The sequence below is a fragment of the Varanus komodoensis genome, unplaced genomic scaffold (assembly GCF_004798865.1).
Source record: "Varanus komodoensis strain SLA01 unplaced genomic scaffold, ASM479886v1 scaffold1, whole genome shotgun sequence".
Classification (NCBI taxonomy): Eukaryota; Metazoa; Chordata; class Lepidosauria; order Squamata; family Varanidae; genus Varanus; species Varanus komodoensis.
The window spans coordinates 96697278-96958364 of record NW_025335268.1 but is presented as its reverse complement, the minus strand read 5'-3'; the positions used below and the strand labels follow the sequence as shown (position 1 = coordinate 96958364).

Here is a 261087-nt window from a genome sequence, read left to right as displayed (position 1 = left end):
GGAAGTGTGCAACCAGGCAGCACTGCTCCCATTTGTGAAGGAATGGCAGTGGGGAAATCGACCCAGCTGACCAGCTAATCACTCACTCCTGCCCCAAGGAGGGTCTTTAAGGTTGGAGGAGTGAAGATGCCTCTCAAACAAACCTGGTACCAAGCAGTCAAACAACAGGGTGTTATTTCTGTTCATGGTTTCTCAAAACCAAACATGCCGTGCTGAAATACAATGACAATACATTATTGTCCTTCTATACCGCTCAACAGCCAAAGCTATCTGGGCGTTTTACAACAGTTCTGGCCCTATAGTGGTTAATGCAACCTTCCTCAAATTGGTTCCCTTGATGTTTCTTTACAACATCTGGAGGGTTCTAGGTTGGATTGATAGAAGCAGGATAGCATGCATACTAAAAAAAAGTGGCTAGCTTCAGGTGGGAAGGCCTTTGTGGAGGCCTGTCCCACTTCTGTCAGCCCTCCCTGTCCCTGTGGGCCTATCTAGCAGCAGTGGTGCCTAGCAGCACTGTTCAGCTGAGCCTGGAAATTTCTGCCATTTATTTTCTCATGATGCTCAGGAACCTTCTGGACTGGGGAGCCTGGCAGGCTGTGTTAGGTTTTGACTAGGAGTTCTGTAGAGTTCTGCACCTCTGGTACAGTCACAACTGGAGGATTTAGCCATCTGCCTCCATCTATCTATCTATCTATCTATCTATCTATCTATCTATCTATCTATCTATCTATTTATAAATTTCTATGCCGCCCCATTTGCCGAAGCCTTGGGGCGGCTTTTGCCTGATCCACCCATGAAATCCATAGCTCAGAATACCACAGGCACAGGGCAGCATCACTCAAGAAAAAGACTTAAAGTGCAAATTGCTTGAGATAACTTATGCCACAAATCAAGCCACACTGTGTATGAGAACTGCATTGCCAGTATTACTGCCAACCTGACACAGAAAATTTCCTGAGTCCCAGCATCACATGTGGCAGATAAGGAAGAAAAATACTCCATAAGTCATAGTCAATTCAGACATTACTCGACGTTTCCACAATCTATTGTGCTTAGAGCAGTTCACAAAAGAAAGAAGTACAAGTGCCATAATTACAATGCATTGCAATATAACATATCCTCAGATTCACCCCATTTAAACATACCAATTTTTAAACAAACACTAGGCATACCAATAGGTCAGTTGAAAAATCTGTAAAGAAGACCTCCAGATACCATGACACACTTGAAATCTATTTATTTATTTATTATATTTACATTCCACCTTTTTCTTACAGGGACCCCAAGACAACTTGCATAATTCCCCTCTCCATTTTATCATCATAACCCTGTGAGGCAGGTGAGGCTGAGAGCCCAGAGTCACTGAGGATACTTCATTACACTGGTGGTTTCTTTGCCATACTCCTTCCTTCAACTTTTGCTTACCCAGTCCATTGCTCTTTTTTAATTATTACTATTTGTTTTGTTTAAACAAAACGAAGCACCATCTGCTGTGCAGGGGAGTTTCATCTCTATTTTCTTTTGCCTCAGGCATGTCATGTGGGTTGGCCACTGGGTCACTGCATAATCTCTCCGTTTAGGCTAAAGGTTGGGGGAAAAGGCCACTGATGCAGTAATTGCTAGGAGGGAGAATCCTCCTCATTAAATTGATAAGCTCAGTTGGGAACTGCAAGACAGCCTTTCTCCCCCAGAAGTGCAGGATGGGCAAGACATCAGCAGCTGAGCTAGCGTAGAAATGCACGAGCAAAATGGGCCAGTTCTAGAGAAATTAGATTGTGGAGCTGTGGGGTGCGCCAGAGTGGCAAGCATGCGCTGCCCCTCTTTCCCACCAAGGAACCCCTCAGGCTTTCGCGATGTGGAAGGACCGGAACAGCAGAACAGGCTCTTCCCAATTACCATCCAGCGGCTTTAATGAGGCCAGCACAGCTGAGCCAAGCACCAGCCTGCTGCAGTGCAGGGAAAAACCGGGAGAAGGGCACACATACATGGCTGGCATAAGGATAGATGTGTCGGGCTGCCTGGGAGCTTGGCCTAGGGATGGAGCCAAAACGCTGAGCCCAAAGGGAGCAGGAGGAGAAACTTCCAAAGCAATGGATTTCCCTGATTCTATTATCCAATCCTATTTATTGAGATTCAAAGCACTCTTCACATTCAAGGCACTTCTCCTTGGCCTTGTTTTCCCTGTGATTTATAAACCCATGTTTATCTACCAATCACTGAAAAGCAGCAATCTCGGAGGTGGTAAAAGAGTTCCCTTTGTTTTGAGCCGCTTATTGAAGCAACCTTAGTACTGCCTCTTTGCTGAGGGAGAACAATCACCTTTTGTGCAGAGCTCCCATCACCTCAGGGAAAGGCAGGCAGGCAGGCTTAGAAAACAAGGGTGGAAATGCATTTTTCAAGTCTTATGACATTCAGCCCAGCAAATGAAGGAAAAGGGGGGAAAACAGGTTTCCCACACTTGGAATTTCCTATTTCCCTACCTTACGATGATGTGCCAGACTACTAGCAATCTCATTCCGCTGGTGTCTGTGATGGCACAGTCAGCTAAATACAAAAGAATTCCCTGCACTGGGAATTAAAAAAAAATTAAGGGCACATCCCCATGCATGTTTAGACAGAAAGAAGTCCTACAATTGATTGATTGACTGATTGACTGATTGATTTATATCCTGCCTTTTTCCTGCAAAGGGCTCAAGGCAGCTTACATCATTCTCCTCCTCCATCTTATCCCCACAACAACAACCCTGTGAGGTAGGTTGGGCTGAGAGTCTGTGACTGGCCCAAAGTCACCCAGTTGGCTCCATGGCTGAGTGGGGACTCGAACCCAGATCGTCTGAGTCCCAGTTCCTTGCTCTTAGCCACTACATAGCTGGCTATAGAATTCTGGAAGTAGGAGGGCTCCTTTCTGTCTAATGCATAGGATTGCATCCTAAATCAAGCATATTTTCTTCTCCTTTCTTGTAATTACAAGAGCCTTGGTTCCTCCAGTGAAGCTGAGTAGAATATTTTTGCCCCTTTGGACACAGACACAACCAAATGGTACTGGTGCCAGTTGCATCAATTTCCTTTAATTATTCCTGAAGCTGTTTCAACATGTATACAACAGAACCAAACCAAGGAAAGTGAGTATTTGTGCCAGTTCTATTACTCCTTGCTTCATTAGGAGAGATGCCTAGCAAACAGAAAGAAGGAAATGGAGCGCTATGTGCATGCAATACAGAGCAAGGAAGTCCACAGAGTGTGAGAAAATAAAGGGTTTCCATGTTGGGTCCAGAAAAGCCATGCCTAATAGTTATATTACTGGAATGACCGTAATGAAATCAAATATTTAATCTAGTAATGCGTTGTGGTTCTCTAGGGTAACTGGCTTCAAGCCTGGAAGGTGATGGCTTTGGCTCAGTGCTACTGTTACCTGGCAGTGTTGGTGGGAAGTTTTTTGGTTCCCACCATTTTTTGAATGTGGCCACTTTGTTCTTAGAAAAAAACACTTTGCAACTTAATGTATGATGCGTAGGTGTTTAATTTTCTTACATGAAGTGTGTGGAAGGAACCGGCAGTCCATTTTAGTCCAGAAAACAGGAAATATTTCACTTTGGCTTTGTGCTTTTGAGGACTCTAGGAAGGGGCAGTTCTGACCACTGCTAGGAATCATGTGCACAATTTTTGAAAATTTCCTTTCCATTCCTTTGTCCTGACATGACATTTTTTCAAGCTTCACCTCCTTTCTACTGCTCTGCCATGAGATCTGTGCAAATGTAAACACTGGAAATTAACCGGAGGGAAATTTGCACAAATTTAAAGGCTGGTGTTGGGAAAATCCAAATAAATCTTTATAAAGGTTGCTTATATGTGCCTTTGTGATATAAAATCAAACCTGCAGTGTCCCTGCTCCTCTTGACCAGAAAGAACCAGAATTCCAAGCCAGGCTCCTATTCCCTGAAGTGTTATCAGTCATTCCCCAGAGAGGTCCGCCTGGCACCGTCGTTATTTGTTTTTTGGCGCCAGGCGAAGACCTTTTTATTTAAGCGTCATTTTAATTGTTAATATTATTTGCTTATTTTATCTGGCCAGGGCGACTTATTTTATATTGTTATATTGTTATTTCTTGTATTTTAATTTTATGTTGTGAGCTGCCCCGAGGCTTCGGCGAATGGGGCAGCATAGAAATGTTTTAATAATAATAATAATAATAATAATAATAATAATAATAATAATAATCTTTAAGAAACTGAGACTCTCCCCTCACCTGAGGCAGCTGCTACATTTAGTTGCAGTTACATTGTTAGCATTTCAATGCGCTAAGGCTTTTGTTCTGTTAACCTGCTAGCAGCAGCAACCTGACCTGAATGGTTTCCCTGCTTGTATGTTCAAGCTCACACCGAAGACCTGTAATGATTCTTGTGTCTTCCTGATTGTCATGTCAATATTCTGTAATCATCAATATTTGCTGCACTATTGAATCATGCCCCTCTGCAGATTTTGCTTTGTCAATGAATGCACTATGTGCCCATTATTTTCTCATCATCTGCCCTGTTTCTGTGTACGTGACACTCTGTATATGTTCTAAAAGCTTGTAGTTGGTGTGTGCGCCTCTACCCAACAGTGCTGTTCATGATGTATCTGCAGAGGGGCTTCCTGGGTGTTCTCACCAATAAAACGGCCGAGGTGTGTAACATGGATAGAGATAGGCTGGACGTGCACATGGTGGGCATGTCGTGAGCAGAGCTGGCTGGTGCCGGAGGTCAGACTAGATGGCCTGGGAGACCCCTTCTGACTCGCTCTGTTTCTATGTTTCTATAGATGTCTCCCTGTGAATCTGAGCATCCATTCTTGCGGGCCGCTAAGCCAGGTCTTCCTGACACTGGGAGTAGGAGGTTGAAGGTACTTAATGAGAGGCAGAGAGATGGCAGCGGCTTCTAGCAGTGGAGAAAAGGGACAAGCACCAAAGAAGGCAGGTGGGAGCCCAAGGTGGAGGATGAAATAGACCAAGACAATGGTGACATGAGGTTGGGCTCTTCTGGGCTAAATAGCAGAGGGGAGCGATCCGCCAGCAGCTGAACGTGACAGGCAGCTGTATGAGCAGCCAGCCCCATACTGACTGAGAGGCTGACACTGGATCTGTTTCCTGCGGCTCCCATCACTTGCTACTCTGTGGGTAGAAAGATGGGGCCTCTCTGGGTTGTGGAGCTCTGGACTTTGGTGCCAAAATTAAGATGTACCACGCACACATGAACACAAATGGGAAAACAGAGTGAGGCTAAGCAAATGCAGTGGAGATCCTGGCTATTTGATAAGACAAAGGCACATACGAGCAGCCTTTTTCTACCAGGATTTATCTAAATTTTCCCAACACAGACCTATGCATGATTAGGGTTATGCATGAAGCAAGAGGCTTTCTAAATTTCACACCCGTCACATAACATACTACTGTTGCGAGAAATGCTTTGCAGCGGTGCTGTGTGTGTTTGAGTTGCCCTGTGGTTACTGGGAATTGGCTTTCCAGGAGGCGTTCTGTGCCAGTGCTTACGCTGCAGACTGAAATACACAAAGTCATGAAATTCACAAGATGGTCTTTAGGAAACACCCAGTTCCATGCCTTGGCAGCCTGCAAAAGGATGTCCAGTGTCAATATCAATGGCGAAAATGAATACCGGGACCAGCGGAGAAGATTGAATCGCCTTGAACCCCAATGTTTTTCTTGGTGAGATCAACCAGACCCCCTGCAGTTCATTATAACAGCAGGCTGCTGGGTAGTGGTCTCCACCACCATCTACAAGCTTTTAGAACATATACAGACTGTTTTATAAATTCTGAGTCACATGGGCCCAGCAGCTGGGCATTTGATGCTGAAATAAGGTGAACACAGAAGAAGGAGAGGTCTGCAGAGGGGACTCAATACAATGGCATTTGATTGCAGGAGATTAATATAACTATCACTGAGGCACAGGTATTATTGTGAGTATTGGCATGCAAATGAGGTGACTGCAATGCTGTTAACCTGGCAGCCTTATCAGCTCTTCCTGATCAGCAAAAAAAATGGCCCTGGCAGCTTCTTTGGGGAAGCTATCAGTTCCCACTTTTCAAGGTAAAAACAAATGCTAAACAGTAACCCGGCTTGGAATTCAGGTGCTTTCTGAGAAAGGGGTGCAGGCATTTTTATAAAACAAAGGCACATATAAGCAACCCTTTTCTGCCAGGATTTATCTGAATTTTCCCAACACCAGAAATATCACAGTCCTATGCTGCTCTTGCAGCTGTTCCAGAACACATTCTCCTTTCTTTTGCTGCAAAAGGCCAAGGGGATGCCTGGGCCTTAAATTGTCCTCTGCTGCATATGACTTAGACAAACAAGGAATGAACTCAGCTAAGTGGTTTCTACAAGAGGAGGCTGCTGAGCTTAATTGCTGTAATGCAAACAGGTTGGAGAGGAAGAACTCCTCCCCCACAGATTCCAGGTAAGGGCAGGCGTGGGTCATCCCTGTAGGGTGAGGAGGTGTGGGTTGAGCAACTTTTGGGGACTTGGCTGTTGCTATCTTGTTCTAAACTCAAGGGGCAGTCAAGATGAAAGAAAGTCTGGGCATGGTGTTCAAACATTGCAGCTGGTCTGCACAAATCCAGCACTGCATCTTTTCCATGCAGACACACCTAGCAAGCAATCCGAGTAGAGAAAGACAGAAAAACAAAAGTGTATGTTGAAAGCCCAGATGGGGAATGTGTATGGCCGGCCACATTTGGTTGGACTGCAACTGCAGCATCCCTCCCCATGGGCTAATGTGCGCCAGACCTGATGGGACTTGCAGTGTGACAGTACATGGAGGGCTACATCTGCCGCACCACTGATTTGCTGGGAGCCAGTAGGACAAGCTCAACCCTGCTAGAATCTGGTGGACTTGAGAGGATGTATATTTGGACACAGTGTAGTTGGATGCATGTAAAACTTTTAAAATGCCATCTTAGGCCCCACTTTTATGCAAGTACACTACTTGAGCAGAGAGAAAAACAATTAGCAGCTGATTTAAATAGATTCTTCTTAGAGAGAGATACTTATGGGAAATATTCAGGAACAGAGGCTGGAATGCCTTTGGAATGCACACCCTGATGGTTTGAAGGAAATAAGCACATCAGCAAAATAAGATAACACTAACTTGGGAGGAGTTTCAGGACAAACAACAGTGTGGCCCAGAATAGCTTAGATATAATAAGTATAATGTTTAATTACGGGGAGGAAGAAATGCAAAACAAATTATTTTCATTGCACAAGAAATGTAATGCAGAGAGATGGCATGCTGCAAGACCATGGAGATAAGTTAGTAGCAAATAATTACATTTGCATTATTAAATTTATTAATTATAAACACCACAGGGTCATAACAATAACATACTGCAAAAGTAAGACACAGATAGTAACAACACACAATGTGTGAGTTACAACTACGGCTAGAAGAGACAGAAGCAGTGTCAAACAAATGATGAAGTAATCAAATTACCTAGGCCAAAATTAAAAACTAACATTTAACTATAAAGGCACCACACCCAACTTTGGATAGCACAAGGATTGATCTCTTACAGAAGACAACTAATGCAAATAACAAGCCATACCAGCAAAGATTACTACGTTGTGAACAATTATATCACTTTCATTCAACAAATAGGGGGCAGAAGGAAAGCAGTCTAAACAGAAACCTCTTTAATACTGGCATAAGCCATTCATTCAAAACACATTTGTATGTACAAAATCAATGGACACAGACCAGCTAAAATGAGTTGCAGTTAAGTCTATGGTGCAATTCTATTGAGTTATGCTAGCTGACTGAGGAATAAGATCACTAATAAATTCTGCCATGCTGGCCAGAACCAAGATGCCCATCTGCTGGATTTATGCTGGTATTGGTGCTGTGTGCCACTGGTGCAAGGGGCAAAAATGGGCAAAGTGGGGACAGGCCGGCAGGGTCTCAGTGGAAAGATGTGCACCCAATTATCACCAGCATTGTGCACTTCCTACCAGTATCTTACCTGTATTTGTGTCTCCCACTCTACCTGAAGTTATGGGTTTAAGAATTTCATAGACTTGTGCAATCCCCCCTTCAACATTCTTGTGCAATTTGTTCTGCCCTTAACTGTTTGTTTTTAGTATTGGGGGTATGTTTAGAGTTGCGTGTGAACTTAACACTAACCATAGTTATCACCATAACATAAATTGGATGTCAAAAGCGGATTACACAGTGTTGTTTGGGTTGATAATGGCTGACATGGCTAATCATACTTAGCTCGGAAACTACTCTAATCTCTGTCCTATTACCAATTGGCACCCTATGCTAGGGATGCCTTCCACCCCTGTTTTGTAGCTCCCCAGATCCTGCAACAGAAGGCTCCTCCCAGGACATCCAAAAAAGCTGGAAAGAAAGGTTCTTGTTCTAGGAATGAGACTTGCATGGAAAGAACCAGAGAAGCTATTCTTAGAATGCCTTTTCTTTTTTCCCAGTTCTTGCCCTTTAAAAACAGGTCCAGGTAAGAGCATGGGATGCCAGGATCCTTCAACAAGATTAGAAGAAGAAAAGGGGTGCTAGGCCAGGTTCAGGGATGGCTGGGTGATTTGAGAGTAGAGGTTTCTGGGATGAGTGTTGCTTTTGTCTGAGCAAAGCAAATGTCTGGTTTCTGAAATGGTACGGAGTAAGAGATAAGACTGTATGTGAGTGAGATAACGGTGGAGTAAGCATGTCAGAGTGAGTAATGTGAGAGAACACTGGTTAGTCATAAGTTGCATATTAATTGCATGTGAATATGTGCAAATGCATGTGTGCGCGCACATTTATATGTGTCCCCATCACACACACAACGTGGCCCTTGGGGATGGAAAGTTTGTGTGCCCCTGCTTTAGGCAAAGGAAGCAGCGGGGACTCAGAGCCTGGCATAGCTCCCTGATGAGTATGCATATGTTCCACGTTCACACTTGAAGGGGTACACTTGAAGCATCCTAGGAATAAGCCCAATACCATAATGTATGGAGTTTCCCTTACTGTATGTACACCCCAGAGCTTCCCAGGCTGGCTCTCCAAATCCACATCAGTTCAGCCTGGTGCTGATACAGCATTGCCTGGTTATCTAGTCATGGTAACAGGGACTGACTGACCTGGGGACTACTGCACCCCTCTTCTCTCCTCTCTCCTGCAAACACCCTTCCCCTTCCTACTTATTTTAAGCTGAGTTTAAATCTGGTCCCTTTCAAACAGCCACTTGGTTTAAGGAATATTTCCCCTTGCTTCCAGTGAGTCCAGACATTTCAAATGCACCGTGATTGCTGCTTCTATGGCTTTGGGGTTGCACACGGCACAGTTGCCACATTTGAAGATGGACCAGGCTGGGGGATAAGTTCTCATGCCACATGAGAGGAGTTGGTTTTCGAGGATCCACTTGCTACGTGTTGTGAGGAATTAACATGAAATCACACCAATTGCACCTTACAAACAGATTTATTTCACTATATTTTTATTCTACCTTTCTTCCAAGGGGTTCAGAACAACATGGCCCTGCTGCCACACGCTCTTTCACTCTCAAACAATCCTGTGAGGTCATTTAGGCTGAGGGATGGTGACTGGCCCAGGGCCCCACCACAGAGGCTATTTTCATTGTTGGTAGTACTCATACATCTGAAATCAGCCTGAGATATCAGACACATTCACAGGCAGAGTTGAGATCAACAGTTGGCACTGGCCTCATGCTGGCCAAACTGTTTTATTCTAGAGGGAGGGAAAGCAGCTTCGTAGATAGGTTCTGACTTAAATCTCCAAGTCTGAAGCTAGAACAGGGAAAGACTCTTCCAAACGGTTGGTAACCTTGTGATTTCTATTTTATTGACTTCCTTTTCTTGTTTGAGGCATCTTATTTTGGCTTGGATAAATCAAGGTTTTATTTCTCCTGTGGGTTTTTTTCTTCCTCCTCCTCTACGCTAAACTGTGAAGTCAGAGGGTTTACTTTCTGCATTTCCATTTCCTCTGAACTTATTGTTTCCAGTCCCACCCACTCCACTCCACCCTGCCCCATTGAGCATGTGCAGATGTACCTGTAAGTTACAGGATCACTTACACGTGTCTGTGTCTGTTTGTCTGATTACATAGATGCTAGTTTGTTACAGCTTTTTTTGTAATAAATGTATTTGTTTTATGGTGTCACAAGATGTGTTGTTTCTAACTTTGGGTGTAACTAACTATGGATTTGCCTTAAAGCAATTCCTGCTCACTTGATCAAAGAACTTTAATGGTCCAGGATGGGCAGTGAATAGGCCAGTTTGCACAACAAGGGCAACTTATAGTAGGTTGTTTAATGTGCTGGGCCTGTGTAGTTACCATTTTGGATATGCAGCCCCTGGTTATGGTGATTGTAAATAACACTGTGTCATGTGAACTGGGCCATCCTGGTTATTCAAGGGTTAAACAAGCCTTGTATAATCCACCTAAAAAAGGGATAACCCACCATATTATGCAAACTAAGTCACTGCTCCTCATGGAAGAATACCAAACTCTATATAAGGGCAATAGCTTTATTAGGTCTTGTTGAAGGTCACCAAAGACTCTGCAACCTTTCAGGATCTTCAAGGGAGGGAGGGAGAGAAAATGGAGGGCAGGCTTGAGTTTGCAGTCATCTTGTTAGAGTCCTATGATGGAATCGGGAAAGAACTCGCAAATATTCAAATTAGGCTTTACCAGCTGTTACTATGGTTTAGGATGCACTTAGGAGTAACCTTAAGACTGATGGGATTAAAAAACAATCAGTTGATCTGTCATTTCTGAAAATATATAATCCAACAATGCCCAACACAACTTTGAGAGCTAATTGTTAATTAGGGTTTTTTTTGACAGAGAGCCATGAAATCAGTATAAGTTCTCTCAAACAAACTCTGACTTTGTTGTTGTTAGTTGCGAAGTCGTGTCCGGCCCATCACGACCCCATGGATAACATTCCTTCAGGCCTTCCTGTCCTCCACCAGCCCCCGGAGTCCACTCAAACTCACACCAACTGCTTCAGTGACTCCATCTAACCACCTCATCCTCTGCCATGCCCTTCTTCTTTTGCCATCTACTGTTCCCAACATTAGGCTCTTCTCCAGGGAGTCCTTCCTTCTCATTAGGTGGCCAAAGTACTTGAGTTTCATCTTCAGGATCTGGCCTTCTAAAGAGCAGTCAGGGTTGATCTCCTCCAGGACTGACCGGTTTGATCGCCTTGCGGTCCAGGGGACTTGCAGGAGTCTCCTCCAGCACCACAATTCAAAGGCCTCAATCCTTCGGTGCTCAGCCTTCCTTATGGTCCATCTTTCACAGCCATACATTGTAACTGGGAAAACCATAGCTTTGACTATACGCACTTTTGTTGGCAGGGTGATGTCTCTGCTTTTTAGTATGCTGTCTAGATTTGCCATAGCTTTCCTCCCCAGGAGCAAGCGTCTTTTAATTTCTTGGCTGCAGTCCCCGTCTGCGGTGATCTTGGAACCCAGGAAAATAAAATCTGTCACTAGCTCCATTTCTTCTACATCTATTTGCCCGGAAGTGAGAGAACTGGATGCCATTTCAAGCCAACTTTTGCGCTCTCCTCCTTCACCCACATCAAGAGGCTCTTTAGTTCCTCTTCACTTTCTGCCATGAGAGTGTTATCATCTGCATATCTGAGGCTGTTGATATTTCTCCCAGCAATCTTAATTCCAACTGGTGATTCATCTAGGCCTGCCTTTCTCATGATGTGCTCTGCATATAAGTTAAATAGGCAGGGCGATTGTGATCCACACAATCAAAGTCTTTAGCATAGTCAATGAAGCAGAAGTAAATGTTTTTCTGGAACTCCCTAGCTTTCTCCATGATCCAGCATATGTTGGCCATTTGATCTCTAGTTCAAACCCTGACTAGCATTGTCTAAATACCTGTTTTATAGGGAAGTTTGCATTCTGACAACTTCCAAAAGTGAGTGCTCCCATAAATAGGGTAGTTCAGGTTTTTCCACTTTCCTGAGTTCCTAGTGTTTTGGGAAAGGGCAGTAAATGTAGAAGACACTAAGAAGAGTCAGAGTCAGCAATAAAAATAACAAAAACCTAGAGGATCTCACTGGGGTCTGTTAGGAGTTGAAGGGCTTTTTTCCTGTCTAAACATGCATAAAATTGCACCATTCCATTTTGGTCTGGTATGTGGAGGAAGGCACCAGTCAATTCTATCTAATAATCAAACAAATAGGTTCCAGCTTTGTTCTTAAAAGACTTTTGTCCCACAACACATTTTGTCCAGATTCCCTTTTTCAGATGATGACTTTACTTTTGCTCAAGTTTTAACAGATAGATTTGAGAATCTTAGGAAAAGGCAGAGCATCATATTCAAACTACAGACCACAATGTGGGTTTTGGCTGTTTAGTGTTACTGGTGTGACAAGTCCCCAGGACTTTATTTTGTTTCTGGCCACTTAGAAGGTTACATGGTGCATCACACTTTGACATTCTTGACTAATAGCCTTTGATGGACTGTTGGGTTCACCTGCCTTGCATTTATCTCATTGTATTTGAATCCAGTTATACTGGCCTTCCTTTGTCATTAAAGTGTTGTTTATAAGGCTGGGGTGGCAGAGATTATCTTCTTACAGATATTTGATTTAGGATTGTAAATCTGAATTAACAACCTTGTTGTATTCATTGAGGGTATTATCCTAAATCCTGCAATAAACCCCTACCTCACTTACAAGTTGTACCTTTGGCTAATATATGGCTTTTAGGGTTTTACAGGTGGGTGGGATTTGTTTGCCTCCCGTGCCTCCAGCATCTAGGAATTCCACTGAGTTGATGAAGTGGAACAGCTCAAACAGCAAGCAATGAATCAGGGGGTCTTAGTTTGAATCTTGTTTCTGTCAGAATCAGGGCCTGCAAGAGCCTGCAAGTGCCTGCAGAACCAGGAGCACCCTTGCAGGCTCCTGCAGGGAGCAACTGAAGGGCAATGATGCAGTGCAGCTGGAGGTCCTGAAGAGCAGCATAAAAGGCTTTCTGGCACTGCTGTTCTTTGCCACAGCAATGTAGGTAGTCTTCAGGGCACTAGTCTCTGCATTGCCACACCTTGAGCCTCTTTCCTGCCTAGCTCCACAGTGTTCTTGCTTTGCTCCTGGTTAATCCTGCATACCCGAGTCTGCCTTTGACCTGCACTAGTTGTTCCTGCTCCAGCCCACTCTTGTCTGGACCACCTTTATGTGATTGCTTCCCTGGTATCAGAGCACTGGACTGTGCTCCCTCTCTCACCTGTATATGATTGGACTGCCTGCAGCCGTGGTCCTGACCCTAGACTGCTGACCTCTAGCTCTGCTAAGCTGCAGGACCTCATCTCACATCAGCAATCTGATCCTGACGTTCTGCCAGTCCTAGCCACCGCTTATTTCTGGCCTGTATGGTCTCTCTCATGCACTCCCTAAGGAAACCCCAATAGCACAGTACCAGCCTTCCTATCTACAGCATGGGGGATGATAAAACTGACTTGCCTTGCAGCGTTGCTGTAAGGATTACAATTAGATAATACCTTTGAATACTTGAAGTTGCTTTTAAAATATCTATTGCAGGTAGTCCCTGGGTTAGGAATGTCCACATTACAAATAACCCATGTTTATGAATGCATAGACTGTCATAAAACCTATATGAATATCTCTTGAAAAAAAAATGCTGGATGTCTCTAGGGAACTATGACACCTTTGGTGATGCTGCATCTGTGCCTCAGTGGCTGCATAGTTCCCTAGATTTAGTCACAACTTTTCCTTAGAAATAGTCATGACTTTTCCCTAGAGATAGACACAGCTATCTCAACAACAACAAAAGTGACGTATCTCTAGGGAGCTATGTGACATGTTTGGCAATGTGTCATCAGTGGCAGTCGAGTTCCCCCAAGGTACAGTATTTATGGCTTTTTGTTCAGAGTGATGGCTCTCACATACCCAGGCCACTGTGTTTCAGAGCATGTGTAGGGTGCGTAATTCCCCTTTGGTTTTTCTTTAGCATTTGCCTTTGTGACGAGGCCCTCAGCTGCTGCAAGGCCATTTATGATGAGAAAAAGAAAATAGCTGTACAAAAAACCCTTGAAGCCTACTTCAAGGAAGCAACTCCAGTGCCCCTGCCTCTCCAGTAGCACAATCAGATCCTGGCTTTCCAGCTCCAGGTGCGTGTCGGTCAGTGTTAGGCTTAATGTTACCTCAGTGTTTTTAAACTGTTTTAAGAACTTCTGTTTTCCTTTATTTGATTTTTATAATACTGTATGCATACACACATACCTACAGAGTCTCTCTTCCTTCAGTACCTGCAGTTACCTTATCAATACAATGCTGTATAGTATTTAAGATGTTTTAGTCAATATGGAAGTATTTCTTAAGTTTTTATATGCATAAAAAGATTATATATATAGACTTAAGACAAGCATTTGGCTTAATCATTTGATCCAACTTACATACGAATTTGACTTAAGGATGTTTTCAGGAGTGGAAATTGTCTGTAACCCAGGGACTACCTCTATATTAATTGGCCTTAAGAGTAAGACAACTGTCCAGTTAAATTCTATAAAATAAATCCTGAAGTAACAAAAATATCTAACTTGTTCAGCGGTATGATAAAGAATTTTCCCGGAGGGATTTTTTCATTTTCATTCCACCAGGGCCAACAACCTTGGTTTTATGTAGAGATAACTGATCCTTCCTGTAGCAATTTCTCAAGGGTGACAGAGTGTATCCTGTCAAAGCAACTATAGGCTGAATTTTTGTCATCCCCAATGAATATATCTTGTAGGGGTGAGAAATTTTATAATCACAGAAACCCCCTATAGTTCATCATTGGAAAGTTTTGTGGGCTTGCCTTATTAAAAAAAAAGCAAATTAAGCTCTTTTTGTCACAGGAAGTCAAAGATCTATAGTGTAAACCTGTATATGTTTGTGTGGAAGTAAGCCCCATTTAATTAGAAGGGGTTTACCTCTGAGTAAACATTTGAGGATTGCCTGATTATCAGTAGCAAGCTGCAGAATGTTAAAGTGCATGATTTTTGATTTAGCTGCATTTGCAGCAGCTGTGATCAACTAGCTTCCAGGAGGAGTGTTGTTTAACCAGCCGCTAATGTTCCCAACCTTAGTAAGAGACCTTATGAGGAGACCATCCTTCCCCAACCTGCTACCCTTCACTGCAGCTCCCACTATTCCAGACCACTGGCCATGCTGGCTGGGGTGGATGAGAGATGAGATCCAAGACATGCTCCTGCATAAAGGCACCTCCTCCCCCTTCCATGTTCCAAAGCTGGCTGGACAGGCAGCAGGAATCTTTCTTCAGTGCTGTGGATGGGACAGCAAGCTAGCTGAGGAGGGACAGGGCAATCTATGTGGCACACAGACCTTCCCCCTCAAGCACCTTGCAGCACCTGCCTAAAATTAGGGTGGCCTAGATACCTGGAGGTGCCAGGGATTCAAGCTGTTTCCTTTAACATACTGCTCATCAACAGAACTACAGTACTTTCCTTTAATCAGGTGATACAATGAAAAAGATTAACAAGATTCTCTACAGCTGCCTGGCTGGATGCTAAACACAGGCCAGAAGGAGGGTTTCAGTTAGTCCAAGAAAGAGAACAAAGGAGAGGCTGGATTAAGAGGGGAGGACACAGTTGATTCATGGTGGCTGAACAAATAGCAGGGGTGTCAGTTCTAGCAGTGGGTGTTCAAACTGATGGGGTCTGACTAGTGCAACCCCCCAACCTTGCGGTGAAAAACAATTCCGGTGAAATAGGATAGCTCTTCCTGTATTGGGAAATGGTCAGGAGCATGATGCCCACCTCCCATTACACTTTCCAGACATGGCACACAATTAAGTACAGCCTTGATCCCATCAACAGCTTCCTTTGGTACAAAAACAAACAAAAAAAGGCAGAGATTGCAGCATGCAGCCTCCAGTTTGCAACCTTTGAAAAGGTAATTGTTTCGGTTTAATAGATGCTGAAGACAGAGTGATATTGCTCTTTAGAGAAAATAAGTATAAAGATCTGAGCAAAAATCTGCAGTTTCATATGCACTTGTCAGAGAATTCTTCCATTTCTGCTGAGAACACAAGAATCACTAAAATGTGGTGGTGCAATCTTCCTCAAGATCACCAAAACTAGGAATTGTAACAACAAAACTGTAAGTTTTAGCTTTTCACTTAAAATGTGTTAGTGTATTTCAACATTTTTATACGGCTTCTTATACTGCTTTTACTTTGTTTTTTCAACTCTAGTTTTAGTCTGTTTTAAGATGTTTAAGAATTTTTTATTATGCTTTATTATGGTTTGTCTTCAAGTCTTATGTGAACTGGCCACAGAACTTTGCTATTGGTCTAGAAATCTAAGAATGAAAGAAATCAGAGCTGCTGGGCTATTGTCTCAAATTGTCCCCCTTTTCATGTTGATCTATATGGCTGTTCTTCCTGGGTGCTATCCAGGGGTGGACAGGAAGGATTCATATCAGGATTGGGCCCTGAGAGACTCCCATAAGTCCCATTATGAGCCCGTCTTCCACTCAATGGTGCATTTAGATTTTTAGGGGTGAATTCCATGCAGTATAGAAGACAGTTGTGGTGGTGAGATGGGAGTGCGGTTCATCCTGCTGCCGCTTTCTCCTAGCATCTAAAACTTGTCTGGCTTCATCACTTTGCATTCTCTGATTCGGATATTCAGTTTTGCCTGCAAATGCCTTCTTTTCATTGCTTTCCCATGGATCTATGTGATGGTTCCTGGGGCTGATCCCTGAGTTTTTTCCTATTGTTATTCCTATTCTTCCTTGCAAAAAAGCTTGTTATCCTCACAGAGGTACCAGTGCAGCTGCATTGCCCAGTGTGTCTGTGTGGGGACACTGCCTCTAAAGCTGGGCTCAGACCATTCTTGGCTAGGTGACCAAGTCATCAGGAGGCTGCTCTCCCTGCCTCCCATGAAGAGGTCTAATATGGCTGCATTGGAGAAGATGCCGCAGCTTGCTTGCATCCATCCATCCATCACTATGAACTAATGCTACCTACATTATTCCCTCCTCCCTATGCTTTTTCCTTTTGGCTGGTATGCTTTAGGCTGTGAGCTGTTCTAAAGTGCCTGATCCAGCCTCACTTTGGAAGCTAAGTAGGGTCAGGCCTGGTTAGAATCTGGATGGGCATACATGATTCTATGATTACTGTTGTAAATTGCCCAGAGAGCTTTGGCTATGAGTGGTATACAAATGTTAATAATTCTGGGAATAATTTTTTCAAGGGATGAATTAAACAGTTAAAATGCTTCAAATAAATGAATCTATATGTTCGTGGGAAGTTGGTGCAGTCTCCTGTTCCCAGGACAAATGCGTATTACAGGTGTTACATTTGAAATAGTAGCAGCAGTGAAGCAGAGCCAGGAAGACCAAATAAGAGATGCTTCTACCCCATAAAGGAAGCCACAGGCTTGAATTTAGAACAGCTAAGCTGGGATGTCATGGATAGAACATTCTGGAGGGCTTTCATTCATAGGGTAGTCATAATGAAGAGAGAACAAGAACAGAGGAGGCAGAGTCTAAAAGACAGTGCTTTGGGATTGGGGGGCAGGGGGTTATATCATTTCCCTGTACCATTTCCATGCTTCCTCGGAAGTTTGGCTGCCATCCTCACAGTAAGAGTGGGGTGCTGGTGAGACATGCTGTCAAGTTGTCTCTGCCTTATGGCAGTCTAATAAATGCCTTCTGAAATGCCCTGTCCTTCAAAGCCCTGCTCTGTTTATAAACTCACAGGTTTGACTTCCTTTATGGAATGGATCCATCGCACAGTTGATCTTCTGCCTTCAACTTTTCCTAGCATGAAGGTCTCCTCCAGTGAGGCTTGCCTTGTGATGCTGTGTAGGACAACTTCATGTTCAGTTTTGTAACTTCTGGATTTTCATGAAGGATATTGTTGTAAGCCATTCCTTTTCTAATGCGAAGCGACAAGGTCTTGCATGGGCAGTTAAGACCCATCAGCTTTACAAAAGCCCTACTCCTTGGGTAGATATGGAAATTACTAGAACAGCTGCCTGTTGAGCATAGAACCACCATTATCTTAGTCCTACCATAGTAGCTGCTGCCAGAGTTGGATCACTTGTAGGAAGGTTTATGTGTCTGAGCTTGTGGAGTAAATGAAGGGACATGAAATTGAAATTCAGATTTCAATTTCCTTCTATAAAGATTAGGCTCCAAGGGGCTGAGCATTCTGTGGGTTTGTATAGGGTAGCCTTCCCCAACCTGGTGTCTTCCAGATACGTTGGACTGCAACTCCCACCATTCCCAGTTAGGGGATACCAGACTGACTGGCTAGTGTAATGGTAGTCTGTGCACATACACAGGTGTCTGGCTGCTTTTTGAAGATAGCATTGATTACAGTATCTTCACTTAAAAGTTATGTTGACAAATGTGTGGATGGATGGAAGTTACCCTTTGATCCTGCCTCATCAACTTAACATGAAATGTGTTAAAATATGCTGTGTTGGGGAACTAAAATGCTATAAGCCATCTTGCAAATGCACATCCCTGCTTCATTAGCTGGATTAGATATTATACTGATTAACCATTAGAGGACAATGCCCCTTTTGGAAGCTACTCACAGGGCATCTGTGGCTTTCTGTCAGATTGCAGAAACCCTTTTCTCTTGCGATCTTCAACACCCACGCTTGGCACCCCAGTTTCCAAACTTTAGCCTTTAAAATGGTGAGCCAGACAGGACCAGCTTGCCCATTAGGCAAAGTGCGACAGCTGCTGATAGGGCAAATTATGGGTTTGAGAAAAGGTAGCAAAGTCTCAGTCATTTATTACTGCTGTATTTTCATTGTCTGAGAAGGTGAGAAGTGATTGCAGGCTTGCTTTGAACAGGGTGCCAGAATAACTTGGTGGGCTTCAGGCATTTGGCATCTTGACTTGGTGGACTTTTTTTTGCCCCTCAGAGGAAAGAAGTCTTGGAAGACCCTGGGAAGCTTCATCTGCTTATCTGCCCTTCTGTGAAGAGACACTTTGTGGCTTATTCAGGAGGAAAGATTTCGCACTCTGCACGTCCTCAGAGGGCTCCTACCTAACTTTACTTTTTTCTAGACTGAATCGTAGCCTTGAAAACCAGTTCCAGGGCCTATCCATCATTAAAATGAAAGCCTTCTCCAGGAGAACTAGAAGCCAGCTTGTTCCGATCCTTCCCCCCCGCCCCAACCCATTAATGTATTTCTTAAAGGGCTCCCGCGAGGCTCCGCCGCCGAGCTGCCCTTGCTGAACGAGCGCGCTAGATGGCGGCGCAGAGTCCTGCGCGCGCTGCCCAGCTACGGCTTCGCCTCGGTGGCGGCGGCCGCTCACTCCGCGCCGGCTCGGACCGAGACTAGCGCGGATCGTCTGGGCCGGGGGTGGACGGAGGCGCGAGCGGGGCTGCGGCGGGCGAGCGCAGGTGAGAGGCGGGTGCGTGTGCGGCGGGGACGCGTGTGCCTGAGCGGGAGCGGAATTGCGGCGATCGGGAGCGGCGGGCGCGGGGCAGTCCTCGGATACGCCGAGGGGCTTCGCGGGGGAGCGTCTGCGGTCTGGCGGCGGGAACGGGCGACTTTCTCCCCGGGGTGGGGGAGGGACACTGTGCGTGGGGCTGAGGGCTCCGCGCCGGGCAGGTGTGGCGGCCAGGCGAGGGGCGCACTAGGGACAGGTGCGGGTTGGGAGATTCGACAGCGGCGATCGGGGCATTGGGGGAGACACCGGGGTTAGATTATTTTGGAGGTCAAGACATTGTATGATACGTGCGTTTAGGAGATGGACATAAAAGGAAGCAGGTGGAGGTGCTTTTCTGGCTTTTATTTATTTATTTATTTTTGGCGGCGGGAGGCATTCGCGTCTGAAGATGTGGGGACGTGCTGTTGAAGATGTAGCTGTGGGGCCCTGGTGAGCTGAAATATGCTAGCAGCAAAGGGCAGCCCATGGGGGCTTCCGAGTCTGGGATGCTTTGGAGCATCTGGTAAGGTGACCCGGGGGTTGTAGGATCAGGATGCAAGGTGGGGGTGGGATGCCAATGGCCCAGAGCAAAATATCAGTAGGGCAGGATGTAGGATACTGGTTTACAGCCACACTTACTACCTGGCCATTTAGTAAAGGGACAGGTGGTTTAGACTTCCTGGAACAAGTGGAAGAACTGAGTAGGAAAGGATTAGGAGGGCTAAAAGGCAGGATGAACCTGGGTTTATGGAATGGGGCCATGTGCTTTGCTACCATTCCATGGAGACTGCTGTGGGAGGAATGGGCTATGTGGTACAGAAAAGCAATCACCCTTCAATTAGTAGTTGGTGTATGTGTGCCAGGGAGTCTCATGTGGACAGTAAACGTATAGTGAGTAGATCACCCCAAATGTCTAAGAGAAGGGGGAACAGGAAATGTGGAGTGTGCCTCATGAAATCAAGGCTGCCCCCCATGGGGTTCTGTGGAGTTGTGCTTTTCTGGATTAAGTTGCAATGATGCCCCCTTTAAAAGAGAACAAACAGTCGAGCAAGCCTGTGTATAATACAGACAAGATATCAATAGCAGAAACGGTGCTGTGATACCTGTAAGAACTACTGGTGATGTGTATATTGTTATGTACATACGGGGCCACTTGATCGGTGCCATTTCCCCTACACAGCTGTACACATGTAACTTTCACTGGGAAGCTGCAGTGGGTTAAATAGGCCTGTGTGCAGTTAGGATGGTACAAATTCTATCTCCCTGCACAAACAGTATTATGTAACTTGATAAGGAAATGTGGTGCATGGTCTTCAGGTACAAACTGTTCTGTATGTGCATAATATCAAGATGGATAACACAACCACCACCTTTCCTGTTCAGCCCTAGATGTTTGCCCTGAAACTCACAGCACACTCCTAAGCATGTCTACTTGAAAGCAAATATCTTTGAAGTTAATGGGAATTATTCTCATAGAAACGAACATGTGTGCGTCTGTCAAGGACTGCAGCCCCAGTGAATCCCGATTTCTTTTGACTGATGGCCAGACATCTATGACTTTTTCTGTGTTTGTAGCCTTTGGAGGCTTTTGTCTGCTCAAAAGATTTGAGGATCCTGGCTTGGCAGGACATTTCTTTCTAATATCTGTTGGGCAGTTGATGTTGGCTTGTTAATTCAGATGGACTGTGAGCATTTTAGAGGAGGGGCTAGTGGACCAGAATTTCAGACTCCTGTAGTTCTTTTACCAGCACCAGCAAAAGGCTTTAAAGTAGTCTAGCATAAATGGAGAGGTGGAGAAATAAAATTAACATAACTATTATGTCCAGCTATTTATACCTAAATCTGTGCTGTTCTTCTTTCTTCCTTAGCTTTTAAGTTAAGTTACCTTGAATGGATATATAAATTGGGAATTAAACTTTTTGCTGATTTTTAAATTATTTTTGCTCTGTACATTGCTAAATATATCCATCATTTTGCTGGGCTCACACAGGCTTTCTTCTCTCCTGTGGGCTTTGTTTCCATTTTTTAATGCAGTGAAACTCTTCTCTCTATTTCATTGATCTGGGGATGGGCAGTAATACCTATTTACGTGTGGCATCCTCACAAAATGCATAGCAGAGCTTTTGTGCTGCACTCCCCCCCCCCATACACACGTCATCTGAATCTTTTCATTTTGGAAATTTAATGGGGTTTTATTGTAGTGGTGTGATTTATGTAATGAATTTTGGCAGGTTGACTGCAATAAGGACAAGCCAGCAGAAGCATTCAAAATGTGGTCAGTGAAACAGGCTGGATAGACTTAAAGTGAAGGTGAAGGAACATTCTGTAGAGCACACAACTCTGCCTGTTGTGCAGTGGTGTGGGCAACAAAGATGGTTTGCTTTGCAGCCTCCACTGCCTCTTTGAACAGTCATTCAAGTGAGGCTCTTTTAGATGCTCTTGGAGCTGTTGATGTTCTACCTAGTGAATGGGGCCATCCTTCCTTTGAAAGTTGAGGTCTGTAGTCCAGGGATGCTGTTGTTGGAGGCTCAAAGGGCCATTGTAGCTTGAGTGTCTTTTGCATGCCCCATCCTGGGCCAAGGATAGCCTGGCTACAGCAACAACAGCCCAAAGGCTGCATTTCAGAGATCCAGTCTATATTTAAGCCTGGTCTGGAAGCTGGGGCTCCTGTAGAATGCAGCAGCTTGACAGGATTCTGCCAAGTTCCCTTTGATGCTGGCCCAGGTTTAAGGTTTTGGTACTAGTGTGTAAAGCCCTGAATAACTTAGGACCAAGATATGTGTAGTAACACTTTCTGGGTCAATACTTGCCCATTCACCGAGGTCATCAGATGGCAGGTTCCTGGTGGTTCTGCATGTCTTTGTGCTCTGACTGGACTCGGCCCAGAGAAGAGCTGTCAGGGTTGCAGCCCCTTTCCTGTGGGAGTCTCTGCCTGCAGATGCTAGGCAGCCACCAAGATTGAATTGTTGTCAGTGTTTCCCGAAAGCATCCTTATTTAAACAGCTTTCCTTGATGGACCAGCCACTTTGTTTACTGTTATTCTGTTTTTAAAAACAATGTTTAACATGGTGGTATTTTTTGTTCACTGCTCTGGAATTTGTTTAGATGTGGAATGCTAATTAAATGTTGTAAAAAAAAATAATTGATGCCCACCTACTTTCAGATGTGAAAGCAAATTGCTGTGTAACTCACAGTTCCCCCACTTTGGAGCATTGCTCTGCATATCTGACTTAGCAATTTGGCAAGTTAGGGTTCCTGACAGAGGAACTGACATTAATACTATCTTAAATAGCCTCCTTGTGTGGCACCTATCTAGAAATGGAAAAAGGAAACACACACGCACATAAGCTGATGGTTGTATTGCGTAGCAAGCTCTGGTTTGTCTTTGGCATGTCAAAACAAATGGTGTCAGTAGCTTCTGCACAAATCTTTCTCATTTTGAAGAAGTGATGGATTGCCAAGAGCTTTGCAGCATCTGTTTTGGCAGCTGGAGCCATGCAGTATAAATGCAGTAAGTGCTTCACATTGTTTTCCAGGTAAATCTTACAACGACCCTCTGAAGTAGGCCAGTGCTGTAGTCCCAAATCACAGAAATGGTGCTGGTGAGACTGAAGTTGAGAGAGAAAGGCTCACCTCCCAGTGGCTGATTGATGCTTTAACTAGTGGGCTTCCCGTCATGCCCCTAACATAAGAAGAGTCAAGATGAATCAGACCAAAGGTTTATCTGGTCCAGCATTCCAGGGGCCAACTGGACTAGATGGACCTGCCCATGGGATACCCACAAGCATGACATAAGCGCAGCAGCAGCTTCCGACCCATGTTCCCTGGCAACTGCCTCTGCTTTCAGAGGTAGCATAATTCGTCAGGATAATATCCTTTTTTAAAATTTGACCAGTTCTCTTTTAAAGCCATCCAGATTGGTGGCCAATATTACATCTCGCGGTCACGCATTCCATAGTTTAACTATGCGTAGTGTGAAGCAGTACTTGCTCTTACCTGTTGCAAATCCTTCATCCATCAGCTTTAGGAGATGACCCGGGGTTGCAATACTATGAGAAAGAGAGAGCAGTAGGCTCCCTATCCACATTTTTCACACCATCATAATTTGTACACATTTATGATGTCTAAGCTAAATAATCACAGTTGTTGTAACCTTTTCTTATAGGCGGATTGCTCCAGCTCCTTGATCATTTTAGTTGCTCTCTCCTGCTCTTTTTTCAGTTCTACAGTTTTGTTTTTAAGGTGTGGTGATCAGAACTGTACACAGCATAGTCACACCATAGATTTGTATAGAGGATGTCGGCAATTTTATTTTCAGTTCCTTTTCTAATTATGCCCAACATGGAATTTGCCTGTTGAATCACAACAGCCATATGTTGGATGAACATTTTAATTGAGCTAGCCACCACAAGCCCAAGATTTATTTCTTGAGCAGCCACTACTGGATCAGATGGGCTTTTTTTGGTCTAATGTGTATCACTTGGAGTTTGCTTACATGAAAACACATTTACAATTTTGATCCCCATTCTCCCTTTTTGGTGAAATCTCTTTGGAACGCATTACAATACCTTTTTGTTTTAACTACCCTAAATAATTTGGGATCTTCAGCAAACTTGCCCACTTGTTCCTAATTTCAGATCATTTATGATTAAGTAGGAAAATATTAGTCCTAATACAGATCCCTGTGGGAACCCTCTAGTCGGAGAATTTACCATTTATTCCTATCTCTGTTTTTTAACCAGTTACTGATTCATAAGAGGACCTCCTCTCTTATTCCAAGACTATATTTGCTTAGAAGATTTTGGTGAGTGACTTGTCAAAAGTCTTATGGAAGTTCAAGTAAACAATGTTTACCAAATCAGCACTGTCCATGTGCTAATTAACACTCTCACTGAACTCTAAAAGGTTAGTGAGACAGAACTTAGCTTTGTGAAAGCCATGACGACTCTATTTCAGTAGGGCTTATCCTTTAATATGCTTATTAATTTTACTTTTAATAATGCTTTTAGCCTGTTCACCCGGAACAGATGTTAAGCTAACCAGCCTGTAATTTCCTAGATCGCTTTTTAAAAATGGGCCATTCTCCAGTCCCCTGATGTTAAGGATGTTTGTTAGTAGATCAGCAATTTCATATTTGAGTTTTTAAAGGAAGCTAGGATAAATACCACTGGACCTAGTCATTTATCTTTCATTTTGTTAAAAACATTGAACTTCATCTTGTGTTATCACTATTTGCTTCAGTTTCTCAGTCTTTCTGAAAACATCAGTTCAGGAACATGTGTCACTTCTATAGCTTCTGCATAGAAGACAGATTAAATAATTCATTCAGCTTCTCTGCAATCCCTCTTTTCTCCTTTAATACTCATTTAACTCCATTGGAAACAGTCCAACTGTCTCCCTAGCAGATTTTCTGCTTATGATATAGTTAAACAATTCTTTACTGTAGGTTTTGATGTAGTTAGCATCATGGTCCTCTTATGTCTTATGTGCAAGCTTTAGGTTTCACTCTTGTTTTCATCATTTGGGCAAGACTTAATTTTCTGAAAAATAAAAAAAAAATAAAAAAAATAAAAAATAAGCCTTCATTTCTTTAATAGCTTTCTTGACCCTGCTTGTTAACCCTGTTGGTAATTTCTAAGATTTGATGTTACCTTTCCTGACATGTGATATACATACTAGGTAAGTTTCTATTGTGGTTTTTAGTAACCTCCAAGCATTTTGAAGGGATTCAACCCTCCTGACTCTTCCTTTTAAGTTTCTTTTTCCTGGTTTCCTCTACTTAGGGAGGCTTCCTCCTTTTAATTCAAATGTGAATAGGCTTCCTTGGGCATTTTTCACTTAAATTAAATCTTAATTAAATATTTCACTTAAATATTAAATCTGATAGAACTGTGGTCATTTTTTCCAAGTTGGTTCCACAACAATCTAAGAGTGTTGTTGAATAACTTCTAAGAGTTATGTGATAGCAGCATAGAAAGCTGCTTTATACTGAATCTACGTAGCTCAGTATTCTTGACACTGACTGGCAGCAACTCTCCAGGATTGTGGCCAGGAGTTGTTCTTGCACTACTTGGAGATGCCAGATCTGGGCCCTTCTGCTTGCAAATAATGGGCTCTGCTGCTGAGCATACAGTGAACACATGGATGGCCCCCTTCATCACAGGGGCCTGTGCACTAAAAATCTTGGTCAGGACATACCTTGTTCAACCAAATCAAGACAAAGAAGAAAAGATGCAAGAGATCAGAGCCTCAAATGTAGGCTGCACGTGTGTGTGTGCGTGCGTGCGCGTGCTCCCCCCCCCCCCCAGGAGCAAGCCCCATTTAACTCACTGGGAATAACGTTTCAGTTGATATGCGGCACAGTGAAGCCTCAGTGGCTGCAAGACCTGTTAATGTTACCCTGTTGGGGCGGCTGGCAGCATTTAATTGGTAAAAGCAGAGGGAAAGGACTTGTTTCATTGAATGCCATGTCTGCAATCCAGGCATGGCTCCCTCATGGCTGCTGTTTCTTAAAACAGTGTTGGGAGATGCAATTATGGATCTCCATCACCTTGTCTGGTTTAGTCCTGAGGCTCTACCTTTAATATTCCTATTGCTAGTGCTGTCAGTCTGGAAGATGTATTTTAAAAAATCCCTCTGTGTCTGCCTGCTGGCATTTGAAGAAGGGCAGTAACTCCTAAAGGATCCTGACACACTCAGGTCTTACCTAACCTGTCTTTACATACCTCTAATGAGGGAATGGAAGAACTTTTGCAGCTAGTTTGTTCAGTTTCCATCAATTATCTCTTTCTGATATTTAACCTAAAACCATCTTCCTGTAATTTGACCCCATTAACTTTTCCAGCTACTACAAGGACCATGGAGGCTGACTAGTTTGTGGCTTACTTAAAGCAGTTATTAGTATATTGAAGACAGTTACCTGATTGCCTCATTCTTCATACTTTCCTAGTTTATCTTCCCCTGCTGCTCCACCTCTGCTCTAGGCTGCTGCTGAAGAGAGTTTGGAAATGCAGCTCTTGCAAGACACTGTGGCCAGTCTGCTTTCCAGACTGGTGTAAGCTTTACATGTACTATTAGAGTGTACCAGTCGCCCTGACTTCCAGTTTGTTTATGAGCCCACTCCAAGAAGCTTTGTTTTAATTCAAATTCCTTAGCAGATTGGGTACCTGGATATCCTTTCACATGAACCTACCCCACCATCAAAATAAGTTGGTTGGAAAGTGGGGCAGGGCCTTTTCTGTGGTGGTTCCCTGATTATGGGCATCCCAGAAAATGCAAATATGTTTCCATCTCTGGTTAGTTTCAGGTGGACAGTCAGGTTGTTTTTATTCCATATGGCTTTTGTTAGTTTTAAGTTTGAGATTGAAAGCTTTGATTCTATTCTGTTTAGGATTCTTTAATAGTTCTTTTTTAGTCTGGTTTATTGTTTTGGTCTTAATTTTTATATGTCACTTTGGGGGACTCTAGAGCTGAAAATTAGTTTGTAGATTTTTAAAATTAAGGAGTCTGTTCATTTTATTTATTTTGTAGCACTTACATACTGTTAAGGATAATAAAATCCCTTTCCTTATTACACTCCCTTTCTTAACCTTTTCTCATAAGCCCACTTACAGATAAGATCTGCTGATGTCTGGAAAGTCCCATTGACAACTAGCCTATGACACAAGTGTATAGTTGTTATAACTGTTGTTCATCTGTTGTGCGCAAAAAAACCTGTATCTTACAGCATAGTACTCTTGATGTGATGCAAAGGCAGGTATTTTGTTACTGGCAAAATGCAGTGCTCCTGTGCTGATTAGTTGAGTTGTGTGTGAGATGTGGAAATGTGAAGGTTTGAAGCCTGTGATGTTACTGGTAATAAGAAATAAAACTGCCCATACTATTAGCCTGTTTTCTGAAATGAAAAGAGCACTGTATGTGGCTATTATCTTTCCTTGGTGTGCTACCATAGTACTAAAGTGTTCATCAAATGTAGCTGATCTGAAAAAAAAAAACAAATGAATCAAGAAGCAGAAAGGCTACTCCTCACTTCTCCTCAACTGCAGCGTCATTATTTCACGAACTGTAACTGTCACTTGAAATTCATGTTTGGCTTCTGTGAAGCATTTATTTAGTGGCATGAGGTCACCAACTCTTTCAGCCTTGCACTCACTATCTGGAACATGGCGGTAATAATAGTGACCAGTCTTACGGGGTTGTTGTAATCCAGTCTGGTAAAAAAAAGTATAATGAATGCTCTGATGTGCTCTATACTGTATGCTGTTAGCAGTACAAGGATGTGTAAAGCTGCAGTGTGAGCACTAAGTAGTCCAGGTGCCCAGCACTGAATCCCTGGATGTCTTAGCAATTGTGAAGGTCTCAAGTGGTGTGCCCTTCAAAATGTTTTAATAAAACTTTTGGAAAATATTAGGGTAATATTTTTTCCTCTCCCCTTCTAGGCTCTAGCCTTGCATTTTCTTCATCCCTTTGCCATAATATTTCTCCCTCCCTCTTGGCCTCAGGCCTCACTATTTCTCCCCCTCCCTACACCACTTCTTTGATTCATTTTTGACCAGCTGGGCCCCTTCAGCAGCTATTGCATGACTAGCCACATCCTCTGTGGGAACCATTTTGTGGTGGCACCCACAGCAATTTCTCAGATTTCCAAATGTGCCCATGGGGCCAAAAAAGTTGGGGTCTCCTGATTGAGTCCTCCTTTTAAAGTTGCAAACAGCTGCTTGGCCGCAGTTCTTGTAGCTGTTGCAGGCGTGTGGTGTGCTGCACTGTGCTGGCAGAAGTGTAATGCTGCAGATAAAATTGGAAGACTTTTACTGTCTAGAAAGACCTTTAATCCCTTGTAAATGTGTTTTCAGACCTCCTTGCCAACTTTATATTTTTTAGCTTTCTTAACTCTCTCTAAACTGGATTCTTTGAGCTCCTGAAGCAGTAATGTGGAACCAGCTGTGTTTTGCATTCAGGCTGCAACCCTATGCTCATTCTGCTGGGAGTTTATCCCATTGAGTTCAGTGGTACTTCTAAGTAAACATATAAATAGGATTGCATTGTTAACATGTGAAATTAGGTGGAGAAAATGGCTGAGTGTGGCTCTGCTATAGCAACCACAGCAAAGATTTAAAAGATTTAGAGTGACTGTAAACTGCAGGAGGTCACCCATGGTTTGCATGCAACCAGGGCCACATCTGCAATATGTATCCAGGTCCACTGGTTGGAGCATGCAGCCTCCAACTGATTGTGAAATAAGGCTCCCAGGTTGCCCTGCTTTAGGCTATGCAAAATGTTAGTGGCACTCTTTCACTGAAGGGTGAGCGATGGGAATATTCAAGTTTAACATGGGAATGATCAGTGGGTTTTAAGAGCAATCCTTGTGGTTGCTTTGTTAAACTCTCAGCTAGCCAGAAATGCAAGCCTTCCTGAGCCAGAGTGTGCAGAATGGGTGTCTGGTGCCCTTCTAAATAGAGCTCTTGCTTGAAAGTGTATTAGTGAGCATTTCATAGCATTTATCTTCAAACCAAGGTATAGAATTGCAGCTCCTGCCTATTTGGTGGTGCAAGGTAAAGAGAGCAGAGTTTGATTTCCAAGTATAGTAGGTTTAAAAAAATGAATGTGTGAACTGTGCCACGTGGTGAGAGGGTGGTGCTCCCCCCTTCCCTAGTTCTAGCTTGGCTTTTTTTTTAAATACCTCCCACAATAGTGTGCAGAAATAGAGACTAGGTATATCGTATTAAGATTTTTCACTTGTTTTCCTATAAAGGAAAATTCCTAGGGTCTGTGCACCACTCAGAGTGGCTCAAACAGTTCAAAACCACACATGCAATAAAATACAATAAAAATGCAGAAGGAGAGCAAGACCTTAAATATAACAAACACTAAACAGGCAAAAGTTTGGCAGTAGGAATGCCTGCACCTACAGGAATAGACATCCAGAGAGGAAAGCCATCTGTCTTTCATGGTCAAGCTGCTGCCACTGCTAGCGTCCATCCCGTTCAACTGTGCCTCCACCTTGTCTGAGCACAAAAAGCGTTCAGGCATTGATACTACTGAAGGAGGATTACAGTATGCTTCTCTTTTGGTAGAAAGGTGAGGTACAAATAAACTGAATAAATAAACTGTCATCCAGCAAGCATTTTCTCCCCTATCCATACTGTGGGTACTAAATTCTTTTAAGTTTTCCAACCAGTATGTCCTGGGCAAATGTGTCACACTCTCCTTCTTGTTTAGAGGGGAGGCAACTTTAAGTGTTCCGTATCTGCTTCCAGCCACATGACACTTAGTACAGGACTTGCTGTAATGTGCTGCTTTAGCAGAAGGGAAGGGGAGGAAAAAAGATAACAGCAACTAGCAGACTGCTTTAAACAGAGGCTGTGTTACTGCTCACTATTATAGTTGTGTTCTAACTTGCTTACTGTAAGAAAATTATTAGGCCCAGTGAACTTCAAGGTAATCCGGCTGCTTGCAGTGTTGTATGTGAAGTACTGCACCCACTAAGCCTTCTGTGGCTCAGGTGTTACAGTGTGTGCCAGAAATGTGTTGTAGTGTTGGGAAGGCAAGGGCAGAAAGAGACCTGCTGCTGAGAGTGCTTTTATGCAGCAGGTTGTTGATGTGGAGAGATTTTGTGCACTGCTGCCATCAGGTCAAAGGTAGCCTTTAATAATGTTTATTTCATGAGAGACCTTGAAGCATCCATGTCCTTGTTTTCTGAAAAGCGCTGGCAGCAACAAGCGCCAGTTAGCCTGGATTGGATACAGGTGCTATTTTAGCAATTAAGTTGGTGCTGGACAGTGATTTTCTTGAAACTAGGATTATTGCTTAAATTCTTTTTAGTGAATTAATCACCTATCTTTTCTGTTTGAGCAGATTATAGAAACACATCTTTTGAAATGCTGAAGGATGGGTGAGACTTTATCCCACAATAAAAGCTGCCATTTGAGGTTAGAAGAAAATATGGACTGTAGAGCATTTATATTTTATCATCTGGCTCTTACATTAACTCAACGGAATCAAAGTAGCTTCTGAAAATAAATTGTGTGCCCCCAGTTTTCACTTGAGTTGTGCCACAAGATATTGTATGATTTAAAATCTACTGCTGTCAATTGATGAAATGGCACTTTACCCTAATCAAACCACTTTAAAGCAAGCATTCATACTTGGAGCATGTTCACACAATGGTTTGGAAGGGAGGCAGATTGTGTACTCAGTTTGCAAGCCTGCATATCTGGCTTAGGAAAGAAATGCTATCCAAAAAAGTGACTAGTAACTATTGGTTTCCTTAAAACTTATTTTTTAATTAAAGAATAGGAATGTCACTAAATGTAAACTGAAACCTATATGACTGAGCATGTTACAAAAGGCATGTTCATTCTGCGAAAGTGTCTGTGGTAGTATGAAACTTCCTGCGCTTTGGGCTGTCACCTTCCAAAACTTTGTTAACCAAGTGAATGCTTTACTGTGTCCCTGAACCTTTGTGTCTGTGTTCACCAGGGATGCAGGAGCTCTAGGGCTGCAGAGTTTTCACATCTGGCCCATAGAAATGCATCTGAAGGAACTGCAGAATGATCTCTGCGGTGATCTCAGATCTGAGATGAAATGAGTGCTTGGGCCTGGCAGGTGCTGGAGGAGCAGTTGCTCTTCCCAGTGTTAGCTGCTTCCTTTTACTCCACATTGGCAGAGTCCTTTCTCTGTCCTGAGAGAGGCTTGCCTATGGGCCAGCTTTGTGTATAACATCAGACAGCACAGCCAGGATAGATTTGATTTAAATCAAATCAATTTAAATCATGATTGAAATCATTAGTAAGACTAAATTTAAATCATGGCTTTCTACATAATTTGCCTGCTTGCTTTGTCCATAGTTAGAGGAACTTCGTTAAAATATTCCTAAACTGGGTCTCTTATGGCTTGCTGCCATTATAGGTTTCTCTGCCAGGGAAGGAATAATATGATCAAGCTCAGGCCATACACAAAAAGATCCAAAGGTTCTTTTCTTGTGGAGTATTCTGCTCAAAAGGTTTCACTTTCGTTTTTACTGTTTGCCCCTCCCTCCTCACACTTAGCTTCTTGCACAAGTCTATTCCACTCCCAACAAGCTTCTTCTGTTCGTTTATCATTTTTTTTTAACTTAGGAGGTCAGGGGTTAATTCTGTATACATAGATTTGCAAATGAACAATGAGATTAAGGACTTTTCATCAACTCTGTATGTTTGATCTATATCATTTTTGCTGTGAAGAAGAGGCATGGGATCTCTGCAGACACAAATTCACAGCTATGAGAACTGTAAAACCAAGCACCTGTGATAATATCTTCTAGATAGAAAATTGCCCAATTATCTTACAGAAACTTCCGGAAGAGCATGACACTGTGAATGGATTAATGGCATTCATTTACCAAAAAATTTAAACATTGCATGAATATACTTTCTCATGCTACATAATTAATAACTAATCCTTATTTCATAATGGACCATAATGTATCTTCAATAGAAAACTATAGTTTTTTCCCACAAAAAGCATTTTATGTAAACATCCTATTTAAGTCAAAATCCAATTAAAGTTAAATAAAAATTGTATTCATTTTTTAATTTATTTTTATCCACTCTGCAGCATAGTCCTCTTCATCATTGGCTGAATGCATGCAACTTGCTTATGTATAGGATTTCTATTAGTCCTACTTCATATGTTCCAAGACTGATTCCTGTATCTAGGAAAATAGATTCTGGGGCAAAGACCTGCTGGCTAAGATGAAATCCTGGCTTGTAGTTTAGAGAGAGTAGGAGGGTTTGCATGATGTAAGAAGGCATGGTGAAAACTTAGTCATGGGTTTGTTGTGTTGTCCTGAGTTCCTTTGTGGTGGAATTAATTTCCTGAAACCACAGAGAACCAATCTGTTGTAAGGTTTTCATGCTTTGCTATGGCTTCTCTGATTGTCCGGGCCCAGGATGTCCATTTTACCATTGTACATTTACCATATTTAGTACAGAGAACCACGTAGAGTCACAACACCAACCATACCCTGGAAAGAGCAGCCATGGAAGTGGCCACTCCGAGCCTTCAAACTCTACTGTTCCAAGCTTCTTACCAACAGGCACATAATTGCTTGGTTTATTTCCACTGGTAGAGTGATGTGTCCACCTCCTTATTTACTTTTGGAAACAGGGAGACAGCAAGAAAACATGCAGAATGGTTTATTTTCAGTTAATAAAAATCTCTCTGGGAGCTGGAACAACTAAGAAGCACTGAAGACATACAGGTACACTTGGGGTGAGGAGAACATAGCTTGGGATCACAGCTGGCCAGTCAAGAGGTGGCTGCTGCAGTGCATAGGCGAGAATAGGGAAAGGATGGGGATTTCACCCCTGAGGGCTTCTGGCATAACCCCAACCCTAGACTGTGATAGGCAGTGATATAGTCTCCTCTCTGTTCTATTGCCTCCCACTCCATATGATGGGGGGACGACTTTTTTGAACATGTGTGTGCACACAGAGATCCATAGCAGCAAGGGTACAGAAATCTTTCTCCCTTCCACTTCCCAGCTGTTGATTTAACAGTTAGGCAGCGGACAAAGTTGGCAGGGTCCCACAGACTGGCTGAGGGCTCCATGTGGTCAGTGGGCTATGGGCTGCCCCCTACTGCCCTACAACCTTCTCTCCTTCATTGTTCATAGTGGCCGCTGTTTGCTGGTACCTTCTTCAGAAAGCTCCTTCCACTCACTGATGGGTCCTGACACCGGATCTAGAAATGCTGCCACTAAGAAGTGTGTCCTGCGAGGAAGGACCAGGCTGGAGCACACTGTGGCCTTTAATCATGAGTAAGCTCCTTAACCTTATGCTCCTTAACTCTTTGATAGGAAATATTTCAGAGTGACAGGGATTAACCAGAGAATAGCAATGTAGCTTTCACAAACCCTCTGAGTCTCTTCTAGGCAGGCCCAATCTGTATCCCTGACAGCCCTTGATCATTAACACCTGTATATAACGATCTATGTGGCCAGGGTAACTCATGCCAGGGAGGATGGGCGTAGCAGGCCAACAGGAGAGACAGGCATCAGGATGGGCAAGGGTGAGCTAGAGCTTGGTGCTTTTCTTGGTATCCAGTATGCTTGAGAAAGGAGACCCGGCTTTTTCAGTGGTGAACCCTACTGATAAAATGCCCACCTGGAGAGGCTCGTCAAAGCTTCATGTCATAGGGGTTAACTTGTTTTCAGAAAACCCACCCACCTGTTCAACTCGGCATCTCTGTGCATTTGCAGTCTTCCTCAACCTGGTCGCCACGAGGGCTGGCAATGATAGGAATTGTAGTCCAACATTTCTGGGAGGGAACACAGTGGTTTGTATTTTGTATTGTTTACTGTCAGCACTGAAATGATGTTGGTGTGTAAAATATGCATTATCTCAGACTTCTGTTATTGCCTATGAGATGTCTCATTGTCTGTCATTTTCTTTTCACAGGGAAATATATATCTCCATTTGAAACAAATTTGATATCTACTAACAAATCTACCAAGAAATACAATACAAAGCAGACCCTGGAATGAAAAAGGAGTAAATGGTAAACATGTTTCATGTACTTTTTAAAGTTTCACCATTTAAAACTGAGATGGTATTATAGAAACAAGCTTCTCTATGAAAATTCTGTGTGTGAGATATCCAGGGAAATTATCTTCCTAGGAACATATTATTTCTACTTGTCATCCTCTGTTTTCCATTTGAACAATGTTTCAGGTTTTTTGCCATTGGTTTTTAGTAGAAGTGCTTTCTAGTTTGCCTTGACTAGCTAGGGTCATTCATAGATACAGTTGCAGTTAAATTTTTTGTCAATTAGAATATCTTGCAATTGTTCTTGAAATAGTCTTTCTTAATCTAATATCTTAATTTGGAGCATTTTCATTGTGGATTCTGCTGTAAGCGTTAATGTCTCCATCTGAAGTCAGATCTCTAAAATGTTTGATTTCATTTTGCCAAATCACAGATACTTGTTTTCTCAATTTAAGTTAGACCTATATTGAAATACAAACCATTCCATGTGAGAGACTTCAAGAGACAATTCTATTTCTCCATTGATAACAACTTTGTAATACTATGTAAAGATGTTGTGTCTCTGAATTCAGAGGACTAGAGTAGTAAAACAGATCTTAGCTACAGGTCCATATAAGTTTTCCCTCCTTTTAATTAATGTGTGTTAGTAGGGAGTAGTATCCAGCTTAAGATGAGCATGTGGACACCCTGCTGATCACAGTGCCTAACTCTTTTCCAGTGAAATCTTTTTAGTTGCTTTGAATTGCCATTTGGTAGGCAACTGAGAAATTGATAGTCTATATATGTTAAAATTTGGAGGTAAAAGTGCCCTTGGAATACTCAGTGGTACAAGTTGAAGAATTTTCTTTGCAAAAAAACCTGAAGAACTGCTGGTCAAAAGAGCATCAGTATGTATATGGCAAATTATTTAAGTATCTGTCATGATAAAAAAAAACTCTTTTGGGTGTAGAAAAAATCTTAACAGTGAAGGACAACAAATATCTTGGTTGCAATTATACAGTCAGCTGGTAACTGCTTCTATAAAACTTAATTCCAAAATTAAAAAGTACACAATCTATTTAACCATTTGTTTTCAGTGCCTGATGCCCTGCCTAATGCTTATTGTAGTCAGGTTCCTGCTGAGACGGAAGGCTTATTTTGCTTCACTTAGTTAATGTGAGAGTTCGACCTACTTTCTGATGCCAGTCTAGTTGTGCTCTTGCAAATTCTATTTCCTGAGTCTCATACATTATCATTAACCTGCCTTGTGTCTTGCTGTGCTCCGTTTATCTCCCATACCTTGTCATTATATGCTGGGCTGGAATGTATCCTTCAGGTATTCCCCTTGGCTTCTGGAAAGTCTTTGTAGAATCTGGCAGAGCACTTGGTGTCTTGAATATTGGCTTTTACTCATTCTAAATATGAGTTTCTGGTCTTCATGGTTCAAATAAAACAAAGAAAAAGCTCTAGAAATGCACAGAAGGTAGCCTAGAAATCAGGCTGGGGAGCTGATTTTTCCAAGCTGGAGTTTGTGGCCTACGTTAACCAGCAGCCCTTGCAGGGATCTTTGTCCCTGTACTTTACCTGTCGTACTGCTTTCCTTCGCTCTGCAGGCTTATTGTGACAGTGAATGAGACAATCCTAGGTCTACTATTATGAACCCCTTAGAGGGAGGGAGGGATACAAATGTGATGATAAAAGAAGTCGTTTATAGGCTTAATAGTAGTAGGCCAAGTTAATAATAAATTTTGAAGCTTATTTAGATTCAATCAAAATTGTTTGGCCTTGTTTCCACACTAATGTGTGCTTTAGGTTTAGAATTGCAGCTGTAATGCAGCAGTCAGGGTTGTAATGTCAGCCTTTTTACTGGAAATTGAACACTGTTCAGATGTGTTAGACTAGAGTATTCAGGGAGGGTGCCTGTAGGTGAGTGGTAGGAATTGCTATTGTGCAGTTATTCTTAAGGATCCATAATTGCATGGATTTGATACTTTACTGGGTTGACTTCTGTGTATCTTTGACACCCTCTCTCGCTTCCACTCTAACACAAAGATAGGTAGGTGGAAATGTCAACTATCGGACTCCACAGGGCCTTGTACAGTCAACAGGCTAATGTGTTGCCTCTTGGCAAGCAGGGGGCATACAAGTTAACCTTTCATTGCACTTGTTATGGAGGAGGAATAGAAGAATACAGAAGTGCAGAATTGGCAGTTTCTTAGGAATCCAAATTCAGCAGTCCTTTCAGGCTCTGAGCGGGCAATCAAAGCAGATATTTTCATAGCTTCAAAGCAAGGTTAATGCGACAACTTCTTTGGAGAGGATTGAGGGCAATCGATTCTAACAGAGGCTTTGCTCCTGAGGCTGTTAGAAATAGTTCTAGAAGAGGATTTTCATCTGGATAGTTGAGGGGTTAACTCACCTCCAAGTTCATTTTTTGTCCTGGTGCTGCTCACCACCACCTGCCTCCTTGGTTGTTTGCTGGAAAGCAAACCAGGCACATTAAATCTAATCACATATTAATATCAGTCTAGTGTGGCCCTTTTGCCTCTTCATTTGCTTGGGATAGCAGGCACTAGAATAAAGAAGAGTTGAATTTGATGGCACATTTTAATTTGAGCAAATTGTACTGGCTAAGTATATGTTAATAGTTTTTGGTGAAGTGAAAGAGCAAAACATTATGCAGGTCATTAATACTGTGGCTCTTGACAGTTGGGGGTGCTACTGAGATCCTCTTTAGCTTTGGAATTTTTGCAAGACATTGCCTACATGCTTCAAAGCCCACCTTTTTAGCCACAAGGACCATAACCTTCCTTGGTTTAAAATAAGGTTGAAATTCTTGGGATGCTAAATTCTGTGCCCCTCACTGTTAGGAAGGGACAAGTGCCAGGGATTTTCCATGGCCTTTTTTGCTTTTGGATATAAAGATTCAAATACAAGTATGAGCAGCACAAAGTGCAGTGAAGCTAGCAAAGTTGTCCCACAGATTGAAAACTCCCACTGGAAAAGAAATGCGTGGCTACAGAGTAAATGATATGCCCAATCATCTAAATATAAAAACCTAAATCAGCCTGATATCCATCAGCTTTTGTCTCCTTTCACTTTTTGTTTTTCCCTGATTTCTTAACATTTCCTCATGTCATATGTTTACTGTCCTGTTCTTTGGCACTGCTTGAAGGAAATTAAATTAAATTTGTAATTTGGATGTTCTTCCAGTTTTGCATACTGGGTTAGTATACAAAATTACTTTTGATCTTGTTTCAGCAGGAGTGTTGCATTGTAACCACAGATTCCACTTTAGCAGCAGCTTTTGAAAATGAATGTGGCAGCTTAAATTGGGATCTAATCATCTGTTTGGTCTGTTTCAGCTGTATGGGTGCCCAATCCAGGTTTCCCCGGGGGATGAGAATTGCAGATGAAATGCTGTCAGTATGAAAAGTGTTTGTGTGAAGCTGGCCTTAACATACTCAAGCATGTCAGTGTTGCCTATTCTGCTTCAGAATGCAACTTTAGTTAGTCTGTAATCAAGATCTCTGAACCTTATCATCTGAATAGTTAATACTGGTGAAAACTTGCTTTCTTTGGCAAGTGTCAAGTGCCTTCCTTTCCTGTCCCCACCTCTCCCAGCATTTGCATACTTTCATGGCCCATGAGTCTCCCAAGCCACTGAAATGTGGCCTCCATCCTACAGTTTGCAAAGGGACCGAAGGAAACAGTTATGCAGTTTGAATCTAGCCCAAAAAAAGACAGTAGCCAGTAATTTGAGGGGGCTAGTTGGTTTAGGAAATAATGATGCTTGCAAGTGTGCCTGCTCTGCTTATGAATATAAAATAAATAGCTTATTTTTAAAGGTGTTTATTAAACCTCCTTGCCCCCCCCAATAGGGACAAGACTTCCTGATGAGGCGTTTACTGCACAACTGCCTTTCCTCATCCACAGGATTTTTCAGGGGGTCCAAATGATGCTAGCACCTACTTGTAACCCTCCCATGTCTTCTCATTGCTGCTCCTGTTTTTTTTTTCCTTGTACAAATAATTTAAATGAGTTGCAAGGGGTGGGGCAAGATGGACTAGCTGAATTATGCTTTCAGTAGCTCTAGGAGTTGTCCATCTGGAAGTAACTCTACCCTGGAACTTCCAAATGTTCAAACAAGTTGGGAATAAAAATCAGTACAGGTACTGGAATCAGTAAAGAGCACGACCCTTTCTCATTTTTCTCTCCTTACACTGACTTATTTATAGTTAAATGTTGATATACTTTTTCCAACAGTTATTTAAAATGCTTTACAACAAGAAGAAAGAATAGAGGAGGAATAATGTAGAATAATATAATTAAGGAATTAAGAACAGCACGAAAAATGCTTGAATAGTTGTTTGCATTACGGTTTGGGATATCAAGAGTGAATATGCATTTATAGGTATGTTACCTAGACTTTGAGTCTTGACTGAAAAATGGTTTTATTTAACTCCTTGCCAGGATCAGTGTCAATTCCAGGCACCAGTATTGTGTTTTTTTGTTCAAATCAGATTAGTGGTTAACTTAATCTTTGGGAATGGAGGTTGTGGCAAGGAGGGTGGTACTTATTCAGTTTCCTCAACCAAGCTCTGAGTATAGTAATTATAGTAGGCAAATATCTGTATTTTATTCTATAGGTAGTCTGCAGGTTAAGAACGAGTTCTATTCCTGAGAATATCTTTAAATGAAATTTGTATGTAAGGCAGATCACATAAGCAAAATAATTTGTCTTAGTATATGCATATATTTTACCTTTGTATGCATATAAAACAAGGAACACGCTCATATTCACTAAAACATCTTAAACACAAGAAGCATTGTATTAATGATGATAATACAGTTATAATAAAGTAACTACCGGTCCTGGAGGGGGGGGGGGAAGAGAATGAATCTGTATGTGTGTAGTTATACAGTATTGTAAAACAAATAGAAGAAACACTTGAGGTAACATTAACTGCTTGATGATGGAGATCTCTCAGGAACTATGTGGCCACTGAGAGACATGTTGTCAATCGTTCGGGAGAGCTAGCTGTGACTGTCTCTAGGGCCACTGATGATGCCTTGGCAAATGTCTCATATAGTTCCCTAGAGATTTTCACGGCTTTTTGCTAGAGATATTCATATAAGGTTTCTTGCCATCTCTGTGTTTGTAAGGATGGGTTGATTGTAATCTGGATGTCTATTACCCAGGAACTACCTATGTAAGTTTTTCGTTTATTATGCGGGATAATAGGTTGGGTGGGCAGGCAAGCCTTTGCATGTTTAGACAGACATGCATGCTCCTGTCCTAAGCTGGCTGGGGGGTACTGGGAATTCCAAGGCTTTTTCTGCCTGAACATATACCCTAGGAGACTTAATTTTGGATCAAGGACAGAGATTCAGAGATTATGATTTGTGCAGAACTATTTTAAACTGAAATGGAATTGATGCATGTTTGTAGGTGTTCTTGGATTGCAGCATGAAAAGGGTGTTAAGTTAGACTGAACTGGTACAGAAACTTGATCTTATTTCCTGCCCTTAATGAAGCTTCCCACTAAGCAAACTATGTGTAATCTTTAGAGCAAAACCAATTTCCTGTAACTGTGACTGTAATAAGGGGTGTTGGTGGGCAGTTGCTCTAAACGTCACTGTGCCTTGTGGTGTTTTAAAACGGGAATCATACGCTGAACTTTCCCCTTGACTGCATTTTTGATGAATGATTTCTTCAATTCCTGCACCTAGTAAGATAACCTCCACTCCACTCCCATTTCCTGGCTTTAACCGGAGAGTTTTCTGGGGACTGTGATTGCCACTCTGAGGCAAGGATGAGTTAACTTCTCAAGATTGCGACACTTTTTTGTGTACACAGTGGGTCAAAAATTAACTAGTTTTTTAAATAGTTTATTGCCTGATTTTTCTTAATGACAAAAGGTTGCACACTGACCCCAAGCAAATGAGTACTCTGAAAGCTGCTGTAATTACAGCTTTCCAAAACACAGATTCAATTGCTGTGATCAAGGTGAATTAAGCATAAGAGCTAACCTTGTCCATTGTTGAATTTGCCTCCATTTCTCTGGGAACACATCTCATAGAAAGGGAGCTTGTGCTGACTTTTTCCTGCTGCAGTGCTTAAACTTTAGTCAACATTTGCTTTTGTGATAAGGGAGGACCCTGTTGCTATGGTTTCCTCCCCTTCTTTTTCCTTCTCTTGAAGCCAGAACTGGCTGGGTATTCTATCTACAGCCAATTGCTTTCTAGAGAGAAAAACAGGTAAGGTAACAAAGTTCAGAGCTTGTTTGCCTTTTCAAAACTTGGCTGTCCTCCTCTCCCTGTTCATGACCAGTGAAGTTGCATGATTTTTTTAATTGGAAGGGGTGTGTGTGTGTGTACACCTGTACCCACACCTGTTTTGATGTATTCTTTTATCAGCCTAGATCAAGGATGGGCAGAAGATAAATCTACAGACGGTTTAGATTTCAACTCCAGCATTCCTGACCATTGTCCATGCTGGCAGGTACTTTTATATGATGAAATCCAAAATGGAGATCTTCATTCTGCCTACATGTGCTATATTCCCAGTGCCGTTTTTTTTAAAGTTTTTTTATTCTTCCAGTTTTCATTTTCGTATATGACACCAAGCTTTATATACTGCCTCAAATTCTTTAATGTGAATGTTAGGAACCATTTTGACAAGCTTCAAGTGTACAGACTCCCTCTTACTAAAAAAATCTTGTATTGAAGTACCATAATAGAGCAAAAGGAAACAAAATTCAAGTCATATTGAGTACGGTTCAGTTTGGAAATGAACTGCAACTGAACAAAGGAAGTGCTTACCAAAGGTAACAGCAAAGCAATTTATGATCTTTAGCAGGAAGGATAAAAAGCTGGGGTAGAGTTCTAAGAAAGTAAGTCAAGGGTTATCTTAAAGTAGCCTTCCTCCAGAAGTGTTAGACTACAACTGGCATTGCCAGTTCTGGGGGGCCTAAGATTGGGAAAGGCTGTCTTGGGGCAAAGGTGAGTAGATATTAAATGTGTCAGAAATGTCCCTCCTTCATTTTTTTTAACACTAGAATTTAAAGGATGACTTGCCAAAGCTAAGTGAAAAGACTTAGAATTAAGGCAGAGGGTGCCCATGAACACATCCCAAGCTTAGGAATTTGTTTTTAATGCCGAAATTGAAATAAGCAAAAGTCCACCATTGATTAACTCAGCTTTTTGTCATCTCAGCAGTTCTGTTTGGGTAGAAAGTCATTTTATTGTTGCTATTGTTAAATAATTGGAAATCAGAAATCTGGGCTGTTTTATTGCAAATTGCTCTGAATCTACCAATAGATTTACGCAATCTTCTGCTCACCCTTCCCCTAGAATGGCTGCTTGCTGCGTCAGGTAATGACCTTGTGGTGGTTAATGAAGGAAATAGATAGCAATTTTTATTTTGATTGTCTAAGTCCTCTAGGCAATTTATTTTGCTGTCTGAACATCCTGGCCAGTACTGTTTGCAGTGTTCTAGCCTATCAGCCATTTACTACCTTGTAAAACTTGATTTCCTTTGAAATCTTTTTTCTATGTGCCGGAAGAGTAAGCATTTCTCTTCGTATCCCTATGGAAAAATGTTTTGCTGAGCTATCATCTGTATGTGTGCTTAGAGCTTCCTCCTTGCTCACTTTTACTTGAAAGCAACCATGAGCATGGAAGCTCTGAATTTGGTCACAACAGTGCCATTGTGGAAGGAAAGGTTTTTGCAGTTTCTGGATCCATAATGAAACTTTCTGAAGCTGGGGAGTGTAAGGGGAGAAAGAATGCAGGAACCTATATCCTAGAATGACTACAGTGGAGTGATATCCCTTTATGGATTTCCCTTATAATGGGATTGTAGGTCTCTTCCCATTATTGTTATACATGGATGAACCAACTTCTTATACACATGGGTTGGCAATATCCAAGTTACTGCTTGTAAGTACTTGTTCCCTTGGAATTAAAGGAAATTTAGTAAGTTCTCTTTAGGCGCAGTGCGTATTTTGTAATGCGTGAACCTTTTCTCTGTGTCCTGTGGTGTGGAGAGAGACCTATTTTTATTTAGTACCAAAGGTTTAATTGCAGGACACACTAGGGTTTGGTAAACATTTTTTGGTGTCTTTCTCCAGTAGTATATTGCATATCTAGCCAGCTTGACCCATCTTGATATGACTTACTGCAAATATTTGTGGTGAGCTCTCACCTGGTGTCCTTTGGCTTCTTTTGCCATAGCCAGACTGGCTGAAACTGTATTCTGTTCTATTGACTTATTCCTTAGGAATGTTTTTTACTTGCTGTATGGAAGCTGAGTGATATATGTTTTGGAGCCTTTCTTGGGCAGCACTACAGTTGTCTATTCTTTGCCCACAAGTTTCATGCATGGTCAAAAGCTCCATTGTGCTCTGATGCTGTTTTCTCCTGTGAATTGGAGGAATGCTTTTATGTCTGCAGTAGTGACCTGCATGTGTGGAACATGCCATGATCATTGATGTAAGTGTGCACTGGAGTCTGAACTGTATGCAAGGAGTAAGGTGAGATCAGTGTTTTAGAGTTGGGGTGCCACAGCCAAGAAGGCTCTTCCCCTCCCCCAGTAGTTTCATGTCGATGTTGAACAGCATGAATGATGTTCAGCCGGAACTTGTCTTCCTGTAAGTTGAGTCCAGTATTCTGTTTCTTGCACTCTGGGATAATCAAGAAGAGATCTTGACCTTCCTCTATGTGATATTTTGCAAGGCTATCTAGCATGACAGGATTCATGCAGTTACAGTTCTCTCCCCTGTCCTACTGTCATTGTCAGTAATGGAAGTGAGGAATTAACTATGCAGGCTTCAAGGATTGCATAACTGATGAGCCTGGATCAGGCCTGTCTGAATGGCTTTGGATCTGGCTCCTCCCTGCCTCTGGTTTGTAACGATGATCGCGGTGGAAATTGCAATCTAGTTAAGATAGGAATTGTAGTCTAGCACATCTGTGGTGAGGGAGGGCACACAATTGGGAAGGTCTGGAAGGTCTGTCTCAGGGTAACCAAGAATGGAATTGTGTAAGGAACGGCTGTGAGCATCATTCAGAACAAATTCTAGGCTCAGAATTTTTTAATTCCACATGTATAGCTTTTGTTCCAGACAGATCTGGTAAAAAAATTCAAAGCAGATCCTACAAGCCTGAACCCCGTCCAGAGAACCAGATAGCTGCATCATATGTGGTCAGACTGTTCCTTCACTGTGCCCAGTCTTGCCTATTTTGACTAACAGTGACTCTCTGGGTTTCAGGCCAAAGCTCCTCCCTCCCTCATTAGCCTTTTAGCTGGAGATGAAATCTGGGGCCTTCTGTTTGCACAGCTTGTGCTCCGCCACTGAGCCATGGACCCTCCCCTCTATTTTCTGTGGACAGGATAATTGAATTTCTGCAATATTTGAATAACTATTTGCCGGATCATCCTGAAAATAAGGCATAAATCAAGCCAAATCTTATAAAATCTAGCACTATCCAAACTCTGAACGCAGGTGTAAAAACCACGATGCATTTCACTAGTCGTCCAGTATTTGCTAAGTGCAGGCATTAGGGAAAGGGACTTATTTTACTTTCTGTAGCAAATGGCTTATTATCTTTAAAAGTGATTTAAACAATTGCCATGGACTTGGAAGGCGAAGCTTCTGTTTTTAACTCTTTACTGCCTAAGAGAAGTAATTTCTAGATGTCCATAGTATTTACCTTAGTTTTCCTATTGGCTGTACCTATTCAAAGTTGAGTTCTTTTACAGGTCCCATTATTTTCAGTAGAAGGAGTTAAACACATAATCATTCCAGTTGAGTCAGTGAGTACTTAATTTTGACTGGATCAGACCGCATTCTTTTCCAATGCTATTCAATGTGCAAGCAGCTATATAAAATGATCCCCTGCTTAAAGCAATTCTCTGTTCTCTCTTGTGCTCTCTCAGGGTATTGACAGATGTTTTGTCTTGGTTTTATTTTAGTATTTCTGTGCCATTTTGCTCAACTCAAAGTGGCTCACAAAATAACTTTCAAACAAAATACTCCAAAGGCCTCAAACAATAACATTATGCAATATAATAATTGGAATTAACATCAACATTTCTATGGCACAGGGTGAGCAGGATGACTTAATAGAAGCCTGCTGTAATAAGTTGAAGAGCCCATGTGGGCCTTAGAGGGGAGTTCCAGTGCTTAGGTATCATCACCATGAAAGTAATGTCCCATGTATGCACAAGTCCCAGTGAAGATATTTGGTATTCAAATCAGATATCAAATGCCACCATCCACCCATACCAACACTTAAACAAATCTTGCTGTACCAGGCACCAACTGTTGCTTTCATCTAGCCTTGCCCTTCCTACCACTTGTGCCATTAGAAGCAGGTTGATTTATTCTGCTCAATTAATTCTGCTGTTGGACAGCCCTGAACTTAACTGCAAATGGCAGTGGGTGCAGAACCTCCTGTAACAGGCAAGCAGTTTATTGCAAGTAAGAATCAGGGGCTCACATTAGAAGGCACCTGCCATGGACCAACTAATGACAAACAGATCCTCTTGGCTCTGTTGCTGATGCAATTACCTGTGCGTTCTTGTTCGTTCTCTCTCTGTCTTTCTCTCTCAATGGGGACTGAGCCCAGATGCTGAGTGGGTGATTTCAGGGACGAAGAAAAGAAGGGGACTTCTGAGGGTCTCAAAGGTTTTTTAAAAAAACTGGAGTCAGTACTCTTAAGCCTTCTTCAAACACTCTGGACCTGCATTTAAGGCTGCAGAACATGTTAGACTCTGTGTGAAAATTCACCACATTCAATAAATATGTACTTTTTTCCCTCCCACTGCAAGCTCTGAAAAAAAAAATTTTTTGAAGCATAGTAGGTTTGAACTGAGGAAAAACTGGTTATGGAAGGAAGCTATAATTTATCTGTAAGGTCATCAGTATGTCTCTTTCTCACCCTTGGAGAACTTCCACAATTTGTTATGCTGAATTACATGATTGTAATCCATTTTCATTCCCTAAAGGAAGCCTCCTTATTTAGCTTCAATATTTGCTTCTTCCTCCAGGGACAGACTTGTCCCATTGCATTCATACACACCACCTTTACTCTGAACTCCAGGCTTCTCTAATGCAGGGACGAGCTGAAAGTAGAACTTAATGCTGTATGGGATACCACACCTGGTTGATGAGGAGTTACAGCGCAGTAGCATGAGGCTAAGTTGTTCTGTATGTTTGATAAGGCTTGTTCAATGATGGCACCCTTAAAATGTGTCAGATGCTACTTCCATCATACCGAGTGGGTGTGCTGGGATGATGGAGTTGTAGTCCAATATAGGCTGAGGAAGGCTGCGCAAGTAGCTACCCTACCTAAATTTCCACTCAATCCAGGCAACCTATCCTGTCCTCTATAAAAACAACCCTATCAGTGTTCATACAGTAGCAACAAGGTCCCAACTGTTCAAGGTCTTAAAAATAGGACAGCAAATAAATGAAATGTCTCCATGCTGAGACAAAGCTATGCCCACATGGCACACAGAAAGAAGGAAAGTAAACAGTGTTTTGTGTGTGGAGATGGGCCAGAGGGAATACTTTCACAATAGCTCAGGTAGCTACTACTTGCTGATTCAAGAAACAAGAACTCCCACAAAGTTTATTGTGCCAGCTTGTGTTTAATGAAGCAAGTGCTTGGGGATATTGTTCATAAAATACCTGCAGACCAGCTCAGTTTATTTGTTCTTGGAGTCATCCTGGCTGATCACATGGCAGCAAAAGAAAGCCACATGTCCTACAGCAACAGCATCAAACAGCAACAACTTGGCAACACAAAATGAACACCTAAAAATGAAAAGGGCACACTGGAGATGTCTAGTTCATATACAATTCTTGGGAAGCGGAGACAGAGTTTCCAGTCGCTGGGCAGAGAGAGAGATGGAGTAGTACAAAAGGCAAAGAAATAAAATTATAGCAGTGGTTAAGAGCATGGGACTGGGACTCGGACGACCTGGGTTCTAGTCCCCGCTCAGCCATGGAGCCAACTGGGTGACTTTGGGCCAGTCACAGACTCTCAGCCCAACCTACCTCACAGGGTTGTTGTTGTGGGGATAAGATGGAGGAGGAGGAGGAGGATGTAAGCTGCCTTGAGCCCTTTGTAGGAAAAAGGCAGGATATAAAAAAATAAATAAATTCTAGAACCACAAAAATGCCAACAAGAGAACATAAGAGAGGCCAGGCTGGAGCAGACCAGGAGTCCATTAGCATTCTCTTGGTCCATCCAGCAGGCCATGGGAAACCCAAATGCAGGACTTGGGTGCAGCAAATCTCTTCTACCCATGTTTCCCAGTAACTGGTGCATCCAGGTGTTCTACCACTGATGCAGAAGGTAGCATAGAGCCATCAACACTACTAAACACAGATAGCTTTCTCCGCTGAGAATTGGTTCAATTCTCTTCTAAAGCCATCTATATTGGTGGGCATTACTAAATCTTGTGTGAACAGATGCTGGCCACTGTCTTGTTTAAATGTACGTGATCACTGTAGGGCAAAAGTTAAGTATTTGGTCATCATTTTTCCTTTCCTCTTTGGGAGGAACCTAGTAGAGAAAAACTAGTCCTATTAACCTCTGAGAGGGTAAACAGAATGGAGAATGGGAATTAATACTGGACAGGAAACACAGAAGCACAGAAGATCTGGCAAGAAACTCAGCAGGAGTGAAGCTTTAATCTTCACCAGCCTCCTTCAACCTTGTGCCATCAAGATGTATTGGACTGTCACTCCCACTATTCCCAGCTAGTATGGCTTGAGAATTATGGAAACTGTAGTCAGGTACAGATGGAGGGCATTAGACTTGGGAAGTATGGTTTAAATGAATTTCTTGAAAAATCAAGTTACAAACGAATAGAAATGCAGAAGGCAGAATGCGGAGTAGCAGCAAACTACAAGATGTGATGTGGACTGAATCATTTTCAAGCATAGATCAATTGTATGAAAACTGTCCGTGTGGATATACCTTTAGCCTGCCCAGCACTCATGGGTTGCAGTGCAGTACAAAGGATAATTTTGCCTTGTTTTTACAGCTGTATCACATTACACATTGTATCAAATTACTGCTTTTTAATTGAACTGGAGCAAACAATTGTTAGGACAAGTTAAAAAAACCAAACTGAGCCAGCTCACCTGTGAACATGCTGAGTCCATTTCCTCCCTATCCCATGTGTGTGTCTGTCTCTCACACACATTCAAACTTGTACAACTGGGGTTATGTATTGGACTAACCAATGCTATTCTGTTGACCTTAAAAATAACAAATGTTTTAAGATAGCATCACAGCTAATATTCAGCTTAGCTCCATCCCCATTATATTTTGAAGAAAGGTAATCTCTGCCTCCTGTATTCATTTTTGGTTTTTGGCTGAAAGGATATACCAATGAAAACAGCTTTCATCTTACCACCATTTTATAACTTTACAGGCTCAGTATGTGAAATGCTAGGGTGCCTTTTATATTTTGCTATGCAATGCAATGCTATACCTGTCTATTCAGAAATGTGTCCTGTTGAGTTTAGTGGAGCTTACACCACTGAGTATGGGAATTTCAGCCTTAGTATTCATGTACAGTAGCATGGAGATATAGTTTTCCTTATACCCACAAGATCCTGTATTTATATTTGCATGACATCCTCCAAGTTTTCTGTTTAGCCAAAACTGAGGCTGCCATATACTAGGGACAGTGACCAGAAAACTAGAAATGTCCTTTATCTGTAGGGGTCACTGGGATGCTGCTTTAAACATGTCAGCAACTATATATCTTCATAGCCAAAGAAGGGGAAATTCCGTAATGCAAAACCATCCCACTTCCTTGCAAATAAATAGTATGTGAAAACCACAGATAAGGAAAAGTTCCAAATGGCAAAGCCTGATCAACAGCATTTTTAGAAATGAAACCCATGCATCCTTTCACTGTAACCATTGTAACTGTAATTTTTACTGCATCTACCTTGCCACTTGAAATCACTTCCTTATTTGTGGTTTGTACTTATTTGTTTTAAAATGCACCTTGTTCTGTGCTATTTCAAATAAAATATATTTAAGGCATTTCTTGCATAGGATCACATCTGTCATTCTGTTACAAGTTGCAACTGAAAGTTTCCCAAAAACTGCTGCATGCTTCATTTCTGTTTAACTTTAGGTCTTCTCTCAACATGCTAAGTTTTGTTCCACAATAAACAAGAGGTCATGCCCAAACAGAGTATATTCATCTGTAACTGGAGTTACAGCTTAACAGCTTGGCATGTGGAATACGTAGTGCCCCTGTATCAGGCAATGGAGAGCAAAGTAAAAGATGAGAACAGTCTTTCCAAACCTGGGGCCCTCCAGGTGTTCTGTATTACAATTCCTGCCATACCCAGCCAGGTAGGGGTAATGGGAGTTGTAGTCCAACACTTCTGGGGCTCAGTTGATTGGGAAAAGCTGATTGAAAGTAAATTTGGATACTATGAGGAGATGGCACATGACAGCCAGAAAAGAGTTCATCTCAAGAAACAATCACTAGAGGGGCTACAGAGTCAACTTGAAGAACGCATAAGCAGGAGCAGAACAGAAATAAGCAACAGTGAAAGAGGGGTTCAATTGAGTAAAAACAAAAGCCAATTTACTGGATTGAGAATTGCATTTTATATGGCCCTGGGCCAATAAATATGCAATATGAACTTGCCAATGAATCTGAATAAGGGGCTCTGAATAAGGCTGCTATCTAAGATACTTCTCATGGCTTAAGTGGCTGCATCTTTATTAGCCAATTATCCAAAATTGCAGGTTCACTCAAACCCTGAACATTTGCATGGCTTTTAACAGGGAAATATGGATTCATTGCAGGCCTAGTTATGTTAGCCAGCGTCTGATTCAAAAACAGAGCAGCCCTTATGCTGCTAAGACAGGTATTAAATACCATCAACTTATGCTTTGTTTCCATATTTGGATTTAAATCAAACCAATGTGATCTCCTCTGAGCCATGTAGTTTCACTGTCATCAAAAGAACTGGCTAATTTTGATCAACTAATGAGAAGAGTTGGAATAGTCATTTTAAAGATATCACAGTTTAAAAGCTAAGAGCATTCTCCTAACTGCCAACCCCATTCTAAGGCTGCAGAGTGCATTGCTATTATTGGAATTGTATTCCAATACATTTCAGGAAGGCATTAGATTGGGCAAGCCTGACGTATGATTTCTGCAGAACAGGTTACGGTAGGAAGGATTTAGTTTTGTTTTTGCTGTCCCTAAATAATTAGAGGCCAAAGCCTTGCCAAGCTACTGCAAATTGCTCAGATAAGTGGCAGACCTCAGTCCAGCACTACAGGCCCCGCCCCTTCTGCCACCAGTGCTTGTTTCAGAGGTTTTCCTGGCTTTTGTGTAGTCCCAATGAACCATTCCAAATGTTGAAATGCTTTTCCTTAGGCTAAGTGTAAGGTAAGTGTTTTAAACATTAAGTTTATGTCGGTATTTTTGGCTCCACATTTGGCCCAGGACACCACTGAAAGAACAACCCCTTAGAACTGCCTACTGATTTTAAGTAAATAATGAGAAAAGAACTGGCATAGTAATCCTGAAGATATAATAACTTTTGGAATGCAGTCCTTGGTCTCCTTACACAAGAGGTTCCTTACACTGCAATAGATCCAGATCTATTTTCTCCCCCTGCTCGGATGGAGATAGCCTTGCTGAAGAATGGCCATTTGAGATTCAGATTATCATGTACTCCTGGAAATTCTTTCTCTTTTTGAATCCTGGATGATGTGTACAAAGAGGGGATCTTGTCTGAAACTGAAATTTGTTTAGCTTCAAGGCAGAGTGTGGCAAATCTTGGCATCCAATGCAGCCGGGGGAGGGGGTGCGTGTGTGTGTGTGTGGGGGGGGTAAATATGACAGGGTTGCATCACCTCTTAACTTGAGATAGTCCATTTTGCTTCTCTTACAAATATCCTCTTTGGAAGCTGAATTCTGGTGTTAGGTTTGTAATGCAACAACTGGATGAAGATGGGAGAAGCCATTTAGTTATTAATATCATAGGCATTATCCAGTGGATGTCCATGACAACTTTTGAAATCTTACTCCAGCTGACGCATTACAATTTATAGTGCTGAATAGCTGGGGAAAACATACTACTTCCATGCTAGCAATATATAATCAGTTGAATCCAAGGAAAAATTACATCCCTCAATAGAAAAGTTTCCTTGAGGGAAGATTTCTTGATATTATGCAACAAATAAGCAACATTAGCTCACTTGCTGTGATGTAAACTAATAATCTAGTTGGATTACTCTTGAACTGAATCTTTACTCTAATTTATTATCTTGGATTGAGAGTTCTTCCTTTGGGACTAGCTGAATAGTTGGATGGACAGATGGTCTGAGACTATGTCTTGCTGTGATGGAAAGAAAGGCCAGAATGATATTTTGGGAGATAACGGAATAGATTAGTGAGCATGTTACATACAGATTCTTATAGGAGCTTTTTTCTAAGGATTTGCTACTTTACAGAGTTTGAGTGGATTAAAGAGGACAGGAGAGTGATAAGGGCCGTCCTTGCTCTTGTGTTCAGATACTTCAAATGGGAATGGAGCACTATATTGAAACCACTCTTTTGAGGTTTCTGGAGTGCCTCTCCAGTCTATGTACTGAGGGTCAGATCCCACATTACTCGAAAGATGTAGCTACCAATTCTCCAGCAGTGTGCGTACTGTGGAGGGGAGGCTTGGAAAGGCGAATTGTAATGGAAGGGGGAGAGAAGGGGGAAGTATGGCAGGCTGGATGCTGGAGGGAGGGAAGCTTGTAGAGAAAAAACTGTCTCCAACCTCCCACTGGTATGCAACATATGAACAGGTTTCCTCTGAAGCAATGTGGCCCTCTGGCTGCGGAAAGTTCTCCATCTCCATTCTTAGCTTAGAAGGCAAACAGAAACAGCAAGGTTAGAAAATGAAAATATTGCTGGAGCACATAACTGGCTCTGTTTTTCTGCTGATTTAATGAAAACCTAGCAATGTTCATCACCAGACAAATGCTGACTTCATGAAAACAGGTGGTATGAGTGGAGGATTTTTTTGTTTTTTGTTTTTGCTAATTGGCCTGCAGGAGAGCACTTCAGAACTGACAAAAACATGGGAAACCATTATCTGATTTGAAAATATATTTCAAATTGTCAAATAAAGATGGCTGTTCTTTCCTTGTGCCGGGTTCTTTCCAGCATCTGTTAAACAAGGCATAACTCATGGTTACATTTGTGTGGCCTGAAACTTGTAGTATGAGGCTTTTCTCTTGCTCCCTGCCTTGTTTTCTCCTAGAAGGAGATAACCAAGATAAATAGCTTTTTCTAAGGGTTCCCACCTGTAGTTTTCCTTCTCCCTTGAAGCCAAATTTGATTTATACTCATTAAAATGTATACAGTAGGATTGGAGGTCAGGGGTTTTTGGGTTTTTTGTTTTTGTTTTTTTTTTACAATCACCATTGTCTTTCACTTTCTGCAGTTTCCTATTTAGTAAAACCGACATAAATGTTGATAGGTGGCAGCAGATACCTAATAGACTTTATTTCAATCCTTTCTGAGGATTTAGGAATGTCTGTTTTCAATATAAAATTGCAGCAGCTGTATTTCATAGCAACTTAAAATCAGGCGCCTATGGGCACAAAATGAGTGCAGTAGCATCCTTACACACTTATTCTCTAGCAACTGCTATTCAGAGGCCTACCAACTAATGTCAGTAACTACTATGTATTATATTGCCTTTCTCCTTCCAGAAACCCAAGGAGGCTTTCCTTGCTCCGTTTTATCATCACAACTACAATCCTGTGAAGTAAGTTAGGCTGGGAGTGAATGACTGGCCCAAAAACACCCATGGCTTCGTGGCTGAGTGTGGACTAGAAGCCGAATCTCCCAGGGCCACAGTCCAACACACTAACCATCTCACCACACTACCATAATCCTCCATTAACTTGACTAGTTAACGTTTTAAGTTATTTAAGTTTGTAATCACGACTGCATGCATGCATGCATTCATTCAAGGGATTTCTATACCGTTCGATTAGCACAACACACTCAGAGCAGTAGCAAATGTTGTTATTTCAGTATGTGCTGTGTGAAATACATCCTTTTACATGTCCTAAATCTTCTGTCATTTCAAGGATGACCCTTAGGCTCTAGTACTTTGAGAGAAGGAGAAAAGTCTCCACACCTTCATAATTATATGCACCTCTGTCATGTCCTCTTCACATGTTGTTTTTCTAAACAACAAAGCCTGCAATATTGCTATCTTACTTCGTAGGAGTTTCTCAAGACCTTTATTCATACATTATTTTATTTAAGGTATTTCTATACTGTTTAGACTAACTTTCAGAATGGTTTACAGAATATACTTTAAAAATCAATACCAATCAATTTAAAACAACCTAGCTTGTCATAGAACAACTTAACAATGAAATTTGACAGGCATGATAACTATAAGAAAACAATGCATCATAACCAATATACCTGAACCAAAAAGTTTAAAACCAATAAGATCACAATCAACAATTAAAATGGCAAAAAATAAGGTCTTTGCCAGAACTTAAAACATTAGTGCCTGTTTGGGGAGCTGATTCCACAGACAGGGTGCCATGGTCAAGAAGGCTCTTCCTCTTGTAGCCACCCTCTTTATCTCCTTTAGGTGCTTATGGAGAAGGACCACCATACATTATCTAAGAGTCTGGGAAGGTATATATGGGTTAGGTATATATGGGTTTTTTTTACTCTATTATGCATAATTTTATGCTTGTTTACACAGAGCCATCTTTGTCATTTTAATGCACAATCCCCCAGAGTTCCTTTGTCGTGCTCTTTGTTGCCTGGTTTTGTTTTTACTACCCCAAGTAATTTCTTCTGAGAACTTGTCTACCTTACTGCTTACCTCTGGCAGCTCTGCCACTTTTTGATTTTAAGCGTCAATCTAATTCAAGCAGCAATCATCCCTTTTGGTACAGGCTTGTCTTGTCTCAAAATGTTCCCTAATGCCTCACAAATCTAACATGTCTTCCGTGCATTGTCATCTCATCAGCTTTGCCAGTCTAGCTGGCTGTAGACATGAAATTGGGTAACTTTTCAGACAAAGCTACTTTTGAGGTCCTGGCTTTCAACCACCTACCTGGCAATCTAAATTTAGCTTCCAGGACCACTCAACCATTTCCATTATATGACTGCTGATTCCACTCCAGCATTAAGTACAGGCTATCTAGATGATTTGTGACATCCACAGCCTTTGTACCAGGCAGGCAAGGTGCTATGTGGTGCCTGCAACAATTCTAGACCCAGATGCCTGTGCCACTTTAACAACAGGATTGCCCACTACCAGGAACCCCAACCCCAGAGGCATGATCTCAGCACAAGAGTATCTTGTTCGTCTCCTATGGAATGGTTTTTTTCCTAAGAGCTCTTTTTCTTCTTCCTTCCCCAAGACCAACCTTCTCTGTGACAGCGGTGCAGCTGTCACCTTGGGAGTGGGACACTACAATCATCCATTAATGTCTCAGTCATCAACTTCTCTGTCTTTCTACTTGCAGAGCTATCTGTTCTTGAATTTGCCTAAAAAAATGAGTATTTACTATCAGAAGTGTGTATGTGTGTGGGGGTGATTGCCCTGCCCTCTTAATCTTGTTGCTAGACTCACTTGGGTGCCTAATTCCTCTGCTTAATTTCTGATTACCTTGGTGGTTTGCACTTTTAGATACTTCCTAAACTGGGACTCCCCCTTGTGAGCTGGTGTCCTCACAAACTATTATAGCCTTAGTTAGCCTCTTTCACTATTGCTGCTGCAGCCAATTAAGCCAAAAAGAGTGCCTTACTTAAAAAGAACAGTGTTGTGACTCAACCAGTGGGCTGCACCAAACTCCCGTAAGTGGTGAAGGAACGCTGGCCTAAGGAGAACTTAATGGGTTGAAGGGCTTTGGAATCATCCTCCACAGTTATACATCATTCCAAACTTTACAAAAAGTATTATCTCAGCTGTAGCAATTGGGATAATTATGCAAACACATTTATGGAAATTTTCATACTTACACATGCATCACTTTATTTTGGCACAGATCTCTGATTATGACTTGAGAATTCTAAATAACATAATTCAGAGGAAGTGAGATGAACAATACATATGCTCTGATCACACTTCTTTTTAGCAGTAATATTCACCTACTAAACTTGTGACTTTATTTCTAACTGATAGAAGGAATTTGCTGACTTTTTCTACCTCTTGCCCTGTTCTTCAACACATTGCTGTAGCAAGTTTTAATTAATATAGCACATGTCTGAGCAATTGCTGCTAAGAAACACCCTTGTACATGATTTATTCGAGTGATTGTGTGTCTGTGTTGGTTATGTGAGCCGACATCATACTGACCTTGGGGTATTGGCAACCTCTGCAAAGACAGCATGACGTTTACTCTGGATTATTGCCACTTTGCTTAAGGAAATCTCCCATTTTTGATGCAGAATCCACATTTGACCTTGAGTCAGGGTGTTTGATGTATTGCTAGTCTCATGCTGGATAGTTGCTTGAGCTGTGCTAAAATACTAATAGGTTTCAGTAATTGTGCTGGGGATGCAAAGAGGAGGCAGAGTTGTGTTAGCCTTATTCAAAGTGTGGACCATAGAAATTGGTTGCAAGAAAACAGAATTTGGCTAAACATTAGAAGAAGCTTCCTTATGACATGAGCTGCTTGACAATAAATCAGGTTGTCTTGGGAGGTGGTGAGTGTTCTATCACTGGAGTATAGACTGAAGGACCATCTGTTAGGGGAGCTGTAGTTGCATCCTGTACTGTATATCCTATATTGAGTATGAGATTACATAGTTTACCTCCAGGATCCTTTTTGGCTCCAAGGTTTTATGGTTTTCCTTGGCTTCAGTAGCCTTGTGGGTTGAAATTTCCTTTGTTGTTTTTGATTGGACTGACTGTAACTGTGAGACTCTTGCTGTATCTCCTGATGCATTTGACAGTTGTTAAAGCTGTGTGCACTTGTAATTCAATACAGGTGGGTAGGTTGGGCCACCTAGTGATTGGCTGCAACAGCAGGCATTGAAAAGTATTGCATTCTTGCCATTTTCTATTTAGCATTTTGCAGAAGTGACTTCTATGAACTATAGATCCATTACTTTGTATGTTGGAGGTGATGGTGGTGGTTGGGAGTTATTCTGAATTTTTCTTTTGAATTTTCTCCTGAGATATACTGTCTGCATTTGGGCAAAAATAATAAAAAAGCCTAATTTGGAAGAAGGTAGACATTAATCAAAGAAAACAAGTGCAGATTTATTTTATTATATTTTAATCTTGATTTTCCCTTGAAGTTCAGTTATTAGTATAATGGCTAATAATGCAAATCCCAAAATTCCTGTTTCAAATCTTATTTATGTTAGCATGAAATATGGGGGTGATAATACCAACCTACTTTACAGGCAGCTGTAAAGATTATTGTCATAATGCACGTGCAGTGCTTTTTTACATCAGTACCTAGTATTAAATTGGCTAAGTACAGCAGGACGCTGTATCCATGTGGATTGGTTCCAAGCCCCCCAGCAGATGCCTGAAATTGTGTATAATAGCAAACACTATGCAATACACTATACAATAGCAAGTGGCCATCTGTGGGTGGCGGCAAGTGGCGAACTATGAAATAAACTATATACTCAGAATAAGTAAAATATATACATTTCTTTTTCCCAATTTTGTTCATTCTTACCTTAGCACTTTAAGACTTCCTTTGGCACTTTACAGCACTTAATGACTTCTCTTTGGCACTTTATGGCACTTTATGACTTCTCTTTTGGGCTGAGGTCAGCTGTGGTTAACGGAAAACATGGTAACTGAACCAGCCAATCCAGGGGTCCTGCTGTGTTAGTAACTTGGATGGCTGAGCCATGTGCTAATTCCTAAGAAGAATTTTGAAATCAAACGCAGCCCTGTGATTGATTTTGGATGAAATGAACAATTACCATTTGTGTAGGTTCACATTAAAGCACTGATGTTCCATACCATAAGAATGGAAAATAATCTTGCAATGCAGTGCTCTTTTAAGCACTCCTCATGTTGCGTTTAGAGGGTTTAGTGTCTTACATAAAATCAGGAAGACAAGGAAAAATCACAGTAAGCATGTTGTTTTTTCCTTGGACCATTTCAGCCCAAATGTTTAATACATGGTATTTAATGAAGCAGATAGAACTGTAATGCTGCTCCTGCTGCAGCAGAGCAGCTTTCAGTTTTTCTAACATGGAGGACTCGCCTCTGGAGAATGCAGTGTGTGTGTGGGGCGGTTAATCTTTTTGTAGCACTGGGATTTAATGAAGGCAACTCTCAGAATTGGGACAGGAAAAAATATTTGCCTTTAAAGGATCTTGCCAGCTCTGTTTTATGAATGGCTATGCGGAGGTCCTAGCTAATTTCTTTCATGTGACACATAGTTGGCAGCTGACTGTTGATTGCCTGAAACAAAGCAGAAGGAAAATATGAAATATAGGCCAAAATGAGTACAAACAAGGTGGTGTGCAGTACACAGTGATGGTGCAAGACTGGGAAAGGTAGGACTGAGAGGCAAGGTTGAAGGAAGAGGGTTATGGAGTGCCCAATGAGGCCAGAATGAATTATTGCTATGGAGCAGCTTGGGGTACAGAAGAAGTAAAAGAGGCTTGGCCTGCAAGTCAGGGTGCAATAATGATGATAAATAAAATCAGTCATGATGGACCAAGGCAAGCCATCCAGCATTGTGTGCATTGGCGGTAAGTCTAACTCTTTGGTTTAGCCTGGGATAGGCAGTTTGTGGCATTTCAGATGTTTTGACTTACAGCTCTCATCATCCCTAGCCTGTGGTGAAAGATTATGGGAATTATTGGTCAAAACATCAGCTGAACCACAAGTTGCCCACTCCTGGTTTAAGTAAATAATGTGAAGCTGTAGTGTATCCTTTTTTTTCTTTAACCCTTTTATTTTGTATTTCAGGAATTCCTCTGTGGCCTGCAGTGACACCCACAGAAATCAGTGGAAAGATCGTTCAACACTCTAGGTCTTGCTTGTAGAAAAGGGCTGTGTTGCCCAGTGGGGCCGTAGCCTTGGCTTGACCAGGAAGAATGAAAAGGAATGTGGCCTTTTTTCTGATGGTTCTCTTTGTGGTCACAATAATGGGATACCCCTCCAGACGCTCTGCTATGGATTTGGATGCCACGCCCCGTATGACAATTTTCTATAATGGTAAAGGAGATTTCTGGGCTTCCTGTGCTAACATGAATCTCTTAGCAGGGCACATTGGCAATGTATATGATGATGAGTGATAATACTGTCTGTATATGCATGTCCCATGCTTTTTTCTCTTTCTTTTCCTTTTTGGATGTTAAGCGTTTATGTGATTTCAACCGTGCATAATTACTAATTTATGATAAAAAGGACAAAGCATAACATGTCTTCTTAAATTTAGTATGGTGTAAGTTTTCATGGACTGTAGCTGCATCATATACGGATAACTACCTCTTGTGTGTGTTTATACCAGAAGGGAATTCTAAGTTACCATTTTGGGTAATCTGTGCATGCTCTGAATGGCAAAATTCCACCTCCCCAAAGTATTGTCCTTGGCATTATTTTCATGGTGTACTGTACTGAAGTGCTTGAGAAAAGAGCCCTTGACAAACCAGAGGTTCTGTTGCATTGCTCTAAGTATTTTCACCTCTGGTTACCCCCTTGATACAGGAAAGAGGACCTAGTGGAAAGCAAGTTAAAGGGCAAGCTCTATAAACTACCCTTCAGCCACTGCCTTGGTTGATGCTCCTACTGTGGTTGTATAACTTAAGTTGTACTGGAAAGGTTGTTTTGAGAGCAATATGCAGGTTAGGAGTGGATACTGAAGGCATGCAAAGGAATCTGTGGCACAGCCTGTGTAGTTTGTTTTCTGATATGCTTATTTGGTCTCCTCTTAAATGGCAGTGGGATGCAGGCCAGCCACTTGAGAATCTAGGAGGCAGACAAGGTCAGTTCTCATTTGTCTGTTTGCTGTCCACCCTTAGACTGTGGAAGAGCAGGATAGCTTTTTACTGGACTGCCACATGCACACGAAGTGAATCAAGCAGGGAGAAAGTCTTAATTCTATGGCAGCTTCCCGAAGAACACTAACTGGAAAGAGCTAATGGAGTTAGTGGAGATATTTGCTTTACTTATAATGCAATTGTAGAGCAATGAGGGCTTTCTAATTTTGTACCTGTTCTGTTAGTTGTGTCATGACTAAATGATGATGGTAGCAAGCCAATCAGCTTTAAAGATTTACAGAAGATGATGTAACTCTTTCCAAGAGAGACAGAGGGGAGGGAATGCTCAGTTTTATATAAGATCCTTTCAACTTGCCTTGAAAGAGTGGTCTGTGATTTATGTATTACCTTCCCCTTCTTGATTTCTACTGTGCAGATTATTTTTAAAAAGCTTCATCCAAATGTTGAGTTGCCTGCATAGCAATAAAATTCTGTTTGCTTTACAGTATCAGCTTTGCTGTGTGTCATCTGACATTCTGGTGGTTAAAAAACTGATCAGTTTTAGGGGTGTCCATGCATTCACACCTCTGTGATACTTGTCAATAAACAGTCTTCCAAGATGATACAGAGACTGGATTAACTTTGTGTTCGTATGAGGTAGAGCATGGGTGTTGAACTTCTTTCAGCCTCAGGACTGAATCCAGGTGTAGAGAAGTTCTCAAGAGTGGTAGGTGGAACTGAAGACAAAGGGGATAGGCCAACTATACCAGTTAACTTTAGCGTAAAATTAATAATGCCAATAACAAAGCCGTAGGAAAAGCATTTCAACTTCCAAGTGGAGGAAGATGCATAAAAACTGGGAACAAATGGTAGGTGATAGAGGGAGCAGGAACTACTTGGTGATATGGAAAAGGGGGCATGGCCATCCAGTGAGCCCCAGGGGGCTCCCAGACCTCAAGTCCAACACCTTTGAGGCAGGACCCCCCTCCCCGCAAAAACCCACTGGTACTGTTTAGCAAGCATACTACCATGTAGCTGGGTAGCATCATAATGGCAATGGTGCCCCAACGTTGTAGTGTACTTGTTGTTGGTAGTCGTGAAGTCGTGTCCGACCCATTGTGACCCCATGGGCAACATTCCTCCAGGCCTTCCTGTCCTCCACCATCCCCCGGTGTGTACTTATAACCACAGAGAAAATAACGCTTCTGAGGTCTCAACCCTGTTCCTGACCTGTAGTTCCACCTTTTTACTAGTTTTTTCTACAGTGGAAGAGGGATACAGGGAAAACCTGCTTGGAGAGCCATGCAGGAGCTACTGCTGGTTATTACATGCCAGATTGGAGCTGTCAGCGCTGCTGTCTTGCGCCTCAACACGCATGTCTGATTACATCAGCATCTTGGAGCAATCTCCTGTGCTCGTTTCCCAGGAATTCTGAGGCATTATGAACACATGATCACACGTACTTTCGTGAGTGTAGGAGAAGGGGGCAAGAATTTCCTTCTGTTACTTACACACAGATCTCTTGTCTTGCCTGCCTCTGGGTAGCTTCTGAATTCTTAAACTGTATTTACCAGTCCTGCCACCAAAGTTGTTTAGCAATGCTCAGGCTTTGTATAATTTGTGCTGCTTCTTCAAAGGAAAAAAATCAGATTTGTGGGAAGCACAAATATATCTATTTAGGATTAATATTCAAAGAAGCTAACTCCGCCAAAGGTGTGGAATCAAGGATTTGGTTTGTGTACAGCCAATCTTGGACCATCTTATCTGTGTTTTTCAACATGATGGATGCATGTGGTCATGTCTCTTCTACGGCTCTGGCACGTCCCAAATGGCATTGGCATGCAGACTTCTCAAGCTACTGTGGTGGGGCCATCTTATCATAGATCTTGAAAGCATTTTTTTGTTTCAGTACCAGAACAGGTGGAGGCAGACTAGGTTATGCTAGAACAGGGAGGTGTTTATCAGTTGTGAACAAATGCAAGGATAGTAGTGGGAACTATGAGGGAGGAGGAACTGAATGTATTAAGTATAGCCCACGGAGAGGGATAAGGAAAGATGCAAGAGGCAGAATCTAAACCATTCATTGAGAAATGATATGTTTCCCCTTTCAGCTTCCAGCAGACTGCTTCCTGTACGTGTTTTTATGTTCCTGTATTTTGTGATGGCTAATATAGTGGTTTAAATACAATGGTTTAAAAATGTCATTTATACGATTTCAGATAATGAAAATTGTGTGTGCATGTACATTTGCATGTGTTTGATCTAGCCCTGTTTGCAATGATAAAATACAATTGAATAGTTCAGTTAGTATTGGGTTGCAATAATTGCTTATTGCAGTTGTTGCAGGCTATCAATCCTCTATTCTATAAAGGCTTTAACATCAGTTTCCATGGGTAAATTATAACATCATTCAGTTAGTCATTACTCTAGGGAGTCAAATAGCTAGAACACATGACAAAGACTAAATGGTCAGAAACTAAAACTAGAAGAAATGTGAACATGGAGAAAGTTAGTGCAACGAACCATCAGATTTTTCTTTTGCAAATTCTCAATTTTCTTGTTGAGTATAGGCAAAATGGAGTGGCTTGCTAAGGAGCTGCTTTGGATGATGAGTAACCCCCCTTTCCCCAAAACACCATCTAATTCATTTGCAATAGCTATACTGAAGATTTTAAATGTTAGATCCCCTGTTCTCCCTCTGGGCTGTTATGTTGTCTGTGGTTTTTTAAACCCTTTCTCAGAGGATGTAGCCATTAAACTAAGTCATGTTTAGGCTGTTCTGATATGTCTCATGTCAAAGGATCCAAGTGGTGCCAGAAGCTGCAGAAAAGACACCAGTGGCTCTGGAGTTCCTCCATGAAGTGCTTCATTGGAGTAGCTTGATGTCTGTGTTGTGCTGCAAATCTTTGCCACCACTTGCACTGCATCTGTGTGCTACCAAGTGACAAGGAAGCTACTTCTGAACACCTGGTTTGTGTGTAGTTCCAATAATGTTGGTAAAGGGAAACCATATGGTTCATTTACTAGAGATGCATATGATCCAGCCATGCAAAGGTAAGCAGTCACACCAGTAAGTTAACAGGTGGGTTGACCCTTAAAGGTCTTGTGTGCTTGGCCAAGCTACTTTCCTCCACACTATAACTCCTTGTGCAAATTCTGCCCGGATGGCTGCTTAAGATGGTATTTGCGCTACAGTAAATGAGAAGGGTTTGCGCTGCCTCGAAGCTTGGGTTTATGCTGCTTAGGGACACCAGGGGAAGCAACTGAAAGTTAAGGTATGATTCTCTTTGGAATTAAGGAAGAGTCAACTGACAAGGAAAGCTACAGAAAAGGAACCCAGTGGACATGTGAAACTTGCTGGCATTTAAGTAGAAGGTTAATTTAACACTGGCCGTGTATCTGCTCAGCCATCTGCTTGTCCCTTGGCTTCTAGAAGTGTGTGTGTGCAGGGAGGGGGGTTATACAATGTGGATCTAGAGCCATTCCACAGTAGGGGAAATGGCTAAACACATCTCTTCCTTCTTGCCCAGTCACAACTCAAACTCAAAGCCACATCTAATAAATTTGCTGGCATAATTAAAAGAGTTGGGTAGTAAAGACAGCTGAATGATGTGTCAGTAAGTGAGAAATGATGATGAATCTAGGTGGATATGTGAAAGCTTCTGCCACATTCCTCTGTTGAGCAGGCAAGCCCACCAGCTCAGATCAATTGGTTAGTCCACCTGGGATCTCCCTGGGTTGGCCAGTAGAGGCAGTACCAAAGGGAATTTGCTGGGTCAGAGAGAGTAGGCACTTGGCCATCTCTTCATCCTAACTATCCTAAAACACAAGATAAAATTGCTGAAAATAGATGATTCTTGACTCTGGAAATTAGGAGTAGAGTTAGTCCTACATGAGGTTGCGTTATCACAAAAGCAGGGGTTAAGAAGCTCTTTTGGTCCTGGGGCTGGATTGTTGTTCAGCTCATCCTCAACATTCAGATGATGTCAGGGGGCAGACCCTCTATCCCAAGTCCCTCCCCACAAAGCCATGCTTCCTGAACTTCTAGGGGAGTTTCTCCATTGAGACAGAGGCACAGAGCAACTTTCTCTGCATGAAGAAAAGGGCAGTTCCCATAAGTGTTGGAGAAAGGTGTGCTTTCTGTATCGCTGCAGCAAGGAACAGATGGGTTGGGTGGGGTGGCTGGTTGGCTGAGGTTGTTGCTCTTCAGTATTTTTTTGTAAGCCAGGAAAGTCCATATTGATCATTTTGTTGATTTTTCTGCATGAATAATTGGGATTATTGGAATATAGTATAGTAATAGCAAGTTAATCCCCCAGGTATGGATCATTATGTAACCCAAATGATACCATTCAACATTTGGGAATCCCAAGGTTTGCAGAAGTAGACAAAATTCTTAAGTTCTCTCACACAAACCCAGCTTAATGAGGACTGAGCATTCTGAGTGGGCTGGAATGCTGCCTGACCTATATAGGTGGCATGGGTGGTAGAAAGGAGCGTCCTGGGAAAGAAGATCTCTGGCTAGAATAATGAAGACCACTCTACACTGCAACATTTTGTTGCACTTGCATCCAAGATTCAAAAGCTCCCTTTACTCCATTAATAAAGGAGCAAGAAAAAATAGGGGAACCTCTAAGAACTGCAGTAGCAGGTCTTACACTGGTTGTGTGATATGATAGGTTCAACTCATTCTAAAACTAACTATGGAATTATTTGCCATGGGAAGTGGTGATGGCCATCAAAAGGGGACTGGACAAATTCATGAGGGGAAAGGCTTTCAATAACCACTAAACCTGCTGGCTATGGGCTGCCTGCAGAGGCGGAATGCACCAGTTGCTGAGGTGTTTGGGCAGACAGAAGTCTTGCACCTATGCTTGAGAGATCCTGGATTGCCACCCTGTGAACGGAGTGCTGGACGGGACCATTATGTTCAGTTGTTATGTTCTTATGTTCTTATTTAGCCATCCCTTCCTGCCCCCTCTATGATTTCTAGCTTACTATCCCTTGTATAACTACAGGAGTAGCCAAGACTGTTTGGTGCAAGAAGGAAATGGGGTGGGTGGGGGGTTTGCAGCTGGTTCTAGAGCTGTGTGCAGCATTTGGCAGTTGGCCCCCAGGCTTTTCTCTATGACATTTCCCACAAAGCTTTGCTAATTGCATTGTGGCAGTTTGGTAGCCTGGCTGAGAAAACCACAGTCTGCACCTTGTTGAGGTGGCATGGGAATTAGTGAGTTTAACATTTTGCAAATGTTATCTAAATGCCAAGTAGAACAGGAGAAATTAGTTTTTCTCTGTAGAAAGATATATTTTTTTTACATTCAAAAACTGAGCAGCACCTTGCCTGACACATACGCTATTTATACTGGGTGCAACATTGTTTTTTTCCTTGAGAACAGAATTTGGCTTTGAAATTATGCATGTATGAGGAGTCAGTTGTGATTCTGCTAAGAGTTACATGACTCTGCTACTTTAGAAATTCAAATTGTTGGGATTGTATAGTTCATGGAACTAAGCAATCAGGGTTTGTCAGTCATTTTGCTGCCTGAGGGTGGGGGACAGAAAATGGATGGTGCACTGAAGCAGGCAGGACTTTAGAACCATTGGTTGGTTTTGTTATTGGACCTGTTACTCACTCTCTGATGCTGAACTTCAGTATGGTGCAGTGGTTAGAGTGTGGGAAATCGGGGTTCTGGACCCCACTTGGCCATGAAGCTGACTGACTGACTGACTTTGGGCGGTCACTATCAGCCTTAGACAAAAGGAAGAGGAGGAAGATAGGTCCTGACATCTGTGCATTTCTGTTAGCACAATCCTACATCTGTCTATTTGGAAGTGAGTGTCATACCTTTTTCAATGGGGCTTGCTCCCAAGTAAGTGGAAATAGGATTATAAGCTGTGTTTTAGTCTCCGCTTGCACAAAGTTATCTTGAGCGTCTTCTGTGTTCAACAATCAAACTATGGAAGCCTTATCATAGTGTGTACAACTTCCGGAAGTAGTAAAAAAAATCAGCCTCTTGGCATTGGGGATGGCTTTCTTTGTTATGGCCATGGTCAGCAGACCTGGCATGAAAGCAGCTAGGAAGACATGAAGTAGTGCAACATAATGGAATATCTGCCATTTCACCAACAATTCCTGGTCCCTTTCCAGAAGATCATGACCAGAAGTCCCTAATCACAGTCTTTATTATATTAAAGCTAGCCAGCCAGGGCTTCCTTTGTAATATAATGACAGTAATATATAGGCTGTTAACAAGAGGTATCTATTGGGTTCAAACCCTCTAACTGTGGAGTTTCTTCTTGTCCAAACCAGGAGTTGATTTCAAATTGAATTCCCCTCTTTCTACCAACAGAGGTAACTCCACCCTCAGGGAATTTTGCTTGTGGGTCAGAAGATGGGATTGCCATGTATTATTAATGGGTCCACTTATTTGACTTGACATTGGACAACAAGGCTGAGAAAGTTACACCCCTCCTCCCCGACCTTCCATGTTCCTTTGTGTCTCTCCCTGAACTTTGTGATCTAGTTCTCACCAGTTACTTGGCTTATCACTAGTACTCACTTCAATAACCCAGGTAAGCATTCTGACCCTGCCTCTTTTTCCAGTTCAGATTCAGAGTCTAAAAATCTACATTGGAGTGCTGTGCTTTGGGAGAAGTGAGTCCAATCCTATAATGAGTTAGGTTCAAGGTGTTGCTATTTGTACACAAAGCCCTACACAACTGAGGACCAAATACCTCAAAGAATATCTCCCCTAAAGTTTAGGGCCTATACCAGCCTCCCAAACCACTACAGGATACCCTGTTTATCATACTACAGCTCCAGATTTGTTTGCCTGTGAGATAGAGATGGGCAGCAGCATCCATCTTGTGTAAAGAACTTTCTTCTGTTGGGCTTCAACACTGGCATGTTTTAGATGTCTATTGAAAATGTATGCTTTTTTCACTGGCTTTCTCCTTGCCTTAAGATGTTTTTGAGTCTGCCTCTAATGTGGTACTATTTATTGTATGTGTTGCATGCTATGGTAAACTGCTTCACGGTTTCTGCAAATGAGAAATGGTGTGGAAATATTGCTAATAAATAAATAAGGTCTTGTCAGGTAAGGAAACAGGTATGGATTTGTAGGCTGCTCACCTATCTGTATGTTTATTTTGTATTTGCTGCATTTATGCAGACCAATATATTTGATCCAAAAGCTATATTGCTTTTGTTTTCTGGCTTTTCACTTTTGTTCCTCATGTTGAATAGGTTTGCTGCTCCTTTTTGCCTATTGTTTTACCTACAGTACCAGTGAGGCTAAAGGAGTCCTTTCCTCTCCTGAGTTTTGAGAAGGAATGCAGAGTTGGGCCTGTTCCCTTCTGTGTCAATGTAGCTTGACAGCTCCTTTGTGGGCCTTTGCCTGACAGATCTCACAGGAGGAGGATAAATGGCTGTAGCTGGTTGCTGAATGATGGATTTTAGCAGCTGAAACTGAATCTATCCCTGAACTAGACACCAGACAGGCTTTCCTGAGAGCTAGATGAGTGATTGAAAATTAATATTGTTTGAATTGAAGTCTTTAGGCCTTTCAGTTAAATCCATAATGGAGGCAGTGGTTACAATTGGATATACAGCAGCATGTTAGCAGAGAAGAGTCTCTCTTACTGTTTTACATTAATCTGTGTAAGTGTGCAATGCGTGGAGTGATGCATTTCCACATTTTGCTGGCTTGTGATTGAGAGGAAAACACTGGAACTATGTTTTAGAAAATGGGAATACTGAGCTTTACTTAAGTATATGATTTCTGTGTGTCAGATTCTCTGTTACCCCAGGAACCTTCAGCTACATGAGCCATATTCATGCATTTGTGTGAGCAGCCCACAGAAAGTCTAACTTGCTATCTTGATAGATAGACAGACAGATAAATTGATTGATTGACTGATCTGAAGGAAGATTCAGTAAGTTAGCATTGTGGGTGGTAAGTACCTGCTGTAAACAGGAAGATCTGATTTCACTTGAGGTTGATCCTGAAGACAGGGAATCATGCCTGCATAAAATGTGCTCACAGATTTGCCAACCGATATATGGTGCCTACATATCTGGATTTTAGCTGATAATATAGGCATCTATGAGAGGCTGAGCCAGCCTTCTTTAAACTTTTGCCCTCCAGCTGTTTAGACTCCCATTTCCAGCAGTCATGACTATTAGCAATGCAAACTGTGATGGATGGAAGTTGAAGTCCTAAACTTCTGGAGGGCACTAGGTTGGGGAAGGCTGGGCTATGCAGTTTTGAATGTCTCTCCAGTATATTTGCTGTAGGAAGAAGGATGATTATGAGCTTAGTGTGTCCTAGGCGGATTCACACAGCCAGCCTATAGGAACAGTCTGAAATGATAGCTGTAAAATTGTCAGCATGTTCACAGACGTTCTTGTGCAGAGACAGAGGGCTTTCCTGAGATTCCTGTGGTAGGCTTCTAGCCCATAGCTTTTCTTCTTCATTGAAGCTTTAGAGGTCTCAAATGTCTGTAAGAACCTGTTCTAGGATTTCAAAATAAGTTTCCTATCCCAGGGTTTTTACCCCTTTTTTACCCTGCAATTTTGACACTTTCTTTAAATGTAGGGTATGTGTGTCTGTGTTTGAATGCTGACCCCCACAAAAAAAGTAAGAGTTAAAACATCCTGTTTTCCTTCTTTTAAAAAAAGATATAAACAAAGACATGAACAGACCTCTATCTCCTGTCTCCATTACGTTTCTACAGTAGTCAAAGCAGTTCTCCAGAAGAGAAATTATAGAGTGATAGTTCTAAGAAAAAATCAGTTACCATTATTCAGTGTCGAAATAAAAATGAGCACTTATATAAGCCTACCGAACATTTTCTGATTCATAAGGATCAATGTTGGGTGTATTTACACATCTTGGGTCAGTCTTTTAAATCAATCAACACAACCCAAATAGTGCTATAGCTTTTATTATCCTGTTGTGCTGCCCTTTATCCAAATAATATATTTTGGTTTTTAACAGTGTTGGGAGATAGGCTAAGAAATAAGATTTCCATCCAGGCATAAATCTTCATAACTGAGTGGGAATTGAATGGACTTAGGCACAGTCACTGCCTTTTGTTGATGCCCTGGGCCAGTTTACACAAGATGACAGTGCGTAATTCCAACTGGCATGTGTGGTACAGCTCCTCAGAGGTAGTCCATGATATTGTGTTGTCCAAAACAGGTCACTTTGTTCCAGAAAGACTTTTAAAACTGGGCTGACCTTGGATGCTCTCCCAGTGTATTGCACTACAACTCCCGTAAATTGCAGCCATCTTGTTCAGAGTTCAACATAACTCAAGGAGACAGGTTATAGAAGATGGTGGTATTTTGTGATCTAAACATGCACTGAACCATTCAAAAATATGCCAACAAACTAATATGTTGGAAAATTCAACTTGTGTCAATGCCAGTCTGCACAGAGTGCTATGTGGATCTGGCTAGGCAAGAAGGATTTGATGTTTAATAGGTGAGACTCCAATTGTAAGCAGTCCTTGCTCGGTGTATGAGAATGGATTCTGTTGCCCTCCAGTTACCCTCCAGATGAATTGGACTTCAGCTCCCTTGAGCCCCAGCCAGCATGGCTAATTTTCAGGAATCCTGGGAATTATAACCTAATATACCTGGAAGGTACCAGATTGAGAAAGGCTGGAGTAGACTGAGCTGGGTGAAAAGCTGTGAGAGTAATGATCATTATTCCACTGGAACAATGTGTGTTTCCCTTCATGCTATAATGGTACTGCTGTTTTAGTTACTTTGCATTCATTGTGCTTTAATGTCCCAATAAACTGCCCTAGAAATACTGATCAGCACTGAGGGCCGAGGTATGCATGTTGGAACACAGTACAGCTGGGGTCCTTCTCCTCTCAAATGGTAAATGTTTCATTGAAGGAACAGATCCAGTTCCACAAGGGGCTGCATTATGTTGGAGTGGCAGAAATTTGAGGAGGAATTTGTGCCTGTAAGGAATAACAGATCTCTTCTGTGTCTGGAAGAGACTTAAGAAAGCATGTCTATGGAAGTCCAAGTTGGTGCTGCTCAATCACTTGGAAAGGAGAAGCAGCTGTCACTATTCTATTGTTCTCAAACTCAGTGACACAATTCATGTTCCTTGAATTAAGGTCCTTTGCAACCCCATACTGTAGAGTATTGAGCTGTTTTAAATCTTTCCTATATACTTAAGTATTGAACTGTTTTAAATCTTTCCAGATTACTAGGCAGTGGCTCTGGGGTGAAGTTGTCTAGGCAGACCCAGTAAATAAAAAACATTTTGCAACAGGAGTGATGGATGGATTTGTCATACTTGTTGAGGGTACACTGAAAAACAGCTATTATTACAAGAAGCATTTGAACATTGCCTATTGTTAAGACTTGGCATTTGGGAAGTCTGCTGTGATAAACCTCAAGCCTGGGTTGGCTCCTTCAACTCAAGGAGCAACAGGTCTTTCTGCAAGTTTCTCTTGGGGTTGGAGCAGACCCTGATTTCTCTGCTTTCTTTGTTATCTTTCAAGACTTTTTCATTTGGATTGGTCTCTTGTGGTTTGAGCTCAGCTTTCTTCTTAGCCTTCTTTTTTGTTGTTGCTTTACTGGAGTTAGTGTACCAGTTCATGAAAGCCCTTGCTACTCATTCTGAGCCCATAGGAGACACAGTATACAAATAAATGCAATTTTTCAGGAAGGTTAAGGTTTCAAGCCTGTGCCCACTGAACACAAGCAGTGAAGTGAACACTGTGCTAGCATCTTATAACTAACAGCGCAATCATTTGCATGTTCATTCTGAATTAACTCCCACAGATTTTTATGGAGCATGCTTCTAATAAGTAGGTATAGGGTTTCAGCTATATTCTGGCCTAAACTCTTGTGAACTAGGAGCAAGCCTGTTGAACTGTGGAGAGATTTCTGACTGCACAAGTGTGTGACCTGTTCAGGACTGACATTAAAGGATTGGGATGTGGCTGAGTCACAGGTCAGATCTTGCTGTTTTATGACCTGATATTGGAATTTAGAGACCCAATAAATATCAGTAATCTTTGAGTGAGTGGTGGAAGGAGAACATATTATACAAATTTTGGTTCTTCCTGGTATTTTTTTATGATGTCAGCAGTGGATAACTTCTTAGCAGATCAAGGACACATTCAAAGAGAGCATAGTTGAATGAGTTTTTTTCCTTTAATGTTCTTAAAATAACAAACCACAATTTTGAAATAAGAAAATAGTACACATTTCCTTTCTCCTTTCTTTATCTGCAAGACGGATTTAGACAGACATTGGGAGAAGAGAGAGGAGTAGCAGCAGTGGAACAATCTATAGGAGATGAAATGAAAACAATTTCTTTTCCTGACATCCTGACTTGGAATTTTTTAAAGACACAGTTGATTTTCAATATACATTTTTAAAGCCCAGTGTTTTATCCCTGTTGGATGGATTTATCTTTCACCATAGATACAGCTGTACTTAACCCAGACCTATAGGTAGGTTGGGTCTTCACTAGTCAGCAGTTTGTATAAGATGTTTGTCACAGAAGAAATAACACTTGCAATTCTTAATCTACTAAAGGAGACCTTTCTTGAAATAGAAGGCTGGAGGCTAAGTGAAAGGAATGTGTTTCAAACCCCTGCCTGCCTTTGTTTTTGTTTACACATTCCACAGCTGATGAGGTAGGAGATGTTTATACCTTTTCTCCCCATGGGATGCACAGAAGTGCAGGAAAGGCTTTTCGCTCTGGCTCTGTCTGTTTTATAGAGATGATTGCCTGTGTTGTATACAAGACACTTAAACTGTATACAGTTAAACTGAAATTCACTACCACAAGTTACATTGATGGCCACCAATATGGTTTTAAAGGGGGCTTAGACAAATTACAACAAAAGACAAATTAAGGAAGGAAAAGATTAACAATGCTACAAGCCATTATGGATATATGCTGCTTTCAGTATTCACTCATTGAGGGTTTTTCACATGCAGCTGGTTACCTACTGTGTGAATGGAATGCTGGACTAGATAGACCTTTGGGCAAGGTAGTTCTTATGTTCTTTTGTAGGGAGGGATGGCACAAGCAGATGAAAGTATGTTTACATCAACAAAGACTTAAAATGACATTACATGGGTGCAAGGGGATTTGAATTTCCTGTTTAATTAGGAATATATTAGAGTATCTGCCTTGGTGGTCCTCTGGGGTATTGAATCCTTTAAATATCCATCCCTATGCTTCATATTGTACACATCTGGTCACCTTCCCCGTAGGCAATGACATTCAGATTCATTCCAGAGTCACTGTGGGAGGTATAATTTGCACTACAATGGCAGCGGAATGAAGATGCTCCTCTTTCAGGCAGTACCGTAGTTCATGCTGCTGTTGCTGCTTCTAGCAAAGCCAGGGCAAGAAAACATCTCCATAGGCTGAGGCCTTCTGTGCTATGGCTTACATGCAGTGAAGGTGTATTCCTATATGTATGAACAATGGCTAGAAGCCAGGCAGCAAGTGACTGGCTTAAGAACACAGAAGGTGAATTTTGTCATCATCCTTTCTGGTTTGACCTTCATGGGAAACAGAAGCATGAACAGTGAGTGACATGCTGCTTTCTGTGTGAACGTTTACTCTGACGTACCTTGGTGGAGTTCCTGAATATGATGGGCCCTCCTAAATCCATGCCTCGAGCCTGCCCTCCAGATATTTTGAACCACATCTCCTGTAATCCCATGCTGGCAGGAACTGATGAGAGCTGAAATCCAAAACATCCGCAGGGTGAAGGTTGAACACAAGTGTTGAATCTTTTGCTCCTTTCAGGAACCGAACTTTGAGAATACCTCTTTACAAAGTTTAGAAATTCAGATAACTTTTTAAGATGCAGATACCATGGATGCATCCCCATGTAGGACAGTGTATTGGGCCTTGGCTCTGGGAGTGTCTCTGAATAAATGAGCGCTTGCGCGTGTGCGCTCGCGCGCTCTCTCTCTCTCTCTCTCTCTCTCTCTCTCTCTCTCTCTCTCATATATTTGGACAAAGAATGGATATCATCTGTAACATATCAGAACTGATATGCTAAAACACACTGTAAGATTTCAGTTGCACCGAGAGTTGCTGTTCCATTTCCTAGTGGGATTCAAATACCATTTCTTTCTTTAGCCATCATGTTAAAAGTTTCACTTGGAGGTGGTATTGCATTTTAACAGGCATTAGGTTAAAAGGTGACCATAAGTATTGGTCTGTATATATTTTTTTTAAAAACCTCAATATTAGGTCTCTGCAAAAGGGACTTGGTTAAAAACTTAAATACAAATGAGAATGATTCCTCCTCCCAAACTCTCTTGATTAAATACTTAAGGTTGCACACAAAGGCAACCCTTTTCTAAACAAGCTGCAATTGTTTGTATTGCATCTCTGCTGAAAACATGTCAGTAAGGCATTAGAGCATGTCTTCAGATAAGTTCCAGTTATATTGGAATTGAAGCAAGATGGAGACCACTTAATTCTGATTTATACTCACTCTCTTAAAAAAAAGCTAGTACAAAGGTAGTTCAAACTGAGTTCATAATAGCTTTTATTACAGAAGAATGTGCTGTTCCAGTCCGATTTTATGTAAGGATGTATTTGAGTAATAATGGGGAGACTTTGGGCCTGCAGAATTTATTTATTTTTACTAAAACCCCAAGGGTCCACCAACTGGAGCAAAACAGTGGCTTGAGAAAGGCTGCTAGTTGGGAATATACAGTTTAAATTAAGGAACAAGGAAGCTTCTGAACATATGTTCAGCCCAGGAATTTGTTTTCTCTACCAGAACTGAGCTTACGATCTTTTGGCACAGAAAAATCTGCTCTTGTTTTTCCCAGCAAGTTTTCTTCCATCTCTGTAGGCTAGGTTAGAAGACGTGGGGGGAAACAGTTGGTGTTGCTAAAATATTGAGAGTTGGAAACTTTTCATGATCTGCTGCAAATCACAATATAGTAGATGTACCTTTTACCCATTCTAGAAAGGTGTAATACTTGATAAACTTGATAGTTAATTTTGGAAAAAGCCAGCACACAAAAAACATGTCAATATCTCAAAACCCAGTTCAGGATAGTTTTGTGAGGAAGGGGAGAATAACTGGTTGGAATTTTTCCCCCTTTTGCTTACCAAAGTTGATCTAAATTAGTTTTCTGTCTCTGTACTGTAGGTAGGAAACAAGTTATAGAACTAAGACAGGAAACAAGTAAATGTTCAGAGACTACATGGAACTGAGGCAGACTTGCCACCACACCTTGCTTCATTGAGCATCTTAACTTGCACATCCTCTGAAATGCTAACACTCTGGGGTTGAATAGCATGTATTTCCTGGAATTAACAGAGTGAAGGAAAGGACAGCATAGGAGGGGGCGAGCTGAAGGCAGTGCATTAAGTTGTGCAAAAATAATTTTGCGCACACATGAACCAAAGAAGTGCAAAATGACATTTTATGGGGTAGTAAAATTAGATTGAGAGTAGAATGCAAGGTGGCTAGGACAAAAATGAGCAAACTTGACAGACAAATTTAGCACTCTTCTGCTATGTTGGATCACCATCTGAGCACAAGAGAATTTATATTGGTCAGCATGTGCTATAATCCTCTGACCTTACCCAAACATAAGACTGATTAAATCTCAAGATAAGCGAGAGCAAGGCAGAGGCTGGGGAGAGCAAATTGAAAACATAGCTCAAGATGCGCTGCTTGGACTAATTGTACATCACTGCTGTCATACCAAAAACTTTGTCAAACTGAGATGTGCAAAATACTGTTGGATTCCCATCTAGTCCTGTGATGTTCTCAAGTTGAAGTTTGTCACCAAGAAAGCCCCCAGCAGAGAAGAGAGGGGTTTTTTTTTCTTTTCAGTCTCCGGGTACCATGATTGGAGAGGCTGAGACCATGAAACCAATTTGACAGTAGGCCACAGGGAATGGGGCAATTTGTTCGGCCTCTAATCACACAGATAGGAAGAAGTACTAGGGTGACTTTGCATGGAAACTTGCAGTACTGAGCACAGTTCCTCATCAAAAAGCACTTAGTGGAACCACTGGTTCACATGAGAAGGGAAAAAAGATAGTAGAGGATTGACAAAAAAATAATGCATTAGGTCAGGAATACAAATGATAAGTAATAATAGAATTACCCAGCTGGGACTTACCAAAATTGCCTTCACAGGTCAAATAGGACATCTTAATTATCTCTTCTAATTAGTCAAAGGATCAGGAGCCATAGCAGAATGGGATGTCAAGCTGCCACATTTGGGGTGCAAAGAAATAGATGTGACTTCTGGGTTAGATGAGGTAGTTGAGTGTATTTAAGCAAAACAAAAATTGAAGAATACCCACATTAAAATGTTTATCCTGCAGTATGTTATAAATTGTCAAAGATACTGGGTTGCCTTTCTATCAACCATGGTTGATTTATATTTTAATAATAAGCAGGGGGATCCCCGGTTTTCATCTGGACACAACAGCATGTCAGTAGAGGAATTATAACACTTTCTTCCCCAGTTGAGATGACACCCTTTCCCACGCACACTTTGCAATTAGCCTTGGAAGGGAGGAAGCATCCACTGGTACGTGTTAAAGTTTTTCTCTCTAAGGCAGTGTAGAGGGATGACTTCCATCCAAATCACCACTAAGGGTGGGGGTTGAACCTGTCCACACTTGGCACTATAGTCATGAAAACCATGGTGAGCCCTGTGCCTAGTATTACTATTTTAGAAACCTTGACCTAGTAGCTAATGACACATTTAGTGTCATGTGCAGTTTTGTCTTACATTAGTTGTAGCTGAAAAGATAGTGGTAGCTAGTCCAGTCAATTTTGATGGGAGGTCAGTGTGACTAATTTAGCCTGGTCCAGGCTGTTATGCCATTGACTGCAAGTATCTAAGAAGGGATGCTACTGGGTCTGGCTCAGGAGACAGACAAGTAGATCCACAGATTGTTTCTAGTGTGTTGCTTGAATTAGTTGCAGTGTGACATTTTGGATTTACTAGCGAGCTTTAAGCAAGTTTAATATATTCAGTTATGTAAAGATATCTAATCCAAATGGAATACAACTTGCTTTATGTTTTCTCTCATGAGCTAAGGCTCGATGTATGGATAGCTCTAGCACATAGAGTTGGTTATGAGCAAATTGTATATGCACTCCATTCTGACAAAAAGATTTTACATGAATATATCTGCCAGTATTCACACTCCTACCCATTTTTGGATGCAAAATCTTACATCAAATGTTACTGGAGCTCATTTTCACAAGGGTCTGTTTTGTTCAAGCAGTTAAGCTAAGGACCCAATCTCTGCTCTGCTTTACTGAAGAAAGAAAGCAATCTTCTTACCCTTTCATGTTTGGGTATTGTTCTCTAAAAAGCTGACTTTAACAGCCAGACTACATTGCCCCAGGTAATCGCTGAATCACTTTGTTCTTACTTCCCAGAAGCCAGAAGCTTTTAACTTGCCCTGCTGCCATGTTCTTCCTTTGCTGCAGGGAGAGGGCAGAGCTACGCCTTTTTGTACAATGCATACCCCTTCTTACATTAAGGAAGCTAACCAGCACTGTGGTTCAGAGGGGTATGTGTATAACCCTCTGTGGGAGGATGATTGCTCACATCAGAGGGAGTAAGGCATTGTGCCTGCTGGATCCTCGTGTGGGCCTGTGTGCAGTAATCCAGCCTCTTTCACCCATGCATAAATGCAAAGGATCAATTCCTTTGGCTAGTGTAGCTCCCAGGACTGAGAGCATATGGCCTTGGGAATTAGAGTTTTTTTTGGGGGGGGGGGGCAACAGTTGTAAATAACAAGGTGATACCGATCTTTATAAATTAAATAATCATGAAAACTTTCATGCAGATTACAGCATCCACCTCAACAATTTAAATATAAAATTTCTAAAAGGAGTTGCAGGAATATTTGGGAAGCAGAAATTCTGGTACCTGATCAGAAAATGGCAAGTAGCATATCATGGTGTTCCATCTTCTTGCTTGCTATTTTGATCATTGTGTGACAGAAAAAGAGAATACTAACTTTTAAATTCAGTGGGATGAACTAGACAACCTATGATTATATGTGTTCAAATGCATGTGTGGACTCAAATATACAATATACAATAACCTAATCACTCCCTTCAGGCCAGCCACCTGTTCTAGGTGAGTAGTGCAGTTGATTTCAGAACGTTTGCATAAATCTTTTGGCTAACAAAATTTTTTGAAGATTTGCTTCAGATTCACTAGTACACACCTGGAATGGAAAGACATTCAAAGCATTGGTACAGTTAGCATGCTCTTGGATGCTGTTTCTTAGGAGTACTACTCAATGGTGTGTAACTTTTGCATTGTATTGCAATACTGGCTTGGTTTAAAAAACACAGTATAATTCACCTTCTTTTTTCCTGTATATCTGAAGATCTGCCATATGAGGTAGCAAATAAATTTTTGCCATTACAGGCCTGTAGATGAGAAACTTGTACTGCTAGCTTTCCAACAGACCCAGAAATGCTAGTCAGTTCCAGAGTGCTGCACTTTATGGTTTTCCTGATGAGGTATTAGAGTGCATTTGACATTTAGCAGACAGGGGAGCACCTCAGGGCTGTTCTCTGTGTGCAAAAAGGAACCTTCAAAGCTTTTTTTCTTTTAAGTGGCAAGAGAATCATAATATTAACAGCATGGATTATGATCTGTACCAATTGTGTGAATCCCTAATTTATGTGTGCATTGACAAAGGCGGGCAGGAAAGGGTAGCATTTACTGAAATGGTAGAGAGCTCCTCCTCATGATCGACCAAACATCCACTTGCAAATATAAATTAACAGGCTCTTTCCAACTGCAGAAGTTTTTTCCTATTCTAATATTCTTGCCCCCACCCCCAATCAGAGGCTGTGGCATTTCTGTATTTTGCAATGCATACTTTTTATTGGCAGGCAAATGGCACAATTGTCACAGAATTGTTTAGCTACATTCCTCTAGTCCGAACACCTCTCTTCTGCTGCCTGCAGTATCTCTCCCAGAACCACAGGAGTAGAATTGGATTAGAGCCATGTCTTCAGAGGGATGTGCTCACTGCCAGTCTGTCTTATGTTCCTTGCCATTTCATCTTGGACTTCAAAATAAAGTAAGCTGGCACTCAGGGCCTGGGAAAGAGATTCTGTGGTGGACAAGTCTGCCCTTCCAGTATAAATGCCAATGTTGAGAACACTGGCATTTATAAATCTGCTCATAAATGTTACCAGTAATGGGCTGTTCATGAGATCTCATCAACACTAAACACTGTAGGAATTAGTTTTGCTCTTCACTGTCCTCAAGCTGATGAATAGGATAATTTTGTTGTTCGGAGTAGGGAGGTTTGGTGCAGGCTTAGTCAAGCACTGACTAGAATAAGTGGACCAGTTCAGTTGAATAGGGATTCAGTGATGCAACGAAACTGTTTTTGCTCCTTACCCCTTTGCTGCTTTTACCTGTCCTTGCCTAATGAGCAATTGCAATTGCTGTAGGTGTATAATTGATTTTACATGCATGCACATACACCAGAACTCACCCATGTGACTTTGCCAGAGGTGAAAGAGTCATTGGAATGGAAATAGACTGTGGGGACAGATTTGGAGATGAGGACAAGGGTATGAAATCCATGGCCAAGTTCATTGGACTCTGAAATAAGTCAAGCTATAGTTGGAAGTCACTCAGCTTCAGTTATTGCAAGAAGAAAGAGTGAGCATGTCAGTGAGGAAGAGGGTGGATAATCCCAGGGTCTGGAGTCAGCTAAAGAGGGCACACCACTTGAGAAGTGTCAGATGCTCCAAGCAGTTGTATGTTAAGCAAGAGGATCTACCTTAAAGGTGTGATGTTGGCAATTTGAATTTGGGATGAAGGAGAGGTATTCAGTTTGGAATCAACTTTGCAATAGGTCACACTTCTTTAATAGCTAGTATTCTAACTATCCATGGAATATGCCTCATTTATACTTTTAAGCCAGTCTGACTGGCTTACATTAACATAATAAGGCTTTGAGGTAGGATACCATTGCCTTGACTCTGCCTGGAAGGGACATAGAAAAGGGCTGTCTCCACATGGATCAATATGATAGCAGTGATGTGTTTTCAGGGTAAAAGCCTAAGACAGAATCTTGTGCTATTTTTCAGTTCAGTGCAGTTTAGTTTATTCACTGTGCAGAACCCAACAGTAAAGTTTTTCCTGAATTTAACCATTTGGTAGCAGGGGAAGAATTGCTGGTTTGAATGTTTCCCTTAGAAGATGCACAAACCCTTCCTCCACCTAGGAATCTGGTGTGTTGAAAGGGAAAGCTTCAGACTGGACCTTTACTGAAAATGCTGTTTTTCTGTTACTAGGGAGGGTTACTTTGGTGGGAAGGATAATTCAAACTTTAAGTCTCTTGTAACCTATAGTGCTACAGCCAAGGAAAAAGTAATACAGAATTGCATAAACTGGTGCTTACTCTGTGCTCATGTGCTTATTTATTTTACTATCGAATTTACATCCTGCCTATTTTCTTCCAAGGAGCCCATGGCAGCCTTCCTAATCCTTCACCTCAGTCCTTTGAGATAAGTTAGGCTGAGAGTCAGTTACTGGTCAACAATCACCGAGTGACCTTCACAGTTGAGTGGGAACTAGAATCCCATTGCACTAAGCACCAGACTACAGGGTTTCTGTACAGGTGCAGAATGCACTGAAGGGGAAGATCAAATGGCCTTTGTGGTACAGATCCTGGCATTCAATTGAGAACCACAATTGGTACAAGGCAAGCCCTGGAGTTTCTGTTCTCCGTCAAGGTAGGAGAGGAAGCCTTTAAAAGTTTTGTTGCCCTTGCAAAGGGCATGCTTTGTATGCACATGGGAAGTCCTTAACAAAAAAGCTCAACATGAATATCTCAGCAGAGGTCTTAGTGGAACTGATGATTCAAAGCGGCAGATTTGATAAGTTCAGGCAACCTTGGGAAGGAGAAGTGTGTGAAATGATTATGGAAACCGGTAGGAGAGGGTGTCTGGCAGAACACCTCCCAATTGCAGAGGTCTGCATGTCATCTTTCCTCAGGCTGCACAGGTCGCCCATAGAGTTAATTGCTGGCCTTATATCACTTTCTCCTTCACAGCTGGAACTAGAGCTCTCTTGGGGGTGAGAGGGTTAGTGCCAGGGTTCCCCCCACTGAGATTTCCCTGGCAGTTCCGCATTGTGGTGCAGCAATGACACTTCAAAGGCAGGTACCTGCCATCTGTCACTGATCCAGTCCTCTAGGTAGAGCTGCTGCAGCAGCAGGAGGAAGGTGACTCTCCTACATTTAAGCTTTGCACAGGGAATTTATTTACTCTTCATAGGCAGTTTTAGTAATTAAGGCATATAACTGCAGATACCTTGCATGTAGCAGTTTGGAGTGATTGGGCTGCCCTCCTCAGTAGTGCCTTGTTTGGGTGCTGTATCACAGCCTCTGTTGATTCAGATAAAGTTGGGTTGGTCTCTTCATAAAGAGTATGTTATTTGAGTAGAAACATTATTTGCCTAAAGCTCCAGGGTTAGGCACATCTGTTCAATATGGCAAATCTGAAGTATCAGATTCTGACTCACCATTTTTCTCGATGGGATTGAGCCAGAAACAATACCCTGACTCATCCACAATCTTCCTTTCTGTAAAATAGGAACAATCATCTACTTTCAAGAACAGCTGAATTCCTTGTACATATACTTGCCATGTAAAGTTAGGTCGTGGCCACACCGGTTGCATAGTTGAGGAAATTGTGTTTTGTAATTCATGTTGAATTTGCCAGATCCAACCTGCAGTTTGCTCATCCAGCATAGTGTGTTTTATGTTATGATTAGAGATTGGAGAATTGAAGGGAATTAGGAGTCCAATAAACAACAACTGAGAGCTACATGTTCCCCATCCCTTCTTCAGAATTTGGAAGAGATTATGTTTTCTCCAGCTGAGTCATCCCCAGTTGACTACAGATCACATTAAGTAGGTTGTTGCCAAGCTGGGAAATCTGTAATCCTCCAAACATTGGACAAAAACTCCTGTCGTGCTTTACAATTAGCTGTGCTGGTGAAGACTAATGAGAGTTGTCCAACAACTTCAGGAGGGCTGTACGTTGCTTATCCTTCTGTTAGCGTAACTTGTAGTGAAAGTCAGTGTGACTTTCATCCCATTGATCTTGCACTGTAAACCCTGGCTTGTCATTCTTTCAGATTTATCATTTCATAAATGATAACACTGGAACACTTTTCCAGTTACACTGGCCCACTGGGCAAAATTGAGCTGCAGTATTTTCTAGTTCAGCCCTTCTCAAACTGGTAGCCTGCAGCTGAGTTGTGGACTACAACATTCATGAGCCCATTGTATGACCATGCTGGCTCAGGATGATGGGAGTCATAGTCTAATATATATAGGTAAAAGTTGACTGGTGAAGGGTTAGTTAGTAAATAGGGAATAAACAAATGCTGCTGGTTTTGGTGAGAGAGGAAACCTTGATAAGGGGGGCCCATAAGAAAAGGCAATTCCATGTTTTTTGCCAGAGTTGTTCAGGACTGGGGAGGGGCAGTCATGGTTGTGAAAGCCCAAGGGTTTAGAAGTCACTGGGATCAACAGTATTCCCCGTCCTGCCAACCCTGGTCTGAACTAGCCTTCTGGTGACTCAACCTCAGTAGATATAAATAGCACTCACTATCAGGGCTGCCATCTGCCTCATGCATTTGCATCCCAGTCAAGGTTATTTTTCTCTTTCCTGAATGGCCAGTGCTTTGGAAAGATATCTCTCCTTTCAGGAGAGAGTGCCAAAGGTGATTTGTGGCTTTGCGATCAGATTATGCTGTGTCATACATGGCTATGACTTGGTTTCTGTGCTGTGACAGCCACAGCGTAATGTCCAAACCCAGTATGATTTCCACTGGGGTGTCTTTTTAAAAAAATAGCATACCACTCTGGGAACACAGGGCTTGTTGGGTTGTCCAAGGTGAAGTATTTGCAGAATGGCTTGTTGTCATGTCCAGATCCAGCTGGCTGACTTCAGTGTAGATCATGGGTCCTCAAACTACGGTTCGGGGGCTGGATCCAGCCCGCCATGCCCATTTGGTCCCGTCGTGCGTGTGCCCACACATGTGCTCGCTGCTGCCCACCTGGCCCCACGTGCGGGGAGGCAGCGGTTTGCTTACTCGGAGAAAACGATCAAGTGAGCAAGCCGCTGCCTCGTGCGCCCGCCTCGCAGCGCATGCCCACCCTGCCTCGCGTGCGCCCTCCCCTCGCCGAGCACACCCCCCTCGCCTCACATCCCACCCCCTCGCCGGCCCGCGCGCACTGCTGGCATCACCTTTCCGGCCCGCGCCCAGCACCAGCACCTTTCAGCTGGCCCCCTGGTGAAAAAGTTTGAGACCCCTGGTATAGATTGTCAGGAAAGGCTTCAGAGCCAGTTAGCAAAAGCAATGAAAACTACTACTACCCTGCAATCTTGCTAGTTTCACATCTATCTTGCTTCATTCTTCTGCAGTGCCCTACATAACATTCTCCTAAAAATCAAAGAGCATTTCACAAATGCCTTTGTGCCCATTTATTTTGCATTTTACCTTGCATAGATGCACACATCTGAAAGTCAATGGCTATGAAATTTGCACAGTTTGCTCCTCTGCTTTACTGTGGTGCCATGAAATTTGCAGTAACTTACTGATTCCTCTCACTTGTCCGTACTGAAAATTGTGCATCTTGACCAATTCCACTGCTGCTCTATAAACTATATGTATATCTGATTGCTAACAGTGGAGACCACTGGAGGGAAGCAACAAATACAAAGGGAGGTGGGAGTGGGAAACAAAAGCAGTTAATGGCTGGAATGTGTTTAGAATGGGCAGGAATGATGAGCTGTGCAGAAAAAGGTACTCAAGGAAGGCTTTTTCAAAATTGCCCTCTTCTTAATGGAACTTTAGCTCTGTATTCAGGTGAGGGGTGTGCACCAGGGTAGGGTTATGCCAGTGGTGGCAAACCTAAGGTATGTGTGCCACAGCGGGCGCACAGAGCCCTCTATGTCTGCATGCGAGCCAAGTCGCCCCAGCATCTCCCCAGCAGCCAAGCATTGGAGAACAGCACACAAGGGACCATGCTCATGCTCTGAAAGGTGTAGCAGCGCCAGGCAATGAATTCATGAGCCGCAACTCATTAGCCGTGACTTGTCCGAGCTTTCGCATGGCCAGTCAGTGCGCTGCCAAGGAGATATATCTATTTGCTTGGACTGGCTGTGAGGTGTTATTTCTAAACTAAAACCTCAGTTTTCAGGTTTTATTGCAGTGTTGGCACTTCGCAATAAATAAGTGGGTTTTGGGTTGCAGTTTGGGCACTCGCTCTCTAAAAGGTTCGCCGTCACTGCTCTAGTGTGAGGACTCTGCTTGGCTCCTGCTCCCATTTCCTGCTGTTTTTTTAGATCTTTGACTGTACACCCATCTTTAGTCCCTTCAAATTCTTGTTTGTTGTTTTGGACTTTGATTTCTACCAGCCTTTGACTACAGACTTGCCTCCAAGCCAATTAGATTCTTTTCTGTTGCTTTGATCCTTGGCTCCTGCCTGTTTTAAACCATACATCCAAATATGTGTTATTTGGATAGCCAACCACTAGCCAGCCTGATGTCCTGGGTCCAAATATCAGTCTAGCTCTTACTGTTAGGGTTGGTTGGCTAGACATAGAATAGTAGTTTAGTAGTTGGAAGGGGTCAGAAGGCCATCAGGTTCAATCCCTTGGTATTGCAGGGACACTAAGTTACACCATCCCATTTAGCTGTCCGTCTAAATGCTTTTTGAATGTCTCCAGCAAGGGAGAGCCCACAACTTCCCCAGGTAATAGGTTCCATTGAGTTATCCTTCTTATAATGCAGTTGAGCTATGCTGCCATCATGTGAATTTTTCTTGGGTATAGGGAACAGGGAGGGATTCTCCCTTCATCAGCTGTATTCCATAGCAGCTGTTTCACTAGGTTTCAGCAGAGGAGGGATGGGGAAGGGGGACGTTCTGAGAGTGGTTACTTTTGGCGTTTCCCCTCCCTGTTTCTATACTGCTAGTCATTATAAGAACCACTAGGGTGGTTATATAGGGCACTGAATTGGTACCAGAGTTTGATTCTTTTTGCCTCCTCAGTTCATTTCCCTTTTGTGACATGCACTTTGGGTTATAAGGTTGTGGAACTGGGCCATCTTATTTTTATTGATTTAGAGAGGTTGCTCTGAGTGACTTTTCAATTGAAGAACAGGGTAAATAATCTTTATATGAAATAAGTATTCACTATTTTGTTGAGGTTATCAGCTTGACCCTGTTTCTGTTTATAGTAAATGAATCTTAATAAGTTCAACAGAATGTACTCTCAAGTAAGAGTGGATAGGACTGTGGTCAAAGGCTCAAACCCAAACACACTTACAAAGGAGTAAATGGGGCGTTATTTGACAAAAGAGCTTGCAGGTTTGCATAAAATCTTTATATGAAGTCTCCCAATGCTCACTGAGGATGCTGGAATGGTAGTTCAACCCATCAGAAGGCCACCAAGTAAGAGATGGCTCCTTTAAGGCATCATTTCAGATAAGAACTACTGGTACTGACATTTGGCAACAACTTAAAAACAGAATACATAAAAACAATTTAAAAAATGAATGAAACATGGAAAAAATCCTGTGACAGATGACTGTGATTCTGATGTGTGGCTGATTATTCTGGGGGTTTTCCACATGGTTGAGAAATGACCTGGGGTAGGAATGAGCAATGCCTCTCTTCTGCTGGAGAGATGTGTTGCTGTTCATGGATGGGGAAAGACCTAGAAACCAAGGATGATGAGGGTGTTAGAAGCTCTGGGCAATCCTTCTGCTGGGGCCTGATCTCAAGATTCAAATGAAACATGAGAATTGTCCCATCTGACAAATAATGCCTGGTAAGCTTCTGGTATCACTTGAGACATTCTCTAAATGTCTATACTTCAAAACATATACTAGCTTTTGTGGTGTCTTGTAGCTTTTATGTAAAGCTGGAACAATAGTCCATAGCTGTATCAGACAAATCTTCGTTGTTTCACCAATTAATTTGTCTCTTCACAAGACCCATCAGCATGACAGGATGTTTCATAGGTGTGGACAAGAACTTTTGCTTTTTGGCTTCTACCAGCCAGGTGTACAAACAAATTAAGCTAGTACACATGGATCAGTCTCTCTACACATTCCTCTTGACTTTAGTGGGACCGAGGCTCCAGGCGTACATGTACTTCCTGGGATCTGTGGAACATACTCTCAAGTAAACACAAAGCAGGATCTGTTATATTAGTTTTAATCTTATAAGCCACTTTTAGTATCTATGGACAGAAGAAACAAACAATAATTAGGCAAGCCTCATCATTTTTAAGTCCAAGTATAACAGATCAGAACTTCATTTGAGGTTTAATTGGTTTATGGATCAGACTTTGTATTGTCTGGCATTCTAACTAAATTTAAAATTTCAAAGAAACATTTGAAAATCTTGTGGAATTTCCCATCAAAGTGATTCACTTGCTAACTCAGTCCTGATAGCCATTTTGCTTAACTATTGCACTTTGCAATTAGTATGCTTCAGGAATAGCAGTTTGGCTGTAATCCCCAGGGTAGCAGTAAGGCCCTGAAATGATCAGCCTCAAATTTCTGTATGTATGTTCTACTTTTAAAGAGTCTGCATTTTTTTCCTCAGATTTGACTGCTGCAAGACATTTTAGTAGCCGTGTCCAGAATTACACCACCCTCTTGCTGGAAGATGAGAAAGGAATTCTTTATGTAGGAGCCAGGGGTGCAATATTCTCCTTAAATTCCAGCAACATTGCTGATGGCTCCCATCAGACAGTAAGTGCAACTTTATCCCACTGGCATGCCCATAGTCTTATCCTTTATTAATGCAGATTTCTAGCCATAGTTAGGTTTGCAAATACATGTACCATCAAGGAAGATTTCTTGGTTGCAGGGTACACTGTATTTGACTATCTAGTAGCTTCTCAAACATACCAAGATAGTATGTTCAGAATCATACACAGCCCTACTTCAAGTAGTCTGACCACTTCATTTCTCAGGTGCTCAGCCTGTTTATTGACTCTAGCATTTGTTCAGCACTTAAATTTTATTTTATTTTTTTTAAAAAATCACTGTGTATTTAAACGTTGAGATCTGCTCTGATAGGGGAAGGGTCAAGGCACTGCAATTGAAACTAAAGTTAGCTAATCAGTGCTGTGCAGAAAATAGATTCCAGCTCCTGACCTGTTTTCAAAAGAATGGTGTAATATAGAGTGAATGCACTTGCACAGTGAACTCACTGTAAGTGGATGTTGTCATTTTTTCTTAGTTTTATGCAAAATTATATTTTATACAAATATATAAGTAAAATACGTAATAATTGTGTATTTTTCGTAATTAATTTTATGGGTACAATTCAACACTAGTCCTACTGAGATTTCATCTGAAATACATGGGTTTACTCCATGGAATTAGGTCTATTCTAAGTAGATTTTACCCTATGTTTTTTGGAGTTATTATATTTATTGTTTGCCATGTTGTGAGTTGCTTCTGGCACAGTATTGAGGAAAAGTGGGATGCAATTAAATATTGGGGCAATAAACATCTGTGCACAGCCTTTGTTAAAATAGTGAATAGAGTCACTGAGAGGTATCTTAAAGAGCATGAATTCTGAGGCAGTAAATATTACTATTAAGATTAATTTGATTTCTGTACTGTAGCTGAAGTTTTCTGGGCAGTATAAAACAAAATAGAAAAACAAAAAAATGCAGTAAATAAAAACAGTAAACATTAAAATTAATTTAACATAAAATAACATTAAAAGACAATTAAAAGACCTGGCCAAGAGGAAAAGGAACCTGGCTAATTGTATCAGGCTCCTGGGGGTCTTTAAAGCCTCTGCAAAGAGGGCTGACTTAACCTGGCACTGAAAAGATGATGAATTTGGTGCCAGGCAGGCCACTGTAGGGACGTTATTCCAAAGATGGGGTGCTACCACCAAAAAGACCCTCCTCCTAGATGGCACCCAGAGGAAGGCCCCAGAGCATAGTGCCCAGGTAGGTCAGGGTTGGGACAGGTGCTCTGACGGGTATTACAGTTCCAAGGCATGCAGGGCTTCATAGGTTAAGGCCAGCACATGAATTGGGAGAAGAAGGTTCAGAAGCTGCGCACCAATTGCAGCTTCTGAACCTTCTTCAAGGGCAGCCCCAAATAAACTACATTGCAATAATCCAGTTTAGAGATTACCAGAATCTAGGCAACTGAAGCCAGGCTATCCCTGTCTGGGTAGAGGCCTACCTGGGCCACCAGCTGAATCTGGTAGAAGGCACTCCAAGCCACTGATGCCATGTGTCACTCAAGTGGCAAAGGTGGGTCGAGGAGCACCTCCAAGCTATGACCCTGCTCCTTCAAGGGGAGTGCAACCCCATCTAGAACAGGTTGAACACCCCATCCAGTCAAAGAATCACCCACCAACAGCATCAGCATGGATGTGTCTGTCACCAGATCTGGATTTCACACGGGGGAAAGGCCAACCTGTAGTACACTACTGTGCTTGAAACAACCTGGCAGTCTGGTGCTCTTCCCACAGATACCGCATCTGCTCACCCTCATCTGGGAACCTTTACTCCTGAGTCTGGGAACCTTTACTCCTCAGTATCGTTTCTCTCCTGTGTTCTGTTTGCATGGAAAATGCGAAGAGCCCTTGAGCAAGCCAACAAAATTATGAAAGTGCATTTTTTCATCTGCTTCTCCTCCTCTCTGCCCTATTTGCCCCCTCATAGTTTTGTATTTGTAACAGGCATGTCCTTATTTCAGTCCAGAACCTTTAAAAGCTAATGGGCGATGGAACTCAGTTGTGCTGCTGCCTTCCTTTGCTTTTGGACACATCCACTTGTTCTGAAAAATCAAAATACGCACTCCGAAAAAGTTTTGTAAACTTCACAAGGTTCTCTTGTGGAGGGCCTGTTCAGCCACCATTTCCTGTATCCCAGTGTCTCCACTTTTTGGGTTTGCTTACATTACAGATAAGCTGGGAAGTTTCTCCTGAGAAGCGGTCCGACTGTTTGAAAAAGGGCAAAAACAACAAGGTATGTACAGCGAGTCTTTTCCTTTCTGTGCCTGCACTGCTGATTTGTTTGTGCATGTTCATCATTACAACTCCTGTGTCAATCCTATTCCCCTTTCCTTTTTGCAGACAGAGTGCTACAACCATGTCAGACTTTTGCAGCGGCTAAATGCAACCTACCTGTATGCCTGTGGCACATATGCTTTCCATCCACTCTGCACATATATTGTAAGTAAAAGCAGTGGAAATTTTCTTTGCTGCCCAGAACTGATCCTTTGCATTAATCTTGAGTAAAGAGAGAGTTACAGTCAGATCTTAGTCATGCCATCAGGTTCCAGAAGTTGTGCTTGAGCCAGTGTCTGGATAACTGTTGATCAATATTGATTACCAGTTTCTGCTGATTGGAGTGGTTGTAGACATACGCGCGCCATAGATTGGTATCTGGGGCAATAAATGAATTTCAGATGCTGGCCACCTGTATGAGTAATTCTTGCTAAGGAATGGAAAGGTCATAAGGATAAGCACTCATTTATACTGCCTGTCAGAAGCAGGGAGGTCTGTGAAGAAGTTTTCCTTCCCATAAAATCTGCCATGAAGAACAAAGGGGAGGGAAAATGAAAGTATGAGTCTGTCTTTATTAAATCCCTTTAAGAATGCATGACCTTCCATATATTGCTGAAAGAAATTCCTATCAGCCCTAGCCTCCCTAGGTGAGGAATGATGAGAGTTGTAGTCTAGAAACTTCTGTAGGGCCACATGTTCCCTATCCCTGCTTCAGAGTCACTTTTAATGTGTTACTATTGGGATACATTTCTATTGTTTGTGTTGTGGATAGAATATTGGACTAAGAACAAAGAGATTCAGGTTCATATCCCAAACTTAGTCACAATGTTAACTGGATGTTGCTGGGCAAATCTCTCTCTCAAGCCAGCCTACTTCACAAAGTTGTTTTGAGTATCAAATGGATTAAAGATGATATACATCATCTGGAGCTCATCTGAGGAAGTGCAGGGTGTATTGTGTGTACTAGGAGATATAGAATAATATATTGAAGTATGCTATAGGCTGGATATTCTTTTCTCTTTGACATGGACTAACACATGTTTTAGAGGTGTAGAGCAATCAAATTATTGGCTGGGTTTAGATGAAACGCTATGGCTTATTGTGGGTTATTTATTCCACAAAGAGCTGTGGCACCCATGAATACCAGCTTGCATATTCCATCTTCATTTAAAGATTGTTGTATTGTGTGAACCCAGTGAGCATGAACTAAGAGAAGGTTAAATAACCTATGGCTTTTGCAAAGGTTGTTTAACCCTCACATAGCTCATGGCTGCCATGTCATGTGAACAGATCCATTGTAAAAACTTACTTCCCATGCAACTTTTACAACCTCCATTAGCTCTAGCTAACATAGCCAGTGATGATGGATCTAATCCAGACTATCTGGAAGACCACAGATTGCTACCTCTGCTTTAAATGAAAATATGTTCCAAGAGCTAATATTTAAGAATCTAATAAAAGGAGCCTGCATCCAAGCAGCTCCGCTGTAGGTTCTCTAGATAAGCTGCAGGGTAAAACTGACTGTTGCAGGGTAAAAATTGTCAAATGATGATTGAACATCTCTCTGGAAAATAAGAGTGAGTTATCTCTTCTAGAATTAGAATGATCATATTTTCCAGGAAACAACATTACAGTCTGCTGCCTCAGGGGACATTTGGGTTCAAAGTCAAAATCTTCCTTGTTACTTAAATTTTGCCTTTGATTTCCAAGTATAAGCTGCTGGTCCTGTTGAACACACAGCTTCAGTGGTGTAATTTAATTTTGCAGATTCTGCAGGGAGCTTTCCTTTTCCAGTTCAATTTCATTGGCTGGAGAACTTCCTCTTACTAATTCCTGAACTTATTTATGCAGGATGCCAAAGTTTCATCAGCCTTTTGCCTCTTTGCTGCACTGCATTTGTAAACATGTTGGTCTCAACCTGCATGTGATAGGACAAGAGTGGGAACACACCCATGTGGCCTAGACACAGAGTAATCTCTTTTATTGAACTAATAAACTACTTTAGTTTGCAAAGATAATATTTGTACCTGGATCTCTGTTTTCCATTCAGATTAACCATCATATAGAAGGACTATCTCCTACTTTAAGAATCATTTCTTTAATCTCAGGCTTGCCTTTGGCCATCTCTTCTGTCTTATGCTTGTGACCTGCCATGTTATACTATGTCTCTTACATAGACATAGTATAACATGGCAGGAAAGTACAAGACAATTGTTTTAAATCCACCCTTGTATTAAATCAGCACATTGTGATTATCCCTGTTTTAGGTCTGTCTGAAATAGACATTGCATACATGAAGTCTGAGTAGCTTTTTCATAGAAGCTGGACATTGTAAAATTTGCCCCATAGATCTCCGTGCTTAGGAGCGTTGCCACTTTTTTAGGCAGCTAGGTAGCAAAGGGTCTTTGAATAGGAGCCCATGCACTACACTGGCCTTGACTGAAGGCTTAAAGTCAGGAAACTACTGGATAATCTGGGTCCAGGGAAATGGGCAGGTCCATCTGCAGAAGCCTAGAGGGCCAGATGGGACCCCTGATGGGTTGCATTTGGTTCTGCTCCCTGGCTTGCAAGCATCAGACAGGGTTGAAATTCTACCCAGGGCCAAGACATTTTTCACACAAAACACTCTGCATTTTGTTTCCCTTACCCAGCCATGTTCCCCAACCATGTCCAGAGGTCTATATGATACTTGTGCAAATCAGTGACTTACAGAAGTACCTGCAGGACAGCTACCATTACAGATTTAGCTTGCTTATTTAGACCCTGTCTTCACTGTTCCACTTTCTTTTCATCTACTTTGCCCTCAGAGCTGTTCTCTTTTTGTTTTGCTTAAGCTGTCCTTTCTGAACCTCACTGGTGGTCCCAAGCATTTTCATCCCATGTCAGAAAGTTCTCATTATAGTACATGTTCTCTTCCCACTTCTGCAAAGTTTTCTACATCCTGCTATTTTCTTTACATCAAACAGATTCTCCATGAGTACTTTGTGCTCTTATCTGAGCACCCTCCAATCCATTAGTCTCCAGCTGGAAATAAACTGTTTGGAAAAGAGCCCAGTGTTTATGACTGATCTATGGACTGACTGAGCAGCAAGAAAAGGCACCATTTGTTTTCCAGCAGGAGGTTCTGCTACTGTCTGCTGTCTGAATAGTTTGACTATAACCCCATTTGTTTATTTCTTGCCTTACAAGAAAATATGCCAAAAACACCAGGAATGAGAAACAAGCAAAACAAAAAACAAAAAAACATATTGATTGAATCCAACAATCAAATAGCGATCGGCATCATCTGCAATGCAGTTGCTTTCAGGCGCCACAGCAAGCAAGGATGGAACAATTGGCTGGGTCTTGTCCTAACCACTCCCTCCTCACTGCACCCAACCGCGATGGCTCCACAATCACAGCCAGGGTGGGAGGGAATGCTGGGTCTCCCTGGGAGGAGTCGAATGCGCCTCCTCTGCCCGCAGTTCTAGTGGAAACCAGTGGTATTTGCACAAAGTGGCACTTGGGCAATTTGCCCTCTGTCGTCGCTAGAGCCCCTGGACTACAGCAGCAGGCCTTTTTGGCTACTCTGGCCTAGGGGCTTTCTAGTTGCTCTGAGTGAGCCAGGGTAGTATAGTGGTTAGAGTGTTGGATTGGCATCTGGGAGATCCAGGTTCTGGTTCCCACTTGGCCACAAAGTCAGCAACTCTCAGCTTAACTTACCTCACAGGGTTGTTATGAGGATAAGATCAAGCTTGAGCATTACGCAAACCATCTTGCATTCCTTGAAGGAAAAACGGTGGGGTATAAATAATAAATCAATCACGGCTTAGTGTATTGTCTTGGCTCAGATGACATACTAAACCTTGAGGAGTTCCAAAACTCCACTAAAAGGCATGGTTTGTAAAGCACTCCATGGGAAGCAGCGGTGTTCAGATGACGTGCTAAGCCTTCTGCCCAGTGGCTTAGCATGTTGTGCAAATGCAGCATTTGGGTCTTCAAGGATTAGCTAACTCTCAGACAGTCCCTGCTGCTCATGTCAGGACAACAGGATAAACTGCAGCTGGGACTTGAATAGGCATTGTGCTACCTGTGGGTAGCATGGCCTTTCATGACTTAAAAGAAACCATGGTGGGCTGTAGCTGTTGTGAGAACCAGCTAGCCTGAGGTCAGATACACTGGTCCCGGGCTCCTTAGAGCGTTCAGGGTCAATAGCAGTGATTTGAATTGGGCCTAGAAGCAAAGCTGAAACCAGTAAAGTTCATAAAAATTGAGTTTTCTGCTCTGCACCCTCTGCCATAACTTTCCATAAAACTTACATGGAAGTGAGGTATTCTCTTGTAAGGCTCTGGTTTGGTACTTGTTTATACTCTTATATAATAAAGAATCAGTGAAGTTGCTTAAGCTCAGTTAAGAAAGGTCAAGAGTAGTAAAAACATTTCCATATAATTGGAATAAAGCTAAAATCCTATCTCATCAGTGTGTTGCATATTGATGTAAACATCCCGCATTTACTGACGCCAACTTTAATGGGGAATGGTGTGTGTTGAACATGAAAGAAGCATAAGCAGAAAAAATGAATTATTTATATTCACAAGCTTTTAAAAAGGCAGTGTTTTGGGTCTTAGTGTTCTAAATATATAGTTCTTTGTATTTGTTAGCTACCTGCTTTTATTTTCTTTGAAAAAGTTCATACTGGAAATGTTTATGCCCCAAATTGCTATTTTTATGATACTGTATTTTTAAATGGTATTTTTCATTTTATATTATCATCAGGCATGACAACAATGTTATTGGATGGCTTTATATAAATACAATCAATCAGTAAATAAATAGGATTAGACAGAATGACCAGAGTTGTAAATGAAATAATTTGGGCACAGTATATTATTTGCATACTTTCCTTTAGTATTTATATCAGAGATGGGTGCTCTAAATAAGCTGTGATCCACTTGAGCTATTTCAGTCTAATTATTAAGATCACAGGAGTTGGCATAAGCTGCTGTTGCAAAAAAGAACACTAGTTCTGAATAGTTTACACTTCTAATTCTTTCAGGGTTGGTTCAATTGTCACTTCTGAAAGTAACGTCTGACTCTGTAGTGTCAGGATGGAAGACAGAGGAATGAATGTGGGAAAGAAAAAAGAGTGGAAACAAGAAAGCCAACCATTGCCCAACAGAAACTATACACAAACTTCTAGGGTGCAGTCAGATGAGTCTTGTATAGTACTATTGTCCTGCCTCATTCGCAGAATTTTACAGGGACAGGTGCATGGGTTCAGTCATTGTTGTCATCCACTTGTACCCCTTCCCATCTTTTTTTCCTATCAGAGAAAATCCATTAAGGGAAAAAGGCAGAACTGCAGCACAGCACGTTCTAACACCCTAATAGTGCTAGGTAGGTTTTCATAATGTTGGTTTTCATAATTTGGCCCCCTGGATTCTGGTTTGGCAGTCCCATCCTAGCAGCAACTTGCTGTGGTGTGAACTGAGCCAGCTTGTGGACTTCTTTCTCTAAGACAGGCCAGGATTTGTAATTTGATAAAAAATCAGTAAGGAAATTTCCACAATTCAAAAATTGGAAGCAAAAAGTTGTCATTTTAGTGCAATTTATGCAAAATCACACGATTTGCACAGATCACACTAGTCCGATTTATACCAATTGTGAAGAAATTTCTTGTCTTTTGATGCAAAAAACATGGCCTGTTTTAGAGATGGAAGTCTACCCTGACTCAGGCTGCTTCTCATTATCAGATCAGAAGTGAATGGGAAATCAACGGAGATCAAACAAGCCGAATTTCCCATTGTCTGCACATCTCTAGTGCTAAGAGCCCTCCATTTGGAAGGAACCCCATTTTGAGTCTTCCATTATCAGAGTTTTTTCACATGAAGACTAGAAGTAAATTCCCAGTGGAGACTGTAATACACATTACTCTGATGGACACAACATGTCCCATGATAAAAATCCAGATAGTGCAGTGCATTGTGATTATAAATGTTTCTAGACTGCTGTGATGCAAAGTAGTGTTGAGCTTGAAAGTAGCAGTTTCAGGTTTAGCTCTGTGCTCATCCGTGTAGTTTCTTACCTTTGCTTGCCCTGGTCAATCTCACAAAGTTGTGGGAACAAGTAAAGAATATGACCTGGTGTAGTGTTCCAGTTGGGAATTGGGAGTCCTTGGTTCACAGCTCAGCTCATCCTTGACCTCACTACGTGGTTGCAGGGAAACCACTGATCTCTCAGATACATAATGGAGATGATAATGCTCCAGAGTACTGCCAGAATTTTTAAAGGCTATTGTATTGTGGATGAAGTAGTAAGATAAAACACCATATGGAAAGTGTTGTTCTTATACGTGCTGCCAAATAACCACTTAATAGCAGTCCTGCTCTGAAATGAGAACAAAATTAAAATACATCCGAAGAGAAGGGCTGCGGATGCTGGTTCTGGTAGTCATCTGGAGTCATCCCTGCTCTGGCTAACTGAATGCTGTAGCTCTGAGAGTTCCCCGTGGATAATGTGGGGAATGGGAGCCCTTGCCACAAAAGGCCACCGACTGTTCCTTTTGAGAATTACCAGCCATGCTGTGAAAGTCACCTTCCCTTTTCTCTCTGGTTGGCTGAAGGCAGGTCCTCCCCGTCCCTAACCCCACCCCCCAGCAGTCTTGTTTCTTTCCACCCAGGAGTCTTGGTCTCCAAAGCTGTCAAGGAGCGCTGTGGGCAAGCTGTATGATACCTTTGTTCCGAGGCTGAGTGATCTCTTTGTGTTTGTGTTTGCCAGGATACCAGCACATTCAAGCTTCCCTCTCATTTTGAGGAAGGAAGGGAAAAATGCCCATATGACCCTGCCCAAGGCTACACAGGTCTCATTGTAGGTATGTACTTGCCTTCTCCCAGACTCTCTTCCATGCTGCAGTTTTGTTTGGATTTACCCAGAGCAGGAGATTCCTTTCTGGAGCCTGTGGGTTCTTTGGGGGAAGGCATCAACAAGTGATCTGAAGGGCCTGCGCATTCCCATCGCTTCCTTTTTGATGCCAGAGCATCTGCAATCTCTCTGCCTAGACTAGCAGGATGCATGTGGCCACTTGGCAGCTACAACATGGATGGGGCGATGCACTGGTTCTTTCTCAAACGTTCTCTCTGTACCTGGTACTATGGGGAAAGCATCCACGGCTATGGGAAGGTTGGTTTAACAAGGGCAGAGGCCTTTCATTCCAGGCCTAGTTAGGGAGATTGTTGATCACATGGTGAGCAAAACCAGTAAGCTACTGAGTCCATTCCAGGAACCCACCTTTCCTTACCTCCCTTTCTGTTATTCATCTCCCAGATGGCAGCTTATATACAGCAACACGCTATGAATTTCGCAGCCTGCCAGATATCCGACGCAACTGGCAACAGGGGACTCTGAGGACTGAAGAATCCCCCTTGCATTGGTTAAATGGTAGGTGCCACTCATCCCAGCACCACATCACATGGCTCTCTGGCCTTGCCTGCACAGGAGATGGAGAGTTGTGCACTTGTAAGATCTGTAATGCTGCTCTCATTTCTGAAGCCCTCACCTGTTTTGCTCTGGAAAAGAACTCCAGCAGGGGTGCCCTGCCCCAGACCTGCAGGCCAAATTTGGCTCCCCTGGAATCATAGACTGGCCATCTGAGTTCCTCTAGGTGGGTCTTCTCCCTTTCCCTCTGCCTCAATCATTACACCGTTTCTCAGCTTTTGCAGGTTTTTTTCCTCCTCCTGAAAGGTTGAAATGCCTTTCTCAAGGCATCGTTATTGGCAATAAGCACTTCCAACTACAGTATGCTGGAATCTTTGATATTTGACCCTGCTTTTTTGCTTTGGACCCTCTCTTTTTGTCTTTGGCCAGAGAGACCAAAGGTGGCCCCCAAGGAAGGTGGAAGATGGCCCCCAAGCATTTCTCCAAGATTAGGCTGAAAGATGTTAGACACCCTTGAACTTTAGCAAGCAACCTAGAAAGTTTGCTTTGGAAAGATTTGAATCCAGTTTGTGCCTGATTCTAGGGAACAGAGCTTCCTGATTCTGTTGCTGGTAGCTGGCGTTTCTGTTGCTAATCCCTGGACAGACCCATGCTCCACAGTATGCAAGTCATCTACTCTCCCAAACAGTGCTCCTTGAGCACATCTGGAAACAGCAGACAAATGTTTTCCCTCATCTTGGTTTATGCAGATGCTGAATTTGTAGCTTCCGTGCTTGTCAAGGAGAGTGTCCTCAGCCCTCTGGGAGATGATGACAAGATCTACTACTTCTTCACTGAGCGAGCTGGAGAGGAGAGCACCTCTATGTTTGATAAGACGCCAGCACCCAGGGCAGCCCGGGTAGCTCGAGTGTGTAAGGTAAAGAGACAGGCATGCTGAACAGGTCTAAGTGTGCTACAAGGCAGCAGGATCTTTTATTCAGCTTCGTAAACAAACTGTGTGTGTGTGTGTGTGCGTGCGCGCATGCACAAGTGAATGAGCAAAAGGGATGTGTGTTCCCTTTTAAAATGCCTCTGTGGTCAAAGGGTCATTCATTTAAAAAGGGGAGCTAAGGATTGAACTGGATGTTACATGGAAGATCTCGCTCTCCTGACATCTATTTTTCATTAAAGAGAGCTGTGACGGTGGAGGTGGTAGGAAATCTGTGTGGGGATGTTGTGTAAGGAAAGGGAGTGTGTTATTCAATTTAACTGCTTCTCGCAGCACAGTTTTCACAACTAGCCCTGCCCCTCCTGCTGCCATTCTGTGTCTGTGTGTGTTGGTTGGGGGGGGGTGGTATTGACAGATAGCTATGCTATTCTGTGCCAACCTTTGTTCTCTCTCCTTACTAATAGCAGCTTTGGGAGGAAAAGGGAATTTAAGTCAGTGAAACGGTGCAGGGGAATGAGTTAAGAAAAACAGATTCCAGCAAAATGAGAAAATATGCTCAAATGTTGAACTTTGCTGTGGAGGAGCAGGGAGCCTTAAACTAATTTCTTGCCATTTAAAAGGGTTACATGAGCACTCACATGGATAAGCTCTTATCCCTCCATATACTGAAAAGCAGGCCTTTGAACTGCAGAGCAGATTTGTTTTCCCTCCTGTTCTGTGTTAGATGTTTTAACTGGGTGCTATTTTTATGTGCTCTTGCTTGTTTTTAAGATGGTTTAATATTCTTTAAGTTATATTTTATTGTGAATTTTACTGTTGTTACCCAACTTTGATGTATTGTATGAAAAGGTAAGACATAGGTGTAATAAAAGAAACAAATAATCAGATAGCATCAGGAACATCCCAGTTGCTTGGTTGTGTAAGTGCCTAAATATTGGGTGCTGGCATTTAAGACTCTTGACATTCAGCCATTGGTCTGCAGGACAAGCATCTTACTTAGTAAGTTTTGGGAATTTGAAATATCTTTTACAGCTCGCTCATCAGGTGCAAACAGGCTCAGGCAACTGATGCCAATTGCATAAAAACTCATTGCTCCAAGAGAGGGTGGAGGGTCAGTAATTCATGCAAGCATGCCCTGCAGGTCATGGGTGAATGAAGACACAAACGCCCTTGGGCTGGGCAAGTGATGCTTAGACTTAGCCTGCCTTTTCCAAGCTGATTCTAGCCAGTTCATATCCATTTTCTATGTACAGACTACTTTCCTTCTGGAGGCAGTAACTGGGATTGGGGCATATTTCCTTTTCATCGCATACTCTAGGAATCTGAGACTCAAATGGGTTTTCACCCATTAGAGCTAGAGATGCCCCTTTGACTGGAGAGAGGATGACTGAATCTGAAATAATGCTCTGATTAAGATGTATATTGGAATGGTATGGGCTTCACAAGCACCATTTGTGAAGTACAGTGAGGGATCTCAAATCTGAGGATACTGAGTCTTGAGTCTGCCTGTGTTTGGTGTGTTGTTGTTGTTATCACAGCCCATACTCCCTTTGCATGCTGCCAGGCCCTTTACTCCTTAGATTTTAGGTTTTGGAAAAATTACCTTTCTGATAAAGACCATCATGATTATTCTTATTAGCCCATTTGCATTATTATCCTGATTCTCTTCTTACTTCTTGGAAGATATTTTGCTAACAGTCATGGCTAAAACACCTTTACTGTCCCATGGGATTGTGAAACTGGCTCCCCTGAATGCTGGTGAGATACCATGCAGGTGGCATCCAACATCTGGAATGCCAGCAATAGGCAGTTCTGCATGATGGATGCTATGTGAAGGTTGGCCCAGGGAGATGCACAGCATGACTGCATTTATTCAGAAGTAAATCTCCATGGAGTTCAATGGGATTGGGACCTGTGTGTGTTTAGGATGGCGATCCCAGGTTCAAAGCCCTGCTGAGGAATTTTGTAGATCATAAATTTCATAACCTTTTGTTAACCACCCAGATAGCTTTGGCTATTGGGTGGTGTAACAAAGAAACAAATAAATAAAAAATCACAAAATCATTGTAAAATTAGTCTACCTCACAGGATTGTTGTGACAACAATGATGGACAGCTGCCTGGAAGAAAGCAAATGTGTGAATTGAATAAGGTAGTCTTCCCCAGCCTGTCACCCTTGAGATGTGTTAGTTTGCAGTTTCCTTAATTCCCAGACAGCATGGCTAGTGCTGGTTGGGGATTATGGGGCTTGTAGTTCATCAGATTGGAAGGGCATTAGGAGGGGAAAGACTGGTGTAAAGATCAGCTAAACAATTCAATGCAGCATGTATTGCAAAGACAAGCACCATGTCTTTTCTGTCCATGAAACCAGAGGAGGTATAGCTCTGATGGAGAAGATAGAAGCTTCTCGCTGTGCTTGTGGCAAAGTGCCCTTAGCCCCAGAACAAGCCACATCACTCCGGTAACTGCAGCCGTCAGCACTGTTCTTGCTGCAGCTGAAGAGGCTTTTGAGAAGGAAAGATTGTCAAAGCAGAAGCACTTCCACTTGGCCTCCTCTATGCACCACCAGATCTATCTAGAAATCCATATTCCTTAAAGGGTTTTGCCAACCCCCCTGCAAGCACGAGTTCCCATGGTGGCTTGAGAACACAAACAGGACAGAGCTGGCAGGACTGTGTGGGATCCATCTTTCAGATAGTTCCAGGCTCAGAACATCAGGGGGTTGGCTTGGTGCTCTGGATTTATGTTCCAGTCTCCTTGGCTGGTTATACTTCATTTCTTGCAACCAGGACAGTAAATAGCAGAAAACTGGAGCAGCTGCAGGAGGAATTGCAGAATGAGCCTGGAGATTTAAGGAGCTTGAGAGGTATGCCTCAGTTCAGGGTTGAAAGATGATTTGATTACTGACATAAGTATGTTCCCAGAACAAAAGTGCTAGGAAGGGCCAGAATGGGAGCCTCATGGCAGGAAGTTAAGCATACATTCAGCATAGAAATAAAATAACATGGTGAGGAGATTAGGACTGACTCTCTGGGAAGAAAACGTGCACCATAACAGCTAGGTTCCTATTTCTTTGGCAAGGGGCTTTGTTTGCATTCTCCAGGGTCTGAGGCTTCATCTTACATCTTGAAACAGGAGCCATTTTGTCTGCATGTGTCCCCTTGACATTATGTTGTGCTTTGTCACAAAGGGAAGGGGAACAGCCAAGTCACTCACAAGTGCTTGCTGAATTTGACTCATGGGGGAATCTTTCAGAAAGTGCAAGATGAGCCCAGATTAGTTTTCATTTTATAGCACTGGAAGTTCTTCAGGGACTCATTCCTTCAATGTTGATGAATTTGTGATGGCTCCTCAATCAGCCATTGGTGGTTACCTCTGGGGGAGATATGTAGCCCTTCAGCAGACGCTAAGCCCTACCAAAACGGTTTAGCAGTGATGGGTCTGTTTTGGTAATGCTCAAATTGCACAGGGATGGGGTAGTCCTGCATCTCCACATTGAGCAAATCAATACAAGTGCAGGATGCTTCCATTCACATGGAGAGCACCTCTTGGCCATGTTCTCTTCCCCCCCTCTCCGCTTTTCCTGGGCCTTTTTATGCAGAACTAGGGTGTGAGGATGGGATCTTTCTACTGTATTGGAGCTAGGGTCAGCTTTGCCCTTGATTTTATTTAACAGATTTTATTTATGGGTGCAGAACCTCTTTCAACCTGAGGGGAAATGCCATTGAGGAGAAACACTGGCCACATTCCACTGGTGGCTGGGCTGAAACAAAAGGGTGAGAAACAAATATATCTTAAAGTGTTTGCTACTAGTAACCAAGCCATAGAGGAATCATTTCTGCCATTTAGAATAGAGAAAAAGCTGCACAAAAGCCGGGGAACCAACCAGTAGGATAAGTGGTTTCGGGGAAGGACGTGTGACCTTCTGGGGGGGCCCAGAGGACTAGAATGGCACTTCTGTGGGGCAAGAGGTTCTGCGTCCCTGGTTTAACATTCCTTTGAGCTGAATAAGGGCTCTGCTTACTCTGTCCCTCTTTTCTTCATTCCAGAATGATCTGGGCGGCAAGAAGATCCTCCAGAGGAAATGGACCTCCTTCATGAAAGCCAGGCTGGCCTGCTACGTCCCCTACTATGAAGTCCTCAAGGATGTTTACAGTCTGGATGGTGGCGACTGGCGAAGCACTCTCTTCTATGCAGCATTTACCTTGTCAGCACAGTGGTAAGCCGAACTTACTTTTTGCTGTGTTGGGGAACAAACTGGCTGTAACTCCTCAGGAAAGTTGCCTTGGAAGCTATTGCAGGCACCCCCATGGATATTGGTGCTCAACTTGCCGCCCCAGCAAAATGGCAAATAAAGTGCTCAAGATTGCTAGGCATTGGAGCGGAAAACTGCAAGGAGTGCCATGGTACCCTTTAGCACTTGGTGCAGCTCTAATCCTGCCTCCTTGCATCCTGCACCGTAGCGCAAGTAGGCAGGTAGAGCATTGAAGCAAGGAGCACTTGCCTTGCATGCTTGGGGTTTCCAGGAGGGAACATTTACACAACCTACTCATGTCGGATTTCAAGACAGCAAGTATGAATTCAGTCCACTTTTGAGGAGTTACTTATCATAGGAACGTGGAAGCTGCCTTATGCTGAGTCAGACCATTGGTCTATCTGGCCCAGCATTGTTGACACGAGCTAATAGTGGCTGTCCAGGACTTCAGACAGGGGCCTTTCCTAGGGCTAGCTGAAGAAGCTGGAGATCAAACCTGAGGCTTCTTCTGTGCAAAGAAAGTGTTCTGCCATGCAGTCCGTATGATTCACATGTATCATTCTAAATATTCAAGGAAAGTCAGCTCACATTGAAAATGAAACGGGCTATGTCAATCAGTCTTAATCGTAAACAGGACCTTAGCTGCTTAGATTGCTTATGGCTCTGGCAACACTGTCTTCGACCTCCTCTGGTATTTCTTGTGCTCTACTTCTAAATGGGGTTCATTCCACTTTTTTCAGTGCTGTGTTGCCTAGGTCTCTTTTGCTGGCTGGGTTTTAATGACTCCTCCATCTCTCTTGCCCCTCTGTCTAGGGATTGCTGGTGGGCAGGTGGGCAGAACACAGTTCTGATTGTCAGTAAAACGCTTATTGTCCTTGTACATATTTTGCCACCTGAGACTGATTGAGTTGGCTGAAGCATTCCTGGCTAAGGACAAGGAACACATGGGATACTGAGTGCACTTTAGTAGGGGAAGTCCTCTGTGAGCATCTGTGGACTACAGTAACAACCGTAGCTGCATATGCAGGAGGCTGTTGGTGGTGCGACTAAGAATGGGCCCCGTCATTCTCATTGTGCTCACAGGAACAATTGGATGTCTGCCGCAACTGTTAGCTGCTGAGCTTTTTCTTCAGCATTTCTGGATTCAGCCCAGGCAGAAATCTTAGCCAGTCTTTGGAATGTTGGGTTAGCTGTTTAGGTTAGTATGTTCTGCTCAGTTAATTAGCACCACTGTGTTGTTGTGACTTTGGTCATCTGGTGGGAGATTTCTGTTTTTATCAAGAGGGCAGCCACAGAACTACGGCCCTCAGTGGGAAGGAAGCTGTATGTTATGCTGATTAACACTGGCAAGTGAGCCTCAAAGGACTATTTTGAATGTATGGGATATTTTGCTCATGGCCTTGCCAAATTTGACAGGAAAAGGGTTGAAACCAGGGTGGGCAACCCTTTGGAAACTTAGGATTGCATATCTCACTGGCAAGTTCTTGGAGGATTTATTCTTGCAGTAGGCATAGCCCTAGGCAAAATCTAGGCAGGCAAATTCATGGGGTGTAAGGCTATTGATGGCTACTAGTTCCAATGGCTATATGCCAGTCACAGACTCAGATACAGCATGCTTATTTTTATATAAGTACATTCTAACTTTGTACCAAAAATGACACTCAAGGTGGCCATGAACATGTCCATCTTGCAGGTGTGGGATGTCAATGCTGAGCTTGGCTGTTGGGTGAAGAGGAAGAGAGATGGACAGACAGATGGAGACAGAGACAGAAAAAGATGGCAGACAGAGAGAAAGAAAAGGGAACTAGCCCAGCCACTTTGAGGCTTGCCCTGACTACCACTGGTTGTGGCCTCACCACTGTCATGAATCTGCTTGCCAGCTTGTCCCTGAGGGAATGTCCCTCTCACTAACAAAGACCGGAAAGAGGTCTATTGCTTCATGCCTGTAAGCTGGTCCTACCCCCACATATTTCAGGAGGAGCATGGAGGTGTCTGTCGTCTGCCGATACAGCATCTCTGAGGTACGGGCAGCCTTTGAAGGAACCTACATGGAATACCAGGACTCTTCCCGCAAGTGGTCCCAGTACAGTGGGGAGGTGCCAGAGCCTCGGCCAGGATCAGTAAGTCGTTTTCTTTTTCCTCTCACTCAGATAAAACAAATGGCCAGGCTGGTTGCAAATGGTGGGAGGTGCTATCCAAAGCCCCTGTTAAGCACTGTGTTGGTGAAGCCTGTCCTGCGGAGCCCAGGGGCTCAGAGCTAAAGCAGACAAGGAGAAAGCCCTGCATAGTGTAATTCTAGGTGAGCTTTATTTAAAAATGTATAGACTGCCTTCAGGGCAGTATACAAAAATTAGATAACCGTTACAATGAAGGGGTTGTATGAGAATGCGTTTCTACAGAGGAAAAATCTCCATGTCCACCAAACAAGACAATTCCTTGCTAGCCTTTTCCTTGATATGCTCATCTGGAGTATACAGGGAGATTTGCTGCAGGGAGAGTTCAGTCTGCTAGCTGTAGTGTGATACAGTGCAATACAACCACAGGGGATCTTTTTGGGGTATAACACTCTTGGAGGAGAAGAGAGCAACTGCTTTTGATCAGATTATTGCCCTGGATCTAGTTGGCAGGCCAGATGATATTAGGGGATAGGCCCTTGCCCTCAAGCCCCTCTGCTCTATGACATCATCTGCCCCAACCCTACCTACTTCAAAAAACAAAAACAAAACAAAACAAAAAAAAAACAAAAACAAATTCTCCAAGCAGAGAGCAGGGAGTTCCTGGGCCCTGAGTGCCATGCCTGTCTGCATACAGAAAGGGCTTTGCCGGGGTTTGCAGGATCCGGCTCCTGCATGGCCAGCTGAGTCAGGCTGGTCCTTTCTGTACAAGCAGTTCAGGGGAATCCACAGCTTTTCTCCAGTCTCTCTGATCAGAGATAACAAAGGGATTTCCCTTTGCACCAGGCATGTGGAGCTGGGGCAGGGACTTGAGCTTGCTTACCCATTGTTAGATCCTCGAAGCTGCATTTGTCACTCATTCCCTTTTTCCACTGCAGTGCATTACCAGTCGTGCTCGTGGACGAGGCTACAACTCCTCCCAGGACTTGCCCAACAGTGTACTGGATTTTATCAAGCTCCATCCACTGATGTATGAAGAGGTAAAACCGGCTGATGGGGGCCCGCTGCTGGTGAAGAAAAATGCCATCTATACCCAAATAGCAGTAGACAGAGTCCAGGCCCTGAATGGGCAGGAATATGATATCCTCTTCTTGGGAACAGGTGGGTTTGCCTGGATTCAGTGTGTGTCCACGTGCATGCACTTTTATCCACATACCTCAGGAAATGCAGGGGATTTGCCATCTGCTCCCTTAACCTTCTATCAAGGGATGGACAAGTTGTGGCCCTCTAGATGTTCTTGAACCATAGCTCTCATCAACACAGCTGATGGTAAGGGTTATTGGGAGTCACAGCCAAGCATCCAGAAGACCTCAAGTTGCCTAACTCTGTTATATTGGAATGTTGAGAGTGGGTGAGCCTTCTAAACTGTATTGACAAATATCTGCTTTTTAGCAGGAGAAGCAGCTGGAGTTTTGTGGGTGGTAGGAGACTCCCTTAAGCCAGACATAGGCAGCCGGGTGCCTTTCAGATAGTTTGAGCTTTGCCAGGTTGGCTGCAGTGATGGAAGTTTTAGTCCAAAACATCTGGAAAGCACCCATTGTAAATTCATTCATTCACTCATTTATTAGATTTACATCTTGCCTTCTGTTTTGAAGAACTCAAACTGGCTTACAACATTCTTCGCCTCCTGCTCTCATTCTTATTCCCAAAACAACAATCCTGTGAGGTTGACTGGGCTGAGGGTCTGTGACTGGCCCAAAGTCACCCAGTTGGCTCCATAGCTGAGTGGGGACTAGAACCCCACTCTGCGTGACTCAGTTTTGACCGACAGTCATCATGTTGCCCTAATCAGCTGCAAAAAAGATTTTTGTAGACAGGCTGTGCTCTACCTTCTCCAATCTTTGCTTCATGCCTCCTTATATGTATAGCCTGAGAATCAAATCCCTTCTTCTGCTTTGCCGCTTCCCTGCTTCAGGCAGGCTGAATGCTTTATCTGATGTCTGTCTGTTATCTTCTCTTAACAAAAAAAATCATTAATGACAACCTTTCCCTGCCCCATCAAATCAGAGTTTGCTTCCTTTTTAATAATTGAGAATTTGCACTGAGCAGAATGAAAGGTGACTTACACCGAAGTTTCACAGTGGAACTCCCAAAATTGGAGGGGGTGAGATTGGATGGTGTTTAGAATTCTGTTAGCTGCTCTCAGAGAAGCATAGTTCCTTGTATTTTGGAGAGGAGAGGAGATGGGGAAGCTATTGCAGGGAGGAACTGTTGCATGCACTACCCTATACTATCCCTTACAGTATAGACAAGCTGTGCATTATTCAAGCACACTTCTTTCTCTTGTGCATCTGGGAATGGATGCATCCTTGCACCTACCAGCCAGATTCAGGAATACAACCAGGGCTGGCCAAGCACGTTCATTTTTCCTGTCATGGCTCATGCATGAGACTGTATGGATAATTTTTCTCTTGCCCTTTTTAACATTTATTGCCTTTGACCAGGTAATGGCTGGATTCACAAGGCCATGATTATTGGTTCCATGGTCCACATCATAGAAGAGATTCAGGTCTTCCGAGTCGCACAGCCTGTGGAGAACCTCATCATTTCTAAACAGCAGGTACTACTAGTTTCAGTCTCTCCATCACCCCCGCCAGAAAAAAGCATCTTTGGGGTGCAGTGCCCTAAGAGTCACACATTGGCTGGGTTTGCATGATCACTGGGCAAAGTCACAGTGGCTTCTTTTTCCTGCTTGGCATGTGCCAGTCACACACTATATGATTTGCCAAACTACCTTTGTGGCACAGAAATCACCATGTCATCTGGACCTGGCTTGGTGTACAGCAGGGGTGGCTTTGAAACCCCTCCAGAATCCATGGCTTCTTGCAGGGCTCTGCAGTGGCTTGGAGGCCACTCCCTATCATGAATATCGATATGTTCAGATAGCATAGTGATCCACGTGCTGCAAAGGTAGTTAGAAAAATCATGCAGCATGTGACTGGCACATGCCAAGCAGGGAAAAGAAAGCCACATTGTCACTTTTCTTGAGTGAAGGTGCATACCCAGCCATTTTGTTAAATATCAGTGCATAGGAAAGGTTGCAACTAAGCATATGATGCAAGGAATCTTGTGTCAGGTGAGGAAACAAAGCTCTGTGACACAAGCTGATGCCTCGTGTTAGCAAACCTCTGTGTCACGGAGCACCCAGATAAGAGAGTAAAGTGCAGTCGTTACCTTTCCTGCCCACCTTCAGTGACAGAGAACTATTAATATGAGGAAACATTCTGTCACAATGTGGTTCTTTCCTGTACCTTGCTTTCTCCGGTCAAAAAATTACTGTGTGGAATGTGGGTGGATGTTTCTTAAATTTTGTTTCCTGCTGTCTCAACCAATTGGGTAACTCTAGATAAAGCAGTGCCTTAAGGGTGTGTATTGGCCCCCGCATTAGCAAAGTTTCTCCTGCCCAAGGGTTTGTTCCTTTTCCCAGCATGCATTCTGGAGGATGCTGACATGTCCTCCGTGAGGCCCTTTGCAATCCAAGTTTACCTATTTTCCTCCCTAGCTTCCAGATGTCCCCCCATTACTTCTTGGCTAGGATTGCCACTTTGTGCTCTGGTTTTCATGTTCTAACAACTGACCTGACAGGCAGCAAGTCCATGGATATGGGCTGAACTCCCATGGGAGCAAATGCTGTGTTCCCATCTGCAAAAAGGTAGCAGCCCTATTGCTGGCTTGGTCCATGGATCCTTTTCACTGTGACCAAGCTTAAGGCTCATTGGTCTGGTTACATGGTGAAGGCATCTTGCCTCTAAAACTTGCTAACTGGAGAATCGAAGTCTGACACCTGGAGGACACCTGGCCAGGGAAGGTTATTCACTGTGCCTACCACTTCTCTTTGGACTATCTCCAGCTCTGGGACATTCCTGGGGTTCCTACCCTTTTTACTGACTGGTCCTGTTCCTGTTTTACCCATCAGCCTGACTCACAGGTGTTGCCTACTTTTCCTGCGTCGGACATAAGATTAGCCCAGTCTCTGTGCATCACACGTATGGGCTCTGAACATATGCGTGGAGCCTATTTGGGAAGATTCCAAAGCTAATTATTATTTGGTGGGAGCTCCTCCCTGGGTAGATCCTGGTGTGAGGGAGGGGCATCCGCCTGGTCCTCAGTTCTTCTTTGACCAACTTCTTGGGTACATCAGGAAGTTCCTCCTCTGCTCCTCATACCTGTTCACTTGCCTTCTCTCTGTGGGCCTTCTCCTCTCTGTCTAAAACCCCCTCTTCTCAAATTCTTTTTTCACACTTTCCTCATACTCTTATATCGCTCCACTTTCCTCTAGCGCTCAATGCCTCGTGCTCTCCCCTCCCTGCTTTGTCTCACCTTCCCAACCCCACAAGGGCACTCAAAGCTCCATTTAGAAAATGTTTGCACTGTGGCAGCAGACTACTGCTGACTGACAGACACTTGCTCTGTCTCTTCTGTCTGGAAGAGATCCACGTGGTGGAGTCCTGCTACCACTGCCAGGCATTTACTGAGCAGGTGGGAAAGCACAGGGCTGACAACCTGACAGTGGAGCTCAGGAGCAGAGCCCTCCATGGGACTGGCTTCTCCCTTGTCCATGAGAGCAACCGTTAACATTAGTGCCCCTGGCTTCTTCTGCACCTCCTGCAGTGATGGATAGACCCTCTTCAGCCATTTCCTGGGTGGACCATTTGTCAAAGATTGACAAGGTCAAGAAATTGGTGAAAAAGGTGAGGGCCTCCAAAATGGCCAATGCATTGAAATCCAAAGATGATGCAGAATGCTCTAAGACTTAATTGCCATGACAAGACACCCCCTACTGACACCCTGCATATCTTAGACACAGAACACAAGCCTGGTCTCAATCACCATCTCTTGCTGGCACCAAGATGTCCAGGTGGCTGCAGCACCTACATGCTTGGTGGCCCTGACTACATCATTTTTGGAGGGGGAGCTAAGGGACTCCTGTCTGCCTAGGCAGTGAGCAGCTTCTGTTGCCTCAGGACCAAGGAATGCCTCTCCTTCACTGATTCCAAGCAAAGCCCACTCCATCGAACTTGACTGGCCTAAGTTCCGTTCCCACTCACCTGTCTCCACATGGGACTGCAGATTCGACTGGTTGATGCCCCCATAAAGGAGGGACCATTACAAGGATTTTTACCATGATCATGGGACAGAGCCCTGATGTGCCAAGGCCCCTCAGCCCAAACTGAGACTGTCAACATTCAGGCCTGCAAAAGATGCCAGAACTCAGTGCTTACCACTGCACAGGTACTGGTAGCCCATTGACCTTCAGGCCTTGGTCTCAAGCATCGGATTCTGGTGGCTACCCATCTGACCCAGAGTCCTGCTCATTTCACTGACCCAATGTTCTGAGCCTTCATCGGATGCAACAGTGGCCTCCCTAGATGAACCTTTGTTGTTGGAAGATCTGGGAATGGTCTCTGAGCAAGTCCAGTAGAGGGCACACAGTCTGGGGCTGAACACGTAGCGGGAACCCAGGTGTTCAAGGCAGTTTATGCAGAAACCATGGGCCCAATGGCCATAACCTTGCTGACTACACTGATGGAATCAGTATGACAGAAATGGAAATCCCCTGTCTGCATAGCCTCGATACCTAAGAGGCTTGAGAATATGTACCAGGTGCAGAAGTAGGATGCGCCATTCCTGTTCCAGCACCCATGCACCAACTCCATCATTGTGGAGCCAGCCCTGGCATCTTCTGGGGGGACCACTTCATGCCAGCAATAAAGAAGTCTGCTGCCTAGACTCAGTAGGATACCACTTTTACTCTTCTGTCGTACTGGCCCTTCAGGTGGAGAATTACTACGCCACCATGGCTATGTGCCACCTTATGCTGTGGAACAGGATCACCTCCCTATGCGAATCCCTCCTGAGTGAATCACAGGACCTGGCCAGTGACATGAGAGACTGGCTAAGCCACCAGGCGATCCACACAGTCAGGCATCAAGTGGAGTACTGTGCAAGGAATATGGCCGGGGTGATAGGCCTTCAATGATACACCTGGCTCCAGTCATCTGGACCAAAGCATGGGCCCAAATAGAGGACATGACCTTTGACGGGAGGGCATGTTCAATGTGGGCATGGATGAGCAGATGGACTTGGTCCAGAAGGCCAGGAAGAGTGCCCAGAGGATGGGTCTGAACCAGACACTGCAACCCAGACACTGTGCCCCACCTGCACCGCCCTAGCTAGCTGTATCAACCCAGAGCCCAGGCCTCTTCTGCCCTGAGGCGTAGATCAGTTCCCCAGCCTAGACAAAGGAATCCCCCCCCCCCGACACTCACCAGGGCCCTCAGGGCCCAAATGTTGCCAGAAGACAACTGTGAGTTTGACCACTAGCTGTCCACCCCCAGCCACCCACCTTTGGCCACTGGCTCAGACCCTTTTCCCACCCTTGGGCTGAGATCACCTTGGACTCCTGGACCCTTTCAATCATTCAGCCATGGTTACAGGATCAAATTCAAGGACCTTCCACCTCTTAATACTATCAGGGACACAACGCCCTTTGTTGTTCAACCCCCTTTGTTCTCTTCTCTCTTGGAAGAGATCGGCTCCTTGCTGCAAAAAGGAGCCATTGCACGCATAAGCCCCAAAACCAGCCAGGAGTTTTCCTCCAGATACTTCATGGTACTGAAGGACGGGGGACTGTGGCCTTTCCTGGACCTGAGAGGCATCAGCCACCTCATGAGACCCAGGAAGTTCTGCACAGTCAAGTTACAAAATTTTCTCCTGCTGCTGCGAGGAGGAGAATGGTTCACTTTGGTGGACCTGAAGGATGCCTACTTCCATATGACCATCAAGGAGTCCTACAGGTGCTTCCTCTGCTTCCAGGTCAGGAATGAGGCCTTCCAGTTCACTGTCTTCCCCTTTGGCCTTAAAACAGCACTGCATATTTATACAAAGTACATGGGAGTAGTCTGCACCCACCTCTGCCTACAAGGGGTCCAGGTCTACCCACATTCGGACTACTGGCTGATTGTAGCCCCATCAAGGCAAACTGCAGCCCAGGCCACCACTGCCATGTGTGACCCACTGTCCCATATGGGCCTCTATATAAATACAGAGGTTCCTGCCAAATACTCATTGGCTCGGACTCTTCCTGAACAGGCTGCACTCCTGCATGCAGAGCCTGTATGTGTAAATGTACAGATGATCACGCAAAGAACGACAGTTACAGGTAAGCAACCTACCTTTCCTGCCTCTTGTCCAAGGAAAGAATGTAGGATGAGCCACAAGGCTTAAGTAGCTGCATGCGCAAGGCCAGGTCCTTGCTGTGTTTCACTGCTTCCCTCTGCTGGAAAAACACCAGTGCTGCAGCGTCCTGTCACCAGTTCATTAAGGGCACAATCCTATGCAAGTACAAGAAAAAGTTCTAGTCCTGCAACTCCCAGAGTTCCCTAGGCTGGCTGAGAGTGCTGGGAATCGCTAGACTTTTTTTTCTACCCAGGCATGCATAGGATTGCATCCTAAAATGTTGCAGCTTCTTTGATTCCATCTCAGTAGCTGCTTAGAGGTAGACAAGCACCCTGATCCTGCAGAGGATGTGGCATATTGGTGGTCTCGGGCTAACCTTTGGCACTACAGTTCTGGGTTGTTGCTGAAGTGGTGGCACATTTCCAATTCTGCCTCGTAACCTAGGCCTTGAAGCATTGCACTACATGTTGCTTTTTAACCACTGGTTCCTTGCCTCTGTAGCCTGTGATTCCTTGCTTCTGTAGCTGGGCAGGCTGTGACCAGCTGGATCCACAGTAATGGTGCATAGGATCTGTGCTCAAGATAGTTCCTCTCCATGTTCTCTTTGCAGAGGAGTCTGTATGTGGGGGCCCAGAATGGAGTCTTGCAGCTACCGCTGTCCAGCTGCAAGCGATACACGTCCTGCTTTGATTGTATCCTGGCCCGGGATCCATACTGTGGCTGGGATGGTGAGAGCTGCCGAGAGCTTGCTGGGATGCAGAACAGGTATGAGAAATGGAACTGGAAATAGTCCAGAGAGCAAGGAATAGGAAGAGCATGGGGCCAGGACCTATGGTGAACCTGGGGTTTTGGTATGGCATTACTAATGCTCGAGGCTTTTGTAGGAAGGAAGGAAGGAAGGAAGGAAGGAAGGAAGGAAGGAAGGAAGGACGGACATATCTGTATATTGCCCAATTGCCAAAGTTCTCTCAGTGGTTCACAATAATTAAGACATATAATACAACAGCAAATATATTTAAAAAAATAAAAGAATGGCATAAAATACAAGCAGAAATCAAGTAAAGCCTAGCAGTAATACAAAGCTTTAAAATACAGTAACACATTTAAAACAACTGAAACTGAAAGACTAAAAAGCATAGGAAAACAGAAAGGTTTTCACCTGGCACCATAAAGAGCACAACATATGTGTCAGGAGAGCCTCTCTGGGAAGCTCATTCCACAATCAGAGAAGGCCTTCTTCCTGGAAGCCACCTGCCTTACCTCTTTAATGGCCACCTGCAGGGGCTTTCAGGGAGGCACTGCTAAGCAAGGTCTTAGGGTCTGGGCAAGTATATATGGGAGAAAATGATCCATCAGGTAATCTCCTCCCAAGCTATTTAGTACATAGAATATTAATAGCATCACTTTGAATTGGGCCCTGACATGGACAGCTGCCAGTGCAAATGGAGGTTTCTGCCTATTCAACTGTAAAGTCATACTGTGTGTGTGTGTCGACTTGACAGCGTGCTGCCTTTTCCCACCCACATTAGAAGAGCGTATCTGACATGAGTCCTTTGCTTTGAGTCTCAGGGTATTTTGGTGTCTCATAAAATTTAGATTAGGTTTGTCAGACTGAAATCTTGCATAACCAGAAAGAAGCTCTAAGTGGCCTACAGGAATAAGAAAATACTAAAAATGAACTGTTTTAACTATAAAAGCACAAGGCACAAACTACCAGAATGTAGTACTATAATAAAAACATAGCACAGAAGTATAAAGGAGTTGTCCAAACTCCATATGAATCTTAAAATTACTAAATGTCAATTTTAAATAGGCAACTTAAAAAAAAATAGTCACAAATGCAAGCTTGAACTTGGGTTGGGGTTCCCTAAATAATATTCTCTAAGATCAGGAACACAGCTGAGAAGCTGCAGCTTCATGCCCCAGTTAAAGGTATCACCCTGGAGATATCTCTATCTTGTTGCTGTGACTGTGTGCTCACTGTGCACACATGCCTGTGTGATACCAGTGTGTGCATTGGGTGTGCAGCTGTGCTTATGGAATGACTCAGTGTGCATTTGTGGGAGCATGTTAGAGTTTACACATGAGTGTATTCATGCCCATAGATTTCATCAGCTGTGTCCTGCAGGTTCCTGAGACTCAGTATCTTTTGACTGCTGACCTTTCCCCACTGATCAACATCCTGCTTATCTTGCCCAGGTCTCTCTTGATTCAGGACGTGCTGCATGGCAACATGGGCTGCCAGAATGACTCTGGCAAGGGTAAGTTTCCAGTTCTGTCCCTTCCTAGGTTTCTTGCTCCTCCTGGAAGGGCAACAGAATGATTGCCAGAGATGAATGGCACACTCATTTTCAGGTACTTCTGAGGAAATGCAAGCAATGTGCTTTCCTGTCCTTCCCATGCACACTTCCAAGTCCAGTTTTCTGAAATCACTGGTTATCTCCAGCATAGGATTCTGTGCAAAATAACAACACTCCCACCAGATGATATCCACAAAATAAAATTGTGCCTAAATATGCATACCTTTAGTTGCTCTCTGTGTTTCTGTTTTTGTCAGAATTACATTCTCCTGTGTTGTTTTTGCAAGAGAGCAGAGTTAGAGAAGAGCTTGGAAATAGGAGCCCTGTGCATCGTAAGTTATAATAAGTCTGGAAGAGGGATATCAAATGGAACAGCATGGGGTATTACCCATCTGTAAACCATGAGAAACAGTGCTTATACCAACTCAGGGCTCTTTGGATAGTGCCTGCAGGTTTCCCTCCTTTTCTGCAAGGACTAGATATTTGCTGGGTCTATTGTTTTTTTAAAAAGAAAGAATCAACACTGACAATTTCAGAATGGTAGACTTTCTCACATCCCTTGGTTGTCTCATCTCCCTCTGTGAGACACTTCCTTAATATGAAATCATGCTGTACTGTTGTTGTTGTTAGCTGCAAAGTCATGTCCGACCCATCGCAACCCCATGGACAACATTCTCCAGGCCTTCCTGTCCTCCGCCATCTCCCGGAGTCCACCTAAGCTCACACCAACTGCCTCAGTGACTCCATCTAGCCACCTCATCCTCTGCCGTCCCCTTCTTCTTTTGCCATGTATTGTTCCCAGCATTAGGCTCTTCTCCAGGGAGTCCTTCCTTCTCATTAGGTGGCCAAAGTATTTGAGTTTCATCTTCAGGATCTGGCCTTCTAAAGAGCAGTCAGGGTTGATCTCCTCTAGCACTGACCAGTTTGATTGCCTTGCAGTCCAAGGGACTCGCAGGAGTCTGGGACACCTCAATTTCTGCTGCTTAGGTGGTGCAGAGCAGGAGCCCTTACCAGTTGTTCTTGCTTTTGTTTCCTGTAGCCACAGCCACTGCCACGCAGAAGAAACGGACAGTGCTGCGTGGAGATGATGTGCTCTTGCCCTGTGAGCAAGCATCCAACTTGGCGCAGGCCGCATGGCTGGTGAATGGCACAGAGTTGCTGGACAAGGAGGGGCAGGACCGCTTCCGCCTCGGGGTGGACGGGCTGCTGTTGACGGACACCCAGCTTGAAGATGGCGGGGAATACCGCTGCTATGCCAAGGAGAATGGCCTCCAGGCCTTGGTGGCCAGCTATGCCCTAACTGTGCTGCCCAAGCAGCCGGTGCACACGATGTCGCATCCATCCTGGCATGCTGCCACCCATGCGTACGGGGACAAGACATTTATCTACATTGCAGTCATCACAGTGCTGACTGGATTGTGCGTGGTCCTCAGCGTGGTGCTCTCCTACGTTTACTGTGCACAGAAACACAGGGGAAAATACAGTCTGGGGGTCCCCCAGACCCCCAGTGTGGAGCTGCAGACTGTCTCATCCAACTGCTTGGGCAAAGGAAGGCAGGAGGAGGCAGAGGAGGAGCTCAGCATCTTTCCTGATGGCTGCCTGCAGATCATCCCTGGGGAAGCCCCCACCTTAGTGTCACCGTCCAAGGAAGCCCCCCCCATCCCCCCGCCGCCGCCCCCTCCACTCCCCGCAGAGTTCACCAATGGCATCCCCACCTTGCCGAACATGTTGCGCAAGATGAACGGCAACAGCTACATGCTCCTGCGGCAGAACGAGGAGCCGTGCACATCACCCCTCTACAATTCCTTCACAGAGGAGCTGAGCAAGATCCTGGAGAAGCGGAAACACACACAGCTGGTGGAAAAGCTGGACGAGAGCTCTGTGTAGCAGGGGACAGGAGCTCCCTTGGCTGAACTGGTTCCTTTACCCCGTGTGACTTCTGTTCCCTGATCCGACATGATCAGTGTTATGACTCAGCAACTACCTCCGGAGCGGCCCTCCGGAGCCGCCACAGACTCCACACTCATCTCCTGTTCTGATTGTTGTCTTTTTTGGGGTGGGTGGGTGGGTTGGCGTTGATTGTTTGGTTTTCCAATTGTTGTAAAAAGAGAGAAATCTATTTAAATGGGAATTATATTTATATATAAAAGGTTGATCGATAAACAGGAACCACAGAGGTCTGTTGGGTTTGTCTGAATGACCTCCCCCCTGGGGCATGGCTGAAGGTGCCACTGACTTGGGTCAAGAATTAAGTTGTCCTTCTGGATGGTTACTTTTCTGTCTACAGGAGGGCATCAGGTAGACACAAGGAAGGGTAAGATGCTTAACTGCGCTTTCAAGAGGGTAGACAGGGCCAGGGCCGAGTAGGTATGTTCAGAGATTTGCCGAGGCACTTGGCTAGTAGAGGGCTGCTCATAAGAAACCCCTAGTGCTTCTCTTTTTACCATTGCAACCTGCTTGGTCCCTGCACTCTTACTCCCGCCCAGTCAATAGTGGGGTGGGGAGGAGGAGGAGCAGTAGATGCTGGTGACAGTGGATGTGCGAAAGTGGACTCATCAAGGGAGCAGGTCCGTTGAGGGTGTCAGTTTCCATTCAGATGCCTTGAAGCATGCACTAGAGGTAGGTAGCAAGCTTCTTTATAAAACCCAGATTTCCCCAAAATTCAGTTCATAGAATCAGATCTTGTTTCAAGTGTAAATATGATTTTTCACTCCCCTCCACTGGAGAATCAGATTTAAAGGTTTAAAAAGGCAAACAGGTGAACTTTGGTCATGAATGGCCATGGTTTAGTTCTTCTTCAGAACTTGGATTTCCTTGAATGACCTCTGGGGATTCTTCCAACTCCTCTGTTTCCTGGACTCAGTCATAATCAACAGTCCACAGCCAATGTAACAAAGGGTGAATGTGCCATGATGATACAGAGGGGCAAGGCAACCAACTGGAATAAGGAAACACCTTTGCTTCTGAATTGTAATGTCTTTGAACAGTGGTGAAAACAAATAGATGCCTCCACGGAGAACTTTTAAAAGTCCTGCAAGCCAGCCTTTTGAATGACACACTGCTGGTACAAAGCAGTTGAGTAGTTTCAGAAGCTGGGAATGAACAGCCTGTGGCCCAGGCAACTCTTCTGCTGTGCATGGACAGTATCCAGTGTGATGCTACACTAATGTAAATTGCACTCTGCTGGCATCAGCAGTCTCTAGAACTACACCAATAGTTTCAGTTGGCATGACATGCATGTGAAATCTAGGGGAATGGCCATGTCTGAATTTGGGTTAGAGTCTGTTTATCTGTCTAACATTTCTTCTCTTACCCTGAGAGAGTTTCTTCCACATTTATTTCACCTGTCTGGTAATCGGCATCCTGCAAGAGTAATGGCAGAAACAAAAAACAGCTTGCAGTGAACTTGCTGGTTTCCACAACACTGTTTGATCTTGGCTTCTCTGAGATGGAATAGCGATCCTGGTCTTGGCACATCCCTTTTATGGAATATGTGGCAAAGGAGCTGTGATTTCTTGGGTGTGCTGGGGAAGGGATAAGACTGAAACCTCCCAGACTTCACAGGATACAGTTGTGCCGAGCAGCAGCATCCCTGTGGGGCAGCAAGAGAAGGCTGCTTAAGTGGGCTCATGGTGGTTCTGCCCCTGCTGCCCTGAGGCTGAGGTCTCCAAAGTCATGCCTATATGCAGCTCTTGGTGCCCACCAGCATTTACTTGATTCCCCCCCCCCCACCCCCCAGATTTTTTTACAGTTCAAGAAGAAAAGGGAGGATGGCTTGCTGCAAGGCAAAGCACTATTTCATCAGCACCATCCTTATTTGGGCTCACCAGAGTGGCTGTGTGCTTTGGGACTCACTCTCTTGCTCTGCCTTGTGCTTGCATAATTTATCTTTCTTTTTTACGTACTTGCTGGCAATTAATGTTTTGTGATGGGCCATGCTCTCTGTGGCAGCCATTTTGTGGGAGCACCCACAGCACTCCCACAAAAATCCAGGTGTGCCCATTGACCAATAAGATTGGGAACATCCCTACCACAGGGGCCACCCTAGATAGCCAGCAATATCTAGTTGTGTTCTGGGAGAGAGGAGCAGCAGCAGCCCTTCCTGAGTGAGAGATGGCAGGGTTTTAAAAGGAAAGCAACGTTATAGAAAAAAGTACAAACCTAAAGTGGAGCTGGACAGAGCTACTATACAATCAGATTGGTCTCTCACAGCTCAGTCCATGGGCAATAGGGGATTAAGTACCCTAGCTCACCTTACTCTGTTGGAAGGATCTCTGAGATAATCTGTGAAGCATTGCAAAATGCAACATAAACAGTAAGTTATTGGCATTGTTTTTCTATGAGCCTTTAGTAAATTTAAGATAGACCTATTTCACCTTATTTAACTTTAGTACAGCACAGCATTGCCATCTCATACATTTCAGAGGGAGAGCACAACTGCCTGCAGCTATATCCAGCATATTTCACCAGTCCATTAGTTTGCTCAGTAGGTCACCTAATAAACTTTTGTAGTTGTGGTGGTTGTTGTTGTTTTCCAAATGAAAGTACATAACTCAAGTGCAGGGTCAAGTACTGTTTTCTTGACTCTTCTGACACCTCTTTGCAGACTGTATGAATGGTGCTTGTGGAGTAACAGTGGTTCCATGTAGACCAGCTTTGCTGAGCTCAACCCAACCTGATGAAATTGCACCACATCCAACATACCCTAGTAGCAGATGCTGCTTTTCTCTGGCTTTGATTCTGTGATAACAGCTAGTTCTGCTTGTAGTTAGGAATCCAGCGGGGACAGTGGAAAACCTCAGAATGGATTCAAAGATGTAGCAGCTGCAGTGGGTGATGTTATCAGAGACCATGCTGAGGACTGGCCCAGCTTTCATGACCCTACTGGGTTGCTTGGCATTTCATCTTGACAGCAGCATCAGTCAGTCTAAAACCGTCTTTCCCAGGGTGGTACTTTTGAAATGTTTTGGATTATAAGTTCCAGTGTTCTTTACCACTGGCTATTTTGGCTAGAGCTGATGAGAGGGGATAAAACTACCATGAAGTGAGCTCTCAAGCACTGTGTTATATCAGACCAAATGCCCCATCTTTTGTAGCATCAGTCACCCTGTTGCTTCTGCTGCCCAGCAATTGATACTTAGAGGCAAATTACCTCTGAACCCTGAGATTTCATGTAACCAACATGACTCTAACTATTGATAGAGAATGGTGGCACTTTCTCTTTAGAGTTCTGGGAAATACTTTTAGTTGGCCTGAAACTACTTCCAATTACTTCCATCAGCTGATCCTGATAAGGAGAAAAACTTAAAACACTTGCTATTGGGTATAATTTTGTAAATGTCTTTACATTTCCCCCCTTATTTATGTTTCCCACCTAAGAAGCCTTGACAGCCTTGTTTGGAAGGCATGGTCCTGCTCTCTGTCATCTTTTGTTTTCCCTTTTCCATCTTTACAGTATGATTTTTGGGACAAGTCAACCAAACTGCACAGAGAATTCTAAATAGTGCTGCACCATAGATTTGTGTAAGGCTGTTGCCACAGTAACAGTTTCATTTTCAGTTCCTGTCCTAATAGTCCCTAGCACAGAATTTGACCATTCCCATTGCTGCTTCCTCATAGCTATTTTCACTGAGCAAGCCACTGTGATCCCAGGGTTCCCCCCCCCCCAACAATATGGCTTCGGACCCCCACTGTATATATGAAATGCGGGGTTTCTGTACCAATATACGTCAATTTACCTTAGCCTTAGTTTGCCATTTTGTTTCCAATTCACACATTTTAGAGATCGTTCTAGAGCTCTTCACAATCCATTTGAATTCTCATCATGAATCGTGTGTCTGCAGACTCCTCTAGTTGCCCAGGTAGGGTATTAAACTCATCTGGATTACAAGATAGGCATTCTGTGTATTTAGTGATTATGCAATCAGAGTAGAAGGTCAAAACTAATACTGGGTGAAAGTTTTGGTATCCTGAGAAACTGCTTCCTTTTTCATAAAAGCAAGTCTCTAACCCTTGTGACTGCTAATGAAGTTTTGAAAGTATGTGGAGCAATGTAAGAATTAGTTTTGCATTATTGTTGTTGTTAGATACTGCACCAACAAAGTTACAGTGTGGAACGTATTCTATGACACCTTCAATACAAAGATGATCTCTGATAATAAGATAGTTTAATGTCTTATAGTCAAATGATGTAATACAAAATATAATATTGATTAGATTTCTGATCAGAACAAAGCAAGCAAACTTCAGATGGAATGTAACCAGGTGGGATTTTGTCCCTTCATACCTTGGAAACCAGGCTTAAATTGGAAAAGGTAGGAAATTTCAGTGGGAAGCAGGGATATATGAATGTTTGAGGCAAACCACCCGCTATATTAGGAGATCACTTCACAGGTACAATCCTATACAATCCTATACTGGCTCTTTGCACAATACAAGGATTAACAATCCCATTAAAACACTGAACTGTAGTGAACTCTTTGATGGTGCAGTTTTTGTGAGAAAGGCCATTCATTGTTCTGTGATGGAACATGTGCTTTTCAAGCAAGGAGTCTCAGGTTTTGTCCCTAGCATCTTCGGCTAAAACAATCTCAAGCTACAAGGTTGGCAAGGCTCTTTAGAGAGCATGTGCCAGTCAGAAGGGACAGCACCAAGACAGAGTGATTGAAGGCTTGGCTGCTACCTATACCCTCAAATAAAATCCAATTTCATGCTCACAGCTGCCTCTGCAAAGAATCTGGCAAGTGCTAGGCATCTGTGAAAAAGGTTCTCTCATGGAAGCCAGATAACTTTGTGCCAAGCTGCTGGAAGTGTCTTTAATTCCTTTTTGTGCATATTCTAACGAAATGGTTTAGTTGAACATTTGCCTGTTGATCTTAGACTGCCGTCCTTCCCTTTCATTTTGCATTTCCTCCTCTGTTGGCAGGTCTCCTTTGCTTTGGTGGAAGGCTGAGCCAAAGGAGTTGTGCACCTCTGCCTTTTCTGTGTCATCCGTTCTTTTTTTGCTGCCGCTGATGAGCTGCTGTATGCTTTTTTATTTTGTATGTAGCTGCAGAAGGCCTTTGTATTATTTTTTGCATGCCTCACTAGTTTCAGTTAACTCATTTTAACCTTCCTGACTCCACTCCTGTAAGTCTTTGCTATCTGCTTATACTCTTGCTTGACCTCCTTTCCACTTCCTGTAAATGTTCTTAGCTTTTAAGCTGTCTTCTAACTTTTTGAAGCCATGAGTGGTTGTTGCTGTTACTGTTTTGTAGTTTTCCATTCTTTTTCTTCTTTGGAATTAGTTGTTACGCTTTAAGAATGTCTTAATTCTTAAATTTCTTTGTGGAATTTCCTTGTGGACTTCTCTCTCCTCTGGGGAATTTTGCTTATCCTTGATCCAAACATCTTAAAATTGTTCCTTTTGACGTCAAGGGTATGTGTTTGGCTGCAGCAGACATTTGCCTTCCTCTTAATAGAAAATTCAAGAATGGTGTGTTCACTTTCACCCAGAGAACTCATAGTTAATCTACCAGATCATTTTTGTTGGTTAGCATTAAGTCTAGTGTAGCTGTTCCCCTTGTTCTTTCCTCTACTTTCTGCTGGAGGAATTGATTATAAGAGGAATCTCTTGGAGCCATGTTTGGCTGAGTGTGTCTCCCAGCAAATATCAGGGAAGTTGAAATCACCCATGAAGTCATCATGTCTTGTTGTCAAACTGGCTACTTGTTTTTTGAAGATAATGTAGTCACTGATGACTGTTGCTATTGTTTCTTTTGCTCCTCTTAGGACAACCTAGATGTATTCAGTGTGACTACTTCTCCTACAATTCATTGCAGATAGAAGTATTCTTAACATAGAGCATGACTCTTGCTTCCCTTTTATCCCTTGTTTCTGGAAGATGTTGTACCCATCTATTATTGATCTCCAACTATGAGAATCTGCTCACCATCATACAGCAATTATCACATGATCATAGTTGCCTTCATGTACTTGCAGCTCAACTTTGTGTTATTACATGTGCTCTGGGCATTGGTATAGAAACTCTGCAATTATAACCTGGTTTTGTTTCTGGCTTTTTGGGGTATCTTATTAGTTCTTCTTACAGGTTTTTAATCTGCTGTGGAGCTTGTTTCATTTCCACTTCACATAGCACCCTTTTGTACATCTCCCTCCCCCGTGTGATTCAGTTTAAAGCCTTCCTAATGAGGTTTTTCATTTTGTGTCTAAAACCTTGTTTTCCATATCTTGAGAGATGCAACCCATTGTTTGCCAATAGTCCTTTATATAAGAAGTTTATCCTTTGATTTCAGAAACCAAATGTCTCTCTTTGGTACCACTGTCTTAACCAAGTATTTACTTGGGAGTATTTTTCTTTCTCTGTCATTTCCTCTTCCTTTAACCGGTAGGATTTGTAAGAAGCCTATCTGGGTCCCAGTGTCCTTAATTTTTCTGCCCAGAGTTTAAAGCCTCACATAATTTCCTCTATATACCTTTTGATTGTGTTCTTTGTTCCCACATGGATGAGAAGGAAGGGGTATTTATTAGTGGGTTTTATGAGCTGTGAGCATCTATTAATTTTGTTGTTTTATTACAGCATCAGCTGAGTCCTTCCTATGGCAGTCTTGAATTTCCAAAAACACTGAAACATTTCCCCTTAAACAGCAATAGCTTAGCTGCTGATCAACTCAGTAACATGGGTAACTGGCTGTACTTCTTTCAGTGAAGGGAAATACAAATTACTAACCTTTGAACAAGTTGTATTCATAACTCATCACTTGCATATCAGCAGGAAAGCCCTAAGAATGCCATATGTATGGTTCTACACCATTTATTTCCAATTTCAGTAAGAATAACATTAGCCCAAAATCACAAAATATAGTTGGGCAAAACTACCAGCACAGACAGTAGCTGTAGCTCCCACCAATCAGTCATACCAACACACTTTTGAGAGAAGAACTAGTTTCACCCAGGTCCTGGCCCTGCTCAAAATTAAGACTACTCTGTGACTTAACTGATAAATACAACCAGGTGGCAGAACTGTAGCATGCCAGCATCAGCTGCTAGTTCAGACACAGAAAGCTAGTCCAGTCTTTTCACTGCCCATTTATCTTCCTTGTAGTTAAGGAACCAGAACCTCCACCAGAGCCCCACACACAAAAAGCACAGGCTTTTTGCAACAGTATAGATCTATTTTTCTGCAGACATGGGACACTTCTGGCCCACAGCTTTCACATTGAGTGAACTGGGCTTATTTGTGAAAGGATGCCACTGGCCTTGAATACTGGGATTATCTGTGTGGAAAGGCTTTCGGATACGGATGATGTCTAGGCCAGATTGGTTGGTCAGCTTATAGATGACTTCTGCAATCTCTTCTGCTGTCTTGCTTGTTAAAGTCTGTTCCTTCACAGTTCCATTCACTAGGAAGAGAATAAGTGAGATGAAATCCAAACCTGTTATGGTTTCATAACTTCCCTAAGTAAGGATGTGGAGCCATCAGCCCACAGAGGTTCTGCATTCAGTCTGCAGAGCCATCTTGTGTTCCTCCAGGGGCAAGGCCTCCAAGCCACTGGAGAAATCCCTGCTATTTTCTCCACTCTCACATGTGAGAGAACAGTGGAGCTGCAGATGGTGGCTGGCTGATGCCGAGGGTGCTTACCCAAAGCCTTGTGCACAGCATGCACCTTCCCCATGGGAATAATGTGTGCCATCTAAGTCTTTTTGCGTATGGCACACCAGCCAAGTCTCTTTCTCCAAGCTGATGGAGGAAGAGAACACCATCCCCCACTCGGCATGAAACAAGGCAAGGGGGGCGGGGATATCAGTGGGTATGGCTGTGCCCACTCACACCACCAGGCCTGCAGAGGGCTAGGTGGAAGGAAAATTAATTTCTACTATCAAATGGTTTACCACCCCTGCCCTCGGTATTCCTATCTCACTCCCAGGATTTTCAGTTGCTGAACCTCAGTAAACCACTCCCCCACCACTCCTTAAGGTATTAACCAATTCCCTAGGATCTTCAACTGCTGAATCTCGCTTACAGCTCCTTGGTACATGATTCTTTCAACAGAGTGAGTATTTATTGTAGGAGACTATTACTTTGCACTGCCAAACAGACTTATTGAGAGAACTCCCCCACTGATTCCCAGGAGCAAGTTTTACATGTAATGGTGCTGAAACCAGCATCCCTCTTCCATACTCACAGTATTCTGCAACCACTGTAGGGACCCTACACCTCTTTGGGGCGACATAGACCACAATCCCAGGGTTTTGCCTGGCAAAGTCCACCACCTTTTCTTCAATGTATTCTCTAGAACAAGAACAAAAACAAATGAATTAAAACCCAATGAAGTACTTAAAAAACTACATCTGCAGTACAGTCTGAGGTATGCTGGCAATTGTTGAATCTTTTCCTGTTTAAAAATGCATAGGAGTGTACCATTAAAATGCTGAAGACTCAAAGAACTAAATAAGTACCAAAGAAACAGTCACTTGCAAACTTTCCAGATTGTTGCTTTGAGTATAAGGAGTTAAGAGCACTTCTGGCTCAGAACATCTAATCCAGCAACAGACCTCTTGTGTTCTTAGGCTCCCAGCATCAGGTATCCAAGTGTGCCAGGCTTGAGGGCGTGGCGAGCTGATCTCTATTCCATGAATTTGACTAGTTCTCTTTTAAGGCATTTTAAGCCAGTAGTCATCACCACATATTGTGACAGGGATTTCCATTAACTTCATCCAGATCCAGTGTGAAGTATTCTCTTTTTGCCTTTCTTAGATCACCAGAGTGAAGCACAGCCTTAGGCAAAAGTGAACTCCAGGTTCTACATTTTGTGAACCATTTGGTTGTAGTCATTTTTGAGTTATGCAGTTCAAAGTTTTGCAATGCACCTATACATGCTATTTTTTAAAAAAAGCACAAAACTTACTTCTCTGTCCTGCCAGTCAGTATTCTCTGTTAGTGAATTATGAGCAGGGGTTTAGTCAAAACACAGTTGCTGATATCAAAGTATAATTTAAAAATATGGAAAGAGAAAGGAAAGCTACAATTCCTGCTTGGAAATAAACCCCACTGAGGTCTGGGGTTTTTTTTTTTTTTTTGCAAATTAACATACAGGAGAAAGTAAGGTGGGGGTAGGGGGGAGTCACTACTTGGTTCTGGATAAGTACTGTTCACAGCCATGAATGAACAATACTTATCAAATGGTGCAAAGTTAAATAATATTCAATGTAAAACCAATTTACACAAATATCTTAAGACTTTGATCATAAATTAACTTTTGAGCTTGCGGAGCTTACTATGGAGTAAACATGACAAATTCCCACTGATTGGGATTCTTACAAAATCAATTTGGAAAGTGTATAAATTGCACAAGGTTAGAGAGTAAGGCGAAGAGCACATTCAGCGTTAATGCAATTAACGTTATGTCCCGTTCATGTAAACAGATCGACTCCACGGAGGACTAACATTGGCTACATCCCACGGGAGCACAGATCAATCCAGAATCAGCTCGTGGCCCCGAGAAGGCAGAGCTCAACCCCCAAGACCTCTCTGCAGCTCCAGGTCGGAGCTTCAGGGAAATTGCAGCAGAAAGGTGAAGCTTCGATTGCGCAGGGGACTTCAAACCCTAAAGAGCACCGATCCCCTCCGAAACGCCTGGAGCAGGAAGTCTCGGGAGAGGAGGGGAAGAGCCTCCATAAAAGCCCGAGCCCCGGCACCTCTCTGTTCGGAAGAGCAGCCCACCTGAGCCCCCGCGAGCTCTGCGCTTCCCGGCTGACAGTCAAGGTGAGGCGCTGCAGCTGGCACACGTAGCGGCCCAGGCCGTTCCGCAAGACGCTAGCCAAGAAGCGGCTCGGGGTGCCTCGGCCGGTCATGGCCGCTTGCAGGCGAGCCAGCCCACTCGGACCGCGACGCCGCCGGCTCCTCCTCCGAGCGGGCTCTCCCCCGGAAACAGCCTGCGCAGGAAATGGGAGGGCACGTAGACTTGCAAGTGCTCCCGTGCAAGAGTGATCTTCGCTGCAGTTTCCTTACACAAAGACGGGATCTTCTTGTGGGTTAGACGCCGTTTCGCTCCAGCCCCGCTTGCCTGCAAGTACGAAGAGCAAGTGGTCGCGCGAAGTCCAGCTCTTTGGTGTTGCTGTCACGGGCTAGCATCTTGTCCCTTTCCTCCCTAAAGGTAGACGAAAAAGGGAAAAAATCATTCTTTAACAAATAGCAACTGCGGTTGCAATGTTGAAAATGGATATACAAATGCAAGTAACGTGGGCGTAACTATATGTGACGGCTGGCGGTGGCTGGGATTGGTGTATGCAGCGCAGTCCGCCCTCAGTGTCCGTGGTTGAACTTAAAACCTTGGAGGCTGAACGTAACTTACAACAACTCTGCAGTGCAGGCTAGCGTTTCTCCCAGATTGCAGGTCGGTGGCTAAGAGAGACTACATAACGGCATGCTTACAGTGCTGTATTGCTATGTACTAAAGGCTACCAAATGCACCATAGCCATCCATTTGCACTGCACCAAAATCATAATAAGTTTTAAAATGTTGTATTGATACCATATCACGTTCTGGCGGTGGCTCCTTTGGATTCCACCAAAACCGAACCCAAAACACACAGAAACACTTCAGGTCGTAGCTAAATCCAATCTAATTAACAGTGTAATCCTATATATAGTTTCCCTTTCATTCAACAGGGTTTATTTCTGAGTAGGATTATACTCTAATTTCCCTATCGCTGCTTTCTCCCAATCAACGATGAGCTGAATATAGACGCACCTGATGTTTCATTCACTTGAAAGCAGATACACTTCTATCCCTGCAAGATTGCTATCCAAAACATGCAGATCCAGATTCTAGTCTCCACTCGGCCATGAAACTGAATGGGAGACTTTGAAGCTAACCTACTTCATATGAGGCTCATGCGATGGGGCGGCATATAAATTGTTTGAATGAATGAATGTGGTGAGAGTAAAACGGAAAAGAGCTGGAGGATTATGTAAGCCGTCTTGGCGTCTTCGTCGGTGAAAAAGAGCGGGATAAAACAGAATGTTTCTTGGGGTCGCCATAAATCGGAGGCGACTTAACTGTACACAACTTCATAAATTTAATAATATGCATGAGAGGGCGCTCTAACCGTTTAAGTGGGAGTTCCCATAGCAACCCGGAAGTTAAGGGTTGTGTGTTACTCTAACTATTTCTTTACGGGTGGTGGCTTTGTCCAATTACGTGCTGTCAATAGCTTGCTCCAGCAGCTTGCGGAAGAGCGGCCTCCGGGTTGTTGTTCCGGGGACAGGGCGGGCAGGGCAGGGCAGGACAACGGCGCGCTCCTCCTTTCAGCCGCACGTGGGTGAAGTGCTCGCGCTCTTGCTTGCACGGAGATTAGTTGCAGCGGCGGGTGTTGCTCGCTGGGCCGCTCTGCGCCTTCCTCCACGTGGGCGGAGGTTAGTGCGCGGGAATCTCGGGAGCGACTGCCTGCCCGTCGGGAGGGGCATTTCGGGCAAACAGGAAAGGCGAGCTGGCTCAGCTGAAGTCCCAAGAGGCGGTGTTTGAAGACGAGGGCGTCTTGCACAGAGCGGGGGTTTGGACCCGACCCGATGGGCTTCTGGCCCCTTTTAGCTCTACTCTTCGATATGATTCTGCGTGATTGTTGCTTGGGTGAGGGTTGCTTAGGGTGAAGGAGGCATCTGGCGAGATGGAATTGGAAGGGTTTTAGAAAACGGAAGGAACCTCAGGAAGTGTTTTAGTGTTGCACAAAGATGGATTAGTGTGTTATGTATTTTTTGTGCGGCTTGCATAGAAGAAATGTGGTTCCTCGCATACTCTTTGCAGGTTCATTCTCGTCGCTGGTGTTTTGGCGGGAAGTGGATCCTAGGAAGCAGCTATGGCTGCAGACAGTACAAGAAAGACATACTCCCATCCCCAGAAGGGCCAGTCCCACCTGTTACAGCCACAGAGATTCGCCAGTATCTCAGGGCCCAGGGCATCCCTTTTCATGATGGCTATAGTTGCCTTCATGTACCTAGTATTTTTGTGGAGGAGCCACAGCAGGTGCGCCATAGCTACAGCCTCTTTATTGACAAAACAACGGGTCGTTTTGTCTGCACAACCACATTGGTTGAAGGTGACTGGCAAGACTTCCAGGCCAGTATAGAATTGAGGCATAAAGGGATGGCTGTGGGTGACTTAGAAGACACTGATGGACACAGGGATCAAGTTGCAGAGGATGCCAGACACATCTGGGAACGAGCCCTGCCTCTATCTGAACTGCTGGATGAGCAGGAAATACAGGAGGCCAAGGCTGCTTTTGGCATTTCTAATGTGTCAAATGCAACTCTTAAACGCTTTGGTGTGCGTTACCTGAGGACTGCTCGAACGTTGGTCTTCCCGTGGTTCAGCCCCCGTGGAACCACCTTGAAGGGGTTAAAGCTTCTGGGAGTGGAGCACAAAGGAAAGACAACCCACTATGTGGAGAACACCCTACCTCGACCAAGTGCCTATCACAATCTCTTTGGGCTGTCGCTGATCAACCGGCGAGATGCAGAAGTTATACTTACTAGCCGGGAGCTTGATACTCTGGTGCTGCATCAGGTGACTGGGCTACCCAGTCTAGCATTGCCCCGTGGGATTTCCTGCCTTCCCCCAGCCCTTCTCCCCTACTTAGAACAGTTTAGGCGGATCACCCTGTGGTTGGGGGAGGATCTCCGCTCCTGGGAAGCTGCCAAACTCTTTGCCCGCAAACTGAACCCTAAGCGTTGCTCTTTGGTGCGCCCAAGTGACCAGCAGCTTCGGCCCCTGGAAGCTTTCAACCAGGGCTTGAGCCTCACCAAGATTCTGCGCTCAGCCTTACCAGCTGGCCACAAGTCCATCATTTCATTTCGCCAGCTGCGTGAAGAGGTGCTCGGAGAGCTATCCAATGTAGAGCAGGTGGCTGGAGTCAAATGGATTCGGTTCCCAGAATTGAACAAGCTCCTCAAGGGTCATCGCAAGGGAGAGCTCACTGTCTTCACAGGTGATTAACTGTGTAGTGCTTTTCCTCTTACCCTTCTGCTCTCTGTGTGTGAGACTGTTTAATTCTGATCTGTCCTAGTGTTCTTACTGTTTAACCTTGCTCCTTCATCAGTCCCAACCTGTTATCTGGAAGACATTCTTTTTTGTGGCCTCTCACAATGTGTTGTCCATCTTTCAGAAGGCTTTTATAACCTACCTTTTTTTGAGCCAGCAGTTAAGAACTGCTAAACTACTTTAAACTCTATGTCATCCTGCTTGACTAATTTATTGTTACATCCTTTTGCCAGCCCAAGGACTTGGCAAATGGTTGGTCTATCAGAGGTTGGCTGGTTTTGAATTGACAAATGTTTGTTTACAAGAACATGGGTATATAAGGTCTCAAATTATGTTTTAACCAATCCTCTTTTCTCCTCTGTCTTCAGCTTCTTTTATATCGCCATTTGCTTGTCGTGAATCCTTTTCATGGCTGTTATTGTTTTGGATCTGGGATGAGCAATCTTCAACATGGAATTACTCTTCCTATGTATATCATCTACCTGGATGAACTAAGAGTAGGTGTCAGTGTAGGCTCATGTATAGGCTCTGCCACTCCTGAGATTCCCGTGTGTGAAGGCCTTGCAAAACCTGATTACCCATTTCATTGGTTTGAGCTGGATTGAATTTTTCGACCACTGAAGTAAGAGGTGAAATTAGTTAAGCGCTACTATCTCAATGTTGTGGTCATATCCAATAATTTGTTGAATTCTTGCCTCCATCTTCTGTGCCCCCACTTTGGATCCCTCCATGTTACTAAAGGTGGGAATCAAGCCATGTAGAAAAGCAGTTACAAAGGGTAAGATGGATATTTCTGTGAAAAAGGGAAACAATTGCAGTGTGGCAGAATGTTAAATATCTTTGCATTACGCTGCAGCATTTTTAATTTGGTTATGTAGTGTTTCTGCTTCTTAGTTATCCACCAGAAGAGGGCCTATCATTCTACATCGAAATGGAAGATGGAATGTGTTGCGAAGATCTCCTTTTTACTTATTTTGCTCTTGTCTCGAACAGGTGCAACAGGCAGTGGGAAGACAACGTTCATCAGTGAATATGCCTTAGATCTCTGTATACAAGGGGTGAACACTTTGTGGGGCAGCTTTGAGATCAACAATGTCCGGTTGGCTAAGGTCATGCTTACCCAATTTGCCTTGGAGAGCCTGGAAGAACAACTGGACAAGTTTGATGAATGGGCAGACAAGTTTGAAGATCTTCCGCTCTATTTCATGACTTTTCATGGACAGCAGAACATCAAGTAAAGATTAGGGTGGCAACTTCTCTCCTGCATTTCATGTGTTAATGTTCTTAGTAAGATGAGGTAGTAGCTGTAGAGGTGGCATATTGAGTGGCACATAGAGTGGCGATTCCAGCCGTACTTTCTTGGAAGTCACTCCCATTGAAACCAGTTGGGCTTATTTCCAAGCAGGCATAGTTCTGGGTAAAGATGTAAGTATCTTTGGATGAGGAGTCTCTGCCCGAAGAATTAGCACTAATGTATTGTGTGTGTCCCTCAGCCAGTGGCGTTCTGTCTCCATCTGCATAGAAAAGCCACAAGCCAGTTCTAGAATGCATTGACTGCCATTTTTAGATTCCATCAGCTTAGAAAACTGAGAAACCCCACTTACCTTGAATTCACAGTTAATATTGGGATTATTCTCTCATGAAGCTTTTGAGGATGTTTTGGGCAGATTATGCATAGAATGTTACAGGGTGACACAGTTGTCTTCCTCACGTTTTTATTCATGCTTTCTAATGTGGTGCCCTGTGGTTTTTGTTTTATTTTGTTTTTTGCTATAGGATACGGGTTTATGTATCGTGTAAACGAATAGATTGCCAGCTCCTTATCCTTTGATCGGATCCCTGTTCCTTGAATATGATTGCATCCAGAATTCTGGGGATTCCAAATTACCTTTCTGAGGCATTAATGTAATAGGGATGCAGTCATAAGCATGTTTAGATGAAAAGAGTTCCTATAATTTTTAGGATCCCCCAGCCAGCCATATAGGAACTTGTAGGATTTTTTTTTGTTTAGGTTGCAAATAGAATTGCAACTTAAATGTATTTACAGTACTAAACGGTTTTGGATGATTCTGATAATTTATTAGGGCAGAGTGTGGAATTTAAAGGCAGCTACTTATTGGTGTCTTACTTCAGATCCTTCTTTGTTGGGATCCATGATGGAAGTTGCTCTGCGTGTAACTTTGATAACTTCTTGTTCCGTGCAGGACAGTGATTGACACGATGTTGCACGCTGTGTATATGTATGATATCAGCCATGTCATCATCGATAATCTTCAGTTCATGATGGGCCAGGAGCATATCACTGTAGACAGGTAAGGCCCCCTCCTTAACGAGTCCTTAACGTAGAATGGCCATCTCCAAGCCATTGTCCTCCAGATGTGTTAGACAATAAACCCCAGCATCCCTAGCCAGCAAGTTGTTAGATATGCTGGAGTTGTAGTCCAACCCATTGAGAATGCTGGCCATCTACACCATTATTCCTCCTTTTTCCTTTGCTCTGTCTGTTACTGTTTTCATAATAATAATTACATGAAATAACCCTGTTGTGTTCATGATTCAAACCTAAACTAATTAATTTGCTTGGGGCCACTGCAAACTTGATGTTCTTGATTGGTCAGTATGGTTAAACAGTCGAAAGGATGCCACAGGTTAACATGTTTCTTCACCTGGCTCTCTCTCTCCTGGAATGCAAAGTCCCCCTTTAACCATGGTTAAATAATACATTTTCGGTGATAGTGATATTAACAGCCATTAAGACTAAGCACATTTCTGTTTAAACCAGCTTTCACGTTGGTTTCATATCCCAGTTAACCTTTCAAAACACATCTATTTTAAATTGTATATGGCAAAGTGCATCTAATAAAAGGCTATCTATTACTATGAAGAACTATATCAGTATCTCATCTTTCTTCAAATAGGACTTCTATAATTTCCATTGCATCCATTTACTCCTGTAGTGCTCCTAGAATTGCAATCCAATCTCTCAGAAAATACTTTAGTATAAGAACCTAGATCATCCTTCTCTAACCCTATGCCCATCCAGTCCAATGGGCTACAACTCCCATCATCGCCATTCAGCATGCCCAATAATGCCAGTTTATCATGAGTTGGTCTTCTAATATCTTACAAATAGTTTCGCATTATGCACATGCTGGCTTGTATTGTTTTTCCATTACTCTTTTTTAAACATGAATAGCAGCAACTTTGCTTATTATTATCCTTCCCAGCTGGGATCCTCCAGATGTTTTATGCTACAACTCCAAGAATTCCTGACTATTGGCCATGCCAGGTGGTGAGGGCACTAGGTTTGCAGAAGGCCATTACACGTCTTGTGATTTCCCACAAGCTCTTACTGTATATTGTAGGTAGAATGTTAGATTATTGACACGCAGCTTAATGTTTATTTATCATCTAACATCATTCAGTAAAACTATTCTGTATTGGAAACTATTCTTTGCAAAAGGAAAATTCTCTCAATGGTTTGCTCCGTGGCTAGCCAAAATAGTTTTCATTTTATTCAGTATTTTGTATATGTATAGTATCTACTTCCCAATTCTGATTAGCTTTGACTATAATCATCATTATTGAAATAAAGCTTAACAATGTTTAAAGTGGATGGTAAAATTCAGATTCCAGTAAGGAGGAGAGACAGGAAAAAGGTGTTCTGTTCCATGGCCCACTTCAGACTTCGTTAAAGTCTGGAAGAAATAACTAGGATTATAACTGCACTGGTGCTAAGCAAATTACCTTCTAGTAGTTAAATATCGCTGCCGCCGCTCACCGCAAAGCTGACTGCCAGACTGGGGACTGCTGACGCCGCGGAGAGCGGCCGTCGTGGGACCTGGGGCCGGAGGATGTCGCGGCTGGACTGCAGGCCCAACATCGCCTGCCGGCACCATTTTGCCGGCGAGTTCTCCGTGGCTGCCCTTGCTCCCTCCCCCGCCGATGTGTGTGGCAGCTGCGCCGGATTGTGGGCAGGGCGCGGGGACGAGCCACTGGCATAACTCGCCGGACGCGGCTGGGGCCGGCAGCCGAAGGATGACAGCCTAAGGGCGTTGTTGCCATTTGGGGCCGTGCGGGGGCTGGACTGGCCAGAGACTTTGTCAGTCGGTTGGAATTTGTATTGGGTGGTTGGTGGGGAGTTTTTAAGGGTTTTAGTATAATTTTAATTGTATTTTAGCGTAACTTTTTTAATGGATTCATTCCTGGCCACTGCTATGAGGTTGCCTGGGGAGTGCGAGGGTGCCGCCATTGGGGTGGTCATGGGCAATGGTCGTTGGGGGTTTAACGAGTTGTCGTAGAAGAAGGAGGGACAGCCAGAGGGTTCCAGGTAGGCTTATCAACCGCCCCCCGGGCCTGTCAGAGGGTTCCAGGTAGGCTTATCAACCGCCCCCCGGGCCTGTCGGTGCTGTTGCTTAATGCCAGGTCGGTCCATAATAAATCATCCCTCATCCATGACTTGATTGTGGATGAGGGGGCCGACCAGGCTTGCGTAACAGAGACCTGGGCGGGAGAGGGGAGGGATGTCTCCCTCTCTCAATTATGGCCGCCTGGGTATCTAGTCCAACACCAACCACTCCTGGAGGGGAGGGGAGGGGGGGTTGCTTTATTTTACCAAGCATCCATCTCCCTCACGGGGCTTCCTGTTCTCTCGAGGCCAGGTCTAGAGCGCATCTATTTGGTGTTGGGCGACCGAGACAGATTGGGGATTCTGTTGGTGTACTGTGCCTGAGCTGACGGAGATTGTCTCGGACCTGGTGTTGAAGACTCCCAGGATGCTGGTTCTGGGGGACTTCAATCTCCATGCCGAGACTGTTCTGACCGGGGCGGCTCGGAACTTAATGGCCTCCATAATGGCCATGGGGCTGTCTCAACATGCTATTGGCCCTACCCATGAATATGGACACACACTGGACCTGGTTTTCTCGACGGGACAGGAAGAGGGGGATCTGAGGGTGAGGAATTTGTGTTTGACTCCCCTGTCATGGTCAGATCACTTCCTCATGAGGTTTGAGCTCGAGAGCGGCCTTTTCCTCTGTAAGGGTGTGGGCCTGATGGATCCGCCCCCGAATGGATTCCTGAAGGCTCTAGGGGAATTTCCGGTTGATAAGGCTGGTGCTCCTGTCGATGCTCTGGTCGAACTGTGGAATGGGGAGATGACCAGGGCTATTGACATGATCGCTCCTAAGCATCCTCTCCCGCCTGGCAGAGCCTGTTCATCCCCCTGGTATACACCTGAACTACAGGTGATGAAGCGGGTTGGGAGACGTCTAGAGCGTAGGTGAAGGAAATCAAGGGATGAATTTGACCAAACACACTTGAGAGCTCACTATCGAGCCTTTGCTGTGGCGGTGAGGGTGGTGAAAAAGAAATTCTTCGCTTCCATTGCCTCCTCACAATGCTGTCCAGCGGAGCTCTTTCGGGTGGTACGGGGGCTGGTTCATCTGGGCCCCAAGAAAGATCCCGTACCACCCTCGACAGCCCGCTGTGACGACTTTGCCAAGCATTTTAAGGAGAAAATCGCTCAGATTCGTCACGAGCTGGACTCCACTAGTGACTCAGAGCCCGCAGGGGAGGTGCCAATGTTGCCATCTGGTCCAACATTGTTGAATGAGTTCCAGTTATTGCGGCCTGATGATGTGGACAAGGTGCTTGGACAAGTACGTCCCATCACCTGCTTACTGGACCCTTGCCCATCGTGGCTACTTAACAAAGCCAAGCACGGGATAGGGGCCTGGATCCTGGAGGTCGTCAACGCCTCTCTGAGGGACAGCCAAGTACCTGCCCCTGTAAAGGAGGCGGTAGTCCGGCCAGTCCTAAAGAAGGCATCCCTTGATCCAGAGATGGCCACCAATTATAGACCAGTGGCCAACTTCCCGTTTCTGGGCAAGGTGTTAGTGCGGGTGGTGGCGGGACAACTCCAAGCACTCTTGGATGAAACTGATTATCCGGACCCATTTCAGTCCGGCTTCAGACCTGGGTATGGTACTGAATTTGCCTTGGTCGCCCTGTACGATGACCTGTGCAGGGAGAGAGACGGGGGGAGTGCATCCCTGTTGGTCCTCCTGGACCTCTCAGCGGCTTTCGTCTGGTATCCGTCTGGCTAGGCTAGCGGGATTGGGGGTAGGAGGCACTGCTTTGCAGTGGTTCTGCTCCTATCTCAGTGGCTGATTCCAGAAGGTGGTGCTGGGGGACTATGGCTCTGTGCCATGGCAGATATGCCATAGAGTTCCACAGGGATCCATTGTGTCCCCGCTGCTATTTAACATCTACATGAAACCGCGGGGAGAGGTCATTAGGAGGTGTGGGCTGCGGAATCATCAGTATGCTGATGATACCCAGCTCTACCCCTCGTTTTCCACCAATCCAGGTGAGGCAGTGGCTGTGCCTGGCCGAGGTAATGGGCTGGATGAGGGCCAATAAACTGAAGCTCAGTCCAGACAAGATGGAGGTCCTGTTGGTGGGTGGTTCAGGCCTCGGGATGGGGGACTTGGGCCTTGTCCTAAATGGGGTTGCACTCCCTCTGAGGGATAGGGTTCGCAGCTTAGGAGTGCTCCTCGACCCTGAGCTGTCTTTAGAAGCTCAGGTGACGGCGGTGGTGAGGAGCGCTTTCCTTCAGCTTCGGCTGATACATCAGCTGCGTCCCTTCCTGGAGAACGACTGCCTGGCGACAGTGACACACACGTTGGTAACTTCCCGATTAGATTTCTGCAACGTGCTCTACGTGGGGCTACCCTTGAAGATGGTCCGGATACTTCAATTGGTGCAGAATAGAGCTGCCAGGCTGCTGACGGGGACTGGGTGTTATGTTCACATGACTCCAGTCCTCCGTCAGCTCCACCGGCTTCCCATTGAAGTCCAGGCCCAATTCAAGGTGTTGGTTATGATCTATAAAGCCCTCAACGGCTTGGGTCCTGGGTATCTAAAGGAACGCTTGCGTCCATATATGCCCTCCCGCCCCTTGAGATCAGCAACAGATGCCCTTCTCCGGGAACCTTCTGTGAAGGAAATTAGGAGGGTGAGTACCCGGAGGAGGGCCTTCTCTGTGGTGGTGCCCCACTTATGGAATGCGCTGCCCAGAGAGGTCCGCCTGGCACCATCGTTATTTGTTTTTCGGTGCCAGGCTAAGACCTTTTTATTTAAAACTTAATTTTAAGTGTTAATTTTTTGGCTATTTGTAGGATTTTAAAATTTTTAAGCTGAGATGCACTGGGTTTTAATATTTTTATTGTATAATCTTTGTTTTTGTTGTAAGCCGCCCCGAGGATTTGTTGCAATGGGGGTGGCATAAAAATGTTTTAAATAAATAAATAAATAAATAAACTGAAGCTCAGTCCAGACAAGACGGAGGTCCTGTTGGTAGGTGGATTGGGCTTTGGGGTATGGGACCTGGACCTTGTCCTGAATGGGGTAGCACTCCCTCTAAAGGACAGGGTCTGCAGCTTGGGAGTGCTCCTCGACCCAGAGCTGTCTTTGGAAGCTCAAGTGACTGCAATGGCGAGGAGCGCTTTCCCTCAGCTTCAGTTGATCCATCAGCTGCATCCCTACCTAGAGAACGATCGCCTGGCGACAGTGACACATGCATTGGTTACTTCCCGATTGGACTTCTGTAACGCGCTCTATGTGGGGCTGCCCTTGAAGATGGTCCAGATACTTCAGATGGTGCAAAATATTGCTGCCAGGTTGCTGACAGGGACTGGGCATTGTTCTGATATAACCCCAGTCCTCTATCAGCTTTACTGGCTCCCCATCAAAGTCCGGGCCCAATTCAAGGTGCTGGTTATCACCTATAAAGCCCTTAACGGCTTGGGACCTGGATATCTAAAGGAGCACTTGCGTCCATATGTGCCCTCCCGCCCCTTGAGATCGGCAGCAGAGGCCCTCCTCCGGGAACCTTCTGTGAAAGATATTAGGAGACTGAGTACCCAGAGGAGGGCTTTCTCTGCGGTGGCACCTCACTTATGGAATGTGCTTCCCAGAGAGGTCCACCTGGTGCCGTCGTTATTTGTTTTTCGGCGCCAGGCCAAGACCTTTTTATTTAAATGGTATTTTAATAATTGCTGATTTTATTTATTGGTTTTAAATTATTGAGCCAGGACGTTTCCAGATTTTATATGTATGTATTTGTATAGATATTTATATGTTGGAAGCTGTCCCGAAGCTTATACGAATGGGACGGCATACAAAAATTCCAGATAAATATGAGGGTTTTTAAGGGAAAAGTGGGCTAGGTGTCATTCGCACTGAGACTAGTTTTCAGTCTTACAGTTCTTTGTGCCCTTTGCCAGTTGGCCCACTTTCTTTACTTCCTCTGATGGGTAAACATCCAATCCCACCAATGTGTTTCTTTTCCTTGTTGCTACTTTCTGCTGCGCTGATTTGTGACCTTTTCTAGCAAGGTGTACTTATCCCATCACATTGTGGTTTCAGGCTTGCAGTCCAAGATTACATTGTGGGAGCTTTCCGGAAGTTTGCCACAGACAACAGCTGCCATGTGACTCTGGTAATTCATCCCCGGAAGGAAGATGAAGAAACAGAGCTGCAGACAGCTTCAATTTTTGGATCTGCAAAGGTAAGAGGTTTTCACTAAACCAGGGATTGGTATTTGTGGTCCTTCAGAAGTTTGGGGCTGAAACTTCTATAATCCTTCACTGGCTAAGCAAAACTTTTGGAGGATTACAAGTTGCTCACTCCTGTGGCAAAGGTTTGTGAGGAATCAGGCAGATACAAAACAAGCATTTCTGCTCTGCTCAAATAATTCTTTTCATTTTGTGCCTCTTGTGCAGGCCAGCCAGGAAGCTGACAATGTGCTGATCCTGCAGAACAAGAAGTTGGTGACGGGCTCAGGAAAGCGCTACCTGCAGGTCTCCAAGAACCGCTTTGATGGGGATGTGGGCATCTTTCCTCTGCAATTCAGCAAACCATCTCTCACTTTCTCGGCTCCTATCAAAGGCAAAGTCAAGTTGAAGAAGGTAAAAGAGGACAATGCTGCTCCCAGCAAGAAAGCTTCAGCAGCTACTGATGGGACATCAAAGAAGCAGCGATCCGAGTCACCTAGCAAGCAGTTATCTGCCCCAGTGACTTCCCCCGATGAGCCTGTCAAATCATGAGAATTAAAATAGTAGCCAGGAAGGATTGGAAGCCAGGAAAACCAGTATCTCTCGTCTTATCATAGGAGCAACAGCCTGACTGTGAACAAAGGCACCGGCCAACTCCTTCCTGCTGTCATGCAGCTTTTTAAATCATGCAGGTGCTAGTAACCTTTGAGAGAGTTCTGGGCGCTACTGTTATCCGTAGTATTCAGCAATAATCCTGAAAAGAAATGTATATTTTTCCCCAAGAGGAAAGCAGCAGATAGACACATGGATGCACTGTAGAGCTAGGTATTCATGGGGGAAGGCTCAAAAAATTTCGGTTCTTTAACTTAGCCTTGGTCTGGGCTCAGTTAATATTAGTTGTTGCTAACAGTGGAGAACACTGCAGAACGGTGCATGGTGTGTGCAAGTTGTTGTGTGCAATTCATGGACTTATATGTGAACAAAATTAAGGTTTGCTGTAAGCAGTGTGTTGGATCCTGGCATGGATCACCATTGCCATTTGGGTCCTGTTTTGCACACTCGTATTCCAAGAATACTGGTTTAAAACCATAATGATGCCACGAGAATGCCACTTTCCCTCCTGATTCCAGGACTTGAATGATGGAATTGCAGGCTGATTGTAAGTTTAGGTTTAAGTTAGCTGTGAACTAGCAGAGCTATCGACAAAGCCATTTGAGGGTCTGAGCTGTGTGGCTAGAGTAAGTCATTAGCATGGAAGAACTTATCCCAAAATGCAGGCTGTCCCTTTCTTAGGTGCCGGCTGTGTTCTGGCTTTGGTCTTTGCTGTTCTAGCCTATTGATTCCGATGAGGAATCTGTTAGAAGGAAAAACCACACCGCTCATGAATTCCAAAGGGGGCTATTGAAAAGCTGCCATTAAGAAAGGTAATGCAGCCTTTATTGAAAAAGCCTTTCCAAACCATTAATGGATTCCCTGACCATTTCAGATAAAACTTTGGATCGATTTCTTTAGTTCCCCTGCCCCTCATTCCACTTAAGTGCTGCAACTGTAGGAAACTGCGTCTGACGTACGTCCATTTAGAGCAAAGTGGTTCTGAAAAGGAGAACAAATACGTTTCTTGCAAACATATCTTCTGTAGGAAATACTGTTTTAAAAATACTAATCTTGAAAATTGGCTGTGATAAATGCAGAAGCTAGAAGGCTCTGACATGGGAGTAAAGTATATTTCCACAACCTTTGAGCTTAAATGATATATGGGACACTCTGTGTTGGAATGTAAGCTGATGCTGATTGTGATTTGGTGTGATCTTTACATGTGTATGCAAGCACCAGGAAGAAGAAGACTGTTCAGGTTTTCACTAATGGTTTTTGAAATAACCCATGCATTTTTGGATGCAGAAATTATGAGTTACTTGATATTTTGTTGGATGGTGTGTCATTTATTTAAATTTAAAACCACACGCTTTGTCCTTCCTGTGCAATGTTCTTTATATTGTCCACAAGAGGTCAGTATGCATACGCAGCCCCTGCTTTTTCAAACACAAGGTTTACATGTTAATATTTTCTGTTTTCCATGCTAACCTGCAGTTCCTCCATCATGTGCCAAGGCCTGGCATGATCCTTTGTAGTTCTGAAATCTCAGAAACAGGAGAGAATAGCAGTTGGTTTATCAAAAAAGGCAATTTGCTGTGCTACTAATTACATAGCTAAAGCTTTTCTAGACTTTATCTGTGGTAGATTCTCTGCCACTCGCCACTAAAAAATATCTCCAGGGACAGCTTGCATAATCTTCCGGGGTGTACACTTACAGTGAAGAGGATTCTCCCCTGCCCCAAACCCATCTGCTGTTCATGTTAATGGTTTTTAGCATGTTTTCTGCTTGTTCTGTCCACTGGCAACCCCCCTCCCCCACCTTCTCCTAGAGCAGGACTGTAGATGTTTAAGAACATTGATGAATATCCTACTCTGTCTCTAATTCTTCCTAGCAATGAAAATATTTGGTTGAACTTTTAACTCAGACATTTCCTTTGTGAGAAATGTTGTATTTAAGCAATTCTTGAAGTTATGGAATAGGGCAGACTTCTGAAGCATGAAGGAAACTGCAGAACTGATGCAAGAGGCTTTGGGGATTTGGAGAGATGGGGAGAGCGCCCTTTTCATCTGCTCTTAGTGTTTAAATGAAGGGTTAATAGAAAGTGATTGCATTTCTTTACTAATGCAAGAGGAAAGGGCATCAGGCCCAAGCATGAGTTACTAGAGGGTGGCGTATATTAATACTGAGTGTGTAACAATTCCCTTAATGCAAAGGCAACCAGGTATAGCCCAACTTGTCAAAACCAGCTTTTTAATACGGATTTCATGTTATATAAATTTGGTTCTGTTGTGTTTTTAATATTTTTAGTAGATGTCATTTTGGCAAAATGTGCGTGGAAATTTTAGAGAACTATGCAGTTCAGAGGAACTCGGGCAGCTGCCTCATGGTGATCCACTTGGGATCCATCCAGCTCAGTGCTCTCTGTTGTGGCTGGCAGTGCCATGCAGGGTTTCAAATAGGTCTTTCCCAGCCCTCCCTGGGAATCCCAGGAATTCAGCTTGGGGCTGTCTGTGTGCAGACTGTGTACTTTGCCGCTGAACTTGCCTCTCTATGCCCCTTCCTCTGAGTTTGTCTCAGTCCAAGCAGTCTTGGTTTTAGGTTTTGAGGTGGCTTCTGAGTCAGGTGCTTTCAGTGGGTCCTGTTCCCGAGTAAGCTTTTCTCCTCTTTGTTGCTGTTAAGTGCCCGCTTGCTTTTCCTGCGTCCTGCCTCCAGATGGAGAAAACAAGATATGTACAGATAGATCACTCTCCTTGCTTGCTCGAGAGGGCAGGCTCTTGGCAAGAACCCAGCGATGCTGGCCTGTGATGCCAGTCCTGAGTCCAAGAAATACTATTTATAAAGTATCTCTGTTGATGCGGTTGTTTAAATATGAAAGATGCAGTTGCTTCTTTGAGCCGTACCTGGGCTCTCAAAAGGCACTCTCTAGATGGTTTCTGAAAATATCTGGTGTCTAATGACCCGTGAGCAGTGGGTTGCCCCATGCTGCCAACCTTGAAAGGCTTGACTGGGACCAGACAGTCCAGCGTGTGTCATTGCAAGCCCCACCGGGTCCCTGACACCTGGCCTCTTTGCTCTGTTGTGAAAATGAAGGGTGAACTGCACAGCTCCTGGTGCAGTTTTGAAGTACTACAAATGTACTGTTGAACATTATATAAGCGCTATAAATGTACTGACACATGCTTCTGCCGTTTCACGCAATTTGCGTTAGAAAGCTGTGCTGTCCAGTGATATGAAGGACCTTGTCCAAGGAAGGTGAATGGAGAAGGCTGCTAGCCTTCCTACAGTATGTCACTGTAACTAGTGTTTTTCCTGTTGTGGTATTATTCATAGTTTCACCTCTGAGCAGCTATTTATTTATTGTTCTGTCATTGCTTGAGTGGAGTTGGTGATGCAGAACCAGCCATCTTATTTTATTTAATATTCTACCTTTTTCCTGGAAGGTATCCAAGATGGTTTATATAATCTGCTCCATTTTATCCTCACAACAACCTTGTGAGGTAGGGTAGGGTAAGACTCAGTGACTGGCCCAAAGTCACCCTGTGAGCTTTCTAGCCAAGTGGTGGCTAGAACTTGGATCTCTTCAGACCCAGTCTGGCACTTTTATTGCTCTGCTGCACTAATCCATCTTCTGTGATGGCCTCCTTAACTGATGTTGGACAAAGACTACAGGAAGGACATGGTTGTCCAGCTTGAGGAAAGGGATTGCAGGGTGTGGATTTTTATGCAAGCCCCCACCCAGTTCAGGAATTGCTTTGTGTCACTTCTTGATACCCTGTATCAGCCTTCCCCAACCCGGTGCCTCCATACAGACTGCAACTCCTATCAGCCCCAGCCAGCATGCTCATGATTGCAGTTATGTGAATTGTAATTCAACTCCACTGGAGGGCCCCAAGTTGAGGAAGACTGCAGTGCAGCGTCAAAACATACAAGAGTCACTGAGGGATGGGGAATGGCTGACCCAGTAGTTTCTCCAGGGTACCCAACCTGGTTATGGTTAGGACTTCCTGCTGTGTACTATCACAGGGATGGAAAAGGAAGGACCTGAGCAACATCTGTTACTAATTAGCCGCTGGCAACCCTGGGACAGGATGAAAAGGACTTGGCCATCGCATGGTGGGGCCTGGGAGCAGGCAGAGGAACGAGGGCCTGGGCTGGCAGAGAGTGAGCGCTCAGCTGAGGCTGAGGCCTGTGTCTGAGCCACAGGCAGGGCCTGTTCCTATGAGATTCCAGTTAGCTTTCAAGTTGGCAGCAAGGGAGATTTGGAGGCCAAATCATCAACCTCATGCATTGCTGCAGTTTCTCTGCTGAAGAGCGTGCTAGACTCCCAAGTGTGTTTCAGTCTCTTCCCAGTGTTGATCTGTGGTTTGAGGTCTGCAGCCTGGAACCAGAACTGTACTTTCAGGGCACTCAGCTGCGCCTGGGAGCTGTTTCCATTTGCTATGGTGAGCTGCTGTAATTGATGCATGATTCAATGGCTGTTTCCTGCCCTGCTTAGACTCTCAAAGTTGTGGACATAAAGAAAGCATTTGCATCTTTAGGAAAAGAAGTAATCTGTACATCAGTGAATAATATGTGCATCCCACCCTTCATTGTAGCTTCATAACAACCATGTGAGATTGATTAGGCCAAGGTCACCCAGACAGTTGCATGTCTGAGTGGGAATTTGGATTTGTTCCTTGTTCTAGTTTGACATGTTCAGCTGTGCCATTTGGATCAGGTCCACACATTCATCTTCCATTTAAACTACTGAAAAATTGGAGTGTTGGGAAAGGTTGGTTGCAAAATGTGATTGTCAGTAAATCAGTTGAGAAGATGATGCAGCGTCTGTGTTTCTTTGGATCTTCAGGGAAGAACTGAAACTCTCAAGGTCTGTACGTAGCTCACCCCAACACATTTGCCTTTGTAACATTCTGACTTTCCACTTGATCTGCAAACTAGTTAAACTGGACTCCTTGAATTAATGCTGCTTGAGTCCTTTTGATCCTAAGAGGATTACTTGAGCATTCCCACTATCTGGCTTGTTAATTAGGCAGTTGGTTTCTTTGCTAAAGCACTGCTTCCGTTTGAGTTCCTGGAATTTTGACCCGACAATGAAATGTTTTAACCCCCCCACACACACACATAAAGCCCCCCCCCCAAAAAAAAAATCCCAGGACATGTTATAAAATGAAACTTGAGGATGCACAATAAGATGTCCCTGCAATCATGAGGCCAATATTTCCGGTATAACTTAAAGTGCCAATTGTTTGGGCACACCATCAAATTTTTGCAAGAATTTTTGTTGGGATGCTGAATTTGGGAGACAACAGGACACATGAGTGGGGCCAACATTGGATGCCTGCACTATTGGATGGACTATTCAAATATTTCCCTTCCATATTGAGCAACCCAGTGGTACAGAGCAGCTTTCATGCATGCCTTATCAGCACAGCAACTCTCTTCTCTGTTCCCTGATCACTATCCACTGAGATGTTCTCCTACATCTCGTTCGGGGTCAGCATCAAGGGGTGTCATGGTGAGACGCTTGCCAAAGGCCTGCAGCTTAGCAGACAGTCCACTGAGCGGAGCCCCTAGGACTTGCTTCTCTTCACCATCGCAGCCTGCCCATTCTGCCTCTCTCTGGCCCAACGATGGTCATGGTGAGGAGGAGCAGTAGATGCTGCTGTTGACTTGCCCAGCATTGCTTCTCTGCCAGTCCAGTGGTAGCAATGATGAGAATCAATGGGTGAGGAGCAATTGAAGCTGGTGACAATGGCCGTGAGAAGGCAGACCCATGCAAGGAGGGTGCTCATTAAGGTGGTCTTGCCTAAGGGCACCCACAAAAGGAGCTAGCACAGGCCTTATTATAGGACCACTGAATGCATTTTCCTTCGTACATTGCTGAAATTCCTTGCCTGCTCTTTATTCCTTCAATGTAGTGCAAGACCTCTTAACCAAGTGCCAGAAGAATCATACCATGCGAATCAAAGTGGCACTGGGGGACTTTTCTCCAGTATGGCTGACATTCTTGTCATGTTTGACAGCTACCTAGAGCTACCCGGTGATAAAGATGCTTCTGAAGAAGAGATTTGAGAGAAGGCACTCTTACTGCTAGCCAGAAACAAAGTTGAATCATTAGCTCCTGGGAAGAAGCATGTCTCTTTAGAATGTTAACCTCGGGTCTTTCTTGCTACCACCCCATGGTCCAATTGGGGAATTTGGCTTTTCCTCAAGTGTTTGACTTGCCAGGTAGGAGGAATTTGAACTTTCCTGGGAATGTATTTTTAAATACATTCTATGACGGGGAATGTATTTAAAAAGCATGCCCAGGATGATTGTTCTAGGAAAGTGTAAATTCTGAGGCAGAGAGGTTTGAGTCTCACAGTATAAAATGGATCCAAGGAAGTGCAAAAGTGAAATGGAGGCACGGGGGAAACAGGGGAAAAATCTGTTAACTTCAGTTACACGTGCTTTCCTGTGAAATATTGAACATAGTTAATCTCACTAAGAGCACTAACACTGGTTAAGTTCCTCCCTAGTGGTGCAAAAGTGTGAGAGACACAGCAAGAAAAAAATTATTTGCCAGCATTTTAGTATGTCCTCAAATTATCAGCAATCAGCCACAACCTCACATCTAAGAGTGGTGCAAGAAAAGTTTCCAAGCCTGGGAGGAAGTAAGAGGCTGCACGACAGCTGCCTATTCAGAAAGCACTAGTGCTGTGGAGTTTCTGATTACGAACTAGCCTAGGCAGTAATACTGAAGTCCATGAATAGGTGCTTGAATTTCCCAGCAGTTCTTCGTTTGACAAGGATGATACTGTATATTTGGCATCTTAAGGCAAAATGGTCAACTTTATAATGTATATTTGCATCTTCTCAGAAGAGCAAGAGACCATATATGTATATTGTCCTTCATTGCACAGTTTGTCCTCTCTACAACCCCTTGAGGTAGGTTAGGCTGAGAAGGAGTGGTTGGCCCAGGGTCATCCGATGAGTTTCATGGCTGACTGGAGGTTTGCTCTATAAAAGCATTTTAGCCACTACACTGGCAATCCTTAGAGTGGGGAAGCTTTCTTGTAATAGGGGTCACTTTATCTTCCAGTGAACACATGCTGGCAGTAGGTAGGACCAAAGCCACCACTGTTTTCTCCTCCTCCCTGCCACTCTCTTCCCTTTCCCTCCTTCTTCTTGTCTACTAGGCTGCCAAGGGAGGGACAGATTGGACTTACCAGAAGTCTGAACTGGCCACTTGCAAGTTTGCTTTTGAAATTTAGCTGAGGATTACTGTTTGGCTACCTCTGCTGCAGAGGCTCTCCACCATTTCCATTTTGGGCAATGTTTATCTTCTGATTTGCTCATGATTCATGAGAACATGCTACAAAATACACAGTTTGATGAGATTTTCTAAACCATAACCATGACCATTGAAGTAAGATCTCACAAGGAGCAAACATTCAATCAAGCTACTAGAATGCCAAGTTAAAGAGCTCAACTCCTGTTTGGATCTGTTAAACATTATCAATTTTGCAAGAGACCAGAAGTGGTTCAGCTAATTTTCATGCTTATAGTAGAACAAAAATACACAAATCCCTCCTTAATCTGCAGCCTATTTTTTCCCCAAGCAACTGAGTTCAGTGGAGCTTATTTCCACATGTGCATAAGACTCCAGTTTGTTGCTTGTTGTTCAAATGGGCAGTATGAAGAACAGGACAACATTTCCTTTAGATAAGAAGTAGGAAATGTTGTACATTCCAGATATTGTCAGCCTCCAATTCCCATCAGCCCCATCTAGTATGGCTAGTAAGCAAGAGGAAGCTATTGTCCAACAATCATGAGAGCCACAGTTTTCCTGTCTTCATCTTTAGAAGAAAAAACATGGGTGTTACGCAGACCGATCCTAAGCACATTTTCTCATGCATAAGTCCTGTTGCTTTCAATGGGATCTGTTCCCAAGTGAACCAATGAGGAAATCATTCAGACTTTGAGTAAATATGATTCAAACTAAGCTGTATTGCAAATGTGATCGGAGTAGTTGATCAGTGCAGGCCTTTGGGGTTCAAGAAGTTAAAGACCAAAAAACAAACAAAAACCCAAACCCTCTTTTTAGCTTCTGAAATCAGTTCAAAAAGGGCTTGACTAGAGTCTCATTTGTAGCCCCTGTGAGACATTTCCACCCATTCTTATTCATCTAGGGCTGACCAGCAAAACAGGTTTGGAATGTTAGTCTCCCCAATGAAGTGGCCTCTTAATTAACTGTAATTGTTCCTCTTAATTAGCTGTTCCACCGAAGTAAGTTATGGCCACCAATGAGTAGGTTACGCACCCACATTACTATTTGACATAACCAGTCTGGCCCATAAGGCTATTGTTTGTGTTAAACACTTTACTCTGATCATCTGGCGGCTCTCCTATCACCACACTGGCTTCCTGTCTGCTCCTGGAGCCAAAGCATTGCTCCTTCCTGACTTCTAAGCTTCAAGTACTTCCCTGCTTCAGATACTTCCCTGCCTTCAGCTTTACCACCCTCTGCCATCCAGAGATCTCCTGCTCCCTCCAAAGATGCAGCCATGGCGGTCCACTATGTTTAGAACTGCCTCCAGGAAGTGGCCACGTATCCTCTTTTACAGAGGACAGTCCTTTATTTGAATGGCTGTCCAGTCCAAGGCCAGTATAAAGATAGAAAATCAGCCAAAGAAAGAGCTGGACCTTGAACTCATCTGTCAACAGCACCTGGATAGCAGATGGGCATGTAGGTCACAATCTTCCACAGTGAGAGCTCCTGTATCGCTATTTAAAGTATTATTTAAGTTGATTTTTAGCAATTAAAACTTTCTATCTATGCAAATCGGTGACTGTTTGGTGGTGTATGTTTTCCTTTTTAGTGAGTCACTAGTGGCCACATACCTGCAAGATCCCACCTCTCCTGCTTCCTTCAAATGCCGCTTCAAAAAGCACCTTCTCTACCAAGCCTGTGGAAAATACACCTGACCTTCCCACCTATTAAGTGAATTTTATACCATAAGTTCTTTAAGGCAGGTCCTCATGTTCTGTAAATCACTATGCATTGTGATAGAATGTTCGACAGAGACTGAATATTTGGGCAACTTTTGATATGGGATGTTGCATTTTTCCTTACCTCTAGATAGAAATCAGTATCTTTTTTCCACACTTTGGCAAATAGAGAATCCCTATCAGACCTCTGTAACCTCCTACACCCACCCCAATCCCTTCACTCTGAGAAAACTTTGCAAGAGCTAGAGAAGGGAAATGAAGGCACTGGGGGAAAACAGCAGCTGCCCCTTGGCTCAGTTGTCCAAGCCACGGACATGGGGACCTTTCTCACAGAAATCTGACAGCTGAGTTTGAAGCCGTTCATCTTCAGGCAGGCAGAAGAAGAAGGAGGGGAGGCTTAGGAACAGGATCATATTCCCAGCAGCTGGGCTTGGTTTTCTTGTACCCACTGCTCCCTTTCCCTTCCTAATTCCCACATCTCAGCCACCCCTGTCCTTGTCCTTTTTATCACTTACTGAAAGGTCTCACAGGGAAGGACTGATGGAAAGGCCAGCCAACAACTCTCCTTTGACTTGATATTAGCCTTTTCTGCCAAACTCATGTACAAGTGCGTGTGCATCAACAGGAGTGCCAGGCATTTGAAGAAGGCACCGAGTCGGTGGTGCAAGAGGCAGGAAAGAGGCTGCTCACTGTTCTGGACAAGGATGGGTGCCGGCAAAGTCTGACTGCCAAGTGTAAAAAAGGCCAGCAACAAAGAGACAGCTGATGCATCGCTTTCCCCCTTGCTTTCCTAGAGCAACCAGTTGTGTAAGCTGTGTACCTTCCAGACCTGCAGTACTAAGTATAACCTATTTGGTTCAGCAGAGTCCCACCATATCAATTCTTCTTGCTGTCCCTCTTTCCACTTGGTTTTCTGACCCTGGGACAAAAGAGTGCCTTAGAACTCACCACTGGAAAGAGTGAAAGCAAGAAATATTGATCAGGTTAGCCAGACTGGGCTTTAAATATATGAATCTGTTAATGGAATCCCAGGAGTTCTGGGACATTCTTCTGCATAAACATGCATGATGCCCTCATTATATTTTTAAAAACAAAAGTACACTGTTTTATGTATGACAGTGATGGAGTAAAGATTGCAAGATCTTCCATACTGGTCTACTTCATTGGATTAAAAAGAGTAACAAAAAAACTTCTTAACTTCATCTTGTTTTATCAATGATATGTTGGAAGCTGCATTTCAATACTCGTTCTTTCCAATATTTTTGGTCACTCTGTCATTTACCATCAACCATTACAATGAAATGTAATTACAAGTATATCTACCCACTTTCATCTGTTGAGAATGCTGTACAAATAATAGCTGAGACCATGCCTCCATCAACCTGGCCTCCTCCAGATATTTTAGGCTACATTTCCCATCATCAGTGACAATACGTCATGTTAGGTGGAGCTGGTGGTAGTCCTAAACATCTAGAGGAAGCCAGGCTGAGAAAAAGGTACAAGTTACGCCAACTGTCCTCTTCCATGGTTTCACCTGTTCCTCTCTTCACATGCTGCTATCTTCTGCCGTGGGCGGTCCTATGAGCTTGTGGCCCTTCATTGCCTTTTCTGATTTGGCAGCTAGGCTGCTTAGCTCATGAAATAGCAAGTGTGAGTGGAGCTGCAAGTTGAACCATGCAGCTTTTGGCCATGTGGCTATTTCTGCACAAGTGTGTCTGCTTAACCCCAAAGCCAGTTAAGAGTGCAGGGGATGAGAATGGGTGACTGGTCCACAGGTTACAGATTATGAACTCCCAAAATGTCTTCTTCCTCTGGGCTGATGCTTACTTTACACTCAGGCCTTTATGGATACGCAAGCACAAAATGGATGTGGCTCTGATTAACTGAGACTGATGCCCATGGATTTAAATAGCTGCCTTTCTTGGCAAAATATGCTGAAATGACAATCAGAAAAGAATCCCTTCTCCCTGTACTTAGCTGAGAAAAGCAGTCTTTTAAACACATGTGCACTTTTTTCAGTGGATGATGGATCTGTTTTTTACTCTGGCATCTGCGCTCAAGCACCAATTATCAGCGAAAGTCATGCCTTGAGTCTCTTGGAGACTATACACAAGAACTAGAATAATATCAGATGGATTCTCTGGTCATCTGGTCAATGTCTAGAGCAGCCTGCCATGTCTCATTTCTTGATTTTCCTCTTTTCTCCTTCCTTCCACCTCCAGAAAGTCTTCTTAGGTCAATGGATGTAATAGCCCCTACAACCATGCACTGCACTATCCAACTGGACAGTGCTAACTCTCAGGACCTTTCTTACCCACCTGAGGCAGTTTCAATCGATTTCTTTTGTAGCTACCCATAAAGATGGCTTCCAAAGTGACAAAATGGGCTTCTCTGGATGATGCATAAGTTATTCACTCATGATCCCTCACACAAGCTTGTCGAAACTGTTCATGATGTTATCATACTCTAGGGCAGGGGTCAGCAACGCGCGGCTCTGGAGCCGCACATGGCTCTTGAACCCCTCTGCTGCGGCTCCGTCGCTCAAAACTTGCGCAGCACCGGCACAGCTGCTGATCTGCTCAAAGCTCCACTCCGAAATGGCAGCTCTAGCTAGTTAAGTAAATCAGCTAGTTAAGTAAATCACTACATTCCTCTGCTAAACAAGCTTCCTGCAGGCTCTCATGTTACACAAAATGCTGCTGAAAGGATTCTCTTTGTCCCAATGGAATCCCCTTCATCTGAATGTTAAAAGCTGCGCTTGGGACTCATCACAATTCACATCACTTGACTGTTTATCTGCTAATCAGTCACTAACACACCTATATCTGCGACTTCCCCAGGTAGGCCAACCATGGATAAATCGAAGAAAAGTTTCTGAGGAAAACCAAACGTCTAATGATACGTGGGCAGATTCATTTGCTTTTACTGCTGACGAACTTACGGGATTTGCTGTTTAATGCATGTAGCCCTTTAGCACTGACTTTGACTTTGCAGGAAGCTGTTCTCCTATTCAAAAGATATGAAAGGAGTCCTACTAGTTTATAATGTAAGATTAAAAATAACAGTTTTTAGTGACTGAACAAGAGCCGCAGCTAAATCATAATGAAGATATACATAGCATTTAGGTAAAAAACGATATATGCAGTGTTATCTTCATTTTAGATGTCAAAAGGGTTTTGCGACTCCCTGTGTTTTCTTTTGTGTGGGAAATGGGTCCAAATGGCTCTTTGAGTGTTAAAGGTTGCCGACTCCTGGTCTAGGGCCTGTCCTGAGTTTTCCAGTCATTTCTCTGTGTGAGTGTGTGTTGTATGGCAAGGAAAGTCTGATATTTTCATAGATTGTAGTATTATTTGCTACAGAAGCCTACTGTATTTTTGCAATTCTACTCTATATCAGAAATGTAATGTAGTTGTAGTAGTAGTAATAGCACAGCATCACCTTCTGTTGCGCAAAGGAACATATAAAACAAAAGAGCCTTGTTAGAACCACCCTCTTCCTGAAAAAACCCTTTGATCCTCCCATAAAGAAAATGGAAGAAACAGCCTTGGTAAAGTGCTTAATGCAGAGAAGCCCACTGAGGAAAGAGAAAGAGTCAGTTGTATAAAACAACTTTTGATCACACTTTTTTACCCTGTTATTTCAGCCACCAGGCTTTAACGCTTACAAAGCAGCTATTTGTCTTCCTATTTTTACTGTAGAATAGGTGTATAACCCTGATTATGTTGGGATTCTAGCATAGGCATATGAGCTTTAAAGATCTGGAGGCCTCCTGTGTGTACTCTAGGGTAAAAGTGAATGAAAGAAAAGGTAATGTTAGAAACAGGTTTAAAGTAATGTCTATTTTGGCACTCATAAACTGCAGCTTTCCAGTACTGTACAATCCTCCACCAAAACAGATGAGTGTTTAATGCATTTATTTCATCCCACTTTGAAATGTAGGACATTCCCAAAGTTGCACACAACAGACATTAATTGAATCAAAGGCTTCAAACTGTAGCAGCCAAATAAAAGCAGCCCTGTGCAGTAAAGAAAGGAAAACAGCAGATGAAAACGCAACTTAGCAGTATGTGTGAGAGTCCTCAGCAGAGAAAATTCTATATGATTACCCATTAAAAGCTTGGGTGATTAAAAAAAGACAACTTTTTAATACAACGAACATAAAGAAAGAGCCGAAAATTCTTGTCTGGGGAGGGTATTTCATAATTTAGATACCACCACCAAAAACATCCTCTCTCCAGTTGCTCTCCGTTTCACTTCTGAAGGCAGGAGCACGTGGAGAAAAGACCTTAGTGCCCTCACTGTTTTAATGTGGCAATGGGTGGTTCCATCCAACTTATAAAGGGTTATCTAAGTCAAATACCGCACTTTCTATTGTGGCTAAAAACAAATAAGCTACTGGAGGTGTTAACACCAGTGAGATATGTTGCCTGCATTAACAAAGGTTTCAGAGTAATCTTCAAAGGCTGTGTGATATGTACTTCAAGGGTCTAATCAGGGTAGGGGGTACTGACTAGCTGGGGTTGGATCAAGAAGGTAGAATAAGTTTTCAAGTGGAATCATATCTAAGAATTTGGAAACATCACTGCACCAAACATTCTAAGAGTGGTTTGCTGCTGTTAGGAAAGAAAGAAAGACGGACTATTTTGTGGCTGTTCTGTAGGCAGATGGCGTCTTTTTTCAACATTTAATAGCTTTGATTATGCAGAAAATTGCATCCCCTTTTGATCCACTTTCTCATCCATCAGTAGCTACCTCTGTAGTCCTGGCTCTGTTACTCTCCATTATTTACCACTAGAACTGTGAGTTTGTTTCAGGATGAATGGAAGCTATGACTTGAATGGCAGTATCCCCCACCATACTTCTCAAAGCAAATGCTGGGGAGCACTGGCAAAGTGGAGCCCCATTCATGCCTTTCTGAGTTTGTGTGTTTGTGGGGGGTCTCTCTGGCTGCTCCTTTGTGTGCTGCACTTTGGTGACATGAGTAGTGGGAGGACATGGATCCTCCTGGCAGCTGCTGATGTATTTTTTCCACAGTGTTCCAAAGCAACACATGGGAAGACAAAATGGCAGCTGCTGGGAGCAGTTGCGAAACCCAGTTCCTCCTGTTGCTGCTGGCAACTCAACACAGTGAACGAAGGAAAGGAAGGGACGTGTGCCAAAATGAATGAGATTTTGCCAATCAAAGCTTGAGCCAAATGAGGCTTCATGGTTCAAATCCCTTTTCAGTCATGAAGATCAGTTGGCCATTTCAGGCAGGCAAGTTACCTTTTCTCAGCTTAAAATATCTCACTCGACTATCTTTGCTTTAATATAAATGGAGCAAGGAATAAAAGGAACACAGTGGTTGGAATCTATTCCACCCAGTCAAGGAGAAGACCAGGATGAAAGTTTTGAAAGGCAAATTGCCAGTGTTTCAAGGCGACATGATGTTGCAGTTATGGAGGACTTCAATTTCTCTCATATATGTTGGGAGACAAATTCTGCCAAAAAAGGTCCCTCCAAGAAATTCCTAATGTGTTGCTGATAACTTCTTCCAACAGAAAGTAAAGGAAGGAACTGAAGGAATTGCTATCCTTGACTTGATTCTAACCAAGATGGAAGACCTGGTGGACAAAGTGACAGCTATGGGAACTTGGGGGAAAGTGACTATACCAAATTTGAATTCTTGATTCTAAAGGAAACAAAAGCCACAAGTAGCCAATCACATACCCTGGATTTTAGGAAAGCCAATTTTAATAAACTATGTTCATAAACTATGAGCAATTTATGAACGGAAGCCCGGGCCCAATTCAAGGTGTTGGTTATGACCTATAAAGCCCTAAACGGCTTGGGTCCTGGCTACCTGAACGAGCGCTTACGTCCGTATATGCCCGACCGCCCCTTGAGATCTGCGGGAGAGTCCCTTCTCCGGGAACCCTCCATGAAAGAAATTAGGAGAGTAAGTACTCGGAGAAGGGCTTTCTCTGCGGTGGCACCCAACCTATGGAATTCACTCCCCAAAGAGGTCCGCCTGGCACCATCGTTACTGGTTTTTCGGCGCCAGGTAAAGACCTTTTTATTTAAACATCATTTTAATTGTTAAAATATATGATCTGGCCAGGGCAACTTATTCTTCCTTCTCTTTCCTCCTCCTATATTCTTTATTTACTTATTTTATACTGTTAATTTTAATTTTATATTATTGTATCTCAGTGTATTTTTTGTATTTTTGTATTTATTGGTAATTTATTATGTTCTATTGTATTTCAATGTATCTTATTGTGTTGTAAGCCGCCCCAAGGCTTCGGCAAGGGGCAGCATAGAAATGTTATAATAATTAATATAATATAATAATATAATATAATAATATAAATATTATTATAAAATCCCATGGAAAGTGATTCTAATGAGAAAAGAAGTCCAAGATAGGTGGGAATGTTTTTGAAAAGGAAATGCTAAAGGCACAATTACAAACACTTCCAACAAGGAAAAAGGGTAGAAGACAACAGAAGAAGCCCATGTGGCTTCACAAAAAGCACAGAGATGATCTGAAAACAAAAAAGAAAAGACTGAGAGGAGATATGATAGCGTTCATAAGTCCTTGAAAGGCTGTCACAAAGAGGAAGGTCAGGATCTCTTCTTGATCATCCCGGAGTGCAGGATATGGAATAACGGGCTCAATAATGGGCAAACCAGGTTCCAGCTGAACATCTGGAAGAACTGATGGAACCAATTGCCTAGGGAGGTTGTGGGCTTTCCCACACTGGAGGCATTCAAGATGCAGCTGGACAACCATCTGAGAGGGATGGTTTAGCTTGGAGTCCTGCACCGAGCAGGGAGTTGGTCTCGATAGCCCTCTGGCCCCTTCCAATTCTACTCTTCTATGATTCTATGATTTACAGAGTTGTTATGAAGATAAAATGTGGGTAGGAGAGCAAAGTATACCATTTGAAAACTCATGGAGATAAAACAAGGTACAAACCTAATATATTAAATGTCTGTGTTAGGTGAAAAATTGTGCTAAGTACTGCCCAGCTCACCTTCTTAACATTAACCCTCACTAGAACAATTTGCAATTCTGAATAATATTTGGAATATGGAAATGTTCTTACGCCAGAGTGATTTCCCTCAACATGACATGCACCAAGCGAAATCACTCTTATGAAAGAGTTTACTAAATTGAGAATGTTAACAAGAGAGGAAACACAGGGAAAAGTAGTTAGGGTCTTTCAAAACTCTGAATCTCATAAGCTTATGCGTCCTGTGTTATATCCCAATCCCCAGTACTCTATACCTCCATCTGGATGCAGCCTAGACATGATAATTCATTACCTTAATTAACTATTATCACATCTCATTAGAATGAATTATTAATAGCTTTGAAAATTAATTATAACTTTCTCTTTCCTCCCACTTATATCTTGCTCTCTCTAATGTGAATGACAATGTCTCTAATCTCTTGTATGAAAAAAATGAATTTTCTGATTAAGGAACAAACATGGCAGTTCTGCCTCTTCAGACCTGGGTCATATTTACCAGAATATTTTTGCTGGGATGGGCAATTTTAGCATTTTTACATTGAAGAGGCCAGAGTAAATAGGAAGTTCCAAATCAGATTCAGGTAGTGTTGGTGACTAATTATAATCTCATAATATTTAATAAATTCTAGACACTAGTTTGATTGTTTTCAACCACTCTGGAATTTGGCTCAGAGCAGACATGAACCTAGTAAAAGCACATGACTCAGAAACATGTTTTCAGTATTTTAGGCCTAACCCCCTTCCTTTTGACAAACCAAGCTGCCCTGCATAAATGGAAGTTTGCAATGACAGCAGTATTGACAGGAGCCTGATAAAGTGCCCCCACCCTCTGCTCTGTTGCTGCTACAGATTCCCCCAAAAGCAGTACACTGTTTAAATATTAAACATATAGGCTGAAATATTAAACATCCTGACTCTTCCATAGTGAGCACTAGGCTGGGTGCAGAGGAAGGAGAGACGGGGCATTGTGCCAGATGTCTTGATGGAACTGGCTGGATCTTCTCAAACTCTGTGCATGCAGACCCAGACCCCATATAGGTGAGAAGCTTGAAGACAATTTTAAAGTAATACCCCAAGAAATGTTTAATATCTTTCAAACATCCGTTCTCAAATATCACTTCAAAGGGGAGGTTAAGGAGGACTCAGCCTTGGCACAAGAAATCACTTGGTGGGATTTATTTATGTAAGCGGGCAGGGAAAGGGGGCGTAGTCCAAGCTGTACTCTCTAGTTCTCCTGAGAAACTGCAAAAGATCCTCTGCCAATACTCCAGCTCTATTCATATGAAACACTAAACCATGCTGCTTGGTTTCTGCATGGCGTGGTTTTTTTCCTGGGTAAGACTATCAGACAATTGCATGGCTTGCAGACATACATGGCTTCCACCCTCCTGCTTCAGTCCTCTTGCTGGTTTCTACCCTCCTGCTCTTCAGTCCTCTTCCATAATCCATCAGCCTCTGCAGATGACATTCAATCTCAGGGAACATGGCTCCTGCCCACGTTGCCTGCCTCCTTTTCACTGGTAAGCATATAGGGGTTGGATGGCTAAAGTGGATCCTGCAATCCTTGTTCTTTCCACCGGACTCTATGTAGCCACACAGAAACAGTGTTTCTGGGTTCAGGCAATTGACTAAGCCATGGAGAAGCATGGGGATCTTATAACAGACTGTTGCTTCTCTCTGTTGTTCCAGAGAAACCAAAGATACCATGAAGCGAGTTCCCAGGGGGTTCAGACAACATGACAGACCATCCTGCAGTGGAACCACTGTGGCTTGTTGGTATGTGTGAACCTGGCTTCTGTGTAAGTCTGAAAGCAGGTAGGTGTGGGTGGAAAGGGGACAATATCTCAGGCTTGGTCCAGAGACGTCGGAGTTAATTTCTAAGAGAGAAAAGTGTTGGATTCATCCATCAGCAAATTCCATATACTTGGAGACTCTTTGTGGTTCCAATCCTGTGAGGGGAAAAATGCTTATTGTAAAGATGTGGAGGCATCTGCTTCTCCAGATCAGGTACTTCTCTATGAGAAATTCTTATAAAGAAAGATAAACTATCTTGTGTATACAAGTACTTAACACTAGCTAGATGTGTTCTGTGTGATTACTGATTTTCAACGGAAGTAGGGCAAGAATTTTTTGCCAATATTAATTCCTGATTTAGGAAATTATCCAATTATTCTGAACTCATCCATTTCACCAGATAAAATACTTTGCAGCTGATAAGCTTGCTTGTTCCTCTCAAAAAAATAGTGTTTGGACTATCAGTCCCAGACGTTAAAAACCAGTCAGTTCCATATATATAGTGTTGTTTACATAGCTGATACTTCATCTGCAAATATTTATTTATTAAATTTATATCCCACATTTTTTCTTGTCTTTTAAAAAAAGAACTCAAAGCAGCTTACATCATTCCCCTCCTGCTCACAATCTCATCCCCACAACCACAATTCTGTGAGATAGGTTGGGCTGAGAGTCTGACTGGGCCAAAACCACCCAGTTGGTTCCATGACTGAGCAGGGACTAGACCAGATCCCCTGAGCCCCAGTCCCACACTCTTGACCACTACACCACACTGGCTCTTATGTATATGCTGAGGACTTTATGAGTCTTGCAGGTTTGGAGTCTTCAGGTTTTTACTGCAGTCTTTCTTTTCAGGACTTCCCCCACAATCATAAAGGGGAAGACCAGTGGAGAGTGTTGAAGATTACCTGAAGTTTGAAGACTTTGCTGCGAGACTCCTGATTTGGTAGTGCTTGGACAACGGGATCAGGATCTGTGGTTCATGGTTCATTGAAGAGACAGCTAGCCTGATCTCTGCAGAACTGCCAAATTCTAGGTCAGTACAGCTGCCTTCTTACCTTGTTCTGCAGCCTTCCCCAGATGCTTTTGTTCAAATGATGTAATTACACTGATGTGGCCTCTTATATAGGCTTCTGCTGAGAGATCAGCACACATTGTATTCCCATCCCAAGGCAGTTGACACATTTCTTTTATGTGTAGGTCAAGCTTGTAATTGCATTTAAGTGAAACTGATAATTTGGTTAAATTGTTGTCTGGCAAATAAGGGAGATAGTTTACATCAATATTTTATTTTATATTGCATATTTCATCCCATGTTCCCTCTCTTTATAAAGGCATTCAATATGGCTACAAATATCCAACAAATATGCAATTAAACCAGCAGTTATACTCCCTGTGATGCTTCCATGTTTAAGGGGGTTCTTCACACACAGCTCCAAGCTGCTCTGGAGGCGTGCTTCCCACTACTTAAGAAGGCAAAAGAGAATCTGCTAGTTTCCTTCTGGGTGGGTGGGTTTGCAGGAGAGGAAGTGAGGAGAAATGAATGGGTACGTTTCCTTTTTTTTAAGGGACCCATTCATTCCATTCCACCGATTCTTGCTTACTGGGTACAGGCCACGCCAAAGGAAGGCACGGAATGGGTCAGTGCATCCAGATCAGAGGCGTCCATGCATCTGCACTGGAAGCACAGCTCTATGTCCTTAGACACAAAGGTCCTAGAACTCCCAGCATGCCCCAGCCAGCCATGTGGGCTGGGGCATACTGGGAGGACTTTTTTCATTGAAGGAGGACTTTATTTTAGGACTGTGCCCTTAATTACTTAGCAGAAATACTGAACCAACAGTAGTCTTCAAGCATTCACCGAACAATAGTAAAAGAAAAGATAATCTAAGTTCTGGGGCAGAGATGCTTACCTGGGCATAATGGGAGTTGTAATCTCATTATCTAGAAGGCAACAGGTTGGAGAAATCTGTTTTAAAGAATCATAGCTTTTGTTTATTACATTGTAAATAATCTCACATTAAAATTAACTGCTCCCACTTCCTTCAGGTGTCTCAGAGGCACCTTGAAGTTTCACAATGGTACACCTATTTCAGTGTCATTAATTAGCATGCCTGGTTGCTTAAAGCCAGGGTAGTAAATGCTAAGAAATCTTTAATTGGGTTATGATTATTTTCAGAAAGTGGGGAGATGGATTAAATGCAAGTATGGGTGTGAACTATTTGAAAACACTAACAGTTTGGGACTATCTGACTACCTACTCAGCCGTAAGTCCACTAAATACAATGGGACATAGTCCTAAATTAGCATGCAAAGAATCTAAATATGCAGCTGCAGTCTTTTTATTGTTAAAGGACCAGTGACTGGGCAAGCTGCTACATGAAAGCCTTTCCAAATATTCAGTGCTATCTGAGCAGGGGATTGGATCTGATGGCCCTCTGACCCAAATCTGCTGTTCTATGAAACAGGAAGTTGTTACTCGTTTGTTTGTTAGTTACCGGAGAGCCAGACATCTTCCCTCAATGTAAAACTTCTCTTGATTGAAAGCTGAAATATTTTCAACATTTAAATTGCAATGTGTTGCTGAGAAAATGCAGTTATGCCCCTCATACAGCATCCTTTGCTCTTGCGGGAGCCACGTGGGGAATTGTTAGACAGCTGTGTCGTGCAAGTGGTGTTCTTTACTTTTTATCACACTTAAAGCCCACCTGTCATTATACAAATCCTCCCAATAACTTCAAATATATTAATAGAATAAAAGCAAATCAAATCAACATATACGTAAAAAGTAATCGGAGCCTTCCCACGGGACAGTGGGTATGATGACTTTGTGGGAAGAGGAGAGGGCTTTGTCGAAAGAGGAGCAGGGCATGGTGTTACCCCGGCCAGCTTTCCTCCATCCACCCCCTACTTGTGATTCTTGGTAGTTATCGAATGCCACTGGATCGAGAATGAGTTTCTTCAGGAGTGTTTGCCGTACTGCCCCCTTAGGACCAACAGAAGCCACCCCTTTGCCCAGAGTGGCATTTACCAGCCTCTGCTCCCAGTCAGTCATACTGCGGTGGCTGCTTTTATTAGCCAGGAGGGGCAAGGATCAAGAGGGCGCGTGCTCAGCCCCATTGCTGCACTCACCTTGCCCATGTCCTCAGAGCACTGAAACGGATCCCTCAACATTGGGCAGATGGTGGCGTCGGTTATTTCAGCTGGAGCAGCATTAACAGCTCAAGGTCATTGTGCAAACAAGCAGTGTGTCCTCAGAGTGCAATGCAACATGTCACAGCCCTGGGAGTATGCTCGTATGCTCGTGTGCCCGCAGCCCACCCAGAATGAGCAAGATTGACTATGAGGTGGCTCAATTCCGTTAAAGGAAGTCACAGTCTTGAGTTTAAACAAGCTGAGCAGGGCTACCGAGGACAGGACATTCTGGTGGGCATCCATTCTTTGGGTTGCCATGAGTTGAAGGAACCTGATGACAGAAAGCAACAACAGTAACAACAAATGCATATATATATATATGTATACACACACACACACACACACACCATAGAATCACAGATTCAAAGAATAGTAGAGTTGAAAGGGGCCATGAAGGCCTTCTAGTCCAACCCCCTGCTGTTGCAGGACACCATGTTACACCATCCCACTCAGATGGCTATCCAGTTTCTTTCTGAATGTCTCCAGTGTAGGAGAGCCCACCACCCCTCCAGGCAGCTGGTTCCACTGTTGTAGCTCTGACAGTGAGGAAGCTTTTCCTGATGTCCAGCCTGAATCTGAGTTGTTGCAACTTGAATTGATTATTCTGTGTCCTACACTCTGGTATCAGCGAGAAGAGATCTTGACCTTCCTCTTTGTGACAGCCTTTGAGGTACTTATAGAAGGATAGCATGTCCCACATCATCTCAAGTTTGAACATGCCCAGTTCCCTCAGTCTCTCCTCATAGGGCAGTGTTTCCAAACCCTGGATCATTTTTGTTGCCCTCCTTTGGACCCTTTCTAATGTTTCTGCATCTTTCCTAAATCTTGGTGCCCAGAACTGGACACAGTATTCCAGTTGAGGTGTGACTAGTGAGGAGTATAGAGATACTACTACTTCTCATGTACTAATATAAATTAGTACATGCAAATATGTAAATTGCTGTCATCTTTTGTCTTCTATTCTGGAGATGTGTAACTAGCCCAGTATCCACCTTAGAAATGGCCCTAAGTATATTCCTGCATTTCTTATATAGCAGAGTCATATTGGAAATGGAGATGAGCACCACCCTCTATTAGCCACTGGCTAAATGGAGTAAAATCCATAGAGACTCCTACATTCATAATGGAACTGGGGATTGGATTATGCATACACCAAATTCTTTTTTAAATGGCTTGATTCATTTAGTGTTTATTTTAATGTCCCTCTTTTATCCTTTTATCTTTTATTTATTGATTTTATTCCTTTACTGTTGTCTTTTCTTTATTATATGCTATTAAATGCATTGTTAATCGTATGAACTACTGCTGTGAACTGCTCGGAGAACCTTATGGCTAAGGGGTGCAGCATACAAGACAATGAACAAACATACATTCTGTCCTGCACAAAATATGGCTTCTGATGCAGAATTTAACTTCTTGAGACTTTCAGGTTAGCTAAGGAAGCCTCCTTGGTTGCAGACCAAATAATGAAAAGGTGTCGAGAGCATGTTCTTGAAGACTCAGAGCATCTCCAGAATATATTCTTTTCGAATAGAGTTGCAGAACTGTTTTAGGGCAGGATGAGGTAGAAACAGAAGGGGCCTCCTGGGCCATCCAGTCTGACCCCAGCTCCGGCCGGCTCCGCTCATGACATGCCTACCATGTGCATGTCCAGCCGATCCTCGAACACCCTCACTGATGGGTCTCTCTGGGCTGGATGACACGGCTGCCATGGCCAGATGGCCTCCCAGACATCTTGCTTTTCTTTGTGCCAGGAGGGCATGGAGTTCTGTGCCTATTCCAGCCTTGGCCAGTGTTGGGAAGAGCTGCCTCTTCTGCTGCCGCAGGTTCACTTCCGGACTTTGGGTGGTGTTCACCATCCCCATAAAGTGCTGGGAGAAAAGACCCAGAAAGGGCTGCATGAAAGAAGCTTGTGGGGCAAGTGCTCAATAGATGCCTTATCTAGACCCAAGCCTGTTTAGAATCATGTGACTATTTTGCCTTCCCGGCATCCGGTGCCTTTGAGTTCTGCAGGCAAATTGAAGTAGTCAGGGATGGGATTTGCCCTGACCTGTTAGTAACTTCAGATCCTTTTCTGCTGTTTCTTTCATTTTGTTTCTGAGTGTTTGATTTTTGTGTAAACTATGCAAAGCTCTTTTGGTAACCTCAAATGCTCCTGGAGTGTAAAAAAACACACACACACACACACACACACAAAACCCCTGAAGAGGAAACTTGCTGACTCATGAACTCTTTGTTTTGGTTGCTGCACCAGCTGAAAGGCTTATGCCAGATTTTTGACATGATCAGCAGTGGAGCTGGACCAAATGTTTTCCTGCTGTCTCTAATAAATAGTTGTTTCTTACAGATTCTATATGACATCACTTGACCACTGTCTCGATTGAGCGTTCTGTCTGGACACTTTTCCTAGCATCAGCCTCTGTGCTTGAAAGCTTTGCAGAAAGGTAGCAAGCAGTGGAAAATGGGTTCTTGGGCATTGTTTTTGACTTTTTGCAGTTCTGTGAGCCTGGATTTGATAAACTTGAGTGTTATTTTATTTGCCTTTTATTGTACTCCTTTCTCCTGAAATTCTTATAAACCAAAACAGATTGACTACAGTGAAACTCTCAACTAGCCTCTTTCCTGAGGGAAGTTTCCTGAAACAGCTGAATGTGTTCTTTGGTTTCTGCAAAGCAAAAGCAGCTTTAACCCCTCCCCCTCCGAAACAGTGGGGGGAATGTTAGAAATCATTTAAACAAGTCAAACATCTATTCATCATGATTCTGAGGATTTAAAAATCTTTGGAGAATTATTTAAATATTTAAGAATATGTTGTTAATCAAGATTTTGCATTGGCATAGATAGCTGTTCAAAAATGTGAAGAATCTTGTATTTAAAATGTTGGCTTTGTTCCTGCATAAGTTGTCAGCCACATTTTGGAATGTATCTGTTATCCACATGGTCTTTCAGCAGATAACCTTTATAGTGTGCTCTCCAATTTCAGATCACACAATGATCACAAGATCCAGAACAAAAATTGCTCTTTTCATTGCTTTCCAAGGCCCTGCATGTACAGCCAAATAACACTGGTGTAACTGAATACACTGGCATTACTTGGCCGTGTCTGACTGTAGATATTATTGGTGGCATGCCAGCTTTCAGCATACCTCCACTATTAACTGTGATCAAATGAGAGAGGTGAAATGTGCTGATGACATACTGGTGTACTTCACTCCCCTTTGATCAGCGCTACACATCTGGGCAAGTTAGCTAGTGTGGAGCTGTTGGTCTTCTGTGCATGATTACCAAATGTATCCCCAACCAATTAAAAGACGCTTGCTCCTGGGGAGGAAAGCTATGGCAAATCTAGATAGCATACTAAAAAGCAGAGACATCACCCTGCCAACAAAAGTGCGTATAGTCAAGGCTATGGTTTTCCCGGTTGCAATGTATGGCTGTGAAAGTCGGACTATAAGGAAGGCTGAGCGCTGAAGGATTGAGGCCTTTGAATTGTGGTGCTGGCAGAGACTCCTGCGAGTCCCCTGGACCGCAAGGCGATCAAACTGGTCAGTCCTAGAGGAGATCAACCCTGACTGCTCTTTAGAAGGCCAGATCCTGAAGATGAAACTCAAATACTTTGGCCACCTAATGAGAAGGAAGGACTCCCTGGAGAAGAGCCTAATGCTGGGAACAATAGATGGCAAAAGAAGAAGGGGACAGCAGAGGATGAGGAGGCTAGATGGAGTCACTGAAGCAGTTGGTGTGAACTTGAGTGGACTCCAGGGGATGATGGAGGACAGGAAGGCCTGGAGGAATGTTGTCCATGGGGTCGTGATGGGCCGGACACAACTTCACGACTAACAACAACAACAACAACATCCCCAACCACATTCTAACCACTGTGCAATTCCCATGCACCAAAACTCTGGAAACCACTTGGAAAGAAAATTTAAATTATTTGACTTGCACACTATCCATTTTTACTAGAATAAGTGGATAGTTTCAGTAGTTTAGAATAAGTGGGTAGTATCAGATTTGTTGGAGGATACTTTGCTCTTGTGTTCTGTTGCTATTCATCTCTCTCTGTTGCTTCCCTTTTAGCTCTCTTATAAGATGTATGCAAACACTGTATAAGTAATTTAGAATTCAGCACATAACTTAGAAATAAATGCACAATTGGTTTAGGCATAGCTATAAGCATGACCATCCACGCTGACACCATAAAACAGGGCTGTTGATGCTATGGCCCACCTGGAATCCAAATCTGACTTTCCTGGGTTCTCCAAATGACTAGGCCCCCTTCCCCTGGCTCTACCACTTCCTTCAACCACCAGTTTGGGAGATGCTTGGATTTGCATGCTTTCCCCTAATTCTGAACAGTTGAACTCCTTCTCCTAAGGCTTTACTGGCAGCCAAATATTTAACTAAACAAAACTAAATTAAACTTCCTGGTGTTTTCCATCCCTCCCTTTTGCTTTGGCTACACTTTCTCGCCTTCAGCTCTACCCACCACTGGAATGTGTCCTCCCCAGAAAGAGTTTCTCCAGACTTCAGTTCAGCCTTTGGACAGAAAGACCTTCAACAACCCAGTTATAAATGGTGAAACTGCAGAAGAATTTCCCAGTTACCTGGACAGTGTGAGATTAGCTGTTCAAGCACTCAAAGCATATAACTATGACTAAAATGCTGAGATTATCTTGGGAGATATGAATGGGGAAATGAGTGTACAACTTCAAACAGCACACTAGATTGGAGTGGGGTGGGAGGAAATCAGTCTTCTGGGAACTCCCCTTTTTCCCTTTTACTAGAATCACAGGGTGTATCAATTGCAGTCAGAGCAGACATATATGCATTGCAGAATTAAGGCACATGATTCAGACCAGTATTTGTTTTCAGCCTCAGAAGTGAGCTTACATCCCATTTCGATACAGGAAAACCTGCTTGGTTCCCCACTTGCAACTTTCTTCTTTTCAGCTGTCTAATATAGACATTAAGGAAGCCTTGCTGCTGCTGTGTTAAACAGTAGATCGGTGGATCCTAGTCTACTTCCTGCCGACCCATGGAACAGAAAATAGTGGGCTAGACATAGTGAATCAATGTACAATGAAGCTGGGGTGGGGGGGATGAGGAAGAGCAGGATTGTGCCTGCTGTTCCTGCTCCTGACCTCTGCATTTGCTGACTCTTTGAGCAAATAGCCTATATGCATTCAGTTTTTAGGAACAGGGCCTGTTATGTGTACAAGTCTGTATACACGCAGCTGGGGAAGTGAAAAGAAAAAAAAAAAAATCACAGGGTCCCAAAGCATAGGATTAGGGTTCAGGGCAGATGAATGAGTGTTTATGTGGTCCTCCTCTCCTTCCACATTCTTGTTATACATGGTTCTAGACACTATGATCATAACTAGTATCGGACAACTTCCTGTGTTCTTATGATAATATGTGGCCCAAACCTACTGCATTTGTGCTTCTCAAAGGAATATGATGTTTCAGCAAAGCTGCTATTGTCTGCATAAGCCCATGTAGTGAACTGTGTGTTTGGGTTCTTATATAACTACGAGCCTAATCCTAAAACATTTTGCAGGAATGAATAATTGTCTAAAAGTTGCTCCCAAGGGTGCTAAACAAGGCACTGGAAACTTTGTCACAACAGGGATGTAATGTCAGGACTCAAGGCAGTGATGCAAATTTTGGAGTAGCAGTTTCTGTGAAAGCCACATTGCTAATGTAATAACTTAACACTGAATTTTCCTTTATTTGATAATGTGATGTGATTTATATAACTAATAAAATGGGGGAGTGTGAAATTGACAGTAGTGAATTAGTTAATCTATTCAGCAAAAGGACAAGTAGAAAGCATGGTTATGAAAAGTATCTTGCGTATGTGTATTTATGTGTTGCAGAGCAGTAAACATCTGACCTTTTTGTACTGATAAACTTCCTTGGGTGGGAACATATCTGGTGTTAAAAAAATACTTTTAGTATGCTGCAGCCTGATGCTAAAATAAACTACAAAAGAAAATACCCAGCTGCATTAGCAAAACAGGAAGAGGATTGCCTGTGTGTTGTGTAACACTTTTCCTCTATTACTCCAGGGCAGCCTCTTGGGATCCTCCGATGCCTGTGTTTGTGGCTTGAGCATGCTGAAGAATCTCAGGGTTTTCTCCCCTGTGCGCAAGCATATTCTGGCATTTAGAAGCAGCTTGCTTTGCAACTCCTCTGCTGTGATGTACTATTTGCATACGATGGCCATCATACCTTACCCAACTCTGGTTTCAGCACCTGTGGTCTGGATTTGGAGGAGCTGCACCACAAAAAAGCAATAGGGCAAGGAGTGGAAAAACAGGCTTCTGCTCCCTGGCCTGAAAAGCAAAGGAAGTTGACTCCTGTCTTGCAGGCAACAGCAGGAAGGTCACTTGCTTTGAGATGCCAGCATTACTAATGTCAAATAATGTATGTTTTGTGACAACTACTACATGATAATTCCATTGGAAACTATGATTAATTAATTACACAGAGTCCTGTGCACTGCAGGGACCTAAATTAGCTGAAACACACTCATTGGCCTCCTTCATTTTGAGAGTCACATTCATGTCCTTGTCTCAGCACACACTTTGTCAAATCTCTCATGGAATGCACTGAGTTCTCTTTTTGCAAAATGAGTAGCAGCTCCAAAAACAGAACCCCAGAAATGCTGTCAATAGCTCCACAGTGTTTCTCTCCTGGGCCCTGCACTTTTAAAAATGTTATGTTGTTTGTATAATGGTACAAGAGTTCCCTGCTTTGGTGCTTTCAGATGGCGAGTTCCTTGTGCCCTATTTTTTAAAATAGATTTTGTGGAGTAAGAGAAAAGAGAAGTGTTAGGAAGATCCCAGGAGGGTTATGAGTGGAAGATGCCATTATTTGGATCTCTATAGAATTCTGTGAATAAGAGAAGGTAATGAAAGTCTCATCTGGATGAATGCAAAGTGAGAGAGACTTCAACATTAGCAGTGGCACTTCGAGCTGCGCATATTGTCGCTGAAATAACTGTGTTCCCTGGTTTCTTAGAATGTAACACTCACTGCAGAATGATTTTAGTAATGTAAAATTTACCAGAATACATGGTTGGCTTGCTTAGCTCCACTTTTAACCAGAATGGAAAGGCTATGGTGAAGCAATAGAGGAGAATTCAGGCCTATTAGCCTTGACTGGAATCAAAAAGGAGTGTTAACTCCTGTGTATGAATTAAGTGTGAAGTATGCAGGAGTGAAATTGGAGATAGGAAAAAACTCAAAAGGCTAGGATAATGGGGTAAGGACCAACAAAAACGACTCAAAGAAGTGGGCAAGCATTTGTGTTCTCTAGAACTCTTCTTCAGGGTGGTTGTTATGCAAAGCAAAGGAAGAAGAACGAAATGGCAGAACCAAGGTCTGCAATTTGTATCTGCCTTAAGATACATGCAAGATATTTCAGGTAAACTTAATTCGCTTACACTGACTGCTGTTTAATATTTATTATATTTAATAATATTTGCACCACAGATTGCAGGTAGCAGTAAAGGTTGCTGAAACAATAATGGCTGACTCCAAGATAGGGGAACAATACTTACTGTTTGTCTCCCTTGGTGTAGCCTGAAATCCCTAACCCCAACCCTAACCCCTTCTGCACTGCACCTTAAGACAATCTCAAAGTTATTTGGTTTAACTTTGTTGAAGTTTACAAATAACATTTTTGATTGACACCAATATATTTCTTTACATATACATGTGTACGTGCATGTGCGTGCATGCGTGTGCAACGTGTGTATACATTTCCTAGGCATATATTGTAATTGAGCTACTCAAACTTTAAGAAGGCTGCATTCTCTTTCTCTTCTGTTTTCTTTCTTTTTCGTTCCCCTTTTTTCTTTTGATGGTTTTGTTCTTAGTTTTCTTGAAATTCACAACAAAATAATTATAATAACCACAAACTTTATACACTTTGGGGTTTCAGCATTATGACTCGTGTTTTCTCTCTGTCTCTGTCACTGTTTATGCTTAGACATGAATCCTGAAGAGGTTAGAACTTGAAAATGTGCATACGACGCTGCTTGCCGGAACGTTCCGCTCCTTGGTGTGAGTACGTGTTTATGCACGCTCGCTCGCTCGCTCGCTCGCTCTCACACACGCACGCACGCACGCACGCGTACGTGTCCCCCTTCAGCTTAGGATAATACTTCATGCATCTGATGAAGTGGCTGGAGTTCACTAAAGTTAATGCGGCAACGACTGGCCAGTCTTCAAGTTGTCTCAATACTTGTTTGCCGTTTGTTCCTCTCGTTGCGATCTCAAAAGTCGTGGCGGGCTGGGCGGGGGTGGGCGGGCATAAGAAACTAGTGTGGAAAATGACATCGGTAAGAACACCTTTCTGAGATGATGATAATGGATCCAATGGTCAAAATTTGGGGACCCACGACCAGAAAAGGCGCTATAGAATCTGTTGTCAGTGCTTTTGAAACTTGCTGAGATGGGAGAAGCGTTGCTCCGCCCAAGCTATTGCTCCCTCTGTCTTTCTCCTTAGGGTGCAATTCTATCCACCAAGCCCATAGCCAGCCTAGAGCTTTTTGGGGCGGGGAAAGCAGGCAGGCAGTTCATCTGGTTTCCAGTCCTTTTGAAAACAAAATTGCTAGCTCTTTAAACATTGTTAATTTAAAAATGGGGGAAACACCCCCTGCCTCGGGAGCGCTATGTATGTTTGGGCAAAAACAAACAACCGCCAACAGATTCTAGCATTCTCCGGCCAACGCGGCTGACTGAGGAATGCTGGGAGTTGTAGGACATTTTTCTGTGTAAACACGCATAAGAGTGTGTTTGTAAAGTCTCTCCGTTTCATGTGCGCGGACGAAGTTTGCTGCTAACCCTGAAGGAGCCCTGCGTTTCCTTCTCCCGTTGATGGCCTGGAGCCAGGCTCTGTCCGCCCGTCGGACTCTCCCGAGAGCGGCCCCTTCCCGCTGTCCGTTCTCTCGACTGGCCGCTGCCTGGGGGGGCTTTAGGGGGGTGGCAGCCGGGCGGAGCACGATGTTGGGGCCGCGCATGGAGAGGCTGAAGCGGCAGTCGAGTGAGCTGGTGGGGGTCGCGCTGTCCAAGTGCTCGTCCCGGTGAGGGTGAGTGAGCAGCTGCCTGGTTGTGTGGCCCTGATGAAATACAAGGGGCCAGGAAATAGGCTTACCAGTGATAAGCTAACCCGGGGATTGAGAAGCAAAGATGGGGATGCGAGGAAGTAAGAGATCCCCCGCCCGGTCACTTCCCAGAGAAGGCATATGCTTTGAGCATGCTTTTATTTGAAACTAAATATGCTCCGCGCCTAAAATCCGTACTTTAACTGTGCTTTTACTGTTTTATGTTGCCTTTGAATACGGCGATCGCATTGCAAGCAGCGCAGAGAACTTTAATGAATCGGGCGACCGTAGAAATAGGGAAATCAGTCACTGGACTGATGTTAGGGGAAAGGTGGTGTTGCGGCGGGCGGGGATGGCTGCGCCAGAGGGGAGAGAGACTTTTTTGGACGGCGGCAGACGGACTCTGTGGTGCAGGAAACTCGATGCGGTGTAGGTCTTCTTGGGCTGAGCCAAAGTGTGGAGCAGGGGTGTTAAAAGCAGGGTGACTTTAGGGGGTTCAGCTGGGCTGATATGGAGAGGCTACGACAGGCTTCTCTAACGCAGTGTCTTCAGGTGTGTTGGATCTCAATTCCTGTGTGGGGTGGAGAAGATGGGAGTGGTATTCCCAGCACATCTGGAGGGCTTAGAGTTGGGGGAGGCCTGGCTAGGAGGTTAGTGTCTGTGGGAGCGGCCTGAAGGAGCACCCTGGGTTGACGAGGGGGAAATGTTCAGGGTTCAAGTGAATAGTGTGTGCACTGGTATGTTTCATTGAAATGGGCTGCACTGGAGATGGTTCTCATGAGTAGGATGTATTGATATGAGTGCCCAGCACATGAAGAAAAATTTAACAGTTCAGGCCCTGGAAGTTGGCAGTGGCTGCTGAGGTGTCCAGGGCTTCTGTTCCCCAGGGCAAACTTACTTTGAAGCTTTCCTCCCAGTGCATGCTGTGCCCAGCTTGCTCTGGCAACTTTCTTTTACATTATATTTTCTTTCCATTTTACAATCGCATAGTAAGAGTAGACTCTCAAGCAGTCAACTATATCAATGAAAGCCCTGTCCAAAGAATTCCTCTGGGCTCCAACCCCAACCAGCCTGCCCTCTGAACCACGTCTGTTATGCCAGTCCATCTTTGACTCAATAGGACAGCAGCAGAGACTTGGTATTTGGAATGGCAATTGCTGTAGACATGGAAAGCTTCCCCTCCTTTGCTTGGGCAAACTGTCTCTTCCTGCTGGGTATTAGTTTGCAGCAAAGCAGTTGAGGCCAGATGTTTACTGTGGATGATTTAAGACTAAGTGCTTGTACATAACTGGTTCGAGGACTGCAGCTTTTGTAGAATGCTTAGTTTACTTTGCAGGCTGTGTCTCTTGGGCATGCTCCACCTTATGGCTGAATTAGGTTTGAATTAGTAGCTCTCTGTTTACTGTATCTAGTGTGCTGTAGTTTGAATCTTGACTTTCCCATCTCTAAAACTGAGCTAGGATTTATTTCTCATAGGATGTAATCCTATGCTGGTTAGGGCATGCTCTAAGTTGCAGGACTTTTCTGCATAAACATGCATAGGCACACACTCCAAATGTTTGGTTATTTCTGCACTCTAATAGACCAGTCCTATGAATGTTCAGTTACCATTAAGTCCCACTGAATTCAGAAGGGCTTGCTTTTTCCCAGGTAAGTGTGCATAGGATTGTGGTCTTAGAGTAGAGGTCATGGATTTGCATTTGGGTGGTGTGGGTCTTGAAATGAAAGAAAAGCACCCTCAGGCAAGATCCTGAGTGGAGAATATGTGTAGATTTCATCTCACCTTTTATTTGGAAGAGCCTTACTTTTCCACTATAGAACAGAAGATTAACACATTTTTATGTTTGTGGGGTAGCAGTAGGATAAATGTATTCAAAAAGAAACTGGGCACCCATCTGAGTGGGATGGTGTAAATTGGTGTCCTGCAACAGCCCCTTCCAGCTCTACTATTCTGATTCTGTGTTCCCTCCCCTGCCTTCCAATTGTGGTCTTATGCTCATTAAAGAAAAGGAATGGATAAGATGGAAATCTGTATTTGTGGGTAAACATGAGTAAAGTGTTTGCGGGTCACAACACTGCTCTTCAGAGCTTGTGCTTTGGGTTGTCTAGCGGCAAATTCCAAGCTGTCAGCAGCTGCGCAGTGTGTAGTTCACTGAGTGCTAATAATGAATCGGTTTCTGCTTTACGTTTGGAGCATGAAAGGGTCTGAAACATGATGCTTGGACTTCTAAGGCTGGAGAATTGGGGAGGAGGGAGAAAAGTGGGGGCTTGGAAGTGGTGCATGATTTGCTCCTTGTGCCAGCTGGAAAGAGAAAAATCTCCTGGGCTTTCCTTTGGCGCAGATCCAGGAGTTTTTGTACAGTCCTGTGCCAAGCACAGGGAAGAAGCGAGGCTATACAAATTGCTGCCTTCTTGGCCTGATCCTGAGTGTGGTAGCTCATGTCTCATTGACTGTAGGTTGCTCCAGGTTATGTCTTGGAGCTGCCGAGGACTGCAAGGAATGAACTGCATCTAAACGGGAACGTGATGTGCACGGCACATGTACGGACATGCACATGCGAACTCAGTTGTTAGCATGAAAGAAATGTGAAGCGAAGGGTGTCCCTCCCCTCCCGTTCTCTGATTAGCTGTGGAAGAATGTTTGGCTATGACGCTGGGCAGGGTTCTTTGTATGAGAGTGTTTTGGAAGGGGAGTTGCAAGGATTGTGAGGAAAGCAGGCAGCAGGAACCAACCAAGCGGTTTATTACTCTTGCAGGATGTGTAAGCCAGCCTCATTTGCCATGTTCCTCTGTGGAGAAGTTTCTCCAGTGGTTTGCCCCTTGCTTTGGAAGTTCGGTTGTTGTTGACTGGGGTGTATTTGTTTGGTAGGTCTCTCTGTTTTTCTGCCTGCCAAGGCATATGGTATGGGTTGTGGAGTGGGGTGGGGTAGTTTTGTAGCTCTGTTTTTCAGTGCGAAGCATCATGTTGCCTAGAGGGAAGAGTGTCCCTCCCTGCCCGGATCTCAGTACCATAAATTTTCGGGGGAGAAAACAAACTGTAACCAGCTGCTCTTAAAATAATTGCTTGTGTTTGTCACTTGAATGCTGGAGCTGGTGTTATGGGTGTTACGGGTCTCTGTGAAGCAGCTAAATTTACAGTGAAAACCATTGTAAAGTGAGAGAGCATTGAATGTTCAAATCTCAGTAGAAGAACAGAGAATGGAGGACTGTCTTAATAGCTCTAAGTTATGTGTGTGCATGTGTATGGGTAAGCTTAAGGATCTTGACAGATTTTAACAAGGGGTGGTCTGCATTTTGCCCTTGCTCTGTGTATATGCTTTGGTGCTCCTTACCCTGAGCTCTTTCTTGATAAGAATTCTGTAGTAAGACAGACTGTGAGGGCTGATAGCTCATTATGGAAAGTTGTGCCGTGGTCCCATTGCGACCTGGACTTGTCATGTGATGCGCGTGCCTCAAAACTGCACTGATCTTTCCACTTCAGTTCTAAGCTGAACACATTTTCTGCCGTTTCAGAAGAGAAGTTGATGACACAAACCCTAGCTCACATTCAAGACCCGAGACAGGTAAGGTACATACGGTGAGAGCTCTTCCAGATATCTCTGAGCCAAGTTTACAAGTCTTTGGGCTTTCAAATGCAGGATCTGTATTGTAGGTTGTGCTGAGAAGTCTTGATGGTGCACCTCTTTGTTTGATTAACTTAAGATAGCACTCTTTCACACATAAGACAAGAAACTTTGGTCGAAAGCTTACAGCTTTTATTCATTCTGGAAGTTAAGGAGCACTTGGTGATTACTGTGGTGCAGTCAACTTGGTTGGTGATGCCAAGGAATCATGTTGTGTATAGATAACTCCCCCCACCCCAATCCACCTCCAGCTTTGCTTTTTTGCTTTTCTCTCTTTTATACTCCTTAAACTGGCTTTTTTGAGAGACCGGTGATTGGGATAAGAGAGAGGGAATGATTTGTCTGAAACCCAGTGTACCATTAGTGGAAGAAATTGCTATTAGAACAGGGTTGCCTTTTCCAGTTGTGTAAGTGTTAACAGGGTACTTTATAAACCTAAGGCCTGTAAGTGAAACTTTAGTCAGATTCTCGCTTGTGCATAGTTTGGGACTTGAATTCCACTCACTCAACTCCCTTGGTTACAACTTTGTGTTCATGGTAATCTTTGGAAAATTGGTAAAAATAAACATTCTTATACATTAAAACAACAACCCAGGATATTGCTCACCAACACTCTTCTTGAGACCTGACTTTGTCTTTCTAATTATTTCTTTATTATATTTATATCCCACCTTTTTCCATTGTTATTATATTTGTATCCTGTCTGTTCCCATGTTGGGACTCATAGTGTTTTGATAGGGTGGAAACCACTTCAGCTTGATATAGGACACAAAGATGGATGCAGAATGAAAAGATTTAGTGGCCCACCAAATAATATCTGTTATTCCATGTTTTCTGTATGCTAACACATGGCATGGATCATGTCCTGTCCTTTGTCAGAGATCCATGCTTTCTACTCCAACTTGCTACCCTAACTCAATCCCCCTTTTATTTCTGTTTCCCTCCAGCAGATGAAATGGATGGTTTGATCTGCCTACTTAGCTTGAAAAAAAAATTAGTGACACTGGTATCTTTATAGCAAGGAGGAGCAAGGAACTGGGTTAGCTACTCTGACTTTCCAGAGTAGGAGTTAATTATGTAGCAAGTTACAACAGGGTCTCTTTGTAGAAGCCACAGAGCAGCTGAGACAAAATGCCCATCATAACAGATGACCTTCTTGTTGTCTTGGGCTTGCTGTTCCTATTTCAAGGCAGTGATGATAAATGCAGGGGAACGAATGCTAATCTGTATTCAGAACATTTGGAGATACGGGCAGCCTTGGGGCTGCCTTTGCATGTTGTTTTTGCCCGAGTAGTAATCGTATTATAATGTATCCGTGCAAGCAAGACTTATGCTGTATTCGCCTCACATGTCTTCCACTCAGCAAGGGCACATCTGATGCCTTCTCAGACGGGAGGCTGGCAAAAACGGCCCAGTTCCTTAGGAAGTGGGCATGCTTATCACAGGAGTCCCCCAGCTCTTTACATCTATCAGATAACTTGTGGCTGAGGCTCCCTCACACTCAGTGACTCTCTTTTGCACAGTATTGTGGAGATTGTGCTGTGTTGTCTCATGAGATGCTGGTACATGTATCAGTATTGCAACCATGTGGGCTGAGCCGATTGTGTGTGTTCCCATTTGGGGGTGGGGATTAGTCTCTCCTAATAGGAAGGTGATAGGATGGAAATCAAACACATGTTTTATCCTAGCCATGTAGAGCAATGGAAGTGCTTGGAAAATGTTCCTATGGAAAATTAGTATAATTTGTTTTGGAAAATGTCTGATGCCCTGGAGAGTGATCAGTTTAAGATGTTTGTTTTACTTTTATTTAATAAACAGCAGGAACTTCCAAAATACACTATGTTAATTTTTTGTCCCAGTCCACTAGAAGGGAATCTCACACCCTACTGAGATAGCTTAAATTGCAGATTTCGATTGGTAATGATCTTCTGGTTTTTGCTTCATTCTCACAGAACTGAAAGCTTTGCTTGTAAATCACAGTTTCTTAATAAAAACTGGATTTGTGCAGACCCATATCTGGGGGGCTGAGAGGGCATTTGCCCCAACAAGCAGGCAGTTTAGACACATTGCAGCTGTAAAAAAAATTACATTGCCTGCTAGGATCTGTGCCTGACTGGTAAATTGGATGCAGCATGCTGGAAGAACAGAAACAAAAACCAGAGCAGAGGAGATGGATTTGAGAATTAAAATGCACTCTGGATGGTCGAAACATGGTTTAGAAAGCCATGTTTCTAAACAAAATTTGCTGAGGTATCTAGGCATTTTCTAAGGAGTGTACACATGCAATGACAATAGTGGTAAGGTTAGTACCCTGTCAGTGAGGAACATTCCTACAAAATGACCATGAAGCGGAATGCTGAAGACTGCCCAGTCATAAAATGAGGTGTGGAATGTGATAGTTAGTTGAACAGTTTTTCAGTAGCAAAGCATGCAAAAAAAAACTAAAAAAAAAAAAAACCCAACCTGGGCCCAGATGCACTTTTAGAGAGGGAGTAAATAAAGCAGACAGGCACAGCTCAGAACTAGAGAACAACTTTGCATGCCGAAGCTCCCAAGTTCAAGGAGGGGGTAGGAGAGACTGTTGTGCAACCCGGGAGAGTCCCTGCAACTCATTGCAGTCTGGAAAAGACAACAGGCGGTGGAGGTGCTCTTTCCCCCTAGTCTTATTTTGGCCTTCAGAGGTGTTGTTTTATGTGTTTGAGCTCAGACCTAGCTCTGCCTTGTCCTGTATCTTTTAGTCAGGTTGCTTTTCCTGGGTGACTAGCCAGGGATCCTATGGCAGTCATTTTGTGGTGGTGCCTGGGGCAAGTTTTTCAGCCAAACATGCCCATGAACCCAGAAAAACTGCTTTCCCCGATGTAGAAAATATGGAGTTAGTTGGACCAATTGCCTGATTCAGTACAAAGCTTTCTGTGATCTATGCAAGGCAGTAAATGAAAGGAGTTTTGTTTTGCTTTTTGAGAGAGTAAGTCTAAATAGCTGAACTGCCACATTTAGGGGAGGGGTAGCAATGATGGGAAATCATTTTAGCATGGGTTTGCTGGATGTACCACATTGCCTCGTGTTGCCAGTGTTTTCTTTGTGTGGGTGGTTCTTGCATGACAAAAGAATCTTTGCAAACAGAACAACAAGTGTATCAGGTTCATTTCAGTTTCCTCCCAAATCTAAATAGATTGCAATCAGATGTTGCTCCACCTCTTGATGGAGACGGGCTCAAAATGAACCTAACTGAGACTGAACTAACTGAAGGGTTGGATTGCAGGGGAGGGATTCCTGGAAGGAGCCTGGTTCTGTTCTGCTCTGCGGGAAGAGGGTGGTCAGCTTGTTTGGTGTGCTGTGCCCCCAAAGGCCTGATGTTAGCTAATTTGCATGCAGAAAAGCGGAAGAGCTGTCCATATGGTAGCTTAGGCAGGACTTTTTCTAACCCTGGGGACAGGCCCTGCTCTGCTTCTTGTTAAATAGATCTGGGCCAACCAGTTTCTGTCCCTTCTTATGGAATGTTTTTACATGCAAGTGGACCAATGGTTAGTCAGTATGTCCTGCCTCACTGTATCAACTGTGTCGCGGAGACTCTTTCTTGGGTTGCTATTTCTGGGGAAATTGGTCTGCTGGAACTAATTATTCCCTTATGCATGGAAATAGGATATGGGGGCTCCCCATGTGAGGGCCTCTCCCCACTGAAATCCCAAACCTTGCTCAATATTACACGAGAAACATGAATTTGTGGGCTCTCTCTTGTGGTGCCTTGGGGCATTATATGTCTGCTTGCCACAGTTTCTGTTTCCCAGAAGATTGTGTGAGCAATGGGCAGTGGTGCTCGCAAGAAGTTCCCTTCCTCTCATCTGGCCCAGTCGAGAAAGCTTGGCACCATTCCTTTAAAGTTTTAGGTGGTTGCTTTTTTTGTCTGGGTTAGGAAAGCAGGAATTTTGAGTTGGTGCCTATCTTTGCCAGTTGGTTGGTCCCACATGACATGGAGCAGAGGACAGCCTCCCACACTTGAGGTTAGCGATTTTCTCTGCTACACTAGCAAATTGCAGAAGTTGAAAGACAGAACCAGGCTCTCCTCCTCCTCATCCTGCCAGGCGCTGAGGCTGTGTTGAGTTTTGTTGGCAAATGTGCAGGGCAGAGAGGGTATCTTGATCTGCACAGCTGGGCATAGATATGCATTCTGTCTCGACGTCTGTGATAAGGGCTTCAGCATCATGGGCAGCGAGGGCAGTGGACAGACTGGGTTAGTTAAGTTCAAACATGGGATCTGTCTTGAATGGATGGAAGGGGCAGGAGTAAAAGGGGAGAATCAGGAGGCAGCAAGTACAGGTGGGGTTAATTTCTGAATCCTGTAGATCAGGGGGAAGACATTATAGTGCCCTCCAGATATTTGGAGATGCAGTTCCCAGAATCTTCATAATCTGTTCAGTGGTCCAAGACTGGGAGATACAGTAAAAAACATCTGAAAGGTGCCAGCTTTTCGACTTCTGGTGTAGTGCAAAATATTTGCCAAAGCTTCCATCCACCAGAAGCAAATTCACTTTCTGGACAGTGAAGGGACACAGAGTGGGGACAGTGCAGGGAATAGCCTGCTGGAAGCAATGGGACTTTAGCAGCTTGGTAAATCTAGATCTTGATCGTATCCAAAAGCACTGGAACTGCAAGATCTGGTCTCAGAGGACAGGTTTTCTATGGCCATTATTCCAAAGTAAGTCCAAACTAAAGAATGGAGGAATGAATGTGTAAAGCATATTGTATAATCTCTACTGAGAGATCATTATATTTTCCAAAGTTTTCCCTAATAGCGTATGCAGAGATCCTGGATGCTTCCAGAGAGGGCTGTTATTGTGCAATTGCACGGTCTCATTCATGGGGTTTTATTGGGATGGGGATCTAGGTGTTATATTCTCCTATGTGTAGAACTCCTGCATTTTACAGGTGCAGCTTTCTTCTTTTGTATCAGAAACAAGCAAACAAAATGGTCAAGCATGAAAAGGCAGGAGAGATGCACAATGGCTTTTATTTATTTATTTATTTATTATTTAATTATTAAAACATTTTTATGCCGCCCCATTCGCCGAAGCCTCGGGGCGGCTTGCAACAATAAATTAAAATAACATGTTAAAATATATACATTAAAATAAAATACAAATATACAATATAAAACATACAATATAAAACAAGCCACCCTGGCCAGATAAAATTCAATAATATTAACATTTAAAATACTGCTTAAATAAAAAGGTCTTTGCCTGGCGCCGAAAAACAAATAACGAAGGCGCCAGGCGGACCTCTCTGGGGAGCGCATTCCATAACTTAGGCGCCACCGCTGAGAAAACCCTCCTCCGAGTAACCATCCTCCTGACTTCTTCCACGGAGGGCTCCCGGAGAAGGGCCTCTCCCGCCGATCTCAGGGGGCGGCTGGGCATATATGGATGTAAGCGCTCCTTCAGGTAACCAGGATGGTTCGTGTTAGGATCGTGTTTTGATGGTTTGATGGTTCGTGTTAGGATCCCTGAGTCCAGGATCACGCTCTGTTTTTACAGCAATATTGTGGCTCATGTTCGAGCAGCATAACCCACACGGATCTTTGTGTGCATGAGCACAGACATGCTGCAGATCTAGCTTATATGAATAATTTATTTCAACTGTCGAATTTGCATTTTAAACCGCAACAACTGAGATGTTTTGAGCACACGTACAGCTCCCTGACTTTGGATTGCAATCATTTTCTCTTTTCTTAACAGATGTTTGGGCAACCCCCAGAAAGTCAGTTGTCTCTCAGGATGTCACCTTTCATCTGCAGAGGGAGGGTGGTTTCCTACTCTTTCCTTGCAAGAGCAAATGGAAAATGCAAAGAAACGTGGTGGGGTGGGGAGCCAGGGCTTATAATGTGGGTAATGGAAAATATTATGTGGCTAATGGGAAGCAAATCCAGGCCTCTTGGGTTTCCCACCAGCAACTTTTCAGCTAATCTAGGCACCAACACTAGATTAATTCCTGTTGTTAGTGCCCTGTCTTGTTTGGATCCTGTGCTTCATGCACAATTCTGGAACCACATGGCCTGCATGGAGTGCTAGGTTCCATGCATTTTGGGGACCGTGTATTAGGAAAGGAATGGGCAAGTTATGAAATAAAACATTCACAAATAAAGAAGCAAGACAATAGTTGTTTGCACTGTGCTTCCATTGTGTAGGACAGGGTTGCTATCTCTTTTCACATCTAAGGGCGATTTTTTTTTTGTTGCTTTTCATGTGGGCAGGAAGAGCATGCCCTATCTGAACTCTCATCAGCCAGTGTTCTTTGAGATCTGTAGCCAAAAAGAGCTCTGCAGTGTGCTTCTAAACTAGCCCTTCCCAATCTGGAGCCCTCCAGATATTTTGGACTACAACTCCCATCAGCATCAGTCAGCAGAGTGAGTGGATTGGGATGATGGGAACACTGGTCCAAAATGTCCGGAAGGCACCAAACTGCCATTCTATACCTTTCGTTTGTTTGCACCACTATATGGAAAATATTGCTCCTTTCCCCATTATGTTTTCCTGCAAGTCTAGCAGCTATTTTAGTGCAAGCCCAGATGTGCACGTGGTCTGTGCAAAACTGCAGATGGAGCCAGACACGGCTCTGTCCCCTTGTCTGTTGGGCAAGAACAGGCTCAACTGCTTTCCTGCTTTTTGGTCAGGTAAGGGTCTGAGAGTGTGGCAGGGTTGCTTACCCTGAGGCCTCCTCCTGCTCTCTTCCTTTAAACCTCCCTTTCGGGGATGTGGGGAGGGACAGAAAGCCTGCTCCAGGATCTGGTGAAAGCTGAGAAGCTCCTTCACCTAAGCAGCTGCAGGACATGGCAGGATTCTCCTTGAGCGCTGGGCAAATCTCCTGGGTGGGCACCGATAAGAGTAAAACATTTTTGGCTGCCTCCTCTTTCCCTGTGCCTACTCATAGTGGCCCTCTCAGAACTCCCTGCTGTGGTTGGCTGCAGGGGAGCTTGGAGAATGAGAAAGCTTAGTGCAGTGTGGTTTTTCTGAATTAAGGGAAACTGACAAGGATTTATCTTAGAGTTTGACTGTGGGTGGTAATCTAGCCCCACCAGCAGCTAGTTGATGTTGGGCTGTTATTGTGTCGAGCTGGCCATTGCTTCTCCATTACCAGGTTGGGCAGGTTCTGCTTCTCCTGAAGAAGGAGGTTAGTGTACGGGCAGAAAACCTAAGCAGTCATCCCAGGTCCCCATTCTTACATTTCTTCCTTCCAGTCACAGGCAGTATAAAATGAAATCCATTGCAGCTTTCCGTCATTTTGTCTCAGGTGGCTTTTGTGCAGTAAAGTATGCTACTGATAAAAATTGCAGGTAGTTGGATAGGAATACATATTATAAGAGATGCACCCATCAGTGTTGTTATGTTACGCTTCTCCAATTATAAATGCACTGGGGGTGCTACCAAACATCATCTGGTTCAGGTGGGAACTTTCTGCTTCCCTAATTATTGCTTTAAAATATTTCTAGGTTCCAGTTGATGGCAGAAGACTTCTCATGGTATAATAAAATCCAGTGTGGACTTAAGCAGTCAAAACACAGGTAAAACATAAAAAAGCCTTAAAAGAGTAACAGAAACAGCAGCAGCAGCAGCAAAAGTATCAGGGGAGGCCAAAGTAGAATAAGATATTATCCAGGCCCTTCTTAAAAGTCTGCAATGATGTGGCCTGGTAAACTGATGGCAACTTGTTCCAGAGGTGGGGGCTACTGTGGAAAAGGCCCTCTCTCCTGTGATTGGACACCTAACTGCTCTCATTGGTGGACATAGAAGGAAGGTCTTTCTTACTGATCTTTAAGTGTATGTAGGATTATTCAAGTAACTTGGTCCTGAACTGAAAGGTTTTGAAGGACAAAGTCAGCACTTCAAACTTGTCTCAAACAGGAACCAGTGCAGCTGGTGCAGCACTGCATGATCAGACTTCCTCATCCCCACCAGTGCTTGGCAGCTGTGTACCACGCAGGCTGAAGTTTTTGGACTGCCTTCACAAGCAGTCTCATGTACTGTGCATTTCAGTAGTCTGGCCTGTATGTCATTAGTGTCATTAGAGGGAAGGGTCACCCTCTCCAGGATGGCGTACCTACCTAAGATGGTAAAACACACTCCTGGACAATGCAGCTCCCTGGGCTTTCCCAGTTAGCTCAAAGTCCAGGAAGATTTCCAGACTATGCCATTGGTCTTTTAGGGAACGTGCAACCTAAGACCAGCCACAAACCTCCAAAGTAGCAATTTTTTCCAGCCCACAATTACCTCTGTCTTATTTGGATTAAGTTTCAGCTTGTGTACCCTCAGCCCCCCTGAAACACTTTTGAGACGCTGGTTCATGAGCTTGACAGCCTTCCTGGGACATGTAGATGGAAATGAGAGGCAGAACTGGGTATCATCTGCACACTGATGGGACTTCAGCCCAAACTTTCTGATGACTTCCCCCAGCCGTTTAATGTAGCTGAGTTCCAACCTTGCTTTGCTCTTCCAGTGGGTTGCAAGAGGTATGCAGAAGTGAGTGGGAGAAAGGTTGCACATGTAATGGGGCATGGCCAGCCCCAAATCTGACATGCACGATGGCTGGTGTTTTCCAAAGGTCACAGTGTCCAGCATCAGAAACAGACTTATCTTGTCAGAGTTTCTTAACGACACTGAAGGGAGGTATCGGATTGGGTAACACTGCTTGCTTGTTCTTCCCCATGCTTTTTGATAGGCTAGACTGCTCTAATGCACTATATATGGCGCTGCCATTGATACAATTCCCGCTGATGTTAAATGGCACCACTGGACGATCAATCAGAGCTGGACAGCCTAACATATTTCTATACTCTTGTTCAAACTGCACCGGCTGCCAGTTGCTTCCTGGTGCCAACTCAAGGGGCTGGTTTTGGGCTTTAATGCCCTGGACGGCTGGGAACCTGGTAACTTCAGGAAGCTCTTCTTCCATAGCTGATGCCTTTCCTTTGTTGCAAATGGTGCTGCTGAATGAGGTGCGGTAGTCATTCACCAGGAGCAGAGCCTTAATGGTGAAGGCACCAATGCCTTCTTTGCTAGTCGAATGTCCCCTCAACGGAGATACATCTAGCCTTCTGCACTGCTTTCCTTTTCATATCCAGTCAAGACCTGGCTTCTCCAGAAGATATTTGGATTGTATTTTTCCATTATTTCTTAATCATAGATTCTGACTATGTTGCTATTTGTATCCTATTACTCTTTTTATCCTGCTGTTTTGGAGTTTCCTGTGGGAAACCAAAGAGGGTGGTTGTTCTTTTTCATTGCTTAAACACATTGAGATCAGTGTGGGTATTTTCCTGTATGTTATCTGCAATCATTGTCATTGTATGATGTTTTTATAGGTTTAACTGCTGTAAGATATGTTATTAAAATGGTCACTTTTTACATTCAATTTCCTTTTGATATCATTGTTTACAGTTCTCTCCCCACCCATGCTCTATACTCAGTACATCTGATGACATGACATGGCCTCTAGTCCACAAAAGCTTATACCAAAATTAATTTGTTTGTCTGGAAGGTGTCACAAGACTCAGTTGCTTTAGTTGGAATGGACCAAAATAGCTACTCCTCTGAACATTGCTGTGCTTTAGTCTCTTTCTAGAAATGGGGCAGGTGGGCAAAAGAGGTGACTGCAGGTCCTAGCAGAGCAACTGGGAGAACATGGCAACAGGAGAAGGCATCAGGTGGCCCTCAGGAATGACAGAATACAGGCCATGGATTTGAATGTAGAACCAGAGTGAAGGTGTTTGGAAGAGGGTCCTATTTTTTTGTGGTAAGGACAAGGAGATAAGAGGGAAAGGTGGACGTGTAGTCATTAGCAGGCTAGTTTATAGGATCCAAGGTGTCAAGGGAGCTGCACAATTAGGAATGATGAAATATGGTTCCTGACTCAGGGGGCCTAAAAAATCCTTTATGTTTATTTTAAAAAGAGGTGGGTAACCTCGCACCAACTGAATCTGATGCACTGCAATACTCATCAGCTCCAGTGGGCATGAACAATGGAAAGAGATGATAGGAGTTGCAGTCCAGACATCTGGCAGGTATCCAGTTGTTCAGTTGCCTAGCCCCTGATTTAAAAGGCAAAAAATATTACTCCTGGGGTCTGAGGAAAGTAAACTCAAAATATATGGGCAGGCTTCCAGTAAAGGTTAGAAATGTATGTGGGCCCAGCAGAATTTCTTGTGAATGGGTCGGAAGCCCTCATGTAGGTTTGCTCCTGTCTTCTTCCCTCCCACTTTCGACTTGACACCTCCACTTTCCTTTTCAGTTGATCCAAACTCCTTTGTCAGTCACTGAGAACATAACAAATACTGGAACTCCAGTTACCACTTGCAAACTACCTGAGCTGTGCAATCAAGTTTACCTTATTTATTTTAGCAACCGGTTTTCTTTACAGAGTTTGCGGCTTTTATTGCAGGATCTTAGGAGTTCTGTTTCTTTTAAAGATACTGTGAAGCCAACTGATTTGAATGCTATTTCTTCTTGAGCTTTTTCTTTAAGGCATGCATGCCCAGATCTGGAACCCTCTCGCTGGAACCATGTTGCTTCTGCTCAAACAGGCAGACCCCAGGGTAAATTGACCGGTGTGATATCTGCTAATAGTGAATGGAGTGGAGGGAGTTTGGTTGAAGTGACCTTTAAGTCACTTCCAGCATTCTGATTCTATGAAATTGGCAAAGTGGCTGTAGGCGGATGTCATTGTGGGAGGTGGTGATCTTTGGAACTGCCATTTGGAAAAGGAGACAGTATTCTTCAGGGCAGTTTAGCAGAGAACTAATAGATCGGTTTCTTAGCATGAATAGGGCATGTATGATAAGAGCAAACTTGGGTTTGAAAGGTCTAAATTAGTGAAAACGTCATGCAGAGAAGTCTTTTTCCAACATGGAGCTTTTCAGATGTGTCTAACTACAGCTCCCTTCGCTCCAGTGTAGGAATGGCCGGAGTTGCAGCCCAACACATCTGGATAGTATCAGATTGGTGAAGGTTAAGGAAGAGAACTGCAGCTCCATGCAAGAGGCAGCCTGATGGAGAACAGCACAGACAGGGCCTAAGGATTTCTCCCTGCCCCAGAAGCCCCTTGTTTTCCTTGCCAGTCACCAGAACATACTTCTTTCTTAGTGATCCTGGGCACACATTGAAGAAGTCACACTGTTATTTGATTGCATACTGCACTGTTGCTTTTACACTATTGGTGTATTATTGTGCCTCTGTGAAGGCCTAGGTTTCATAACAACTTTATCAGGCACCCCCACAGCCCAGAAGGCAGTTAGTTTCCATGTTCTTAGGGCTGGCCAGTCAGAATTTCAATGTTAGACGCAACTTGATGGAATATGCATTACAGTCTCACCCAGTCGTGGGCTGGATCTATAGATTGTCTATGGTTAGTTTCTGCTTGCTCTTTCCACTTGGTAGCAATGCTTCCAGACAAACCTTGGGATATGAACTCTCAGTCTCTTGTCAGTTCCCTCCCATGTTTGCTGTCTCCATGGCAATAAAATCCCTTCTATGTTGCATAACCCTCACGGAGCTGAGCAGCCTCCACCTAATGGCTCCCACAATGCTCTGCCTTTTTTGCTGGATAGAAAACCTGTGGCCAGGCTGTGCCACTTTAGATGGGTAGTGGATGTGTTCTTCTTGGAAAACAGTCCTTCAGCACAGAAAACTAGAATGTCAGGGAGAAAGCTAGGGTAGACATTTTGTAGGTGAATGAAGGTTTTGCATGTTGAGAACTATCCCAGGATAGTAACCCTTACCAAAAGTCTGAAAGTTCCATCTCTGTGGATAGGCCTGATTTCTATTTCGCGTCCATTTCTCCCTACTAGACAGAGTACAAGTGATTTCTTTTGTCCCTAGATTGTTCCACAGACGAGTGGTAGGAGATGAAGTTGTGCTTTGTCATCTTCCCTAGTATGTTTTGCCAACCATGTCATGCTAGAACGAAAAATGCAAATCGTGTATTTTCAAGAACTGAAGGTAACACAGGCACAGGAATTCATGATAGCTCAAATGGTGTTGGTTATCTAGAGTACTGTGCCCAGTCTGAGTCATTGTTTTTTGCAGATGTTTTAAGTTAGATGAACATGAGAGGATTCAGAATACAGGAACAAAAATTATGAAATGCCTAGAAAATGTGCCAAATCTGGGAGGAAACTAGCTTAGCTACTTAGGTTCCATGTCCTCCTGCAGGCAAGCCTATAAATCAAGCCCAAAGGAATAGGCTTTTCTTATATTCTTATGTTCTTATTGGATCTTCAGAATGTACCCCAAATTATGGACTAGAGAAAGTTAACAGGGACTGATGGCCCTAAAGGAGGGAGTTCAACTCAGAAAAAGTGCATTTCCCTGCAATAAAGCTGTGGAAAAGCCCTGTTTAAAACATTATGACTTCTGAGTATCTTTTTTATATCCTCCCTTTTTTCCTGTAAGGAACCCAAGATTGCCAACATCGTCCTCCTCATCTTCATTTTATCCTTACAACAAGCCTGTGAAGTAGGCAGTCAGTGGATAGGCCAGGTCAGTCCGTACAGTTCATAGCCAGTGTGGTGTAGTGGTTAAGAGACTGGGACTGGGACTCAGAGGATCTGGGTTCTAGTCCCCGCTCAGCCATGGAGCCAACTGGGTGACTTTGGGCCAGTCACAGACTCTCAGCCCAACCTACCTCACAGGGTTGTTGTTGTGGGGATAAGATGGAGTAGGAGATATAAGCTGCCTTGAGCCCTTTGTAGGAAAAAGGCAGGATATAAATCACAATATAAATAAAATAAAATAAAATAAAATAGCTAAGTGGAAACTAGAACCTGGATCTTCTGAGACCCAGTCCAACCTTTTAACCATTATGCCAGTAAAACATGCCCAGGGCTGCAGAGAGTTTGGTGACTGCTTCACCCAGTCACTCAGCTGTCCCCTCTAAGTAATACTGTAAGAGGAAAGCATGATCAATTTAACGTTGGAAGGGCTTGTTGATTTAGAGTTAAATAGATTAAGAATTAGAGTGAATAGTCACAGTAACCAAATCAAATCCTCTGTCATGGCAAAGGATTTAGTAGCCATAGACCAACCGCATTTGCCACATGATTATCTCCTGTGCTTTTGAGCAACCGCAGTCAGCTCCGCTGCCCAACTCCCACTGGCCATCTCTAAAGAGAGAGTTACTAGGCCTCAACCCCACCGAAGCCACATCCTCTAGCAAACCTTCCCCATAAACCCACACATTTGTGGTGAGTTACGATTTTCTGTGGTTAGGGAAAAAGCACGTGCCACATCCTCAGAATGTCAACTTATTTCTAATGTCATATCTCTGCAGCACATGGGCCAGGTGTCTGTCTGTACAGAGGACAAAAGACAATCCTCTGTTTGAATGTGTTCTCTATTTGGTGGGCTTTTCAGTCCACATCTGGTTTAAACTCGAACCATAAGGAGCAAAGAACATGCGTCTTGGAGTTGGCCATCAAGAGTTAGCACATGGACAGCAAACTGAGTGGGCGCGCGCGCACACACACACATCCATGCACACACAGCGGGCAAAACAAATAAACATGAGGCAGGGTCAAAGGTCATGACATGCAAAAGTAATGCCATGTGGGACAACAGTTGGAGCCATTTCTGTGACAATTAAGTCTCCCAGGCTCGGCGCTGGGCAGTGTCTCCGTCCAAGGTATGGCTAGCGGTTGCTGACAGAGGAATATCTGTGCAGTTCTTATTTTGCAACTTTGGAACAAACCCCATGGAATTCTTTGGGACTTAGTTACAAGTCAGCTTTCCTAAGCTAGGCTGGGCAATGCTGACGTGATCTGGAGAACAAGACATAGCATGTGACAGTGCTACTATTGTGCATTGTACTATTCTGACCTGCCAACAGAAGGCAGGCATCTTTTTTGGCCAGGTGCTTGAGTCACACCGTAAGGTACTTACTTTACTATTGATGGATCATCAAGCTGCTCTTAATCTAAAATTCCACTGCAGAAGGCACCGTCCCACCATCTTGTTCCCTTGATGTGTAGGAGTACAGTTTCCACCATCCTCCAGTCAGCTGGGGAGGGTCTTGGATAGGATTATGGGAGTTGTAGTCCATCATATCTGAAAGGTACCAGATTGGGGAGGGCTGGAAGAAAGTACCCGAAACCACATGTATGTGGAGACATGACCCAGAGCCTGAGAGGAATGATTTGTACATTATGCATTTGGCTGTGGGGCAAGACGGGTCTTCCAACCAATGCTTTTACCACACGGTCACCCTGTCTCATTCACAGAATTTTCTCAGAAATCCCCAGATCAACGTCTTCTCTTTGCAACTCTGCTGTGTTTTCCCACAGCTGCTTCCATTCTTTTTTCTTCTTCACAAAATAATCTGCGAAGTAGGAAAAGATGGAATAGTTGCACAGTGCTTTTGGGATTGTAGCACTAGGAGCTGTCCTTCTAGAAGCCCCCAGAGAGAGGAAGTGTTTTGGAAACTTTTGGAAACTGTTGCTGTGAGATTTCTGACTGGCAGAAGCAGATTTTTAGAATTTAGGAGTGCTGGAAGGCTGCTGCTTTGCATTTAGCACTGCATATGTGCTTGCTTGCTTCTCATCTGGTCAGCCTGTATATTTCTGAATAAACAGATGGTAATAGAAATTCCACATGTCTTCAGTGTCATCTTCTCACAAGGAAATAGCCCTGTAGAGCTGCCCTAAAACATCCTGCCTCTCGGGAAGGTGGAGAGCACAAAATAATGCAATTCAGGACTAAACAACATGTTCTGCTAAATGTTCTATTTATTATTATATCAATGACTTGCCTGCTTTCTTGCAAAGCATTTAAGGCTGCTTGCATATTCCTCTTCCTCACCATTTTACCTTCACAACAACCTTGTGAAATAGGTTGGATTGAGGAATCATAATTGACCCGAAGTCACCCAGTCATGCCCTGTCTTTATAATGCAGCTGGTTCCCTTTTTAAACATCTTGAGGCATGTGATGGATTAGGAACAACATGTATAGGTATGGGAAGTTTAAGCCTTCTCATCCAGCTGCTTTTACTCCCTAAAGTCTCCTCTCTGCAGATGCTAAAACACCCCTCTTCCCACTGCTTAATACTCTTTTTCCACCAATTGAAGTTTCTTCTTTTTAGACTTCAGGAAGAAGTGGGGGAGTGAAGTTGAAAAAAATGATGATCAACTGCAAGCTACGCATTGAACTTACCATGCAGTTTAGCCCTAAGAGACAAGAAATACTTGCTAAGTGATCTTGTCCAGCCCTCTTTTTTGATGCAGAGAATATCGTTGATGCAGGCAGTTTGTGTCCAAGCATTGAACGGGTGCATGTATTTTACTACATCTCAGAGCAATGCCTATGTTACTTTCTTAGTTTGGTGGGGTTGTGATACATGAGATTTTTATACCGCTCAGACCAAGACCCATGTGCCTCCTTCTGGAAGGGCTCCCTCCTTTGAAGAAAATAGAACCATAATCCCAGATGCCAACTGGTCTAAGATGTCTGGAGCTTGCTGGTTAAGATATTGTGGTCGAAGAGTCTAAACTTTTCTGGCTGGCTGGCTGGCTGGCAAAGGCTGGCAAAGGCTGCAAAGATGGAGAATGGGATTGTGCAAAAATGTTCTACCTCCTCCCACTCCATCTGGCGGTGAGTGCCTGCCAAAAGGGCCTGCTTCCGCATCTCTGTTTTATTTAAGGAAATCTTAAACTGACCATGTGATGTAAAGGGATGTGTGTTCCTGGAAGCTGCGATTCCCAGAGCAGACCTTTCCTCTGCTCCAAAGCTGCCCCGGGAGGTTGTGGCACAAAGGATGCACACGTCATTCAAACACTGTGATGACCTTACAAGTTAGTTGTGGCGATCTCTGAATCGATGAAGCAGAGAGAAGTGTGTGTTTATCTTGCAGGCTGAGGTTTCTGCAGAACAGACCCTGCTGCTGCATGCAAGGGAGGAGCACTGAACATGGCTTTCGGCCTTTTCTCCTCTTCGGCTGGAGGTGCTTTCCATTTAGTTCCTGCAGCTGAGACAAAAGAACAGTTCTGAAGTGTTGTGGGAGGAAGCACAGCAGTGGCGGGGACCCAGTTGTCCCAGGACATGCTGAACATGGACCAAAGACCTGTTGCTTTGGGGTTTATCCGTGTGCCTCAGTAGACTGGTACCATTATGAACACTAGAGTGGACAGAAACTAGACTGGGCCCTACTGGTTGTAGGGATGGACAAATCCATTCATTCTGATTTCTCTCCATCCCTCATTCTTTTCAGTCTTAAGCTGAGTTTGTCTTGAACTTCTGAGACTTTCTCTAGTCTTAATTTTGGCTCAGCCCAAATGTTTGAAAATATTTTCCAAAATGGTTTACATGAAAATTTGTGCAGATGGATGGTACACATTTCTGAAAACATACATACTGCATGGATTTTTGCCTAATGTACATTTTTTGAAAACAGTTTTCTTAATATAACACATATTTGAATGTTGTTTTCCTCTAATATTTGCATTGTTGTATGCATTTTTATCAGAGAGCTCCACTGTGAAATTTGGGAAACCGAATTTTGACTGGTGAGTTTTGGATCACACAGCGCTTTGAAAGTGTGAGATTTCTTCCCCATCCATAAATTAGATTGTTAGATAATTTTGTAGTAGATTGACAAGGTTTTTTTAGTGTCAATTTTTAAACCATAGCATCAGTAAAAAAAATGGGTTTTTTCCTGTTGCCTAAATTACCTGGTTAAATCTGTATTCTGTATAAACTGAGACAGAAGTTTGTACTTGGATCTTAGCTTATGGCTCAAGAGAAGAAGTTGCCAACTGACTCCTGTCTATGAGCTCTTCCCTTTTTTCATGTAGCCCTGAGCCACTATTTTGTACCTTGCTCCAGCTATTTCACTTTAAAACTAACCTCAAATATATCCACCAACCCTGAAGTATAATACAGGAAGGAGGTTGAAAGGAGCATTTTCTTTGTTTACAACATGGAAGTATGGTCCTGATTATATTCCATAGCTACAGATCTCTCTGTATAGGTGTCTACCTTTCTCCTTTCTCCTAATGCTAAATCTTTCCCAGGATATGAAGAAATGAAATAATTTCCTGGCAAATTTTGGAGGGGATATCTTTATACTCTTTTTGTCATCTGTTCATAGATGTCACCTTGAAGCAGAATTCTCTTACATTTCTTATCCTTCTGTGTTGTGTAGTGCAAGGAAAGAAAAGGAGAGGAAACAGCTCAGCTCCCAGGTTCTGTGGAGAAGCAGGCCTGGGAATTCACCCTGCTGTATCATAAATTCTTGGCCTGAAAGCAAACTGTGGCTTCCCATGGGCGCCAAGCATGCCTCTGCAGAGTCTCTGCTGTGCCTTAATTCCAAGCCTCCCCCATGTTTCTGAACTGTGAAAACAGCTTCAGCATTGTTCCATCCTTTGTTGGGCTTTGTTTAACGAAGGGGCTGTTGTTTAAATGCCGAGGTTTGCAGAGCCACAAGATGGCATCTTGTAAGGCCCAAGTTGCGTGCTGCCATCCCTGTGGCTGAGTGCTTCACTTGGCAACTGTGCGAGTGCCAGAGCGGCTGGCTTGGTGGAAGCAAGTTCCACCAAGTTCTCACAAATCCTCTTTTTCAAAAGATATGGATAAGACCACAACCAATCTGGAAAGGGGAGCTGCTTCACACCAGTGGCTTGCTGGGTGGAGCTGCTGCCATGCCTTTCCCACATATATGTGGCTGCATGTTTGAATTGATACTCTGCTTTAACGCACGTGTCTCTTTGGGTATAGCCTTTCACTTTTAATAGCAAAATAAAAATCTTTAGCTTAGATCAGATCATTTCACAGCAAATATTCACATAAGGAAATTTAAGTGATACAGGGAGGATCTTAATATAATTTATTTCAGAGGAAAAGGAAAGAGGAAGGTTCCTGTTATTTAGGGAATAAAGATTTTACAATTTTATAAACTAGCGTGTAGTGGTAGAAATCATATTGGTAAGAACACCCACCCCTAGCAAAGAAAAAAAGAAATTCTTTCAGTCCTTGCTTTTAATGAGAGCTCAGTATAAGTAACGATAATTTGTACAGAATTAATATCTGTATACCTTGGTACAACCCATGTTACCTTCCATATATTAATATCATATAACTCCCAATAAAGTGTGTGGTTGGGGGCATCCTATACCTTAGTGTTCCTACAGATTGTAAGTGCTACACATTTCACAAGGTCTATACCTACCTTGTCTTATTCTGGGAAACTTTGCCAAGTTTAATCATATATATCACATACTAGATTAAGTGATACATACCTGATTATGAAAGGTTAAACATTTACTACACTTAAACGGGCTGTGTAGCCACATGACTGGCATGTGATGGATTCCATTCTGTCATGTGAGGCCTTGGGTTAGGGATGTATTCTGGGTGGAGTGTTCCTGTATCTGGTATTTGTTCAGGCTGTTGTGTTTTCTCTCGGGGTGGATGAGAGAGCTGAATAAGAGAAGGGTTGAAGCTGGTTACTGAGACAGGATTGGGAGGGAGAGGATATCCTGCAGGGTATTACAAGAGCTTGCTAATAACCAGGGGGACACTGGGCCAAGGAACCGACCAAGAGCTGTCCTTGACTCAACTGCATAAAGCAGTTTTGGCCAGCTGGGCACATTCCACATGTGTTGGCTACAACTTACAGCATGGTTGGGGATGATGGGAACTGTAGTCCAACAGATCTGATGGGCCGTAATTGGAGAAGGCTGGCATAAAGGGTCACCTGCAAGTTTTTTCTGCTTTCCTTGCAAGTCCATGATTGGATTACTGGGTTTTCCCTCTTCATGGCATGGTGTACCTGCAAAATATAGGCACATCCTGTGCCATTTTCTGTGGAGGCTGGAACTTTTGTTGCTCTATTAACAGCTTTTTAAAATAAAACTAAAAATGAGAGCCAGTGTTCAAGGGGAACACGAAGCAGAGAGTTCTTTCTTTGCCTGGTCCCTAAGAGTTCTGCTACCTGTGCCTGCTGCTCACAAGAAACGGAGCTTGAGCGGTTTCATGTTCCTGTTCAGATGGTCATTTTTCAGGACATCTTCCAATACACTGGGATGCTTGGCCTCGCGTGACCTTTGCATACAGCCAAGTATTGCAAGAAAATCAAAAAGCCAGGGAGAATTTGCAGAGCTAAAAGCTCTCTCTGGGTTACAAAATATATTTTAAAAAAGTATCTCCTTATGAACGCTCCTTATGAACATGCCTGGGCCCCAGCTCTTTGGAAGGGCTTTCTGAAAGCGAGCACACCTGCCCTCTGCACACTGCTCATTCATTCAGTTCAGCCTCCCACCTCTGCCGATGCTTTGTCATGGGGTCCAGAACAGAGGGGGCTTGGTCTGAGTCTGAGAATTCGTCCTCTTCAGAGACCCCTTCCACTGGCCGTACACCTTGGTTGTTCCCAGATACTGCCTGGCTCAGCAAAGCATGTGGCCTTGAGATAATTACCTCCACTTCCTTCATCTCCAAATCTTGACCTAGCCAATTCTCTACAATCTCACTGTTATTTGTTCCATATTCCAATCCTGCATCGTCTGGGATGCAGCCAGCAGTCCGTGAAAATGGTTCCCCAAAACTGCCAGCCTTCTCATTTTCAACACCCCTGGCTGGCTTCTCCCGTCTTTCAGGCTCAGTTGTGGACTTGGTGGGGCAGGGTGAAGCCGGCGTTGTTCCTTCCATGCAGGCTGTGACAGAGTGGGATCAGGGGAGGCAACCTTCAGATCGTAGGATCTCAGAGGTTGGACTCCCAAGAATCCTATAACCTACCGGACAATGTTGGGAAGCCATGGGATTGCACAGGTGTGAACCCAAATAAAGATGGTATTGAGGATAGCAGGCAGCACTTTGCTTTGGAACATACCAACCTCGCAGGGGGGAAGAGCCTTATGAAAACAATCTGAAGACATAAAAACTAGGAGTGGCATGGAGCATGGCAGTCCCCGAGGAGTCTGCAGGCCTGTCAGCAGGGATGTGCATCGTGTTGGAGGCTCCAGGAATAAATAGGATTGTGGGAATAATAAACAGGTGCCCTAGGGCTAGAATAAGGAAGGTGTTCATAGTTCCAAAATGAGATAAGCGGGTGCAAGGAAGGAAGAGGAAGAAGAACTTTCTAAAGGATATGCAGGATCACCTCTCACATCACATTTAGATTTCCAAATGGATAGGAAAAACAACAAAGAGAGTTTTGAAACCTGAAAGACTTTCAAATTAGACTTGCCTAAGCTTTATAGCAGGGGTCTCAAACTCGCGGCCCGCGGGCCAATTGCCGGGACGGGCGGGGCACGGGGGAGGGGCCCTGCGGCCTTCAAAGCGCCAGCGGCGCCCGGGCCGGCCATGGGATGAGCGGCCCACCACCACCGCGGTGGTGGAATACTTGATGCGGCCCAGCCTCACCCAGACTGCCCCCAGGTAAGTTGAGTTTGAGACCCCTGCTTTATAGGACTCAGCTCTCAGTTCTGCCCTCTAGTGGCAGATCAAGTGCAAGGCATTGCTCTCTGGAACTTTGGCATCCTTTTCCATGAGTGCTACAACTCTAAGCTTTGGATTGCAGTTGTACAGTAGAAGACTGTCTGCAAGTCATAACTCCCATAGTGCCCCTCTGGGGTTAGTGTTTATCTGTGAGTGGTGTGCCCTATATCAGCATCACAAGTGTGTCCTGTCATTCTGGCAGCAGATGCCTGTAAGTCTCTGAATTCAGGCTTGCCAGAATCCAGTGCAAGGTGTGAGGTGTGGCAGTGGGGATCTCTTGTGCTAGACCGTTGTTTATTTGATAGCTGGTGCAGCTTGGAAATGAATAGCATGAGCTAAAAACCAGAATTCTACCTTACTGTGTTGTTTTAAGACATTTCCTATAATTAAAAGTGAAGAAGATTGTATATTTTTCTGCCTGTTTTAGGATGGTTGACTAAAATTTTTAGTGTTTGAAAATCTTATTTAAAGAGTTCTAAAATGATATTTCTTGGGGTATGTTGTATTTTCTGTGTCCCTTTTTGGCATAACTTATTTGATGCACACCTACAGTGATACATCCATTTTGTAACATCTGGTCCATCTGTGTTTTGTGGATTGTCAGACATCATTTGTTTCACTATCCACTCATTGACAGAATCCATTTTTTAAGGGAAGCATGAGAATGTTGTTCATGTTTGCAAAATGACATTAATGCAGCTTTGCACTGATACACATTCACAACAGTGAGCACTTGTATAAATCCCTCCAAAAGTAAAAGAGAGGGAAGAAAAGGTTCACAACCTTGTGGAATCTGCAGGACTCAGAAAAAAACAGTCTTTGTAGAATTTGCAGGTCAGATTCATAGAGATCTGAAGTTACAGGAATGTGTTGTGGATTTCTCCAGCATTCCTACTTATGGGTTCAGCTGAGACTTGCTGAAGGCCAAGTAATGAGTCTCATGAATAAGTGGGGATTTGAGTCTAGCTTTGCTGAAACCAGACATAACACTGTCTATTGAATCACACTCCCACATGAAAGGGTGTGATTGCCCTTTAAGAGTGCCCCCCCTTCTTCCCCTCCTACCCACCTCAGCCTCCACCATACAGCAAGACTGTGTGGTAAATTTCCAGGAACAGCTGCTGGGCGAATCATGTGGCTGCCACAGTCACACCAGGGGTTTGGGGCTGCACTACTGTTTAGAGAAGCGAAAATCCAAAGATCAAATAAACGGCAAGGCCTGGAGCGGCTCTGCGATGGGAGGAGTGGGCCGGCCTGTCTCCTTGGATTGGCAAGGAGGCCTCTCCGAGCCAGTGCATTCCCAGGCAACGGCAGGCAGGGGTGCCAGTGTTGGGGGCTCGCTGCACAGCATCTCTGGGTGTCAGAGGACAGTGATCAGTAGGTCGTGGGTGTTCAAAAGCCAGTACAACCCAAAGGGCTCCTGATCTTCCAGTGACCTTTAATCGACTCGTAGCCCTTTTATGTCCATGCCAGAGCCCCCACTGAACCAGAGTGTGTCCTTGTTCTGCTTAAGCCACTCAGCTTCTGCTTGTGTGCCGAGATAGCAGGATGACCTCTCCTCCTTCGCTCCTGTCATCCCTGCACTTGCTTCCCGCTTCCTCTGCTGTTCAGCATCAAGAGCCAGGCTTGTTCCATTGACTTTGACTGAGGTGGGGGAAAGGGTGCTCTGCCCAAATCAGTCTGTGTGTGTGGAGGTGTGTGTGTGTGAGTGTCCTGTTGCCCTAGGGTCCTCTGTGGGGCGTGGGCTTCCTACTAAAGCCTTTATTTGGTGGCTTGTCCCACCACCGCTGCTGAAGTCAGTGAAGCATCTTGTGAGAGGGCCATCTCAGGAGACTGCCTGAGAGACCCGATCGGAGCCAGGCATCGCGGATGGCTCTCCGACGAGTCACACTGGCCATCTCCTCCAGCCACTGTGGCTCCCCAGAAGGCCTGCCCGCCCGCCCTTGGGCTCAGCCTGGCAGGATGCTCGGCGTGAATCCCCGGGCAGGCGGTAGCAAATGATGTGGCAGCGAGATGGAGACCTCGGGTGACGGCAGAGCTTGTGCCAGGACTAAGTATCAGCCATGTAACCTGGGTACAAAATGGTGATTTCTGGGGTGCATCTGGAAAAGTTGGCACAAGTAGGTCGGGATTAAGGGCAATATAGGAATATGAACTTGGTAGCACAAACATATTGTGGTGTAATCATAACAATCTTACAGTTAGGAGAGTGTGGGAGAAATAGCAAAGTTGTGACAAAGTAGGCTTGGTGTCCTGATTATAATGCGGCATTGTGACAAGAGTGTGACAAGGGTGAGGTGCGGTGTTTGAGCAGAACATAGCATCCCTCTGGGCCACTTCTTCCCAAGAGGATAAAACTACCAGTGGCCAGGAACCTCTGAGCACTTTGTTCCCTTCACGCCGTACTTGGCCTGTCCAAAAGTGAACTTTAGCATAAGCCTCTCACCTCAAGGAAGAACGCAGAAGGGGTCAAGCAACAAAGTATCTCTGGGATTGCAATCCTGTATACACTTAGAGTAAACCCCACTGAACGCAGTAGGATTTACTTCTGAGTAGGCATGTATGCAATTGCACTTTTAGTGTTGCAGGCAGGCTGGTCTATTGCAGAGAACATCCCACCTGAAAATACGTGAGGAACGGTTTGGCAAGTGTGCCAACAAAGTCCTAACTGGCTCCATCTCCATGCTGACTGCTTCGCTAGATCTGAGGGGTTCGCATATAACTGGCTGGGAATGATAGGAGTTGTAGTTCTGCACATCTGGAAGTTGCCAGGTTAGGAAATGCTTCCTTAGAGACGTCTGAACAAAATATCTTCTCAAAACATAAGCTGTTGCTAAACCTGAGATCCACTCACTCCCTTACTAATCCAGAAATTTATACTACTGCCTAGCCTTCCAGCACAAACAGCATAATGTGTGTCTGTCATGGGTTTATCTAGCCTTCTCCACTTAAAAACAAGCCATTCTTTTGTTATACTCACTCATTCCTTTAAAAAAATGCAGGAGGCCACCCTGTGCGCAACATCTGAAGGGTAGTGACAGTTCTGGCCTGCCTGGAGCGGATGAGTGGGAGGTGGGGACTTTTGTTCTTCTTAGCCTGGGAGGGGAAAGGATCAGAGCAGTTTATTTATGGGATTCTCTCTCTCTCTGAGTGCTCAGCGAGTGAGCGAGCTCGAGCTGGAGCGGTTGCTTTGATTCCAGAGAGTTTGAAGGAAGGAGGAATCCTAGAATGGGACAGGACGTTGCAAGTCATCTAATCCAGCCTTCCTATATGTGAAGAAGAGAATTATTATTTTTGCATCTGGATGAATGCATGGGAGTACTCTGTTGGAACTTGCAAAATATTAGGTTTTGAGTTTCTGTGGGCTCCTCCAAAGTGAATTGTACTTTAAAGCACTTTTAATATTTCTATTAAAATGCTAAAGTTCTAGGTAATTTTTAAAAATACAGCGTGAGCAGATTCTGGTGAGACAAGGGGAAGGACAGAGAGGAAAGCTGGAAGACTGTTCCTGTGAGGATATTTAAGTCATTGGTGCCCTCTTGTGGCTGCAGAGGAAGAGATACCTGATAATAAATGAAAACTTCCTTTGCTTGAGAGGAGACAGTGGGAGAAAATGTGTGTTCAGAATAGGGATATTAAATCCACAGTAGGTTCAGATGAATTTAGATGTGAATATGACCTGTGGATTTTGCTGTGAATTGGCTTTTTCTGAGTCACATGGAATCTGCAGACAACTTTTAAACTTTTGGCAGGAGAGGTAGGTTTTGTACTAATACACATTAGTGGCGAATTCAGATTAACTAATGTGCACGTACCCAAGTGTGCATTCGTGCTAATGCACATCAAGTAGAATGAAATTCTGGTTTAAAAACAATCTAACTCCATCAATGAGCAGATGTTGGAATGGAAAAGGCCCGATAATCTGCAAAACACAGATGGAATGGACTGAACAAAATCTGTGCATTCCTAGTTCAAAGGATCCAATCACAGTTTGAAGCTGGGGACAGTGGTCATGGGGGAGGATCACCATCTGGGGAGAGACCAGCCTGCACTTGTCCTCTACTCAGCATTTGTCTTGGCTCCATTTCCTCAGTGGGCAGATTGATTGCAAGTGCTGGCACAACAGCAGGCCAGAGTCTTTCACTCGGCCATCTTCCTGGGACTGTGCTTGCTGCAGCTGGTGCCATGGACCATTGTTGTGCAAGATGAGATGAGGCAGGAGGGTGGAGGTGGAATCAGGAAAGACATCCTGACCTGCAGAGTCGGATGCTTGGCATAGGCAGCGTAAGTGAGCTCTCTGTGTATCCCCAATTTCACCTGAGCATAGATCTGGAGAGCGGGTCTGAAGGACAAGATAGAGAGGCTGAGTGGGATGGTCGAGAGTGGGTACTGTTTAGCACAGTTGTGAGTAGAGAAGGATGCACAGATGAGGTGACAAACCACATGAAGCTGAGATGTTTACTTGCCCGTTTCCTGGGAGAGGTGCTCTCACATTCCTTAAAACACGTCCCATCTCCTTCTCTCTTTTCCTCTCCTTCCTCCACCCTCAACATGACTCTAACTATTTAATAATAAACCCCTTAATGGTATGTGGACCAGATTGTTTAAGAATCCTGTGTGGTTGAAAATTCCCTACATAACTTGCATCATGACACAGAGCAAAACATTTTGATTTTTTGAAGCACATTCCCAAAGTTTAAGGGGAAAATCTAAGGCAGCTGAACAACCTCTGCCCAAAGTTCCCAGTTCAGAAGGAAACTTTGGGACTGCTTGTAATTTGGGTGGCCATGTTCAAAGATCCTCCTTCCCCGCTAACTATTCAGGTATCAGAATATGCAAACCATTTCCTCTCACAAATTATTTAACCAAAATAAAATGCATAAATTAAAGGTGCTTTGCTTTCTTGCTGTTGCTTTTCTGTGTAGCAGGCTTCATAGTGAAACTCACGCATTTCCATTCTCCTGCAAAGCTGGTCAGTATTATTCCCATGTTCTGCTCTTGATCCACTCACTCATGCTGACTCTAATTTTATGAAATGTATTCCAGCAGTAGAATTTAGGTTTATTTTTCTCCTCTTTCCTTCATCACCCGCCTTTTCACATTGGGTCTATTGCCTAGAAAGCTGCTGTCTCCGTGTTGCCAAAATATGTTTTCAACAGCTTTAGCTATTCAGCTGTCATGTTTGTTTTCCATGTACAGGAATCCCATGCATTGTGCTGTTGTAACCCATTCCAAAAGTCTGCATGCACATAAACACATACATGAAAATTGGCTTACTCTGTTGAAATGAATGGGGAAGCTGTTCTTGGAGAAAGTCCTATGAACACGTTGATGTCTCAGTACCTGGAACAAAAAATTCTGTGGAGGCAGTGGCAGGGCAAGCCAGCCCATTAGGAAGCAATGCTTTCTTGGCTTTGGAAGAAAAAATTGGCAAAAGTCTCCTTATAAATTTAGGGCAGCCATGTCCAACCTGGTGTTCTTCAAGTGTGTTGGGCTGCAACGCCTATCCAACATGACCAAATGTGTTGAAGCTACAAAAAGAAAAAGTTAGCTTGCTGGCTTATACAATCTGAGTTTTTAAAATCCCTTTAACAGAACTGCTCTGTCCTTTCCTGCATGCAAAAATTATCCATGGAAAACTCTGAATTACCCCTTTCCTGCTTCTATAAGGGCCCTTTCTGTTGCAGTACCTTCCTTCTGCAACTCTCCTTTGGGACCTTGCAGAATTTGTTCTTATGTTTAAAAATGTTCCTGTTCTGCCTGGGTCTTGTAAACTTAATTTTTATACACATTTAAAATAGAATTAAAATGCTGGAAATGTTTCCTTGCCATAAAGAAATGCTCTAGAAACGGCAGTGCATGATGTAAAGAAGATATACCATCAGGGAGTGTCATATTAATGCTGTTGAATAGCAGGCAAATCAGGGAAATTTATGAGGAAAATTTCTTCATGGAAATGGAATGGAACCAGCTTTCTACAGTTTGGAATGGCCCTTCTTTGATACAATAAAACATTTAAGAAAAGTCATAAAGGCTGTCAGCTGGATACATTCAGTACACCCAATCTAAGCAAAGTTGTGCCTGTTGGCCTGGACTAGCCCAAGATATTTTGCTGCCTGAAAGTGTCCTGCCCAAATAAAGGTGCACAGTATATTAACAATTATTGTGGCATATGAGGCAAGAAATCCATAAGTCCTTGGAGCAGAAATACAATAACAACTAAGGAGGTAAGTAACCATTTCCTGTCCTTTTATGATACCCAACATCTGCTACCTGAAGCAACTTCCTCACCCTGCCTCATGGTTTGGCCAGCTCTGCTGCTGACACCCTGGGCTGGGCCCTGTCACTGTGCGCCTCTGTAGTTCCCTGAGGAAGTGATCTGCCCATTTCATTTTCCCTGGGGACGCCAGCAGGTGGGGGATGCATATAATCCTAATCCTTTTTGGTTTGAAATTGTGTAGGCTGCAAAGCAATATGTTGCTTAGGGAAGTTTGCCCCTAGAGTCTGAAGATGTTACTGCACACTTCAACAAGGATATATTTAAATTAATTAAAAGTAGTGAATGCGTTTTAAACAAAATAATCCTGAGGAGAACATCCCTGGTGTCTTCTTAATATGCATATGGCGTTTCAAGTGACTAATTTTCAGAGGCTTGTTATTATGGTACTGATGGACAGACTGTCAGCATCATCTTATAATATTATAGAAGCCACAGGAAAACTGCCTGCCTTTGGACAGGGTGTTGGTGTAACTGGCTTGTGAGACCCAACAGAGGCCTTGGGTGATGATGAAAGATGTGGAACCAGGGAAAGAACAGTGGTGGCCGCTCATGGTGTGAAGAGTGGTACTGGGGGCACAGAGAGAGTGGTATGTGGGCAAAAGGGCCATGGACTCCCAAGATCCAGCAACTGCAGCCTGGTGCCAAAGTCACCTGCTTAAAGTCTGTGCCCAGGGATTTGTTGCTAGAAGTCTCATAACTGGCCTGCAGCCCTTCCATGCATCCCTCTCCCCGTTTCACCCACCCTTTTCAGTGCAATCAGCATTCAGTTGTAGCATGGGCCTGATGGACCTTTGTGCTATTTTGAAAGCATTGCAAGTGGAATATCCTTGCTGATGGGCCTCAGATTACCCACCGGTCTCTCCCAGTAGATTCAGATGTAACCTCTGCCCACCTCTGCTTCTCCTTTGGCGCAGAAATTAAATATCAGTAATAACGGTGGGAATGTGAAAGTTTGTGTGTGTGTCCGTTTCAGACGTCGTGTACATGATGTGTGGATGCGGGAAAAGTAAGGCGCGCGCGGTATGTTACCAGGTGGCCTCGGAGGCGCGCGGCATGTTGGCGAAGCGCGGAGGCCTCGTGCGTGTCTCCCGCCGGCTAAGCGGGGAGGTGGGATGGAGGGGGAAAGCGGGGCTGGGCGAGCGAAGGAGGAAGAGGAGGGTGGAAGCAGGCGAGCTTCTAGAGTCCCGGGTAGACGAGGGGAGGAGCCTGTTCAAACTTGTCGAGACGCGGTGGCAGGAGCGGCGGCGCGGCGTTGGGAGCCAGCCGGGAGAAGAGCTGAGCCCTGAGCAGCGGAGAGGTGGACTGGCACCATGGAGGCGGCCAAGCCAGGTGCGGGGCTGGGGGCAAGGGGGCGAGTGAGGTCTTGCTCCGTGGTGGGACGCGGCCGGGGAAAGTGCTTTAGGCCCGGTAAGAGAAGATAAGGGGACTCCTCCCGCCTGAGTTCAACCCCCCCACCCCCCGTTTGATCCTTCGGAGTTGGGGCAATTTCTGTGCGAAACCCAGTCCTGGGCGCACGGAGTTGGTGACCCGAGGCTTGGCGGGGGCTTCCCGTGTGTCGGGCCGGCAGCGATGCCTCTTCTGCCTTTCCCCAGCTCACACTCTCCGGCATCCCCCCCCCCCCGCGCGTCTGCTTTCCCTCGGGCGCGGGGGGAGGGACCGAGTTGGCTGCGCCGTCCCGCTGAGCTCCTTAGCGCGGAGTCGGAAGGAGACCAGCCGCAGGCCGGCGATGTCTCGGGCGTGCTTCCCTCCTTCCCGCCCCCGGCCTTGGCGGGTTTGCGCGCGTTGCTGGGGTTCGAATTCCCTTCGCCCTCGTCCGCGGCGCTTCTCCTCGCCCGGCGAGTGGTTTGCGAGCGCTTGGCCTGGATCCGTCTTGCGCGGCACTTTCACCTTCGGAGGGCAGAGGTGTTTTTTTCTGTCGAGCTTGGGGCGCTCGAAAGGTGCCCCGCTTCTCCCCTGCGCCCCTTTGCTCGTCCTGAGTGATCTTCCTGCTAGATAGTGAGTTTTCCAGTCTGGCCTAGTAGGCTCCCCCGGCGATCTTTTTCTTTAAGTTTGGCCGTGGCCTCCCTCCTCTGCATCCTTGGGGCTTGCGCAGGCTCTGTGCCCGGAGGAGGTGGACTAGTGAAGGCCCCCGTACTGTGTGCCGGCCAGAGCCCTCCGCTCGCACCAGACGGCTGAAGTGGAGCCCCCATCAGGTGAACGAGGATGTATGAATTGACTGCCTGTTGAGTCAGTTGCTACTGGTTCTTGAGAAGAAAAGCTTAGGCCTTTTCTGCCTGCCCTGCTACCTGCCTCCCTGGCCGAAAGGGCTGCGCCTGCCAAGATGCTTTCCTAGAATGTCACCAACAAGCAGCAGTCTAGCGGTCCAGCCAGGATAGCAAATTCACTCGCCCCCAGATGATTGTAGAGCAACACCCTCAATCTGATGCCCTCCAGATGCGCTGCACTGCAACTCCCAGAATGTTGGGGAAGACTTTGGTAAAGTGTGCTGTGCTCTCAGTGCTGAAGACGGACTTGGGGTGTACATGATAAATGACAACAAGGCAAGTTAGGGTGCATGAAGATCACATGCTGCTACTTGTAGAGGAGATACGTGAGTGTGGTGGGGAAGCCAGTGGGAAAGTTGTGCTAAGCAGACAGACCTGCAAGTGAAGGGGCAAAAAAGGGCAAGGCCGGCAGGCCCTCAGAAGTACTTGGTGGATGTGCGTGACATAGGAGGTTTCTAAAAGGGTTTGTTTAATGTTTCCGTATGCACATAGTTGTAGATCATTGTCGAACGTGTGGCCAGTACCAGGCAGGCCAGACTTTCCCATGCATCTTTTTGGGAAGATAGGAAGCTGCCATATAGTGAGTCAAAGCATTGGTCCATTTAGCTCACTGTTGCCAACACTAACTCGTAGTAGCTCTTCAGGTTTTCAGACAGCGATGTTAATAACTGAATCCAGGGTATTCTGCATGCAGAGAGGGCACCCTACCACTGAGCCACAGCAGGATGCTACCACGGCTCCTGGGCGGGTGGGTATTTGAACTTAGGTCACTCCATCCAAAACTCTAAGCTACATCCCTTTTATTCTATGGATCTGTGCGTGCTTAACTTGACCTATGCATGGCTGTCTGCTGAAGTTATATTTATTACATCACCAGCCTCCTCTTCCTTCATTATCAAATCACAGACTACTGTACAAAGTTAATTGGAACAGCAATTAAATTCAATCATAAAAACATTGAAATCTACTAAGCTAGCTAAATGGGAAGGCGTTCTCTGTGTTAATTACCTTTCTTGGAAAAATTAGGTGGCCAGGTCAGGGTGCTAAGAATAGGAAGCAGGCTTCTCGACTCAGTGGTTTTGGACTGTTGCCTCTGGCCTGCTTTGAGTCTGTGAATTCTGTGCTCTTTGAGAAGCCATCTGAACCTCAGAATGTTTGGCAGAGGCAGCGCTACAATGGGCTGCTTGCTGTAACTTTGGAATGTGTTTGTGAACCAGCACTCCATTCTCTATAAAGAAGCTGCAGCCCCTGAAATTTTTGGCACTTTCAGAGCTTCCTGTGGCTGACTGTTCCATGCTACAAGTATTGGAGGAGACAGGGAAAGTGGTGCCATTTGTAACTTCCTTCCAGGCCATATGCTGGTCAACTGAGGTTAGATAGGAGCAAAAGTATCTAAGAGCTAGAAAGCTTCTCCAGTGTATGCACTGCCCAGATTGGGATTTAGGGAATCATTCATGACTGGTGCATCCATGCATGCAAAGAACAGGCAGGCTTTTTCTTGGGTACACTTTGCCAGCAGTGCTGAGAGAAGTAGAGGGGTTGTGTAAGGGTTAGGGGCTGCCTGCTCTGATCATGTTCTTTGTTCCCAAGCAGCTTTCCGCTGGACAGGCTTGATGGCTTCAGCAGATGCCTCCCTTCTCTGTGCTTTGAACTGAAACTGATGGGGGAAGGGCGGGCACAGTCCTGACCCTGCTCTCTTCCTTCCCTGCAGTGTCTTGTTCAGCCAGGAGTATTGTTGTGCAGGACCAGAACATAAGATTAATGTTAAGATGTGGAAGCAAAAAGGCACTCTCTGATGGCTCTGCTGAGCCTTCATGTATTATGTACAAGTGACACGTTTGCCTCCAAAGCATTGTGGGAAAAGAAGCCCCTGGGTATTGAGATTGATTTGGAAGAAACAGGGTAGATTTGGGAGGATTTTGGTCTTGATATTTTCAGTTGACAGTGTGTGTGGCTCTGTTGCCGCAAGGGGGGCAGGGAGGGTCCTTCCTTTGGTCTGCTAGTGGAAGATAGGCATGGATTTCTAATATGGAAAGCTGTCGTTAGGCTGTGGCTCTTAGAACCATGTAAGGTAGCAACAGAAAACTGACGCCTTTCCGCGTGTTCTCTGCATATTGCGTGGAACTCTGTTGCTTTCTCACACAGAAACCAGTGCAGATGCCAAGAGCACTTAAGCTCTTGTTGAAAGTTCAGGATTGCTGTTTGTCTGATCTGTGTGGCTGGTGAAGTGACTCAAGGAGCTACCTGCGGGTCAGGGAGTTCTCAGTTGAATGTTGTCTTTGTAACAAATTCACATTTTGTCTCAGGCAGACAAAATGTCACTTCCTTAACTCTTAGTCTCCCAATCTGCACTATGGGTATAATGTGCTTGACTTTACCTGTGGAACATTATTTCTGAAAAAATAGTTGTGAAGCACTTTAAGCGCTCTAAAGATCTATATAAATGCTACACTTTTTTGTTAACGTGTTATAGCTAGCTGGGATTAGGGTTCTCTGCAGATTATTCATCTTCTAATCTATTTTTGACTAATTGCTGTTTAAACCTGTACAGAGGTGAGCAGAACTGGCCCAGGGTTTGCTGCCATAAGCAAACTGCAGTCTACTTTCATGTCTTAGCATAACAAACACTTAGATTGATCAAGAGTTGAGGGGCATACTATTTAATTTTTAATGCATCTTCATTTCCCCCCTCTCCCTCCATCAACTACATCTCTGTTCAGTAGGAAATTTGGCCATATCCTCTGGAGTGTGGATAATATTGTCCAGCTTGCAGGCTGCTAAACTGGTTTTGTGTTTCTTTTCCAAAAAGAACTGGAAAGCCTCCCTCCCCCTGCTTAACTTTTATAGTTGCGTGAGGGAACAGGTAGGGTAGTTGTTTTTCATGATGCTAAGAGAGTCAGCTCTTTTATCTGCACCTCCAAGTTTCCCTTTTACCTCCTGCAGGGCTGTGGATGGAGGAGGAAGTGGTGCTGGGACAATGCCCAGCAGCTGTTGACTCCCCAGTGTTGGCACAAGTCAGCAGGAGGGTGAATTCTCTCTCTCTATCCACACACAAACACACACACTTCCCAGGCTTGATGAGAGGGTGATGATGGTTGTTCTTCATGCCATATCTGGAATGTGTGAGGAGGGCCCCTGCTGGGCTGACCCAGCCATGCCCCTTCTGATTTCTGTTCCTGATTGGCATGCACTAGGCTGCTCTTCTGGTTGGCCTGTCGCTCCATATCCATCCAGCACTCATGGGCTCACAGATCATAACTCATTAGCTTGGCATGTGTGCAGCTATCACTTGGCCTGCTCTGAAGCAGGGGAGACTGGAACTGCTCTTAAAGGGATGGGATGCGCTCCTGCCAGTCGGCTGAGTCCTAGGGATTTAGTGTTCATACTTTCGTATGTTCTTCATCACATTTCGGCCCTGTAGTTTCCTGACCTCTGTGTTGCATCTGCCATGGCCGCTTTTTCATACAGTATCCCAGCACAACAGTGCCTCTGTGTTGTGGCATATCTTTATAGTTTCCTTGCAAGTGAGGGAGGCAGAGTAAAAGCAAAGTGCTTGCCAGAGCAAATCACTCCACATAAGTTGAAATATACAAACAGCCATGATCTACCAGAAACAGTAACAGATTGTCAGCAGGGACCCTGTTAAGTTCAACCAGGAGAAGAAACAGCCCTCCCAGTACTGCAGTTGGTTTAGACACCAGCCGCAAGTGAAATCTCTTTACTGTCCATCTTCCAAAACAGGACTATGGAGGTGGTGGTGGGGTCAGGCTCACAAATGCTTGACATCCAGCTTCTAGACTTGGTGGACGCTGAACAAAGATAGGTACTGTAGGAGATACTGTCCACAGGTCATTCAGCTGACATTGCCTTCCATATTCACAATTCTTGAGGATGTGGAACATAAAACACATTATGATATAAAGAGGTACATAAATGTGAGCCATAAATACATAAGGATAACCTAGGAGCTTAATCCACACGTTACTAGCATTGCCCAGTGAAATGCTGTTTTTAGAGTCATTACCTAGAATATACTGGCTTTTCCAAGTCTAGAGCGCCTCTTGATGTAATAGAGATAGTGAATTAACTTAAATAAAAATTTACTAAGCTTTGTTAGTATAAATTCTGCTTTTAACCTGATATTTTGAAATTAAGAACGTTGATGTGCTTTCCTAGCATGATTTTTCCAGTTTTCAGGAGATAAGTAGAAGTGTGGAGATAATAGTGGGAGAATCTAGCAATGTGGTCTTTCCAGAATTTGAACATCCATTTTTCCTGTTCATTAGATGACACTATTTACTATCTACACAGCTTATCTTCACAGATGTTATACACTCTTAAAAGTATTGGAAGCTTGCTCAGCTTTCTAGATGCCAAATTATATCTTTAGGTAGCCAGGAGTTTAGGATTTTCCTAGACCAAATTACAGTGGTACTTTGGCTCACAAACTTTATCCATTCCAGGACTCTGGTTGTGACCCAAATTGGTCATGAGCCAAGTCAAATTTCCCTATAAGGGTCAATGTAAATAAGGTTAATCCATTCTGCAACTATTTTTTTTACTCACAAAAATTTGAAGCAAAGTGACAAAGAACAACAAAGATCGTGGCCATCTCCCCCCCCCCCCAGTGATCATGTGGGGGGAGGTGGGCATGATTGTGGCGGACGTGCAAGGGGAGGTGGGTGTGGGTGCGCTCGGGCAGGAACACGGGCGCAGTCACGGCCATCTTCCCCCAGCACGACCATGCGCGCTTGCAATTGTCACCCAATGCAGAGTTTGTGACTTGTGGCAAAATGTAGTACACATTGACCTTTTTAGGGGTGAAGAATGTTAAAAGCATGTTGTTGTTGTTATCGTCATCACCACATTATATTCTATTGATATCCCACCATTTTCCTCTTGTGATGAACCCAAGACAGCTTCCACAGCTCCATTTTGTCCTCACAGCAACATCCCTGTGAGATAGGTTAGGCTGTGAGCCTGTGACTGGACCAAAGTCACCCTGTGGGGACTAGAACCTGGATCTCCCAAGTCCCCAGTCCAGTACTCTAACCACCATACCACACCAGCTGTTTTAGGAGGTGCTGTCTGATTGGCCATGGAGAGAGATCAGCCCGGACTCCAGCCCAAGAAATGCCCTTGAAGGCTGGAGCTAGGACTTTGACCTTGGAATGCCCTTCTTCTGCCCTTGCAACCAGAATGCTTATTTCTGCACCAGCCTCACTCTGAAGCTGCAAGTCTGATTTTGGAGTGCACATTATGGGGGTGGGGACGCGGATGGGGATGGGGAGTGAGGCTCTGCATCACTCCTGTGCTCCTAGCATGCAAAATGGGAAACACACAGAGGTGACTTGTGTCTTTGCTCTTCTTCTGTCCTCATAAGAGTACTCATAATCTTCTGAGGAGTGTTATGAGCAGCTACATTTTTATTGTTACTTGGTTAATCATAGTAATCAGGGCTGAATCCCAGCTGCAAGGATCATGCTCTTAGGTATCAATACCAGATTTGTAAGTACTGGGGGGATCAGGCTTCTAGGATTTTTTTCAGTCTTGCTTAAGGCAGATCAGTTTAATTTGTCTTTAAATGTGGATGGGATTTTACTATAATGTAATTTTCTTAGGAGGAGTTGTGAGATAGAAGCCCTTTAACTCCTGGAGTTATAAAATTTCATTAAGCTATTGACTTCAATGAGTGAAAAATTTTTCTATCACTTATGGTGGAATACAATCCAGGATGTTTGTTTAGTATTTCAAAAGTAGCAACACATTTGTTTTGCTTTTTCAATTTGAAGATGTGTTATTTTGAGAATTGCTCACTAAGATACTTGTGACACATTCTCTTGCTCATAATAATGAGGATGATGATTGATTCTTCCCAACCCCAAACCCCATCTTCTCTGAACTGACCTGCCTGCTGCATTCTCTTCTCTTGGATAATGGCTTTCCCAGGTGCTAGGCCTGAGTGGCACAGTCTGCAACTTTCCTAGGCTGTTGTCCCTGAGAGTAGCCCAGCTGTGAGGTCAAATACAGGACCTCCCTGGAGTTTCAGGCTCATTGGTTCGGGCCAGTATTTGCATGAAAACGGGAGCTTTGTTTCCCACCGCAGCTTCTGCTCCTGCTACTGCTGGTGGATTATTTCCCCCATAATCCCTTAGCCTGGCAGTTGCTGGGAGATGTTGATTATGCTGCAGACAAGAGGATCCTGACATCAAACAGGGCCTAAAGCAGCAGGAGCCTGCTTGGAAACAAAGATCCGGTTTCCAGGCAGATGCCTATCCTGGATAAATAGGAACAGTGAGTGTGGGGGTGGAAGAGGGCATGCTTCCCTGCATGGATGTTGGAAAATATAGTTCCCTTCTTTTGGATTTGCCCTCTTCTCTCTGAGGTTTAGCTCCGAATGCTTCTTAAGCTATAAATTCTGGTTATATCAACACTACATTACTGTAATGCACTCTGTGTGGAGCTGCCTTTGCAAACAGCTTCAAAACTTCCCTTGATATAAAATGTGGCAACAGTAATGCTTGAAAGGAGCATATGCCACCTGTTCTGCCTGACTCTGTTTAATGCGCTTGCTTTCACTTTTAAAGCCTTAAATTGTTCAAAACCAGAATTTCCTGCACCAGTACAGCCTGCTTAAACCTTAAGATCAGTATCAGAGGTTCTATTCTCTGGCTCAACTGAAAGGAGTCATCAGGTCATGAAAGACTAGGGACAGGGCCTTTTTCATGGTGGCCCCACATTTTGTGGAATTATCTCCCCATGAAGTACATATGGTGTTGTCACTGAAGATTATATAAGAATTCTTAAGTCACTTTAATTTCAATATGCTTTTTATTAATGAGCCTTCTTTAGGTTTCCTTCCCACTTTAAGGGGTGTAAGATTTATGCTGCAAGTGGTTGCCCGTATATATTAGATTAGTTAGCATAATTGTTTTGTAATGCCACACAGTGATGGAAATTGTCCTGAAATTTGGTCTATACATCAATTAATAAAAAAAATCATTGTGATTGCTTATGCCAGATGAGCAAAATAGTAGTTGCAGGGAGTTGGAGACAAATGCAATTCAGCATCAAGCAGATCCTGAGCTCAAGCATGTGGTTTCAGCAGCGGAAAATGAGCTGCATATCATTACACACTTCTGGTTTCCCCAGAGCTATTTCAGTTCTGCAGCTTAAATTAGGTGGTGGCTGGGTAGGCCCTTTTTGGTTGTTCCTGTTGTTAAACAAAATGGAAGGTAGACAGCAACTCAGTACGTGGATCTCAACCTTAGCACCTGTCCTCTGTTCATCAAGCTGATCCTTGAGCTGCCCAGATAATTTGTTATAAATAAACAATAACATTAATAGGCTAAGTGTGCAATCCTATGGCCACCAGATGCTGCTTCTATGGTCACTGGATAGGTTGAAATTCCAGCTCTGGCTTTGGAAATCCATTCTTAGGTTGGAACTGGGACTCCAAAGTGCTCTTTATGGACCTTGCCAACAGTGCTGTTCTTTCTGTGTGGTCTGTGGCTCTAAAGTCACAAGTGCAACTTTGGAGCCCACTTTGGTGGGGGTGTTCTGGGGGCAGGGAGGGGAAGAGTAAGGCTCTGCAGGAAATGAAGACTCCTCAGAGGGGTCTCGGCTCCTCTTCCTCATGAGCAGGAGCAAAAGACAAAGTTTTTAAATTATTCATATAAGAGCACCAGCTCCACTGGCCTTATTATGATGCGCTACGTTAGACATATGTCCTTCCATTACTTGGAAGGGTGGTTACTGATGACACAGCAACAGACAGTAGTGTGTGATAAGTAACCATAGTCTGCATTTATCCCAATGGTCCTTCCAGCCTACTATTAGGTGATAGAAACAGTGTCTGTAATTTTGAAGAGGAGGAATCAAAATTCTCAGTTTACATTGATCAAGTTTCTAATATGAAAGTATGTTCTTACAAACCTATGCCAACGAGTGAATCTATGGGGCACGGTGCACAAACTTAGCATTTCTTTAGTCTACATGGAGATTTAAAGAGTTCTTTCTGAAAAACCTTTGGAGAAGCAGCAATTCAGCATTCTCAGGAGATGCAGAACAGAAGGATTGTTGCCTGCTTTCCATGAATGGAAGATACTTTTGGTCAGATACTAACCGTAGATTTTCAACATGAATCACATCTTTCTAATTCCGTGTGCCATATTAAATGCCTGTTTGCCTACAAAATGATGCAAGGTGGTCTACTTTTTATATTAAAAAGCTGCCTGAGAGAGAGACATAAATTCTATACTTTTGGCATATTACATTGTCACACTTAGCTAGTTTATTCTGTTTCCCCCCAGCCTGGTTCAGGTACGGTACAGCTAGGGACAGCTTAAATTCCTAGCTGCAGCTAAGTAAGGTGGGAAAGGGGATAGTTTTGCTTTCCTACTTTGAGAACTCAGTTTGTTATACCAAGTCCCCAGTCCCACTGTGTAGGGTTTATAAAGTGGGATTCAGGATTCTATTTTTATTTTCACATCCCTTGTGGCAAAGGTTCCCAGGTGTAAGGCTGAGAGGGCAGGTTTCAGAGATGGGGAGGAGGTTTTACAAGATGTACAGTAAATGGCCCTTCTGCTAGAGTTTACACATTATTGTTACAGGAAAATTGGATATGTGTGTGTTCATTAAATATGAGCATTCTAGTTTAGTTTGGTGTTGTGTTTGCCATTTAAATGATAGAAACAATTCCTTAAACAAGTCCCTTATTGCACATGAGATGTGAATATAAGGAGCTGCCTTATTGGCACACTGTGGATCATACAGCCCATCTTGCCTGGTGTGACTATAATAGCTCTCCAGTGTCTCAAGCTCCTTCCTTGCAGCCAGAACTCCTGTAGTTCAAGAAGCTAGCTAGGAGTTAAGCTGGGACCTTTTGCATGCAAAATGTGTCAACTACTGTTATGCTATAACTCCTTGCTGGCATTTTCCAACTAGCTGAACTGACTGGGGAAAGCTACATGTTCAGAAAGATTTTCTCTCTCCAATCCTGTGGGTAGATTCTTTCATTCTTCTCCTGTGAGTTATTAAGAAAATATTTTTTCATGATTTCTATCTTCTTTTGGCCATGGTGGCTAAGCGTTTTGAAGTGGAACACTTAATATTGCCAAATGGCTATCAGTGTTTTTCAGGTTATACAAGGGCGGCTCAGCTCCCATGTCTAGGAGATTGGCCTCCACCTTCAAACAAAGACATTATTTCTATGATCTTGAAAATTTTGGTTACCTGGGCCAGTCTACAGTGCCCTTTAGGATCATGTTAAACAGTTAATGCCCTATTTCAACTATTTCCTGTGATTGGGGTGGAGAGGGGATTCCACAGGCAAATGGCTTGTTGAGTGAAAACCTGCATTCTTTGGCTAGTGTTGAAGTGGTGAAGTCTATTTTTTATTATTTTTATTTTATTAAAACATTTTTATGCCACCCCATTCGCCGAAGCCCCGGGGCGGCTTACAACGCTAAGTTAAAATAATTATAATATAAATTAAAAATATAAATATTAAATTAAAAATACAAAAATACAGTATAAAATAAGCCGCCCATCTATACCACCTACATCCATGGAACATCCTCTGTTTTTTTTTTTGGGGGGGGGGGCTGCACTGCAGGAAGCAGCAGATGGCTCTTGAATAATCTCTGATGTGGCCTTTCTGGCTAGCTCATTTTCTACACTGCTGCAAGTTGTAAGGGTTACTTTATGATTCAAAATAGCTTCCTCTCTTGAGTAGCTTTCAGTCATGAATTTTAGTTTACACTGAATAGAGCTAGCCCTGCCATACATCCTTCTTGGAATAAAATCTGCAGTTGTTGGTCTTTACCATTCACAGGAAATAGCCTGACGTATGATTTGAAGAATCCCTTCTCCATGAATGGGAATCCAAAGCTGACTGGAAAAGTCACTGATGTGACTTTGGTGCTCTCTGCTTCAAGTGAAAATGGTTTTGCTGTGGTCATTCATCCAGGTCCATCTGGATGAATGAACATAACTCCCTATCTGCCCTGAGCAATTTCCTGTAGGTACTTAGGAATTCTGATTCCAAAGCTATAGACCCTGCTGCTTAATCATTTGTTATATTATTATTCATGTCATCTGGAGCTGCTTCCTCCAATGGGATTTATCCACAATCAGACTAAAAAAGAATGTGACTTTCCACCATTTTAAAGCAGGAAACAAGACATTCTTTTCTGCAATTAAGATACTAAAGCATAGGATTCTATCTGTCTAGCCCAGTATTGCCTACCCTTATGGATAGCAGCTGTACAAGGTTTTAAGCAGGAAGATTCCCTATCAGCTGCTCCCTGGTCCTTTTAATGGGAGATGCCAGGTAGCTGGGACCTTCTGCCTGCAGGGCAAATGCTCTGCCCCTGAGCCAAGGTCTATCTCAGTGGCTTGCACACAATGTGTAACCAAAATGCATTGGGAGGGTGGAAGTAACTATTCTTCCAGCCCTTCTATAAATATGACATAATTGCCAAGGGAAGATAAGGGCAAAACCCTGTGTGCATGTTTAGGAAGAAGAACATCCTACAGCTCCCAGTATCTCCTAGCCACATATGCTGACGAGGATACTGGGAGTTCCAGGACTTCTATTCCATCTAAACATGCATGGCATTGCACCCTGATTTGAATTAACTGTACCTGGTTTGTGTTGTCAGCTGTTACAATAGAGAAATTGAGTAGGATAGTGCTTGGATTCTGCGTGTCTAAGCTCGATCAAACTGAGCTGTGACTTGAATGGACGTGTCCACCATGCTACTCTGCTCCATGTCAGTGCTTAGCTCCTGGAAAAAAAAGTTTGCTTGCTTTGCACAGTGTAAGTGAATTAATATGGAAGAGAACAGAAAATTGTTTCCTTCTGCTTCCCCTCCCATGATCCTAGTTACTTTTAATTAGGCCTTCATGCCAGTCTCTTTCTCTCTCTCATCATAATGAACTGTTAAATCCCATTTGGCATGAGGAGCTCCTTCTCAGTCCATGTTCTTTATGGATTATTTGATATTTCTTGCTTGAACCTGCCTTTTTAAAGAGATTCTGAGGGCGTAACCAAGCCATTAGCTCTGTGGTGTAGGAAAGCAGGACTCATATCAATGGGTCCAATGAAGGACTTTCAGAACTATGTGCCAGCCTCTCAGTTACAAGCTAGACATAGAAATACTTAAATGCAAAATGCTAATCAAGTTTACATCATCAGCATCATCATTAGCCTTCTGTGTTCTAAGGGTCATGTTTCTTTTAGCCTTTCAGGATTTCTTCTGGGCAGATGGAATATAAGCTGGGCAGCTTATATTAAGCAATCGCATTGCCTTTTTTTAGAATTGGGGATACAGACGATGTTGTTTCCTATTTGTAATCCTTCTCTGTTTTCTCCCATCTTGTTCTTGCTACAAAGCATTCCATTGATGCGGGAAAGACTGAAAGGCTGCATAATGCCTTTTGGTAGTGCTAGGAACCCTGCATCTTGAACCTCGCCAAGAGAACTGCTTATTTTAAAATGAAGCATAGAGGGCCCTTGGGCCAAGTTGTTGGGAAGTAGATCTAACAAACAAATAAAAAGAAATAAAAGATTCTCTGGAGGGAGAACCTCATAACATCAGTGAATTACCCTGTACTGACTCAATTCTGCTATCATCTGATCATTGCCAAGTATTCCCCTCAATTTCTTTGATCAGAAAGAAATCTGATCTTGAGACTAGGACCAATGAGTGTACTTGGGTGTACTTGAGACTAGGACCAATTTTTACTAGAGTTTGGGAAAATGCCAATGCCTTCTTGTAATGCATTGCAGTATGCACCAGTCTGTGAAGTGCTGGGACAACCAATACCCCAAACTGTCCCCAGTCATAAAAAGGTAATCCACTTCCAGTGGAAGATGCCACTGAATGTTCATTGTGTGAGATTTATAGTTCTGAAAACGTCCTCCTGTACCTGCTTGTTGTATCCTTCATTTTCTGCCACCATCAACCATTTATGGTATAACCCCTTATGTTCCTTATTTAGTAACTATATCAGCTTATAGGAGTGAGACAACCCAAGAGATTTATATTAAAGCTGATGAAATCCAATAGTATTCATTAAACATTTGTTTACAAGATAAAATCTGTTACTTTGTAGGGTAGATATTAAAACTAGGAAGATTTTACTGCTTGCTTAAAATTGCTACTATATCTTTAAGGAAGTTAGTTCTCCCTAAGTTAGGTCACTACCCTAACCAATCCTATTATCTCATTGTATTATCTTAATGTCTTGGCAGGGAGCACTCCCAGATTGTCTCAGAAAGGTAAGTCTGAGGTCTTCTTTCTGGTTAGGACTTGAGTTGCTACTCCCTGAAGAGAGTTACACCTTCCTAAGTTGAAGTACTTGAAGCTGACATTTCTGGCTTCTGCTCCCTTGCAGGACTGCTACAGAAGTTTCCTCTTACTGCAGGCCTGCTCAGCTTCTTCCTTCTGTGATTTCATCTCTATTGCCCTTTTTCTGTTTTCATCTTTGGCTGGCTACTGCTTTCAGCCACATTTGTGCCACATCTGACTTTAAGGTTCAGCATCTTCTCTGGTTCTTTTTCCTAACTCTTTTCTTGATCCCATCATTCCCAGCTGCAGAACTGTGCCTGGCCTTTTATTCCCTCCAGCCAGGCTACTCCATCCAATCACATGCTGCTCTCTAACAAAGCGACTGTCCTTTGACCTGTACGTAGGAGCTGGTGAGTGGAGATCATTCAAGAAGTGAATGTTCTTTTCGTGCCTGACCTTTGCCTCCTTTTGCTTCCACTGTCCAATATAAAAGCAGTGGACTTCTACTGTCAGAATGACAGCCTTGTAAATCTCCTCAAGGCTGTTTTATTTTCATAGCAATTATTATCAGTTGTTTATGCTGTTGTTTTTTGGCAGTATGCCAAGTGTAAGCCGCACTCGCCTTGTATCTTTTAATGTAGGCTAGAGGCAAGATGTCAACTTTTTTTTTACCTCAGACCCTTAACTGTTCATATATACATGGCCTAATCTCACATCAGATGCTAATATTTATGCATTTACATAACCCTTCCTACCTGTAAAACTTCAGCCTCATGGTTTTATTGATGCTGCACAACCCTTCCTTCTTTGTGGTCTCTGTGCATCACACATATGGACTATGTGCCTGTGTGTGCCCAGTTCACAGCTTCCGTGGATGCGGCTTCCTTTTTTTGCTTGGGAGTGAGTGGGTCTTACCACCAAGTGAGCCTACGCAGGATTGCAGCGTCACTGCCTAGTGGGGCAGTCTTGAGCACATGCAGTTGAGGACCAATTTAGATTGGTTAGAAACCACTGTAAGTTAACCTTGTAGTAAACGAAACAAAACGTTGGAATCTGGATGCATCTTCCTCGCTGATACATTTTCCTGTTGGTGCAGGGAGGACTCCACAAAGTCTGTCTGTTTCTGGTCTTGTCCTAACTCTTGTGTTTCAATTTTTGACGTTCCAAATTTTATGCTCAGGGAACCCCTCCTAAAGGAACAACTTCATTTCAGATTTGTTATTGGTTTTAATTTTGATTTTGGTCAGAAATCGCCTCTCACTTTTCTTTTAAAAACAGATTTCCGGCTTCGCTTGCTATGGAAAAATGTTGAGGAACATAACTTACATTTTTTCTGACCTCTGTTTTCCATCCTTTTTCTCTAGCATTGCCCTCTTGCCAAAACATCCACATTATCTGAACACCCACAGTATAAAGTGATCTAATTTGTATTTTCTTAGACTATAAAAATAGTGTGGAATGTAGGTTTGGGGAGCCAAGGAACGTCTTATGATATACAGCGTTATACTTTTTAAAATCAAGGAAGTACAGGTTATCGTGAGGTACTCTTTCAGTGGTGCATACTGGAGAACAGCTTTGCTTCCTGCGAAGATCTGGTAGTGATTGCCTTTCTCCTGTTATGGTGTCACTGTTGTTTATCCCATTACTATTTCTCTAGCCTCCCACAGCAATGTGGAACAGATCCTTAGTCACTTGGGATCCTTATAAATAAGTTAACTCACAATGGTGCTAGAGCTTGAGCCAGATGAAGGAGCCAAAGTGCAACTGTTGTGGGAATTTTCCAAACCATTTTCCTATTTTCCAGTCTGCTTGGCTGAAAATCTTGCCATATGGGATGTAGCAGAAGTTAGTCCTCAGCTGGCCTGTCTAAATGCTAACCATTTTTCCTTGCACTGTTATCTCCTACCCTGTATTCCTCCTGTGCCTGTATCCCTACCTTCTGCCTGCTCAACCCTGTACCTTTCAGCTCACATCAGTGTTGTGCATTGTTTTCTTGCTTGTCAGTCAAGTTAACCTGTCGTCACCATTCATTCATTCTTTCTCTTTTCATGTGGGTCCGATGCATGTGCAGTACCAAAGCTGTGGCAGTGTTTCCTGGGTGGCCTACGCCTCTGCCCATTTTAGATGCATTGCTGTATCTTGAGTGAATGCTTGAGTGAACATTACAAGCTCCTTTTGCCTGTGCTCCATCCCCAGTTATTGAGGGCATATGCATCTCTACTTTTTATGTCTGAATTTGGGGACCATAGCTAGGGAATTCCAGTCTGGGGACTGTTCTTCCCAACCCCCTTTACATTCTTGAACAAGAAAAGAGTCTCTCATTTTGACGGTCTCAAAACAGGGCAATCAAGTAGAAATCTGCTTCACCCAGAGTAGTATTGAGGGAGCCCCTTCTTTCATCTGACAAGGGGATGATTCAGGGAGGCAAATCTTTGTGGGAAAAAAAGTGAAGGAAGGTCAAGGTATTTCGTTTGAGGCTACATATGTTCCGTCTTGTTGCCCCCGCCTCCACCCCAACCCACCTTGAAGATCCAGGGTGAGCTGAATTTCCCTCTTTGCTGCCTTTATGGTGCTCATGGCATCCTGTACTGTCCATGATGGGAGCTGAGCTGGGGCTGCTCTAGTGCCTAGGGTTGGAATAAATGCGAGTTAGTTCCACTCAGTGATCCTGAACTGCTGGCAAGTGCGGGAGACAGGCGCTTTCTATTTAAAGCACAGCACAGAGGGCAGGTTATAAAAAGGAAATCTGCTCTGCGGACAGCAGCCAAAGGAGAGGGAAGCAGGCACGGCAGGAATGGGGAGGTGTTGTGGCTTGGGCCTCCCTCCCCCGCTTCTCTGTTGGTGGTATGGCAGAGAAATAACCTGCTGGAATCCTTCCACCCCCCCCCCCCCGGCCCCCTCCTAGGGTTCCCAGTATGGTTAGAGTGCCTTCTAAATAGAACATTAATAAACAGTGTGATCTTGCAGAAAGGGCAACCGCCTTTCTGGGCTGGATTAACTGAAGCACTGTATATCAAAGACAGGGCAGTGGTTTCTTTCAGCATAACATTATCAGCTGCAGATTAATGCAAAATAGTTTACCTTGCAAACACAGTTGGCCAGTGGATCTAGACTTTTCATGGAGACATGCAAATTGTTAACCCAGCTCCCTGTCCTGGCTGTTTAAAACCAGGAGGAGAAGCTAGGATATCTCTTCCTTGAAGGGGCTCAGAGGAAAGCCCAGCTGCCCTCCAGGATGAAAGAGTCTGGAAAGATGCTCGCTTTTCAAGCTCTGAGAGAGGCTGAGCATTTCATGAAACAGTTGGTCTTAACAGGTAGCACATTATACCTCTGAAATAAAGTCTGACAAGAGCTTGAACTCCCTGGTCCCCTGCAGTTCTCTGATGGATCTCTGAGACTGAACACAGTGGTAAAAAGCTGTTTAAATGAAAACAGTACTTATGCCACTGTGGTAATATAAAAATGTCAGCTGAATCAGGAATGGTTCCCTGTAATCTTTCCTCATCTTGCTGATCATTTTTCCCAATTTGCAAGATCCTTTCAGAATTCCAGATTTCATTTTCTCTCTGTATTTATGAATATTGGGGAGCTGCTCGGTGTTTTATGTGGTGGTAGGGATATCTTGAGGGGGCACCCTAGGCATGAATATGAAATATGAATTCTCCTGGTTCCCATTTCATATCTGTCTGTCACTCTGTCTGTGGATCTGTCCGACTTCAGGGTGCAGAAGGAAGTAGTCTAACTGTTGATACTCCTACTAGGAGAACCTTATGCATATAGTACTAATTTAGAACTAAACCATGTGACAAAATAGGGGCTAGAGATAGAGCATTTATTGAGGGTGGAGGCTTTCAGTGGCAACTAACCTTGCAGGCTGGGTGTGTCCTCCTTCACTAGAGGTGGCATGCCTACATGCACCAGTTGCTGAGGTGCTTGGGCAGGAAGAGGTCTTGCACCCGTCGTGCTTGAGGGATCCTGTGGGCGGCTGGTCTGCCGCCATGTGTGCTGGACTAGATGAACCTTGGGTCTGATCCAGCATGGCATTTTATGATATTTCCAGCAGAAACTGTCCCAGCAAAATTAGGTTAAGTTCTCCATGTAAATGCACCCTCCATATCACTATTAAGAGGGATGTGAAACATGTGGAGATTTGCAAACACCACACTCCATGCTTCTGCTGCCTTATTTAGTGAGTCTGCCTAGACTGATGGATTCCAGGGAACAAAACATTACCACAAATAAGTTACATATTTGGGAAACTCTCTTTAAGCTTAAATCTTATTGCTTGGCTCTGTTGCTAGAGGAGGAGTGCAGTTGCTTTTAGACTGGGATTCTTTGAATATCAGTAATTGCCTGGTAATAGAGAGACTTACCAAGCTTTTCCATTGAGAAGAAAATGTGGCACACAAACTCTCCACTCCTTGGCCTATTTGCTACTTAGTCCTCACTGCCATGGCTTCTCTTCCTCCCCTAAGCTGCCTTTGTTCATCTGCTCTTTTAGCAGACTGACCTTTGGCCTCTCAAAAGGTGGAGCTGGGAGCTGGAGGACCGTGTGGTCAGCAGCCAGCATTGTTAGTTCCAGGCCAGGTTTCCATTATCTTAAATACTGGGATCTTGAGTCAGGTTGCTTGTGCCATCTTTTGTAGATGGGCCCGACTAGTCACTGTTGATTTGGTGCTCCACATTTCTCCAGTGACAGGAGGGTCCCCTGTGTGGGTTTCTGCAAGCATGAGTTATTCATTCATGTTTTGTTTTGTTTTTTAAATATTATATATGTATGTCATATGCACTGTTTAATAACCACAAGGGTGAATTAATCCTGGGATGTATGAAGTGTATGATTGTGTGTGAGAGAGGATTTTCATGAGTACTGTTGCTTAGCTGCAGTTTGCATGAGAACTCTCACATGGTGAACTCTTGTCCATTTCTTTTTGAAGAAGCAATTTTCTAATGTATAGGATTACCCAGGTCTATTGGGTTCATTTCTGCTAAATGGGATGCCGCCCAGAAGTTTTGCATATCAGTCACTACAGCTTTTTTCAGTTAGTTTAAATGGCTATTTGCTTTTGCTGTTGTTTTCTATAGTACTATTCCATATATATAGTGCTACTTCATAATAAAATACCATACAGAAAACTCTACAAGCAAAGTGAGACTCCTGGTTTCAGTCACTGTTTGTCTGAGTTCACTAATTGAAAAGCATCTGTATTAACTTTTCCAAATCTCAAAGTACCTTTCAACAAAAGGAATAATACTGCAGTTTAAAATAACATCTCAAGAAGTTTAAAGTAAGCTTCACAGAATTTTTAGCAGCTTGATCCAGTTTTTCTGGCATGCCCAAATAGCACATAGTTCATCAAAGCAGCCCCAAGCAAAGTCTTGGGAGTTACCTGCTGATCACAAATTCCTGTTCTGAGTTGCCATCTTTTCTGTCTTTCAGGCCACCTGCAGAGCCTCTGCCGTGAGCATCATGGCCATAGTGCAGACCCTGCCTGTTTCCATTGAATCTGCCTCTGAAGGGGCTGCTCACCTCCACAACAGTGCCTCCTCATCCCCCGTAGCCATGGGCAGTGTGAGCAGTCTCATCTCAGGCCGGCCTTGTCACAAAGCCACTAGTGAGTTTGGCTCTTTCCGCCTGCCTGGTGGGGCTGGCTCCCAAGAGGCCCTGTGCCATGGACTTCCCACTAAGAAGAACAGCTACACCTACGCAAATGACGAGGACTGGGCCGAAGCCATATCTCCCATCAGCCCCTGCAGTGATGCGGAGGACATGCAGGATGACAAGCTGCGGGTTGGCACGATCCGTGGACCACCCCCAAAGTTGGTGCCTGTCTCAGGAAAACTTGAGAAGGTAAGAAAAGAGGATTGGCTCTTTGTTAGTCTAGATCAAGGGCGCTGAACCTCTTTCAGGCCAAGGGCTAAATTCCATTTTGGAGAAGTTCTCACAGAAAGCATTCTTGTGGTGGGTGGGACCAAACACAAAACAGATTGGCCAAAATACAAAAGGTACCAGCCTTTCTGGCTTAAGGCTATTACTGCCAGTAACTAAGCCATTTAGAATGGGGGTAGGGAACTGCAGAACATGGTGGTTAGAGGAAAGGGGGTGTGATCATCTCATGAATCCTAGGGGGCCAGATGTGGTTTGTGGGCCTGACATTCTCAATCCCTGATCCAGACAGTGAATGCTAATTTAATCCTACAGTAGTTCACTAGTTCCCATTGTTGAGCTCTTTCCTAGTGCTGCTGTCGCTTGAATTTAGGGCTGAATGAAAATATCCTTCCAAAATTCTCCATGTTGTTTATAGGAGAGTGATTGGAGACTGGGGTAGGAGTTTCACTGAATATTCAAGGAGTGAGGTGGTGGTGAAATTCTCCAATAATTTGGGTGGGGACAAATTTCTTCTGAGAAATGTTCAGCTTACTTAATGATAATGAAGATCCTTGTTCGGTTATAATAGAGAATGAGGAAAAGAATGGAATGAGAAAGCAGGACAGGAAGGAGCAGGGGCCAAGTCCATTGTTTCCTCCAACAATTTAAAAAGTATTTAAACAATATTAAAACTAGATTCACAGTTGTACCTGAAATTAACAGAGAGGGAAATTGGGAGAGGCTATTTTGCCTAATATTTTCCAGGGCAGGATAGAAGTTTTTCCCAGCAATTCAGAATGTGCTTGGAAAAGAAAATAGTCCAAACATCAGAATATTTTCTACTGAAAAATTTCAGCTCGTTAATGAAGCTGCGCACTGAAAATAGGCAGTTTGCCTTCTCAGAACAAATAAATCTCCCTCTCCTCCCAACAGGGTGTATGCTAAGGTAAAGCTCCAGGAGGCCTTGCCATTGTATTGCCTTGACTAAAAGTGTGTTCCTGTTCCATTTGTCTCTGTTCTAGGTGTGATAGTGGCATAGGCTTCTCCCTAGCCTGGGAAACTGTTGCGATAGTGGAAAAGGCGGGAGGAGCTGTGTCCCCAAGTGAAATTCTGAAAGAGCCTAGTTGAAGATAAACAAGCCCCTGTTTCCTTACCCATAGCATGTAGCGACTGTGCTTGGCTAAGGCTGTGTGGGACTCTGCACATGTACTAACCACCACTCTTCACCTATGCAGCTGCATGCAGTCCTCAGCTTAATTTCATGTCTTCCACATGCAGTCCATTCAAACAGCTGGCAAGAGTGATCTGTCTCTTTCCTGCTTGGCAGGATTAAAGAAGGGGAGAGAGAAGTGGATGGCAGAAAGAGAGAGAAAAGGGGTGACTTGTTCATTCTTGGACCTGGCCCTGTGTCCTGCTTACATGCAGCCCCTGACAGATTACTTATGAGGGCATGTGACCCTCGACAAAAAAAAGGTTGCGCAGCTCAAGGCTAAAGGTTACAAACATGCGATAAGGGGAGAATGTTTCCTGTCCATTGGTCTTCTGTCCAGCACCGAGCCTTGGCCTTGCAGTCCTGTGTCTCTGTATTCTTTTCCAGAACATGGAGAAGATGCTAATCCGCCCGACAGCCTTCAAGCCAGTCATGCCCAAGAACCGCAACCCCCAACTGCAGGGCCACTTGGCGCTGCGGCCTGGCAACTCGATGCTCTCCGAGAGCCAAGCTAGCCTTGCTCAGCTCTTTGGTGGTCCCCCTGCAGGCAGCATGGAGAAGCACAGTTCCCTGAGCTGCCACACGAGCTCCCACTCAGGAACAATGTCAGACTCTGGCCGCAACTCGCTCTCCAGCCTGCCCACATACAGTACTGGCTGCAGCCAGCAAATGGAGCCAGTTAACATCTCAGTGGGTCACATCAACCTTGACAGCCATGGCAGCAGCAGTTCCCGGGGCCTCACTGGCCCATCAAACTCAGACAGTGGGAGGTCCTCATCGAGCAAGAGCACGGGCTCCCTGAGCGGCCGTGGGCACCATTCCTCAGACAGTGGCTCCTGTGGTGGGCGCTCCCCAGTGCACAGTGGTGTTGAGGAAGCCCTCCTTGTGCACGAACTTGAGGAAAAGCTTCGGGAGCGTGAAGCTGAGCTGCAGCATCTGAGGGAGAGCTTGGATGAGAATGAGGTGGCCATATGCCAGGTAAGCACCACGAGTGCCCATGTGCGCCTCCAGATGAAGACAGAGCAGGGCAAGTGCCTGTGTTTCCTACAAGGGGAAGCGTTTTGGTTGGTTGGTTTGGTTGTCAGACTGCTTCTACTATGGGGCTGCCCTTGGTGGTGGTTTGGACAGTTTCACTAGGGTAGCTTTCATGTGGCGGCTGGTATAGGGTAGAAGCTGAAAGTTTTAAATCCAGTAATGTACAATAGTCTGAGCTCCTGTTGGGCCCTTGAAGGCTAAATGCAGTGCTTTTCCTGTCTGCTGCACCTGTGTCTTCTGCGCAGAGAGCGGTGGACTACAGAAAGGGATGCTGATGTTGAGTAGGCTGAGAGCATTGCATGTCAGGAGCTTTTAGTGGCAGAGCTCGTTTTCAGTGTTGGTTGGCCATTCCATTTTTGAAACTTTGCATGCTCTGGTTTTCACAATTCCCATGACAGCTTCTCTCACTTCTTCCTTTTCCTGCTGTTCTATATAAAAACAAGTAACTATTACAGATTACATAATGCTATTAAAAGAACATTGTTGCTCATGTCATCCCCATACAAATTTTTCAGTCTGTCAACTTGCTCTTTCCTCAAGATTTTCCTGGAAACTAGCTTCTAGTTTTGAAGGAGCCTAATGACTCCTTCAGATAATTCTGAGTAGCCACAAGTTTGTGGTATTCGACTCTGTATGCTGAGATCCTGTGTAGCAGTGTATCATTGTATCCCCTCCATGCTGACTAATAGATTCATCAGTGCTCATATGCACATAAGAAGAGTCCTGTTGTAGCAGACAAAAGGCCTCTCAGATAGCATGCTAGACTAGATAGACCCTATTTTGCACAGTGACCAGATGCCTCTGGGAAACCCCACAAGCAAGACTGGAAGACAACAGCACTCTCCTGTTCGTGTTCCTCAGCAACTGGTATACAAAAACATACTGCCTCAGACTCTGGAAGTAATATATCACCATCATGTCTAGTAGCCATTGATAACATTATCTTCCATGTCTAATCCTCTTTTAAAGCTGTCCAAATCGGTGGCCTTCACCACATCCCGTGGAAGCAAATATGTGCTGCATGACGAAGTACTTTCTTTTGTCCTGCCACTGTTCAGCTTCATTGGATGACACATGGTTCTAGTATGATGAAGGGGAAAAACCTCTTACTATTCATTTCTCCACGCCACACATAATTTTATACATCTCTATTCAGTTCCTTCTTACTTGCTTTTTTCCCAGTCTAAAAAGTCCTCAAAATTGCAGCTTTTCCTTACAGGGGACATGGCTCCAGCTCCCTGATCATCTGAGTTGCTCTCCTGAAATATAATCTGAAACGAGCACACATTTTTAAGTGCTCATTTCCTTTGTTCATGTCCTCCATATTTTCCAGCTGTGATCTTCCCAGTCCCCAACAATTTCTGTGGCCTTCGCTGAAATAACCTCTTAGCCTTTCTTTTCTGCTTTAGCATTTATGTTGCAGCCCCTGCACTGACAGCCAATTCTTGTCCTGCAATCTTTGTGCTGTAGAATCCTGGAATGTAGAGCAGTATCTCATGAGCTTTGCAGGAGAATATAGCTACTTTCCCAGCTGCTTTGCTACGTGAAGTAATAGGGAAAAATCCGTAAACTTCCTATCCTCAAAAGACAGAAGGGACAAATCTACAGCAAGCCCTGGCACTCTCCAGATGTGTTGGAACTACACCTTCCAGCTTGATTACAGGGGGATGCTGGGGGTTGTAGTCTAACTCATCTTGAAAGTGCAAGGGGGTGGGAAACTGTTTTGGGGCAATACTCAGTAGGCACAGTCTGCCAAGATGGGATGCCATCAAGACACAGCTGCATGATGTTAGTTGTGTACCAGGCTTCAGCCCATTGGGACCTGAGCCAGTGTCTTTTCTCTCCCTTCCCTCTTCCTTTCAGGTGTATGAGGAAAAGCAGAGGCGCTGTGAAGAAGAGATGGAAGAGCTGCGGCAGGGCTACAGCGCCAAGCTGCAGCAGTCAGCGCAGAAGGCCCAGCGCAGCCAGCAGGTGCTGCAGCTCCAGATCTTTCAGCTGCAACAGGAGAAGAAGAAGCTGCAGGAAGATTTTGCCCAGCTGTTGGCTGAGCGTGAGCTGCTGGAGAAACGCTGTGCTTCCTTTGAGAGAGAGCACACAGAGCTGGGGCCCCGGTTGGAAGAGACCAAATGGGAGGTGAGCTGGGCAGAGGGGAACTGGGGCTGGCTTTGTTGCTCGCTTCACAGGGAATTTGAAAGCCACGTGGCTATAAGGCCTGCACCACCAGAACAGAAAAGTGTCCACTAGAGCTTCAGAAATTCCAGTTCCCCCTTTCCTTCATTCTCCTTAAAAGTAGTAATGTGAACTGGCCTTCTACCTAGCCTTTTGTTTGTGTACAGGAGTTGCCCCTCTCTCATCATGAACATTTTTTTTTTGGCTCAAATAGATGGCAATCTAGAGCAATCTTCTACAGCCTGGTGCCCTCCAGATGTTTTGGACTTCAGTTTCCAGCATTCCTGACCACTACCTGGGGTGAAGGAGTTAAAAGTCCAAAACATTTGAATGGTTGGCAAAAGGTACCTTAGAGGGCTTTTGCAATAGGTTCTTGGAAATAATCTCTGCCAGCCATGTTTGGGTCCCTTTCACATTTTTGAAATGTACACACTTTGGGGTATTGTTCTGGTACCACTTGAAAAGATGACAGTGTGAGTTTATTGGGCTCTTCAATGCCCCTCTCAACCTGGTCCCTGAATGTACTTGTGGTCTCATTGGTTCCACCTCCCTTTTTTCACTTGAGTTGGAGGACAGCAGCAGGCAGTCCTCCCACTCTTCTCATTGAATGTAGGTCTTAGCTCTACAGAATTAAAAACAGGCTTCTCCAATTTCACCTCAGTCAAGTGACGCATTTGGTTCTCTCCCTCCAGGTGTGCCAGAAGTCAGGTGAAATCTCACTACTAAAACAGCAGCTGAAGGAGTCCCAGTCAGAGGTGTCTCAGCGGGGCAATGAGCTGGTGCTGCTGAGGGCCCAGTTGAGAGAAGCACGGGCTGAGGTGCAGGCTAGTGAAGAGCAGGCACTGAGCCTGCAGGAGGTGGCCCGCACCAAGGCCTTGGAGCTAGAGGTTTGTGCCAATGAGCTGGCTAGGCGCAAGAGTGAGGCAGAGCTGCTGCGAGAGAAAGTGGGACGTTTGGAGCATGAATTGGATGGACTGCGCAATGCAAGCGGAGAACTCTGCCCACTGCTGGCGGAGTGTGATGAGGCTAAAGCCCAGCGGCAGGCGGCAGATACCCTTCAGGGCTTACGCGCCCAGGCTGAACGGCTGCGCACAGAATTGCTGTGTGAGCGACGGCGTGGCGAGGAGCAACGGGAGGCTTTCCATGCTGAGCGCATCATTTGGCAGAGCGAAAAGGACAGGGTCATCCGCTATCAGAAGCAGCTGCAGCATAATTATATCCAGATGTACCGGCACAATCGTGACTTGGAATGCCAGCTGCGCCATCTCAGCCTTGAACTTGAAGCCCGAGACATGGATGAGTATGAGATGCACGGGGGTGAAAGCATCTGCTTTGAGGAGATTGCCGCAACTGAAATCTGAGCATACCTGGTGGAAGCCTTAGTGAACAGGCCACACTGCCGCAAAGAGCTGCTGGCCTCTTAGATTGGAGCACGCTCACTGGGGCATCCGTGTGTCTTCAGCAGATGAGAAGAGAGTGAGCCTGGGTCCCGTGGTGGAGGGAGCTACCTACTGTAAAGTGCAGTCCTGAATCCCAGGGGTAGCACTTGTCTTGTCACTTAACATGGTTGGGGAGCCGGTATGAGGACTCCTCCCCTCACCAGCTCAACAGATTTCACTGCCATTGAGATTAGACTGGGGCCTGAAGCTGAGAAGCTTGGGCTTTCTCCTTAGGGGTGGAGGGGCTGACTAAGGATTTCCACATGTGCATTCCAGACCTGCCCTGGAGAAAGGAGAGACCACCCTGTTTAATCCCTTCCTTGGAAAGCAGCAGCAGCAACTCCTGTTCCACCTTTGCTCTGCTTGCTCTGAGAAGTGGCTCTTAACTACCGTTTCACTCCAAGTCCCAGCACTGCTCAGCCTCCTGCAAGAGGCTGGCTGTTGTGAAAATGATCACCACTATCTGCTCTCCAGTTGTATGGGCTGTGGATGTGCTGTGGACAGGATGGCCAAAGAGTTTCTGTTCGTATTCTTTTCTTCAGTTACCTTTACTAAGTGACCCAGTTGGCCTCCAGGCACCAGTGGCTGGAAATTAGGCTATGGTGGCTGTGCTAACAGCCTATTAGCTGCTGATCCACTTAGTTGAATTAGCTTCGCCTGTTTTTAGGCTGGTGGAGAAGCTTTTTTTTTTTTAATAGGATGCTCTTCCTTGACCTTTTGGCCCAGTCCTTTGCTGTATATACTTTGCATTAAGTCCATCTTTTTTAAAGGCGCACACACACAATCAAATTTCTGTGCCAAGAAAAACTGAATTCTGTAACTCTTAAAAATTATAGAATGAAACAACTCTGCATATATTTGCTTTGCAGGGCACTGAAGCATCACCCCTTTATCACTGGAAGATTTATTTGCCCTCTCTGACATTTCCTGAGTTAACTTTTGTAGCCAGAAAGGCATGAAACAATCCTAAGCAGACCAACACTAAATCTCAGGATGCTTGAATTGTGGCCCCAAATCTGAGCATTTTCTGTGCTTCTGTGTAAGGGTTGAATATAGGCGGCCCTGACAGCCTCGCCAAAAGCATCATGAGAAGACACTGTGAAGGAAAAGCCTGGCATGGCTCTGAGCTCTGAAAGCAAAGACCTAATAGTCCTCATTGTCCTCCCAAAAAGCCCAGACGCCCCTTACCTTGCAGTGAGGCCCATTCAACTTAATGGGATCTGCTGCTGAGTAGACATGCACAGGATTGCTCTGTAAAAAGCCAGCCTTGCACATGCATCTGCTTGGCTGTGGGCTGCATTCTGCTGTGATCCTACCTAAGAGGGGGACCTATACAGCTTGATGAGGAGAGTCTGTCTCTGGCAGCTCATTGATAACGTCTGTCTCTGCACCCTGAGGGTATCTAGATTTTTGCTTGTTTGCAGCATTCCAAAATTATTATTTTTGTAGTACCTCCCCAAACATTTGAACTCCACCCTGATTGCCCAGGTTGTTTCCTGGAAGCTAAGAAGGATGCTTCTGTCCTTCAGATATTGCCAGAGTTACCCATCTATTCCAGAGACTTCTGCTGGCTCTAGCCGGCCAGGCCTACCTCTGCCCTCTTCCCCGGGGACTCCCTGTTGCAAGAGGATCTGGTGTGTTGTTCCCTTCCCTTTTTTGCCTTTGTTGCTCCTGGCTGGCAACCTACAGATTTGAGAGTGCCTTTCCCTTGGCCTTGCTGCCTGGGTCTGTACTGCTAACCCTCTTCCAGCACGTGCTCTTCTGCCCAGCTGCATCTGTATCCAGCAGGCTTCATACTTGCCTGCCGGGTCCAGTGCTGCTAACCACCTCCGGCATCCTCACCATAACCATCTGGATTGCTTTCCTTTCAGGCCTGGCTGGCAGAGCACCCTGCTGGCTGGAGGTGCTGGCTTCCATTTCTCATAGATGATGTCAGCAGGCCGATGTACTGTGTCCTGTTCACTTCCGTTGCTCCTTGCCAAATCTGATTTAGTTTGACTCTAACTCAAAACTGAATCGTATTTTTTTTTCAATTCAGTCTGTCCTTTAGAGGGCCTTGCTGAGCTAGTCACTTTTGCTTGTGATTGGCTTGAGGGCAACGGAACACTGAATTGAGCACCAGAGCTGCCCTGAGCAGTGCACTTTCCGCAACTCAATTTCCTTAAAAACTGCCTGTTAGTCTGGGTCTGATCCAGTCTTATTGGTTTGGGATGTGAGGAATGCCCAATAGGTGGCTCATTCAGACCTGTTTAGCGCTCCCTGACTGCCTTCCACTTCAATTGGCCAGCAAAATCTTCTTCAAGCGTGCTCAAGTTCAGAGGAAAACATTTCTGTTTGTGCAGGATGGTGCTACTCTTTTCCTCCTGTAAAGATCTTTCCTGTTCAAAAAAGCCCTGTGCTGTCCAGTAATTTCCTAAAAGGAATAGAGGTGAGATGTTTCAAATAAGAGCATTCTAGTTGGTATTTCCTCCCTTTACCCTTTAGTGGGCATCCAGGAGAGAAGAAGCCAGCAAAAAAAAAATCTAGTTTCTGGGCTGTGGAGAAGCCATTTCCAGGGGAACTTGATGGAGAGAAGTCCAATGAAGTAGCCAGGTGTAATTAAAGGGGGAAAGCTGTCTCTGCTGGAGATGGCCCTTCTCTTCAGGCTAACGAAACGGGAGGGTGAGGAGAATACATATCCCTGGTTACCAAGAGCAGAACTAGCCTGGATCAGCTTGTTTGGACAATGGGGCTTAGAAATGAGGTTTTGAGCCAGCCAGTGTAGGAGGAAACAGTTTTCAGAGTACATGTGGTTTGGACATCTCTACTTTATCACTCTGTCTCCCCTTGATCCACTGTGTACAGCTAATATACAATGTGCTCACCACACCAAGTTGGCTAGAAGTCATTAGCTGTTCTATGTGGCTGTGTAAACTCCGAACAGGGAAACTTCTGCTGGTATGACCAAGGTGCAGCCAAAGCCCAGCATAGTTCAACACTCTGATTAGAACACTCTGCTAACAGCTGCCCCATTGCTAGATTAGAGACCATCTGCTGTCTGCCAGCCTGGTCTAACCTTAGATTTAGCAACCCCTGTTCTTCTGCATGCAAAAAGGATAAGACTGAAGGTGCTGGGGAGGGTGGGTTCCAGATCTGGAGCGCTAGACTGTTTACAGGCAGAGTTTACAGCTTCCATGTTCACTGAGAATATTTTGTGCATTCCAAAAGAAGAAGCGATTTCTCTGCACTTCCCTATGGGAACAGATAGGTGGAAAGTGTATCACAAGACCAAAGGAAAAGCTCGATGCATGCCATTTCTGTGACTGCTGGAAACTTTGTCCCTCGTCCCCATTGCTCTTCCCTGCCCCACCCCAGCACCATGTGGTGTTTTTCTTTTCAGTTTTTCTTTATTTCTAAAACTGTATATTTTCCAAGCTGTGTAAATTTCTTGTACAAACCAAAAGGTGTGAATTAAAAAAGACACTTTTGTGTTTTGAAGAGAAGTCACTTGGTGGTTGGTGGGTGGAGGCAGATTTGCTCTGATGGTGGATGTGGAGAAGCAGGACGTTCCGGGAAGGATGATTTGCCTTGCATTCTCCTGTTCTTATTGCCATATAGAAACTCAGTTTGAATGTACCATGTATCACCACTGCCACTTTGTAAATTGCTTCTGGCATCTTGTAAAATGTCTTGCAATGGCTTCACGGTGCAAGGGAAGACTTTGACGCATCACTTCGGGAGTGGATAATTTCCCATCTGAAGTGGCAACTTCAGCTCAGACAAGGACAGGAGAAGACTATCCTTTCCTTTAGTGACCTTCCCTTTCAAGTGGCCGCTGATGTATGCTTGGAAGTAGCCACCAGCACACCATATCCTAGTGACATATTCTCCCACTGGGTTCCAGCATAGCCACGGAGAGCAGGGCTTTCCTCTTCCTCAAACTCTGGCCCTAGCATCAACATTGTCCTTGCAAAGCAGCTCTGAGGCTGGATGGAAATGGCAGACACCTTCCTGCTCTCGTGGGTATTACCTTCTAGAACTGTTGCCAATAGTTGGCTCACTTGCTCACTGTGGGTTTATCATAAGCGTGTCAATGGGAAAAAGTGTTACTAGAGCATAAAACTCATTTCCTGCATTTATGTTCTTGTGGAACTGTGGATTCTTACATTATAGAAAGCTCTATGACTCCCTTGCTTGTATATCTTTAAAAGTGAGTTTAAACTGTGCCATTATTCATTGCTGAACCAGAGTGAGCCAGGTGTCATAAAACCCAGGTGCCAACTCTTCATAATGACATCTCTTCACTGTCCTTCCTTTGGATTCCTTTTACCTGGAGCTGGCTTGCCATCCAAATTGTCTACTCCAGTCATACAAAGTCTCATCTATCAAAACTGTTTTCCCCACTCTGTGAGGCTTATTCAGCCCAGCAGGAAATTCATTGCAAAGCAACTAGCCTTGGTAGAAGCTGTCTTCGTACAGCTAGCTGATCATTAGTATCTGTTGCCAGATTCTGAACACTAGGCTCCTGATGCAGGTAACCTTGGTCTGCACTTTCTTGGTGCTGTTCTAACCAGACCTCCCTAGAAGTCACCTCTAATTTGCTCCATTAAGCCCCAACTTCCTGAACAGCTGTTATTTTATGAACCCAGCCAGCTGTTTTCTTCCTTGGTACGTTTGCTTTTCTGAGGAGTAAGTAGGCAAAATATGCCATTTGCTGACATGAAGGCTCACGGAGCTTTCAAATTTCTTAGCTGGTTATGTTCTTCAGGACAGGTGCTTGTCTGCAGCATTTACTTTGTTTTCTTCGGCACCTTCACCACAATCTCCATGGGCTCCTTGGCTTTGTTGCGATAGGCCTGGCGGATTATGTCCACAGCTCGCTGGTGTGTTACATTCTGCAGGCTCTCTCCTTCCACTGCAACTAGTTCGTAGCCAGCCTGGGAAAGGACCAAGGAAAGGGGAGTTAGGAAGCGAGCCAGGCATCCTAAGTGTATGATATTTTGGAAAGTAACTTTACATGGATGTAGCATGGGATAACAACAGCTACAAGAACAACATTAATTAAATGGATAGTGTATTAGGGAGAGTGCAACCAAATGTCAGCAGCTGTACCCTTTTCTGATCTCCAGATGTCCCCACTTTGAGCCCCCTTGCCAAGTATTCCTGGCCATTGGCCGTGTTGGCTAGGCTGATGTGAGCTGAAGTCTGAAACACCTCAAAGTTACTAGGTTGGGGAGGGCTTTCCTAGGTGTTGGCACTGAGTGTATCTTAGAAATGTGTTCTTGTTACTCATACAGACCACATGGTGTTTGATAACAGTTCTTAGAAGTCTGAGCTTCAGAAGCAAAGTAGTTGTGGGAATGATTATCTTGGAGGAACCTGAATATTAATTAGAAGGATCAAGTTCTTTTTGTCCAGCTACTTGTGACTGAGGTGGAACTATTGTGGCTGCACCTAAAGTGCAAATGTCTGAATAATGAAGAATGGCGAAGGGCAACCATGGGGGAGATGTAATTTTAGGAAGAATGTAGCCTTACCTTCAACTGGTGGATAGATATATTTGTACATATGTTCATCTAAACTATTGGTAGGAGTTCAGACAAAGGTTTTCAGACTTTGCTCTGGAAACCCCTAAGGCTTGTCAGATTCCTCAGTGAAAAGTTAATAGAGGACCAACTTTCCTGAAAAAAGGCCTTCCTGCTGCTTCCAACTTCACCCTGCCATGTGCAACCCTAGAGGAAGAGAGCACGCTGTCAGGCCCCAGTGAAGGCTCAACATGAATTGTGTGGGCCTGAGGAAATGCTCCCAAATCCACTGCAGCACACTGGCTTTTTAATGGAAGCTGTTGTTCAACATTGACCAGGGCGACCTTCCTTAGATCCGAGGCATGTTTGGAAAAGTAACAGGGCAGCAACTACAGCAGACTCACTGCCACTCATACATTGCCAAACTGCCTGAGCTCTTGTGCTATTCTTACCTATAATGAGAGGCCTACCTCTCATGGCATTACTTGTGTAAGCAATTCCACTCTTCCTGGAGCCCCTTCCGTGCTTGCAGGACTTTTGGTCAAAGGAAGCTCTTCATGAGCCCTTTCTCCTGAATGAAGACTTCTTGCTGCCATTGCAGCTGCATATTTGGGCCCATTGGGTCCAAGTTCAGTACTCTTGAGACAGACAGAGAGAAGGGGGACAAGGAGGTTCTTTTTGTTCCTCTCCCTCTTCCATAGCTCAAAGAAGGTAGGAGTACCAGAAGCCTCAGCAAAGGACAGCAGCAGTAGGGCCAGGAGGCTCCAGAAATTGGGAGTGATCAAGTTAGGTGTGGCCCTAACAGAGTGCTGCTCTTAAGCCATCCCCCACTCATGTGGGCATGGGAACCTTGGAGAAGTTGTGTCATGCCTTAGGCCTGGGGCAGGCAGCCCAGTACCTTCCGTATATTTCATAATACAGCTCCCATCAGCCTTGACTGATAGTCAGGGATCTTGGGGTGTGTGTGTCACCCAACACCTCTGGAAGGCTCTGGATCGCTTAGCCCTGCTGAAGGCAGACAGCTCCCACTTCTTAATCGCGGTGGTGAAGTTTCACCTGCATTTTTAGCCCCTTCTGCCACCACAACTTGGGACAATTAGGCTATTATTGGAGCCACCTGGCAAGCTGGGCCCACAACCTCCAAAGGGAAGAGGCCACCAAAGGGAAAATTTAATTACAGCTGCTCCTGGGGACAGATGAAAAGTTGCCTGGTGGGCGGGCGGGCTGGCCAAGGCCCACAATGGCTCTTTGTGAGTGCCTAGCCTCATTACAGAGGCCTTGTGAAATGCCGCACAGCGCCCTGAACCATGGGGGACCCTGAATGGCACAATGCGTGTGTGTGTGGGGGGGTCTCTGAGCCCCCGATCTTATTCTAGGGCAAAGCACAATGAGATCAGAGTGAGGATCATTTTAAAAGAGTAGGACTATACAGAGATGGTTGGGTAAGGGTTTGAAATAGAAGATGCAACCCCTCTGTTGTGGCAGGAATGAAAGGTGCAACATTGCTTGCCTCATCTAGAAGAGGGAGGGAAAATTCCTCACTTGGCCACCATTGTGCTCTTTGTTTTGCACTCAGGGAATTAGCTCTGGTGTGAGTTGGTGTTGCCTTGAAAAGTTGGAATTATGGCATTCGCGCGATAGCCATTCCAGGGTACACAATCTGTGATGAAATGGGTCTGGTTTGAGAAGGCATCTTGAAACCTACTTGCCAGTGAAACAAAATTAGCTTTTTCAAAAATTAAAGCACAACTACAGTTAAGTGTGCCTCATGTATTGAAGCAGAAGGGCAAGGTAAAATGTTTGAAATCAGTTTGTGGTAGTGATCTTCTTTCCCCATGGCAGAAGAAGCAGTCCTAATACATTGACAATGCATTCTTGTGTTCAGGGATCCCCTTTCCCAGATAGCAGCCTTACAGAATTTATGTTATACATTGCTGAGGATGCATTTGGGCAGTTGAAATTTCTCCTTTAAAAAGAACTCCAAACAAGCAACCCACAATTTGGTCCCATTTCTGCATTTTAGATTTTTAAAAACTGTTGGTAATTACACATTGCAATAGAACATGCTTAGTTAATTTTAGTTGTACAGTAAAATGGTATTTGCACTGAAGGAGATTTATTAATTTATGGTGACCGGACCAGAGAGGTGAATTTAATGGATCCTCAGCGAAATGTCATATATGGGCTACCATCCTATGAGTACATCGGAATCTCCCATGAACTCAGTTGTAAACATGCATAAGATTAGTCTGCCTGTCCCATGGTGCATAGGTCCAGATTGCTTTGATGGGAGGAGAAGAAGGAAAGAGCAAAGCAAGAGTGTGGGGATTAGGGAAGCAGATGGATTGTTCTCTGCTCTAATGCAAGCTCTCCTGTGTGAGCTTGGGCGAGTTGCTTTGCTACCAGTGTATGGAGCAGGCAGGAGGGCGCTCTAGTTGGGTGAGATGGGGGTCGGGGGAGTTGGCACTGTAAATCCCTGCTCCCAGTGGAGTTTCTGAAAAAAAACTGCTTTATACGATTAGCTTGGGCAAGTCCTTTTGGAAAGGGGAGGAATCAACAGTGCTCGTGTGTTTTCTTCACCCTACACAAGTTCTATATGCTGCAAGCAAGCAAGCAAGCAAGCAAGCAAGCAAGCAAGCAAGCAAGCAAGCAGAGAAATAAAGAATATGCATATTAAAAATATACTATTCTTGATAGGTGTTTTGCACTGATGTTTGAATAGGATCGGTGCTGCTGAGGAAAGAAACGAGGAAGGCAGGTGCCTTGGCTCCTGTCGCAGCAGGATGGGGCTGCCTGATTCCCATGGAGGTGTCCCTTCTTTCCCTCCCTGCTACTCCATATACCTCCAATTCTCCACTCATGGATGCTGCTCCTCCAGGAAAGATCTTCTCAATCTTCACCATTGGCTGCAGTTTGGATTCGATTCCTCCTGAGATGCTGATCCCTGGAACACAAAATGGTGCTGTGAGCTATGGGCTGTGCAGAATTTATTAAATCTGTTGCATCTGTATTTATGGATTGTTATTCTTTTGTTCCTTTGCTCACTAATGGAATTGTATGTGTGAGAATTCCTGTTTGCAAGTCTTCATTAAAGCATTATGCCCCCTCCCCAGTTTTAACCCTTTCCAAAAAAAAACAACAACAAAAACCCAACAGTTTGCAATGCTACAGAATCAATGAGATTCAGGAAAGGCTGGTCTTCTGTGGAACCTGCAGGCTGGAATTAGAGAAATCCATACTCATTAGAATCCACTGCATTTCCCCACTAATCCCTGCTGTGAGCCCTTGGGAACCAGTATAAAAGTGGCTGAACCAATATGATGATGTTGTTGTTAGTTGCAAAGTTGTGTCTGACCCTCCATGACCCCATGGACAACATTCCTCCAGGCCTTCCTGTCCTCCACCATCCCCCACAATCCACTTACACCAACTGCTTCAGTGACTCCATCTAGCCACCTCATTCTCTGCCATCCCCTTCTTCTTTTGCTTTCAATTGTTCCCAGCATTAGGGTCTTCTTCAGTGAGTCCTTCCTTCTCATTAGATTTAGGTCATACCTGAGTGGCCTAGTGCTTTTCCCTATTTTCTTCAATTTAAACCTAAATTTTGCAACAAGAAGTTCATGATCTGAGCCACAGTCAACTCCTGGTCTTGTTTTTACTGACTGTATAGAGCTTCTCCATCTTTGGATGCAGAGCACACAGTTAATCTGATTTCTGTGTTGACTGTCTGGTGATGTTCATGTATAGAGTCGTCTCTTGGGTTGTTGGAAAAGAGTGTTTGCTATGATCATCGTATTCTCTTGACAAAATTCTACCAGCCTGTGTCCTGCTTCATTTTGTACTCCAAGGCCAAACTTGCCTGTTATTCCGGTTATCTTTTGGCTACCTACTTTAACATTCCAATCCCCCATGATGATAAGGATATCATTTTTGGGTGTTAATTCTAGAAGGTGTTGTAGGCCTTCATAGAACTGGTCAACTTCAGCCTCCTCAGCACCAGTGGTTGGGGCATAGACTTGGACTATTGTGATGTCGAATGGTTTGCCTTGGATTTGAACTGAGACATTGTCATTTTGGAGATTGTATCCCAGTACTGCTTTTCCTACTCTTCCATTGACTGTGAAGGCTACTCCATTTCTTCTGAGGGATTCTTGCCCGCAGTAGTATCCCTGAAGGCCATCTGAATTAAATTCACCTATTCCTGTCCATTTTAGTTCACTGATTCCCAAGGTGTCAATGTTCAGTCTTGTCATCTCATGTTTGACCACGTCCAGCTTGCCTTGATTCATAGATCTTACATTCTAGGTTCCTATGGAGTATAGATCTTTGCAGCATTGGACTTTCCTTTCACCACCAGATACATCTGCAACTGAGTGTCCTTTCGGCTTTGACCCAGTCGCTTCATTCTTTCTGGTGCTACTAGTACTAGCCCTCTGCTCTTTCCCAGTAGCATATTGGACACCTTCCGACCTGAGGGGCTCATCTTCCGGCGTCATATCTTTTTGCCTTTTGGTACTGTCCATGGGGTTTTCATGGCAAAGATACTGGAGTGGGTTGCCATTTCCTTCTCCAGTGGATCACATTTTGTCAGAGCTCTCTGCTATGACCTGTCCGTCTTGGGATGCCCTGCACGGCATAGCCCATAGCTTCATTGAGCTACGCAAGCCCCTTCGCCACGACAAGGCAGTGATCCATGAAGGGGTGAACCAATATAGTGAATGCCAAAATGCCTGACCTGATCCTATGGTTTTTTAATTGTGTGCCAGGAGGATGTGCTGCCCAGCCCATCTCATTACCACTGCTGCCTACTTCATACTCGTGGATCCTATCAGAGCACGCAGTGGGCAGCACAGTTTTACAGAGAGCCAACCAGGCCCGAATGCCTGGCTCTGTGCACAGCCGGGCATTACAGAAGGGACCCTGGAGATCACCCTGGAGATACAGATGGGGAGGAGGGAGGGACATGACAGCAATGGGAGTCGGGCAAGGTGCCAGCAATGGTGGGCAGTGGCAGGAACCTGTGTGTGTTTTCACGCTTTTGGTGGTGGGACAGCTTGTGTTGGGCTGGCACTCCTAGGGAAATGAGAAATATATCCTGGGTTTCTGTGTTGAGGCACAAAACGAATAGTGGCAAATTTATGTTACTGTCAAATCAGTGTTCTTTTTAAGCAGCATTACACATCTAGGCAGCTTCCAGATGTGGACTGTGCTTTCCATCACTGCCCACTGGCTGGGGATGGTGGGAGCTGTAGTCCAACATATTTGAGTGCCCCAGTTTGAAGATGGCTGGTATAATATTACTGAAGGTGTTGAGAGAAGATTTTTTCAAATGAGAGCATAACACCCTGACTTTGTACAATTTGCAGTGAATTTGATTCTCAGATATCAGTTGTTCACTGCTAGTGAAAAGGCATCACTCCCTCTCAGTCTCTGAGGCACAGTTCTGGTCACTGCAATCTGTATTTGAGGACTTCAAGAGAAGCCAGAAAAGAGGCAACAAGGAATAAGGCCTGCATCAGGTTAAAATTGCCCTTTTCTCTCCAGCATTTAATGGCATATGATGGAATGTGTCAGCTGTTTTAACTGGTCTAGTTTTTAAATGGGAATTATATTAGATGTTTAAACAGTTTTAAATTGTATATACTGGTAGCCTATTATGTCTGTATTTTTACTGTGTTGAGGGAGCTCAAGCTATTGGGCAGTATAGAAATGGAATTAACCACAAAAACAGAGCTTGAATTTTCAGTTGGGAAGCTGAAGGAAGCTGCCTGGCTCCAGGGCTGGCCCAAGGTGCTTTGCCAGCAGCAAAGCAACAGCAAATAGCACTCTGTTCAGGTCTGGTGAGACTGTTTGGGCACTGGAACTAGCACACCACACTGCTGACTCTCCTGCACCCTGGCTGTGAATAAAAACAGTGGATCAGCTAACAATTTGCTTGCTTGTCAGGATGCCCCAAATCAGCTGCCTGAAGCAGTCACCGCACTTTGAATATTGCAGGGGCAGAGAGGGGACAGGGCTAGGATTGAACCTCTTCTAGCCAGAGGGCCAAATTCCATTTTGGAGATGCTTCTGGGGCTGCACTCCAGCAGTGGATAGGGATGAAGGCAATGGGGCAGAGCCAAAACAAAGAACCCAGCATGTTTTAGCTTAATGCTCTTCCTGCCATTAAGAACACCTTAAGAGAAGCATCTCAGCCTTTTAGAATGGAGGAAAAAACTGCAAAGGGTAGGAAGCCGCCAAAGAGGCAACACAAGGATGTGTGGCTATGTAAGAAACCCTGTATTGACCACCCAGACTGGTTCCCTAGGCCCATGGGTCGGCGTCACAGGCTAAGGGTTGGTTACTCCATTTCCAAGGAATACATATTCTGGTTAACCTTGGCAAGCTCTCGGAGCCTCTGCTTACCCAGAGACTGCTTGCTCTTGGACAGGCTGACGGTCACTAGCTCATACTCTTCCTCCTCAAGGTCACAGGGGCCATTTTGGAGCTGAGCCTCTGGGACCCCATCTCCCACTTGGCTAGCAGCTGGGGCCTCCTTGAAAAGCTGTGAGAGCAGAGGCCTAGCTCGACGGGGCCTGTTGATGACAGAGTACAGGGTATCCTTGGCAGATTGAACTTCTCTGTGTGGTCCCCACACGGTAGCTTTGCCATTGCTTGACTTTGATACGCGAGACCTCCCTCTTCCAGGCCGTCCATCCCCTTCCTCTAGGGAGGGTGCCAATGCTTCCTGCATGGGCACTGTGGAAAGGGGACTTGCTGATGTTCTTGAGGGCTTAGTGAGAATCCAGTGGGACTCCTTGCCCACAGCTGCGGAGGGGACACTGTGGGACGTGTAGGCATCCACTGGCACATCAGGAAGAGGGCTGTAGCGGCGGGGGTGAGTCCGTCTGGGGCTGGGAGACAGCTGCAATCCTTTCACTCCATCATTCAGTGCCATCTGCTCCTCTTCCTCCTGCCGCTTTTCCTCATCGGTCACTGGTTTCAGGAGGAAACTGCCCCTGAAATCTGCAACCAGAAATGGAACCATTATGGCCATGTCTTCTTTCTAACAGACCCGTACTCGTGTGTCTCAGAATTCGGTGAAATCGGCTATGGCAGTATGCCCAATGTTTATAATGAAGAGAATTTGGGCAAATGGCTCAGAATGCAGGGATCAAAGTCATTGTTTGGCCCCAGGTATTGAAAAGATTCAGGAAGAGTTAATTTTATTGAATGCAACCTTATACGGAGATTTATGTGGGTGTTTATGTTAGTCCCTCTCCTGCTGCCGCAGAGCTGGCCCAAGCTATTGGGCAGCTTGAAGCAGCTCATCAAGTGGTGCTACCTTCACCCTTTTCACCAAGGCATGTAGCACCTAAATTCAACCACATTATTCTGGTACATGAGGTAGAAAATCCTACAAGCACCCCTCCCTTGCCCTAGCAGGAAACATTCAACAATAAGACAATTAAATATTTAATAATTTGCTGCCATCTTTTTGGCACCTTGCCTAGGCAGCGGCCTAACACTAGGACTGGCTCTACCCCCACACCTCAAAATCAAACACAGCCTCCATATTGGCTGCTAATCACTGCTTCTGCAACCCTGTGCTGTTCTTGGTCCCAAATAGGAGGAACTGGCTTTAATCAGGCCTGGTCAAATGCTTTTCTGTTCAGCACTCCTCCTCCTCCTCATCATCATCATCATGGACAATGGCTCTACTTTGGGTTGGAGGGTGAGGCCTTTTGCAGGCCTGGAGATTATTCAGGTCTCCTGTCTTTGGTTGCTCTGTACAAGTTCATCTGCCAAACATCCCGAATGACTTAAATGGTGTGAACTGCCCAGGTATGAGTGGTATAAATCGCCGTCATCATTATCATCATCGTAGTAATACATAAATCGAAATACTGCAAGTAGAACACAGCATGCAAATGAAATAAAGCACATATCTGTGCAAGCCACATAACCTGCTTCAAAACAAGAAGTCAAAGTCTTTTGTCACAGTCACTCCTGAAAGGTAAAATGTTTTAACTTTTCAGGAACGGGAGGGTCTCCATGGAGTTTGGAAGGCGACCATAAAGACTCACCAGGCACTGGAGTGATAAGATGTCTCTTCGGAGGTGTTTCGTGCTGTGTTGGGCGGAGTGCAGGTGACCTCACTGTGAACATGGGAAAGTTGGTGAATCAATCTATCTGCTACATTTTCTTTTGCACAGTGGTTTTGGGTGATCCCAGAGCAGGCCCCATTTCAAGGTTATTTCCCCTCAGTAGTTAATTTATTGAGCAAAACAACTTCCATAGCTCAAGGCCACCTGGAAGTCATGCCTTCTTTCCCAGAAGCCCTTCCTTCTGAAGGTGATGGAACAGGAAGCTATATTCACACAACTCAAAAGGGAGTTGTGCTTTTGAGTGTGTTCAGAAGCACTCTTTTTTCATTACATAATTCCCAGACTCAGTTGTTGATGTTTAGGATAGCCTGATACTCAAGATAGCCTGGCTGCAGAAGCCAGCAAATCTGATCCTTTCCTGGGCCTCTTGAGAGACAAAAGGGCTCGCTCTCACACATTCACATCATAGCATGGAGAACTCAATAAATCCAGAGGCAATCAGAGAATTCACAGCTCACAGGTCCCACCTGTTGGTTTCAGGGTTCAGTTATTTCACTAAGTTATTTCCTGCATGAAGGCTTGCATATTTTTGAAGCTGACACTAGTCAAAGTGCTCAAACCCTTTCCAATCCTTTATCATGATTGTAATTGGTTTTTTGATAGCACCATTGTCTGCTCTGAGGCAAGATCACATCAGAGAAGAGAAATGCCGGCTCTTCAGGTTACTCATCAACACTTTGTACCAAGTTGTACCAGACTGAAAAGGCGCACAGCTCACCTGATTGTAGCCTTCCTATGGTAAATTGTAGTTCTATTTGAATTATATTAACTATGAATTTGTATCTATACATATAAATCAGCACATGCAAGTGTTAAGCAAACTGGTATACCGTTTTGTCTTCTTCTTTGGGGATGCATTTCCTCTTTTATGGTAACCACGCTGAGATTAAGTTGGTGTACATCTCTTATGCACATGATATCTGTGGCCTGTCCAGCACCAGTTCACAAGCAAAAGCACCTGGGAAGTGCTGCTGAACAGGCCAAAAATCTTCCCAGGTCATGCAGGTCTCTTACACACTCCTTGTAAAGCATCTTGTGTCAAAGTCAGTGTGACATTATTCATGCAACTAGCAATTTCATGTGCTAATTAGTAATTGCATAAGGGGTTCATTTTTGTTCTTTAAGTAACTGGCAGGCATAGTTATTAGAGCTGCTGATCTGATCTGGATGGCGAGTGTTGGGAAAGTACAGGACTTGAACCCATTGCCTCCTGATGTAGTCTTGACCTGTCAGGTCCTCTGCATCTGTTATTTGCATTAGATATAGAATTCATCATGTTTAGAATAGGCCTATTGAAATCATGTGACAGGTTAGTCAAGACTAACTTAAATCTCACTGATTTCAGTGCATCTACTGCAATCATAATGATGTGATTCAACCTGTTACAAGGAAAGCTCCAATTCACACCAATTGAAGCCTTAATACAGTTTGCAGGGGACACATTCTAGCAGAAGGCAAAGAATTAACATCTCTCCCTCATGAATGTTCCACTCCAAATAGCTTAGCTTTTAGTTTAAAAAAATGAAATCACACTGAGTAATTGTGTAGATGGGCTTCACATTGGTTTGGCCCTTAAATATGTTTGTTAAGGAACATTGGATGGAAAGGCAAACATGTTGTTAGAATCAACCTTCTGCTGATTTGCAAGAAACTTTGATTCAGTTGAGATAGATATCTTTTTTGTCCAAGTTTTCTTTTATAGACAAATACGTTGAAATATTCCTTTCTTGAAGGCAACCCTTTTTGAGTAGGAATGTTTTCTTACTGGCTCTTCCCCACCTGTTCTGCTCTTCAGTGCATCATAGGCTTCCAGCTCCACGGGCACAACCATACTGTCGAAGCGGCCCAAATCTGTCGGGGCGATCACACTCCTGAAAAACGTTAAAGAGGAAATGATTGGGAACCATACATTCCCATTGACTTGACCTTTTCAATGTGCATTGCATACCCTCTGCTCTCCTTTTTGCCAGGATGAGGTGGTTACAGCAATTTTAGTCTTCGCCAGGCCAAGCCTTCAGTCAGCCATGTCCCTAAACTGAAGGAATAGGCAGGCACATTGATGCTTACCCGTTATGCAAACACTCAGAGGCTTTCACCTGTTTGGACTGGTCTGTGATGGAGCTCTGAGGAACTGGAAAGCTCTGGCATTGGGCCTGCTGGAGGAGGGAAGCTTTCATGGTGGAAATGGTGGGCAAGAAGCAGTGTAATGCTTAGTTCTGTGCTCTGCTAGTTCCTCAAAAGAGACAAACACCTCTTTTGCTAAGCGGGTGGGCTAGCTCTGGCTGTTAGGTTGCTGTGGATTGCTCTTTATAAGATCATGTAAGCTTTAAAGGGGGCGAACTACACAGTGCTATTGGAGGGTGCCTGATGCCAAAATGTTGGTATTGTAGAATTGCTTCCGGATTGCTTTTCCTGCGAAGCCCAAGGCCTTTTCTACATATAAAATGACGCCAGCTTTGGGCAAGAAGTAAATGCCATGGATGCCCCGCAGCCTCAGTGCAAAGCAGCAACAGGGCACAGAATGGTAGTGTAGGAGGCCCCCTTGGAGTTTACCTAGTGCAGGGGTGGCAACCTCAGGTCCAGGGCTGAAATTCTGATCCTCTGAAATCTGGTCCCAGACTACCCTTTACATAGTGTTCCCCAGATGACTACCGTTTCCTCGTGCCCCCCCTTTTCTCCCTACCAGGGGTCATCCAGTGGCTTGCTGGCTTTTTTGCCTTTGTCCCCACCCCTTTACCTTCAGCATCCTCCATCACTGAGAGGTGGTCCCTGAAAGCTTTTCCAAAATGGAGTTCAGCCCTCAAGCTGGAAGAAGTTTCTGTCCCTAATCTAGTAGACCCCCCCACTCCATGTAGGACTAACATGGAGTGATGCAGGATGCAATCACAGTATCTGTGACAGATGGACCTCTAGAGGCCACCACCAGGACAGTCAGTTTATTCCACTGCTCTCTCCATTAGGACATTTTTATTAATGTTGAGCTGAAATCTGCTTGCTTGCCCCTTTCACCCATTAGTTCCAGTCTTGCCCTGTGAAGCTACAGAGAACAAGCCTGCTCCAGCTTCTCCTTAACAGCCCTTTAGATATTTGAAGTCTGCTACCATCTTCTCCTAATCGCCTCTTCTCCAGACTCAATATATCCAGGTTTTTCCAGTCTCCTCCTCTCCCTCTTTTAGTATTATATACCTGTGCCGTGCCAGAACAAGTCACAGCTATGCTTGCATCCCTGACACAGCCCTACTTTTTGCTTCCTTAGTCCTTCCTTGTTCCTACCTAATATCTCTGAGAAGAAGTAACTTCTCCGGCTGGTCGAGAATTGCTAGCAGGGGCCTCACAAGATCTTCCACTCCACTCTCTTGGATGTACTGGGTGGGGAAAAGAAACATCAGCAGAGATCACACAAGAGATCACATCATATTGACATTCAGTTTTGGAAAGGCAGCTTGCCTGCTGAAGTTGGTGGACATCTCATCAATATACTACTGTGCCGTTGTCCAGCTCCCTCCAAAGAAGGGTGACCTAACAGTGGGACAGCTGTGCCTCCTGCCTGGGTCTGGCCATCCCTCAAAGAAACACATGAAGTCTCATAGCAAAGCAGATCTCATCAAGGCCATGATGGTTGACACCAACCAGCTGTGGTTCTCCAGAGTTTTATGCCACAATCCCTGCAGATACCTGGGACTGAACCTGGAACCTTTGGCGTGCAAAGCATGTGTTCTACCACTGAGCTATACCTCCTTCATGATGGTTTGGTCCTGCCTTCAACAGACCATCAGGACTTCTTCAGACCAAGAACTGACTGGAACCAGATTTTTTCAAATGTAGAGTTAAATCAATGGGACTTGAGGTAATCAGGACTAAATCACTGGATCCACTTTAAATATGGCTAAGGTCTGGGGCCAAGCCATTAGCTACAGAGCAAGTCCCACTATGCAGAGTGGCAATGTAATTCCAAGTAAGCATACATTATAAGTTTGTATGTGGAGCTCTTTATTAGCCACCATGTTGACTTTTAATACCTGATGGATGAGTATAAGGATTATAATCCTGTTCGCAGCAGCAATCAAATGGCTTTAGCGAAAGGAATCTGACTCAGGGCTGCTGCAGCATCTCTGCAGTCCCCCCCCCCCCCGCCCTAGTTTTCATAGCCCTGCACGCAACACTCCCTCCCTAGCCTCTCTTCACTGCTGAAGGTCTATGAAGATTAGAGCCTCAGTATTCCTGGTAATGAGTTCCAAGTTTGTGTTAGTCCAGAGCTCTCTCTAGTGGCTGTTCTGAGCACATCAAAGGCCAGTATGTATAGGAAAGAAATGGAAGATGCTAATACTATGCTGTTGAGAAAACCATTCATGCAGCAATGATGGCAGATTAATCTAAATTAAAGAACAACTGCTCTGCTCTAACATGTCCCCACCCCCATTCTATGAAATCAGCATAGGGCAGCCTCAGATAAAGGCAAGTTAATCAATCAATGTCGTCTTTCAAGGAAGGAAACAATAAATCTCATGTTACTGTGGACTCTTAAATACCAGAGAGAAATAGAGTCAGTAAAGACACGAGAACTGATGGAATAGAGATTAAGATCAGGGATTCTTTGGCCCTCCAGGTGTTGTTGAATCCTGACTCCCATCAGCCTCAATATCAAAGGATGATAGGAACTGTAATGAAACAAAATAATGGAAAACCTCAGATTCCCCACCCTAATCTCACACAGCTGTCAGCATGATGCTGTTAGCAGAAGCACTGTTAGGCACCACAGGGAGCAATCCTGTGGCCCCCAGACAGCATTCGAGGAGCCATAGGAAAGTTTAGATTCCCTAATCCAAGGTCAAAGGCAGTGCTCCAGCCTCTGTGCTAGGAATCAAAGTACCAGCCCCACTTCCCCATGCAGCTGGTAAGAAAAGAACTGCATCATTGGGAGCAAAAGGGAACAAGTTGGAGAGGCCAGGACATGAGCATCTTCAGCCTCTTTCTCTCCCCTTTGAAATGTTTCCAGTAGATGGGGAAAAAACCCCACATCTAGAGAATAATGCAGGGTGGTAGGATGGTAAGACTCTGAGTTTGGCTTACCATCCTCTCTGCATGGTAAGACTCTGAGTTTGGCTTAAGATCATCAAAGGTATAACCTGTAGGATTTCACCCCACGAAGTTCAGGAACTGGCTTTACATGACACAAATCTACATGTGAGAATTCACGCTAATATATGCCAATTTAGGAATAATTACTAGAATTTCTTTAAATTTCATATGAATTTCACATTAATGTCCCATCCAAATAATTTCAAATAACACACATTCCTCGATTTTTTGCACCCTGACCTAAACAATCCCAAACAAATGGACTATATATTTCCCTTTATCTTCAGTGTACCCAGGGAAGAAATTGGGATGGAGGTAGACATTACACAATGTGAAGAGGGAAGAGTTAATCATTCTCTTCCCAGCTGCATTTCCTTGAAAAACTGCATCCAGAATGTCAGTTATGACAAAGAAAAAACAACACCCATTGACACCAGTGGACACGCAGGGCTTTGTGATGTTTGTCTGGGACCCTGGGAAATAGACTTGAGGCTGGGGCTCCATAGGTTCAGGCCTGACGATATTCCCGGCTGCCAGGAAGGCACAACATGAATAAATAAGGAGATTTAAAGTGCACAAATGGTGCTGAGGGTGCAAAGTAATGACTCTGAGGGCAACGTGAGGCAAGCAGCAACTATAAACTCTAAATACAAGACCTGAAATCAAGAGCATTAGGACTTCGATGCAGGCATTGGCCTGTTCCATACCCTGGTGCAGTGCCTCAGCACAGCCGCTACCTCATCTTCCATCAGCAGCTTCCTGGCCATGTCCTCAATCAGCAGCAGGTGACTTTCGGTGACTTTGCGTTGCTCGCTGCTGTAGTGATCAGGAGATGACAGCACTGAAGCCTTCGAGCCCAGAGAGGTGAATAGGTGGCCTTTTTCTGGGAAAGGAGCACCAAAGAAGTCAATGCACACAGTCAAATGGCATCAGGGCAGAACAGAGCAACACAACACCATTCGCCAACCAGAATCACAATCCTGCAAGGCATCCAACATGCAGGTGCATCCACAAGAATTCATGTGTAATTATGCAGCATTCACAAACATCTCTCTCCTAAAACACCTGACTGGGCCTACTTTTGATGCTGGCCCTATTCGGATGCTTTGGCCCATGGCAAGGCAGTCACAGAAATCTCAGGATATAAAGTAGTTCAGACCTACAATTTCTTGGCCCAAAAGTAGGACTGTATTGATAATGTAGTCTATGCAAGATATATATCACTTCACAAAATCAAGGGGAATCCTGATGCTAGTTACACATTTTCATCTTTGCTGAAAAGATGGCAAAGTTGGTGCCAGGTGAGCTGACATTTCATAACTGAAACTACTGCAGAAAAAGGCCAGCCTCTCATCACTATCTTCTAAAGACAGGGCGTAGAGAAGAGGGACAATTCTTTGCAGCTAACAGGTATCTTGCCCAATAGAATAGAAACACGAATTGTCCTTGACCTTCCCAAAGACCATTGGTGAGTGTCATGACTGAATGTGTGTTTGGGCCCGGAAAATCCCCTCTCTCTAGCTTTACAGTTGATGTGTCGCATTTTTTCAAATGTCTGTTCTCTACACCCCAAACCACATTTTTGCTTAGAAGATGCTAAGGGGAGGGTTTAAAGGAATGGTCCTTGGCATCATTACAACACACACAGGCCTTTAAAAACATGCTAGCATAGAATCACATGCTGCTGGCCAAAGCACAGCCACATTCCTGTTCAGTTACCCCATTTCAGAGTCCGGGTGACGAACTTCTGTACGACGCTAACTGCATGAGGGATGGGGATTGGAGGAAAGATCAAAGGAATTAAGAATCTGGTGAAAGAGCGTTGATGAGAAGAAAGTGGCAACTATTTTGGACAAACCTCTGCTTGTCTGATGAAAAAAAAAAGAAAGGGGGGAAAGTTACACCTGTTGTTATGCACCTTGTTGAAGCTTCACAGATAGGCTTCCTGCAAGTCTGATTGCCTGGGCTGATCAGTGACACAGCTTGGCACCAGATACAGGAAATGCTGTCTGTCTTCCAGTGGCTGGCTGGGAATTGTGGGGGTTGCTGTTCAACAAATCCAGAAGGTGCTAAGCTTGGGGGGTCTGCTCTGCCCTCTCAGAAGCCATGCCAATATACAATTCTCCTGTGCCACTTTGTTCCAGGTTTTCAGATACTTTTTCTTGCTGCAGTAATTAAAATGCTGTGTGGGGAGTGACAGCAACCTCCTCAGCAGATGTGACCTCCATGCCTGTGCCTAGCACTGCCATTTCTTCACCCAGAGTTTGGAAAACTTTGAATTGCTTCAGGGCAGAGCAAAAGCATTTGAGAACAGCACCCCCTTCTTCTCTTCTGCTATGAAAAAAGGAGCCTCTGAACATTAGTAATTGTAAGAATGATTTTCCTGCATGCTGAACCTCGCAATCTGATCTTGACTCCACCTCCACCATCCTCTATTTCTGTGTTACTGCCCATGAAAGGAGAAAGTCCTATTCTAAAAGGAAGTGCCCCAATGCAGAAACACAGAGGCCCTTGTGGCCAAGCAGAAAATTACAAAGAGAAAGGACTGCTGCCACACCAGCTTCAAGAGCTGGAGGAAAGTAAGGTGGTCATTTATGAATTCTGGAGAAAAAGAGGAACTGTATCACCCAAGGAACAAGACAAAAGAGGATACCAAATCAGTGTAAAAGATGCACATGGTAATTTATATACATAGATGCAAATTCAGAGTTCATATTTATAGTTCACGGAGAAATAGTATTTTGCACCATGCAGAGCAGGTGATCTTCCCTGTTCAACCTGCTGTCCAGGGGATCATTGTTGCTGGCCAACAGTTTTTATGGTTCTTTATCCTTGAAACAGACTTGTCAGGGCAATCCATCAAACAGAGGATGCCTTCAAAGAGAGAGTGGTCCCTCGGCAGCCCTTGAAAGAGAGGACTGTACTGTGTAAAAGAGGACACATGGGGAGTCTAGAGGATATTAGAAAGAAAATGCTAATGCTTTTCATTACCTTTCTCCCCATCAGACTGTGCTGGGGACTTGGCTCGCCTCTGTGTTTCTGGTGACCCAATGGCTGAGCTTGGCTTCCCTGACCGTGTACTTTTGAAGAACAGGTTCATGAGGGTTTTGGAACGCTGGAGAGTGGCCTTCTTCTCTGAAAATATGGGCTTCTCCTTCTTCCTCTGGCGTTTCTCCTCTGAGGCAAGATTCCAGGAGGTTAGAGCAGGTGATCCCAGCCATGGGATAATATAAAATCTGGTCTTATCCCCAGCTGCCATTATCCTCAACTGCCATCTTAGCACCAACATTCCTGCAGCTTAATATAGTTACCATTTAATAGGAAGCTCTCTATCTTTTAAATGAGGGCCATGAAACTTCTCCATGAGGGACCAACAGAGCATGGGAATGATTAGGCTTTTTATTAAAAAATAGAAATAGAACACAGTAACACACAACTTTTGTGCAATGAGCTCATAACGATACTATGGAAAATGTATCCAAATAAATAAGCATTTTATTTATTCATTGAATGTATTTTGGCCTTTCTGCATCCTGGCACCCTCCAAATGTGTTGGCTGTTGGCCATGCTGGCTAGGGATGATGGGAATTGTAGTCCAAACACATTGTAAGTAGTGCACAAGGCAAAGGAGGGATGATGTATTATTGAATAGGGAAGTGGTATTTTTTTTCCACTCAGCACAACTTCTTGCTTTTCTTTTGGAATTTCCCCAGAATCCCCAGTTCTACCAAGATTTCTTGTGCCGGAAAGTACCAGCAACAGGCCTGTGGGCCTTGCGAGGAACACAAGCTGTGGGCTTGGAGAACAAAAGAAAGGGATGGTGCCTTGACTAAAGTGTACACGGCTTTGGGGGATCATTTGGTAGGTGATGCTCATATATAACTGGGTGCTCTGGTAGTTTAGTGGTGGGATAGATTTTGGATATAGATGGAAAACCTATTCAATCTGAAACAGCAGTTTGCTAGTGGATGTGGATTTGAGTCCAATAGGAGAGCTGAGAGAGACATCCATGTTAGGACCGCTGGTGCGAGGGTAAGCATCAAAAATAGTGGCAGAGCTGAAGAGGAATGAAAGTGGGGACATGTGTTCTCTGTGGGACTGCCCTCGGAAATGGCTGCCGTTTCAATTGGTGCAGAATGCAGCAGTGGGAATGGTGTAAGAGCTGGGTGTTTTCTTACATACTGAGTTTGTCCCTGTTTCATTGCTTTTTTTGTTTCCAAGCTGAATTCAAGTTGTTGGTGTTTAATATTTGAAGCTGTAAAGTGGTTGGGTTCCAGGCTTTATCTGCACTCATAAATTCATGCCTGAGCCTTCAGCTCGTGTTCATTTCCCTGGACCATCAGTGAATGCTGGTGAGTAGCAATACAGGGACTTGCCTTTAGTGACCCGCATCTCTGGAATACACTCCAGAGGAAAAGCTACTTGGCTTCCTCCTTCTTAGTGTTTAGTAGACCCCTAAAGACCTTTCATTCTAGTATGCATTTGGTTGATTTTGTGACTCCTTTAAAACAAACCTGTTTTATCTGTTTTTAATGTTACCGTTATAGTTTTCTCTAGATATTTTATCGCTTGTTACATGTTGTTTTGCTATTTTAGTATGTTACTAATTTGTAAATCTGTTTGTAAGTTTCATAAACATTTGTAACATTGTTTTACAGACACTGCTTTAGAAGGGTAATTTATCCTGAAATTTGATTTCAAAACCCACTAGTAAAGAACAAAAGTGGGAATACAGAGATAGTAAATAAGAAATAGGAAAGTACAGGGGCATGTGGATGAACTGAAGTGGTTCACCCTGATTGGGAGAGGAGTCTGAGCCAGAGAAAATTTCCTGAGTTGGACTGGGGTAAAAAGAAGGTGTTGGCTGGTATGTGTGTGTGTGTGTGTGTAGCCAGAGAATAAAAAGGAGGGGAGGGGAAATGTCACAGTTGACCACTGTGGGAACAGACTAGATCCTGGGTAGGATCCAGCATGGCTCTTTCTATGTTATTATATACTCCTGTTTGAACTGTCTCCTCACTCCACGATATTATTTTAGGGGTCTTCATTTGATATTTAAAATCAAAACAATATTATATGCAAATAGCAGTTAAAAAACAGGAAAGGGGATCCCAGAAAAACAGGCAGGCACAAAATACTGAAAACCCACCACTGGGTTACACTTGCCTAATGATTAGGTTCACCATGGACATTTATTTATTTATTTATTTATTTAGGGGACTTCTATGCCATCCCATTCGCCGAAGCCTCAGGGCGGCTCACAAACCATAAATAAATAGAATTCAATAAAACAATATAAATTTACAATATAAATTAAGTCACCCTGGCCAAAGAATAAAATGAATAAATAATATTAACAATTAAAATAACATTTGAATAAAAAGGTCTTTGCCTGGCGCTGAAAAACAACTATGGCACTAGGCGGATCTCTCTGGGGAGCGCATTCCACAGATTGGGTGCCACCGCAGAGAAAGCCCTCCTCCGAGTACTTACCCTCCTAATTTTCGTCACGGAGGGTTCCCGGAGAAGGGCCTCTCCCGCTGATCTCAAGGGGTAGGCGGGCATATATGGACGTAAGCGCTCCTTCAGGTAACCAGGACCCAAGCCGTTAAGGGCTTTATAGGTCATCACCAACACCTTGAATTGGGCCCAGACTTCAATGGGAAGCCAGTGAAGCTGACGGAGGACTGGAGTCATGTGAACATAACGCCCCGTCCCCGTCAGCAGCCTGGCAGCTCTATTTTGAACCAATTGAAGTATCCGGACCATCTTCAAGGGCAGCCCCACGTAGAGCGTGTTACAGAAGTCAAGTTGGGAAGTCACCAACGTGTGTGTCACTGTCTCCAGGCAGTCGTTCTCCAGGTAGGGGCGCAGCTGATGGATCAGCTGAAGCTGAAAGAAAGCGCTCCTCGCCACCGCTGTCACCTGAGCTTCCAATGATAGCTCTGGGTCGAGGAGCACTCCCAAGCTGCGAACCTTGTCCCTAAGAGGGAGTGCAACCCCATTCAGGACTAGGTTCAATTCACCCTCCCCGAAGCCCGATCCGCCAACCAACAGGACCTCCATCTTGTCTGGATTGAGCTTCAGTTTATTGGCCCTCATCCAGCCCATTACCTCGGCCAGGCATGAGTCCTTCTATGGCCACTTCAGGGTACACTGTAGGAGAATGGAATTGTCTTTCAGCTCCCTCCCATGATTGTGAGCCAATTTTGGCTTCTTGTAGTTTTTTTGCACTTTAAGCACTTTTCTTCTGGAGATCACTAAAGGTGGTTTGACATTAGACAACACCTTGAAGAGACTACTAGTGGCTGGTAGGCTGTTTAAAAATAATTTGCAGAAGAAAATTTGCAGGACATTGAGGCTTGAGTGCAGAAATTTGAAGGCTCAGCTGGGGTAATGTCTTGGGGAGCGACCTGCTGCCAACATGCAGCAGGTACCAACTCTGGACATTGCAAAAGAGAGGCGCCAAGTATTTTCCCTGCGTTTGGTTTCTTGACAGCTGCCAGAAGGTTTGCTGTCAAGAGAAAGTAAAGGCATGAGTGATCCTTGCTTGCAAAAAGGAGATGATGTGATTTACCCTACATTTGTGGCAAGTTTTATCAGTAATTTTTTTGGGAGGGTTGATAGTACATAGGTTGGTGGACATTTTGGACTCCCCCCCACCACAACTCTACATACTTTGTAATGTATAGAAGTGCTTTATCTCCCATCTTTCTTGGGAAAAGGTGTTTTGATGGCAAACGGTTTTCAATCATAATCCCTCAAACACAATAAAATAACATAAAGTGTATACATCAATGAGCATATTAAAATACTTGCAATATTAAAGAACCAGCAGTAAAGTTAATAACCAGAAAAACCTATTAAAGTAGAAGGTCTTAACCTTCCTTCTCAATGTTTATAGAGAAGACGCCAAGTAGATCTTCCTGAGAAAGGTACTCCAGAGGAGACCATGGCAGCCGCCAGAGAGACTCCAAAGACAGTAGTAGTAGCAGCTCTGCACCTACCACATATGGTCAGATAACTCTGTGATCTCTTGATGGGTTGCCGGGGGTGGCTGAGCGCCAGAAGAAGTGCAGTTTTGGGGGAGGGGTCTGTCCTTTCCTTGCTGGTCAAGGGCCACTGCTTCTTTAGGTGGAAGGGATCTTTGGGGCTCTCTGTGCGGATGGCTGTGTCTTTCAGGATTTCCATGGGTCGCACAATCCGACGGGTCTCAGTCAAGAGGCTCCCTGTAAAGGAGGCTCCATCAGGCAGTGGATCAGTCTGCATGGCAGTCTCTGCCTTCTCTGAAGAGCCACTCTGAACGGGCAGTTCAGTGGAGATGCCAACATCCACCATGCAGGTTGGTGCTGAGCTGGGAACGGGGCCCATAAAAAGGCCATTCATAGAGCTGAAGGGGGTCCCTGAGGAATAGGATGACACGGATGAACTTGATTCAGAGGTCTGGGACAGCTGCTGCAACTGGCCATTGGTCACTGCATGGAAAGAGTGAGAAAGAAATCGATGAACCTTCCCAGTCGCGCAACTTGAGATCATACAAGAATGCCATCTGTCTTGGCACACCATCCACATGCCTTCCCTGGACTCCATTTTTCTTGTGGGAGTATTGCAGTTTCCCGGTACTATTTTTTGTACATGAGAAAAAGCAATTCTTCACGCAGAGAGTGCAGGCTTTGCAATCCCCATCGCTGTATATAATATTACGCACAACCTGTGGATCTGTGCCACTGCAGGCATGTCCACAGGGTGAAAGCAAGCACTGCGATGGCAGAATGTGTGATTCAGCAAAATCTGCTTGTCTAGCACAGTGCCTGCCCTGGACTACTGCATCTCTACGTGTGGTTTTGTTTTGTTTTGTTTTGTTTTAAGAATAGGGCATTCTTTATGCACATGGGTATGATGGGCAGCAAAGATTATTTTCTGAAGTCCATGGAGAAAGGCAGTTTGCTTGCAGAACACTCTAATGTTTCTTAGAAAGGCCACAGTATAAGCATAGACAGAAAAGGCACATTAGCATCTTACATCTGTTGAGCCAGCAGTACTCAGCCACCATTTCCTTGTATGCCGGGAACCTCCCTGTCTCCTAGATAGAAGGGACAGAAGAGACACAATACGTCATGGGAGTATTTGCTGCTTGTCCAGCACTCTGTAGTGTCTTCAGAGACTAACCCGATCCCAGGTTGAGAGAGACTCTGATAAATAATGCATCTCCCACTGCCAGGTCCTTTCCCAGCTGAAACTGTATCTGTCAAGTCTCAAGAGCCTGGGTCTTGTCCCATAGCATCTTGGGAGGAAATGACTGGGCATCAGGAAAGACAATGCAAGACAATGGCATTCAGTACAGCTATTACTGCTTTGGCAGGTTGCAGCATAGGCTTGTGGGATATACCTTTCTGCATGTAAACAGTAGAACAGGCAAATCTACTTTCTGCCTATAGAAGCTACCACGTCATTCATCAAAATGCCGAAAGCCATATTAGCGTAATACCATTTTAGGTCAACCAAAAGATTGCAAACATGTACAAGCTGTTGTGGTCTGCAGATCTCTGCCTAAGGCAAGGTGTTTTGTATACGATGTGGCCTGATGAAGAGTTATAAAAAGCATGCATATTTTGTGATCTTTTGGTCGGCCTAATGAAGGTACTATATGAATACGGGTTTGGCATTTTACTTAGGGTCAATACAGCACCTTTGGTTTTTATCAAAATAGGAATAGGAGAAGCTGTGGACAGCCTGCACCAGTTGCAGTCTCTTTTATAAGGAACCATTTTCTCAGGCCAGGTAGCCTCACTCTACAGCTGTGCCAAGCCATAGAAGGAAATAGTCCATATTTGGCTGTATAGTGAAAGAGACCAGACCTGCACATGCAAGTATGCGCCTCCCAGCACAGCAAGTGTCCCTTGGAGCCGAGCAGAATTTGCACCCAGGTTGCAGGTGCTGGCAGGGACTCCGAGGACACTCTGCAAGCAGACAGCCAAGCCTACTGACGCCTCTCGCAGCACTGACGTCACATCATAACGGAGCGGCTGCATCTCCTTCCCGCCCCTCCTATCTGCATTTCGTATCTGGCCAGGTGCGAGCCTCACCTTGATGGTGAGCATGATGTGGGTCTGCCCCTTTAGCACTTCCACTGCCTTGCTATGGCTGATGTCATCGAACTTGACTCCATTGGCTGCAAGGACTTGGTCGCCCACCTTGATCCCATGTTGCTCAGCCAGCCCTCCAGGATCCACTCTGAGGATGAAACGGCATGGGAATTATCCTCAAGCTGGCACAGTGGGGCTTTTAGCAGAGACCCTGGGGGAGGTGAAGTGGAAAGGGGGAAACTGGGACACCCTATTGGCTGTATGTGAGGGAGCAACAGGAATCCACGAAAGTCCTAAGATCCACCAGTCATGCAGCAGCTCTGTTCTCCTCTAGTAAAGAACGGGAAAGCAATTCTTTCAGTGGCAGAGTTTCTGTTGGCTTTCAAAGGAGATTGAGGTGACAAGATCCTAGAGAGAGGAGCCAAGCAGCCTCCCTGTAACTCCCTGCCCTCTGGATGCTGGCTCTGGATGATGAGAGTTGTAGTCCAACACATCTAAAGCTCCTTCCAATATGTTCAGCATAACACTGCAGGAAGATTTACTTAACTTTGATATCAATTTATTCAGAGCTGAGGATGATTTCTTTCCAGACCGAATAAAGCCAGGAATGTGATACAAAAATACGCCTCCTGCCAAAGAGGATGCCCTTGATTTACAAAAGGCCACAGTGCTTCCCAGCTGATGGCTTGCTTTTCAGAGGCTGGATTAATTGGGGACAAAGAGGATTGACAGGGATACATAAGATGAAGATCTAGTGGGATTGGGACCACCTTTTTAAATGCTACATGTACATACACATTAATGCTCTGGACAGATTAATCTGAAAGGAGGATTGCAGAGGCTGGTTCTATATTTGCCATAACAATTCAGATCAGAGCCACCATTGTATCCAGAGCTGTGTAGTGAAGGATGGGGAAGCCCCCACCTTTTCTCATGATTTAACTGCCATGATTCTGCGTATGCAATTTAGAGTGCAATAGGCAGTGATAAGTCCCATTAAGCTCAAACTGCTGTTTAAAATTCAATTTATATCCCACCCTTTTCCCAGGAATAATTTGCCTGTGTGCTATATTTCTATGAAGCAAGTTACCCTTTTTGAAACACAGTATTTGTTACTCCAAGTAGCCTATAGAAGCTCTTTTTTCCATAACACGTACCTTTGAATGAGGAAGAAGGGCCAACTGAAAATAAAGAACAACTCTGCCTTTAGAACATTTTCTACTTATTAAGCCTGGAGTTCCTAAATATGAGCAGTTCCTATGTATTGTCAGTTCATAGTAATCATAACTCAGGGTCAAACTAAACATTAGACTAATCAAGTACTTTGTGTTGGAGCACAGTAGTTTTCTCACACAAATAACTAGTATGTTGCGGGGGCCATCCACACTAGGAACTGGTATGAGTGCCAGGGGAGTTAACTCTTCACCCTCATTGCTTCCCCAGTTGGATCACCAGCACCCAACCTGCCATTTGCATTGGTTCCCAGTAGGAGAAAAATCTTGCACTAAAGAGCCAGTCATGTCATGTGAGCAACACCATACGTAGCTTGACCCTCTGGTCAAGTGGTGGTATCCGGTCCCAAGCAGTATCAGGGAGTTCCAACACCAAGCAAGACTTACTTAGAGACATAGATACCAAGACCGTATTCCTTTCCTCCACGGATGTTGAAACCCAAGCAGTAGTCATCAGAGGTGGTGTAGAGGTGGACAATCCGCCGTCTTCCAGTCTCAGAGCTGGTATCTGATGGAATTGAACCACTCCTTTCTACAACCAGGCGTTTGTTTACCACATCAACCCTGTGGTGGGATGAAGAATTCTCCCAGGATTTCAGATTCTTAGAATTTTACACAATCCTTTCTCGTCTCCCATATAAAGGCTGCATTATAGCTAGTCTCTGCAACATGGCTGCTGTCATGGTAACAGAGCTTAATGTGAATCCAGAAATCCAAGCATGGCCTCAGAACCTTCTTTTAATGGTGCCTTTGAGAATGTGTATTTCCTTTCACCATCACCATCATTATTATTACATTACATTTCTATACTGCCTATAGCCAAAGTTCTCTGTATAACTTACAGCATTTTAAGTCATCCATACAGATTTCAACCAAGCCCGGCCCTGCTTAGCATTTTACCAAAGAATTAAAATCAGCTCAGAATGATTAGAAGGCTGGGTGTCAACTCAGCTATCAAATTCTGTCAACCAAATTGATTTATTGATCAGACCCTGATCAGGGGGCATGTACCTGTAGCTATTTTATGAAGGTAGGCAGCCCTGGGTCTGGTTAGTGCATGGAAAGGGGAGCACTGGGGAACCCCATGTATGTAGTCTTGACTTCTATGATAGAAGGATGGTATCATCATCATTATCATCATCATCCTCCACCACCACCACCAGTGTAGGACCTCTCAATAGAGTACCAATTATACTGGACTTCCTGCCTTCTGTTGCTTAATCATAGGATTCTACCATATATTCATCCCTATCCATTTCCAGTCTGCATATTATACAAATTAAGCCTCCTTCTGAGCCGCAGTTGCCATGCGATTTAAGCTGAGGGGAAAGTTTAGCCCAGTAACCCCACGTTACCTTGACCCTTGTCTCTCCTGCCCCCTGGTCAGAGTTCACTCTGATACCATCTCCCAGCATCTCATGAAACCTGACCTCTCTCTGTCTCTGCTCTGCTGAGCCCAGCACACTCACTGCAACCCATACAAACAAGGCATTGTGATTTTGGGTTACCCAAGGCCCACTGACAATAGGGTGTCACCATAGCAGGCAGTTCCTCTTACCATGTGGTCTTTTCTCTGGAGAACTTTATCCCTGGCACCTTGCCCATGCGTCTCACGACCATTCGCAGCCGGTTATTCCCTGTCAGGACTTTGACTGCACTTCCCATTGTAATGTTCTCCAGGCTCACACTGTTCACCTCTGTGATTTTATCTCCAACACACAGCCCAGCCTGTTCTGTTGGCATTAAATACAGAAAGCTGAACTCTATAGAATTTTTCTTTGTCTTGACTTTTTAAAATTAAACCAATATTAATTCAGCAAAGTAGTAAACACAACATGACAATTATGCTGACTTTTGCTTTACATTTATTAGTAATATTAAAAGAGATAACACTTTAGATTAATAGCTGGCATCTCCTTCTGTCTAAATATATTACAAGATGGGGTACACCCAATTTAATAGCAAGTGTTTGGTTTGGGTTTGCAAACCAGGAAAGGAGTGTCTTCAGACCAGCTTTCTGCCCCATAGTGCCTACAGATGTTGTGAACATCAACTCCCATCAGACCCAGCCAGCATGGCCCATGGTCAAGGAATCTTGGGAGCTGTAAACCAAAACATCTGAAAAGCACTATGTCAAGAAATGCTGCTGTAGATGTTTGTCATGCTTTGGGTTGATAGAATTCCTGCTCCAATAACTGTAGTGGTAAGTAAACCCTAAATATATTTTAGGATTGCCACTGAAATTTCATTTTCTATTTCCCTGACTTTCCCTGATCAACTTTTGTCAATTTGCTTGACCACCACTCAAAAGTAATCCTGAGATAAAAGAGTCTATAGGTTAACTTACATGAAATAATAGGTTTAGTAAATGATTTAAAACTTCACAGGTTCTCAATTTTTTAAAAATCAAGATAGGAACTTCTTTAAATATTGTCTGTAAATTGAAAAAAGCACATTATTTTGAAATTACACTAAAATTATACCACTATGAAAACTTCAATATAATAATCTCCAAACAATAACAAATGAAAATTTTGTTCTTGTATTTAAACTTTACAAAAAATACAATACAATTAAATTCCTCTCAATATTACTTTAAAAATGACTCAGATGAAGATTATTATGAAACATAATTTTGAAATTGCAATAAAAATCAAGTTAGAAACAAGAGTATACCTATTAGGTAACTGTCATTCCTACAGTTTTCTGTTTTTCTTTTACAGTTCTGGTCTGTCTGATTGACTGTTTCTTCTCCCATGTTGGCTTCTTTTCTCAGACTTTTTTTAGCATTTGCAAGATGTTGCACAATCCCTCAGGTTTCTTCTTTCTTCCGGGTTTCTTGTTGCTCTTTTTGGCATTTAACCTCAAAGTACTTTGTGTACCATGTGCGAGCACATCTGATTGATTGCACTGGTAACATGCTTTTATCATTTACAACAGAATCAAGTCCTCTAGCATCTTAACCTGTAACTAAGGGCTTGTCTAGATGAGCCATTTATTTATTGTGCAAAATTTTGTGGTGTCTTTTCAGGGTGTCACCAACCTCTAGAGCATCTTGTGAGTTTTCCAGCTTTTTGTGGTTTTAATTTCTTTTAGAGTAAGGAAAGTCTGATATTAAATTTTAAATCGCAACAAACTGGAACAAAAGCTTCATGTGTTTCAAGAAATCCATTATCCTGCAGCCAAACCACATCATCATCTTGTGCTGGTTAGTGTGTGTGTGTGTGTGTGTGTGTAGAATAGAAATATAAACCCCAGAGGGGAAAACATGTAAAAGATGCATTTTTCTTCCCACAATGAAAACAGAACATTTAATTCAGTAAAGCAGTGAGTTAAACACCTCATGTACATGCTTTGTACATGTACGGATTATTTTGTAAGCTGTCCTGAGCGCTTGAAGCGACAGGATGCGGTATGAATGCATGTAATAATGATGCTGCTGATGCTGTATCAGCACTGACTTATTAACAGGGTAAGGCACATTCCATAGGTCTGAGAATGTCTTGTTGACCATCAAAATACCACTGTAAAGTGTACAGTCCAACATCATCATCTTGCTTTGCTACATGTGTTTGAAACTGAGTCTTATATTCATTGTGGGCAGCTGTGGTCAAAACAGTGCATTGTTACTTTGATGTTTCTGCTGTTCTGTCATTGATTCAATTGCTTACATGTAGATGTTACAGTACAGTTTTATTCTGATGATTCCAATACTTAGTTTGTATATAATGATAACAGAATCCAATGCTGATAAGCCATGAACCATCTTGAATGTCAAAGACTTTTCTCAGCCAGTGTGGTGTAGTGGTTAAGAGCACGGGACTGGGACTCAGAGGATCTGGGTTCTAGTCCCCACTCAGCCATGGAGCCAACTGGGTAACTTTGGGCCAGTCACAGACTCTCAGCCCAACCTACCTCACAGGGTTGTTGTTGTGAGGAGAAGAAGATGGAGGAGGAGATGTAAGCTGCCTTGAGCCCTTTGTAGGAAAAAGGCAGGATATAAATCGAAAAATAATAAAAAAAAAATTTTCAGGAACTCATATAACCATCTTTTTACATTTTTGGTAAAGCTCAATCATTTGATGTCAATGTAGTTTAATTTCTTTCAAGAGCTTCTTTCTTGCAAAGCCAGTTTTGATCATTATTTTGTCAAGCAACTCCTCAGATAATTTCATGCCAGCGGTTAAAGACTGGAATCCAGATGATAATTCTTGCAGTTTTTCTGATTCTGTGATACCTACCTAAATGCAGAATCTTTGAACAGATAATACATGTTGTACAAGACTGAATGTATGACCCATTTCACTGTACATAATACTGTTCTTAGAGTCCTATGCACAACACAAAGGCTATATGTTCCAGTGGCAATTCCTTTTCTTTTTTTCCCAGACATGATTAATTGTCATTTCAGTTTATCAGTTAATTTTCTGTCAGGTTTTTTTTCAGAAGAAGGTGATTTACATTTGCCCCATTCAAAAATAGTTGCAGTTATTTCTTAAGTGGTAAAGAAGACATGCCTTCTAAAAATTTCTAAAGAGGTCTTTGACAGTAGCAGTTTGAAGAAAAGTTCTGGTCAAGCACCATGTGGAAACTTTTTGACCATTTTCATCACAAAAATGAACCATTCAATCCATTTGAACCTTCTGAATTTCCTTATTCAGAGCTTCATCAAAACAGATACCAAACCACTGGCGTTGCTTCAGTAAAAGGTCAGAGTAATGTGGAGCCAAGCCAAGCACTACAGCATACATTGCTTCTGTTTTTTCAAGATGAAACGGTGGAGCTATTTGGCTATCTGAGAACTTTTGCTTGAATAACTCATTGATTCTCTTGCAAGACTTAAATGACATCCTCCTTACTGTAAGTTGCAATGCCCACAGGCACCCTGCTGTCATAATGTAATCTTTGATTACCTAGGAAGCCATACTGGCTTGTAAGGCAGGTCATTCTTCCCACTTTTCATCAACCTGAACTTGTTTTTCAGTGGTTCTGTATTCCCCCTTTGTGTTTTTACTACTTGCACTTGTACTTGACTTTGAACCAAAACATATTGCGATAGATTGGACTTGATTTCATGTTCTGGGTCCTTGTATATGTGACTTCACAGCTCTAATTTCCATATTACTTAGTTCAAAAGTTTTGTAGCCTACTTCACAAATAATCTTTGCATCTTGTAATGTCATCATGGATTTTTTAAAACTGATATTCTTGCAGAACTATTTCACAGGATGGCAGATCTGGGAAAATGTTTGATGAGTGAGCTTTCAATTGGAATTGTTTCGTCTGCATTTTGCTGCACCACTGAGACCTTGGAAAGGTCCTTGCAGGGAAGATGCCAGTCTTGTCCCTAGCTGACCATTTAAGCCTAGGAGAGCCTGCCAATACTTGGATGCTGGAAAGAACGAACAGCTTGTTGCCTGCTTTTCAGGCTGGGGAGATTGGAGCCATTTTGCTTACCTGCACTGCTGCCCTCTTCCACCTTGCTGACAAAGATACCCAGGCCATGCTCTGAGCCCCCACGCACACTGAAGCCCAGCTTCCCGTCTGCACTCTTTTCCACTGTAATGGCATGGATGGCATCGCTCTCATCGCTGTTAGCTGTGATGGGGATACAGCATGATACATCACTATGAAGGTGTGCAACTAGTAACATTGTGCTAGGATGACTGGTCAAATGAGACCCCCATTTCCCACCCTATATACAGTCTTAGGTCCCTGGGAGAGTCAGAGAACTGCAGGAGCCACTTTCCTGCACTGTACAGACCAAGCTCTCTTCCCAGACTTGTGACAGATACAGACATAGCATATGACAAAGTTCTTGAGGGGTTACTGCCTAGGGGAACATGGGAACTTTTGCTAAACCATGTCCAGTGGTTTCATGGCCAGTCTAGCTGATGGGCTGGAAAAGGGTCAATGGATGCAGAACAAGGACAACTATTTTGCTACACCAACTTCACAAGCCTTTTGCTACACAGTTCAACCTACCCATCCTCCCCTGCTCTCAGAAATGTCTCTAGAATAACAACACAGAGAAAGCAATTTGTGGCAGAGCTCACTTATTGAAAGCAAAGGCAAGGGGCAGGGAGAAAGAAGAAACCGATTTCATGCACAGGAAAACTACAACAGGCTTTTAAAGCCTTACTTGGATTTGGACCATGGTCAACCACAAACTACACAGATTCTGTGATCAACATTGACGTCCTTCCTTTGAGCACCAGCTTCAAGGGAGGCTTGTACAAGAGCAGCAAAGCTGAGCGGCTTCTCCGTGGTGGTCTTCCCACTGAGGCTCACATGGCATTATGCTCATCATCCTTCTGGCACCAGGTTAGGGCTCAGGTTAATACAGTCCTCTGTGCTGAGACATTTAAAGATGGGCTCTCGAATGGTTGGATGGGTTATTTATACCTTGCTTCTGACCAGATGTCCATAGGATTGTGCTACATATCCCAGAATTTAAGAGCACATAGAACATGTGGGACACACAAGCAAATAAGCAATGCCAATGTGTATTTTATCATGATGATGATGATGATGATGACGGCATTTTAAGTTACTGCGGCCCCATTCGTTAAAAAGAATGTCTATTAAGGATGGAATCTGCCTACCTCATGCACGACACACACATCTATAAGGATTAATGAATTTGCCAATTCCACACATTTTTACACAATATACCTGCCCAGACTTAAATGCATCCCCCTATTACTTGTTTCTTCAGTTGCAAGCTCATGGAAAGACTTGAAAATGAATTAAGTGGACTATGGTGGGGACTGATTTTCTTTTTAGAAAGAAATATTTTTTGCTGAAGGAATGACTCAGCACTGCAGGAAAATGACCTCCTATCCTCTCAGAAATGAACAAAGGAGATGAGCAACCACTACCCAGCAAGAATGGATATTCATCAGGGCTGTGAGCAGACCACTCCCTGAGCAAGCTGATGAACTGATTGACCAACAGATTTTCTCTGTGCACGAACAATCATAAATCACAGCAGTAACTTTGGCAGAGACGCAGCTCGGAGAAATGCCAGCTGTGCCCTACAATCTCCCCAGTTCATCCCAACAGTGCCATACCTTCAAGAGGTGTATTGATGAGGATGACTCTTCCCATGGGGGAGGAGGTGCGGAAGCCTTGGTAGTTCCCATTTACCAGCCGGTTCTGCCTGCTCAGCAGGAGATGGTTAGCAGTGCTGATGTCGCTGCTGGAACGCCGGGAGAGTGTGGGGTAAATAATTCCCTTCTCAAATGGGTAAGGAGCCTGTGCCATGGCAGGACCGAACACGGGCTGTGCATGGGGAAACTGACACGGGAGGATGACGTCTACGGATGGTCTGAAGAATTGCCCTGTGTTCTGGTCTGGAAGTCCAATTCCTTCAGTGACATTGGGGTAGTTGTTACATTTTGGCCCCTTAGGTTGCTTCCCACCAGCGGAAACAGTTGTTGGACATATTCCAGTGAATCATAATACTTTTGCTTGCGGACTCATTTTGTTGATGATGCTACCACTGAGGTTTGCCTCAGGAATAATAATCTGTATGCCTAAAGTGCAGAATCCAATCTCTTCCTTCTCATAGGTCCAGGTCCATGCTTCTTCTCTTACCTCCAGACAGGTCTGCTATATTAGCACAAGAGCTACAACAGCAACAAATAACATTAAGAAAATTATGGCCTTTAGTCAGCTATAGGCTGGAGTTGCATGCACACCAACTTGGAAGTAATTCCCACTGAATCAAGTGGGGCATACGTCTAAGGAAATACATTTCGTATTACTATTTTAGGCTGTTATGGTTGATGAATTTCTTCTAGGTTAATGGTACAACAGAAGAATTTACTTCTGCTCCATGGCATTCCAGAAGCCCCCTTTGTAAGGGAACCTATCCTTAGTCACCCTACTAGTTAAGAATGTTGAGGACAAACACAACCTTCTACAGTTCACGTTTCCATTCACAATGTTGAGAAAATGCAATAAAATAAAAGAGATGTGACTGTTAAAATGCTCAGCATTACTAGATATCAACTGCCATGCAATGCAGAGGGTTTCCTCTATGATGCTAGGAGTCTAATGCTAATTTGGTAGTTTTAGATGGAGGGTATTTTATATTTTAAATGCAACCCTATATATAGTGGCTGGTTGAGGAATCCTGGAATTTGTAGGACTTCTTTGTCTAAATATGCCCTTAATGTCTTAAGAAATATGGTAGATGAATAATTTTTTGTACTGTTAAAAGAAAGCATGTTGCCACTAGACAAGATGATGGGCAGAACAATTTTGAAGTGTCAGGGCTATTATGTGCCAGGAGTTTATACAGTATAAAGAGCAGGAAAAATTATGTTATTTACCTATTAATAAAATTGACTTAGCTGTGCAGAAATGGACAGATTGACTCTATTACTGAAGGAGAAAGAAGATACTGACTTCTATCAAACTTGGGACCTTTTTTATGATTGGCTGGAGAAACGGGACTTGGCTTAGATTTAAAGATGTTTTTAAATTTTTATAAATTGATTTGAATTTGATTATAGAATGTTATAAGGGGCTGACCCAGTACATCTGATGTATTTAATGATTGATATTTTTAGGTTTTAGTTTAAAAATTTTAATAAAAATCTTTATAAAAATGACTTAGCAAAATGGAGAAAATTAAAATGAGAGGGGGAGAATGGTCAGATTATTTCATTTCCGGTGTTAGTATGATTATGCATTAGGGCATTTAATCTTGAAGCATCTGTTATTTTCAGTTGTGTATCTACTGGTTCATGAACTGCAATTTCAATCAAGTCTTACTGACTTCAGTGAAATAGAATATACAGCTGTTCAGCTGAGAGCAGAATTTATTTCTAAGTTGATTCTAGTTAATTTCTCAAGAATTTTCTTAGAATGACTTTGTGTCTACAATATTTGACTGTGATCAATGCCAAACAGAAGAGCTGTTCATATGGTAAGGAAAGCATACTTTTCTATGCTTTAGCTGTGCCTATTGAAGGCATGTCATGAATGGAGCCGCCTGGAGCTGGGGGTCAGACTAGATGCCCAGAAGTCCCCTTCTGACTCACTCTGCTTCTATGTTTCTATCCTACCTTTTTGATTTGGGAATGCTATTTCAAGAAATGGGCAGACATCAGGAATATATTTTAAAATATTATACTGAATTGTGCAAGAAATTAAGACTGTGATGCAGCCAAAATAAAGCATTTCAGAGCTTAAGGCTACAATCAGCAATCCACAGTCATCATCTAAGGCAGTGGTGGAGAACCTATGGCATGTGTGCCACAGTGGGCACTCAGAGCCCTCTCTGGCGGAACGCAAAGCCAGTCACCCCAGCATCATCCCAGCACCCGAGCATCGGATAACAGCGCACATAGGGGCCACGCGCATGCTCGGAAAGGAGTAGTGGTGCCAGGTGATGACATCACAAGCCACGACACATTAGTCGCAACTCGTCTGAGATTTCGCATGGCTGGTCAGTGCGCTACCAAGGATATATATATTTGCTTGGACTTGCTGTTTTCAGGTTTTATTGCAGCATTGGAACTTTGTGATAAATAAGTGGGTTTTGGGTTGCAGTTTGGGCACTTGGTCTCTAAAAGGTTCACCATCATTGAGTTACGGGTAAAAAAACAAGGTGTCCTGGCATGATTTTGATGGTTGGAATGTGCTTAGAATGGGCAGAAATGATGAGCTGTGCAGAAAAAGCTATTCGGGGAAGTCTTTTTCAAAATCGCCCTCTTTTCAATGGAACTTTCACCCTATATTAGGGTTAGGGGTGTGCACCAGAGTAAGGTTAGGGTTAGCAAAATGAGGTGTCCTGACATGATTTTGATGGTTGGAATGTGTTTAGAATGGGGAGAAATGATGAGCTGTGCGGAAGACACTACTCAAGGAAGGCTTTTTCAAAATCGCCCCTTTCAATGGTATTTTAACCCTTTATTAGGGTTAGGGGAGTGCACCAGGCTAGGGTTAGGCCAGTGGCGATGAACCTATGGCACGTGTGCCACAGCGAACACACAGAGCCCTCTCTGTTGGCATGCGAACCTAGTCGCCCCAGCATCGCCCCAGCAGCCGAGCATTGGATAACAGCGCACATAGGGGCCATGCGCATGCTTGGAAAGGAGTAGCAGTGCCAGGCAATGATATCACGTGCTGTGACTCGTAGCCGAGACTCATCCGAGGTTCTGCATGGCTGGTCAGTGTGCTGCCAAGGATATACATATATTTGCTTGGACTGACTGTTAGTTGTTTTTTCTAAACTAAAACCTCAGTTTTCAGGTTGGCACTTTGCAATAAATAAGTGGGTTTTGGGTTGCTGTTTGGGCACTCGGTCTGTAAAAGGTTCGCCATCACTGATCTACGGCCTTGCTCCAGGTCTCTCCTTCAAGGGCAGCTCAGTGTGTGGCAACGAAGAAGAGGGTTCTTGGAAATGGCCTCCATTTAATGCATAATCTCCCCAGTGAGGCTCACCTGACACCTGGCATTAACTTTTTGGCTCCAGGTTAAGCCCTTATACTTCTCTCAGGTATTTGGCAGCATATGATGAGGTTTTAATCAGGTCCTAAATGTTTTGCATTGTTGAGTGCAAAAATGGTTTTGAATATATTTGCCTCTTTGTTTCTGCTGTGAATTCATATGTTTGAATGTATATGATTTTATAATGTATTTTTAATGTTCTAGTCTTTGTAAACCACCCAGAGAGTTTTGGCTATTGGGCAATATAAGATTTTAATAAATGAAATAATAAATCCTTACATAA

General features: G+C 43.9%; 5 protein-coding genes across 10 annotated transcripts; 3 read left to right on the top strand and 2 right to left on the bottom strand.

Annotated features, from left to right (window-relative positions):
- Positions 1-19336: 19336 nt before the first annotated feature.
- SEMA4G (semaphorin 4G) lies at positions 19337-112381 on the top strand. 3 transcript variants are annotated; one of them, XM_044437367.1, is made up of 17 exons: positions 19337-19423; positions 33107-33250; positions 33891-33990; positions 56951-57199; positions 83643-83791; positions 85981-86043; positions 86151-86249; positions 92841-92934; positions 93387-93500; positions 94247-94413; positions 98474-98643; positions 100655-100799; positions 101732-101954; positions 103298-103413; positions 108643-108797; positions 110232-110293; positions 111372-112381. In XM_044437367.1, the coding sequence occupies exons 4-17, from the start codon at positions 57079-57081 to the stop codon at positions 112217-112219; spliced, it is 2526 nt and encodes an 841-aa protein (XP_044293302.1). In that variant the 5' UTR covers positions 19337-19423; positions 33107-33250; positions 33891-33990; positions 56951-57078; the 3' UTR covers positions 112220-112381. The 3 variants fall into 3 exon arrangements, with proteins under 3 accessions (XP_044293302.1, XP_044293317.1, XP_044293310.1); XM_044437375.1 differs by lacking the exon at positions 19337-19423 and adding an exon at positions 29960-30380; XM_044437382.1 differs by lacking the exon at positions 33107-33250 and having other exon boundaries at positions 19363-19423.
- Positions 112382-119128: 6747 nt separating this feature from the next.
- MRPL43 (mitochondrial ribosomal protein L43) lies at positions 119129-122226 on the bottom strand. The gene is made up of 3 exons (XM_044437392.1): positions 122055-122226; positions 120517-120623; positions 119129-119733 (listed from the first exon to the last, which is right to left on the bottom strand). Exons 1-3 carry the CDS (start codon positions 122183-122185, stop codon positions 119504-119506), a joined length of 468 nt encoding a protein of 155 aa, XP_044293327.1. The 5' UTR covers positions 122186-122226; the 3' UTR covers positions 119129-119503.
- Positions 122227-123683: 1457 nt separating this feature from the next.
- Positions 123684-139339, top strand: TWNK (twinkle mtDNA helicase). Its single transcript, XM_044437357.1, has 5 exons — positions 123684-125317; positions 126364-126604; positions 127575-127682; positions 133801-133942; positions 134157-139339. The coding sequence occupies exons 1-5, from the start codon at positions 124111-124113 to the stop codon at positions 134478-134480; spliced, it is 2022 nt and encodes a 673-aa protein (XP_044293292.1). The 5' UTR covers positions 123684-124110; the 3' UTR covers positions 134481-139339.
- Positions 139340-164602: 25263 nt separating this feature from the next.
- Positions 164603-244683, top strand: LZTS2 (leucine zipper tumor suppressor 2). 4 transcript variants are annotated; one of them, XR_006415440.1, is made up of 9 exons: positions 166890-168200; positions 215011-215421; positions 217037-217627; positions 219548-219817; positions 220546-221329; positions 234815-234925; positions 235547-235681; positions 238200-238898; positions 243736-244683. XR_006415440.1 is itself a non-coding variant. In XM_044437318.1 (6 exons), exons 2-6 carry the CDS (start codon positions 168162-168164, stop codon positions 221212-221214), a joined length of 1980 nt encoding a protein of 659 aa, XP_044293253.1. In that variant the 5' UTR covers positions 166891-167502; positions 168151-168161; the 3' UTR covers positions 221215-224769. The 4 variants fall into 4 exon arrangements, 3 of the variants coding, with proteins under 3 accessions (XP_044293277.1, XP_044293253.1, XP_044293266.1); XM_044437318.1 differs by lacking the exons at positions 234815-234925; positions 235547-235681; positions 238200-238898; positions 243736-244683 and having other exon boundaries at positions 166891-167502; positions 168151-168200; positions 220546-224769; XM_044437342.1 differs by lacking the exons at positions 166890-168200; positions 234815-234925; positions 235547-235681; positions 238200-238898; positions 243736-244683 and adding an exon at positions 164603-164622 and having other exon boundaries at positions 220546-224769.
- PDZD7 (PDZ domain containing 7) lies at positions 226062-258755 on the bottom strand. Its single transcript, XM_044431311.1, has 16 exons — positions 257414-258755; positions 255798-255938; positions 251899-252073; positions 250728-250904; positions 249109-249256; positions 248045-248105; positions 247030-247497; positions 243014-243199; positions 241742-241783; positions 240730-240905; positions 238217-238308; positions 236723-236814; positions 234863-234934; positions 233202-233801; positions 229640-229740; positions 226062-226208 (listed from the first exon to the last, which is right to left on the bottom strand). Exons 1-16 carry the CDS (start codon positions 257604-257606, stop codon positions 226062-226064), a joined length of 2871 nt encoding a protein of 956 aa, XP_044287246.1. The 5' UTR covers positions 257607-258755.
- Positions 258756-261087: the final 2332 nt, after the last annotated feature.

Excerpts from the sequence above, each read along its gene's own strand:
- SEMA4G (XM_044437367.1), top strand. The coding sequence starts at position 57,079 with ATGAAAAGGAATGTGGCCTTTTTTCTGATGGTTCTCTTTGTGGTCACA. Across the intron at positions 93,501-94,246 it reads CCCCTTGCATTGGTTAAATG|ATGCTGAATTTGTAGCTTCC; the intron begins GTAGGTGCCACT and ends TGGTTTATGCAG. Across the intron at positions 100,800-101,731 it reads CAGAGCCTCGGCCAGGATCA|TGCATTACCAGTCGTGCTCG; the intron begins GTAAGTCGTTTT and ends TTTCCACTGCAG.
- MRPL43 (XM_044437392.1), bottom strand. The coding sequence starts at position 122,185 with ATGACCGGCCGAGGCACCCCGAGCCGCTTCTTGGCTAGCGTCTTGCGG. Across the intron at positions 120,624-122,054 it reads CAGAGCTCGCGGGGGCTCAG|AGAATACATTGAAGAAAAGG; the intron begins GTGGGCTGCTCT and ends TTCTTGTTCTAG. Across the intron at positions 119,734-120,516 it reads TACAGTGGTTGCAGAATACT|TGAATGGAACTGTGAAGGAA; the intron begins GTGAGTATGGAA and ends TTCTCTTCCTAG.
- TWNK (XM_044437357.1), top strand. The coding sequence starts at position 124,111 with ATGTGGTTCCTCGCATACTCTTTGCAGGTTCATTCTCGTCGCTGGTGT. Across the intron at positions 125,318-126,363 it reads AGAGCTCACTGTCTTCACAG|GTGCAACAGGCAGTGGGAAG; the intron begins GTGATTAACTGT and ends TGTCTCGAACAG. Across the intron at positions 127,683-133,800 it reads GAGCATATCACTGTAGACAG|GCTTGCAGTCCAAGATTACA; the intron begins GTAAGGCCCCCT and ends TTGTGGTTTCAG.
- LZTS2 (XM_044437318.1), top strand. The coding sequence starts at position 168,162 with ATGACACAAACCCTAGCTCACATTCAAGACCCGAGACAG. Across the intron at positions 168,201-215,010 it reads ACATTCAAGACCCGAGACAG|GCCACCTGCAGAGCCTCTGC; the intron begins GTAAGGTACATA and ends TCTGTCTTTCAG. Across the intron at positions 219,818-220,545 it reads TGGAAGAGACCAAATGGGAG|GTGTGCCAGAAGTCAGGTGA; the intron begins GTGAGCTGGGCA and ends CTCTCCCTCCAG.
- PDZD7 (XM_044431311.1), bottom strand. The coding sequence starts at position 257,606 with ATGGCACAGGCTCCTTACCCATTTGAGAAGGGAATTATTTACCCCACA. Across the intron at positions 248,106-249,108 it reads ACATCATGCTCACCATCAAG|GAGACAGGGAGGTTCCCGGC; the intron begins GTGAGGCTCGCA and ends CCTTCTATCTAG. Across the intron at positions 229,741-233,201 it reads CAAGAGCAAGCAGTCTCTGG|GGATCAGCATCTCAGGAGGA; the intron begins GTAAGCAGAGGC and ends TTTGTGTTCCAG.